Genomic DNA, 239,785 nt, shown 5'->3' on the forward strand with positions numbered 1-239,785 from the left:
ATTCATTTGGCACATTAAGGTGTGCAATGTGTAATGAAAATATTAAGTCTCTCCTCTGACTTAAGGAATATCTGTATTCCTAATATTTTCTCGATCAACTGGCCTTTGGCTTGGAATTCTGCTGTAATAATGTGATGTTTAAGAATCAGCCACATCCTGAATTATGACAAAGAATGCATTGTATCAAACATCTGTGGGGATGGGGGGAGGGTAGTAGAATGACATTAAGATACTAAAAGCTGGTGACAGTGTCTCAGTAATAGCTCATCAGTGGAGTCAGTTGAAGTGGCTGATCCCACTATTCCTTTAATTTGATCATTGTTGTATTCCTGATGCATGTTAGTGCTGCTGCCTTCTGTCCATTTATTGTCCGTGGATTATGGGGTGAACACAGCAACAGTGTGTGCTCATTATTAGGCTAGTCTTTTTGAAGCAAGAAGTATGAATATACTTGCAAACCTCCTGAAAAAAATAATTCTCATTTGCACTAACGCTTTGAGTGGCTGGGCTCCATTTAAAAACAAGGAATGGGTCTCTGCCAATCAGTTAAATGATTGTGTGCAAGATATTTTCAGGAGCAGATATAATTTTAATGTAAGAAACTCCTAATCTGGAAAGGCAGTACCAAGGCATGGTGAATAACGGCAAGAACCAGGAAATGGATGAATGTTAGAGAACACTACATGAAGGAAAGCCAGGACTGGGGATCCTGATCAAACCTGCATTCAGCAGGATGTGCAGACATATCATGTAAGGGAAAGTAGAATCCAACAAAATCAAACAAATAAGTTTTGTTATTGCTATCAATTACATTCAGTTTTCAATATGGATGAGCTGTTAGTAAAATATAGCATTGGGTTTAATTCAACACTTTCAATTGACATTACTTAAACTTCAAACTTTGACACTTACATACAAAGTACCTCTTTCAATAGTCACCCATTCTTTTGCGTTTTAGCATTATGTAGCTTGCAACTACATATAAAGACAGAAATGAAACATGTTTATTTATTTATTTTAAATTTAATTATCTATTTAGTGAGCAACATCTGTTGGTTCCTCATCTAATGTTAGGGTCTACCCAAGTGTCCACTAATGAAGTTCATGACAAAGTTGTCTTTCTAGTGGAGTATGTACTATAAGGTTCTGTTGGTGGCTTGATCAGTCATGATTGAGTTGAAAATATATTCATGGCACTCCTCTATCAGCATTGAAGGATGAATAGGGAAGAAATTCCATTCCAAATTACATACCTTGCCACCATCCCCAGAATAAATCTTGCCTTCTGCTCTCAAGAGGCACGAATGCTCAATGGCTCAATACAGATCATTACAAAATAACTTGATGAGTTCAACATCAGTGTGGTTCTATGTTGTGCTTTAGGTTCATCTCCCCAGTATTCTGGAGATCCATATGGTTTTGTTGCTTTGATATGTCCCATCCATTCGAATGACCAATGAATCCCTAAAAGAAGTGAGAGTCAATGTTTAATATTTTCAGCCATTTAAGGGCAGACAGATTGGCCCCTGACATTTCTGGGAAGGGCCTGGATGAAACTAAATGCAGCCAAAGAATGAGTACATTTAGTTTTATGTCTGGTAGCCAAGCACAAACACAGGCATCCCTGGCAACTGGGAATGGGGAGATTTGTCAATCAGAGTTGGGAGAGAGCTGCCAGGAAGGTCACTGTCTACCTTTAGGAATTGGGAACATCGTTCCTGCTCTTGTAATCCAGAAGGAGTTTGGGAAATGGCACACATTATGTGTATTTTCAAGACACTTTAGGTTTTGCGACTCCTACCATCAGAAAGGACACGAGGAAGATACCATTGGAATATGAGCATCTCCATTTTCAAACACCATGGGACATTTATCCTCATCTCTTCATCGTTGCTCATTCTTGAGGTCCTTATTCAAGAAGATTCAAGAAGGCAGCTCACTATCACCTTGTCCAGGGCAGTTTTGGGTGGGTAATAAGTGCTGGTCAAGACAGCAATATTCACAACCAATGAATAAACATGAAAAGCTGTAAGTGTTCTTATGGGAATATGTGCCTCATGATAATCACATCTGTTCAAGGAGCTTCCACTGTTATCTTCTCAGTATAAATGGGATGGGTAATAATTTGAACATTGAGAACAAATTAAGCAAAAACTGAAAACACGAATGTTTTGATCATTTAAGCCAACATCAATGCTAGCCAAAAGAACACTACATTGTTCCTCATACCCAGTACTGCATCAGTGAAGTACTTTGGGTAATTTACATGTTAAAATGCATTTTGATGAATGGGAGGCCGGGTGGTTCAGCAGTTAACACTGCTGCCTCACAGTACCAGGGAGCCGGGTTTGATTCCTGCCTTGGGCGACTGTCTGTGTGGAGTTTGCATATTCTCCCTGTGTCTGCATGAGTTTCCTCCAGGTGCTCTGGTTTCCTTCACAATCCAAAAGATGTGCAGGTTATGTGAACTGGCCATGCTAAATTGTCTATAGTGTTAGGGGTAAATATAGGGTAGGGGAATGGATCTGGGTGGGTTACTCTTTGAAGGGTTGTGTAGATTTATTGGGCTTAAGGGACTGTTTCCTTACTGTCGGTAATCTAATCTCTTCATTAGCATTTTGAAGGCTGCGTTTCAACAATCTGTGAGCTCTGCCACAGGCTGATCTTCAACTTCATTGCTGACAGAACGCCTAATTGTTTCCATTCCAATTCCTGCAACTCTTTCCTCCCTCCCAGAAGATGATGGGCCCAATTTGTCTTCACGATCCCTTCAACAGGATCCATGTTTAATGCATCATTCTCTGTTACTTCTCCTCATCTTCATCTTAAATAACCATATTTTCCTTTCCTTTTTCAATTTTCCACTGAGGTATTGTCAATGTGACATGCTAGTCCACTTTCCCATTACCCTGACTTGGAGGTGCCGGTGTTGAACTGGAGTGTACAAAGTTAAAAATCACACAACACCAGGTTATAGTCCAACAGATTTATTTGGAAGTACTAGCTTTCAGAGCTATTCATTCAAATAGTTACAATTACCTTAAAAGTTTTTAGATTTGTACAATAAGTAGGAAATAGACAGCACAAGATTAGTGAAAAAAATTCTCCTATTTCATTAAACAAAGATTTCATTCATCTGATGCCTGAGCTTATTCTGAGAGGGATTGTGGAGGACTCAACATTTGATGCCAGCTTGTTAAATAATGTGACAAATTAATCTTCACATTGGAAAACTTGTTATTTATTATTTTATCAGAGTGGTTGGATGCAGTTGATTGAATGAAACTGGGAGAGAAAAGGCAAAAGCAAAAGGATGAACTACAAGATGAGAAATTCTGTGAAGACTGTCATAATTCAAATAAAGAAGAGAATTCTAGATATTGAGTTCTGCATTGTCGTGTATTACCAATCATCAGTAAGTGTATGTTTGGTTACAGAGATGTTTGGTCAAGACGTTGCGAATGTTTATTTAAACATTTTGAGTTTTTATTAAAAACTAGATCTTAATTAGAGATAACCATTTTGCTGCAGCTAACGAAATTTAAGCATTTTATTTATCATAAATTACCTTTTCAAGTAGAGTCAGTAGAGTCTTATATGTAGGAGGAAGGGAAATAGCAAGTTACAGAGAGAAAAGGCATACCAGCATGTCTTGACTGGATTAGATAGAGTGTGGTAGTACAAGTTGGGTGTGAGTGATCAGCAGCTAATTTTACATCTTTTCCAATTCTTGCTTACATTGACTTTAATTCCAGGCACCCATTCTATTTATTCATCAGGGGGTCCTGAGGCAGAAGGTGAGGCATTCTTCCTCCAGGCGTTAGATGGTATGGGGGTGGTGATGGAGGAGGCCCAGGACCTGCATGCCCTCGACAGAATGGGAAGGGGAGTTGAAATAGAGGACGTGCAGGTCCTGGGCCTCCTCCAGCGTGACTCCCTTACCACCCAATGCCTGGAGGAAGAACGCCTCATCTTCTGCCTCAGAACCCTCTAACCCCATGGCATCAATGTGGATTTCACCAGTTTCCTCATTTACCCTCCTCCCACTTTACCCCAGCTCTGCACCGTCCTCATGACCTGTCCCACCTGTCCATCTTCCTTCCCACTGATCTGCACCAGCCTCCCCTCTGACCTATCACCTTTACCCCAACTACTGCACTCTCAGGTACCTTCCCCCCAGCTCCACCCCCTCCCTTTTATCTTTTTCCCCCCGAGGCTCCCAGCCTCATTCGTGATGAAGGACTTTTACCCGAAACGTCAATTTTCCTGCTCCTCGGATGCTGCCTGACCTGCTATGCTTTTGCAGCACCACAGTCTTGACTGTAATCTCCGGCATCTGCAGTCCTCACTTTCACTGCTGCACAGTTTGGTCAAGCATAGACAATGCCCATTTTTAATGATTTCCCAATATCTGTAACCAGCTGAAAAGGCCACATGTACTTCATCCTTCATAAATCACATTTCCTGCCAGGAATGTGCTTAAGTTGACAGTTTGTTTCAATGAAATAACTTTGTGAGGAGCTGGGGTCACAAGGTTTGATTGTATTAGACCGAGATCTAGTTTAGATAACAGGAAATAGTTCTTTCAACAGAGATAGAACAGGCTTTATTCTTATGTAGTGAATGCTCATTATTGAGAGCTGGACCTTTTTCTGACTGGAGTAGAAACCACCTTTTATGAATTTTTTCAGAGAATTCAGAGCCAGAGTAACTCTCTGGATTAATTTCAACTCTATAGGAATTTCTAAGTTTCTTTTTCCCTCAGTTAATTTCCCTAAGTTTTATGTTTTTTTGTTGCTAGTTCCAGTGGATGGTTTTGAGTTTGGCGGAGAGTGTATTTGCTATGGTAGGATGGACCAGAGAAATTTATTTATTGTGGGCGGCACGGTGGCACAGTGGTTAGCACTGCTGCCTCACAGCGCCAGAGACCAGGGTTCAATTCCCGCCTCAGGCGACTGACTGTGTGGAGTTTGCACGTTCTCCGCGTGTCTGCGTGGGTTTCCTCCGGGTGCTCCGGTTTCCTCCCACAGTCCAAAGATGTGCAGCTCAGGTGAATTGGTCATGCTAAATTGCCCGTAGTGTTAGGTAAGGGGTAAATGTAGGGGTATGGGTGGGTTGCGCTTTGGCGGGTCGGTGTGGACTTGTTGGGCCGAAGGGCCTGTTTCCACACTATAATCTAATCTAATTTCATTGCCAATCCTTGTTCATATGTTCATAAATCATCTGAAGGAAAGATAATGAATCTCAGCATATCTAATCCAGTACTAATGAGCAATGGGGCAAATCCAACTCAGGGTCTTAGTGTACTCAGCATTTAAGAGACATAGGACATAGAACAGTACAACACAGGGATAGGCATGTCTGCCAGTAGGATGGTGGTACAGTAGGGTTTCAGAGCCCAGGTCTCCTGCGCTTATCTTTCAGTTTATTTTATTTTTTCTCTCTATTCTATTCCATTCTATTTCATTTATTTTCTCTCTTCTATTTTAGTTTACTTACATCTTCATGCAGAGCTCAGTTGTAGCAACGGGATCAGTGGCAGCATGTAGGCCCTGCAGCACAGACTCAAGTAGGCCCAGCAACACAGACCTAAGTAGGCCCAGAAGCGCAGACTCAAATAGGCCCAGCAGTGCAGACTCAAGTAGGCCGTGAACTACAGACTCAAGTAGGACCAGTAGCGCAGACACAAGTAGGCCCAACAGCGCAGACTCAAGTAGGCCCAGCAGCACAGACTCAAGTAGGCCCAGCAGTGCAGACACAGGAAGGCCCAGCAGCACGACACAAGTAGGCCCAGCAACACAGACTCAAGTAGGCCGTGCACTATAGACTCAAGTAGGTCCAGCAGCGCACACACAAGTAGGCCCAGCAGCACAGACTCAAGTAGGCCCAGCAGCACAGACTCAAGTAGACCGTGCACTACAGACTCAAGTAGGCCCAGCAGCACAGACTCAAACTGGCCCTGCAGCACGGACTCAAACAAGCCCTGCAGCACAGACTCAAAATGGCCCTGCAGCATGGACTCAAACAAGCCCTGCAGCACGGACTCAAACAAGCCCTGCAGCATAGACTCAAACAAGCCCTGCAGCACAGACTCAAACTGGCCCTGCAGCACAGACTCAAACTGGCCCTGCAACACGGACTCAAACAAGCCCTGCAGCATAGACTCAAACAAGCCCTGCAGCACAGATTCAAACTGGCCCTGCAGCACAGACTCAAACTGGCCCTGCAGCATGGACTCAAACTGGCCCTGCAGCATAGACTCAAACAAGCCCTGCAGCACAGACTCAAACTGGCCCTGCAGCATAGACTCAAACAAGCCCTGCAGCACAGACTCAAACTGGCCCTGCAGCATAGACTCAAACAAGCCCTGCAGCACAGACTCAAACTGGCCCTGCAGCATAGACTCAAAAAAGCCCTGCAGCACAGATTCAAACAAACCCTGCAGCACAGACTCAAACTGGCCCTGCAGCATAGACTCAAACTGGCCCTGCAGCACAGACTCAAACAAGCCCTGCAGCACAGACTCAAACTGGCCCTGCAGCATAGACTCAAACAGGCCCTGCAGCACAGACTCAAACTGGCCCTGCAGCATAGACTCAAACAAGCCCTGCAGCATAGACTCAAACAAGCCCTGCAGCACAGACTCAAACTGGTCCTGCAGCATAGACTCAAACAGGCCCAGCAGCACAGACTCAAACAGGCCCAGCAGCACAGACTCAAACTGGTCCTGCAGCATGGACTCAAACAAGCCCTGCAGCACGGACTCAAACAAGCCCTGCAGCACGGACTCAAACAGGCCCTGCAGCATAGACTCAAACAGGCCTGGCAGCACGGACTCAAGTAGGCTCAGCAGTGCAGACTCAAATTGATCCAGCAGCGTAGACTCAAGTATGCACAGCAGCATGGACTCAGGTAGGCCCTGCAGCACGGACTCAAACTGGCCCTGCAGCATAGACTCAAGTATGCCCGGTAGCGCAGACTCAGGTAGGCCCTGCAGCATGGACTCAAATAGGCCCAGCAGTGCAGACTCAAACAGGCCCAGCAGCATGAACTCAAACAGGCCCAGCAGCATGGACTCAAATAGGCCCAGCAGTGCAGACTCAAACAGGCCCAGCAGCATGAACTCAAACAGGCCCAGCAGCATGGACTCAAATAGGCCCAGCAGTGCAGACTCAAACAGGCCCTGCAGCATGGACTCAAACAGGCCCAGCAGCATGGACTCAAATAGGCCCTGCAGCACGGACTCAAACAGGCCCAGCAGCATGGACTCAAATAGGCCCTGCAGCACGGACTCAAATAGGCCCAGCAGTGCAGACTCAAACAGGCCCAGCAGCACGGACTCAAACAGGCCCAGCAGCATGGACTCAAATAGGCCCTGCAGCATGGACTCAAACAGGCCCAGCAGCATGGACTCAAATAGGCCCTGCAGCATGGACTCAAACAGGCCCAGCAGCGTGGACTCAAATAGGCCCAGCAGCACGGACTCAAACAGGCCCTGCAGCACGGACTCAAATAGGCCCAGCAGCATGGACTCAAACAGGCCCAGCAGCGTGGACTCAAGTTGGCCCAATAGCGCAGACTCAACTAGGCCCAGCAGCACAGACTCATGGCAACAACATCGGAGGTGAGTTTAAGTTCCAAGTAGATTCTGCATCGTCCTAGCACTGACTCCTGGCTGCCTAGGCAGAGCAGAGTTTGGGTGTCTGGCTGTTTCTGCATCCAGTGCAGATTCATGGGGGTGGTGACAGAGGCAAGTTTGTGCCCAGTACGTGACCCGACAGTATCAGCAGTGGCTGCATTGGTGAGGTCTCGTGGTGGTGATGGAGTTGACTTTGGTCTGTTATGGTACTCGGCAGCATCATTAGGTTCTGCACTGTTGCGGTCCAGTGAGGACTCATAGTTGTGAGTGCATCGGTGGGGGGCAAGCTGGCGCTGACGAGTGGTGACTTTCATTCCATTCCTGCAATCACGGAGTGGTGAAGGGGACTCGTTCTTAACCACCAGCCATGGCCTTTGACCCATGATGGAGCAATTAATGAGAAGGACTGAAAAGTCAGACACTTTCGCTATCTCTTCATTTTCCTGCCTTTTTGTTCTATGTTTAAGATGGGGCTGGAGAATGGCGATACTGTACAACCCTTATCACTGTATTTTGTAACAAGACACACATGACAATGAATAAATCTAACAAATCATCAAATGTCTATGCCAGTTGTGATGCCTTCCTAAACTAACCCCACCTACCTGCTCAGAGTCCATATCCTTCTATTCTCTCCCTGTTCATGTTGTCTGTCTAAATGCCTGAAAAATGTTGCTATCATACCTGCTTCTACCATCTGGCAAGATGCTCCAGGCACCACAGGCTATAAATATAGCTAAGTTTACGTTGTGGCAGGACCTAGACTCAGTCTGTCAATGTGATATAAAAGGTTCTCACTTATGCTGAGCTGACCATCTTGTTGAGTTTCTTCAAAGCTGGATGTATGAGTGATCGCTGTTACAACACAACGTGAAACAGAGTAAAACCATTGTATTTCCACCACTGGGTCGATTCATATTGCTGAGGGTCATTAGAACAGCATAGTACAGAAACAAACACAAAGTAAAGGAAAATGAGGGATAGAAATGGCAAGATTAGGGAACCATGGATGACAGGTGAATTTGTGAGACTAGCTAAGAGTAAAAAGGAGGCATACATGAAACAGGTGAAGCTTTGGAAGAATATCGGGAAAGTAGGATCAATCTGAAACGAGGAATTAAGAGAGCTAAAAGGGGTCATGAAATATCTTTAACAAACAGGGTTAAGGAAAATCCTAAAGCCTTTTATTCGTCTATAAGAAGCAAAAGGGTAACTAGAGAAAGGGTTGGCCTACCCAAGGACCAAGGAGGAAAGTTATGCATGGAATCAGAGAAAATGAGTCAGATTCTTAATGAACACTTTGCGTCAGTATTCACCAAGGAGAGGGACATGACAGATGTAGACCTTACGATAGATGTTTGATTACTCTAGGTCAAGTTGGCATAAGGGGGGAGAAAGTGTTGGGTATTTTAAAAGGCATTAAGGTGGACAAATCCCCAGGTCTGGATGGGATCTATCTTAGCTTACTGAGGAAAGCAAGAGAGGAAATAGCTGGGGCCTTAACAGATATCTTTGCAGCATTCTTGAACATGGGGACTGGAGAATTGCTAATGTTGTTCCCTTGTTTAAGAAGGGTGGCAGGGATGATCCAGGTAATAATAGACCGGTGAGCCTGATGTCAGTGGTAAGGAAGTTGCTAGAGAAGATACTGAGAAATAGGATCAATTTACATTTGGAAGAAAATGGGCTTATCATTGATAGGCAACATGGTTTTGTGCAAGGAAGGTCATGTCTTTCCAACTTAATGGAGCTCTTTGAGGAAGTGACAAAGTTGATTGATGAGGGAAGGTCTATCGATGTTATATACATGGACTTCAGTAAGGCATTTGATAAGGTTCCCCATGGTAGGCTGATGGAGAAGGTGAAGTCGCATGGAGTCCAGGGTATACTAGCTAGATGGATAGAGAACTGGCTGGGCAGCAGGAAACAGAGAACTGTGATTAGTGGTGTTCTACAGGGATCAGTGTTGGGGCCACTGTTGTTTGTAATACACATAAATGATCTGGAGGAAGGTATAGCTGGTCTAATTTGCAGATGACACTAAGATTGGTGGAGTAACAGATAGTGAAGGGGACTGTCAGAGAATGTAGCAGAATATAGACAGATTGGAGAATTGGGCAGAGAAATGGCAGATGGAGTTCATGCTGGGCAAATGTGAGATGATGCATTTTGGAAGAATCAATTCAAGAGTGAACTAAATGGTAAATGGAAAAGCCGTGCGAAAAATTAATGTATAGAGAGATCTGGATGTTCAGGTCCATTGTACCCTGAAGATGGCAATGCAGGTCCAACAGAGTGGTCAAGAAGGCATATGGCATGTTTTCCTTCATTGGACAGTGTATTGAGTACAAGAGTTGGCAGGTCATGTTACACTTGTATAGGATTTTGGCTCAGCCACATTTGGAATACCGCGTACAGTTCTGGTCGCCACAATGCCAAAAGGATGTGGATGCTTTGCAGAGGGTGCAGAGGATGTTCACCAGGGTGTTTCCTGGTATGGATGGTGCAGCGAAGAAGAGAGGTTGAGTAGATTAGGATTATTTTCATTAGAAGGACAGAGGTTGAGGGGGTCCTGATTGAGGTTACGCAGAGGGTGGTGGGTGCCTGGAACATATAGCCAGCAGGGGTGGTAGAGGTGGGCACGACGGCATCATTAAGATGTATCTGGACAGATACATGAATGGGCAGGGAGCAGAGGGATACAGACCCTTAGAAAATAGGTCACAGGTTTAGACAGAGGATCTGGATGGGTGCAGGCTTGGAAGGCTGAAGGGCCTGTTCCTGTGCTATAATTTTCTCTCTTCTTTGAAAACAATCATCTAAGATTAAAAGGCAGTCAGAAACTCAACTAATTCCAAAATAAATTTGCAGATATTCATATTTTGTGCTGTCAGTTATAAGTCGCTGGTATTGATTGGGAGATGGCTATATAATGGTAATGTAACTGGACTGTTAATCCAGAGCTCCAGTTTAATATAAAAATTTGAAAGAATTGGCGATGCTGAAAATCAGAAACAAAAATGGAAATTGCTGGAAAAACTCAGCAAGTTTGGCAGCATCTGTGGAGAGAAATCAAAGTTAACATTTCAACAAGTGATCCTTGTTGTTCAGAGCTGAAGAAGAGTCACTAGACCCAAAACGTTAAGTCTGGTTTCTCTCCACAGATACTGCCAGGCCTACTGAGTTTTTCCAGCAATTTCTGGTTTTGCTCCAATTTAATACTCTGGAGACATGGGATTGAATTCTACTGTGTCAGATGGTAAAATTGAATTCAATTAAAACCTGGAATAAAAAAAAGCCTCATGGCAAGTTGTGCCCACTGTCAATTGACAGAATAAACCATCTCGTTCATTAATGTCCATTGGGGTGGGGGGGAATCTTGTCATCCCTACATGTGACTCCAGACCCACAGCAATGGGGTTAATTCCTAACTGCCCTTTAGGCAGTAAATGCTAGGCTAGGCAGTGATGCCCACATTCCTTAATGAATAAAGAGAAAACAAGTTTTCATTTTACGTTCTTCATGAGACCTCCTTATATTGTAAAACTCACCAGACAATCTCACTGCAATTATTTGGTTGTCAATCTGGTCCAGTCACCATGACTAGACTGATCAATGATACCATTATTTATGTTTAGGAAACTAAAAAATAAAAACTTGGCATCTGTAGGGAGAGCACTTACAAGGTGCTGCAAAGGAAGCCTGGTGAATTGCTGCAGAGTAGCTTGTTATATGGTGCACACTGGAGCCACTGTGCGCTTGTGATGGATGGAATGTTTGCTTAAGTGAGTGGATTGGATTCCAATCAAATGCTGTTGGAACTGTATCTATCTGGGTAAGTAGTGAGTGTTCTAGCCTGTGACTTGATAATGGTGGACAGGTACTGGAGAGACAGGAGATGAGTTACTCATCACAGAACGTCCAATTTCAGACCTATTCATGTTAGCATGATATTTATATGGCCAGTCCAGTTCAGTTTCTGGTTAATAATAAACACCATTCCCGCCCCACCAATTCAGATATCGATAATGAGAGATTCAGCAATGGTAATGCTATTGAACATCAGTGAAGATGATTAGATACTCTCTTGTTAGAGGTGGTCATTTCCCTGCATTTGCGTGATGTTAACATTACTTGCTGCTTATCAACCTAGTCTCAGTTTAGTTCAGGTCTTGCTGCACGTAGATGTTATTGGATGGAGACGATCCCACAGCAGTGTTTTGAAGTGAACAAGGGAATTTTCCACCACGTTCTGACAAATGTTAACTTCTCAACTAACATCCCCACACATCATTTGGTGACTTATCTCATTACTAGTTGTGGGATCTTGCTGTGTATAAGCTAATTTTCCAGTACTAGCACATGGAACAGGAACGTTGTTTCAAACATAACTTTGTTAACTGTTACATTTCATGATTGGCATCAAATCAAATGTAAGATTCTTTTTTCTTCCCCAGTTGTGTACTTTTGATCAAACCAGCAGATATTTTGCACAGAACATTAGTTACATGCTCTTTCAATATACTAAATGTAGGGTCCACACAAAACTGGAGTCTTAACTCCTTCAGTACCCTGTTATTATTGTCATGATGTTCTTGCAACCCACAGCTGTAATAATGGCACATCTATCTCTCCAAGGCCAGAGGCGGCAGTGGGAACATCAAGTGTTCAATGAGCTAAGAAGTTCCAGATGTTTTGCTGACCTTTTTGGATCAGACTTTGGGGCCTAAAGGGTTACTGTCAAACTGAGACCCTCAGAAATTTGGCTCACAGAATGAAACTGCACGTTATTCCTTATTTTTATCTTTAGTCCACAGCAACCACGAAGAAAGAACGAATTGTCGTTTAGAACGTCTTGTATTTTGTTAGGGTTCTTTTGTTTTCTCAATTTATTCGGAGTACATTTGCACCAGGGTGTCATGTATAGACGTTTTCAGCTCTGGCATGTGTTTCCAATAAGCTGTAGAAAATAAGAGCTTGCGCACTGATGTAAATTTCAGGGCTCTTTTAATCTCTGTCCTTTCCCTGTGCTAAAACATGTATAATTGCTCCAAATTTTGAAGTCTCTGCTTCTTTTGAATTTTTTTTTAGTCGGCCAAATAAAAGCTCGAAAGGGATGCATGTTCCCTGGCATTAGCATTGTATATGATTGTACATGACAGACTATTTACTTTCAGAGGCCCTGCAAAGGATAACCAAAAAAGGGCATGTAGCAAGACATTTTTGGCAGCCAGCAACCGTTTTCAGGGTTTTTAAGTCTTGTTTCTTGATGAGTGGCTTCCTGAGCATGCCTGGGGAATGACAGGCATTCGTGGATGGAGGCTGGACTCAAAACGTGGGTTTACACACTGATTGGCTCCTAATCAGAACAAGCTACAGACAATGCATACTAGTGGCTGTCAACTGTAAACATAGGGGAGATGTGTTCACTTCGCATTGACTTTGGGAGGGGCGTAAGCATGACTGGAGTTTTATTGAATAGAACTGTGTATGTGTGTGTGTTTTGACTGCCTGTGCTTCCTCGCAGTTCGGCTGCAAGTCTAGCTTGTATTGAAAGCCGGCCAGCGCTGAACCTAGAGGTAAGACATGGACTTCTGGTATTCCGTGTAGTAGGCATGACTTCAAAGAAACTAAAGATTTGCATTGAGCAGATCCACTAGAACTTATCTTCTGTTAAACGCTTTAAAGGAAGTCAGAAATACCGTCTGATTTGACTGTTTCTGGAATGCAGCAAGGATAGTATTGACAAAGGGGAATTGTAGGAGTCTGTGTGCCGATGCTGAAATGTTACATTGCTCGAAGTATTTGCGAAGGCGGCTGAGTTGGTTCTGTCGGTAGTAAGAAGCAGCGAGAAGGGGAGAGATCAAAGCGTTTGAGTAAAACTCAAAAGTGCAACCTTTTCACACAAGATCAACTTGGAGCTGACTGCGTGCGAGCCTCTTGTTGCTTCTCTTTTAAAGTTTAAATCGATACTGGGAGGAGAAATGCAGTGCGGATGGTCAGTGTGTAGCTCGGGTTTTTTTTTGTTCTCGATAAGTGAAAGACAGACTCTGATTCCAGTCAGGTTGACATGTTGAGGCGATTTTAATTGATAGTGAAGTCGCTATCTGATTTTAGACCTCGGAGTTGCTCCAATCTGTTCACTATCCGAACCGGAATAATGCAGTGTTCTCTGTACTGGGAGCTGGAGTCAGGCTGGTACTCAATGCCCATATAATTCAACTATTCCCACACCTCCCTTTTTCCATACCCTCACCCGGTTGGAAGAAAAAGGTTTCCAAGAGCATTTCTTAATTGTATGACCCCACAGTACATCTCAACATTTTTTTTTGATGTTCCCAATGTTGGGTGAGCTCCTCCAGCCTGGGGGAAGGGAGGAGGGGGTGGTTAAAGGCATTAGCTCAAAGCAAAATGATGAGGTTTAAGGTGCAGACTTGAGAGTGGTCTGCTCCAGCGAGCTCCTTGCTTAATTTTCTTGGAAGGCCGGCAGGATGCCAGTATTTTGAAAAGTAGAGAGGTTAGCTAAATATTTGCTGGCCTTCTGTGAAACCACATCTGATAAGGCATCCATGTTAGGAAAAAATGAAGGGAATGCGCTCAATGCATAGGCCTTATAAGGAGCAAATTTAACTTGGTGACAGACGATGGGTTTAACCTATGGAATGTAAGTATGCATTTGAAATCGTTCTGAGGGACTTTAACATGGACAAGTTGAAAAAGTCCAACTTGTTGGTCCATGTACTACATTGCATCTCTCGGTTGGTTGCAGTTGTTTATGGTTATTTATAACTTGCCTTTGCTTGGTTAAACATTGAGTTATTATTAAGTTTGTTCTATTTCTAAGGCCAATGCAAAATTTGGTTTGTGCTTTGATTCTGATCTAATTGTTTATCTATGATCATGTCTTGTTACTGATTATTCTTTGATTTTGTGTTCCAGTAGTGCAGAATACATAATTGTGGTGCCGACTCAAAAATCTAATCATTTAATAATACGACTGCAAACTGTCTGAAGATTTTTTTTTTAAATTACAAATTATATAAATTAAGCATCAGTCTGGCCTTACTCTGAACGCTGCATAACTAGTAGAGGATTTTGTTTATATCTCTTTGTTAATTACAGTAGACCTTTCCTTGATTAGACAGCTTGAAAGCATTCTTTGATTTAAGATTTATATTCTTTATGAGTAACTTTGTGACATTCTGACTGAGATAGCTGAAAATCCTACAATGCAAACCAGAGACCACAAAATGGCCCAGCCTAATTAGATCTGTCCGATAGTGATGTTAGTCAGGATTGCATAGATGTCTGGGCTTTCGCTCAAGGGAGTCACCGCTGAAGCATTACAACCAGTTGAAAATCTGAACTGGAGAACCCTAATTATGTGAAAGATTTGTGCTGCTGAAGAGTAAAGGAATCATTTGTGCTGTTTAATAGCTCCTCATTAAGGGTTAGATTTAATCACAACCATAGCATTGGTGTGAAGTAGCATCACATTGCGTCAACAATATGATTATTCCAAAAGTAGCCAGGCCCAGTGTGATACTGGAGAGAAAGAGACTGTAGCTCTCTTGAATGTTACTGTATGTACTGTTGAGCAGTTACCTGATTACATACAAAAGTTCTGCATTTCTGTGAAGCCAGAATCAATGCTGAGCTTGTGTGAATGTACTGTGATCACAGAACTTTAGCATTTGTGTACATGTTAGTTTCCTAGCTGGCTTTGTTATAACCCATGTAGAATTAAACTTAATTACAGATGCCTACAAGCCTTGACTCCCAATGTGCATTCATGCACGTACTGTACACACCTCAGTCAAAATCTTCAGCCCTCACCCATGGCAAATTTATTACACAGGTCAAGCAGGTTCTTTTATCTTCATTCATGGGATGAGGGCATTGCTGGCTAGGCTAGCATTGCCCATCCCTAATTGCTCAGAGGGCAGCTGAGAGTCAACCACATTGCTCTGGGTCTGGAGTTATGTGTAGGCCAAGCCAGCAGTTTCTTTCCATAAAGGACATCAGTGAACCAGATGGGTTTTTCCTGACAATGGATTCATGCTCATCATTAGACTCTTAATTCCAGATTTTCATTGAATTCGAATTTCACCATCTGCTGTGGTAGGATTCTAAATCAGGTCTCTGGATTAACAGATCATCGATAATACCACTAGGCCACTGCCTCCTCTTAATTTAGTAGTTGGTGGGTGAAAATACGACTGTCTCTGTTCCTCTACACCAATCCATGGTGAGAAGGCATGTTGACAATGTTCCCACTTCACTGCCAATGAGTCCTCAGGGGAGCAGTTAATGCCGACGTAAGGGCCTTATCCCACTGCTGCTGTTATTAAACCAGTTGTGAGCAGAAATTTCACCCTCAGGGTCCTTGACTTGGTGGAAGGGCCTACTGCTGGCCTGTCAAATGCTTGAGTGCTACATAATGTGGTGGGTCTTCCCAGTAAGTGCTCTGGTTCAGCCCCATTTAGAATACTGTGTCCAAGTTTGGGCCCCACACCTCAGGAAGGACATACTGGCACTGGAGCGTGTCCAGTGAAGATTCACACAGATGATCCCTGGAATGGTTGGCCTAACATTTGATGAATGGCTGAGGATCCTAGGATTGTATTCATTGGAGTTTAGAGGTTGAGGGGAGATCTAATAGAAATTTACAAGATAATGCATGGCTTAGAAAGAGTGGATGCTGGGAATTTGTTTCCTTCAAGCGGGGATACTAGGACCCATGGACACACTCTTAGAGTTAGCGGGGGTCAATTTAAAACGGAAATGAGGAGACATTTCTTCAGCCAGAGAGTGATAGTCCTGTGGAATTCATTACCACGGAGTGCAGTGGAGGCGTGGACGTTAAATGTCATTCAAGGCAGAGATTAATAAATTCTTAACTTCACAAGGAATTAAGGGATACGGGGAGAGTGCGGGTAAGTGATGTTGAAATGCCCATTAGCCATGATTGAATGACGGAGTAGACTCGATGGGCCGAATGGCCTTACTTCCACTCCTATGTCTTATAGTTTTAAGAGGTGTCTGAGGCTCATGCCAGCTCTCCAGCGAGCTGCTGAGGCCTCTTCAAGATTCCAGCCGTAGCTTGTCTTAGCCGGATTGGTGACCGTCAGGTGGAAAGGAAGAAGCCAAGTAGGGTACTTGACTATTTTTGAGGTCTGGAGCGGCTACGGTGACACTGCTGAGCTGGTTTCTCAGCTCCTCGTAAATTGTTCAAATAGCTAATGTCATTGAATATTTCTATTAAGAGGATTGGAGTGCTGAATTTTTTTAACTTAGTTCTTTATTTCACTATTTCTGTTCTAAGATTTTGTACCTAGGTACTTTGTACCAAGGATGCTGCTGTGTGTGGCAACATTGTACACTTTTCACTGTACTTTGTACCCTGCACTTGAGTGACAATAAAACCTAAATCTTAAAAAGAAATCTGATGTGGTTGCATTATTTAGGTCCCATTGACTTATGTAGAGAGTAAGAACTTGTTTGTTTGCAATATCTAATTAGTCAGATGCCTACAAATTACTCGAGGCTAATTCTGGATGTAGTCTCTTGGCACAACTTTGGATTTGGTGCAAAGCCAAAATTTATTGGAAATGAGGTGCAATTTAAAGCTGAAGACAAGTAGAGTGAGGTTCTCTCCTCACAAATAATTTTTGTCTCATTTCTTCAGAAATAGCCTGATTCTGCAGTCAACCGGCATTTACATAGCAACTGTACCATCTCACTCTAAATCCTAATATAAATGCATGAGGTCTTTGATCAAGTGGTGCCTTGTCCACATCAGACCCCACTGAACTGATTGCTATTTCACTAAAGAAGGACTGGAGGGAGAAGTCAGAAGAGAATTGACATATAGCATTGCCATATTCCTTCGTGGGAGCATCACATAGCTGGACCATGGGTGTTGGTCACCGCTCATTGTTTGACACTGCCAACTCTGACAAAGTACGTAAGGAAAGCAAACAAAGATGGACCTTGAATGTTGCTGATTTGTAGTGACTTTTGATTATATTATTAAAACTATAAACAAAGTCTGAGAGAAGTGTTTCATTGTCATTCATTGCAAGGTCATAATGGCACTCAAGATTAAGCTTAGGAATACTTATTCAGGCCAAAGAGTTTGGTTTACATTCTATTAGTATTGAAATGTGTGTGTTTTTGGACAGAGACCTTAATCACTGAATTGTATGGCATATTTTGGGTTAAAGCTGGAAGTTGTAAAACAAAATTGAATCCATTAATAGGCACCAGGCGGAACTCATCAAGCATTGTAACTGTGTCGCTTAATTCTTTAAGAATTCCATTGCTTCATAGCAGTGAATAGCCTTGTCTTCATTAAAAAAAAGACATTCCTTTTACGGATACTTTGGTAGGAGAGTTACATTTTCAAGTGGATCATAAACTGGACAGAGGCTAGGAGGGTCATAATGCTGTGCTTGCTCGGAGAGGCCAGCAGAGAATCTGGATGACTTCATTTAAGGGTCTTTATTGTCAGTCATTGATTTTCTGGCCCAAATTACATGGCCCAATCTCTCCAACCTGCAATGAGGAATCGGAAATCTGAAGATGCACTAGCATCTTTGAAGTGGGATGGATGGGAACATTGGCTAGTGAGAAGAAGCCATCATCTTTGTGGGATATACAGCAAGAGTATTAACTGTGGAGGAAGCCTTTAAGCTTCAAAAGCCACAATGGATTACCACACAATAATGCCAAGTGAGAGGCTGTATTGTAGTTGCACAGTGAAGCTGCTGGTGCTCCCCTGCTGGCACCAGTTCTGCTGGGATTTGAGGAATGTGTGGCCAATTGGAGGGCAATTGATGGCCAGCAGACATTGTAGCTCTCTGCTTCACACTGCCATGTACTTGGATGCCTGAAGGCAGTGGAGTTACACAAGTTTTACTTTAATTCTTCTCTTGGCTTCCTCGATTAGGGGCTTGATAATGACATTTTAGAGAAAAGTGACCATTTTCAGTACTTCTGAGCACAAGGTACTTTATCTTTTGGTGTCAGTTTTAATCCTTCCATTGATTTTTCTCATCTCACTGCTGCCAGTCTTACTCCAGAACTCTTAAGGCCAAGGAAATATGCTCATCAAGTGGAAGGATTCCCTGCCAATTGCCCTGTCACAAAACCAGTTTTTAAAGGTTAGGGCCCAGCACCACAAGGATTACAGTGGAGGTCTGATAGAAAGACAAGGAAAATCAGTATCATTAAGTCCTTGAGGAGCTAATGTAAATCAACTTATAGTTTCAGTTAATAGTCCAGCGAAGTCTTCAGGTTAGATTTGGGATTCATAATCAAGCCAGTTTCTTATTGCAGGACAACTGGTTTGCTGTGTCTTAGATTCTCTTTTGTAATGTGTTTCAGCAAATTAAGTCAAATATATTGGTGCAGCAGTATAGGAATTGAACAGATAGGCCTAAATTGGTGCAGAACTGAGATATTTCCTTAGAATATCAAAGATTGCACCCTGGTAATGTTTCTGGCTGACACTTCTGTATGTAGTCCAGTGTGTAAAGACACACAGCACTTTACAAGGCAATACAAGAGTCTAGTCATACCTGCAGGGGATACGTTCCAAGACTTGCTCTCAGCAGCCCCCGGTCCCTGGTTCTGGAATGTTCCCTATAATATATTTGGGCCACAGTAAACGGCGGGTAACTGAAACTGCAGTAAATGGACCTGCGGATACAGGGTTCGCCCTGTAATGATCCAATAGCACCTCCTCATCTAACAATGATGACCAGACAAGTGAATACTTACAACTGATTCCTTCATTTTCCTTGCACTTCCTTCCAGTGACCAGTTCTGATGCTATATCTCCATTTGGGAAAGGAAAATAGGGGCTTACAGGCAAGGAATACGATGTTGCCTAAGTTTCGATCTATATTTTTAGGCTAACATGGAAACACATTAGTACTGATTGTATGTTAGTACAGATGCAAGGGCAGAATGATGGTTGGTTTAAATGTAATATTCTGAGACAGAAACGTTGAAGTCAAGCCCCACTCCAGATGACCTCGGTGGAGACTGAATTAATGAACATCAAAGTTAAACATATCAACTTGGCCTTTCATAACCACTGGGGAAACCTACATTTTATTTGTGCACTAAAGAAAGTATCCCAATTCAACAATAAAACTGGTGAATTCAAGGATCAGCTTTACATCTTTATCAGCCTATGGAAGATATTGAAAATTGTAACAAAGATGCTAGGTCCCTTCTTTTCCCAGTTAGTAGCCTCAAGAATCCTGTGCATGAGACTGGAGTCAAGACGTGCTCTGTGGCAGAAGGCATTAAATGGACAACTTAATGAAAGACTGCTCTGAGCATGCATCTGCTCTCTCAGCTGTACCGAACAAAGGCATAAAATATAGGAGCAGAATTAGGCCGTTCAGCCCATCGAGTCTGCTCTGCTATTTGCTGATATGTTACTCAGGTCCATTCTCTTGCCATCTCTCTGTAATCCTTGAACTCCTTACTAGTGAATACTCACAACTGAAGCTATCTATTTCTGTCCTAAAGATGCTCAATAATTTGTCCTCCAAAGCCCTTTACAGCAATGAATTTCACAGAGTCACCACCCTCTGGCTGAAGAAATTCCTCCTTCTCTCAGTACTAAAGGGTTATCCCTTCACTCTGAGGCTGTGTCCTCGGGTCCTAGTGGAAACATCTTCTACACATCCACTTTATCCAGGTCTGTCAGTATTCTACATGTTTCAATGAAATCCCCCTGCTCAACTTTCTAAAGAGGCTAGTTAGCCCATGTGCTTAGAGCAGTTGGCTTCTGGTCTATACAACATGTACCTTGACCATAGGACAACTTTGAATATAAACAAAGTTGGTGCCCTGGACTACTGGTTATTTCCTGCTTATCTTTCAGCTTAGCATGCTTTTTGTTCAGTGCTGAGAAAACATGTGCATGTTTTAATTTAAAGAAAGTTTCTCCAAAGCTCATTACGAGGAATTCTATCAGCATTTCAAGTCCTCTACAAGTTGAGAAAGAAACAGCGACCACAGCTGATTCCTATAATTCACCAGCTTTATTTAGTTGATTTTATACAATAAAATGTCTCACACGTGGAATATCCTACACTCACACGCATTCTATACCCTAAAGGAATTGCTCGATTCTTTTTTTTTCTCTACTTTCACCGCTCCTTTGGTGCAATCTGAATCTTTGTTCTCCTAATCTACTCATCTTGACATCATTTAATTTTAGTCGGGTAATTTTTCCCTTGAAACATTTAGTACTCCTTAAACTTTATTGCTTCCTATTGTCTCCCACCAGCATTCATCTGGAATGTTACTGCATTCTTCTAAACTCCTTGACCGTCTGCTGTGTCTATACAAGCAGAGCATTGAAATTCTGAATACCACCAGCAGTGATATGAAGATCAGGTCCAGTGCTGCCAGTCGAATGTTTGGAAAAGCTCAAACATTTTTTGAAAGCAGTAATGAATGGTAGTTGGATCGCCAAGTCAAGTATTAAACAGATGGCACTCCTTTAGTTTTGAGAGGGAAGGTAATGACCTACAGTTATTATCGCTGGATTGTTAATAATTATCTAGAGACTCAGATAATGACTGAGAGAATGGGGTTGAGAAACTTACCAGCCCTGATTGAATGGAGGAACAGACGTTTTGGACTGAATGGCCCAATTATTTTTGCTCCTGTGTCTTATATTCAGCAGATCTGAGTTTGAATCCTGCCACAACAGATGGTAGAATTTGAATTCACTGGGACAAAAAAATCTGGAAATAAAAATCTAATGAAGCCATTGTCGGTTGTCAGAAAAACCCATCTGATTCATTAATGTCCTTTCGGGAAGGAAACTGTCATCCTCACCTGGTCTGTCAGATATATGACTCCAGACCCACCGCAGTGTGGTTGACTCTTAACTGCTCTCAGGGTAATTAGGGATGGGCAAAAAATGCTGGTCTAGCCAGCAATGCCCTCATGCTGTAAATGAATAAAAAAAAAGGTAGCATTGATTCTTTGGCTGACTGTGCTAAGAGTTGCATAATGAGCATTTCAAGGCAAACAAAATCATGATCGAGAGTAACAGTTAAATAAGGAAGATTAACCCATTTTATACATAGGAGGTCCATTTGTAAGTATCTGTTTTTTGTGTTATGTACTAATTTTCATAATAGATGTTGATTAAACAAAGACTTGGATACTGAAAACCTAACTGTAGCTTCATATTTTTGAACTTTTCAAAACATTTTCACTCCTTTTAAGTTTAGACAGTTCATTGGCAATTCTTAATCATTGTTAGTGAACAAAGTCAGTCATTGTAAGGAGCTCAGAAAATTGTTTCTTTTTAATAGCTCCATCTTTTTAAAAAAAATGTGCATTCTTCCATTAACGCTCCTTGCTTTTGACTTCTTCTGTTGTATCTTCATCCAACTGGGAGCAAACGTCCTTGATTTCACTGGGATTTTATATACTATGATGGTGATGAGTTGCTACTGTAGCCTTGAAATTCTGTAGTTGATGTGATGATTGCTCTCATAATTCCTTACACAAGACCATTCAATGTTTTGTTCAAATGAAAATGGCATGTGATTTGGTGAAGATTTTCCCATGGAGAGAAAGAACTTGCATTTGTATAGTAACTTTAACTATCTCAGCAGTACCTACAGCTAATTAAGCGCTTTTGTAGCAATGTCACTGTTGTAATATAGGAATAGTGGCAGCCAGTTTATGCCAATTAAATTGAACAGATAACAATGAGATCTGACTCAATTGTGTGGATTTAGGAATCAACATATATGCTAGAAGATCAGGACGAACTTATTCAGACTTATAACTAATCTAAATTGTACGTTAGGATATTTTATCTAAAGATAGATCTTCCAATAGCACAGCAAACTCTGAGCTACCAACTTAGATTTTTGCATTTAATTCTCTGGAATGAGAGTTGAACTCGCCATTGATTTGATGCGTGAGTGCCATCAGTGAACTACAATCCACTTCGGTCAGATATGTATTTGGAATCTGTTCACACAGCCATCCTTTGAAGCAAAGTGTCTAAAGGTTAGAAGACATTTCACCTGTCCTTCGAATGGGGAAACAAAATTATTCCTCTGTTGCTGAATGTTGACTGTGTTCAAGGCAAATAATTAGACTGATGTGTGTCTTAACCATTAAAAAGCTGCACTTTAAAGTGTATCTGCAACTCCAAAGATTTTACATCCTGTATTTTAAATTAACTAATTTTATTGTTGCTGTGGATTGATGTTGGTAATGCAAAGTGACAATTTGACAACAGCTATTCCATTCATTCTTATTAAAATGACCCAATAGTTAACACATTGACAGTAAGCAATTTTAAGAGGTTAGGATAGCAATGCGTAGTTTAAATATATAGGGAGCAACAATGACTTGATTTCCTTAACTGGTAATGAATTTTGCCCCTCACCAACAAGGGCATAATATGTTCTGTTCTCTTTCACCGTATAAGACCTCTCATCGGACATTCTTCTGGTGATGTTCAAGGTAACTTAGTTTGTACATTCCAAAAATATTGAGTCACAGTATAGTAAAGGCAGAAATTACCCTGATGTGGTATTTTAAAATATGCAATTAATGGTTTGCTGATATTTATGAAGCAATACAATATTCCATTAACGTTCTTCATTAGCGATTTTGCTCTTTTTTTTTGACAGATTAAAGTCAAAAACTTTGAATGCCTATCAAATGTGAACAGGCATTTTTGTGTGAAGCAACCATGGAAAGATCTAGTGGGAGGGAGGAGGTTTGCCAAGTTACTCTGAACTCCTTAGATGGATGTGAAGTGAGCTCAAAACCAAGTACAGACATATTTGAACTATAATCAGCTGCTAATGTATGTTGCCTTTCTGGGTTTTTTTTTAAGGGAGTTCGCCTCATGCATTCAGCTGTAGGAAAGGATGGGAACATGATTAAAATCACAAGCTCATACTTGTTCTAAGTGATCATGTTTGGTGAGAAATGTATTGCAGAGTGTGAAAAATGATGATGTGAGGGTAGATTTTTCGAATCATAATGCAGAGCTTGTTTAGGATAATCTTATTGGAGCTAATTTTTTTTTTCAGACTTTAGGATCATGTTGTTTTCAAAGATAGAAATCAGTGGCTGACATTCAAATTTGATCACCTTGCCGTTAAATATTAGTCCCCCTCAAGATGTGAGTCTAGAAATTATTTTTTGTGATAATCTTTTCTTAACAGTTCCCTATCTGCTATTTTAAAATGCAGGCATTAAGTGCTTTATGTGAAAAGGTTAAAATCTCTACTAAAGTAGTAAGTAGAGTTTCACACAAACTTAATAAGCTTGCAGTATAAATAGGTGTTTCTAAACTATAGTGACAAATAGTTTATCAAATATCAGTCCATAAAACATATGGATTTGTGGGCACTGATGCACCTTCATATCTAGAAGCTTCTTGACCATTGAGAAGTGTACACCGATTCTGCTTGAAGAAGAAGTTAACAGTGAAACTAACTACATTCACTGCCATCAAACATTTTCTATCCTCCAAGAAATTCTGTTCTCCAGAAGCATATTTCTCTTTCCTGTTATTAAGCAGCACACTGAATACAGAGTGTGATTTGCTTGATTTTACACTGGGTTTGATGAATGTGTAAAGGTCTGGATTGTGCTAGGACAGGCCCATTGGGTTTCTTAGAGGCAGGTGGAGAGTAGGACTCTGGTGATTGACATCTTGCTGAGCAATGGCCGTGAGGACCACTTGCTGCACTATGAAGATGGCCTGGCACCATGAGCATACAGACTTGACACTGAACTGCTGGGGAAACTGGAGTCTTCTGAGGCATCATCACACACTCCTGCCAAGAAAGCTGCTCTGTTGCTATTAGACTAACTGTTGGCACCTGGTCTCCAATTCCTTCCTGCCCTATGGAGGAACATGTAATTGGTGTTGCTCTTGTTACAACTAGTAGGCATTTAAACCCTCTGAACTAAACCTTTAAGCTGAGGAAGTAGTGTACCCGTGTAAGCTGTTTAAGCATCACTGTAGCGACTAGCAACTGAGCACTGTAACTAAGTGCCTTCCATCATTTGGTACTCAGTTTAAGTAGTGACACCATTCTCTGACAACAGCCAATTTAGAAAGATCTAAATTGATCCAGCCTATTGTCCTGGCCATGCATTAAGCTGACAAGTGCATCTTTGCAACTTATTGGTTTTCACTGATTTACTGTTGTCTGTCACATGTACTGGGTTACCGTGAAAAATGTTGTTTTGCATCCTATGAAGGCAGATTGTATCATACAAGGTGCATCAGGGTGACAGAACAGAGTTCAGGCTACTGTGTACAGCCGCAGAGAAGGCGCAGAGAAATAGAGAGAGAGAGAGAGATCAATCAGGGTTACCTTGAGACGTCCATTCAAAAGTCTGATAACAGTGGGGAAGAAGCTGTTCTTGAATCCATTTGTACAATAAGGATCTGTCCTGCTGTACTTTTGGCTTTTCGCTGCTGGGATGGAGATGCAGGGTCAGACTCCTGCACTGTTGGGCCAAAGGGATTTCACTGGGGATGATCCGATAAGTTGGCTTCTTCCTTGGGGGAGTGGGGGGGCGTGGGGCTGTTCAGTTGGTTGTTCGATGTTTATAATTGAGTGGCTGCTATCACATTTGACCTGCCCCAGGAGTAAAGCAGCAAGTGACAGGAACATGATGCAATATCTATCCACCAGCATTCTTCTTACTTTCAAGCCTGGGCGGCCTCTAAAGCTGTCCCAATAGCCTGAAAGATTTGCCTGTAATAATAGAAGATATTACAGGGATGGGCTTTCGCAGCAGAACTGCCCTGGAACAGAACACTGCACTAGGATGGAATGGAGTATCAGAGAGCAAAAGAGGAATGGAATAGAGCAGCAAAAGAGGAATGGAATAGAGCAGCAAAAGAGGAATGGAATAGAGCAGCAAATGGTATTTGTGTCCTTCACTCCTTGTATGCCTTTCTTTGCCTACCTCGTTGAACGTTTTTAAGGCAAAGATTGATAGCGTTTTGACGAGTAAAGGGATTAGGTGTCATGGTAAGTGGGCAGGTAAGTGGAGCTGAGTCCGTGAAAAGATCAACCATGATCTTACTGAATGGTGGAGCAGGCCTGTGGGGCCAGAGAGCCTACTCCTGCTCCGAGTGCTTCTGTTCTTATTTAAACCCGTTGTAAATTTGTATGCCACTGTGGAATTGTCTCCACTTTAATCCAAGCAGAATTACCCCCACATTTTCAATCGAACTTTGCAGTTTAAAATCCTCCATTTCTGGAACTGTTCTGGTAGATATCCTCTACAATCTCTCAAAAGCCCTCCCCATCTACCCTGAAGTGAGATAACCAGAGCTGGACGCAATACTTTAGTTATGACCCAATCACCCTTCTCATTATGTTCTTCAATAGATAATGCATACAGACTCCAAGCTCCCTCTGCCCCTCGACTCACTTTACAACAGTACCTGCACATCCACCAATATTACTTATTGTAAAGGAGGACCAGTTCCACCATAGGACACACCAGATGGCCTCCTCCTTTAGAGACCACAATTTCCCATCCCACGTGGTTAAAGATGCCCTCCAACACATCTCGTCCACATCCTGCACCTCCGCCCTCAGACCCCACCCCTCCAACCGTAACAAGGACAGAACGTCCCTGGTGCTCACCTTCCACCCTACCAACCTTCGCATAAACCAAATCATCCGCCGACATTTCCACCACCTCCAAACGGACCCCACCACCAAGGATATATTTCCCTCCCCACCCCTTTCCGCCTTCCGCAAAGACCATTCCCTCCATGACTACCTGGTCAGGTCCATGCCCCCCAACAACCCACCCTCCTAAACTGGCATCTTCCCCTGCCACCACAGGAATTGCAAAACCTGCGCCCACACCTCCTCCCTCACCTCCATCCAAGGCCCTAAAGGAGCCTTCCACATCCATCAAAGTTTTACCTGCACATCCACCAATATCATTTATTGTGTCCTTTGCTCCCGATGCGGTCTCCTCTACATTGGGGAGACTGGACGCCTCCTAGCTGAGCGCTTTAGGGAACATCTCTGGGACATCCACACCAAATCAACCACACTGCCCTGTGGCCCAACATTTCAACTCCCCCTCCCACTCTGCCGAGGACATGGAGGTCCTAGCCTCCTTCACCGCCGCTCCCTCACCACCAGACGCCTGGAGGAAGAACGCCTCATCGTCCGCCTCGGAACACTTCAACCCCAGGACATCAATGTGGACTTCAACAGTTTCCTCATTTCCCCTTCCCCTACCTCACCCCAGTTCCAAACTTCCAGCTCAGCACTGTCCCCATGTCTTGTCCTACCTGCCTATCTTCTTTTCCACCTATCCACTCCACCCCCCCAACCTATCACCTTCATCCCCTCCCCCACTCACCTATTGTACTCTATGCTACTTTCTCCCCACCCCCACCCTCCTCTAGCTTATCTCTCCACCCTTCAGGCTCTCTGCCTGTATTCCTGATGAAGGGCTTTTGCCCGAAACGTCGTTTTTACTGCTCCTCAGATGCTGCCTGAATTGCTGTGCTTTTCCAGCACCACTCTAATCTAGGCTCTGGTTTCCAGCATCTGCAGTCATTGTTTTTACCAGCGGTGTCATAAAGTCAGGCTATTAGGGTTGTTAAGAAGGCATACGATGTGTTGCCTTTCATTAGCAGGAGGATTGAGTTTTAGAGTTGCGAGGTTATGCTGCAGCTCTATAGAGCCCTGGTTAGACCACACTTGAAATATTGTATTCAGTTCTGGTCGCCTCATTTTAGGAAGGGTGTGGAATCTTTAGGGAGGGTGCAGAGGAGGTTTACCAGGATGCTGCCTGAACTGGAGGGCATGACCTCTGAAGAAAGGTTGAGGGAGCTAAGGCTGTTCTCATTGGAGCAAAGTAGGATGAGAGGTGAATTCATAGAAGTGTATAAGATGTTGAGAGGCATAGGTAGAGTGAATAGGCAGCGACTTCTTCCCAGGGCAGAAATGGCTTTCCCTTAATTTTAAGGTGATTGGAGGAACGTTTAGAATCATAGAATCCCTACAGCGCAGAAACAGGCCCTTTGGCCCAACAAGTCCACAGCAACCCTCCAAAGAGTATCCCACCCAAACCCATTCCTCTACATTTACCCTTGACTGATGCATCTAACCTACACATCCCTGAACACTATGGGCAAATTCTTTGCATTGGGGAGGAAACCAGAGCACCCGGAGGAAACCCACGCAGACACTGGGAGAATATGCAAACTCCACATAGACGGTTGCCCAAGGCTGGAATCAAACCCGGGTCCCTTGTGCTGTGAGGCAGCAGTGCTAACCATTGAGCCACTGTGCTGCCCTGGGAGATGTCAGAGGTAGGTTCTTTACACAGAGAGTGGTAGGTGAGTGGAATGTACTGCTAGCAGTGATAGTAGACTCAGACACATTAGGGACATTTAAGCGACTCTTTGATCGGTACATGGAAGGTAGTACAATGAGGGGTATGTAGGTTCATCTGATCTTCGAGTGGGATAAACTAAATCATGGATCCTTGTACTGACATCTTGTGGGTTTGGGTGGGATACTCTTTGGAGGGTTGGTGTGGACTTGTTGGGCCAAAGGGCCTGTTTCTGCGCTGTAGGGATTCTATGATTCTAAACGTTCCTCCAATCACCTTAAAATTAAGGGAAAGCCATTTCTGCCCTGGGAAGAAGTCGCTGCCTATTCACTCTACCTATGCCTCTCAACATCTTATACACTTCTATGAATTCACCTCTCATCCTACTTTGCTCCAATGAGAACAGCCTTAGCTCCCTCAACATCAATGGCCTGAAGGGCCAGTACTGTTCGATGTCCTGTGTTCTAAAGTCTGTGTCGCCTCTTCTTCTGCCAAAATGCACCACTTGACTATTCTGCCAACCTAGCTGTGTGTTGCGGTTGTTTGATTTAATCCTCCCAAGGAGCCTGTGTGGTTCCTGGGCAAAACAGAGACGCCACAGGCATGTACTCAGACCCGATACAAGAAAAAAAAGAGTCATGAGCAAAATCAGGGCCTGTGCATTACTTTTATCAAGCTCACCATTCGACATTGTGAGCAGAGTTAGACTCTAATAGCTACCCAGGTTGCTGGTCATAATGAAGCAGCTTCATGGACATCAGTACAAACAAGTCCCGCAGAAGAGAGAGTTCCTTCTGACTTGCCAATGTGCTGGCCCTGATCTTATTCAGTCAAGTGTGTATTACACAACAACTCATTTTCTGAACTCTTTAAAAAAAAAATTGGATTAAAGAACTAATCAACATTAACTACATCCCAGGAAAAATATAGACCACCAGCATTTTCTGTGATGGAACTGAAAATGCTGTCTTGCAGTTCACCAATTTGGGAAACATCACCTTTTTTTGATGCCACTGTGAAAAGGCAGTGGACAACAGACTTCCTAAAGGAAGCAGCATATTTAATAGACTGTTATCAATGAATGTGAAGCAACCACAGCCTTAGAGCACAGACCAAACTCAGGGTCTACAAAGCCATGGCCTTCATCATCCTCCTGTGTGGATCATGGATCCTTGTACTGACATCTTGTGCATCTTCCGGACCACTTCCAACAACCCGACCTCTGCAGCGTCCTCCAGAGCTTCTGGCAGAAGCACAGCACAAACAGTGAAATCTTAGAAACAGCCAAAGTCACTGATGCCAAACGTTGCAAATGACACAAAGGTTGGAGGTGTCGGCTGCAGCGTGACATAGACAGGGTGCAGAGCTAGGCTGAGAAATGGCAGATGGAGTTCAACCTGGATAGATGCGAAATGATGCATTTTGGACGGTCGAACTCAAATGCTGAATATAGGACTAAAGACAGGATTCTTGGCAGTGTGGAGGAACAGAGGGATCTGGGTGCGTAAGTACGTAGATCCCTCAAAGTTGCCACCCAAGTGGATAGGGTTGTAAAGAAAGCAAATGGTGTTTTGACTTTGTTTAACAGGGGGATTGAGCTTAAGAGCCTTGAGGTTTTGCTACAGCTCTACCAGTCCCTAGTGAGACCACACTTGGAATATTGTGTCCAGTTCTGGTCACCCTACTGTAGGAAAGATACAGAGGCTTTGGAGAGGGTGCAAAGAAGGTTTGCCAGGATGCTACCTGGACTGGAGGACTTGCCTTATGAAGAAAGGTTGAATATGCTCAGACTTTTCTCTCTGGAGAGAAGGAGGAAGAGAGGAGACCTGATCGAGATATACAAGATGAATAGATAAGAGTCAATATCCAGAGATTTTTCCCCAGGGCAGGCTTGACTGTTATGAGGAGTCATAGTTGGAAGAAATTAGGAGGAAGGTATAAAGGAAACATCAGAGGTAGATTTTTTACGTAGAGAGTTGTGAATGCATGGAATGCGTTGCCAGCTATGGTGGTGGTGGTGGAAGCAGAATCATTGGGGATATTTAAGCGATTGCTGGACATGTACATGGATAGCAGTAAGTTGAGGGGTGCATAGGTTAAGTTATTATATTTTACATTAGGATTAAACCTCGGCACAACATCGTGGGCCAAAGGGCCTGTTCTGTGCTGTACTTTTCTATGTTCTATGACACCAGCATAGAGGCCACCCTCATGCAAGCCAACTATGTTAGTGGGTCAGGTGACCCAGATGAGTTACAGTGAAAAATTACTCAAAATCATTTTATATGGAGAGTTCACCACTGGTGAATGGAACAAAGGGGGTTCAAGCAAACCTTTTCAAGAAGTTCCTGAAGAAATCCTCCTCTGTGTGACCCATTGACTGTCAAAAGTGCAAAGTGCAGGCCATACGTCTTAGTGCCTGGAGATGCTAGATTGGGAGTGCAACAGCCACATTTCAGACAGAGCAAAGAAGCACCATGAAACAGGAAAGGATCAATCTAATTGTACCCAGCAGTGACTGTACCTTTTTGTGTTGCTTCTGCTGTGGGAGAATCTGCTAGCCACAGATTGGCCTGACTGGTCAGCATTTGGTGTGCACCCAATCAGTACAAACTTTATAAAAAATTCTATGCAAAGACATGCCAGGAATTTGCCACATTGCCAATTTTGGAATCACTGACAAGTTTTAAAATTTATCCCCATTTCCTAGTGTCAGTCATTTTTGTATATGTGAGGAAAAATTACTAGTCCACTACTGACTTTTGGTTAATGTCTCCATCTACCGTAGTCCAGTCTGAAAAGCAACCCATTTAGCGTACATCAGTATTTGCTGTCCTTAAACCAATCTTCATAACCATGCTGACACCAATTAGCCAGTTCTATGAGTCTCCATTTTGTTAACCAGTCTCAGTTACTGTATCAAACAGTTCGATTAAATTCACCAAGTGCAGTTTGCCTTTCACAAATCCAGGTGCCATGAATAGCTCATTTTTTCCAAGTTTCTGTTGATTTTTGTTCTCTGAGTTCAGTTTCTCAATCCTTACCTAGTGTTAACCTGACCAGTCCATAGTTACTTGCGATGTCTCATGGACTCCTCCTGTGCTCTAAACATCTAGGAAGCCATTTCCCATCAACAAAGGTCTGACCACGCTAATGCCAGTTTGGCCCTTACCCCTGGAGGCTATAACAATACAAATACAAGAGTTTTTGACACACCAATGCTTTCAGGTAGTGAGTTTCAGACGCCCACCATGTTCTGGGGAAGAAAGGTTCTCCTCAACACCACTTTTAGCCATTTACCTCCTTACCTTAAATCTCTGCCCTCTGGTTATTGACTCCTGTACTAAAGGAAAAGGTGTCATTCTATCCACCCTGTCTATCCGCATCTCCCCCCCGCCCCGGCAAATTCACTTTCATAAACCCTCCTCCCAATCTTTGTTGCTCCAGCCTATCCAGTTTCTCCACAAAGTACTTATTGAGCACTGTGCCCATGTGGTGTGGGTCCATACATATTTGCCCGGTAGTTTCGCTATTCCCTCCTTGAATACCTCCCATTGCACTGCAAGTCACTGCTCCCAGTCCACCAGCAAAATTCTATCTTAACTTGGTAAAAGTAACCTTTTTCCAGTTTAGAAATTTTACTCTCAGTCTGTCCTTATCCTTTTCCATAACTATCCTAAAACTATCCAAACCATATCCTAAAACTAATAGAATTAAGGTCACTTTCTCCAATATAGTCCCCTGATGATATGCCTTTCACCTGCCTGGTCTCATTTCCAAATATTCGGTGACTTGTTGAGCTGTCTACCATAGTGGCTATAAATAAGTTCTCCGAAATGCAATTGAAGAATTTTGCCCTCTTCCTGCTTTGCACACTAAAACTATCTTGGTTAATATTTAAATAGTACTGTCCCCTATTATTACTGCCATATTCTTCTTGTCGTTTTCTGAAATATTGAATATATATTTGATTCTGTCTCTCCCTGACTCTTTGGACGTCTGTAGTACACACACAACAATGTTTTTGCACTTGCAGTGGTTTTCACTTCTGCAAGACCAAGGGTGGTAATGGAGGGTTGTTTTTCAGACTGGAGGCCTGTGACCAGTAGAGTGCCACAAGGATCGGTGCTGGTTCCACTACCTTTCATCATTTATGTAAATGATTTGGATGTAAGCATAAGAGGTATAGTTAGTAAGTTTGCCAATGACACTAACATTGGAGGTGTAGTGGATAGCGAAGAAGGTTATCTCCAATTACAACGGGATCTTAATCAGATGGGCCAATGGGCTAAGGAATGGCAGATGGAGTTTAATTTAGATAAATGCTGCATTTTGGGAAAGCAAATCTTAGCAGGTTTTGCGCACTTAATGGGAAGGTCCTTAGGTGCGTTGCCGAACAAAGAGACCTTGGAATGCTGGTTGATAGCTCCTTGAAAGTAGAGTCACAGGTAGACAGGATAGTGAAGAAGTATGCTTTTCTTTATTGGTCAGAGTATTGAGTACAGGAGTTGGGAGGTCATGTTGCGGCTGTACAGGACATTGGTTAGCCCACTGTTGGAATATTGTGTGCAGTTCTGGTCTCCTTCCTATCAGAAAGATGTTGTGAAACTTGAAAGGGTTCAGAAAAGATTTACAAGAATGTTGCCAGGGTTAGAGGATTTGAGCTGTAGGGAGAGGTTGGATAGGCTGGGGCTGTTTTCTCTGGAGTGTCGGAGGCTGAGGGGTGACCTTATAGAGGTTTATAAGATCATGGGGGGCACAGATAGGATCATTGGACAAAGTCTTTTCCCTGGGTTCAGAGAGTCCAGAACTAGAGGGCATAGGTTTAGGGTGAGAGGGGAAAGATATAATAGAGACCTAAGGACCAACTTTTTCAGGCAGAGGGTGGTACATGTATGGAGTGAGCTGTCCGAGGAAGTGGTGGAGGCTGGTACAATTACAACATTTAAAAGGCACCTGGATGGGTAAGTGTATAGGAAGTGATATGGGTCAGCTGCTGGCAAGTGGGACTAGATTAGGTTGGGATATCTGATTGGCATGAACAAGTTGGACTGAACGGTCTGTGTCTGTACTGTACATCTCTATAAATCGATGACTCTGATATGGCCTTATTTGATGATCATTCCAAGCGTTCGTCCCTCCTCACTATTATAATTGATTTCTTGCTCAATATTGCAACATCACCTTTTCATCTCTCCTTACATTTTCTTTCTTCCATTGGGGTTTGGAAGTTCGATTTGTCATTCTCCCATTCTTGTGACATCATCTCTATTTCTAGGAATGGTTAGAAGATTATGATCAGATCTTGTACCTCCATTCCCATGCCTTTAACACCCTTAGGTGCAAAACATCTAGGCCAGGTCATGCCCATTGTAAGCATAGCCAGCCTTTCTAGTGCCCTCTTTCTATCAGTTATCATTGCACCCTTAGCACCTTGCTTCCACAGATGCTTCACCACCATATTCTTCTTTAATACAAACCATTATAGATTATTCCAGTCCTGCCCAGCCCCTTCAGAGTAATACTGAAATAGACCGAAATATTAGAAACTAGTACTTCAGTGGCTTGGACGATGGGGATTATATTGCACTGCAATATTAGGGAGTACTGGAGAGGAGAACTGGAATGGAGTAGAATATCTACAAGTGATAGACAAACTAATATCCCCAATCTTGGTGATGCTGAAGCCCTGGATGTTGGTGTAAAAGAGGAGGCTGATGACTTTGCAGCAATGTTATGGCCAGATCTGCGGGGTGATGGATACTTCTTGGCTTCCACCTGAGACCCCAGGCTCATGGTGCTAGTCTTCTTTCAATTTGATGCCATGCAATGTGAAGAAGAATTGGCTGAATTGGCACTGGATCCTGCAACGGCTATGAAGTTTGATAAGATTCCAGCTGGGGTGCTGGGGACTTGCGCTCCAGAATTAAGTTTTGCCCCGAGCAAAGTTGTTCCAGTAGAGTTACAACAATGGCAACTACCTGACAGTGAGAACTTTATCTATAAAAAGCTGAACAGACTCAATTCAGCTGATTACTACCTGTTCACTTGCTCTTTATGATAATCAAAGTGATGGAAAGTGGTGTTGTCAGTGCTATAAAGGCAACACTTGCTCAGCAATAACTTTCGTGTTGATGTTGTGTTTGAGTTTCAAAGCTGAAAATGTGTTGCTGGAAAAGTGCAGCAGGTCAGGCAGCATCCAAGGAGCAGGAGAATCGACGTTTCGGGTATGAGCCCTTCTTCAGGAATGAGGAAAGTGTGCCAAGCAGGCTAAGATAAAAGGTAGGGAGGAGGGACTTAGGGGAGGGGCATTGGAAATGCGATAGGTGGAAGGACGTTAAGGTGAGGATGATAGGCCGGAGTGGGGGTGGGGGCGGAGAGGTCAGCGAGAAGATTGCAGGTTAGGAAGGTGGTGCTGAGTTCGAGGGTTGGGACTGACACAAAGTGGGGGTAGAGGAAATGAGGAAACTGGAGAAATCTGAGTTCATCCCTTGTGGTTGGAGGGTTCCTAGGCGGAAGATGAGGCGCTCTTCCTCCAGCCGTTGTGTTGCTATGATCTGGCGATGGAGGAGTCCAAGGACCTGCATGACCTTGGTGAAGTGGGAGGGGAGGTTGAAGTGTTGAGCCACAGGGTGGTTGCGTTGGGTTGGTTGGTCCGGGTGTCCCAGAGGCGTTCTCTGAAACGTTCCGCAAGTAGGCAGCCTGAGTTTCCCACCGTACCAACCAGTACCCTTCCACTGATACCCTCCTTCGACTGACTGAACTGGTCCTCACTCTGAACCACTTCTCTTTCCAATCCTCCGACTTCCTCCAAACCAAAGGAGTAGCCATGGGCACCCACATGGGCCCCAGCTGGGCCTGCCTCTTCGTAGGATATGTGGAAGAGTCCATCTTCCACAGCTACACTGGCACCACACCCCACCTTTTCCTCCGCTACATGATGACTGTATCGGCGCTACCTCGTGCTCCCACGAGGAGGTTGAACATGTTCATCCACTTTACCAACACCTTCCACCCCGACCTCAAATTTACCTGGACCGTCTCAGACTCCTCCCTCCCCTTCCTAGACCTCTCCATTTCTATCTCAGGCGACTGAATCAACACGGATATTTACTATAAACCAACTGACTCCCACAGCTACCGAGACTACACCTCCTCCCACCCTGCCCCCTGTAAAAACACCATCCCATATTCCCAATTCCTTCGTCTCCACCGCATCTGCTCCCAGGAGGACCAGTTCCAATACCAAAAAACCCAGATGGCCTCCTTCTTCAAAGACCGCAATTTCCCCTCAGACGTGGTCGACGATGCTCTCCACCGCATCTCTCTACTTCCCGCTCCTCCGCCCTTGAGCCCCGCCCCTCCAAACGACACCAGGACAGAACCCCACTGGTCCTCACCTACCACCCCACCAGCCTCCATATACATCGTATCATCCGTCGTCATTTGCGCCACCTCCAAACGGACTCCACCACCAAGGATATATTTCCCTCCCCTTCCCATCAGCGTTCCGAAAAGACCACTCCCTCTGTGACTCCTTCATCAGATCCACACCCCCCACCAACCCAACTTCCACTTCCAGCACTTTCCCCTGCAACCGCAAGAAATGCAAACCTTGCGCCCACACCTCCCCCCTTACTTCCCTCCAAGGCCCCAATAGATCCTTCCATATCCGCCACAAATTCACCTGCGCCTCCACACACATCATTTACTGCACCCGATGTGGCCTCCTCTATATTGGGGAGACAGGCTGCCTACTTGCGGAACGTTTCAGAGAACACTTCTGGGACACCCGCACCAACCAACCCAACCACCCTGTGGCTCAACACTTCAACTCCCCCTCCCACCCCACCAAGGACATGCAGGTCCTTGGACTCCTCCATCACCAGTCCATAGCAACACGACAGCTGGAGTAAGAGCGCCTCATCTTCTGCCTAGGAACCCTCCAACCACAAGGGATGAACTCAGATTTCTCCAGTTTCCTCATTTTCCCTACCCCCACCTTGTCTCAGTCCCAACCCTCGAACTCAGCACCACCTTCCTAACTTGCAATCTTTTCGCTGACCTCTCCGCCCCCACCCCCACTCCGGCCTATCACCCTCACCTTAACCTCCTTCCACCTATTGCATTTCCAACGCCCCTCCCCCAAGTCCCTCCTCCCTACCTTTTATCTTAGCCTGCTTGGCACACCCTTCTCATTCCTGAAGAAGGGCTCATGGCCGAAACGTCGATTCTCCTGCTCCTTGGATGCTGCCTGACTGCTGCGCTTTTCCAGCAACACATTTTCAGCATCTGCAGTCCTCACTTTGTCCTAGAATGTTTTACTAAGCAAAAGAAATTGAACCTGCAAGTAAGCTGAAGGACATTAGGTGGGACAAACAGTTCATAGCTGAGGCACATTACATGCAGGTAAAATACATGCTGAGTACATTTACACAATTTCATTGTGTTGAGATGGAGTTCATTTAGCTTCAAACCAAAGCAGAATTGATTCAGAGGATATGACGCACACTTACAAACAGAAAGAGGACAAGCTTTACTTCTGTACTTTGCATCACTGAAACCCATTTTTGTATCATCACCTTTTAGTTGGCTAACTTTCCTTGCTAGCTTTCAGGGAGAACAGCAGATTTTTGCAATTCATTCCAGAATGATTCAGAACTAACAGTCATCATTAAGTATCTGGCAAGAACTATTTGGAACAGCTCACTGATAACTATCTACTGTTCATCAGCTCTCTGGTTGTAAGCATCGTTCCAGCACTACTCTCTGACATCTTATTCCATTCCAGCACTACTCTAATTTGTTTCTGGGTAAATTCTGCATTTGTTGACCATCCCTAACTAACCTTGAGGGGATGATGGTAAATTGAACCACTGAAGTCCATAGCAGTGGGTGTGCTAACATGAATGAGAGAGCTTCAGGATTTGAATCTGGTGATAGTAAAGGAATATTTATATAGTCAGGATGACACATGGCTTGGAAGTTAACTAGCAGTGCATGGTATCCCCAAGCATCTGCTAATCTTGTCGTTCTAGATGGTACATATTGCAAGTTTGGAAGGAGCTATTGAAGGAGCCTTGATGAGTTGCTGTAGTGGAATTCTGTATATGGTGCACACCTTTGTGATTATTATTGCAACCAGTGAGAAATTAGAGCACTGGGTGGCAGGCATGAGACCAGGAGCTTGCGAGAGTGGGAGAAGGAACGTTAGACCTCATTTTGAACTCATTGTTGCTTCTGATCTCAGGCCCCCAAAACGTTAGCTTGTGACACCTGATCCTGACCATCATTTTGGGAAGCTCTAATATACAGAGTTGCATTTTGTTCTGAACATTGTGCAATCAGCGGAAGACATTTGCATTTTTGATCTCTGGAGGAAAGAAATCCAGATGAAGTGGCTGAAAATGTGTGGGTCAAGGACACTTTCATGAAGAACCCATGCAGTCATCTAGTGGGGATGAGAAGGTTGACTTCCCAAAACCATCTCACTTTGTGCCAGCTATTACACCAATCAGCAGTGAAATCCCAGCTCCCCAAATTCCCTCCAATCCAAGTTTTGGTGTGTGTTGAGATGGAGTTCATTTGGCTTCAAACCAAAGCAGAATTGACTCAGTGGATATAAAACACAGAAATACAAAGAGAACAAGCTTTACTTTTGTTCTTTGCATCATTGAAACCCATTTTTGTATTGTCACCTTTTAATTGGCTAGCTTTCCTTGCTAGCTTTCAGGAAGAACAGAAATATTTTCACAATTCATTCCAGATTGATTCAGAAATCTCTCACCTCACCCATGCAGTTCAGCTCTTCTGTCTTGGCTTTGGCCAAGGCTGAAATGTGGCCTGCAGCCAAGTGGCCCTGGCGAAACTCAAACAGTCCTCGGCAGAGGCCCCACCTTCAGTCCCCTACGCTCTCGGATTAATGAGTTCAACACGCGGCGAGACATCGAGCAATTCTTCCGCCGCCTTCGACTCCGCGCCTACTTCTTCAACCGGGATTCTCGCCCACCCTCTGACGACCCCTTCTCCTGTCTGCAACACACCCCATCCACCTGGACACCCCGTGCTGGCCTCTTACCTGCCCTCAGTCTCTTCATAGCCAACTGCCACCGCGACATTAACCGCCTCAACCTCTCCACCCCTCTCACCCACTCCAACCTCTCACCCTCGGAATGTGCAGCCCTCCACTCCCTCCGTTCCAACCCCAACCTCTCCATCAAACCGGCAGACAAGGGAGGCGCGGTGGTAGTTTGGCGCACCGACATTTACACCGCTGAAGCTAAACGCCAGCTCGCGGACCCCTCCTCCTACTGCCCCCTTGACCATGACCCCACCTCCCACCACAAAGCCATCATCTCCCAGACCATCCATAACCTCATCACCTCAGGGGATCTCCCATCCACCGCCTCCAACCTCATAGTCCCACAACCCCGCACCGCCCGTTTCTACCTCCTGCCCAAAATCCACAAACCTGACTGCCCTGGCCGACCCATTGTCTCAGCCTGCTCCTGCCCCACCGAACTCATCTCTGCATACTTCGACACGGTCCTGTCCCCCTTAGTCCAAGACCTCCCCGCCTACGTTCGGGACACCCCCCACGCCCTCCACCTCCTCCATGATTTTCGCTTCCCCAGTCCCCAACGCCTTATCTTCACCATGGACATCCAGTCCCTGTACACCTCCATCCCCCATCACGAAGGACTCAAAGCCCTCCGCATCTTCCTTTCCCACCGTACCAACCAGTACCCTTCCACTGACACCCTCCTTCGATTGACTGAACTGGTCCTCACCCTGAACAACTTCCCTTTCCAATCCTCCCACTTCCTCCAAACCAAAGGAGTAGCCATGGGCACCCACATGCGCCCCAGCTATGCCTACCTCTTCGTAGGATATGTGGAACAGTCCATCTTCTGCAGCTACACTGGCACCATCCCCCCACCTTTCCTCCACTACATCAATGATTGTATTGGCGCTGCCTCGTGCTCCCACAAGGAGGTTGAACAGTTCATCCACTTTACCAACACCTTCCACCCCGACCTCAAATTTACCTGGACCGTCTCAAACTCCTCCCTCCCCTTCCTAGACCTCTCCATTTCTATCTCAGGCGACCGAATCAACACGGACATTTACTATAAACCGACCAACTGCCACAGCTACCTAGACTACACCTCCTCCCACCCTGCCCCCTGTAAAAGCACCATCCCATATTCCCAATTCCTTCGTCTCCGCCGCATCTGCTCCCAGGTGGACCAGTTCCAATACCGAACAACCCAGATGGCCTCCTTCTTCAAAGACCACAATTTCCCCCCAGACGTGATCAATGATGCTCTCCACCGCATCTCTTCCACTTCCCACTCCTCCGCCATTGAGCCCCGCCCCTCCAATCGACACCAGGTCAGAACCCCACTGGTCCTCACCTACCACCCCACCAACCTCCATATACATCGTATCATCCGTCATCATTTACGCCACCTCCAAACGGACCCCACCACCAAGGATATATTTCCCTCCCCTCCCCTATCAGCGTTCCGAAAAGACCACTCCCTCCGTAACTCCTTCGTCAGGTCCACACCCACTACCAACCCAACCTCCACTCCCGGCACCTTCCCCTGCAACCTCAAGAAATGCAAAACTTGCGCCCACACCTCCCCCCTCACTTCCCTCCAAGGCCCCAAGGGATCCTTCCATATCTGCCACAAATTCACCTGCACCTCCACACACATCATTTACTGCATCCGCTGCACCCGATGTGGCCTCCTCTATATTGGGCAGACAGGCCGCCTACTTGCAGAACGTTTCAGAGAACACCTCTGGGACACCCGCACCAACCAACCCAACCACCCTGTGGCTCAACACTTCAACTCCCCCTCCCACTCCACCAAGGACATGCAGGTCCTTGGACTCCTCCATCGCCAGACCATAGCAACACGACGACTGGAGGAAGAGCGCCTCATCTTCCGCCTCGGAACCCTTCAACCACAAGGGATGAACTCAGATTTCTCCAGTTTCCTCATTTCCCCTACCCCCACTTTGTGTCAGTCCCAACCTTCGAACTCAGCACCACCTTCCTAACCTGCAATCTTCTCGCTGACCTCTCCGCCCCCACCCCCACTCCGGCCTATCATCCTCACCTTAACGTCCTTCCACCTATCGCATTTCCAATGCCCCTCCCCCAAGTCCCTCCTCCCTACCTTTTATCTTAGCCTGCTTGGCACACTTTCCTCATTCCTGAAGAAGGGCTCATGCCCGAAACGTCGATTCTCCTGCTCCTTGGATGCTGCCTGACCTGCTGCGCTTTTCCAGCAACACATTTTCAGCTTAGTAAAACATTGTTTTATTATTGTGGCATGTGTTCCAAAAGAACTTTTGACTAATGGAAGGAGAAAGGATGTGAAATAAAGTAAAATTAAGGGTATACTTCAAGCAGTTCATGACATGTTAGACAAAACCAGCTGCAAAGTAGTTCCAAACCGCCACATCCACTGCTAGAGACATTAAAGCAAGAATCGACCAACCCTATCTTTAACACGTTTATTGGCTGCAGACATTTTATCCTAACCAAACATATCTTTGAATATGAGATCATGGCAGATTTATCACCATCTGGCAGACAGTTTGTTGCCCCAAGTGCAACAGGGGAAAAATGTCAGGGTAATTTTTGTGGTCATAGAGAGACTCAAAGGACCTGTACAGGGTTTCATTCAAAATGTATCCACGTAATATGAAGAATGATATCTGTAACGAGACATTATATGTTTTAATTACATGCAATGTTTTTAATTACAATAATAACACAGCCTGACATTTAATAGAAGTTTATAGTAAAATCTTTCCATTACTGTCCTTGGTCTCTGAAGGGAATATGATTCCCGACTGTTCATGATGTATCACTGAGCAAATATCTCTAAAGAATCTGGAATATTGCCATAAACAGAACAAGAATCTCCGATTGTGTAAAGTTCAGTTGAAATGAACAATAAAAGGAAGACAAAACTGTTCCAAAAGGACTGACCCCTAAGGCCAAGGCTAAAACTCTTATTACAATCAATCAGTCCAGGCATGAGATACTTGCATTTGGGTACCAGGCACTTATTTTACTGTCTGCCTTTGTCAAGTTGTGCGTGTTTCTCTAAGCCACGTGTGGTAACAATGTGAAGTAGTTTTGCCAAGGGATATAAGAAAAAGATGTTCTCATTTTGAAGAGATTGCAGAAACATTTTGGTTTAGTAGTCAGTGCTATTTAAGGACATCAGCAGTAAAGTAGAAAGCTTGAAAGTCCATGGAACAGAATTGGGGAATGGACATTAATAATCAACCTGCAAAAGCTTTTCTTTAGGAAAGTAAGACCAGTGGGGAAAGGGGAAATTCGTTTAGTGCAAGTATTCATGTTATGGCTTGAAATGGTCTTCTCGTGTCTGTCCAATTGCATTGACAAATCTAGAAAACATTTTCTAGATTTCCTTTTTTTTAAAAAACTTGATTACTGTTGATTAGTTATGTTTATATCTGTCAGAGATTGCCATTATTCCTGCTAGAGGAGTGAGAGTGGGAGGTGAATAAATTATACCATCTAATGGATCACCTCAGTTCCTGGCCTTTTCTCAACATTTTCCTTACACATGCTTAATGTTGCAATTGTTCCTTATGTTCTTTTCCTTTGTTACTTTAAAAATGAAGTTACCAATACGATGTGACAATAAAATTGTTTGGAATATGCACGATATATGGCGCATTTTTCCAAATTCAAAATACTGACTTTTGCACAGCTCATCACAGCAGAGATATTAAAGTTAATGGACAACACCACAATGTTTATCAATGAAGGACCATGACTTCCTAATGCATCTATCTCCTCTCGCTCAGCACAGGATCATTTCCCTCACAGTTTATCATCTTCAATTGCTACTTCTGTGGGGGGGAAGCATCAATGACCCAGGCTGTCAAGTATATTTTGCTATTTGAAGTTGCAGAACGCCTTCAGATGTGGAGCAAAACATTTCAAACTGGGTTCTTGATGTGAAATGGAGTTCTGTATGAGACATAGGCATCAATAATATGTACAGCATTTGTTGCTCCTCCTGCATTTCCCTTGAACTGAATTGTTTACTAGGCCATTTCAGAGTGCAATAAAGAGTCAACCATATTGTTATGGATCTACACTCACATGTGGTATAGACAGGCAAGGATGGCAGATTTCCTTCCTTAAATGACATTAATGACAATCAGTGCTAGTTCATGGTCATGATTTCTGGGACTAACTTTATGTAATTATCCATTTCCTCAACAGCAATATTTTCAACACAATTCTATAGTGATCTGAGCAGCGTTTGAAGGAAGTTAATGATCAGTGATGTGTTGCATATTTAAATATATAGCTTTATATATGTGTGTGTAGGAAATTGCATGTAGTGGTGTTGTCGGGTAAACTGGGGCTGATAACCGAGAGAGCCAGGCCAACTCTGTGGATTTTATGGGTTCCTCTCTCAATACCAGAGTTAGTGTACTTTTAAAAAGTTCAGTTGATGCATTTGAAATATAAAGCCTGTCTCAGTAATTGTCTCCATGACATCTATCTTTGATTGTCATGAACACCCATCAATGTGGTTGACTTTTGAGAAATAGTTTTTAGCTACCCTCTCAAACAGCATAGGAAGCCGATCAGTTCCAGGGCAGTAAGGTTCAGCAACAACTGCTGGTCTTGCCAACAATACCTACAAGCGTTGAAAGAATAAAGAACAAAGATCCCTCTAATTTTTCCACTTTTTGAGAGAAATGAGTATAACATATGTGGGATGTGTAGGTCGGGTGCATTAGTCAGGGGAAATGTAGAGTAATAAGGTAGTGGAATGGGTTTGGGTGGGTTATTCTTCAGAGGGTCGGTGTGGACATGTTGGACCAAATGGCCTGTTTCCACATTGTAGGGATTCTATAATTCTTTGAATGTGCTATTATTTAGACTGAGTGTTTCAACCTTCATGAGAAATGTATGCAGTCAGCTCAAAGAAGATGCCACATTAGCACCACAAAGTACAAGAAGACTTTTTTATGATTGCCATGAACTAAGTATTGCCAAAGATGCTCAGATATATACCAAAACATCCTGTTCACCTTGTTGAGCTTGCGATTGTGATTTGTGATTATCATGAAGGTGGTGAACATACCATGAGATTGGAGGTCACCTCTTTGGATTTGGGAGTCCTTATTTCAGTAATGGTATTGCAGTTGACATGTGTACAGTTCTTCAGTGTCAAAAAAATTCCTATATTGAACTATGTCTTGGCAAGAACTTGATCTAAAACATTCGCCCTTATTCATGAATGCACTTGTTACGACTGTAAGAGATCCAAATCCAACATGTGTGACTCATGACGTTTTCTGAAGAATCCCGTGAATTACCAGAAACTGAATTCTGTTCATGAACATAGAGTACTGATGGCTAAATGTAATAGCCATTGAATCAATCCCTAGCTAATTCTAGCCTGAGTGATGTCTATAGGTTGCCGTAAATTCTGGTGGTGACAATGCTACCAGTTGACTTCAAAGAATTGAATTATTTAAAATGCATTGCTTCAGAAATTGAATTAAGTTCATGATTGATTGCATGACATTTTCAATGTTTTCTAATTTGTTCACTAACAGTTATGATGAATAGTACAAAAAGGATGTCATCACAGATCTACCCTAATTAATAATGCAGAAACTTCACAATGTATTAACTTTTATAAGCAGTATGTGGCTTGCCAGCATTGTGGACATTTTTATATGGGCATTGTACATGAGTATTAACAGAAATTCTCCTTTCTTGGCTTCTTTGTATTGGGGATAGTAGAAGAATCAAAAAACTTTTGGTTTATGTGGAGATAGCAGTTCAAAGTTCAGTAATTCACTGATTCAGAAACAATGAATAACCTTGGAATTGTATACAATTATTGGTGATCATCAACTGTTTTAATTAGCCATCCCAGGAAAAAAATTTTTATGGATTTCTGGGAGATTGCTATTGCTTTCAATTTCTACCTTGATTCACTATCTGTTTAGTTGTGAGGGAGCTTACTGTTTAACTGCCAGTGCCACTGTGTGAGCAAATGTTAGCCGAGAAATCTGTGGTGACAGTTTTGATATCTGCAATTAATCAGGAGTTTGGTCTGACTGCTCCATCTTCTTGATGATTCTGGCAGCAGGCCTGGGCTGTTTTTATTGTCGGGTCTAATTGTAATGTACACGGCAAGCTGCCAGTATTCAGTAAACACTAACGGGTATGTCACTGAGTGCTAGGTAGGAAAATCAAATGGTGAAAGGAGGCAGTCCCAGGGAGTGTTCTCTCACCAGTCTAACTTGTTGATTATCTCCTGCCTTCTCCCCTTTAACCTTGCACATTCAAGCAATCCTCCAATGCCCTCTTGAATGTCTCTTTTGAACCTGCCTCCAACACACCTCCACGAAGTGGACTCTGGACCCTGACCCCTGGCTGTGTGAGGAACATTTTCAAATGTTGCATTTGCTTTATTGCAGAGCTTTAAAATTGTGCCCCCTCGATGTCAGTCCATTGATGAGCAAGAACAATTCCTCCTTGTCTGCTCTGTCCAGACACCTTATAATTTTGGAAACTTCTTTCAAAGCTCCTCTCCGGTTTCTCCTCTTCTAGGAAACAGTACCAACTTCTCCAATCTTTCCTTATAACCGAGGGGTCTCATCCCTGGGACTATTCCAGTAAACCGGTTCTGAAATCTCTCCAATACATTCACATCCTTCCAAAAATATGGCAGCCAGAACTGTACATAATACTTCAGTTGAAGTTTAACCAAAGTTTTATATAAATTCATCATCATCTCCCTGCTGTTGTAGTTTGGACACCTTTGTTGTGAAGCCTGGGATACTGTGTGCCTTCTTAACTGCTCTGTCTACCAGTTCTGCCATTTTTAATGGCTTATGCACTTATACCCACAGGTTTCTTTTCGCACACCCTTTATAACAGGCCCTTTGCTTTTATACTCTCACCCCATGTTCTTTGTACCCATGTGGATCACCTCACACTTCTCCACATTGAACTTCATCCCCCACTTATCTGCTCAATATACCAACATGTCAATGTCCTTTTAAAATTTCCTACTGTGCTCCTCACATTGTCCAATTCTGCCAAGTTTTATATATTTCTCAAAATTTGAATCAAAATCTAGATCATTTGTAGAGTCATAGATCCATACAGCATGGAAATAGACTCATCGGTCCAACTACTCCACAATGACCATGTTCCCAAATTAAACTAGTCCCACCAGCCTGCATTTGGGCCATATCCCACAGACCTCTCCTATTCATGTACTTATCTAAATGTCTTTTAAATGTTGTAACTGTACCTGCATCCTTTACTTCCTCTGGCAGTTCATTCCACATACAAACCGCTCTCTGTGTAAAATGTTGCTCCCCCCTCCATGTCCATTTTAAAGCTTTCTCCTCTCACCTTAAAAACTTGTCCTCTAGTTTTGAATTCTTCTACCCTAGGGCAAAGACCCTTGCTATTCACCTTATCTATCCCCTTCATGATTTTATAAACCTCTATAAGATCATCCCTCAACCTCCTCTGCTCCAGTGTGATCCCAATATTGACCCCTGGTGAACTCAACTACATAGCTTCCAGTTTGAGAAGTATCCATTATCATTACTTCCTGTTTTCTATCCCTCAGCCACGTTTATATCTGTGTTGCTACTGTCGCTTTTCCATGACCTACTTTTCTTGCAAGTTTGTTGTGTAGCACTGTATTGAATGCCTTTTGTAAGTCCATGCCACCATATTGATGGGCTTGCCTCCGTCAACCCTCTCTGAAACTCTTTGCCCTGAAAGAACATCTAAGCTGACTCTTGAGAAGCAATCTACATTTTTCTAGCATAACTATCAATTCTATACTGATTGATTGATTATTTCTAGATAATTTGGGATTATGTTCGGTGTTTAACCAAAGGGTCTGTATCCGTGCTGTATGACTCAATGACTGAAGGATCACTGGAAGATCAAAATTGTACTGAGTCTGTAAGCTTCTTTAGAAGAACAATTAAGTATTTTCATCTGGTTGCTGCGGAACAATAAACCAAGCCCATTTCAAAGTCACATTCTGCAGGCATTGAAGGGCAGTGAGGTAAAACCCTGTGAGCTGTCATGTAAAAGCATTTTAATAAAGAGGCAAGTTCTTTGACATTCTACAGAAAGCTGCTTAAGCTTTCTATTATTTTGTGACACATAATCTGAGTTACACCAAGTATGATCTTCAGCTATCTGCCTGGAGCAGGTCCTTGGGGATTACTTATTGCACAATAAACAAGGTGCTTTGTCTTATTTGCGAAGGGTGAGGAGACATGTTGAGTCTGCCACTGTCCAAACAGAGATTGAACTCTTGAGTTGCTGGTGCTAATTTGATCCATACCCAAGTGGTGTAGCTAATTGGCTCTTACTGAGTATTATAATTTAATTAATTATCTTGTTTGTTTTAGTATTTGTGCTGTTAATCTGAAATTTAATAAACTTATCTTTTTTTTAACCAGAAATAGACATGTCTGTCAGTATTATGTTTCCATCAGTTGGGGAAATCCAAGTGTATAAGGAGATCTCACACTCTGTACAGTGCATTTTAATGGCTAAAAATAAGATTAATTGTTCACCTGGCACTCTGCTATCCAAGAATCACTTCCTTTAGAGTATCAAATCTCAGTCCAAAAGGAATGTGAGGGCCACCTACGGATATATTTTTATATTGGGCATGAGAAACATTTTGGAGAGTACTTGAATCCTAACAACTACCACTTGCCAACTTATAGCAAACTTTAAAACCACATCCTGGTTGTAGAAATGGTGTTATTCACATGTGGCCCTATATTGTAAATATATTTAACATACTTATATTGCAGCCTAAAGAAGCATTAAGCTTCGTTAAGAGGATGAATATATGTGTCTATTTTGCTTCTCATTCCCAGAAGTTGTTGTTTTCCATCGATTAGGACCACAGTTATTTATTTGTTGAAACGTCTGGCTCTTATTTTAGTCGAATGACGACATAATGATGATCAAATGTGGGAACTTGCAATCTTTCATCAGATTTGTGGAGGGAAAGCCAAGGTTGTGCTGTTGTTTATAGTAAAATGCATCTGTATTTGCACATGAAATAATAATGGAAATGCAAGTAGTTGCGCAGCACAGCAGACAGAACTTGGAAAATGTTCAAAATTTTCTAAGATTACTAAAAATCGCAATTATATGTACTGCAACAGATGATAGACAATATCCATAAAGTGGGCAGGACTTTTCCCACTAGAACTGTGCTGCTTTTATTGTATAATTCCACCAACGCTTCAAAGTCCTGGACTAACCATCCCAGAGAATGAGAGTTACAATCCCACCATGGCATTTTCAGATGTTGAATTCAATTACTTTTTTCTAATTATCCACGAAGCTGTTGGGTTGTTTTAAAAAAGAAAGAAGCAAGTTTACGAACATCATTTTAAGGTCAGCAAGTTTTCTTCCTTAATCAGACCAACCCTTCCTAATGAAACGAGTCCCATATCAACTTGGTTTAATTTTAACAAACCTCTGAAACAGATGCTGAATGCTGGCCTTGTCATCAAAATCCCACGAACAATAAACATCTATTAGAAAGTCATTTTCCACCTTGATTTGCCACTTTCCATCCCTCATGAGTTGGAACTTTCTGAAAAGCTCGAAGGACTCCTCGTGTTATGACCGACAGCAGATCCTGATCAAGTCAAATGTCAGAAAAGGGCGCAGAGTGGTTAACTCAATTTGTTATTGTATGCCAGTTTTATTTCACTGCCTACATGCTTTTAATTTCCAACCTTTAAGCAATTCCATGATCCCACCACTGAATGAGTTCCTTGCAAATTCCCAAATTGACATCACAAGTTAAGAAACATTTGTGTTGGCGGAAAAGAAAATTAGTGCCCTTTAACCTATCAGCATGTCAGTTTTACGTTTACCTTCTTGATAGCCATTGTGTTGCAGCTTAAGCACAAAATGAAATACAGCAATTGATATTATTGACTGTTCTTTATGAATTGGACAATTATTTTTGAGCTGCCTTCACGGTAAACCAAGGCTTCCAGAGTCGGAGCCATGACCTCAAGTGGGTTCACGAACACTGAGGCAGTAATAGCCATCATAGAGCTCTAATCAAATTGTAACAGGCATACTTCACCTCTGAAGTATAACCAACTGTTGCACTTCTCTCTGACAATGTTCCAGCTTCAGAATGAGGTCATAGAGGGAAAAGTGGTGAGAGCCACTGTGCTAAACTATAATTTAGTTGGCAACTAAACAAAAGAGAAACTGTACCGTTGTGTTTCCTACATTTGCAGTGATCTTCTCAAGTGCATTCCAGCATCGTGTACTGCTCCCAGTTCGGTTGGCCATGTCCCCAGAATATATAGATGTAACCATCTGCCTGAAAAGTCTTGTGTCCTTTTGATTTTTGAATGTGAGGGTAGTGGAGCTGAGGAAGCTTCTGGAGAAGCCAATGTTATATCATTCTCATGTGACACCAGCCAAAAGTGTGTCGGTACACTTATAGGAAGATGCCACTTCTACAAGCAGCACAGAGATTGTCCATTTTGAGAACCTAGAGTTGATCACCCTGGTCTTGACAACTCCTTGGCAAATGCTTCCAGCATGCCAGTGCCACACATGCCGTATATTCGAGCCAAGTTTTCTGGAAATTATTGGGTTGGTGTCAAGGCTAACTGCGCGATGCAACAATGCCAGTTTAAAGTTGTTCATTTGGTGTAGCAAAACTGCATAATTAAAGTGTAAAATGAGCTTGATATGCATTTTAATTTTGGAATGGTTGCATTATTCTGTCAGACCTCACCTACTTTCTGAAGTTTCACCCACTGTTAAACACGAAGGAGCAGATGTGGAATATATCTGATGCAAATTTGTTAAGTACCCATCATCTACCAAATCTCTCTTTCTGTAGCCTGCTTTGACAGTCATAAACCTCTCAGTTGGTCTCTTGTGTACTCCTGATGAAAATTGCTCCCCTGTTTTGGTACTGTGCCATCAGCTGCTTTGGACCCAAGAGCTGGGTTCCCTTTTCCAAACCTCTCCACCTCTATTGTTTCCTTTAAGATACTCCTGAAAACCAATCTCTTCTCATTTAATATCATTAAAACAGAAAATGCTGGAAATACTCAGCAGGCCAGGCAGCATCTCCACTGAGGAGAGTTGTTAATATTTCATGTTAATGACTTTTCATGTCACTGGCATGAAATATTAATTCTGTTTCTCTTCACCGATGCTGTCTGGTCTGCTGAGTATTTCCGGTGTTTGCTTTTGTTTTTATTTCCAATTTTTAGCAACCATTATAATTTGCTTTTGTCCTAGTATCCCCTTACATATTTTCTTGTCAAATCCTATTCCATGATATTCATGTGAACTGCTTGGGGACACTTTTACCATGTTCAAACTGCTATATAAATTTAAGTATTTGTTGTTTATTTCTAGCTTGAATGGATACTGAAATGGCCTTGTGTGTAGTCCTCTAAATGCCTTATCTCCTCTGCTACGGAGCTATGGAAATGAAGAGTCAGCGTTCTGGCTTCTAAAATTTGTGAATTTTGTATTTGAGTAGAATACTGAAAACTGCCAAGAGGCACAAACAGACATCTCCAATAAACTGTTCAACGATTTGGATACATATCAGTCTATAAACTGCCAAGCATTCAGCTTCATGCATACTGCTAGACCATCAGAAAATTGAACACAAACCACCATTGTATGGATAAAAGTTAAGGGTCCTAACAATCACACGGAATGACAAATAGTTTTAAATAAAATTATAGAAAGTTTTAATAAGCGATAAAATCCATATTGTAATGCACCATAACATCTGAAAATAGCAAGGCCTTCACTGTCAAAAGTTTGTGTTGCTGATTTGTTCCATGTAAGCAGACCTCCAGTCCTTACAATTAGATGTTTATTACTCCATAACGTTCATAGATTCTACCTATCATAGAATAACCTGGAGTTTTAATCCTCTTGCTGAATGACCTGGGAAATTGTTTTGTCATTTTGTGAAATGTGCTGTTCCAGATTTTAGACAAGTGAGCTGATTTACACTTTTTAATAAGAACATTGAATCGGTAAATGAATGAAGAAATATTTCAAGCAAACAATCTCAACAGAGTATGACTTGATTTTGCAGACTTTGTAATAGTAAATAAAATAACAAATGTGCTATTCTAAATGTGCTGAAATGTTGACATATCTTGGACAGTCCTTCTGGTCTGAGAGAAGGTTTGTTTCCCTCTGCTATGTCCAGCCATTTTTGGAAATTACTCACAACTAGTGCCCTTCTGTTTCACTTCAGGAGGGAGATTGAGGCACTTGATATCCAGTCCTTAACATTTTGGAGGAATTGTAGTGTAAGTTTTCAAATTAAACCAGCTTGCCTCACAACACCCCATCAGTCCTGTGTAGAAACTTTAACTTATGATTTTTTTTCTTTCGGAATGCATAAGGGAAGTCTGGATGCTCAAAACAGACTTAATGATCTTTATTGTTTGATCAGAAGGCAGTCCACATTCCAGAGTCTGGCTTGGCCTGAGTATGCATCTACTTCTGAAGATTCCGAGGCTTGATTAGAGGTTAATTATTCTCTCCTCATTCACACCATTACGGTTAAAATATAAGCACATTACTTTATATTTTTAAAGAAGTTACTAACAGTTACTTATTAAAAGCAGCATTGCTCCTTTAAGAGAGTAATAATTTGGATTTATAAAGGACTGTTCAAAAGCTTAGGCCATCTTGATTAAGTGTTACAACTAATTAAGTACTTTTGAAAATGTAGTCACTGCTATAATGTTGGAAGGTGGTTGGAAAGCTACCTAGTAGCCCAATTTGTGATCTGAAAGGCTATAAAACAGCAACGTGGTCAGATAATCCGTTTCAGTGATGGCTGAGGAGTATGTGCTGGCCAGGACACTTTTATTTCCTTCTATTCATTTACTTCTGGCAATAAGTCAGCATTTATTGCCCCTCAGTAATTGCCCTTGAGAAGCTGGTGTTGAAGCGCATTCACGATACTTGAGTGCTGTTGCTACACCATTTCAGTTGGCAAAGAACAGAGTATCATTATGGGTCTGGAGTCACCTATGGGGGAGACTAGGTGAGGGAGGCAGAAACTCCCCCCTAATAGATGTCTGTGAACCAGATTTGCTTTTAATGAGTACTTTCTTCTGGAGTACTGTGTGCAGTTTTGGTCACCCTGCTATTGGGAGGATATTATTAAGCTGGAGATGGTCCAGAAAAGAATTACCAGGATGTTTCCGGGAATGGAGGGTTTGAGTTATCAAAGTAGGCTGGGACGCTTTTTCTCTGGAGCTTATGAGGTTGAGGGGTGACCTTGTAGGGGTTTATAAAACCGTGAGGGGCATAGATTTGGTGAATAGCAAAGGTCTTTTTCCAAGAATGGGGAATTTCCAAACTGGGGGCATATTTTCAAGGTGAGAGGAGAAAGATCTGAAAAGGATGTGAGGGGCAACCTTTACACACAGAGGGTGGTTCTTATGTGAAATGAACTACCAGAGCAAGTGATAGATGCAGGGACAGTTACAACTGTTAAAAGACATATGGATGAGTACATGAACAGGAATGTTTTGGAAGGATATGCAGGCAAGTGACTTGTTTAGTTTGGGAATATAGTTGGTGTGGACTAGATGGACTGAAGGTTCTACTTCCATGCTATATGACTATATGATGCAGTACTTTTGTGCTTAACATTAATGCCATTGGATTGTATTAATTGAAGATTGATTTAAATAAATAAATTTAAGTCCCTTAGAAAAAGGCAGGAAACCATCTTTGCCCTTTTTCAATGTGGTCCCCTGTGATCTTTTATTTCTACCTGAAAGAGCACATGGAACTTCGGTTTAGTACTTCATGTGAAAGAAGACACCTATAACAGGGCAATCCTCCTGAAGTACAACATTCAACGACCTAGATTTAATACTGAAGTACATTATCAACTCAGAGGTTTCACACTCAAAGGCAAGAGCACCACCACTGAGCCACGACTGATACCAGTTGGAAGCTAAGATAATCCAATTGTTTAGATCAGCTGTAGAATACTTGAAGTACCGTTTACTGGCTTGCTCATACAAAGAAAGCAGCAGATGAAGAAAACATCGTAGTGGGTCTTTTCAAATAAATGTAGAAGAATTAAATTATAAATGGATCAGAATGGTGTTTCTGTATAAAATGACAACCTACCCATTTGAATCCATTATAACATTTCCATTCAAATGGTTGAGTTGTAAACCTACAATACGAGCGGAAACTTTTAGAATTGTGTGTTTTGGTGATAAATTCGCAATTTACATTATAGTACCCCACGCCCCTGCCTGCACCCATGGGGAACATGTTCCAAGACTCACTGTGGAAGCCCGAAACTGCAGATAAGAGTGAACCCATTCGTTTAAGTGGGAAATTTACCTTCCTGGCAGCCTCCTGGTCCCTGGTTCTGGAAGGTTCCTTTTTATATGTTCGGTCCGCGGTAAACTGTGGAAAACGGTTCCGCGGATACAGGGGTTATCCTGTATACTGATGTAAATCATGTCTATCTTAATGCTTATGCATCAGTTTCATCTCCTATTCAATCTCTCTCTGGTCTGTTCATGACCCATGAATGATTGTAATTATAGGAAGAGGCATTCCAGAGATTCATATCAAGCTGTTAGCCAGTTATGCTATGCTGTGCATGGATTTATAAAGGAAAGAGAGGGCATCTAATTGCATTTATATGTCACATTTTGAGTCCTAATTTTCTACTTTTCAGCATGTAACGTCTACAAGATGGCGGTGATTCGATTATAATTTGCGTCGAAAAAATGGACTGTGAAGAATTTTATACATTACTCAATCACCTTGTTCATGGACATTGCATTTTCTGTGAAATGTTACATTTGAGTAGTGTGAGTTTGCCTCCAGCATGGTGTTTCACTTAATCTGGAAATGCTTATGTTATCTCCCATTACACCAGAAACTGGGCATGGTTATCATGGTCTTTAAGACTCCAAACAATCCGTTACAAGTAAAAACAGGTGGCATTGGAGAAACCCAGTTTGGCATCACCCAGAGACAGAGAAAATGAGCTAAAATTTTAAATTCAGTCTGATTTCTTGAGAATGAAGCGGAACAGTCATATTGGACTTGAGATAGTAACTCAGTTTTTAACACCACATATACTGCCAGACAACGTCAAAGGTGGTGGTGTGTTGAGGGCATAGGAAGAGAATGAGTGAGATAAAGGTACAGTTAGTAAGATGACACCAAAATTGGAGGTGTAGTGGACATCAAAGAGGGTTACCTCAGATTACAACAGGATCTTAACCAGATGGGCCAATGGACTGAGAAGTGGCAGAGGGAGTTTAATTCAGATAAATGCGAGGTGCTGCATTTTGGGCAAGCAAATCTTAGCAGGACTCATACACTTAATGAGGTCCTAGGGAGTGTTGCTGAACAAAGAGACCTTGGAGTGCAGGTTCATAGCTCCTTGAAAGTGGAGTCGCAGGTAGATAGGATAATGAAGAAGGCGTTTGGTATGCTTTCCTTTATTGGTCAGAGTATTGCGTACAGGAGTTGGGAGGTCATGTTGCAGTTGTACAGGACATTGGTTAGACCACTTTTGGAATATTGCGTGCAATTCTGGTCTCCTTCCTATCGGAAAGATGGTGTGAAACTTGAAAGGGTTCAGAAAAGATTTACAAGGATGTTGCCAGGTTTGGAGGATTTGAGCTACAGGGAAAGGCTGAACAGGCTGGGGCTGTTTTCCCTGGAGTGTTGGAGGCTGAGGGATGACCTTATAGAGGTTTACAAAATTATGAGGGGCATGGATAGGGTAAATAGGCAAAGTCTTTTCCCTGAGGTCGGGGAGTCCAGAACTAGAGGGCATAGGTTTAGGGAGAGAGGGGAAAGATATAAAAGAAACCTAAGGGGCAACTTTTTCACACAGAGGGTGGTATGTGTATGGAATGAGCTGCCAGAAGAAATGGTGGAGGCTGGTACAATTGCAACATTTAAGAGGCATTTGGATGGGTATATGAATAGGAAGGGTTTGGAGGGATATGGGCCGGGTGCTGGCAGGTGGGACTAGATTGGGTTGGGATATCTGGTCAGCATGGACGGGTTGGACCGAAGGGTCTGTTTCCATTCTGTACATCTCTATGACTCTATGACTGTATAATGCCTGCAACCTGAAAAGCAGTTTGCAGGCTACTACAGGGACCGTTGGGTGTGGATGTGCAAAATGTTGCCTTTGGCCTTCTGGCACTTTTCAGCTATTAACGAAAGAATGAAACAAAAGAAAATTGTCCCTCGACCCGACAAGCTGCTCATCCATCATGACCCATGACATCTCCAACACTCATCCAATCCCATCAACTCGTATGACCCTCTGTGTAAACTTCTGCACACTCCTTCACCCATCCACAAATTCTGGATGTGCACATACACATATATATATGCACCATCCTTTTGCCCTTGCACGGCAACTCATTCTACATCCACCACAAACCATACCTGAGGACCTAGCCTGAGATTAAATGAAGTTCTTAGTGTAATTATTCCCTGAAAGTGGTGAGAAAGGTAATAATTGGGTGAAGTCTCTTTGCCATTTTCAATAATTAAGCACTGTGTAAGAAGCCTCATAAACGACTGTCTTTTCTGCTGCCAATTAAGGCATTTAAGCTGTCAATTACTAGCCAGTTAAGCACATCTATTTGCCACCTGCCTGATGACCATCATTCCCAGCAGACAAAAATGTCTGGTTTCCTGACTGTATTAGGAAGATTTCTCTCCATTTTCTACTATTATGGGGCCAATTTGGGAGCAAAGATGGAGGGGTCAAGAGGAGGCCACTGATTGGCAGAGCAGGCTTGAGGGACTGAATGGCTCACTCCAGTTCCTATTTCTTATGGTGTAAACACTTTGTAAACTTAATCTGTTAAACAAATTGTGAACATACAGGTACTTTACTATGATAATTGGTAGTGAAATCAGTTACATAACAGAGGTCCTTTAATGTTAGCCTTTGTCAACCAGCAGTGTAAAATAGCAAGCACTTTTATTTAGCACCTCACAGAGTTTTCAGATGTTTAAAGGGGCAGAAGATTTAAATACCTTAACAGTTCCCATGAACTTGCCTGTTCCGCTTATGTCAACCACTTTATTCACAAATCCATGTCTACTTCAACAAGTTTATAAGACTCTGAATGGCATGGACAGAATAGAAAGTGAGAGGCTTTTTCCCAGAGTGGAGGGGTCAGTTATTGTGGGTTGGAGGTTCAGGTTGCCGGTTAGGGTTGGGGTAAGTGGAGTTTAAAAAAGCATGTGCAAAGCAACGTTTTCAGACAAAGGGCAGTGAGAACCTGGAACATACTGCCAGAGGAGGTGGTGGAACCAGACACAATAGCTACATTCAAGAAGCACCTGGATAACTATATAAATAGGAATGGAATTGATCCGATAGTTGAATATGGTTTTAGTATGGAAGGGCAGAATGTGGCAGCATAGGCTTGGAGGACCAAAGGGCCGTTCCTGTGCTGTATTGTTCTTTGTTAATCCAGTAGGGTACTTGACTTCTCTGAAAGGTGTCTGAAGACCATATCCAAAAGGGTGCCTTATCTCTCAAACGGGTCACCCAACCTCTCCAAAGAACATTCACAGATGGGTCTAAAGTGTAGTATTGCTATTTCCCAGGTCCTCTTTGGGAAAATTGGATTAGCCTACTTTAACATTTGCAGTTGCTTCCATGAACCACTGAACAAAATATTTTGAATGTGTACCATCGTTGCTCTAACGACGAAAGTGGCAATCCATTTTCTGACAGCAAAGCCCCCACAAACTTCAAATGCTGTTAATATTTTCTTAATGGCATAAGGGCTTGAGAGACAAATAATGGTATAAACAGCAGGGGAACACTTGCTTCTCCTCAGATTATGCCATGATTTTTAATGCTGTCTTCTTCTACAGATACATGACCTCGCTTTAACGTCTCATTCAAAGTGGACTAGATATATGTCCTTCAACCAGTGTGTCAGGGCACACCAATGTGCTGTTCTGTGAAATTTTGTGTGAAGCTAATGAATATCAATGTGTGGCAAACATTGTTTCATGTTAAACCATATTCTATTCAACCACAATTGCAACTAGTAAGATATATGAAAATAAATCACCAAAATAAAAACGAGATATTGGTCTTTTGATTCTGTGACATGTATATTATAAATGCGCACAAAAATATTTGTGTTTAACATGTGCGTGTGATATCTTGATAGGTAATCTGCCCAGAAATGTTATGCCGAAATCAATAGTTCTCTTATCTCATTCTGTATACACAAATTATGATCTAATTCTGGTATAATGTAGCATGAAGAAATGTTTGATCCATACCATTAATACCAGCACTTCTGACTTCAGATTATTGGATAGGTTGCAAGCCAATCAATATTATAGGCTGTTGGAGATGAAATTGTTACATGTATTTCAGAGAAAAAGCACCTGTCAGATTCATCAATTGTTTACTCTCATGGTATTGGAGGGGTAGGGATACTGATGGGTTGGGATGAGAATGATGAGGTTGTTTTATGACTTGTCTGTAGTGCTATCGCAGCTTCTGATTTGCATTATCTAATTTGCCAGTGTGCCATCTGCAGTTTGAGCTTTTGGACTTAACCGATGTATTGGCGGCATGGTGGCTCAGCGGTTAACACTGCAGCCTCACAGCACCAGGATCCCATGTTCGATTCCAGCCTTGGGTGACTGTCTGTGTGGAGTTTGCATGCTCTCCCTGTGTCTGTGTGGGTTTCCTCCAGGTGCTCTGGTTTCCTCCCATAGTCCAAAATGTGCAGGTCAGGTGAATTGGCCATGCTAAATTGCCCATAGTGTTAGATGTATTAGTCAGAAGGAAATGGGTCTGGGTGGATTACTCTTCGGAGGGTCAGTGTGGACTGGTTGGGCCGAAGGGCCTGTTTCCACACTGTAGGGAATCTAATCTAAATGTTGGCTATGTTGTTGTCTGGAGTTGGACATCATGTTCTGCAGTAGGGGTCTTCAACCACACAAGTATGAGAAACCCTTACTCCCAGTTGCCTTTTCAATCAACCTTTTTGAAGGTGATCTGACACAATTGAATAGTCATCAAATCTTGAGGTGAAACTTGAACCCAGACTTTCTCGCTCAGAGACAGTCTCACTAACGTGGCACCATAAAATCCCTTACCTTCATCTGGGTCTTATCGACAGTCCTTTGTCTCCAGCTGCCAGCTTTAGAGACGTTTCTCACAGTTAATTCGAGTTAAACTATTGTTGTTGTGCCATCTAATACAAAAATTGAACTCTTGAAAATACATTTGATGATCTATCCGTACAGAGAACAGCTTAGACCCTGGAACACTCCATAGTCAGGATTAAAATGAATGTTATCCATGAACTCCATATTTGGATAACAATTATGTTGTACCAGCTAATTATCCTGGCTCCACTGTGTTTTGAATTATGGAAATTAGATTACATGGTTTGAAAGTTCAGAAATTTTACCTTTAACTGGAGAAGTAAACAGTTAGAATTCTGTGCTAAATATATAATTGCCTGGGCAAGATAAACATAATCTCTCCCTTATTGTAACAACACACAAATGTACATGTATGGAAAAAAACCCACATTGGAGACGTGTGGTATTCCAAGTGATGTATGGCAGCTTGTTTACAGAATCTCATACCTCTGTAGTCTGCAGTTTACTTTCTTTACAATTTAAATCAAGAGCTCGAAATATTAGAACTGTCACAACACATTTGTCTGGCTTTTTCCTTTGCTTGTTGGACCAGCCTGGACATTTGGTTGAACATTCTTAATTTCACATGGAAATGAGCAGAAGTTGCCATTGGTCCTTGGCTCCAATGAGGATAGTGAAATATCATAGGCATTAAAGAAATAGCGCTGCAAATAAGTAAAGGAGTTGAGTTGTATTTGTGTGTGTTGGGGTGAGGTTCTAGGTCATGCAGCGGGGAAGAAATTTGAAAAAAAATTTGGCATTTTCTACGGGCTCTGAAATGAGTGTGTCTTGCTCCCAGGTCCACGATTCCGATGCTGACTGGATATAAGTAGGTGTTTTCTGAGATTGTGTGAGCATTCTTCAGTGAAAAGATACTCATCCTTGAAATTCAATTGGCTAATAAGAGAGCAGGATTGCCTAGTCCAGTCTTACTTGTTACCTGTCTCTGCTTAGAGCTCTTTCCTCTTTGACAAAGCTTTCATTTTCCCATCCAATTCGCCACTCATCTCCCTATTCCCAGTGCTTGATATGGTTGGTAATTTTCTGGACCAGAAAGTGTTCAAACATCTTTCAGCACAGGGAATACTACAGCTACGTAATGTGGATTTAAGACACAATGAAACTCAGATTAAGATTCATTTCACATTCTTACATTAAGCAATAAACTGCATCAGTTCTGTATTCTTCACCCCACATACACTTTAAAGCAGTATGATTTGAAAAATGTCCATCCAGGCTTTTTCTTTGGGTTATTAGTTTACATGTGGAATACTTTCTGTTAAATGGTTTAAGACATGCAAGGTGTGCTGTACAAATTCAGCCCAGCGTCAAAAGCTAGTACTAAATTATATTATTCAGAGAGCATTGCAGTTATTAAAGATGCCCCAAATCAACTGAAACATTTAAGTTGAAGCCAAAAGCAGAAGATGGAAGATTCCAATGCACTGTCCAAAAAGGACATTCCTCTGGTGTTCTGACCAACATTGTTTCTTCAGCCAAAGCTGTTACAGCAGCTCACATAACAACTAATCACATTTGTTTTGTGTGGCCTAGCTGTGTACAGATTAGAGACTCCTTTCACCTACATCACAACAGGAACCAAACATTAAAATTAATTCATCGGTTGCCTTGCAGGTGTGAATACTGACAGGTCTTTAACTCTCTTTTCTTACATGATGTTCCTCAAAGGTGCTTATTTTGTAAGAATCTGCCCTTCAGTACAGGGAACAATAAATCTGTTAAACACCCAACAGTCCTCAATAGAGCATAAAATTCGCAAACAAAATCAGAAATTGCGGGCTCTGGAGCTCAGTTCTGAGGAAGGGTCGCTGGACCCAAAACATTAACTCTGCATTATCTCCACAGGTGTTGCCAGAGTTGTTAGGTTTTTCCAGCAACTTCTGATTTTGTTTCAGATTTCTAGCATCACACAGTTCTATTTTTTTTAACTATTGATGGATTGCAAGGGTCAGTGGCTGGGCCAACATTTATTGCCTCTGTGTAATTACCATGGAGAAAGTGGTAGAGATCTGCCTTCTTGAACTGCTGGAATGTAGGGAGTTCCAGGGTTTTGATCCAGCCAAAGTGAAGCAGTGGTGATGTAGTTCAAGTCAGGATTGCGTATAACTTGGAGGGAACTTACAAGTGTTGGTGTTCCCCTGTATCTGCTGTCCTTGCCCTTCTAACATTACAGGTTACACATTTGGAGAGTGCCTTTAAAGGAGACTTGGCCTAACCCTAACCCTAACCCTAACCCTAACCCTAATAGTTGGTACACACTGTCACTGTGTATTGATTGTGAAGGGTATGAATGTTAAAGGTGATAGGTTTTGTGCCAATCAAGTGGGCTGCTTTGTCTTGAATGGTGTTTTGAGCTGCACTCATCCAGATAACTGGGAAGTATTCCATGACACTGCTGAGTTGTTCCTTGTAGATGGTGGACACGTATTGGGAGACAGGAAGTAAATTACACATCACAGATTTCCAAGCCTCTGACTTCTCTTAATTTCAGCAATTATATAGCTGGTCCAGTTCAGTATATGGTGAATGGTAAGCCCCAGAATGTTGATCGTTGGGGATTCAACAATGGTAAGTGAATGTCATGGATTGGTCCCTAGATTCTTGCTTATTAGAGACAGTCATTGCTAGGGACTTGAATATTACTAGATGTTTCCAGATTTTGCTATATGTGGATACAGACTGCTTCAGTACCTGAGGAGTTGAGAATGCTGTTGGACATTGTGTAATCATCAATGAATGTCCCCACTTCTGATCTGATGACGTAGGACAGGTCATTGAGGAAGTAGCTGAAGTTTGTTGAGCTGAAGACCCTCCCTGAGGAATTTAAATAGAGATGTTGTGGAGCTGGAATATTTGACATCCGACAACATGACCATTTTCCCTTGCACTAGCTATGACTCCAACCTGGCAGAGAGATTTTCCCCTACTGCTTATTGACTAATGCTTGCTTAATGCAAATGGCTATTGCGCTCTCCTCATCTCTACAGAATAATATTGCCCTTTCACAGACCAGCATCTCCCAGTTGGAAACTGGTTTTAATGATTAAACTGTGGGGCATGCTGTGACACCCACCTTGGATTCACCCCATCCTGGGGTACACCTTGAACCCAGACCATCTAGTCCAGAGAAGGGATTCACCTCCACACAGCAACCCTCACCCGACCCAATGGATTGGAGATCTGTCTTGACTACACTTGCATGCTATTCTGGGAGCAACAATGAAGAGGCTTTAAGGAGGCGGTGTATCTGCGGATTGATACATGTGAGCTTTAAGGCACCACAAATTAAATGGAGATTGAAGAAAATAAAATTAAAAAGACACAAAAATGGATCTTGCAAAAAAAAATTGTAATTAAAATTTTTGGAGGTTTTACCACTGCAAGTGCTCCATAAAGCAACAAATCTTTTTAATGTCAGAATTTGAATTTTTAAAGAAACTTAATTCTGATAATTATTTTTAGATATTAAATTTAATGCGTATTAAAAGCAACTCAAGAATGAATAGCTTGATTTCAGCTGGTTATGGGTATCAGATAGGCACTGACTTCAACTCTAATTGTTAAGAAATCCAGCTGCTGTAATTTAACAAAAAACGCAATGTCCATCAGTTTATAAAATAACCATATATGGCCTGCAAGATATGTAACATTGCACAATGCAGATAGCAACACCCACGCATCAAGTTTCCCAAACAGTTTCATACATCATTTAAGAGAAACCCAGAAAGAAGAAACTTAAAAAGTGACTTTCATGCTAAAAGCTACTCTCTCAAGATGTAGTTTCTAAACCTTTATTCAGAAAGGATGGAGAATGATATTGACAAAAGCATTATTCCTATTTGACAAAGTTTAACTCTGCATTTTTTTTCTGCCATTGTCACCACATGTTGTCTTACTTGCTTCATTAAGCTAACTTCTTTTCCCCCCATCCTTCAATACTATGTTTAAGTTGGACCCTGATGGTTATGACAAACTCCATGCACTTATAAGGAGCGAAATGCATAGAGTGGTGCTTTGCAAGATGGGACCGCATTAGGAATCAGATTTCAGCCGATAGAGCCATTCTGATGCGCAACTTACAGTTTATGTGGAGCATTAATGTGTCATTATCTGGCTTTGGGTCATCACCCGGTGAGAGTGCATTTCAGAAGTTCAGCTGGTCATGGACTTCATGGATTTTAAAATGATGGATATTGTGTTAAAATTTGAAAACTTGGGGTTTATTCTGAGGCATGGTTCATGAATTATCCATCCAACATCTGAGCTCCCTATTTAATAAGTTTTATCTGATGGAACTTTGCAAGAGCAATACATATTACCAGGATGGAGAACACAGTATGGTGGAGAGATTCACATGTTGTTTGCAGACCCTGTCAGATTTTATTTTCTATTTGGTGCCTGGGCACTAAGCTCTCCCAGTATTTGAATAGCTATAACTACATATGTTTGCAAGTGATACAAGCAAACTGATAAGATTCCCCTTGGAGAATCTTCAAGTTTCTAAACTACCATGTCAAAAGAAAAGATTGTAGTAAAATTCAAAAATCACCAAACTTCTGCAGTGCTCAGGTTTTGTTAATTAAGTACTAGCAGCAAATTCTAATCAAGCTGCCATTGTGAAGTCCATTGCAGGAGCATCAGGTACTGAGCTATTGCAACAATATTTTGAGAGCTGCTTTAGAGAGCTCTCGACTGACTGCAACCAGATTAGGCTGTTGCCACTTGTCATGTACTTAAAGCAAAGGTCGAAATATTCAATGTCAGTGTCACTGCCACCAAAACTAAACACACTTTTTCCCCTTTTTACTTGCATTCGCAGTCCAGTCTTAGCCATTTTTGGTATCCCTAACAAGATCCCCAAGGGCTGTTACCAGGTTTAAACTTGATATCGTCAAGATATCATGACCAATGATTTATGTTTCTGAACAGTGTGAATTGTGAAGCTGTGTTTAACTTAATAAAAAGCTATGGTGTTTAGCCACTGAGTCTGTGCAATGTTTTCATTCCAGTGTAAGCATCACATCCATATTTGGTGATGTGGATGTAGGCCAAACCAGCCAGAGAGGCCTGACGTACCACACGCACAGACATTTTGCAATACCTGGCATTCAGTTATTTAGAACAGTCCTTCCAAAAAAAGATCAGCTAAATGAAAGCAATCTCACTGACTTCTTTGCAAAAGTTTTCAAAGAGTTTGTCACAGAGCACTTTTCAAGGTTGGTATAAAAAAAGTGCTGTTTCGTCCGCATACTGTATATGGGAAGCCTGTGTTTGATGATAGATCATTTTGAAATCAAATTGTATGCTATATTGCCACTGTGGTCCAAAATAATTTATAAAATTAATTTATGTAGAGAATAAGACTGAGGACAAAATAAACACATCTTTGGCAAAAGAATTTCATTGACCTGCATTATAGCAGTGTCTGAACTGTAACCCATGGGTCATATGCAGCTCCTGAGCTCTGGTACTCTGGACCTCAGTGCTCAAGTATTTAGTTAAATCATAGGATCCACATTGATACTAAATCAGTGTGAAGTAAATTCTGTGGGGTGAAGGAAAAAGTTTTCAAACCAATTGTCTGATGGAAACTAAACAAAAAATGTAGTTAAGAGTTTCCTGAATTGCTTGGAGTTTCCAGATACCACTATTTTCAAATTTAAAAGACACTTCCAAATGTGCGTATAATCCATCTGCCCAAATCCAAAAGGGTTCTAAATTATGTAATGTGAATCATAGTCTTAATGTGGTCAGTGCCCGGTATTGATTTTAGCTCAGAGCTGAGGAGGAAACACTGAGGTCCGGTCAGGAGAAGGGAGCCTGAATAGGGCCGAGAAAATGGTAGGTCACTCTTTGCTGTTTGCCAAGGTCAAGTGCACCACTTGGGCCCTTCAATAAACATGAAGCACTCCCTCCACCCTGAGCTCCACCACTACCTCATCCATTTTCTCCCTTTAAGTTGCTCAAGTATGATCATGTGCTTTTGCCATCAGCAGGGTATTCTTCCTGATCAAATAGTATTTACATTAGTCCCTGTAAGTTAGAACTAGACATTGGTAATGTAGTATTGAAATATTTAATAGATTTGTTTTAGCTCCTTGTATATATTGTACTCACAGGCACTTCTTTGCCTGGGCCAACACAATACACTTTTGTAATAAACAGTGGTGCACTTTCCTCAGTGTGGCATGCTTCAAGTAGCCCCAATAAGATGGCACCCGAGATATTTATACCATCAGGTCACTTGCTATGATATGATGATGTAAAACATGGGCATGCTTTGTAAAGGTATGTTGCATCCTATCTGTGAGATGTAAGAGTGTTGGATTTTCCTGCACATCCACTCACCTCATCTACTGAGAACATTGCTCTTGATGTAGCCTCCTCTACATCGGTGAGACAGGACACAAAATCGTGGAGTATTTCAGGGAACACCTCTGGGACACACGAACCCAACAACCCTGTGGCCGACCACTTCAACTCCTCCTCCCACTCCCCCAAGGACATGCAGGTCCTGTGCCTCCTCCACCGCCAAATCAAATTCACCTGACAACTGGCGGCAGAACATCTCCTCTTCCGCCTTGGGACCCTTCAACCACATGGCATCAACATCGACTTCACCAGTTTCTAAATCTCTCCTCTCCCCACCTCATCCCAGATCCAACCCTCCAACTCGGGCACCGTCCTCTTGAACTGTCCCCTATCTCTCCATCTTCCTTCCCACCTATCCTCTCCATTCTCCCCATCGACCTATCACAATCAGCCCTCACCTGTATCCATAAGTGCCTACCCAGATATCTTCCCCCCAGACCCACCCCATTCTGCTATTTATCTCTCAGCCTCCCTTTGCCCCTCTACAATCCTGATGAAAGGCTTATACCCGAAACATTGATTCTCCTGCTTCTCAGATGCTGCCTGACCTGCTGTGCTTCTTCAGCGCCATACGTTCAACTCTTGATTCTCCAGCATCTGTAGTCCTCACTTTATCCTCGACTGCTTTTGACCTCCAAACCTCCCAGCTGTCAGGAGCCTCTTCCCACTCATGGACCAGATGATACTGTAGTGTTGTCTGGTACAAACGCTAAACTCACCATGGCTTCCACAGAGATGGTAAATTCAATAAAACCTGTAACTTTTCATAGAAAGCCCACCCATGGTTAAAATCTCATCCTTGTATTTGCTCGGCTTAAGGGTGCAGACCTTTAAAGCTACTGACGTGTATTATACTGCTGTCACCCATTAAAGCCAGTGTGATATCAAGTCTTAGTCACTAAGTGTACACAGAAATCTGTTAAATCTTTTGTATTATGCAAACCCACAGACTCCAATTTAAATTACTCCCTCTCTCTACCCCAAATATTTGCATTTCTATTTGTCAATTACTTGCCCTTTCTGAACTCTGCATCAGCACACAGCATATTGCTGGCATTAGCAACTTACAACATATGCAAATAAATTAGAGCAGGGACTCGAACAAAACTTTAGGAAGGAATAAGGGACCTATCAATACTAAGGATTGGTTTTACAGATTTGCCCACTTGGGAGAGCACGTCAGGAATCTCAGTGCGGTAATGAGTGAGGTCGATAAGACTTTTCTCTCCCCTCCATTTTTGAATCTTTAATCTCCAATGCTGCTTCATGTGAAGCTCTGAAACAGGACCAACAGTTCTACCCTTCAGCCTTGGTGTAATAAGATCATAAGGCAGAGGAGCAAAGTAGTCCATTTAGCCTGATCATGGCTGACTTAGTAATCCTTAACTTCTATTTCCTGCCTTTTTCCCCATAATTCCTGATTCCCTTACTCATAGAGTCATAGAGATGCACAGCATGGAAACAGACCCTTCCATGCTGACCAGATATCCCAACCCAATCTAGTCCCACCTGCCAGCACCTGGTCCATATCCCTCCAAACCCTTCCTATTCATATACCCATCCAAATACCTCTTAAATGTTGCAATTGTACCAGCCTCCACCACACCCTCTGGCAGCACATTCCATACCCGTACCATCCTCTGCGTGAAAAAGTTGCCCTTAAGTTTCTTTTATATCTTTCCCCTCTCACTCGAAACCTATGCCCTCTAGTTCTGGACTCCCTCAGACCCCAGGGAAAAGACTTTGTCTATTTATCCTATCCATGCCCCTCATAATTTTGTAAACCTCTATAAGGTCACCCCTCAGCCTCTGATGCTCCAGGGAAAACAGCCCCAGCCTGTTCAGCCTTTCCCTATAGCTCAAATCCTCCAACCCTGGCAACATCCTTGTAAATCTTTTCTGAACCCTTTCAAGTTTCACAACATCTTTCCGATAGGAAGGAGACCAGAATTGCACGCAATATTCCAACAATGGCCTAACCAATGTCCTGTACAGCCGCAACATGACCTCCCAACTCCTGTACTCAATACTCTGACCTATAAAGGAAAGCATACCAAATGCCTTCCTCACTATCCTATCTACCTGTGACTCCACTTTCAAGAAGCTATGAACCTGCACTCCAAGGTCTCTTTGTTCAGCAACACTCCATTCAGTGTATAAGTCCTGCTAAGATTTGCTTTTCCAAAATGCAGCACCTCGCAGTTATCTGAATTAATCTCCATTTGCCACTTCTCAGCCCATTATCCCATCTGGTCAAGATCCTGTTGTAATCTGAGGTAACCCTCTTTGCTGTCCATTGCACCTCCAATTTTGGTGTCATCTGCAAACTTACTAATGTACACCTTATGCTCGCATCCAAATTGTTTATGTAAATGAGAAAAAGTAGAGGACCCAGCACTGATCCTTGTGGCACTCCACTGGTCACAGGCCTCCAGTCTGAAAAACAACCCTCTACCTTATTGATTAAAAATCTGTCTGTCTCAACCTTGAGTATACTCAATGGCGCAAACTCAACAGCACTCTGCAGTAACACAGTTCAAATATTCACAAACCTTAAACAGAAGGAATTCCTCCTCCTTTCTGTCTTAAACATGTGTCTCCCTAATTTAATGGAAAAGAGTGCTAAATAATTCATATTGATAGGGAAAATGCAGAGAGACAATGTAAACTAAAGGGTACAATTGTAAAAGAGGTACAAGAGTGGAGGGACCTGGTGTACATGTCACTGAAGGTAGTAGGACAGGCTGAGACTGCAGTTAATAAAGCATATGGCAGCCTGGGCTTTATCGGGAGGGGCATTCAATACAAAAGCGGGGTAATTAACTTGTATAAATCACTGTTCCAGCCTCAACTGGATCATTGCCTCCAATCCTAGGAAACACAGCTTAGAAGGATGTGAAGTCATGAGAGTGGTAACAGGAAGGAGGAACTTCAGTTATGTAGATTGATTGGAGAAGTTGGGATTGTTCTTCTTGCAGAAGAGAAGTTTGAGGAGATTGATAGAGGTCTTCAAAATCTGAGCACTGTGGATGGAGAAAAGTGGGAGAAACTGCTCCTATTGGTGGAAGGATCAAAGAGTATAGATTTAAGGTGATTAGCAGAAGAAGCAATAGCGTCATAAGGAACAGTTTTATGTAGTCAGTGGTTAACATCTGGAATGCACTGCCTGAGTAGAGGCATGTTCAGTCAAGACGTGAGAGAGAATTGGATTTTTATCTGAACAAGAAGAATGTGCAGGGTTATGAAGAGAATGCAGTGGAATGACACTGTGAATTGTCCCTTCAGAAAGCATGAAGGACTAAATGGTCCCTTTTGCTGCTGTAATCATGTTTACGTCTGTAATGCAAAATTCTGAGAAGTGCCACTATTGTAGTTTATTACCATTTTATTACCTCCCATGAAATAAATTCTTCAAAACTGGTCATCCTCAGTGAGTCATGGGTATAAATTTTAGGACTGTCATTGATTCTTCACATTGTCAGTGTCCAATGGGCTAAACATATCTGCTAAACATCTCCTTGTTGGCAGGAGTTTTTCTTAGCAATACAAAGTGGACAGTCAGCAGATTAGGGGATCTGCAGCAGTCTTTGTATTGACAATGGTTTTAAAAGGGATAATTTTTGTATATTAAAAGGTTCACCTTGCTAACAAAACAGATATCATAAAGGATGTCCATAACTCTATTGCAATATAATAAATTACTTTTCGGAGAATCCTAATGGCAGGAATAAGAACAATTGAAATTTGAAGATAAGCTGATGGTTAATAGAAACAGTTTACCAGAAAACTTAAGTAGGACAGTGACCCATTGACTTACAAAATGAATCAACACCAGTTGTCTATCTCGAGTGAGAGAGCAGATCTATGGTGGAAGAGGACTAAGGCAACTTTATATCAGTAACTGATGAAACAGTCTTGTTTAAAAAGAATAATGTTCATTTAAATAGTTTTCTCTCCAGGATAATCTTCTGGCATGATGCTCTCACCACATCCTGCTTTAGATTATAAAGATATATGGTATAATGCTGCAACATTGTACCGCAAATTCAAGGATAAGACATTCCTCTGCCTTTACAGGAAATGCTGACTCAGTGGTAGATATGTTTAACTTTAAAAATCCCAGATAGGACACATTTTCTATCGGCTGTCATTTCAAATAATCATGGAGTGCTTGAATTGGAACTAGTTAACTCAGTAACATTCTGCACTGGAATGTGTTTGTACAGGGAAAAAAAAAGCAATTAATAGATAGAATGTTTTATTGTATAGAGTAGTTGAATAACAGCGTACTTTTCCATGAAAGATTAATACAGTTGAAGCAAAGAAAAATACGGGTCTGTGAGAAGACAAAAGATTGGAGGTATAGTGGACAGCAAAGAAAGTTACCTCAGAGTGCAATGGGATATTTGAGTATTGAGTATAGGAGCTGTGACATCATGTTGCAGCTGTACAGGACATTGGTTAGGCCACTATTGGAATACTGTGTGCAATTCTGGTTACCCTCCTGTAGGAAGGATGTAGTGAAGCTTGAAAGCATTCAGAAAAGACTTACAAGGATGTTGCCAGAGTTGGAGGGTTTTAGCCATAGGGAGAGGCTGTTTCCCTGGAGTGTCAGTGGATGAGGGGTGACCTTATAGAAGTTTATAAAATCATGAGGGATATGGATTGGGTAAATAGACAAGGTCTTTTCACTGGGGTGTGGGAGTCCAGGCTTAGGGTGAGAGGTGAAAGATTTAAAAGAGACCTAAGGGGCAACGTTTTCATGCAAAGGGTGGTGCATGAATGGAATGAGTTGCCAGAGGAAGTGGTGGAAGCTGACTGGATGACTTTATGAATAGGGAGGATTTAGAGGGATATGGGCCAAGAGCTGGCAAATAGGACTAGATTAATTTAAGATATCTGGTTGACATGGATGAGTTGGACTGAAGGGTCTGTTCGCATGCTGTACATCTCTATAACAGGGTAATAATAAAATGTTTTGTTTGTTCACACTAGGAACCTATACAGAGGGAGCAGGCAGCTGGCCTCTTTACTGTGCCATTAACATCTTTCACTGTGAAGTAGAGGTATATCAACATTGCTAAAAAAAAAGCACGACATCAAAGGTTATTGAGTTACACTCATCAGGACTGGAAATCAAGAAAACCAAATTTAGAAAGGAACAAGTAATTTATACAGCATAAAAGATGGCAATGATTGGTTGGATATAGTTGGCATGGAGATGCAGTCTGAGCTGTTAGCTCACTTATTTATTTATACATATGTCCATACATTGCACCCTTTCCTTTCATGGAGGAAGGGAAATATAGAAGACGGTCAATCACTGCTGTATCCCAATGGCAATGCCCTGAACAATCTGTCGCTTTACCTGGTTTGAATTAAATCTGCCCTTTTATCAGTTCTTGCTTTATCTCCTCGTCTACCATAGTCAAATGAATCATCGCCCTCTTCTCATGCTGTATAAATGTTTCCTTCCTTTCTAAAGATGGTTTTTTGCAATTCAGTCTTGATGAGTGCAGGACAGACAGCCTGGACTTCATGATTAGAGTGGTGCTGGAAAAGCACAGCAGCTCAGGCAGGAAAATCGACCTTTCGGGCAAAAGTTTTCATGTCTCTTTTTGACAATGTTATAGTTCTGTACAACAAAATACACTATTCCTTAACATGGAAAATACCAGGACTAACAAGTTATATTTATTGACTGACATCAATTTCCATGAGGAGAACTTAAATAAGTAAACATGGGGACATGTAGTCAGAGATAAATCCGAGGAGGGTTTGTAATATTCTTTCTGGCTTGAAGGAGTGCAGCTTGAAAAATCAGGCTCCTATTCCTCCTGAGTAATGCTGTGTGCGGTCTCCCACTATAATCAACTCATTTCTCACACAGACCAGAAGTGTGTCAGAAAGCTGTATATCAAAGACCATATAGTCTTGCAATGTTTTGCGGCAGGAAGATCCTGATGGATGATGGCACACTTCCAGCATGTTGCCAGGAAATTAATAAATTATCACACCAGATAGTGCTGAGTTTTGATTCCTTTGTTAGTGTTCATACGCATTGGTGCTTTGCAGTTCCCTCTCATCGTTTTTTATGCCATGCTTGGATTTAAAGTGCAGTGTGGACACCTTGACTGTGCAGTGGCACTAACCATTTTCACCATATCTACTTAACATCGTTTGATTTGTTCTCTGCATTTGTTTCCCCACAGATACAACAAAGAAGTCCATAAACTGCATTCAAACAAGATTTCAAGTGCATCAGAAGGCTCAGCTTTCAATCAAGAGAAGTGGTGTTGATAATCCAGTTACCTCTCTGTGAGTATAGTTTGAAATAATTATAGTTATTCCATGGTGTCTTTGCTCACACCCTCTATTTGAAGTGCTGCTTTATCAACATAGTATTGACATCTCAGCACTAAATTATATGGTATTGGTTCATCAACAATCTTGATGTAAACCAATGGTTCTCAACCTTTTTAGTAACACAGACAGTAAATCTGGTGATTAATTTTCACACGTTTTCTGTATTGTAATTTTGGTCGGGAAAAATATTGTTTAAGATGAAACAATGTTTGTTTTATCTTAATTTTCATTACCTTCGTCCAAAATTACACAGTATTCTGGTTGAAAACACTATTGTGAGCATCTAGGGTTACTGTTAACACTCTACGTGATTTTATGTTTACTATTTAGATACGTGTTAAAATGACTTGCATGAATGTAGACCATTTCCCAATCCAAAGCAGTACATAACTGGTTAACATCTGAAATGTCGCTATTGTTGCATCAGCAAATGCAGCAGCTAATTTCTACAAAGCAAGTTGCCTGAATCAACAAAAAAGATGAGTGACTAGACAATCTGCTTCTTGGTGGTGTTGGCTGTTGGAAACAATGTTTGTCAGCACATTGTGAACGCACACTCTCAGCTTTTCTTGCAATACGTTTATAGAAGGTACAGGATGAATGGCTGCCAAAGAATTTAGTCTGAGGGTGATGATTCAATGGGGTTAGCAGCAGCAAATCAGCTAAAGTGCAGTAAAAAGGTCTTATTACTGAGACAAAATCAGGCTGCCTTTGTGATAGATTAATGGGCATCAGGAAGGTGTGGAACTAATACGGCTCGGTTGCACAGTGGTTAGCACTGCTGCCTCACAGTGCCAGGGATCCGTGTTCAATTCCAGCCTTGGGTGACTGTCTGTATGGAGTTTTCACATTCTCCCCATGTCTGTGTGGGTTTCCTCTGGGTGCTCAAGTTTCTTCCCACAGACCAAAGATGTGCAGGTTAGGTGAATTGACCATGCTAAATTGCACGTAGAGTTAGGTGCATTAGTTAGGGGGAATGGGTCAAGGTGGGAGGGTCGGAGTGGACTGGTTGGGCCAAAAAGGCCTGTTTTCACACTGTAGGGAATCGAATCGAATCGAATCTAATCTAATTTCATCCAGTATATTCGCTGCCCATGAGTGCAAGAAAATTTCATTGAGGGAAGCTTAAAAAGGGCGAATGGTTGTTAAACCATCAGCAGAGCCCAGTTGTATAGGATAGTGAAAAGGATTGGTTCGAGATTTGGACCCTTGTAAGTAAACTGGGCAAGATGGCAAGAATATAGAATGATATGTCCCCTTTGATATTGTTTTCAAGTTCTGAGAAAAGAATTGTGGTTACCTCTTGCTAGTTCAGAGGTGAGAGTGTCACCTCTGAGTAAACACTGATATAGGAGAAAGTGAGGACTGCAGATTCTGGAAACCAGAGTCAAATGGTGTAGTGCTGAAAAAGCACAGCCAGCCAGGCAGCATCCGAGGAGCAGGAGAGTCGACGTTTTGAGTATAAGCTTTTCATCAAGGAATGTGTAAACACTGATATGTTTGCTGAGTCCCTGATGAAGAAATACATTAACTAGGAGCAGGAGTAGGCAATTCAGTCCCTCCAGCCTGCTCTGCCATTTGATACAATCATGACTGATTTCATCCTGCCCTCAACACCACTTTTCTACTCACTCTCTATACCCTTTCAGCCCATTACTAATTAAAAATCTACCTCATTAAATTTACTCAAAGTCCAGCACCTACTGTACTCTAGAGTAGTGAATTCTACGGATTTACCACCCTTTCAGAGACGTAATGTGTCCTCGTCTCCATTTTAAATCTGCCACATCTTATTGCTAAAACTCTAGATTGCCCCCATGAGGAAAAATCCTTTCTACGTTTAGTTTGTCAGTCTCCTTCAGCACCTTATACCTCAATTCGATCTCCTCTCATTCTTCTAAACTCCAGAGAATGCAGGTCTAAATTGCTTAATCTCTCTTCGTAAGACAAACACCTCATCTCTGAAATCAATCTAGTGAACCTCCTCCAAAATAACTTCAAAGTAATCATATCCCTCCTCAAGTAAAGGAAATAAAGTTGTTTATAATACTCCATGTGTAGTCTCACCAATGCCTTGCACAATGGCAGCAACACATCTGAACATTTATGCTCTATTCCTTTAGCAGTAAATGCTAAAATTCTACTTGCCTTCCTTCTTACCTGGATATTGGTTTTCTGCAATTCATGCACAAGGAAATATCACTCTTCTCACTATGCAAAGATGAAAGTTAAAAAATCCAACATTAGAATGATCTTTTGATGAAGGGCTTTTGCCCGAAACGTCGATTTCGAAGCTGCCTGAACTGCTGTGCCCTTCCAGCACCACTAATCCAGAATTTTATAAAATTTGGCCATAGCTGGTTTTCTCTGATGTGGTTCAATTTAGGCCTTTTTGGTAATTTTGCGGATAAAATCTCATGTCCTGCAGTAAAGTGCACAGTGGAAACATCCATCATTTTCTGTTGTTGGCATCTTATGTAGAAAGATTTTTGTGTCTCAATGTTCTGAGTTGGCATCGGTGATCTAATGGAGTTGATGGAGTCACGCTGTCAGATGTGAATGATGGATTACAGCGTGGGTGGTTTCATTTGCCCCAGAGTATTCTTTACTATAGTGAGTCAACATTGTCTGGAGCCTGAAACATTGCTCAGGTAAAGTAAAATATGGATCTGGGAGCCAAGCAAAGCCTGGAGCACATCAGGGAAGCTTTGGAGGATCTGTCAAGATAGGCCTAGGTGGCCTTTTGAGTAGACAAGAAGCGAGAAGGCTGGGAGTCTTGAACATTAATTCAGGAGTTGGAAGTATGTGGTAAGGAGCGTGCAGTGCAGCACAGTGTGTCTTTTTGAAGAAGCCTGAAACTATGTTTTAGGAATTTAAAGAAAGTAAGGGTAACCAGCTAGAGTTTAAATAAATTATCATAAAGGATATTGTATTTCATATGAAATTCTTGGGTAAGGGACGATTTGGAATCGTATGAAACTAGGTTTGTATTTCCAATCTTGTGTTTGAAGCCTTTATTTATTATATTAGGCATATCAAGAGTGATATAAATATCCTAAGATTTTTCTGATGGTGCTCTAACTAGTGGTGAAAGCAAAATTTAAAGAAACCTTGTTCTGCCTTATGAAACGAAACTTAAATTAATAACCTCGTATGGTTTACTAATGCTTAGCTCTAGATCAGCAACATTGAAGAAAGTACTTTTATCAACCACCAACTAATTCTATGTTTAGTCTTAATACATGACCTGGAGTATAGTACACAGTTAAACGGTTCAGGGTGCTGTCACTGCAGTGTTGAATATTTCTGTGTTTAATTGAGTGTGTTACTGTTGGTGCACAATGTGGTTAATTGATTTGGTCTGTGTGTGATCCCAGGGAAAACTGTAGAAAGAGCTGGAGCATAGAGAAGAATACTTAAAGCACTGTAAATAAAACTTGTTGCATATATAAAAGCTTGCATTATCTCTATATAGATCTGAAATGTAAAATAAGCAGCAGTAACCAATTGTCAATGTAAAGTTGACAAAATGTCTTCAATTCAATGATACTCTCTGTTACTTCCAACCCTTATCCAATTCTTGCCATTGCTGCTAGAGATCTGTCATGTTTCCAACTGTCAGAGAGAATTGTGCTGCTTTTGTTTTTATCTTTAGTCTTTATCTTAATCTTTAAATTGAATCTTGAATAGGATTGAAATCAGACAATTGGCTATCACATTGAAAGTGTGTTTAAGGTCACATGACATTTGTACAAGGAAGCATAAACGGAAGGACAAAACAACCAGCATTTATGCCAGTACCATGCCAGTACCTCCGATACTATTACCTTTTCTTCCCTCAGCTGAGGATTCCTATCCCTCCCATTATTGTTGCCACTCTCACTCCTTCCTCACTGGGCTACAATTGGCTTTCCCTCATTATCATTCTTTGTCTCACCAGTCTCTGAGGTCATGAGGTCATCCTGTATAGGTCATCCTCCCCCATTTTTGCCTGCTTGGTGGGATGTCACTGCAAGACGCATCTTCCCCTCTCCTTACCTATCACCATTCCACAATGATAGTTTCCTCGACAACATCTACTCCTTGATCACTCCCTCCCCGCTCTGTGGTGCGTTTCAGTGCAAGTGAGGGAAATGCAGCATCTTCCCTTCTCACTTCCCAAGGTTACAAACATTCTGAGATAATCCAGCAATTTTCTTCGTTCAACTTGGTATACTGTGCATACATACTGTATACATATACCAGGGAGACTAAATGCAAACAGCTGACAACTTATCAGAACATCTCCTTTCACTCTGCAAGCATGATTTTGAGTTGTTGGAAGCTTATGGGTGACCTTATAGAGGTTTATAAAATCATGAGAGGCATGGATAGGATAAATAGACAAAGTCTCTTCTCTGGGCTAGGGGAGTCCAAAACTAGAGGGCATAGGTTTAGGGTGAGAGAGGAAAGATTGAGAAGAGATCTAAGGGGCAACATTTTCATGCAGAGGGTGGTGCATGTATAGAATGAGTTGCCAGAGGAAGTGGTGGAGGCTGGTACAATTGCAACATTTAAAAGGCATCTGGATGGGTATATGAATAGGAAGGGTTTGGAGGGATATTGGCTGGGTGCTAGCAGGTGGGACTAGATTGGGTTGGGATATCTGGTCGGCATGAACGAGTTGGACCGAAGGGTCTGCTTCCATGCTGTACGTCTCTATGACTCTATGACTGCAGCAGTACAAGAAGGCATGGTGGCTTAGTGATTAGCACTGCTGCCTCACAGCAATAGGGACTCTGGTTCAATTCCACCCTTGGGCAACTGTCAGTATGGAGTTTGCACATTCTCCCCGTGTCTGCATGGATTTCCTCCGGGTGCTCCCTTTTCCTCCCACACCTCAAAGATATGGAAGTAAGGTGGTTTGTCCGTGCTAAATTACCCATAGCGTCCAGGGATGTGCAGGCTCGGTGGATTAGCCTGGGAAATGCAGGGTTACAGGGATAGGGTAGGGGGTTTAGGTCAGGATGGGATGGTCTTCGTAGGGTCAGTGTGGATGTGATGGGCTGAATAGCCTGTTTCCACACTGTAAGGATTCTAAGGCAACTCATCAACAACTTCTCCAATTACAGATGGGAAGTAAATGCTGACCCAGTCAGTGACATCTGTTTACTGTGTATGAATAAGAAGGTGCTAATCCAGCAGAATCAAAAAATCAGTGGTGGGATGAGTATAACTTCTTTAAGTAAGCTCAATAGTCATACTTGAATGGCAGATAATCTTTAGCATACTAGTCAATTGACTAACAGCATCTGTTTTGACGGAAGATATAGCGTAATTTGAAGACTCGTCAGACTTCTTAGATTATTCATGGTAGAATATATGCAATCTACTGTAAGAGGGTTCTTGGTGATGCAGTGCTATCTGTAAATGTTCAGAGAGTATTCTCCATTGAGGCAGGTTCTTGTGTCATTTTCTCGTGAAACTTCCTTGGAGCTCCTGGTTTAACCAGGGCCTGAAGCTGGAAGTGTGCCAAAATTGCAGGGCTAGGAAGGATGCAAAGATTTTCGAATGATGTCTAATCTTTCCACGAGCTAAGTTGGTCACATTTATGGTAAAGCATTTTAGGTGACAAGTAAAAGGTGAAAGTGCAAAATAGAGTCAATGAGTTGCGTTCACTTTTCCTGTTCTATGGCTGGGAATGGGTGGTCCCACTGGGTAAAGTTTGGCACCACGGGTAATTTTGGATACAGTGACATAAAATACATGGGAGGAGGTGATAATCAGTGCTAATGTATGGTCCAGTACTCAGAGGATATAAACAGTGATTAGAAATCGATGCTAAGGAAGCAGTCAAGGATCTAATGGAACAATTTATATGCTTTTTTAAAAAAAAAGGATGGTGAATCTTGCACTGTTTGCATCTAATTTATAAATATTCCTCTATTTGGGCAGAGTCAAAAAAAATCTGCCCTTATAATTACGAAGGTGCTCATATGCCGTTAGCAGATAGGTATTTGGTAAAATTGGGAACGAGAACATGATTGATCAGTGAACAGTCTCTTGGATGACTATCTCTAATAGATTGTTTGTTTGAAGGAGCTGTGAGCAATCTAAGTGTCAGCACTAATGTGGAGTTGCCAGTTCTGAGATGCATCGAAAGGGATTTTTCTCTCATCGCTTGAGATAACCCTGTCTCTGATGCCAACATAAGCGCTGTGATTGGCAATAACAATTACTGCTTTTCATAGCTCAGTATCCACTTGGTTAGGTACAAGTGGGTGTGTGCAAACTTGCACTGGTATGCTGTTTAATGATTTGTTTCAGTGATTACGTGCTGGCATGTCAATCAGGTGGTTAACACAGCTCCTGGAACCCCTGTCCCAACCAGCCATTTCTGAAGAGATTCTGCAATGTTAAAGGTCATTTAGTCTTCAGTCAAACATTGAAAGACCCTGAAGTTCTTCTTTCAGTGACTAGTAGATTTATAATTAATGATGAATAATAAAGTTAGAGTTAACTGGCGCAGTTTTGGAGAATGCAGTTCCGTGAGCTGGCTGTTAATCCTGTAAAAGAACATAACCATCCCTTTATTAAAATGCTAACTGTCACCCTGAAGTCACTAATGGTTTCTTGAAAGAAGTATATTATAATGTATTATACAATGGGTATTGTCAGGGCCACTTGGCTCCTGACTGCTAACCTCAATCCAAACACAGGCAAAAAATCTGATATCCAGATATGATTGACTGCCCTTGGCATCACGGCAGCATTTGACAGGTATGGCATTAAGGAGCCTGAACAACACGAGTCAATGGGGAATCGTGCTGGGAACTCTCCGCTGATCGGTGTCAAAGGTGTGCGAAGGAAGATGGCTATAGTCGGTGGATGTCAATTATCTCAGTTCCAGGACATCTCTGTAGGAGTTCCCCAGGTTAGTGTACTTGGCCCAACAATCTTCAATTCCTTCATCAATGGACTTCCTTCTATCAGAAGAAGGTTGTTTGTTTCTGATTGTAAGTGGTACTGAACACTGCACAATGCCTTGGATACAGGATCAACACTATCCAGGACAAAGCAGCCAGTTTAAACAAAACATCATCGAACATCTCCAACAATCATTCATTCCTCTATCAATCACAGTGGCAGCAATATAAACTGTAGCAACTCATAAGCCTCTATAAGTTGCTGATCAGTGACAATAAAGCCTTGGTTAGAGCCATGGGCCAGTATGGCCACGAGGAACAGACATCCGGATCCATCATGCTCCCTTCCGAGGCTGCAGAAAAGGAGAACTTGGACACAAAAGACAAATGAAGAGACAAGACAAAAAGAGAAAGAATAAGGGAGAATGCAACCGGCCTGGTGAGCAGGAACAGGAGCATATGGGCCGGATTGCCTGTTCCCAACCTTAATGTTACATTCCATCTTGAAATGACTTCAGAATAATAAGCTACATTTGACATGGCTATCCTGTTCATATTTCCTGTATGCCCGATCTGAGTGCAATTAACTGATTGGTTTGCAATTGTGTTTGTATTCTTTCTCCAATTCTCCTGCTGGCTTTGTCAATTTTATCAGCAGGGGAAGCCAGGAGACTGTTTTAAACATCTCCTGAAATTGCTACGAGATTTTCCAATGGTACTGCTATTTCCTTCAGATGGGTGAACCTTGCATTCTTGCACAACACAGAAACAAGGAGAATTCTTTGTGAGCTTCTCAGGCTCCCCCCATTCAAACAATTAGTTGACCTTCAGCTTATAATTGATCTTGCAATAGATATTAACAAAATAATTAATAACTGAGCAACACATTTGCTGTCTGGATGTTGTGTTTTCCATGACGAGAATATTTTATTCTTAATTTAATTAAATTGTTGTATTGTTGGAAATCATAATGTTTCTATTGGAATCGTATTATGATATCTTTACATAAAAGATAAAGTTTTTGAAGTAATTGCTTTGGTTTGAAAAGCTCAACTTCCCAAATTCATTTCTCACCTCTCCTTCAGCCCAGGGGGGAAACAAAAATCCAGAAAACTCCCTGCCTTGACCCCTTTTTCTTTAAGGTGAACACTCAAGTGTTCCTGTCGCTAGTAGAATATCCAATTATGATTAGCCTGAGCTGGGTTGCATTCCTGTTTCAAATTAACATCCAAGTTTGGCTCACTCGCAATCCTTCAGCAAAATGTGAACTAGACCAAACTGAATGTTACTATTTACCATTAGTCAGAATTCTGTGGAAAGTCATATTCAATGGCCTTGGAACACCAGCTTGTCATTGCAGTGACATCTTACTGGAAGCTTGTGGAAGTAATTGATGCAATGGGATCACCACAATGATGAAATGAAGTACTCCGTGAGGTCACTCCCTTTACAAAAAAGTTGCACTCCCTGTATTGTTGGCTTTGTGTGTAATCAAAAGATTTTTGAATAGACCAGTTTGAAAATCAATGCCAGTTGATGATGGCATACTATTCCACAAATCAAAAGATCACAATAATTGCAATATTATATCCCTTAAGTTGTAAGAATGTAAACCACATAAGCCAGAGATGACCTACTCAATGAGATATGTATCACAGCTAGGACAGAGTGGTCACCACCTGTTGTGTATAACCAATCTCATTTTATATCTGATTCAGTTCATGATGGGAATTCTGATGACAACAAAATAGCATTTCATTAATTGCCAAATTTTATTGAATGAGCTTCCAAATCTTATATATCCACTGCTTGTTACACTTACACAGTAAGTTGGATTAACATTATCAGTTGTGCATACCTTGGAATTCAAGCAGTGAGGTATAGAATTTATCACATGTTTGTATTAATTTTCATTTACTTTGAATTGCACTCTCTGACAGGCTGGGCTGTATTTTATCCGTCAAAATGTGACAGTTCTGATGCTAGCCTTTTCCAAATCTCCGAGCCCAAAAATTCAAAAGGAAAAATAATTAACAAGTAACGCAAGAGCTGCATTATTTTGCCAGGGTTCAGCGATAACAGATTGGACTTCCTTTAATTGAAGTGAAAGATTATTACTTCTGAAATGCTAAGACACTCTTTTAAAAACAATGTGTACCTTCCTAGTGTAAACCCATTTGACTTGGAGCCCTTCACAACTTCTAATGTGATATGGAGAGTATTTGGATCGAGTTTTAATGGTTCTAGGGATAATCATTGACTTGGATAATCTCATATTTTGCATGATTTGATGGATCTTGTGCAGTTGGGGCCAGAGAGAATGTTGTCTGTCGTTGCAGATTAGGTTTCAATTATATGGGTAGATAAATAAATGTAATTTTTCTCTGTGATTTTTGAGATTGGGGATTATTTGAGATTTTTAATTCAATTTTGCACTTTCGGAGGAGCCGTGCCTACTGGAAATTTACATTGGAAAATTAGCCGCATAACTCTTTGATTTTCTGATTAAAAAATTGTTTCCAGGATATACCTGAATGTCCAACACATGCTGTGGATATGCAAGACTCCCCAGGGGAGAGTGGAGTCGGTAAATTGATAGATTGACTCTAGATTTCCCTCAGGATATTAATTGAGAGAGATGGACTCTGTGATAGTATTGATGCTGTATAATATGGAGAAGGAATAGGCTGGAATTTCTTTTGTTATGTTGTGTTCAAATGATTAACTGTTGAATTTGAAGAATGTTTTCTTTGTTTTTGCTGTAAGTATTTAAGGCTTTTCGTTCAAACAGAACCTTTCATATTGCGTTTGTGTTGGAACAAAGTCTGTGACAGTTTAACCCATAGGGATCGCAGGTACGGAGAACAGTCAAAGGGCACAGAGTGCAAGGATATAATTGAGGTTGAAGGATATCTTAGCAAGATTATAATTTTTGAGCCAGTGCCAGGGCTATCGTGGGATGATGAAGTGTTGAACAGCATAGTTAGTTTAAACAATTGTTTCAGAAGGCAATGTAAGAGAGAGGAATTGAAAGTTGGGACTGACTCATGTCCTCCCTTCCTTTTGTCATTATTTTAACACGAAAGCGGGTGAACGCCAACAAGAGAAAGTTAATATTTCACTTCACGTAGATGACATTTTAAATCGGCAAAGATAGAAATTTGAAAGGTAGCAATTCATAATTTCTACAATATTTTTTCTGTTTGACTTTTCTGAAATGTAACTGATGTGACAGGTTGCTTTTGCAAATTCCAAACTTTGCACTGCCATCTGTGAAGCTTAATGCTGGCTTTTAGTGAAAATATACAGCGATTGCATGGGTTACAAAACAACTCCTTTTTCAATCACTATGTTTCAGATGATGCCCCAAGTGATAATAATAGGCCAAATCTTCCGCTTTCCAATTATCAGAGGATCCACATAAGGCTGTTTATTTGTCAGGATCATGTGAAAGTCCCGATGTGTGAACTTCCAAAGGATAATTCACCTATTCTCCGGGAATATGTCTCCAACCCTGAATTAGCAATGGAGGCATATTGAGTAGTTATCTAAGAAACACAGTGGTTCTGTTGTTAGCAATGCTGCCTCACAATGCCAGGAACCTGGGTTAGATTCCAGCCTTGGGTGACTGTCCCTGCACATTCTCCCCGTGTCTGCGTGGGTTTCTTTTTGATACTCTGGTTTCCTCCCACAGTCCAAAGATAGTGTTGTGCAATGAGGCAGACTTGATAAGGGAGCTTAAGGTGAGGGAATCCTTAGGAAACAGTGATCATAATAATTTTGAATTTACTCTGCAATTTGGGAGGGGGAAGATAGAATCAGAGGTAACAGTATTACAGTGGAAAAAAGGCAACATCAGAGGGAAGAACTGGGAAGAATTGGCTGGGCGAGAAGCCTTGCAGGAAAGGCAGTGGAAGAGCAATGGCAGGAGGTTCTGGGAGTAATTCAAAAGATACAGCAGAGATTCATCCTGAAGAAAAATAAGCAGAGGAAGGATGAGGAAACAATACCTGACATAAAAGCAAAAGAGAAAGCATATAATATGGCAAAGGGCAGTGGGAAATCATAGGATTGGGAAGCTTATAAAGACCAACGGAAGGCAACAAAAATAAGGAGGGAGAAGATTAAATATGAGGGTAAACTAGTCACTAATATATTGGAAGATGGTAAGAGTTTCTTAAGATATATAAAAGGCAAAAGAGAGGCAAAAGTGGACATTGGGCCATTGGGAAATGATGCTGGAGAGATAGTAGTGGGGAACATGGAAATGGCTGAATAATTAGTCTTCATGGTGAAAGACATGAGTAGTTTCCCAGAAATTCAAGAGAGTGAGGGGGCAGAGCTGAGTAGCGTGGCCATCACCAAGGAGAGAAGGTGCTAGAAATACTGAATGGCCTGAAGGTGGATAAGTCACCTGGACCAGGTGGATTACACCCCAGAGTTCTAAGGGAGATATCTGAAGAGACAGCATAGGCGTTAGTGGTGATCTTTCAGGAATTGCTAGAATCAGGGAGGGTTCCAGAGGACTGGAAAATCACTAACATGACACCCCTGTTTAAATAAGGAGTAAGGCAAAAGAGAGAAAATTACAGAGATAAATGCAAGATGCTACATTTTTTGGAAAGTAAATCTTAGCAGGACCTATTCACTTAATGGTAGGTTTTGAGAGAGTGTTGCTGGTCAGGGAGACCTTAGGGTCTGGGCTCAAGGCTCCTTGAGAGTGGAGTCACAAGTAGATAGGATAGTGAAGGAGGCGTTTGGTATGCTTTCCTTTATTGGTCAGAGTATTGAGTACAGGAGTTGGGAGGTCATGTTGCGGCCATACAGGACATTGGTTAGGCCACTTTTGGAGTATTGTGTGCAATTTTGGTCTCCTTCCTATCAGAAAGATGTTGTCAAACTTGAAAGGGTTCAGAAAAGATTTGTGGGGATGTTGCCAGGGTTGGAGGATTTGAGCTATGGGGGGGGGAGGTTGAAAAGGCTGGGGCTGTTTTCCCTGGAGCTTCGGAGGATGAGGGTTGACCTTATAGAGGTTTATGAAAAAATGAGGGGTATGGATAGGATGAGTGAACAGGGTCTTTTCCCTGGGGTGAGGGAGTCCAGAACTAGAGGGCATAGGCTTAGAGTGAGAGGGGAAAAATATAAAAGAGACCTAAGGGGCAACTTTTTCACACAGAGGGTGGTACGTATATGGAATGAACTGCCAGAGGAAGTGGTGGAGGCTGATACAATTACAACTTTTAAAAAGCATCTGGATGGGTATATGAATAGGAAGGGTTTGGAGGGATATGGGCCGAGTGCTGACAGGTAGGACGAGATTGGGTTGGGATATCTGGTCGGCATGGCCAAATTGGACCGAAGGGTCTGTTTCCATGCTGTACATCTCTATGACTGTATTACTCTATGACTCTATGTGCAGGTTAGGGTGAATTGACCATGATAATTGCCCATAGTGTTAGGTGCACTAGGCAGAGGGAAGTAGGTCTGGGTGGGCTACTATTGGAGGTCGGTGTGGACTTGTTGGGCCAAATGGTCGGTTTCCACACTGTAGATAATCTAATCTAATCCAAAATGCTAGATTAAAACTTCTGGGTAGTTACACAGAATCCTTTTTTTAAATGTATATTTCAGACGCATCCTAAGATCTGCCCATAGTTGGTACAGGGTGATTGGCTATGGCAGGTAGCCTGGGTTGAAAACAGAAGCATTGGATGGCATGAGAAGACAATGAGGCTTAGAAACCGGCACTGCCTCGAGGATATATTGGTGAGGTTTAGTGATTATTACAAAAATGTTGGTGTAATTACATGAGCAATTGAACCCCTTAGCCCACCAATCATTGGTTAGCTCCCCCCCCATCAACTCACTGCCCTCCCTAACTGAACCCTGACCACCCGCATTGACAACCCCCCTCCCTGAGTACTGACCTACCCCGCCTTCCCCATACACTCTATGCAGTTACCTACCATACACATTTACTCACCTCACTCAATTACCCATTTATCCACTCATTCACCAACATTCACACTGGACCTTTGAACCTCCCACATGGCAGATAGTGTTATATACAGTAAAGAGAGATGTGTTTTGTTCTGATCCTCTTTGCTGCCCACTGCATGGATTTCTGTGCTGAGTGAATTCTTGAGGACATTGCATCAGAAGTGCATGCTTTCCTATTAGATCAGCAATGGGCATGTTGGTTCTGGCTGTGGTTGGAAGATTTGGGCCAATGTACGAAGGTGACGGCTCTCATTTACTATTAAAGTCATTAAACATAAAGAAAAAATGTATTCAAGATTTGGAGTTGCCGGTGTTGGACTGGGGTATACAAAGTTAAAATTCACACACAACACCAGGTTATAGTCCAACAGGTTTATTTGGAAGCACTAGCTTTCGGAGCGCTGCTCCTTCATCAGGTGGTTGTGGAGGATAAGATCGTAGAACACAGAATTTATAGCAAAATTTAACAGTGTGATGTAACTGAAATTATATATTGAAAAAGACCTGTATTGTTTGTTAAGTCTCTTATCTTTTAGAACAGGCATGTTGGTTTCAATTCTTTCATATGTATATCCCAGAACTTTCTTAAAGTTACATTCTCAAGTGAAGTTTAAACAATAGGTGCCATGTTGGCCCAGATGATGCATTGAAGGTGTGAGGTGCCTGGTGTGAGGCTGTCTCTGCCCCAATGGTCAGACTGATTCTAATCTAAAAAACAGATTTACAGAGCCCTACATGGATTCATGCAGTTTTGAGTAAAATAAAATGTGTGTGTGTGCGGGGCTATGAGTGTCTGTGACAGGGTATGTGTATGTGTGTGAGTGTAAAGGGGTGTAGGTCTGTATGAGGGTGCGTGTGTGTGAGTTTAGTGCAGTGGGGTCACCTGTAGTGTGACATGAACCCAAGGACTTGGTTGAGGCCATCCCCATGGGTACCGAACTTGGCGATCAGAGAAAATGCAGCATGTCTTCACCAGTCCTACTGTAGAGTTAACTAGTCCAACGGTAGAGTTACACTGAAACTATTGGAGGAAATCTTAACCTGAATGAAGAAGGGTGACTTTGGATCATGTGGGATGTTAGTGTCAAAAAAATCTAAATCCTGAGCTCTAACCTGACCACTTGTGGTTTAACAGAGGCAGGATGGGGAGATGGGCCACAGTAATTCTGGTCTCCCTCCTATCAGAAGGGTGTTGTGAAACTTGAAAGGATTTAGACACGATTTACAAGGATGTTGCCAGGTTTTGAGAGTTTGAGCTACAGGGAGAGGCTGAATGGGCTGGGGCTGTTTTCCCTGGAGTGTCAGAGGCTGAGGGGTGACCTTACAGAGGTTTATAAAATCATGAGGGACATGGATGGGGGATATAGACAATGTCTTTTCCCTGGGGTAGGGAAGTCCAGAAGCAGAGGACATAGGTTTAGGGTGAGATGGGAAAACTTTAAAAGGGACATAAAGGGCAACCTCTTCACACAGAGAGTGGTGCATGTATGGAATGATGTGCCAGGGGAAGTGATGTAGGCTGGGACAATTACAACATTTTAAAGGCACCTGAATGGGTATATGAATAGGAACCGTTTAGATGGATATGGGCCAAGTGCTGGCAAATGGGACGAGAGTAGGTTAGGATATCTGGTCAGCATGGACAAGTTGGATTGAAGGGTCTGTTTCCATGCTGTACATCTCTATGACTGTGTGACTTCTATCCACTCCCTGCAGATGAGTTGGCATTTTAAATATTATGAAGAGGCTGTGTGTCTCATTTTCATTCATCATTATGCCTAGATGGTAGGGTTTTCTGAGCTTTGGGAAGTCTGGCAGTTACAAGGAGGTATGCATATGTCAGATGTAGAAGGTAAACGCAAAGTCCCTGTGTTCAAACACCTTCCCTCAACTCTTCCTGTCTCCTCCTAACTACTCTACCATGAACAGCCTCTGACCTGGCCTCCTTCCTCTGTGCCTTTTGGAAAACTGTTGGAATATGTTGCATCAAAAATAAAGGATTAATTGCCAATGATATGAAACAAGTGGGAAACATCACACATGACCTTACATGAAATTGATTTCATTTGATTTCACTGGCTGGACAATTGCAGGCTTCCCATCAATCGAGGCTAATTGGAAAGTTGTCCCTTGTAATTTTATCTTACTGTCTGGAACATTAAAGATTAAATCTCATGAAGCGTGTCAAGGATCTATAGCTAAGGTGATCTCATTCATCTAAAGTACCCAACCTCCCAGTGGAGTCATTTATAAAAGAGGATTTAGCAATGAGAAGGTGCAATATATACATTTCGTGACCAGCATCAAGGCTGGCTTCTTCCAAGTTTACAGAAACTTGTGCAGCTGTGGACTTGAAACATCCATCAACACAGACAGATAGAAATCCAAGAGTTTATTTTAAATAATGTTGTAGCTTTGGCGTAATAAATATCAGTCCGATTTAGTATGTGTATGGAGATTGCTGATGATGTGTTACTGGTTCTCTTTCTTGCACAGATCTCCATATTTACTCAATCTCTAGAAATGATCCAAAAGTCCTAACATAAAAATTGCTCAACAATCCTTCTAATGTCCTTTATGAATGCTGTAAAACAGCAGTTAAAAACCAAGCACCCCAGCAGTGAATAGGCAAACACAATAGACATCTTAGTGGAGTGGTTTGAACTTGAGCTCATGCCCAGAATGTTTAAATTTCACCTTTTGTAAAAACTTGAAGCAAAAGATTGTGTGATATTTGTTCAATAACACTATGATTTAGATTCTGGGTCATGCAAAACAGGACAGACTCTTTGACAGTTTTCAAAGGCTGAGTCCACCTCCGAACCCGATTCCTGCCAAATGTTGATCTCTGAGAAAATCAGACAAGGAGGATTCAGGTATTGCAATCTATAGTGCATGTGTGAAGAGAATATGGAAACAGGCTCTTCAGCCCAACAAGTCCACACCACCCCTCCAAAGAGTATCCCACCCAAACCTATTATCCTACATTTTCTCCTGACTAATGCACCTAACCTACACATCCCTGAACAACATGGGCAATTTAACACGTCTAATTCACCTAACCTACACATCTTTGGATTGTAGGAAGAAACTGGAGCACCCAGAGGAAACCCACGCAGCGAATATGTAAACTCCACACAGACAGTTGCCCGAAGCTGTTATCGAACCTGGGTACCTGGCGCTGAGAGGTAGCAGTGCTAACCACTAAGTCACCATGCTGCCCAATATTAAGGTTGTCTGCTTAGAAGGCCAACCCTAGTCTTCTTGGAGAGAACCATAACTATCAACATTTTGCTATGGCCACTAAACCTCACCCCTCATATCCTCCACCCAGTGCCAGTGTCCATGCCTCACCCTCTTCTCAGGCCGCCCAATGCTTCTGCTATAGCAACCATGCCTCCGATGTACCTGCAATAGCCAATCACCTTGTATCAACTATGGGCAGACCTCAGGATATCTTTGAAATGTACATTAAGGAAAATAAGCTTTCCACAATTTAGTACCCTTGTCCGTTAAAGATTGTTCAGTTTGGAAAATATCACTATCATTCAAAAATGTCCTCAAATGATCCATCAGACTTGCAAAGCCAACATACTTTTCTCACCACATCAAAGACTTTTAATCAAGTTGTCCATCAAAATGGGAATACAGACCCTTGCTGGGGGCTCTTCTGGCACAGTGGTTAATGTCCTTATCTCTAAGGTCCAGGTTCAAGTCCCACCTGCCTTGTATGTGTGTACTGACATCTCTGAGCAGGTTGATCAAAAATAGCTGTGGCCCCTTGCAGAGAAAAAGTTTAACGGCTTTTGAAACTCAGCCAAACATTCACAACAAATCTAGAGAAATCAAAATAATATAATATAGTGAAACTGAAGAAACTTTTAAAACCTACAGATAGCATTTCACTTATATTGTAAAATAAAAGCCACCTTTTAGTTGTTAGAATGCTGTTGGTACTTTGGTATTTTTTCCTTTTAACATAAAGGCATTATTTTTGGGAAAAAAAGCTAAGGATCTCCAGGTTATGTGAATAACATTCCAAACCATCACAGAGGTTTTCATAGTGTGTCGATAGTTTTGAATGCATTATGGCAATTTTGACAATTAACAAATTACTTTCTTGTATCTCCACACTTAACTGAGTATGTAACTGTTCCTAGCTTCACAAAACTATAACAGTCAGATTACCTGCCCTGTACTGAATCAATCAAATTAAAATACATGTCACTGAATAATGACATTTGAAGTTGTTAAAACATTGTAACTCTGGATAATCCTGACTCCTCAACAGGTTTCCTGAATAGTTGTGGACTATCCATTGAGGTAGGCTTACAATTTTTAGGGCTGATGATAACCACACAATCAAATGAAAATAGCAGGGAGAAGAGGATGAAAAGTAGATTTTTCAATGAAAATCCTCAAGATTGCAGCTTTCCTGAACCCTTTCCCATCTCTATTGGGAGATGAAGCTTTGATGCAATTATCTTCAATTCAAAGAAAACAAATGGACATAATCTTTCTATTGCACAAAAGCTGATTTTTGTTTTCTCTTGCCAGCATCAATCGGGAGATTTTCTTTTCAGATGTAATGCAACTGACTCCAGTGCACAATAAATCAATGACTTGTTCTGTATGACGGGGCTCAAGCACTTATTTATGGGAATAACTTTGTCATGAGATTTGTATCAGCAGTGATTCAGGTGGTAGCACTTACTCTGGTAGATTGTGGATTGAAATTTCACCTCAGACACTTGAACATTAAAGTCTAGCCTGGCAGCCTGTCACAATACTGAGGGTGTGCTGCCTATTTTTCAATGAGTCACTATATCAAGGTCCTTTCCAGGCCACTATTTATCCCTCAGTCACATATCTAAAACAGTTTGCTGTGTTTATCTGTCCTGATTCCCATATTACATAAATGACTGCGCCCTAACATTGACTAAAAAACATCCTGAGGTTAGGACATTTGCTGTATAAATTTGATTCTATTTTCTGTTTCTGTTTTCAGCTGCTTTTGTAGTAGTAATTCCTGAAGATTTGTTCTTGTTGTCCATTGTGTAATACAAGCTTTTATGGCTTCTCTAGATTAAATCTCTTTTATAAGTGTTTCAACGAAGCCGTTCTTTCTATATGCTTTATTCAGTAAAAGTAATATACCATTTCTTTTGAATTCTTCTGAAAGTGGCCTTTTAGTGGAACAATGCTTTTTTAAAAAAAAGTGCACATTCTATTTCATGTTTCCTAAACAGTATAAAAAAATCAATGAAAACGTTTTTTTGTAATAATCAGTCATTAAATCTATATTGTTTGGGAACATGTGACTATTAATCTGATATGTCATGGCTGAATATACATACTCTATTATTGCCGGTGAGCAGAAGGTTTTATGTGCAGGAGATATCTACTTTCTTACCCTTGGAATATGTATTCCAATTTTGTAATAATTCAGGGGCAGGTTCTTGAGAGACTCTGACCCAATTTAAAGACATCTCACACACTTATGCTTAGTTCCAAACACACAAGTTTTAAAGTTGAATATTACAACGAATTGTTATGCTTCTAGTTATCTCCATCATTGATATACAATCTCTTACCTGCCCTGTAGCAGGCCTGTTGTTTCTTGGATGTTTTCAGTTGAATTGAGTGTCCTGTAAAATGAAGGATTCTCAGTAGGCCATGGGTTTGCTTATAGTCTATATTCCAGGAGGTTTGTTAATCGGGTGAACTTTAACTGGAACAGGTAATGCAGTCTGGCTACCTGATATCTCCTAGCCTTTTTAAGTCTGGTTGTCAAATCAATTGAACTGGTAGTTCCACTAAAGCCATCAAACAAATTGCAAACATGTTTCAATGATTTTTAAAAAGGTTTAAAAAGACATAAAAAGGTTGCCTGACCATGTTGATTTCTGACAAGTTCAAAATCCTCCTTAAGTAAAGGGATGATGTTCATGTTGATTCCAATATCCTGTGGGTTAACATCATGGGTTAACATCACAACTGTGTTCTATGTGTCTCTTTTTCACATACTGACCCATTCAGTCTACTTATACCCTTTTATACTGATGATCAGCAACAATCCGTCCAGGTGCACCCATGTTGATGGTCAAGAAAGCACAACGATGCCTCTACTTTATCAGGAGATGAAGTAAATTTGGCATTTCTGTAAAGACTCTTACCAAGTTTTATTGATACACCACAGAAAGCATTGCATCTGGACGCATCATGGCTTGGTACGACAACTGTTCTTTCCAGGACTGTAAGAAACTACAGAGAATTGTGAACACAGCCCAGTCCATCCGCAAGCTAACCTTTCATCCATTGACTCCTCACAGCTAACATAATCAAAGACCCCTCCCACCCCATTTGTAATCTTTTCCAACATTTTTCATTGGGCAGAAGATACAAAAGCTTAATTACACATACCATCTGAGTCGAGAACGGCATTCTCTCCACTGTTATTATACTTCTGAGTGGGCCTTTAAAATTTTAAATTTAAGATTGATCTTGTTCTCTGTGCACCTTCTCTCCAGCTGTAACAATGTACTCCTCACTCTGTTCTATTACCCACATGCACTTTGTATGGTATGATCTGCCTGTACTGCATGCAAAACAAAGCTTTTCATTATACATGTGATAATAAATCAAATCAAATCAAGTCTTGGTTTCAAGAAAGGACATTGAATCACAACAAACTGTAAGTTTTATTTGTGTTGCCCATCCTAAAACAAAAAAGATATATGAATTCTCCAGCAGGCTGAAAAGTCTAAACTTAATTTCATATTCACTGGAGACTTAGTATTGTCTGTAGCTGAAATGCAAAAATGATTTGCGCCAGCCATTTTAATAAGCTGCTTGTGTGCTGTTATGAACAGAATTGATGAAAAGCTTATAAACTGACATCTTTATACTTGGTAGTACAAATGTAATACAACTTAACAAGCAAAATGCATCCCATCTTTTATTTTACTATTTGTTTATTTGCACACTCGGCTATTTATCTAAACACTCCTGTTATTTACTTTATCTGCTCCAACTGTCTCAACAGGTCTCTTTTGAAAGTAAATTCCTTTCAGTCACCACTAATAACTGTGCTTTCACATCTTTCTAACTTTAAAACAACAATCTCACTTTTTTTGACATCAATGACAATGCTAAAGTTACTTTTTTTTAATCCATGTCTATATAATTTAGAACTATGAGTGTCATGAGATCCTCTGAAAATTCTCTGTGTCCATCTATCTAATCTATGATTTGCTTTTCTAATCTTCCTATTTAGCTTGACCTTTGAGTCTGTGTATCTTTATTATTTACAAGGCCTTGTGTGTCTACAGGGCATCATATTCAAAAAGAAACTACAGCATTGAGTCAAATTTAAGTCTGCAGAAGTAAAAAATCCAATTGGCTTAAATGTTAACTTAATCTCCATTTTGCCTAATACTTCATTTTATCGCTTTACCAACTGTCTAGTGGCAATCAATAATCTGTCCTTAATGACTTAATGTCTTTGAGTAAATCAAACCAACTCAACCACTCACATAATGTCTAAGCTGACTGTCCACTGTGAATTCTGCGTGGTGATATTGATATCAATAATTGCATGCAAGGCAAAATTAAAGTTTAATATCCAAACAAAAAAAAAACTTCTATAATGCCCATTTGAGTGGAAAACATTGTCAGTTTGAAGTCTCCCTATTGCAGGAGCAGAATTATATCTTGCAGACTGCAGCATCGAAGTTCTAATTGCCGATTCTGTAATGCAGACCACAAACCAGAAAAACGCAAGGCTGCTGTCACTCATTTGTAATTTAGAGAAGATTTCCCTAGGATAGGAACTGATCGAATTTCCAAAATAACAATTGCGTGTATAACCTTTATCTTCAGAGCTATGTAAAACAACTCACTTGCTTTACATAGAATTAAAATAATCATTGTTCTTTTTTATAGCTTATGAGCTCCAGAACATCTGCAGAGTGAGATGCTGGAGCTTAGCAATACATGTTATAACTGTCAAGGTTCAACATGCTTTCCAGTGAATATAAGTCTTGCAAAACTAGGACAATCATTGTGAATGACATACGTGTCAGTTAACTACTCTAGAGTATTGTGTCCAGTTCAAGTTACCCTGTTATAGGAATGATATTATTAAGATGGGGAGGGTTCAGAATAGATTTACCAAGACGTTGCTGAGAATGGAGGATTGAGTTATAAAGATAGGCTGGAACTCTTTTCACTGGAGTGTAGGAGGTTGAGGGGTGACCTTGTACAGGTTTATAAAATCATGAGGGCTATAGATAAAGTAAATAGCAGCTGTCTTTTCCCTAAGGTGGGGGATTTCAAGACAAGGGGCATATTTTCAAGGTGAGAGGAGAAAAGTTTTTAAAAAGACATGAGGTGTGATATTTTTATACAGAGAGTGGTTAGTGTGTGGAATGAACTTCCAGAGGAAGTGGTAAATGTGGGTACAGTTACAACATTTAAACGATATTTAGATAAGTGCATGAATAAAAAATGTTTGGGCCAAGTGCACACAGATGGGACTAGATTACTTTGGGATTATGGTAGGCAAGGACTGGTTGTATGACTGTATGACTCTATAACTCAGTTGACTGGCTAATGAGACTGAGTAATGCCAACAGAGCGAGTTCAGTTCCTATAGCAGAGAGAGTCAATATGGAGTCTCAGCCTTCTCAAGCTCATCCTTTGTCTGAGTCACAATGAGCCTTGGGTTAAGCTTACCACTTGTTGTCGCTCACAAATGAGAAAGCAGCCTGTGGTTCTCTGGAACCCTATGGTGAATTTTGTCCATTTCCCTCTGACGTTTAATCTTTGATGTCCACTATGGAAACACTGGAACAATTGACCATCATTGCTTCAAAAGATTTTAATGGGTATTCTGCCCAACCATCTGCTTCCATGCATCAAAGATTGAACAGGTAGCTGAGGTATTTAAAAAAAAATCAAAGGTTTTAATGTATTTAGCGCTGGAGGTGTGTTGGCACTGTTGTGAAAGAGGTTTTTTATAAATGCCTGGTTGAGTTCCAAACTCACTAATTGAGCTCAGCAGAAGTTGTTTGCACATCTGAAAATGGACTGTGATTTTAATTTAGATTGACAGTTTCTAAGCAGTTCATAAGAACACTAACATTAACTGGTTTTGAATTTGTTTATTTTGACAGTTTGATGAGCATCACAAAGAATTTTCCTTTGGATGTTCCTTTGGATGCCCAGCTGTGCTGTAGATGTTGCCAGCTTTCTAACAGCCTTGGGCCTCTCCCTGCTGTTAGTGATATAGGTGTAGGGGAAGGCTGAAGTACTTGTGTGTATGTTAATTGGCAGGCGAGGTGGCTAGGCAGTGTGCAAGCCAAATCCACCTTTTACAGAGCCCCCGACCTTGAAATATGCGTGTGGAGTACGATAACGTTTTGCCCAATGAGTTCTGTAAATGGATGAAACTGTGAATGGGCATGGTGGTATTGAGAGAGCATGGGGAGATATAAGGGGGATGGGGACATGTGTGTGGAAGGTGAGGAGTGAAGGCTCAGGTGTCACACACTTACTGACCTGGTTTGATGTCCCTGACCTTCACCTTCTTCAAATAGCAGGGGTAGGCAGTGACGGGCAGGGGTTGGGATTGCAGTGTCTGGAAATGACCTCACTTGTAATTCTGGTTTTGGATTTGAAAATCCGAGCTCAGCGGGAGTTTGAGAAGTAGTAGGGAGTGAGGACTGCAGATGTTGGAAATCAAAAGTGTATTGCTGAGTGGCTGGAAGATCACTGGAGGTTACCTGTTTCTGAGAGACTATCATCGATAGTTGAAATTCTCCATACAAAACACCCGGGCAATGACTATTTTAGAGACAGTTACCATGTCAAAACCTGGACCAAGGTATTTGTCATGTGTTCCTTTATGAGTCTTTACACATGCAACAGTTTGAACCTCTCCCATGCCTAAACATGTTCAACATGTTCAAACTTGCATTTTTAAGCAGCACAGCTCACAGCCCTTAAAGTGTACATTTGAAAGGGATACCTTTGGTAAATGTTTGTAGCCGCAAAGATGTCATGTGCAAGCACTGTGGGGAATGCAGCAGTTTCCACTCTTTGGTCCCAGCTTCAACATAAACTGGGTCAGGTATTTCGCAGACAGAAAGGGTGCTCTGACCCTTTAATGATCCCTGTTAATCTCAACCTAAGATTATGCTTTTGGCCATAAGGAAAAAGATTTAACACTAATCATAGAATCCCTGCAGTGTGGAAGAAGGCCAATTTGTCACATCGAGGCCATACCAATCCTCTGAAAACCCACCACCCTATCCTATTCCTGTAACCCTGCATTTCCCATGTGTAATTCCTGACCAATTCACCTAACCTGTACATCTTTGGATTGTGGGAGGAACCCGGAGTACCCGGAGGAAACCCACACAGACACGGGGAGAATATGCAAACTCCACACAGACAGTCACCTGAGGATGGAATCGAACCCAAGTCCCAAGCACTGTGAGACAGCAGTGCTAACCACTGAGCCACCATGCCACTCCTGATGTTTTTTAGGAATGAAGAAATCTGGAATTGCAGAACAAAAGGAAAAGTGTTATCTATGATGCATTTTTCCAGTGTTTTAGAATAATGGCTTTACAGTGGTGTTTGATACTGTATCCATGTTTATATCAATGTATTTGAACATAAAAGCTGGCATCGTGTGAGTAATCTGACCATTCACCTGCTGACTCCCTCTCCTCCACGTCAGGCTGCACACTGTTCCCTTTCCGTGGATAAATCTAAATAACATTCAAAGATCCAGCTAAAGGAACAATAAACTCCTCTTCCCCACTTCATCCTTTTCAAAGCACAGACTGCACTTTTTTGAGGTTAGCAGTCTATATGACTGCAATCATAGTTCATTGCTTTTCCTCATCCTTTTCAACTTTCTCTGCTGCCTTTGACATTGTTGACTGCACATTCTTTGCTGTGCTACATATAGCTATTTGTTTTCTCTATAAAATGATATTGACTGCCCTGATGGTGATGGATTTGTGGACTAAGTCTTAAGTCAGGATGGTGCATGATGATGGATGGTAAGAGAATGTCCCATAGCAGTTTATTTAGATTAAATTCCCTCCAGTGTGGAAACAGGCCCTTCGGTCCAACAAGTCCACACCGACCCTCTGAAGAGTAACCCACTCATTCCCCTATCCGATATTTACCCCTCACTAATGCACCTAACACAATGGGCAATTTAGCACGGCCAATTCACCTGACCAGCACATTTTTGGATTATGGGAGGTAACCGGAGCACCCGGAGGAAGCCCATGCAGACACGGAGAGAATGTGTAAGCCCCACACAGACAGTTACTGGAGGCTGGAATCAAACCCAGTCCCCGGTGCTGAGAGGTAGCAGTGCTAACCACTGAGCCACCATACCGCCCCCATGCTGTAGGTTTGATTGGCTCACAGTGTTGACACTTCTGTTGTAGCTCCAGTAAAGGCAAATGATGGAGCAAATGAGGCAATCTTTGATATTACAATCCTAGCAACTCAGTACTATTTACTAATTTGCTGTTTTTATGTTTTAGACTTGAATGTTTTCAAAATGGCTGTTTGTAGGGATATTGTGACATAGTTGGACAAATTCTGAACCACACATTGGTTTGTAATGTGAACTTGAGATCCACAAAAATAAATAGGGTCAGGATTTAAACTTTATACACGGTACCTCCAATATCATAGATTAAAGCTGTCATCGTCCCAAAGGACCAAAGCGCTGCTCCCTCTCATTAGAGAGAGATGACTGATGGTTGTTTAACCTGAGAGTCACTACGACTTAGGTGAGGGTGAGGTCAAGAAGGTGAGACCTTCAAGGTAACCTCAGTAGGTACAGCAATCGAGCCTGAGCTGCTGACATCACAAAACAGCCTTCTAGTCAACTGAGCTAACTGATACACATGTCATATAGATTATACCAGTGAAGGCAACAACTCAGGGCAGCACAGTGGCTCAGTGGTTAGCATTGCTCTCACAGCACCAGGGAACTGGATGCGGTTCCAGCCTCAGGCAATTGCCTGTGTGGAGTTTGCACATTCTTCCCCTGTCTGTGTGGGTTTCCTGCAGGTGCTCTGGTTTCCTCCCCTAATCCTAAAATGTGCAGGTCAGGTGAATTGCCCATGCTAAGTTGCCTATAGTGTTCAGGGGTGTGTAGGCTGGGTGCATTAGTCAAGGGTAAATACAGGGTAAGGGAATGGGTCTGTGTGGGTTACTCTCTGGAGGGTCAGTGTGGACTTGTTGGGCCTGTCACAAAGCTAGTCCCTTTTTTTCTAAAAGCTGTTCCTTGGCTCAAGGAGACTGTCCTTGATTTTTTTTCAGAGGGGCAATAAACCTGGCTGGACTCCAATCAGTCTGGTTTGGTACAGAGATGAAAAGGGTTTTGAGAGGTCTTTTGTGACCCCTATAAAGAGAGGGGCGTGGTCAGCTCTCTCGCTAGCTGAGCTGAGCCGTTTAGTTCAGTCTTGAACTGGTTGGCAGTTCAACAGGGAGTTGAGTGGAAACTCTCTTTTCTGCCCTTCAACTTCAACCTGTAAGCATGTGTTCCAGTTATACTGGCTTTTAAAGGGAGTTTGCTTATTAGGACTGTTGTGTGTATTCAGAACAGCATAATTAAGTAAAGTTGGATAGGCTGAGTTCTGTAGGGGTTCTTTACTCTGTTCTTTGTGTTTCATTGTGTAATTTTGTGGCTAAACTTTTTGCCTGTTTTGAAATCTAGTAGTCAACCTAGCTATCTTCGGGTAATTTTCACTGTACACTTGCTGAAACAAATTGCAAAGTTAGGTCTAGGGCTGCCTGCTTAAGAATGTTATGAGTGGTCTGGCCTTATCCATAACAGGCTGAAGGGCCTGTTTCTACACTGTAGGGATTCTAATCCGAGAAATTCTTGAACACCCTACCTTAGTACTAGGTGTAACTTGTCAACACACCTAATGACAATATTCACCTATGAGCAGATAACTATACTCAAGGCTGCAATCTGAAGAATCAAAGTCTAAACCTGGGACAAAAGGACACTCCCCTATTTTAGCAGATGTCTTCCTGCTTGTAAAGATCGAAATAATACTCCATGTTTGTTCAGTTCAAAGTGATCGAATGAGAAAGTTTCAATTTCGTGATGAGAGTGAATCTGACAAAACGTGTTTGAAGCCAAGGTCAACTGACCCTCGGGCAACATGCACCGCTGCATCCAAGCTGCCCCTGTCTGCACACAACTCACAAAATATTTTCAGTGCCTGCTGATCGACTAGGCTGGGATTCCAAAGGAAGTGGAGGCCTCCAGCACTGTACAGGAAACAATCTAAGAGTTGGCCTTAAACACCGGAGTCCCTTCAGAGTTTTGCTAACCACTGACAGCTCTGTAAACAAAGCAGCAGCAGAAAGTGAAGACTGCTTTCCCTTTTGCAGTAAGTAGCCCATTTTAGACGTGGGCTTCAAAGGAATTCACTGTAAAATGAGGGGCTGCCTCCCAGCGCTGGAGAATTTTCTACAGTGATTATCAACCAACATCATCATTTGATGGACTATTAGATATCAGGAAAAGATGTGGTCTGATTAAACCACAGGGATTGGGCTGTCTTTGCTTTCCTGTTCCGAGAGAGTTCGATTCACGGAAGGAGTTAAGCGCTGAGAGACTTCTGGGTGGTCCCAGAGATGCAACACACGCTCTCTCCTATTTCTCATTAGTCTATTCAATTGGAAACATTTGTTACTGGTAAGATAGAATTCTAAATATTTGCAGCAGACTGTACCCAAGTTTTTGTTGCAATGTTTCATCTCACACAGTGCAGCTTGAACAAAAAGGTGTTAATGTTTAGCATGGTGAGCTTTTAAGTGGCAAAAGGACCACTGTATCGACTAAAGACCCACTGTTAGGGTCAGTACTACTGAGTGAATGGTAACAATGCACAGAGTTTTCCATTTTAAATAAGCTCCTTGTTTTCTCTGAAAATCTTTCCTACGTTTGTTTAATATCTGCATATGGCGCTGATAGGTATGAATGGCTCTGCTTGTTCAGTTATTCCAGATTGTTTGACAAAGTCAAAAGGATAGACTTTTTTGTTTGAAACTCGATGTGGTAAAAGTTGGAGATTTTTTGTGAGTATAGATGTGCATATATATTTGAATAAGCATGTGCTTGTGGATGAATTCTGTTGCAGAATTTTAACCAATAAGTTCCTGTTTTCAGGTTTTTAACCAAGACAAAGCAGAACACTTGCCCATAAACCATGGATATGGATGAGTTTGAACGTCGCAGGGAGGAACGCAGGAAAAAGCGTGAGGAAATGCGCCGTGAGGTGGAAAGGTAATGATTCCTGCTCTGTATACAGGATACGTTTACCAGTACAATAGTTGTGGGGGCACCCAGCAGAAATGTTGGGTATAAAGATAAGCCTGTGTGGTCCCCATTTCAGTGTCCACACCTTGGTGAAGGTGTACCGCCTCTGGTGCACATTCTGACTTCAGCCAGCGCTGTCATCAGACTGTAACACCTCCTTCACCTCACAAGTTTGTAAAAACCATCATTTAACTTTGTGCAGTTTTAAATCTGTATTACTTTAATATGTTGCATAAATAATGGATTTATCTTGAAGTACTTTTAATAAAGTGACTGAGAAATGTGTTAATCCGCAGTTTTTAATTCATTGGATATCGAGAATCTTGTGTGATTCAAAATAGACCCCGGTTCTGACTTTATAACATTGCTATCATGCTTTCTATCAAATGTCTCATCAGCGTTCCATATTCAATACATTAAGCTTTTAAAATACAATATCTGTTGTCAAGTGTCAAGAATCCCACAACAACTGAAATGAATGACCAATACCTCTGGCTACTTTCATTTGGGTTGTTTGAGAGAAAAGTGTTTGCTAGCACACGTGAAACACTCTGCTTTTCAAGTTTTGGTTGGGAATCTTTAATTGCTATCTGAACCAAAAGAGTTGCAGGACCTGTGTACCTCTTGCAATGCAAAAACCCCACTGCCCTGTGGCCGACCACTTCAATTCCCTCTCCCACTCTGCCAAGGAGACGCAAGTCCTGGGCCACCTCCTTCACTACCAAATCCAAGCCACCCAACGCCTGGAGGAGGAATGCCTCATCTTCTGCCTTGGGAACCTCATGGTATCAATGTGGAGTTCATCAGTTTCCTTATCTACCCTCGTCCCTCCACCTTATCCCAGATTCAGCCCTCCAGTTCGACACTGCCCTCTTGAACTGTCCTACCTCTCCATCTTCCTTCCCACCTATCTACTCCATCCTCCCCTCTGACCTATCACCTATCACCATCCCGCTCCCCCCCCCCACACACACACACACACACACGTACCTTCCCAGGTACCTTCCCCTCCACCCCTACCCCTTCTATGTATCTCTCAGCGCCCCTCTCCGCTCCCCGCCTTCCTTCCAATCCTGATGAAGGGCTTAAGCCCAAAATGTTGATTCTCCTCTTTCTTGGATGCTGCCTGACCCGCTGTGCTTTTCCAGCACCATACTCTCAACTCTGGTCTCCAGCATCTGCGGTCTTCACTTTCAGTTGCTGTAGTATTCCTACCGCATTGCATGGACTGTTGAATCCAGCATAATGAGGGTTGGATTTTGATGCAATGAAGCAAGATAGCTTCTTAAGCTCATTAATTTTATATAATTAGTGTGTTTGTTAATGTATGGCAAGAGTGAAGCATAATTTAAGAATGTGAAAGTTGTATGACTGTTGTTGGCAAAAAACAATCAATTTTACATGGGATTCCAAGGATCTATTGATAACAAAACCTAAAGACATTTGTACCTGAAACCATGGGACAAAGGAGCAGAATTAGGTCATTCACTTCCAGTCAGCTCCATCATTCAATGTGACCATGGCTGGTCTGATAATTCTTAACTGGTTAAAGTTGCATGATTTTGGCTAGAGTCACCTTAGTCCCTTCAACACATTAGAAACAACTTGTAGATGAAAACAAATGAACCTTATGGCCAGATGTTCAACAAGAACTAAATAATTTTTAAGTTCCCCTCTCATCTCAGCTCTTTGTCAGTGATTTATTCATGTGACATGTTGTTGAGGGATTCAAAAACCAGTAAAGGTCAATCGGACCCCAAAACCAGGCACTTCAGCATGAATGCCAAGCACTTATCTCAGATACATTTAAGTGGAGGGCTTCTATGGTAGAGTGGTAGTGTCTCTACCGCTGAGGCAGGAGACCCAAGGTTCAAGTCTCACTTGCTCCAGAGGAGTGTCATAACATCACTGAACATCACTGGGAAAATAAACGGGGGCAAGAATAGGGCTTTGTGGCATGGTGGCAGTGTCCTTATCTCTAAATAAGAAGGCCTAGGTTCGATTCCTGCCTGTCCAGAGATGTGTAATGATATCTCTGCACAGATTGATGAGAAGTACACCTGGAACAGGAGTGGAAGGGCTGTAGTGACTCAGTGTTCCTACCTCTGGGTCAGAAGGTCTATGTTCAGGTCCCAACTGCCCCAGATGTGTATCATAACGTGTCTGGTCAGGTTGATAAAAAATATTCTAGAACAGGAGTGGTCCATTCAGTTCCTTAAGCTTCTTACACCAATGAGTGACCTTAAGCTGAACTTTATTTATTCACCGTTGAACCCAACATAGAAGGGACCTTAAGGGGTAATCCTTCAACTGGGTGGCCTTTGGTTGCTCCCCCACTTGGATGAGCAGATGACTAGGCCTGGAGGGAAACTGGCAGCCTGGCTTGCCACTGGGTGCCTGTCTGCAGGAATGCACACCTGTCCATATCACAGTGTGAACCTGGGCGCCGATTGGAAAATCCCAGCCGTTTCCATTTCTTATCCTAAATGAGGTTCTCTGAGTCTAATTGACTGCCTTCTCTCTGGGGACAGGCTATCCTATCTACCCCAGCACCCACATCTGTTAACGTGCCCAACATTGGTCATGAGGTAGGGAAATTGTCACCCTGCCTATCTTATAATCTTCATGCTCTGTCCACCACTGCTGTACCTCTGTGGAATCTGAAAATCCAGCCTTTGAACTACAAAAGGGAAATTAATACAAATAAAGATCATGGTATGTTTTGATGCATGAAACATTCCTGTTTAAGTGATGATAAAAGAAGTGGGGAACCCACTTTCGAGCAGTGAAGAGTCGAAATGAGAAGGTGATGGCTGTGAAGAATCTGTTTGAGAAAATGGAGATATTTTCAGGTTAATCTGTGCCAAATGGAGTGCTTTATGATTTTTGACATTGCAATGTTGAATGGTTTATGATCTTGTTGGGAGGGCTGCACAATGAAAAGAAAACCACGCCGAGCCAGCAGGTGGGGAAGAAGCTGTCTGCTTGAGAGCGAACGGGAACCAGACGTTTATCATACATTCAATAGCTGTTGAAGAAACTGTAACAATTTGGTTTGTCTTGGATTAATTGTCCCTTTCTCATTTATTTTTATATGGTGATATGTATGTATCTCTTTTTCAACACTCAGTCATGAAGGCTTACATCTGTTTCCTATGATTCATCGAACCCTATTTATAACTTAGTTTGGTGAAGTTTCCCTTATTCAGCAGTAATTGGCACAGAATAGAAGGTTAATTCTGAGATCAGCCTCTCCTAGCAGAGTACACCCAGAGAAAAGGCTGGAGATAAGGCTACAAGATTGCCAGGCCTCGCCCTGACATGTCCATTCCCATGGGATTAGAGAATTGTCCTATTACATCATTATCCTTTTGACATTTCCCTTGGCACTAATTTTAGACATTAACTAAAAACAGAAACAAGTGGAAATAACATTGTACATTTTCAAACCTAACGCAAAAGGTGCAGAGTACAGTATTTCAGTTTTTTTTAAATTGTGGAAAATGTGCAATAAATTTTACAGAAGACAGTCCTTACTAAAGATGACTTTCATTGGCCTTTTCACAGTAGTGTAGGATTACAAAGGTTATACAACGTACTGATGCTGAAAGCTATATTTGAAACATCTCAACACCTCTTGAAGATATGAGGAAGTTCTATTGGCCAATATGTGATCAAGTGGATGTATAGGAAGATTCTACTCACAGCAACTGGTGGATTAGTCCATCTGCTTTTAGTGATGTTGATGGAGTGAGGAAACTGTCTGATTGTTCGTTCAATAATATCTTGCATTGAGATATTTTATGTACTGTATGCCTGAGAAGGCAGACTGGCTTACTCTTTGGCACCTCATCCCAAATGAAATTTATATGCCATTACGATAACTAGAAACTGTTTTGCAAAAAAAAAGGAGATATTTAGGGAGTCAGTTCTCTTGAAATTTGTGCCTGAATGTCTAACACCCCAGGCCTCCATGTCTTGGTGATCCCACCATGGTTAGCCCATAAATTTTCCCAAATAGGGACAATCATGCCAATGTGACAGAGGGACTTTGCCTTGTTTTCCACCTAATGTTTCTCATGGATCGCCACAAGGATGCTCATTTTCAGTAATGTGTGGAGAATGAAGGGAAGGGCTGCCTTCGCCAAGTCTAGTTTGATAATAACAGGCAAACTGTAGTCCAAGAGGAGCATTGGGCTGAATGACTGACTGGTTTCTGTGCTGTAAATGCTACCTGAGATGTAATTTTAATTTAATTGAATTGGAAACAACGTACTGTTATCTGAACACTGAGAAGCAATGCTTTACGCATCTCTGACCAATAGAGCTATTGTTGTTAAGCTCAGGTTAAAGGGAATCCTGAGTTAAATTACCTTAAAAAGCCTTTGCTAGCTACTTTTCCCTGTGCTCTCTTCTCAGTATCCCGTTGCCAGCTCTCTGCTGCTAACCCCTCTCCTATACTACCCCCTCTTCCTCCACTGCTGATTGATCCACACAAATCTTCCATGAGTAATGTGAAGACCAGCTTTTAAATTAATAATGAAGCCTGTGGTGGATTTTGCAGCGAAGGGGTTAACAGCTACACGTTTGAGTCAAAACTCTGATTTCTCAATGGTAGCTGCCTCATTAAATAAGTAACGTCTAGTAGTCAGTAATACGATCCAATCTCATTTTCCGTTTTTGTCCTGGAATCTTTTTTCAAAAAAAAGCCTGATTCACACAGGTCCTTTGTTAGAAAATTCATTGGGATCGTTGCAAAGCTTGATATAAATAGTAAGTTCATATTTGTGTTTGTCATAATCTCCAGAGAGAGTATTTTTAACTGCACATAATGTTTATGATAGGAAATTCTTTAGATACTAATTCTCCCACTCCTAACATGGCTCTTTTTCAACTCCTGCAATGTTCAAGGTTATAGAAAGTCTGTTTGAATGCAGTGCATGGTTAGAAAATGCTAACCTTGGCACTTTCCAATCTAATGGGAATGCTGCAGGTTTCTTGGGGATATCAGACTGTAAACTAGATATCCTACCAAGCTGTCAGCACAAATTTTTGTATTGAATGAATGCTTTATTTCTGCCACACATGGAACTAATGCTCTTGGAGCAGCAACAGTAAGCCAACAAATTTTATACTCCCAAGGAAGTGCCCCTGATCTGCATTAGCCCATTACAGCACTGCCAGGACCTTCAATTGGCAGAATGACTGCTTTAAGAGCAAAGTGGTACTGAATAGACATGAAAGGTTTCAAGCAAACTGAGTGTGGAACAAAGATTCACTTAAATCATGCCGGACTATATGGTTATGAATTGTGTTTGGAGTTTCTACATGTATGTGTGGATAATCAGCATGAGAACACATTATTTATTCATCAATTTGACCTCAATTCCTGTGGGCACCTTCTTCTTGAGTTCTTTGCCCTATGGCAGATTCGAGCCACAGTCCTCCACCATGGTCAGGGAAAGAAGCTGGTCCCAAATTGAGGACAGTTGGACAGGTATCAAACCTTGTGCTGATCCACATTGGCCGTCTAACCAACTGAGCCATCCTCTGGTTAAAAAAAACCATGTTGCTGTTGCAATGTGTGCTTTGACAAGAGTAATTTAGCCTGGGCCTGTGGGCTGTAGTTGCAGATTTTGTTTCATGACATGGCCTGCCAGGAATCTCTCCTGTTCTTACCACCTTCCATGAAACTACATTGAAGTTTGTTTCAGGTTGGCACTTGACCTGTTTGACCACCTTATGAGCGACATTTCCTGGGTCAGACAGCGCTGGAGTAGAGTTTGCGGGTACTACCTTAAAGGCAGAAAACCCACCCACTGTGCCATAAGATCTCCTGTAATTCCAACATTGGTTGTTTCAAAAAGAGAATGGTGGTTGAACCTTATTCACTGGGGTGAAAATAGGAAGTTAACTCATTGGCTGTAGCTAATAGGTTAATGTTTATAACTGAAAGTATCCCACTGGCCATTTAAGCTTCAACAAATTGCTGTAGGCCAGACCGGGCAAGAATGGTGGGATTAGAACCAGGGTCCTCAGAACACTACCTGCATTTCTGAATTAACAGCCCAGTGATAATACCACTAGGCCATCACCTCCCCTAAGTCGTTTGGAAATTACTGCCAGTTAAGATTACATTTTAACACAATACATTTTCACAAAACTGGCATCAAAATGGTGATTTCAAAAATGCTTTGTCAAAGAAACTAGCTGATCACCACATTGACAATCATGAAGAGTTCCTCTCGGAATTGACAAGCATTTTATGTTTTGTAGTTTTGGAAAATTTAAGGAACTATTTTGAATGGAGAATTCTTGCTCATGAACGCCCCCGTCATTGTTATTTAGTGACAGCAGTAAAGTCCAGGCAACCCTTAAAACTTGTAATTTGTCAAGGTAGCCCAGGAAATTTCTCTAAAACTGTTAGTGCAGTTTCCTCCATGAGACCGCTGTCGATCTACAAAGTCCAATCACCTGTACTTTGGCCATGGGTAGCAGTCAGTCTTTGACAACTCCATGATGCAGCAAGTTTCATTAGCAAGGGCTGTAGCTAATGAACTACCTGTCTCAAATAATCATGTTGCTCAGCTCATTAAAGAATGGGTTAATGGGCTGAAGAGGGAATCTTTCAGCCTGGGATTCATTAGTTCATAGCTGGCAAGATTACAATGGTGGGCCATTATATGTTGCTCCTGCTGATGAAAAGTCTTTACATAAAAAGGAAAGTCAAACCAAAGCTGAGATGATGGCACAAGAATTAAGTACCTGGAGAGTAAACATCTAAGAACTTGTTTGGACAGCGGGTCTGTTAGTTCGGTTGGCTAGACAGCTGGTTTGCGATTGAGAGTGATGCCAACAGTGTGGATTCAATTTCTGCACCAGCTGAGGTTACCATGAAGGACGCTCTTTCTAAACCTCGCCTGAGGAGTGGTGACCCCCAGATTAAACCACCATCAATTTGTCTCTCTTTAATGCGAGAGCTGCCCTATGGGCTAGAAGGACAATGGTTTGGACTGTGAGGTAGCTGGCCCTCTGTTTTCCACCTATTCCAATCTGCAAGGCGATGGCAAACCCAGTCATACGCCACCTCCCATCCGTCTTTTCCGGTTGTCTTCCAGGACTAGTTCCTGCCTCTTGGCAGCATGTGCCACTGCTCTCATCTTTGACCCACTCAGGGTCTTCACGGTCGAAAGTCACGAGATCAACAAGACACTTGGTCGGAAATGATCTTGGTGTTGAATTCCTGACCCTGTATTGGAATATCTGGCTTGATTGTTAGCAGTCTGTCTATAAACATTACCTCAGAAAAGCAATATTTACTTCAATGGAGTCACGCTTTAACTCAGTTTTTTGAACAGCAAATGTGTCATCTTTCCAACTGAGATTGACAATCAGTGCTATTTGTTGGACACTGCTTTTCAAAACTTAGCCATTGTCATTCCCTACAGTGCAGCAATGGCTTTCCTTCAGCAGTTGAGAGGTACTTTGGGATTTCCAGCGGTCATGAACAATGCTACTTTATTGCAAGTTCTTTCACAATAGCCAGATGAACACAAAGTGTATCTGAATTACTTCCATTTATTCATCATCAATTGTGCAAGATCTCTGCAGAATTTTCCAACTATTCAGCATGTGTTGTGTTCAACAGTGACCTGGAAAGCATATTCAACTAAAATAAGCAATGGGGTTGTTTTAAATTACATTAAGAAAAATAGTTGTAATGATTAAATTGTTCTGTATGGCCACTTCAGTAGGTTCTGAGTGAAAAAAAAGGTTGAAAGTCTGATGGTAAGATGTAAATATATGTCATGGATGTACATTGGCACATAATCAATTTCCTGAGATTTGAACCATGGTTTAGCTGTGCACTGAGTTCACTGACAGGAAATGAGTAATGGGAAGCAGGCACATTCTGGACTTGACAGGAAGTCAGCTTTTCAAAGAGGATGCACCATGTTTTGAAAATGTTCAACATGGAATTTTTCTTTAGTTTTACATGCGATGCATTAGTGCTCATTTTGGATTCAGCATTGTGGCTGTCGAATTTCTGTCTTTGGTTGTTGGCACTGTCACAGTTTTGATACTGGGATTCCAGCCTGGATGTCCCCCCAACACGTCCCACTGCTCCCACAACCACCCCCCTCCTCCCCACTTCCTGAAACTTGGAGAATGAAAACATGGGTGAAAGGAAGCATCGCAGGCAAGCTCAATGCATTGGAGTTGGATTTCTCTTATCCCCGTTTTCTTAAGAAATGTAGTCTACAAGCAGAGCTACTTATTTTGGACTATAGTGTATATGAGGGAAGACTACATTTGAGGGTTTCCGTTAATTAAGAAGGTGATGACAGGATTGTGCTCTCCTTGAATCTGGCCTCCAGTGAACCTTTGCCATTGAAGCAGTACTTAAATAGCTGGGACCTTGCGTGTCTGGCTTGTTTTAAATTACCACTGGGCTTTCTAACAATAGTAGTCAATCAAGAACCAAATGCAAGGAGCTCATGAGCTTTGTCACGAAGTTCCACATCATCTGTGCAGCTGCCTCTGCTTCTTTCCTCTCTTTCCATGGTTCAAGCCAAATTTGCTTGGAGCTACACCTGCCTGATTTATTTTCCTTCTTCTCCTTTCTCTTCCTGAAGAAGGGTCATTGGACCTGAAATGTTCACTCTGATTTTTCTTCACAGGTGCTGCCCAACCTGCTGAGCTTTTCCAGCAACTTCTGTTTTTGTTTCATTCATGACCTCCATGTCCACTGACCTAGTTAAGCGTTTTCTGTTCGTGGGTACTGTTTCTAAATCCTTCGAATTTGCAATCATTAGCTCCCTCATCCCTGCACTGCCCTCAAACAACACCCTCTCTCTTTACGAACTACCACCTGACCTCTAAACTCCCTTCCCTCTCCAAACATCACATCCAAAATCCATTTTCTCATTTCCTGCATCTCTGTGTTGTAGATACTCTAACTATATTCACAGCCCTGATACAGAACTGTAAAAGCACATGTCAAATTGTAAATAGGCTGGGTGACTGTGGCAGCTTTTCAAAGAGCCACTACATCTCCATGACCATCCAGCTGGGTTGGACTGTTTGCACCTGGTTCCATTATCACAAACCATTCAATCATGGCTAGAATATCACTGTCCTGTCCTCCTGTATCTGAACCATTAACTCTGGTGACCCCAAGTTTCAAACTTTGACCCCCTCTTACTTCACATCCACATGCTATACCATGAACGACATCATTCAAAAAATGAGTTTTTTTTTTCATTTTGGTCTTGGAGAAGATCAATAACTTCAAAAAATAAATTTGAACTCCCAGTTATTAACTGAAGAAATGATGCACAATATTTCATGTTTTAAACTTTTTTGTAACTGTCCAAGACTTAGCATCTTGGTATTATATTTCATAACACTTATACTTTTAAGCCAAAAACTTCTGATGAAAGGTCACTGGACCCAAAATGTTAACTAGATTTCTCTGCATGGATGCTGCCAGACCTGCTGCATTACCCTGGCAATTTCTGTTTTTGTTTCAGGTTTCCAGCATTCACCATTCTTTGCTTTATTTTAGTCTCAACAATACCCTTGTCATTCTACTTTCATTTCCACCAGAGAGTTTTCCAACACTTAACGTGATTTTACAAGATCCTTAGCTTCTCCAGGGCTCAACCCAAGGTGTGTCACAGCTCTCAGTAATTCACTTTAATTATCCTATGTGTTCACGTCATTATCTGGATGATGAGATTTCTAGCATACAGCTAGGTGAACTCTTCACATTCCCTTCAAAAACTTATGATTATGGGCTCCCCTGCTTTATCATGGGCTCACTGCTTGCTTTATTTCTTAATAGTCCCAAATCAGAAAACACTCTTGACTCCTGATTGTCTTGTTCCCTGCTACATGATCCAGTGATGCCAAAAATCCTTCTGTGAAAAATCAGAAATAAACCCAAAGCAGAAGGGATTTTCCCTGTGTCACTTAGTTTCATAGCAACATAGAACACCTCAGGGAGAATAGTAAAATTGATTATCTCCAACTCGCAAAGCTTTTCTTTTCTGGCATTCCATGTGAATAATATAAGATTCAGTTATGACAATGAGTAACACTCTGACTCAGAAAATCCAAAGCAGAACGGGTGCTTATTATTTAACCAGGGACAAATTTTGATTTTAGGATGTTTTGAAAAACTGGCTTCTCACCAATTGCCAAAATGAGATTTACATTCTTAAAAACATATGGATATTTAATTTCATGATTCACAACAGCGTGTACGCTGAGGACACTTATCTCTGCTTCACCACCACCATGCTTAATTTCTCTTCTTGTTCTACGTCATCATTCTGCGTGTCTGGATGAATGGAAACCTCTAGTTAAATTTTGGAAAGGCTGTAAAACCTGCTCCCACACCTCCTCCCTCACCTCTATCCAAGGCCATAAAGGAGCCTTCCACATCCAACAAAGTTTTACTTGCACATCCACTAATATCATTTATTGTATCCTTTGCTCCCGATGCGGTCTCCTCTACATTGGGGAGACTGGGCGCCTCCTAGCAGAGCGCTTTAGGGAACATCTCCGGGACACCCGCACCAATCAACCACACCGCCCTGTGGCCCAACATTTCAACTCCCCCTCCCACTCTGCCGAGGACATGGAGGTCCTGGGCCTCCTTCACCGCCGTTCCCTCACCACCAGACACCTGGAGGAAGAACGCCTCATCTTCCGCCTCGGAACACTTCAACCCCAGGGCATCAATATGGACTTCAACAGTTTCCTCATTTCCCCTTCCCCCACCTCACCCTAGTTCTAAACTTCCAGCTCAGCACTGTCCCTATGACTTGTCCGGACTTGTCCTACCTGCCTATCTCCTTTTCCACCTATCCACTCCACCCTCTCCTCCCTGACCTATCACCTTCATCCCCTCCCCCACTCACCCATTGTACTCTATGCTACTTTCTCCTCACCCCCACCCTCCTCTAGCTTATCTCTCCACGCTTCAGGCTCACTGCCTTTATTCCTGATGAAGGGCTTTTGCCCGAAACGTCGATTTCGAAGCTCCTTGGATGCTGCCTGAACTGCTGTGCTCTTCCAGCACCACTAATCCAGAATCTGGTTTCCAGCATCTGCAGTCATTGTTTTTACCTCGTTGAATTTATTTGGTCCTTGCTCTAAACTCCCTTTCCTAACCACTGACTCCATCCCTGTCCTAAGGTTGAACCAGATTATTTGCAAGCTGAATGCCATTTCTGGCCACATGCTGAGCTTCCAATGGCAACAATAAGACGTGCTGACTTCCCCCTCTATAACACTGATACCACTCTGCCTCTGTCTATTCACTGCTGAAACATAATCAATATCTTTGTTACCACTGAATTTTGAAGATTCCAGTGTTGTCCTGGCTGGTCAGCTTATTCTATCCTTTGTAAAGTTGCAGTGATCCAAAACTCTGTCCCTGACTTAGCTTACACTAAGTCTCTTTGATGCCTGTGTGTGCTGATGTAAATTGACTTCAGTTCAAGCAGCATCTGGATTCAAAGTTCTCATCCTTGTTCTCATGACACTGACATTACCACAAATGGCTCCATGGCACAGATATAATGAAGTCCGAGTGATCACCAAAAGCATCCTGAGTAATGCATTAAATACATGGGCATATCAGTGGTATCTTGCAATCTAGCCCTGCCTGATGCCAGCAGCCTAATTTTCCTCAGTATGGATCTTTCCACCTTCTCCTCTGATACCCACCTCTGATCAACCATATTGGACATTTACTGTATATACTCGAGTAATAGTTGATCTCATGTAAAAGTTGAGCCTCTACTTTGTTGACAAATAACCTGGAACTTTCCATATATCTCATGCAAAGATCAACCCTAGTTCTTCACAGATAACAGATCAACGTCAATGAGTCAGTGTGCCAGCCGCCACATCCTGCTCCAATTTCCAGTCTGCCGGTTCTTCCAGTCCGCTCCTGGTCTCCCAATCCGCTGGCTGTTGTGCGCCGCTCCAGGTTTTCAGAATTATCATGATTCATTCTTTTATCCTTTATTCATTTAGAGATCAATTGGGCTTCTGCTAGTGATATGGTATGAATTTTGACAAGCATGAATTCCAACCCCTCAAATTTAGCATCCATTCAATAGTCGACCCTGTAAATTAACCTTGTAAAGTAGCCAAAAGATTTGACTATTATTCGATAGATACAGGAACTATTTTTGATGAATGTTGTATGGTGACAAAAAGAAACAATCCCTGCAGTATTTTGTTTGCAACAATTACCAAGAAGTTGTACAAGGGCTGAAGATTCAATGTGTAGCAACAGCCCCTTTAAATTAAATTATCGATTTTAAGAATTCCAGCTATGTATTATTCCTTAATCCCACTGGCAGCACACACTGCTTAAGTAGCCTCAACTGGCACTGGAAATTTGTTAGGAATTGTTAATGAAACAGAAATCAGGAAATCCTGTGAAATCAGATGAGTACAATGTCACTAAGAACCACACTCAATGCTCCCAGGTCCCACTGCTCTGGCACTGGTACCGGAAAATGTACTCTACTAATATTTTATGGAAACCAGATCAAGATTTATTTTCTTCATGTGATACTCATAATCCTTATTGGCACGTTGCCATTTTGCACATCTGTGGAGTATTTGGAGATTCCACAAATTATTCTACATTTCCAAATAAAATCGTTCAGTTGTATGCTCGTGGGATTAAATTCAAGTTTCTAATTTTTCACCTATTTTATATGGTAAAACGTTTTCTGCAAAATCAGTTTATCATGTTGCAGTGCAATATGTGCAGTTCTTCATCTCCTCCTGATGTCGGACTGTGTAATGGCCTTTTTTCTCTTGTTGTGACTTGCTACAGTTTATGCTGAAGTGTTCTCAGCATAGAGCTTCAAGCGACAGGAGGACAAAATAAGAATTTTGGTTCAGAGCCGATCACACCGCTAGCACATTATCTTCCAGTTCCTGTAGATATTGATGGACTTCACAGGCCTCAAAAATACTTCCAAAAATGGGAGTTGTCTAATACGCCAAGTAGAAGAATAAAATGGCAGTGTGGGTGGTCACCATTTTGAAATGTCATTGATGTCTGACACAAACAATGGGCATGTGGTGCAGGTCAGGCAGCATCCGAGGAGCAGGAGCATCGACGTTTCGGGCAAAAGCTGAAATCATTGATGAAGCCGAAAAGCTTCATCATTCCTGATGAAGGGCTTTTGCCTGCAAACGTCGATTGTCCTACTCCTCGGATGCTGTCTGACCTGCCGTGCTTTTCCAGCACCACACTCTGGTCTCCAGCATCTGCAGTCCTCACTTTCTACAAACAATGGGCATGCCTTGAATCCAGTACACTTTGGCAACACACCTACTTGATCCCCATAAGAGAAGATATAAATGTTTGAGATTTGAGATGAGGTTGTTTTCTAAGGAGGAAATGTCAAACAGGTCAAGCCTGCATCCATTGGAGTTTAGAGTCAAAAAGTGTGTTGCTGGAAAAGCACAGCAGGTCAGGCAATCCTGTGTTTCTTCCATTGAAATGACAATCTTATTGAGACGTACAAGATCCTGGGATGACTTGTGGATATTAAAAGGGTGTTCTAGGAGGGATGAAAACCAGGGAATGCAGTTTACAAGTAAGGAGTATTCCCTTTAAGGTGGAGATGAGAAGGATTATTTTTCTCTGAAGATTGAATGTTTTTGGAAGTCTTTTGTTCAGACAGTGGTGGAGGCAGGGTCATTGAATATTTTTAAGGCAGAGCTTGATAGATTCTTAACCAACAAAGGAATCAGAGATTATTGGAGGTAAGCAGAGGTGCAATGGAAGACATAATCAAGTCAACTGTTGAAGGGTGGATCAGGCTGAAGGGGCCAAATGGTCTATTCCTGCCCCTAAATTGTCTATTCATACTCATAAATAAAACATCAATTATTAGGAAGAAGTATTGAGACTGGAAACTAATGCAACTATGGCACTTTGTAGCCGGAAAGGAATATATGCAATAACATGGTTTTTGGGGCTGAGAAGGTGAAGTGTCTTACATGCAGGCTGCACTTAATGCACCATGATTTATGATGCTAATTTTATGGCCCAAAATGCTGACGTTGGACCTCAAGCCTAAATTCCAGATATGCTGTGGTGTCTGAAATGCTAACTAATGAACTTATAATTTCTGAGAGCCATAATTTTGTCTATTCTTATTGTCCTATTGTCTGACCCTATACAGACAGCAAGCGTAGCTAAAGTGATTTACAAAATACCATGCAAGGACTGTAACAAACACTTTGTTGGACAAACAGGCAGAAAACTAGCCACCTCTAGCCACCAGGATGCATGAACACTGACTAGCCATAAAAAGACATGACCCTCTCTCACTAGGATCCTTACGTACAGATGAGGAAGCACACCACTTCAACTGGGACAACACATCCATCCTAGGACAAGCCAATCAAAAAGACACATGAGAATTCCTAGAAGCATGGCATCCCAACCAGAACTCTATCAACAAACACATTGACTTGGATCCGATTTACCACCCCCTGAGAAAAAGACCAGGAAATGATGTCACCAACCCAAAGAAACCTAAACATATAAATAGAAAGCAGAGATTATCAGCAGTGCTTTGCCTGAGGCCCACTGAAGATGTTACCTAGCAGGGTGACGAGACATCTGGAAATAAACCTTCCAGCTCAGCGAGTAAACCTACATTGAAAACCTCAACCTGAGCTACAGACCTTCTCAAAACTCATTTGTCTAGTCAACAATGTTTGTGACAGAGTGGACTTGATCAAAACAAAAAAAGGGGTCAGGGCATTTGAAAATGTGAAGTACTTTTGGGCTGCCCTCCTCGGTCAGGAATGTGCTTGGATGCAACAAATCGTTATAACTGATAGCTTCACCTTCCAGTGAGTGTTACCACTACTAGCTAATATTTCCCGGAACATCTTTCCAAACAACTGTAGCATCCCAGGCAGCTACAGTTTGAGCATATACTACACAGTAACATCAGCTGTAGCCCTGCAAGGATGTATATTCAGGCCCCTACTGTACTCACTGTACACTCTCAACTGTGTGGACAAATGTCATACAATTGCCATCTGCAAGTTCGCTGATGACACCGCCCTTGTAGGCCAGATATCAAACAACGACAGGTCAGAATACAGAAAGGATACATACTGCTTGGTGTTGTAGTGCAAAGATAGCAATCTCTCTCTCTCAATGTCAGTAAAATTAAAGAACTGATCATTGACTTCAGGAAGAAATGAAGAGGACGCGTCCCCATCTAAATCAATGGAGCTGAGGTAGAGGGAGTCGAGAGCGTTAAGTTCCTGGGAGTGACGATCACCAACGACCTATCTTGGTCCTCCCATGTAGGTGTGATGGTCAAGAAGGCACAGCAATGCCTCTTCTTCCTCAGGAGGCTAAGAAGTTTGACATGTCCATAAGGACCCTCACCACCTTTCATACATGCACCATAGAATACATTCTGTCTGCCTGTACAATGGCTCGGTGTGGCAACTGCTCTGTCCAAGATCTTAAGAAACTGTAGAAGGATGTGTGCACAGCCCAAACCATCAGGAATGCCAACCTCTGATCCATGGACTGCTCTTACACTCCTTCTGTGAGGCAGCCAACATTATCAAAGACCCCTCTCAACCCAGTAATACTCTCTTCTAATCATCTCCAGGCAGAAGATACAGAAACTTAAACACACATACCAACAGGTTCAAGAACAGCTTCTTCCTGGCTGTTATTAGACTGCTGAATGGGCCCCTGTAATTTCAAATCTAATGTTGGTCTGGCTTTTGCTCACCTCCTGTGCAGCTGCAACCTTGTATTCCTCGCTCTGTCTGAACACCCTATGGTCTGGATATCCTTGTATAATCTGCCTGTGCTGCATGCAAAACAGAACTTTTCACTGTACTGAGGTAGATGTGACAACAATAAATCAAATCAACTCAAATCTATAGAACAAAACCCAAGAGCCCCATCAGATCCATGCCATTTATTATGTTTCACTAGAGCCTTCTCCATCTCCTTATCCTCAATACCTATTAACTTTATCTTATATTCAGTTTTTTTCTAATTTCTATCTAACTACCCTTAACACATCAATGCAATTTGTCTCAACTACTCGGTTTGTTGGGGAGCTCATGATTTACTAGTTTATCTTCTATTTATGAACTCTAGTCTTGTGTCCCCTACAATAGGAAACGTCATCTCTATGCCTTCCTATCAATGCTGCTTGGATCAGTAATGAAGTCATGGAATGTCAGCCTGAATCCATCAAAAATCCCAATACACGCAGTTGAATGGTGACCTGCAGCAGGTGTAACAGGTTTCAATTCGGGTGCTTTCCCAAGATCACAGGAAATGGTTTACTGTATGTGTTCAGCTATTTTCGGGCCTCCTGACAATAGTGGATAGTTCCACTGACCCCAGCAGGAGAAAAAAAACCATCAAAGCAATGTTTATGAGGTGTATTTAGGGCACTTTCATTATAAGGTATTGAAATGTGTCAGCTCTTAGAAGGGAAGTTGTGGAAAAGCAGTGCAACCCTAGTTCAGTGTGATTTTCATGCCTTGCCCAACAGTAAATTCAGTCAAAATTAAGGCATTTGGATCCCTACTGAACAGGCAGGTAAAGCATTAGTTCGGGTGATTAAATTGTTTGCGATGAAGTTAGTAGATCTAACAATGCCATAGAATTTTCTAATGCCTTCGAAATAGTATACTGTCTTAGTCTGTTCATTCCCGTGTTCCACAATGCTACTTGAGTGGAGTGATCCCCTTGATTGGAATCACTAAGACATAGAACATCCATTCAAAGATGTTTCTCATCTGTTAGCTCTGGCAGACAGGCAATGCATCCAATGTATCTCAGTGAGATTCTATAAGTGTATTTGAACGGTTATGACTATAGCACACATCCTGGTGCTTTGCTGGCAGTGATGTCACATGTACTTGACTGTGTGACCTGAGAGTGCACTCCCTACAGTTGTGTTGGCAGCAAACATAGCTGCTCTTTAAAACACTGGGTCTCTTTTTAGGTTACGGAAATCCTTTCTCCTGATTTGTTACGTTATGTCTCACAGTCAGTATGTCAGTATACCTTTTAAGAGACAAATGCATGAAACCATGACTATGTCAGCGCATGTGACTCGAAGCTGTAATGGTCTTGTACTCCATCTTACCTCAGATCACATGGATCATGACATTATATTGGAAGCATATTCCTCTGTTTAAACTAATATCTTAATATTGGCCCAGAAACTTTTATGAGCTCAGGATTGTAAGGTTGTATGAACCCAAGGATACTAAGATTTGTGCATAATAATCAGTTATAAGTGTATTTTAGGTTCTGCAATCTCTCAACATCTGTGCCCAGTTCTTTATGGTACAGGACATAACATAAGCCTCACTGCATCAGGTAAAATACCCTGCTGGAAGCAAAGTCATACCATTGGCTTGATAATATATTTTGCTGCGCTCACTGGAACCCTTAAAGCAGAAAATAATGCCTGGGTCCAGGCTTGATAATGATCCTTTAGTTAGTTCAAGCTCAGAGGCAAGTAATTGATGTTCCATCCTAACTGTGCAACTTTCTATCACTATACAAATGGAGGAAAGTGATTTCAACATATGCCACTGGAGAAGAGGCCAGTTATGGTCTGTATAACTATTCAACTCAAGAGCATTAAAAAGCTTGATTTCTGCATTAAACCTGTGTTTTTGTTTCCTGAATCCTAACCATAATTAATCAATCATTGTCTGAACACAACCTGTGCTTCTTCCTCAGCATTACAGTAATAAGCCACTCTGTAAATGTATTTGTCTTGGAAACTTGTAATGCTGGTGTTCAGGTGATGGTCTCGGACAGTTTCTATGAATGCCTTGGGTCCTCTGGCTGTTTGAAAAGTAAAGATGGGACAAAGTTCCCTCTAATCTTTAATGACTTGGCTTATTCCACTGCATGGTCCCTTTAAGATGACCTCATTGCCATATATGGAGGCATCCTAAAGAACCTTTGCTCATGTGCTGCTTGTCTACCCTCTCTGTAGCACATTCTTGTTGCTGCACACCCTTGTAGTTTGACAGGGAATGTGGGATTCGATATTATAGACTGTATTCTCCAGTGTTATATGCCATATGCTCAGAGGCTATCAGAATCATTGCATGAGGAGGTTAAAGGACCCACTTTGCAAGCCTATCTGACTTTCCCCTCATTAAAATTCTGGGTCAAAACAAAATACTATTTTACACAATGGTCTAATTCATGTTGCATAAAGCTTGGTATTGGATGTTCCACATCATAAACTCTACCCTAGGTGTAGATTAACATGCGTATTCATTGAGTACAGTGTTTTTCTTAGATGCACTGAATGTAATGGTATAACTTTATGCAACTTATAGAGTACATGATTAATGGATGGTAAGTGGTTTAATACAGCACACAGCAATTAGTCTCTGCATCAGTTGAATCTCCACAATCACATTATCTTTTCATGTCTCTTGCATAAATATTTCCTCATATTCTTTCTACTTATTTTTTACTGTGCCCTGTGGTTATGTACCAGTTTTGTTTTTTAAACAAAGGGGCAGTGTGCTTTGAGACAGAGTGATTTGACCCATGGAAATTCCTTCCTGTAGTAAATTCTTTTTTTCCATTGCGGCATGTGTAATGTTATTTGCATTATCTTGCTACAGTATGTCATTTTTCCACCCTCACTTGTTTCGGATTTGCTAACATTTTGTGTGACCTGATGGAGGTCTCTTAACTTTAAGAACCAATTTGATTGACAAGACATAGAACTGCTCACTTGTGAGATTTTTTTTTCACTGTGCCAACCTTGAGTACAAAATCAGACTTTTTTTTCTTGATGCTGAGAATCTCAATTTTCCAACCTTACCATATTTTCCCAACTGACTCACCACTGGCTACAACAAATAGGTTCTGGGACGATTCAGCTCATTGTGAGATATAACACTGTCACTGAAGTATGTGGTCACTGGGCATTTTTTAAATTCAACTACATTAATAATCATTTCTACTTGGAAACTGTTAGATTTTGAATGGATATCATACCAATCTACTTATGATCTGCCTATTGGTTTTGCGACATCACTAATAAAATGGGATTGTCAGGCACTAAATTTCTAATCTGCATCTCACCTTAACTAACAACTAAAATAACATTAACAAATTTTCCTTAGTTCAATTACTTGAGAAAAATGGTGATTTGGTGCAGTTTGTAAACAGGTAGATTCACAAAAACATGATTTGAAACTCTCATTGCTATAAACCTTCTCTTCTTATGCTGGAAACTATTGAATAATCATATTAGTAGCACATGGCAAACAGAGGAAATCTTCCTGCTGTGTTTAGGATGTCATAACTGCATGACAACAAGAGAAAATCCTTGTCCATAATTTGTAAAACATACTACTGGGATTCAATATCAAGATTATGTGGTCAGAGCAACATAGTTGAAGATGTTGCAACTCAGAATCATTGAGAATACAATAGCATAGATTACATTGCAGCGTGGCATTCAAGTGGTCGAGAGTTTGAAACTGCTTTAAGAATTTAAATCGGCAGGCAATCTGTGGTAAAAATCAGGAAGTTCAGTAAATACACAGGCCCATCAGAACAACTCAGATCATCCAGGTTTGCAGTCTTTTTTAGCATGTGAACTTGGAAGCTGAAGTGAGTCACTCTCTGGGACTAAACAAAGTAGGAGGTTGGGAACATGAGTTACTAGTCAGTAATGCTGAATTCTATTACTGCCAATGTGCTCAGTGGCCAGCTGATAGGTTTGCTTAAAACGTTAGCAATAGCTTACAAACTAACTATGCAAGAATAAGGCATAAAAATAATTAAGTGGGTGAAGAGTTTCTTTCATTTTTCACCATTTCTGAATTTTGTTGTCTGTCTCTGTCACTGCCTTTCCTTAGTAAATCCCTTATCCTTTTGTTCTTGAGCTGCCTCATTATTGGATTCTTGAAATGATCCCTGTCGTAATCTGCTTCTGTCTCATTCTGGCTTTTGAAGAATATATCTAAGCAGTCAACTCATTCACTGCCTTTTCATTATAGTCTTCAGGGCATTCTTGATTCCAACTTCTACCTGTTACTCCCTTCAAATGAATTATTGGATTCACAGAAGTTACAGCATAGGAGACTGTTGGGCCCATTTGTGCCAGTACGGGCATTTCTACTCTTACTCACTTTCCTCGGGGCTCCTCCTTTATCAATACTTATCTTAATCATTGCCTTGATTAATAGCTTTCTGGGTTTGTAAAACATGAGATATTGAATCAAACTGTACAGTGCCCAATATTTAATTCCATTGCCTGTATTGAACCGAACGTTAATTTCTCTGCAAAACCAGTGGCCAAACCAATATTGTCCATTCCACACCACAGTGTGAGACAAATTCCTACCCAGTTATGATTTAATACCATGTGTGTGGGGAAAAAAATTCTTCTGTCTCCTCTTTCTATCCTTCTCATGGTAACTTTGTGTACTTCTTTGTTACCAAGTTACCCAGACTCTGGGAACAGTGTTGCTCTTGAGCCTCTCAAATATTTCAATCAGTTTGAAAAGATTTGATTTTTCCCTCTGTTTGACTTCTCACAAACTACCATCAGTATTCAAGTGAAAAAAATCTAAATCTTGAGCATTTCTTCATAGCTGTAACCTCATCAGGTCAGGCGCATCCATGGAGAGAGTGCAAGCTAATGTCTTGAGTCTGGATGACTCTTCATCAGCTCTGAAACGTTAGCTTGCTCTCTTTCCATGAATGCTGTCTAACCCACTGTGATTTTCAACATCCAGCATCTGCAGTAATTTGCTCCTGTAATCTCAACATCCTGGTACACTTCTAGCAAATCTTCTCTGTACGTTTTCCATGGATCCAACATCCAATCTTTATTCTGAAGTGCACATCTGTTCATTGGGGTAATTATGACTTGCTGTTAATGTAAAGTACGCAACATTGATTGAGTTTTGCATGGATCCTACTAACTGAGTGATAGTGTGAAAGGGAAGATGGGTACAATTTTCCCTAATCCTGGACTACAGCCAGAGACTCACTTAGAGTTGATATCATTAATGTATTGTCTGAGATCCTTTGCTCATTTATATCAATACTATTCTGGAATCAGTCATTCAGAATCTGCCATTTTGTTCTCCATATGCTGAGGGCAAGGTAAGTAATATACTGGAAGTTGACAAGGTCTCCATGTGAACAGGAAAACTGGAAAAATAAAATGCCAGATACCTTGGGAACAACAACAATGAATTCCAGTGACCATTATAAAATCACATAGAACCGCTGTAAATCATTGAACTGAAAGCATGTAAACCGAAGCAAATTATTTGCATGTATGGTTAAAGAACCATTTTACCCTTCTATTGTTCATTTATTCAAGGATTTGTTTTCCCCAAGCCTCAGGCATTTCCCTGTAGGTAATTGTTCAGTGATTGCAGTAGTTTAATTGCTAGAAATGATATATTGAGAAAAATTTATATCAAATTGGCATGACTGGAAAGCCGCTATTCAAATGTTGCAAACACCAGATTTTGCCAATAAATTCAGATTGAAGAATTGGCTTGTAAAATATTAGCGGGTGAATCCTTGATGTATTGTACAACATGTTTCCTCATAATTGAAGCTACTCACCACATTTTTATTACAATGGTAGGTGGAGGATTGTAAGAATTCAGTGAACATACAGAATGGTGTTTCAAAGGAAGGGCACGACAATACTAGTATAGCTACTGGAAGGCTAAGAGGCAATTTAATAGAACTCTACATGAAAGAATATTTTCTCTAGTCGGCGAGGAAAGGGCAGTACTGGGAGGTCACAGATATAAAATTGTCAGAATTAGGGAGGTTAAAGATTAGGAGACAGTGTCTTTAATCAAAAGTGTGTTGGAATGCAGAATACTTTGAAAGTTATTCGAAAGATTATTGCATCTCTGAAGGGAAGGGGAGGTAAATGTTTGTGGGTAGAAATTTAGATATTTTAGCCCTTTACTGATCCCTTCAAATTACAATACGTCAATTGCAGTCAGACTGTACTGGTAGGTCATTAATACAGGAAGAAATGTCTTGGACAGCATGCTTTGTTCAAAGTACAATCCCTTTTATCATTTTACCTCTATTCCTTTGACCTCTATTCTTCGAGGTAGCCCCATAATTACAGGGAACGTTCTGGTGTGGTTCCATTGTGAACAGTGCAGGATGTAACTTCAGACTGGCTTGAAACACCTGTGGAGCTGACTGCCTCTAATATGCAATTATTCTGGTACTGCCTGTCTCTGAGAAATTATTGTCATTGTTCCAAAATAAGGCAGTTCTTTTTGTTTCCCTAAACGCTGTAGCCTCAGAAGGAGAAAAGCTCTATAGTGTCTCATCAATAAAAAGGACAATGTTTTAAGATAACACCAAAATTAGAAAAAAATAGATCTACAACCTAAAAAATATTAGAAGATGTAGTTAGTAAGGATTTCAAAAAGAAAGGCCATCCTTGATCAGGGTTACTGAATTCTTTAAGTATCTGGCAGAAAGGATAGCTAATAAGTAATGAAGTAAATGTGATACATTTGGATTTTCAAAAGGCCTTTGATAAGGTGCCACATAGTAGTCTCATGACTAGGGCTAGATTTGTGGAATCTGGGACAGTAAGCTGGCTGTACATTGGAAAAATGGAGAGAATGGTTAGAGATGGTTATGCAGACTTGCAAAAGGTGCAAAGTGATGTTAACACATGGATTAATATTGGGAATACTATTCTTCATCACTCATTATAAATGATCTGGGTTAGGGAATAAGTTTGCAGATGTGGGATGCAGATAACACAACAGAGGAGGATGGTGACCAGATACAGGAAGATATGAGCAACCTAGCAAAATGGGTATGCAATTGGCAAATTAACTTTATTATAGGTAGGTGTAAGGTAATACATTTAAATAGGACTCATATTCCTTGGAAAGTAAGTGTCTAAATGAGCTAGAAGGACAAGGGGATCTGGGTTACAAAGACATGAGGCACTAAAAATAGGTGAGGAGGTAAGTAAGGCTATAGGAGAAAGATCCGTCTCGACTCAGAATTACATACGACATGTCGCTTGGGAGAGGGATGGAGTGTAGAGCAATGATATAATGACTTCAGTTTTGCAATCTTTAAATTAGAGGAAACTTGTTTTAAAATAATGAATATAGGGATATGTTAAGTGCTTGTCTAAAATAGTCATGTAATTTTTAGGCTTGTGTCCTTTATAAGCTCAGTTTCTTTCCTCTAGCACTTTGGGGAAGTAGATACCCAGACATTGTTCCCTGACGGAAGTAGAGGGCACCTTGTGCAGGCTAAGATTCTCTCAGTGGGTCTTCCCTCTGTGTTGTTATCAGATGATGCTTCATACCCAAGCTCCAAATAGGAGAATCTACCATCAATTACACTGTAACTGCTTACAGCCTTATGATTTTCAAATTAACCTCTGATTTGCAGTGGCTATGTGTTGTTCTGACCTCCGTTCTTTGTGGGAAAGTGGTGGAGCAGGAGACAGCCTTAATTGAGCAAAACGTGTCCATGAATTTCACTTGCTTATACAGCAGCATTTCCTGAAATATGTAGTGTGTGTTAGTGAACCGTCTCTTATTAACCTTGTTCTTAAACATAGAATCCTTACACTAGCTTTCAGAGCAATGCTCCTTCATCAGATGGTAGTGGATTGTGTCCTCCACTACCACCTGATGAAGGAGTGACACTCCAAAAGCTAGTGTGCTTCAATTAAACCTGTCGGACTATAACCTGGTGTTGTGTGATTTTTAACTTTATTACCTAGCCATTAACTCTACTGCTCTCTGTGACAATGGAACCAGACTGTTCACCACCTTGATGTTGCATCCACCAAATTTTGTTAAAGAGGCTGCTATGAAAGCACTATATAATCGCATGTTGTTGTTGTTATTGTTACTGAGATCAGGTTCCAACCATGTTTCTGTACCATCATTATGAGTGGTTACCTCCACCTCTATAACTTTGCCTATGCCTGCCCCTGTCTCAGCTCTTCTGCTTGTTAAACCTGCCTTTGCCACCTTTCAGATCTGACTGCTCCAGTGTGGCTGGTGTCTTATCTTCCACCCTCCACAAATTTAAGCTATTCCTTAACGCTCCTTCCCAGATTCCAACACACATGAGGTTCTGTCCACCTGTTACTTCTGTACTTACTGACATACATGGGCTCCTGGCTGGCCAAAACTCCAATTTCAAAATTCTTCTCATTTCTAAACTTTTCCAGGGCCTTGCTACCTTCAGACTTCTGTAACCTTTTACAGCGATGTATTCTTCTGAGATATCAATATCCTTCAAACCTGGCTACTTGTATGTCCACATTAAATTCTCCATTGCTGGTCATGCCTGCAGTTGCCTTGTTTCCAAGTTCTGGAATATTATGTCTGAACCACTCTGCCTTTCTATAAGTCCCTGTCTTGTTCTCTCCTCTATGATGCCACTAAAAAAGCCTATTCTTTAACTAAGCTTTTAATTATCTACCTTAATATCTCCTTATGCATCAAATCCTATTATTTTTGTTACCTTAGATAGTTGGTCTTGTGTTGACAAGAGTATCTATCAGGTCGGATGAGATAGGGTTAACAACATTTAACCTTGAACTAACTTTTATTTGCAAACAAACTAACAGTAACCTCAAACAGTGTCCTCAACTTGCCATGAGGCTGTAAGAGAGGAAACTCCTAAGATGAGAAATTGCTTCACCTCCTGTGAATGATATACAATTGTATTTGCATAAACACAATAACCTTTTATGTGATAGCCCTTAGCTCCACTATTACCATAGCTAATAAATGAAAATTAGATAGAAGATAGAATTCTTTAATGTCCCCAGAAACTTTTTTCCATTACATAAAGGAATGTCCAGGAGTTAACCTTCAATAGCTTGTCAATTTTGGAGGGAAGCCCTTTTGTAGAAAGTAACAGTTGAAATGTATGGCATAGTGTTTGCAAATATGGGAAGAAAATCTGATAGGGAGTTGACCAAGGATTGGATGTTAGTTGTAAATTGATATTGCAAAAGACGACATAAACAGCTTGAGTCTTAACATTTCTAGAAGCTCTAGGAATTGAGAGTTAGTTGCTAGGACACAGCTGCAGACTATCTGACTTTAAAAGATCCTTCAGCGTGAAACTGGTCTTCACAAACAGCAGAGAATGGGCTGTAGTAAAGCAGCAGATGATATCTCCCCAGGCTCTATCTATCTTCCATTGATGTTCACAGCACAATCGTTTGAATTCTTTTTAGAAACTCAATTCTTAGTCTCACTGCCATTTAAGCTTGGTTTGAAATTAAAATTCTTGGTGATATTTTTCAAATAAATAGAAAATAAAAACTGGGCATGCAATGAAAAATCCACTTCCATTTTGCTGCGGTCTTGAGACAAGTTCCAGCATGTGTCTGTGTGTGTTTACATTTTGACCAAAATTTGTATATTCATTTTAAAGATATTGGAATTTGGGGCAAAGAGTTGGTTGACAGTAAAGAACCATCCAAATTAGTCAGGTAGAGTCTGTTTGTTTTCCAGCTGCCATTAAGATGGATTTGGTCACATTGATGAAAGCAGTGGGGGTCTTGCCAGCAGCTGACAATTCCACATGAACACTAACTTACCTCCTTTCTGGAAGCCCTGCTGCATTAAGATCCTAGCACTTAACTGGACAGCAGCAAGCCCTCCCTCCAATGTGGAAGCCCCAGCTGCCAAGAGCTGTTGCCAATCCGGAGGCTGGCAGACCCTCTTTGCTCAGCAGCATCACTGGGGAGTTGGTGGCTGCTGACAGCACTACACTGACTCAAAACCTAAGATGGATTGAGGTTGAGGTGAGGGTAGCAGGAGGGGAAATCGTGTGATGGGACTCATGGGATGGACGTGGTGGGACCAAGGATGGGAGAGCAGGGATGTGGGGAGAGGATGTCTCACTGTGCCCCCTCCCTCATTTCCTGATGCTGAGTACCTTGATCAGTCACTGAGTCTATTTAAATGTATGGGAACACCTGACTAGTCTTAAGCTACCTTAACCAGTTTTATCAGGCTTCCTACATGGCAGTGGAGACCCTTAAGTGGGGTTGGTGGTCAACTTAACAGCTTCAATTGCTGGAAAGCCCACACATGGGCTACTGCGTGCTGCCTTTGGAAGCAGGAGTTATAGACCAGGTAGTCAAATGGTGAATTTGAACAGGAACTCTTCATTAACGTTGCTCACACCTCCACAACCAGATCTAGACTGGACTCAAGCTCCACCCCTCCGAGCCACTGGACCAGTTCTCTTAAAGGGGCAGCACCCCAACTACATACATAAGTCACCACACCATAGACTCAACTGGAGCAGGGATGGGTGAACACAGCATGTTCCCCAACCAACACACTGTGCCCAATTAAATGGTCCACGGGGAAGGTGTATTAAATTCAGCCTATTGATAACCAATAGTGGGAGTATGTGCAATGAAACCGAGGAATTAAACGAGCTGGAGCAGCATAGACTTAGCAGATGCACTTCTGGACTCCAACAGTTATGCTATGAGGAGAGGTTGTATAACCAGGATTGTGTTCTCTGGAATTGAGAAGGTTAAATGGTGATTTAATCAGCTTTTTCAAGATGTTAAGGAGGGAAAAGAAAGGCTAAATGTAAGATTATGGCTATAGGTTCAGGTTGATAGGCTGAGAATTTGAGCTGTATCTTTCAGATATCAAATTAGTAAACACATGTACATACAAAGGTTGGCAAAGATTTTAAACAGTCTTCTGCAAATGTCATAAATAAAAACAGAAGTTGCTGGAAAAGTTCAGCAAGTCTGGCAGCATCTGTGCAGAGAAATCAAGAGTTAACATTTCAGATCCGGTGACCCTTCCTCAGAAATGAAATGTTAACTCTGATTTCTCTTCACAGATGCCACTAGACCTGCGGTTATTTTAGTTTTAATTTTTTTTACCTGACACTCCTGTTTATTTTTTTTCTTTTTTCTTTTTAAAATTTTTTAAAACCCCCACACTACTGCCTAATTGCGGTAGTATCGGTTTTGATTCTGCAAATGTCGGTTGTTTGCAGAGTGATTGTTAGCATTAAGTGTGATATTGATAGATTATTATCAGCTGAAGAATACTGGGGCAAAGGCTAATATCTGGAAGTTACTCACAGATGGCCTAAATCTCATTAAATAGCAAAGGAGACTGAAGGCTGTACTGGATCTTCCTCTTCCTGTTTTCTAGAGTTGGCAAGCTCCACATCAGATATGTGTTCTTGATTGGCAGCACTTCACATTGAGAGTAGGAATTCATGAAACTTTAATCAGCAAACTGCATTAGGTGCACATGCTGTTAAGTAAAAATTCTCATAATATAACTTAAAAATATGGGCCCTGTTTCGACTGTAGAAAAACTTATTGGCACTTAGTGAGGTTTTAAAAATATGTAAGTCCCAATGATGGGAGTATTCCTAGACAGTCTGAGGCTGACTGGGTACTTTTTTTCTGTTTGGGGCCTCATTTTGCTGTTAGTAAAGTATTCACATTTCATTGATTTTTAAAGCAGGGACTTTTTAAAATATAGAACAAGGCAGTCACTAGCCAAAGTTTTGACACAGTTGGAAATATTTTCAGTTTCATTTTTGAACTGTATGCAGTGATTCTGTTGCAGTTCTAATGGTTCAAAACACAGCTGTAAAACAAATTGTGCATGTAATGTGGTGTCAGCCATGATTATTTAGTCCTAAACATCAGAGATCACACCAGTTCTAATGTGTAGCTAAACCCACACATCTGTACCCACTGTCAATAAAAAAAACAGCAATAACTTGCATTGATGTAGTGCCTTTAACATAGTAAAGCGACCCATGGTCCGGGGACAAAATTCGACATACTTTTTTGACAGAGTCAGTGGATGGTTGAAAGAAGGAGGTTTTAGGCAGCTTCGAAGAGGTCTAGAGAGGGAAGTACAGAGCTTATGACCAAGCCAGCTGAAGGCATGGCTGCTATTACATTAAAAGCAAAATACTGTGGCGACTGAAAATTTTGAATAAAAACAGAAGGGGCTGGGCAACTCAGCAGATCTGGCAGCTTCTGCGGGAGAGAAACAGCATTAATATTTTCAGTCCAGTATTCCTCTTCTTTGAAACTGACTGCTCATTTACCTGTGATGGTGTGGAGAAAAATAAGGCTATGTGAGCACCCTTCCTCTGTCATCAATATCCCAGTCTCTGCTGGAGTGTGTGTTTCATTCATAAAGGCGATAATTAATGGAACCTATTTGGTAAGGAGCAAGTTCCATTCGACCGTTGTAAGATACAAAACACTGGACGCACTGCATCATCTGCTCTCCTGCCCCATTAGGAATGTTGATATTGTTGAGAATTGCATGGGATTTATTTTTATACTCCAATATTCATATATTTTTAATGCAGTTCAGGCGGTTTTTGTGAACACTTGATGATCAGAAGATATGAGCAGAATTAGTCCATTCAGCCCATTGAGTCTGCTCCGCCACTCGATCATGGCTGATATGTTTTGCAATCCCATTCTCCTGCCTTCTCAGTGTAAATCTTGATCTCTTTTACTGATCAAGGATGTATATATCTCTGCCTTAACTGCTGTCAATGACTTGGCCTCCACAACTTCCACAGATTCCCTTTGGCTGAAGAAAGTCCTCCATATCTCAGTTCTAAGGCTGTGCCTTTGGCTTTAAGTCTCTCCTGCCAGTGGAAATGACACTATCCATGCACACACTATCCAGGCCTCTCAGTATTCTTTACTTTTCAATGAGATCTACCCTTATCTTCCTAAACGCTATCAAATACAGACACAGAGGCCTCAACCCCTCCTCATATGACAAGTCCTTCATCCCCGGGATCATTCTTGTAATCCTCTGCTGGACTCCCTCCAATGCCAGCACATTCTTTTTGAGAAACAAGGCCCAAAGTTGCTCACAACATTCTAAATGTGGTTTGACCAGAGCCTTATACAGTCTCAGCAGTCCATTCCTGCTCCTGTATTCTAGCCCTCTTGAAATTAATGCTAACATTGCATTTGCCTTCCTAACTGTCAACTGAACCTGCCTGTTAGCCTTAAGAGAATGATGAACTTGGATCCAAGTCCCTTTGTGCTATGACTTCTGAAGTCACTTCCTGTTAAAAGTGTCTATGCCTCTATTCTTCCTACCAAAGTGCATAACGTCACACATTCCCATAATATATCCTACCTCTTTCACACAATCTCTTAGCTTATCCAAGTCCACCTGCAGCGTCCCTGCTTCATCAACCTGTCTGTCCACCAATCCTTGTGTCATGTGCAAACTTAGCAACAATGCCCTCAGTTTCTTCAACCAGATCATTAATGTATAATGTGAATAACTGTGGTCCCATCACTGGTTGCCATCCTGAAAAAGACCCCTTTATCCCTACACACTGCCTTCTGGCAGTCAGCCAACCCTGTATCCATAAAACATTTATGTATCTCCTTTTCATATTGCTCATTATCATTCCAAAGCATTTGATGCTCAGCTCATCCAAGATTCAAGGATTTTGATTTGTTCAAGTCTAATAGTTACCAGCAGTTAAACCTTGGATCTACCTGGGATATTCCTTTTGATTTCTTCCTCTTATGTTTCCTGGAGAGAGAAAAGATTGAAAGAAATTATGAGAGTGTGGATGAATAGGATTAGAGCTGGTGGGTATGATAATCCATTTATTGCTCCCAAAATGTCATCTGTAATTGGGATTAGTTAATCAAGAATCATGGGCCATGTGTTGCAGTGAATGGAACACAAATCAGGATATCAGAGCTATAGTCCCAGAATTTTCTGTTGATTTTGTATTGGGTTTCCACCTTCAGTGCGCAAACTCTAAAAATAGCAGCATATTTATCTAGTTTTCCATAATGCACATATGGTAGGTAAGGCTCTATGTCAGGAACAGGCACTGAGGAAACCAGCACTTGAAAATTTTTCATCTACTTCTCAAAGCTACATCTAAACTTGTATATTAAGACATATTTCTAATCATTTATCTTTTCATTGATACATTTTACCAACTGTTACTGGAGATGGCACCATGAACTTTCATCATCCTGTATCTGAGCCAGCAGTTCAAGTCGTAATGTTCACACTGTTCACAAATTGCAGAATTATTATTGGGCAGAAGGAGGCCATTCAGCCTATCATGTCTGCCCAAGCTCTCTGTGTACTTTGACTGAGTGTTGAGCTACAGCCTTTTCCCATTCCCTTGCATGTTGTTTCCATTTAAGTGATCGTCCAATTGAAAGCCTCAATTGAACCTGCCCCCATCACACTTATAGTGTCATAGAATCCCCACAATGTGGAAACAGGTCATTTGGCCCAACAAGTCCACACTGACCCTCCAAAGAGCAACCACCCAGGCCAACTCTCCCAACCTAGTACTCTACATTTACCCCTGACTAATGCATCTAATCCACACATCCCTGAACACTATGGACAATTTAGCATGGCCAATTCACTTAACCTGCACGTCTTTTGATTGTGGGAGGAAACCGGAGCACTCTGAGGAAACCCACACAGACATGCAGTGTATTCCAAACCCAGGCTGTTTGCTGTGTGAAAATTGTTTCCTTTTCTTATCCTCATGATTGCTTCTTTTGGGAAACACTTTAAAACTGCTTTCAATCTATTTACAAGTGGCAAGAGTCTATCCCTAAATACTCTGTCCAGCTCCTGTCAAATTTCCTCTCGTCCTTCTCCACTTCAAGGAAAACAGACCAAACTGCCCGTTTATCCCCAGAGTTTCTCATCACATTCTGGAAGCCTCTTTTACAATTTCTTCAATGCCTTCATGAACTAGTGGCACCCACTCATGTCTTTCAGGAAAGGGAACTGCCATCCTTACCTGGTCTGGCCTACGTGTGCCTCCAGACCCACAGCAATGTGGTTGACTTTTACCTGATCTCTGGGCAATTAGGGATGGGCAAGGACTGCTGGCCTAGCCAGTGACATCCTCATCCTGGCAAAAAATAAAAAAAACAGCTGAGCTCTAACCAATGACCAAGAAAGGACGATCATAACCTCCCAACTCTTATAGTCTGTGCCTCTACTTTTGAAGCCTGGAATACTATCTACATTACTAGCTTCTCTCTCTACCTGTTCTGCCACCTATGTCCATATATTCCTGAATGTCTCTCCTCCTGCCAACCTTGATAATCATACCCTTTTGTATTACACTCTCATGCTATGTTCTTTGTATTGAGGTCTTATCACCTCACTTCTCCATGTTAATCTTTATCTGCCACCTATCCACTCACTCCACCAACATGTCAATGTCTTTATGAACTTCCCCATTGTCCTTCTCACAGTTTACAGTTCTCGTGAGGTTCATGTTGTCCACACAATGTTGAAACTGTGCCCCCTGTCCAGATTTAGCCAAAATGTTAAGCTGATATTTGAGGCTTGGAGGCCGCTTCCTCCAAGCTCGCTTCTCTTAACCGATTGGCAAGTATACACTGAACACGCTGGCAACAATCTGACAGCCAGCGGTTTCAGAACCTTAACGGACCCTGCTGGCCGAAATGGGCAGGACTGAGGTAGGTTGAGAACCACCAGGGAGGCTCGATTTGCCAGAATGGAGGGCAAAATGAGCTCATTTGGCCCACCCAGTCTGCATTAACCTTCCAAAGAGCATCCCACCCTATCCCTGTAACCCCGCATTTTCCGTAGCTAGCCAGCCAAGTCTGTACATCGGTGGATGCCCTGGGGCCAATTTAGCACAGGCAGTCCATCAAACCTACACAGTATCCTCAGAGGCACAACTTAAATGAGATCTTCAGAGAAGTCGAGCTGGTGTGGATCAGATGGGGAAGCCCTTCTGGCACCTGCCTTTAATCTATAATGGCAGCCTTCCTGCTAGCAGTTGGCTCCTCAGGGCAATGGATCCTCGAATGCTCTTGGGTCCTCAGCTTCTGGCAGGATGGGTGCCTCCAAAAATGCCAGACTGACCAAGCTGTTAACCATCTGTCCTAATATCTCTCTGTGCTTGCTGTCTCAACTTTGTGTTTGATGCCTCTACAAAGCCCCTTAGGACACTTTACTATGTTAGTGACATTATATAAATGCAAGTTGTTTTTGTAAAGACCAACAGGATTGGAACACAAAATATTTGAGAATGTCGAACATTTCTTCTCACAGAAAATAGTTTGACTTTAAAGGCTGAAAGAGAAGAGGCAGCTCTACAGCAGTAATTCAACCAAATTGCTCAGGGTGAGGGGTGGGGGGGGGGGCTTCTATTACAGGCAATACCATAATCATGTGACCCAGATCCAACCACAGAACCTAATTGCAGCCTCTCCTCAAAATGATGAGGGAGCCTCAGGAGAGCTGTAGATGAACACTGTATGTCTGCATATGATTCGATAGGCCAGGAGAAAGGCCAGGCATTTAAATCAGTTGAATGATTCACTTGTGTGGCTCGGGCGACAGTTTTAAAAAGAACGAAATCCAGCCAAAGCCTACAGGAATCTGTTCTTTCAATAATGGCCAGCAGAACACATAGCAAGCAGAACTGGTCAGCTTTCTCAAAGTAAGTACCCGTTTAAAGAGTTTCTGGTTTTGTAATATTGAGCTTTATGCAAACACCAGGGAATCAGCAGGAACTTGGTCTTCAGTGAATAAAGCAGCCAATGTTCTGTCGTGCATTTACCTACCCACCCCCCACCCAGTTACTTTTTCCTTAAAATGGACAGATTAGTATGCTAGGCTTCAGCTCGTCCTGTTGTATTGTTCCACCTTCCAACAAAGGCAGCACATGACAAAGTCTTTCTTGTACACTGTTGCCATTAATCCACTGAGGGCTTTCAATACGTGTGCTGCTCACTTTGATCGGCACCACTGGGCTGTAAGAAAGCAGGATTACAAACAACAGAGCAGTGGTTGAGGTCAGCGAATCTAGTCATGTTGAAGATTCACTTGGTGCCTTCTTCACTAGAGAGCTCTGCTCATTTACATGCCTGCTGATTTGTTTCCAGACAGCAGCCCTCTTGTTGGCATAGGTGGACTGGAGTTGAAAATCATTCAGGAAGTTAAAGACACGTACACAGACACAAGTCATTGTTTACCTTGGCATTTCCCAATTTATCAGGTAAAATTAAACAGAGTGAAATAACTAGGGCACATATGAGACTACGTTAGAGGAAGATTCTTAAGAGCAAGTGACACAGCTCCTTGTTGACTTCACATGTTAGGTCAAATTTTAAATCTTGGCACAAATGCCATCTTTGTTATGAGCTAATCATACACTTATTACAGGAAAAAAGATGGTTTGTGCTCCCATCACAGATTGAGCGTGCCTCATTTGGAATGTGTACTTCACGTCTGTCATTTTCCACCCACCAAGGGGATGAAAGATTATTGAGATATTCAAGGTTAAGATCAGATGAGCTTTGGTTTTACTGAATGACTGATCAGGATTAAAGGGCCGAATGGCCTCCTCTTGTTAATTGCTTATATGTTCACTCATTCTTTGCAACTCCAAAAACTAAGAAATGGTGACATTGTACTAACAGCCTACTGCTTAACTACAAGCTGCACCCAGAGGCTTGGAGGCCTGATACACTCCTCTCCTTACTGATCTGACCGAACACAATTTTCAGTTGTAGGCAGTGCAGACACACATTTCCCAAGGTGGTAATGTCCTCTTTAGGTATCAGACCAGGCTTTTTTAATATCACTGGAGCTTGTTCTGTGATTTTAACCTTGGGCGAAGAACAAACAGTCATATTTCCTTCAAGTCAAACCTGTCAAAAGTCGAATCCAGGGCCAGAAACGTTCGTTTTCAGGCTGGGAGGCATTACAGTCATCCTCTGGACCCCACAAGAAAGCCTCAAGGTTCTGATCACCTTTGAGCTACCCACCAAATCCCACCATTTACTTAGCCCATTGTGGACCATTTCTGTAGGCCTCCAGTGTTGGCTTCTTGCTGCCCACTGACTAATCCTTGATTTCGCTAGAATTGTTTTCAATGGAGTGGTTAAGCTTGTAAGGCAATGGCTTCTGGGGCCTCAATATGTGAGTTTGTCATTTGCATAAATTAAAATTGGGTTTTTGTTTGCAGCCAGTCAAACTGCAATTTGAAGGTTAGCTTATCAGGCAATGAGCTTTAGAAACTTGCAACTAGTGCTCTCACGTGTATATAACAAATTACCTGCAATGTCAAACCAAATTCACAACCTCACTCCGAAAAGCAACCAGAAATGCTACTGTGTGAATGTTTTTCTAAGGTCAGGATGAAGCCAAGCTGTCAACACTGAACAGAATGTGGTTTCCTCTGCATCAACCTTGCACTATCTGACCTAGGCCTGTTGGATCTGGAAAGCAACAAAAGAGCACTATCTATCATTTGAGAATAACAGCAATGTAGTACAGGAGCAACTTACATTTATCTTATGCTTTTGTGTAGTAAAGCATGCTCAGAGAAGGAACTGATACTGATTACATGATAAGAAGGCAATACACAGCTGGTAAGTTTTAAGAAGCATTGTAAAAGAGAAGTTGAGATATTTGGGGTAGATTCCAGAGCTTGCCATCCAAGCAGCTGCAAACTGGGTTGCCAGTGGATACAAAGGCAATTGGGATGTGCAAGAGAGACTTGGAGGGAAAGAGCCTGATTCTGAAATGTATTTATCATGCTACTTTTAATCCAGTTGTTCACGATTGTTCAGGATACAAGATCAGAAACATTTCATAGCTCCTGTTAATAGAAATAACTTTGGAAATCCAGCACACTGAAAATTATGGGTGGTACTTAATGCAAGTGACTGGTGTCCTTCTCAATGAGAGGCAATGAGAGTCCTATGTTTCCACCTTTCAGACAAGTCCTCAAATTAAATGCTAATTAAACACTTAAGTGGGCAGTTGCTTGGGTTCAAGGACCTTGGGGATGGCCATCCCACTAATCAGAGTCTGGCAGTTGTGAATTGCAGGCTGATCCAGCAATGGCGGTGGTAGGTGCAGGTAATGCATTTGCCAGAGGACGTAAGATGACAGAGGGGAGAATGGAAACCATGAGGGAAGGGGGGTGGGGTGGTGTCAGTAGCAAAGACAGGGGTGGGAATGAATGCTCTTCACGCCTCACCGCTAATCCTCCTCACACTGAAGGATCCATCAGCCAGTCACTGAGTGTCAGTGAATCGGGAGTCTTCAGCACATTGACTCCTCTGCATTAAATGTCCTCCCCTCCTCCCCCATAAAACATTACAAGTTAACAAACAGATGGGAATCAGTCAACAAAGAGATGATATACTAAGGGTGATATACTAAGGGTTCTCTTTTGATTTGATTCTTTCCAGTTTCTTAAAAAGAAATTATGGTTCTGAGGAAAGATTCAAAAATCTGGGGCTTTGTTCACTGGAACAGAGAAAGGGAAAGACACTAGCATAAAAACATGTAAGATATTAAAATGGAAAGTGATGAAAATTAGCTAGAAAATTGGTAACAATGAGGCACGGGTTTGAGTTGAACCTTGGGTGAGGAAAGCCAAATGTTGAAGAATTTTCCTGCACAGAGGTACAGAGGAACCTCTATCATCCAAGGACACGGGCAGGGAAGTATTCATTTGGTCGATCGAATTCTGGATATTCGAGTGCCGGATAACATAGTTTAGCCAAGCATTGGCACGTCGCAATCTTGCCTGGATAATCTGAAATTTGGATAATTCAAATGCTGGATAATAGAGGTTCCTCTGTATATGAATAATTTACCACAAGTAAATATGGAGTTATTATACTGATGTTGTAGCATCACACAAAACGATCACAGGCCTGACATGAAGCTAAAACTCTGAATTCCTGACTTGCTTCCCATTCACTCAGGAATTTAGATCAGTTAAACCTTCTCGTGTTATTAATGGGAATGCCTGAATTGAATAATAAGAGCAAAATAAGGGGAATTACTTCATGAATAGATTCAATAACTTTCCTAATGTGGGACCAAGATGGATGTCGAATGAGAGAATTCTATCAGATTTGTATTTGCCATGATTTGGAAAGTAATCCACAAGGGCTCTTGTGGTGCAGTAGTATGGTTCCCTACCTCTGGTCCACAAAGCCTGGGTTCAAGTCCCACCTGCCCTAGATATATTTCTGAACAGGTTGATACATATAAATTAAGTAAACCACATTTGCAGAAGGTCCAGATGTTGAATCATTCTTAATGAACGAATTGAAGAATTAGCTTATACGGAAGATAGCAGAATGTAGTTTCTGTTCCAAGTCATTAACATCTGGCTCATTGCCCTAGAGTTGCTGACAGTCAAAGATGTAGTTAATGGTGCTTGCTTAGTTCCTGGGTTACAGCGTAATATTATTGCTAATTCTAACATTAGACATTTTGTCCACAATTAGAAAATGTCAGAAGAACAAATTCAGCTGAATTTTGTATCTAGTTGACCAATTCTTTTTCAGATTACAGTAAAATAAACAGGATGTTGAAAGATTTGATGCATTCTATACATCATAAGTAAATGGTTCACATGAGCCACAATCGTTAAAAGATCATCAAAAGCTGTCACATCATCAAACAGCTGAATGGACAGCCCCCATTGTCCAGACTATCATAACAAAACTGGGTTTGCCATAGGATGGGAACAAAAGCATTCATTTGTCTATGGATTTCCTTTCACCAGTCACATGCCCTGGAGCAGTAATCATATACTAGCTAACTGAGTACAGGCATCGCCTACTGTGTCTCTCATTGCAGGAGTACATTTTTCTTAAATTCTTGATAACTGGGATGAAGCTGAAGGCTTCTGTACAAAGAAGCTCGAAGATTCAAAGGTTCATTGAAGTCCAAGTAAATTCATTTCCTTTGAACTCAAAGTTTCTCCCTGTCAAACAAATTTGACAACTGAGCAGCTGGAATTTAAAGTGTTCCTCTATTTACATACAGACAGTGCAACCATTGTTGCAGTTTATCTATGAAAACAAACATTGTCAATATGAATAAATTGTACACTTATAAAAGAAGCAATTCCTTGGGTTGTGTCAAAGTGCTTCACAAAATGCAGGATGGGACAAGAAAGCCAGTTTCTGTTTGATTAGCTGAGTGTACAATTGCGTAGTAAACCTTTTACTGAAGAGCTCGTCAGATATCCTGAACAAGATTCCTCCCTTCTGTGAATGACCATTTAATCCACATTTCAGGGGTTTGTTGAGGAAGGAATCTTGTTCAGGATATCTGGAGAATTTCTGTACAATATTGGCAAATTAAGGCTTGCAGCAGTGTTTGAACTTGTTCTTAGTCAGAGGTGAATGCACTCCTCATCTGAGTCAATAGACAATAGACAATAGACAATAGATGCAGGAGTAGGCCATTCTGCCCTTCGAGCCTGCACCGCCATTCAATATGATCATGGCTGATCATTCCTAATCAGTATCCTGTTCCAGCCTTATCTCCATACCCCTTGACTCCACTATCTTTAAGAGCTCTATCCAATTCTTTCTTAAATGAATCCAGAGACTGGGCCTCCACTGCCCTCTGGGGCAGAGCATTCCACACAGCCACCACTCTCTGGGTGAAGTAGTTTCTCCTCATCTCTGTCCTAAATGGTCTACCCCGTATTTTTAAGTTGTGTCCTCTGGTTCGGCACTCCCCCATCAACGGAAATATGTTCCCTCCTGCCAGAGTGTCCAGTCCTTTCATAATCCTATACGTTTCAATCAGATCCCCTCTCAGTCTTCTAAACTCAAGGGTATACAAGCCCAGTCGCTTCAGTCTTTCCGTGTAAGGCAATCCTGCCATTCCAGGAATTGACCTCGTGAACCTACGCTGCACTCCCTCAATAGCCAGAATGTCTTTCCTCAAATTTGGAGACCAGAACTGTACACAGTACTCCAGGTGTGGTCTCACCAGGGCCCTGTACAGCTGCAGAAGCACCTCTTTGCTTCTATACTCAATCCCTCTTGTTATGAAGGCCAGCATGCTATTAGCCTTCTTCACGACCTGCTGTACCTGCATGCTTGCCTTCATTGACTGGTGGACAAGAATACCCAGATCTCTCTGAACAGCCCCTTTACCTAATTTGATACCATTGAGGTAGTAATCTGCCTTCCTGTTCTTGCCACCAAAGTGGATAACCAGACATTTATCCACATTAAACTGCATCTGCCATGCATCTGCCCACTCACCTAACTTGTCCAGGTCACCCTGTAATCCCCTAACATCCTCATCACATTTCACCCTACCACCCAGCTTTGTGTCATCAGCAAATTTGCTAATGTTATTGCTGATACCATCTTCTATATCATTTACATATATTGTAAAAAGCTGCGGTCCCAGCACGGATCCCTGCGGTACCCCACTGGTCACTGCCTGCCATTTCGAAATGGAGCCGTTAATCACTACCCTTTGTTTCCTATTAGCCAACCAATTCTCTATCCAATCTAGTACTTTGCCCCCAATCCCGTGCGCCCTAATTTTACTCACTAACCTCTTGTGTGGGACTTTATCAAAAGCTTTCTGAAAGTCCAGGTACACTACATCCACTGGATCTCCCTCGTCCATCTTCCGAGATACATCCTCAAAAAATTCAAGAAGATTAGTCAAGCATGATTTCCCCTTCATAAATCCATGCTGACTCTGTCCTATCCTGTTACTATTATCCAGATGTGCCGTAATTTCATCCTTTATAATAGACTCCAGCATCTTTCCCACCACTGAGGTCAGACTACACTGGATGATGCACTGACTTTCCAGTCATACCAAGAACCTGGAATGGTGGGGAAGGACCCATCGTCCAGGTAGGAATCAATGATGTAGATAAAACCAGGAATAAGCTTCTGCAAAGGCAGTTTGGGGAGCAGGATTCCAATTATAATGCAGAATCTCACTTGGCCCAATCTCACTGGGGATTGTTATTTAGGTACATTTTAAAACAGCTAGCAACAGTGCCCTGGTGGATCAGAAAGAAAATTCAGCTAATGAAGGAGGTGTGGGAAAATATAAAAATGATGAACATAAAACCAATAACTTAGACCAAGGAGAAGTTTTTTTTAATTCCTTACAGTATGGAAACAGGCTATTTGGTCCAACATGGCCACACCAACCCTCCGAAGAGTAATCCACACAGACCCATTCCTCTACCCTATGTTTACCCCTGACTAATGCACCTAACACTACGGGCAATTTATCATGGCCAATTCACCCAACCTGCACGTCTTTTGGATTGTGGGAGGAAACCCACACAAACACGGGGAGAATGTGCAAACTCCACACAGACAGTCACCCGAGGCAGCAATCGAACCCAGGTCCCTGGTGCTGCGAGGCAGCAGTGCTAACCACTGAGCCACCAGGCTGCCCCAGTAGATTTGGTTAAAGCAAACAGGATGGGCCAGAAGGAACAAAGAAAGATAACAAGCCTTCAGGAAAAAAAAACAGGCATTGGTTAAAGCAAAAGGCACTATATCTGAATGCATGAAATATTCACAACAGAACAAAATAATACATTGACAGAGAGAATAAATGGGTTTGGTCCAAGTTCTACTATTAAGCATCTTTTGTTAACACTAATTGGTTGTAATGCAATTGATGAAGAGAGATTGCTGTTTCTAAAATGCGAACTTGTAAAATGTGCTGGCAGTAATGCGGTTACATCACCAACACGTTAAGTGTTATTTTTATTGTACGATTTTTATATAGTGCAGAGTCACACAAGAACGTGACTGTCGAGTTAGAAGAAATGACTGTTGTAATTTTATTAAAATGATTGCAAAGTGATCAAGTTTGAAAGTAAATATTCCAGGCTACTTGACTTTGATAAGAGATATGTAAAATGGAGAATGAGAGGCCAGTCCTTGTGACAAATACCGAGATAAAAACAATAAAGAGGAATGATGTAACCTTGGAAAATCAGGATGTAGAGTGGGTTTGGGTGAAGGTGAGCCAATTAGTCTGCCAGTAGTAGTGAAAAAAATGATAGACGTTATATCAGGAATGAGGGAATAAGGCATTTGGAAAATCATTATGATTGAGCAGAGTCAACACAGACATCTGAAAAGGACAAATCTGTTGGAAGTTTTAAGATTATAACTACAGAGCTGGATAAACAAAAGGTGACCATTGAATATGGCCTATTTGGATTTTCAATAAACATTTGCTGAATTACTATATAAGTAGCAATTTTCAAAATTGGATTCCAAAGAGATTTGGGTAAGATGTTAGTGTGGATTAAGGATTGATTAATTGATAGAAAACAGTGCAGGAATAAAGAAACATACTTGAGTACCGCAAGGATCAGTTCTTGGGTTTCAGATATTTACAATATTTACATAAATGAGTCTAACGTATCCAGGTTTGCTAATGACGCAAAGTTATTCAGAAAGCTAAACTGTGAGAAACAGACAAAGACAGAATGGAATACAGACTGATTTAGTCAATGTGCAGGAGCACAGCAGATGTTGCATCATTTGGTGAAATTTGAAGTTATCTATTTTAAAGGAAAAAATACTAAAACCGATTTGTTTTAAATAGTAAGACTATGAAATATTGGTTTTCAGAGGCACTTGAGTGGCTTTATACACCAAACATAAGAAGAGGTACAGCAAGCAATTGGGAAAGCAAATGATTTGTTGACCCATACTATCAAAAGATTGCACTTCTATAAAGAAACCTTACTGCAGTTGCAAAGCAATTTTTTGAGGTCACACCTCAGAAATTGTGTACAGTTTTAGCTCCCTAGCTAGGGACGGAGGTATCTGGTTTAGAGGGAGTGCAAAAAAGATTTATTAAAAAGTCCTTGTTTGAGGTAATTGTCCTATGAGGAGAGATTAAATAGACTAGGCCTATCTTCTCTAAAGTTTGTTATCATTGAAAAGTAAAATGAATCTAAGGGCTTGACAGAACATGTGCTGGAAAATGACTTCTCAACCGAGGAGTCTAGAATCAAGAGTCCTATGAGTCATAGTGTCAGAATAGGGGCTTAGACCATATTCAGTTGATTAGACCTAAAATGAGAAGAATGATGATTCAATGCGCTCGAAATCTTGTAATTTTCTACCAAGGAGGGACATGAAAGCTCTTAAAATGCATTGAAGACAGAGGTTGTTAGAATTAAGGGAGCCGAAAGATTTCAGGATCATGTGGCAAGTTGGAATAGAGGTGGATTGGTCAAAAAGCAAATGCCCTACTCTGTTTCTGTTTCTTATGTTTTTACCTTGCATTTACATTGGGACATAACAAAATATCCCAAAGTATTTCACGGGAATCTAGTGTGAACAAAGCAATTTGTTGAGAGCATCAACACTACTGTTACCTTCAGAATTGAGTGCAAGCAAGATAAAATCACAAATACATTGTATCTAAGCAAAAATGAGAATTTGTTCAAAACAACGGCCTGGTCGGTAAGTTGCCTTAGCAAAAAGATCAAAGGAAATGCAAAATTATGATCAGAATGAGTACATATTTACTTGAGAAAACAAACTCTCCCCAACCTATGCTTGGGGACCATGTGTAACTATGGCATGTTACTACACATAGAAAAATGAAAATGTGGCAAGATGCTGAGGTAGCAACTGATTTGCTATTGCCTGTTTTTTTGCCCATCGGTATCAGTTAATACCTACCCTGTAAAGTAACATATGGTAGAACTGGAACATTGAATTCGTGGAGAGTTAGGGGGAGTTCCTCTTGTCTCAGCACCAGACAATAGCTGAGTAAATCAGGTGAACAGTGAAATAGACCATCAACTATTTTACCACGTTGTCCAAGATGTATTTCAACCCCATTAACTGCAAAAACTTTTAGCTTGTGCACAGCTAAAGGTACCAGTTGATCTTCATTTGAACATCTTGCCTCTGGAGGGCTCCAGGCAACTACTTATCTCAAGAGGGTTGGAATATAAAAGCAGAGATGTACTACTAAGACTTTATAAAGCTCTGGTTAGGCCCCATTTGGAGTACTGTGTCCAGTTTTGGTCCCCACACCTCAGGAAGGACATACTGGCACTGGAACGTGTCCAGCGGAGATTCACACGGATGATCCCTGGAATGACAGGTCTAGCATATGAGGAACGGCTGAGGATACTGGGATTGTATTCGTTGGAGTTTAGAAGATTAAGGGGAGATCTAATAGAGACGTACAAAATAATACATGGCTTTGAAAAGGTGGATGCTAGAAAATTGTTTCTGTTAGGCGAGGAGACTAGGACCCGTGGACACAGCCTTAGAATTAGAGGGGGTCATTTCAGAACGGAAATGCGGAGACATTTCTTCAGCCAGAGAGTGGTGGGCCTGTGGAATTCATTGCCACGGAGTGCAGTGGAAGCCGGGACGCTAAATGTCTTCAAGGCCGAGATTGATAGGTTCTTGTTGTCTAGAGGAATTAAGGGCTACGGGGAGAACGCTGGCAAGTGGAGCTGAAATGCGCATCAGCCATGATTGAATGGCGGAGTGGACTCGATGGGCCGAATGGCCTTACTTCCACTCCTATGTCTTATGGTCTTATGGTCTACTTAGAGCTCCAAAGACTACGTTCTATTTATGCAAATTAGATATCTGACCACTTGGTCACCATATGGACCAGAGAATTTTGTGACCACTGTAATTCTGAATAAAATGGAGAGAATGCAGTCACAATAGATGTGTCCACTCTTTGAAGAGCTTTAACTGATTGCACTAACAGAGCATTTAAAATTTGCTTGAAAGTTAGGAAATTATCACGAGAGAGTAAAATACTAATTGAACAGCACTGCACTGTGAAGATTTGGAGTGTAATAGAGCTACTTTATAAAACTTGATGTATAAAATTATAAAGGCATTCTATAACTGCAAACCTTTTAGAAGATAGGACTTAGAACATTACAGCACAGTACAGGCCCTTTGGCCTTTGTTTTGGCAGGTTGGCACAACGTCAATCTGAAGCCCATCTACCCTACACTTTTCTATTTTCATCCACATGTTTATCCAATGACCATTCACATCCCCTTAAAGTTGATGAGTCTACTACTGTTGCAGGCAGTGCGTTCCACACCTCTGCTACTCTGAGTAAAGAAACTATCTCTGACATGTGTTCTATGTCTATCACCCCTCAATTTAAAGCTATGTCCCCAGTGCTAACCATCACCATTTGAGGAAAAAGGCTCTCACTGCCCACCCTATCTAACCCTCTGGTTATCTTATATGTCTCAATTAAGTCACCTCTCAAACTTCTTCTCTCTACCGAAAACAGTCTCAAGTCCTTCAAAGACCTTCCCTCCATGCCAGGCAACATCCTAGTAAATCTCCTCTGAACCCTTTCCAAAACTTCCACATCCTTCCTATAACGCGGTGACCAGAACTGTACACAATGCTCCAAGTGCGGCCGCACCACAGTTTTGTACAGCTGCAGCATGTCCTTGTGCCTCCAAAACTTAATCCCTCTGCCAATAACAGCTAACACACCGTAAGCCTTCTTAACAACCCTTTCAACCTTGGTGGCAACTTTCAGGGATCTATGTACACGGACACCAAGATCACTCTGCTCGTCTACACTACCAGGAATCTTACCATTAGTCCAGTACGCTTTATTCCTGTTGCTCCTTCCAAAGTGAATCACCTCACACTTTTCTGCATTAAACTCCATTTGTCACCTCTGAGCCCAGCTCTGCAGCTTACCTATGTCCCTTTGTAACCTGCAACATCCTTCAGCGCTGTCCACAACTCCACTGACCTTAGTGTCATCCAAAAATTTAGCAACCCATTCTTCTAAACCCTCATCAAGGTCATTTAGAAAAATTACAAACAGCAGTGGCCCCAAAACAGATCCTTGTGGTACCCCACTAGGAACTGAACTCCAGGATGGGCGTTTCCCATCAAGCACCACCCTCTGTTCTTTCAGCTAGCCAATTTCTCTGCTAATAACTGCTCAGACATCAGGACTAGAATCATAGATTCCCTACCATGTGGAAACAGGCCATTTGGCCCAACAAGTCCACACCAACCCTCCGCAGAGTAACCAACTCAGACCCATTCCCCTACCCTATTGCTCTACATTTACCCTGACTAATGCACTCAACTTATGTATCCCTGAACACGATGGACAATTGAGCATGGCCAGTTCACCTAAACTGCACATCTTTGGACTGTAGGAGAAAACCAGAGCACCCCTGGAGGACACCCCTGGGGAGAGTATAAACTCTACACAGACAGTCGCTGAGGCTGGAAGCAAACCCAGGTCCCTGGCACTGTGAGGCAGCAGTGCTAACCAATAACTTTATGATTTTCAGGGATTAACCAAAAGAACAACTTGACTGGAAGTTACAGCCAATAGCCAAAACTATCTGCGTCCATTCTGAATAGATGCCTAGTTGTGGACCAGTCATTTTTAAAAGTTACTGTTACAGAATAAGAACATGCCTGTGGTTCACTTCATATACCAGTCTGATCAATGGCATCACTCTGCTCTTTATCCCATTTAGTTGCCTGGCAGCATGCTGTGCATTTCTGGAACTGAATCTAATCCAAAGTGGGGCCACCAGCTAAGGTTAAATGCTTAAAGAGAAATGTTTTGGGTTTATCAGTGTGATAGGATGCTGCACACTTAGGTTAGTGAAATTCCACAAGACACCATTCAAACAAACCACTGTTCTAGATATGTAGATCTTTGCATTTAGCTATCAGCAATGGAGTTATTCTAGATAGTTTCACAGCTGAGATTTCACGTAAACCTGCTGAAAAGACAGTATGGCAACTCATGTCTGACCCACCCAATTTAAATCCATTACCAGCCCAGACTGAAGTTAATTTAACTTGTCACTCTCGACTGCTAGGTCAGACATTTCATCACTGTACAGTAGAACTACTGTATGCAATTTTAAAAAACATCATTAGCAGTTTAGCAGCATTCCAACTGTGTTTTTATTCCATAGGTGGTCTAATTTTCATGTGGTCTGCTAGGTTTTATAGTTATGTCAAGAATATACTCTCTATAGCAACTGCCCTTGGTTTGAGAAAGAGAACAATGAGCCTCTTTTTTTCCATTGCTGGCTTCTAAATGAAGAACAAATTATGTTTTCCACAATCAGGTCATGGCAACATTTGCTAAGCTGGAAAAGTTGTCAGATAATCGTAATTACATTAATCGTCCAGCTCTGAAACAGACCAGTTGGCCCAACTGATCTTGCAGGTGTTTAATCCCTATGTGAACTTGCCTTCATTTTCCATCACACAATGCTATCGGTATAGCCCTATATTCCTTCTTCTGTTGTGTGTGTGACTTCTTGAGTGTTATCCACTCCTCGTGGTGAAGGGTAACATTATAACCTCAGCGTGGGTAGAGGAGTTTCTTCTTTGTTGGATTTATTAGAGACTCTTATTGATGTCCCCTTAGTTCTTGTCTCTTGCCTTAAATGTTAAGTATTTTCCATTTGCCCACCTCATCAAACCCTTTTGTAATCTTAAATATCTCTATAAAGTCACCCCTCTCCTATTGTACAACACTTCTGCCTAAACTTTGCGTGTATAGCTGCAGTGAGAATGCTGCTTACCACACCACACATCAGAAAATGATGGATAGTACACCAGTAATTGCCCAGGACATGTCAACAATAGGTGATAATTCTCCCTGCAGGCTGCAGTTGATGATCTAGTCATTTATCTTTCTTGGAGGAACAAGAACATTGAATCGTTTACGAAGTTATCAAAGATGAATATGGTCTTAGCAGGTAAGTAGAAATTCTTTCCCTGGTAAGGAACATTCCTTGAATTTTCATCACATGATTTACCTGCCACAGATAGCGCCCCCACCCAGAAACCAAAAGCTTCCTTGGGCAGAGTTTTCCATTCCATTGGAGACAGGTTGGATGATCAGAGGGGTTGGAGAAACCTGATAACTTCTCACTGCCAAGCCTGAAGTTAACTCCTATTTAGGGTTAATTTAGATTCAGAGTATTTCCCTGATAACTGCTGTTAGCTGAGTTCAGGCTAGTCAATTCCTCAAAAGCTTAGTCTTGGGTTCATTGGGTTGGCAGAACTATCCCACAGGAGAGGAAGCTGCCAAGAATATTACATTTCTCCAAATGACTTGCTTAATTTTAATAAGCTTTAGCTATGCTATCAACATCTCAGATATGTTAATGGTCCGGGATTTCTCTCTCAGGAATATCATCCGCTGACATTTCCGCCACCTCCAAACAGACCCCACCACCAGGGATATATTTCCCTCTCTATCCCTTTCCCCCTTCCGCAAAGACCGTTCCCTCTGTGACTACCTGGTCAGGTCCACGCCCCCCCTACAACCCACCCTCCCATCCTGGCACTTTCCCCTGCCACCGCAGGAACTGTAAAACCTGCGCCCACACCTCCTCCCTCACCTCTATCCGAAGCCCTAAAGGAGCCTTCCACATCCAACAAAGTTTTACTTGCACATCCACTAATGTCATTTATTGTATCCGTTGCTCCTGATGCGGTCTCCTCTACATTGGGGAGACTGGGCGTCTCCTAGAAGAGCGCGTTAGGGAACATCTCCGGGACACCCGCACCAATCAACCACACCGGCCCGTGGCCCAACATTTCAATTCCCCCTCCCACTCTGCCGAGGACATGGACGTCCTGGGCCTCCTTCACCGCTGCTCCCTCACCACCAGACGCCTGGAGGAAGAACGCCTCATCTTCTGCCTCGGAACACTTCAACCCCAGGGCATCAATGTGGACTTCAACAGTTTCCTCATTTCCCCTTCCCCCAGCTCACCCTAGTTCTAAACTTCCAGCTCAGCACTGTCCCCATGACTTGTCCGGACTTGTCCTACCTGCCTATCTCCTTTTCCACCTATCCACTCCACCCTCTCCTCCCTGACCTATCACCTTCATCCCCTCTCCCACTCACCCATTGTACTCTATGCTAATTTCTCCCCACCCCCACCCTCCTCCAGCTTATCTCTCCACGCTTCAGGCTCACTGCCTTTATTCCTGATGAAGGGCTTTGGCCTGAAACATCGATTTCGAAGCTCCTTGGATGCTGCCTGAACTGCTGTGCTCTTCCAGCACCACTAATCCAGAATCTGGTTTTCAGCATCTGCAGTCATTGTTTTTACCCCAATATGTACTTTCCCATTTGCGGAGTATGTAGAATATCTAACAGTACCTAAGAATGCATCAACATTTAAAGTAAAATGTTATCTTAAAGTCCTGAATAAGTAAGATGGGAGAAAATATGTTTTCTCCCCAGTAGGAGAAAATATGTTTTGAGAAGTATTAACTGAGGGTTCCTAATAGTTCTTAAATTTCAGTCAAAGGGCTTTAGTTTTTCTATTATTTAGATTTCTCATGCTTTGATGTATATTTTCTAAAAGTCCCTCTCACTTCCATGTGTTGTGTAATCTAGCATAATTCCTTAAGTATGCAGTAAAGATTCATTTACATAGTCAATTTGTACAGGATGTTTTTTTCTCTCTTTCTCTCTCTCTCTATATCTCTTTTTTTTCTCTCCCTCTCTCCATATCTATATCTGTGACCACCCAAATCCACGATGTTGCCAATGCATCCCAAATTCACTTATGTGCCCTTGGCAAGTGCCTCAGTGAAAGGTCTCCCTCTCCCTCACACTATAACCTCAGCACTGGCATAAAGTAATTGAGTCCAACAGCAGGGAGAAAGGTCATTTGACCCAAACTGGTCCGTGGCAACCAAAATGACTTGGAGCTCATTCAACACAATGCATAATAGTGCATTCTAACAGGTTTTCCAGCACAGCTTCAGAAATGCCTTGAAAGTGCCGCTGAGCTGTGGGCAAAAATAGCTGGGACTTCCACTAGAACAGAGTGAGTGTTCATACTTTTCTTGGGAAACCCAGTGCATCTCGATTCCAAATCAAATTCCAACCAAACCACACTGATGCCATGATTCCCTGCTTGGTGGGACAATTGTGAAGTTTAGAGCGTGCCAGCAATGATTTGATTAGGAACAATTTATACAAAAACATTTAATTTTATCTTAAGATCACTGCTTATCAATCTTTTCAGTTCTAGCTCTGTTATTTCTCTTTGCTAATTCTCTTTATCGCCTTTGTCTGTTCTTGTACCTCTGAGTTACAGGGTAGTATTGCTGCCCATTTAATTAATTTTCCATAACTTGACCCCCATCACATTTCTCTGGAATAATTTCACAATCATTCAACACCCTAGCCAGCTACCCCATCAAGTATTAATCAAGTTTTTCATGAGAAAGTGTTTTTTGACATTTGTTCAGGAGATTTCCTTTACTATGTTGGACTCATACCAGATGGCAGGTTTGTGGTTTGACTTCAATAGTGTTCAGGGTGACCCTTTCCTATTTCACTCTAGATTTAGTCTACCTCTCCGAAGGCCCCTAACATCAACCTTCTCTCAATGTTGAATCTTTCCAACCTTTTCTCACAACAACATTGACAAATCTAATCTAATGTCTGTTGATTGGGTAGGAATACTTAATTACTCCAAAGAAAGTAGTCAAAAGGTAAGTAGTAGATAAGTAGAGAATCAAATGGAACAATAAGATAGAGTGTGACTTTCCATTGCAACAAAGAGTCCAGTTCTTCAATTGAAACCTCTACGTCTCTATGAAATAAGTTAAAAATCACACAACACCAGGTTATAGTCCGACAGGTTTATTTGGAAGGACTAGCTTTCAGGTCGCTGCTCCTTCATCAGGTGGTTGTGGAGCTTGTGCTTTCAAATAAACCCATTGGTGTTGTGTGATTTTTAACTTTGTCCCTCCCAGTCCAACAGCGGCACCTTCAAGTCATATACGAGAAAAGCACTATCCCCATTATCTTTTATAATGCTCTTGACAGCTCTTAATTTTACAGGACTTTTCCTGCATTCCACATGGACTGTGAGGGTATCCTTCCTCTGGCCTCTGATTAAAAACCCATTGAAAGCATCAGGTGATCTAGATGGAACTGGGGAAAGAAGTAGAGTAATTATGTTTGAGTTCTGGTGAGAATGAAGTGAGCCAGCAGACAGGAGAGTGCTAATGAAATGTCTAATGAAAAGCATGACCAAATAATTACCGATTGCTAGCTCAAGTCTGCGGAAGGAAAAGCATTAAGATTTGTATTTGAATATTCAATTACTAAATATTTAAGCAAAGACAAAGTAGTTAGAAGAGATTAGCATGAATTATGGTATGGAAGATTTTGCATGACAAACCTGCTGAGTTCTTTGAAGTGATGAAAGATGTGATGGATTGATACGAGCAGTGAATTTGGTCTTTTTTTTCATCCATTCATGGCATGTGAGTGTAGTGAGTAAGCCAGCATTTATTACTCATCCCTAATTGCCCTTGGGCAGTTGTTGGTGAACTATGCTATTGAACTGCTGCAATCCTTGGGGTGCACCCACAATACCATAAGAATGGGAGTTCCAGGATTTTGACACAGCAACAGTGAAGGAGCAGTGATTTAGTTCCAAGTTAGGATGGTATGTGTCTTGAAGGGTAACGTGGAGGTAGTGGCGTTCCCATGCACTGCCTCCTAGCTGATAAAGCTCATGGATTTAGAAGGTGCTGATGGGGGAGCTTGGAGACATTCTGCTGTGGTTCGTGTAGGTGGTGCATACTTCTGCCATTGTGCATCGGTGGTGGAGAGAGTGAATGTTGATCTTTCCATTTCTGGGCACCACTGTGTCTAGCATGCCTTTGAGATGGTAAAGACCAATAATATGAGGAATAATAACATTGCGTTTCATTAGTTAAGTTATTTCTGGATTGATTTGCTTCATAAAAACATTATAGTTTGATAAGACTATATCATAATTCAATTATACCAGTGGTGCCCTTAAAGCGACAATTGCGCTGGCTGTTATTAAATTACACTGCAGCCTTGGTAGTGCCCTTTTAATAAAATAAGTGGGTGATTATTTTGAGATGTGTTGCCTATTAATACTGTTTGTTTATTGAAAGACTGATGATAGGATTAACACTTCTGCTTACAGGTCCTTCATAATAGCAAACCCAAGGGCATTACCACACCCTGTGACTTCCTCTTTGTACATTCTTTATATAGAAGTCCCAGTGGCTTCCAAAAACGATTATGGTTAGAAATTGTATGATTCAGAATTGACGAGGGGTTAGGGAGAAGGGCTGATGGGGGAGTGTGTAGAGAATTTGAACCTTCAAACTGATGAACCAATGGATACTATGAAAGAGTAAATGTTGACCATATTCACAATGAATTCTTTTTTATTGGCAGAATGACCAGTCAGAGAACAGATGATGACGAAGAAGAACTTGCTAAAGAACGGCGTCGTAAAGCTCGTCAGGAGCGCCTGCGGGAATCAGCACTCAGCCAGGACACTCTGGAATTCAATTCCCAGAACAGGTAGGGAGACACTGTGGAATCCAACATGGCAGAGGCACGTTACCTCTGTCCTATACTTCCATTGAGTAGAGCTCTGATCTGGGAGGGCAAGATGTCTGATTACACCCTCAGAAATAACCCAGCCTTGAGCACAGAAGGAGAAATGCAACTTCAGCCACAAAACATCTTGACAGAAATTCGTGCACAACAGAACGAGCTGTGGGGTAAGACTGGGCAGTTGGACAAATTAGTAACCCTTACAAAGAGCCAGCACAAGCACAGTGGGCCAAATGGCCTATTTTCAATGCTTTATCATTTTACGATTTACATTTTGTACTTCCTTGCATTCACATTTGCAAATATATGGCGAGACAATTACTACCTATCTCCATTGAAGCAGTCTCATTCAGCCTTGTGGCAATCAGTGTCATAGCCTCCAATGCATTAACTGCCTCTTAGAAGAAGCAAGATATAACAGACAATAAACCTCACTCTCTTTTTGATATTTTGCTGAATTGGTTTAGTTTATTTCTTTACTTATAAAAAGATATTAAAACATGGGTCTGCTCCCGATCATTGACCAGTGACCCTAAGCTTCAAAGATGTGCGGCTGTGAATGTCAACTAAGAACCATAGATTCCTGGTAATTTTGAAGCAGGTTATTCAGCCCATCGATTCTACGCCATCCTTCTGAAAAGCATCCCACTCACCCAGTCCCTGTGTTTCCCATGGCTAACCCACCTAGCCTGCATATCCCTGGACAATCCACCTAACCTGCACATTGTTGGACTCTGGGAGATAACTAGATCACATTCATGCAAACACTGATAGAATTTGCAAACTCCACACAGTAGCCCAGAGTTGAATCAAACCTGGTCCCTGGTGCTGTGAGGCAGCAGTACTAACCATTGAGCCACCATGCCACTCTGTTCAAAGGAGGTTTGACTGTGATGCTTCCTTTGATGCCATAGCCAGAATATGATCACTGTCAGGAGTCTAATTGAAGAATGGTGACTTGGGTTAGTTATGGAAGGACAGTCCCAATCTGTAGGGTCAGTGCTCAGTGCACTCTGGCTTGTTCTCTAGATTCTTACTCTCTGTGTGACTTGTCTTGTTCTTGGTAGTTTTTTCTCTCTCTTGCTCTCTGTCTCAGTCTGTCTCTCTCACTCTCTGTCCAGCTGTTTCCTAGAGTCTCTCCCTTTGTCCATTTGTTCTCTTTCTAGCTTTGTGGTGAGGGTTGTTTCGAATGCAGCACTGACTTCTCTGCACAGCTGCAGCATCTGCACTTAAAGTGTGTCTGCTCCATTTAATTCTCCACCCTGGCCTCCCTTACCAGCCATCTGTGATGTACTCCCATTGGCCACTCACTCTCTGCTTGAACCTCAGCTGATTTTGAAGCAAGCCTCAGGTAAGCGTTCATCGCAAACTTTAACCCAGATTCTTGCTGCCTTTCTCAAGCTGCTTGTACCTCTCATTACATTTTCCATATCAGCTCAGACCTCAGCTCCTGCATTCACCTGATGCCTCTCTTCATTTTGCACTCATTCCTGTTTTGTCACATTTATTTTCTGCAACCTCTTTTTCTTCTCTTCTTTTCCCACGTCTGTACTTGCCTTCCAGAAGCGCAGACATCATCTGATATTACCCCAACATGACTTATTCCCAAGAGCTATTTCCCTTGCTGGAGTTTCTCACATTGGTAAGGCATCGCATTTTATTCCACAGCCTGTTAAAATGTGCCACTGAGACACAGCCCTGTGAAAGGTGTGTTTCAAATTCGACAGCATAAGTCGCAGTTCTATACTGCCTTTAACCTAGTAAAACATCCTGAGGTGCTTTACAAGAGCAAAGTTACTCAGATATTGCCACAAAACAAAAGATTAATTAGCCACTTGATCAAAGTAGTCGCATGGTGGCTCAGTAGTTAGCACTGCTGCCTCACAGCACCAGGATCCCAGGTTCGATTCCAGTTTCAGGTGACTGTGTGGAGTTTGCACATTCTCCCCGTGTCTGCGTGGGTTTCCTCCCACAATCCAAAGATATGCAGGTCAGATGAATTGGCCATGCTAATTCACCGTGGGTGGCACAGTGGTTAGCACTGCTGCCTCACAGCGCCAGAGACCCGGGTTCAGTTCCCGCCTCAGGCGACTCTCTGTGTGGAGTTTGCACGTTCTCCCCATGTCTGCGTGGGTTTCCTCTGGGTGCTCCGGTTTCCTCCCACAGTCCAAAGATGTGCAGGTCAGGTGAATTGGCCATGCTAAATTGCCCGTAGTGTTAGATAAGGGGTAAATGTAGGGGTATGGGTGGGTTGCGCTTCGGCGGGTTGTGTGGACTTGTTGGGCAGAAGGGCCTGTTTCCACACTGTAATTTAATCTAATCTAAATTGCCCTTCGTGTTAGGTACATTAGTCAGAGGGAATGGGTCTGGGTCGGTGTGGACTTGTTGGGCTGAAGGGCCTGTTTCTACACTGTAGGGAACCTAATCTAATCTATCTAATTTAATCAGGTTTCTCCAGCCTCCTTAAAGGAGTATAAGATGGGGGTAAGAGACAGGGGCAAGAGAATTCCTTGGGGAAGGAATTCAGAGTTCAGGGCCTTGATGGCTGAATGCACAGCTGAAAGTGTGGCTGCCTGTGTCCAGAGTGCACCAGAGATTGCCAAGAATAAGGAGCGGAAAAAGAAGGATTTTCTGAGTCTGATGCATCAAAAGAAGTTTAGTGTATTTCATTTCAGACAAACGTGTACCTAACCCAAGCCCAGAATTCAAATGTCCCAAATCATTTCCCATCACAGCCGCTACACTGAGTTCTCCATCCATTCATAACTTTTAAATATAAAGCTCAGATCCAAGTAGAAGTTTCTCCAATTATTCATTAATGTATTCCTTGCTGTACTGACTTGTGTCTAGAACTGGCACCTGCAAACTATTGTACACTGCCTAATCCTCTTCAGAAAAGATTGTTTTGTGTAAAATAAAAATAGCTTTTACTGTAAGGTTAGGTCTGTAACACTCCCTGCCCTTGGCACAGCTTGTACAGCATGGGAAAGTGTATAGGAACCTCGCGTCCCGATGTGGATGCAAATGATTTGTAGCCCTAGCAAATTTCTATCCATTGAATTTAATAGATAGGAAATGGACACATTACAGACATTCCCAACATGCACACCTGGCGTATGGAACCTGTACAAGAGCAATGAATTATCAGGCGTGGCATCCAAATTCAGAGGTAGCAGCAGGAAAAACTCTCTGGGCAAGTTGGGAAATACCATGAGCCCGATCTACTCCCCTTTATTCTCGGTGGGTGCTAAATTGGATAGACCCCAAGGCAGGCACAACAATGGGGATATGCACTTAACCATTCATTCTGTTCAGTGAAATATAGGCAAGACACCAACTTCATGTGGCCCAGTCATATGAATGACTGATTCCTTTAGCCAGTGTGAACTGTGCATTTTGTTGGCTGCGTATATCAGCAGAGGGCCCAAAATCATAACTTTCCAGCACTGCATAGCCCCATCTCTGAAAGGGTTTTGTTCAGTTTGACTGGACCAGGAGTGGCAGCAAGGGAGTTTGGAAAACAGTGAAGAATGGCACAACATTGAAAATGCTTAAGAGCACGTGTTCTCTGAAGCTGAACTCGACGTCTTGCTGGAAGTGCTGGAGAGTAGGGAAGATGCCCTGTCTTTTCAGGAAGACAGGGTGGGTGTAAAAGTCTGTTTATTCTAGTGCCAGGAGAGAGGTGCCAAGTTGCAGTATGCATTACTTTAAAATTTCAGTCTCCTCACACAAGGGCAATGGAGGCACTTTCTAATGTCATATCCTTAGGACTGAGCCAGTAGTGTTAGCCATTGCTTAGTTCGTGCCACCTCATTACCCCACTCACCAACAATCGCTATCATTTGGGACTCGCCTCCAACAGTCCTATGTTTCTTCAGACCCTTGCACACTCAGCACTGTTGCAGTCCTTTCTTCCACATCTGTGCACATAATGGGACTAATTTGACCATAACCACTACGTCACCACGAATAGATTACACTACACTTACTGACACACTTTGCATTGTCTTGCAGGAGAAGGTAGTGCACAAGTGGAAGTAACAGGACCTAACCAGAGGAATGTAATTACAGCTGCGTAATCTTATCCCCACCCCTCTCCCCTGGGAGACACTATGCTGCTCATTATTAGGACACCACAACCAGTGCCTGGGTTGGACTGTCGAAGATGATGATGTACTGAGACCTCATTCTGCTCTTCCCAACTCACTTCACTTCATCCCATACTCTTTCCTGGTTTACATGTAGTAAAGAGTGTGAGTGTTCACCTCTTACTTTCCCTCCCCATGCCACTGCCATATCCCTGTGTCGTTTTCCATTCAAGTAACCCAAGCAGACCAACTTAGGCAGGCAGTGTAGGAATGCTGTCTCATTTTTACTGTATCAGTTCTACATGGTAGAAATGACAAAAGCCACTCTTCACTCTTGCCAATGAATGAATACCAGGAAGACCGAGATGGTGAAAACCAATTGACATCCAAATATCTTTGTGAATAGACTCCAGATGGGATCTGCATCTGGGTGAGACGTTGGGCATGAATGGCATAAGGGATAAGCAAAGTATTCCAATTGAATGGAGGGTGAGGTGGCATATTGGTGCCAGTGCAGAGGTTTTAGATGATGACTTTTATGGGCAGCCTACAGAAGTAAACTGCTGGCTATGCTCACCACATGGTTGGGGCTTTAGGTAGCCTGTTATACAGCCTAAGTATCAAGGAGCATGGAGGAGTCCAGCACCAACTTAATACAGGACATTGCACCAGGCTGGAAGGCCACCTTTTCTGACATGGTATTTGTGGTCAGCCTAGTGTGCAGAGATTTCTCCATGATGCAGGGTGACCTTATCGAGGTTTACAAAATCATGAGGGGCATTGATAAGATGAGCAGCAAGTGTTCTTTCCTAAGGGTGTGGGAGTTCAAAACTAGGGGGACTTTTGTTTTTAGTTGAGAGGTGGAAGTTTAAAAAGGACAGGAGAAGGAACTTTTTATTTACACAAACAGTGGTTCGTATGTGGAGTGAACCGCCAGAGGAAGTGGTGGATGCAGGCACACTTACAATGTTTAGAAGACATTTGGTTAAGGACGTGAATAGGAAATGTTTGGAGGGATGTGGGCCAAATGCAAGTGGGATTAGCTTGGTTTGGGAAATGTTTGGCATGGACGAATTGGACCGAAGGATCTGTTTCCAAGTTGTATGACTCTAAATGGGACTAGGTCAGAATGCAGTGGCTGCTCGGCACGGAGTGGTTGGAATGAAGGGTCTGTTTCCACATTGTATGAATCTATGACTCCATAACAAAGGATGAGCAATGGATGGTGGCCAGACAGTGATGCCCACATCCTACAATAATTTTTCCAATGATCAATGTTGCAGCTTTGATTGCAGCAATGAATGACAAACTGAGAGATGTTGCGAGGAGCCAGCCCATCAATGTAAAAGCTAACTTTCATACACACCCTCCCAGCCATTGGCCATGCTGTCCTTGCTCTGCTCTGTGACTGCAGCAGGGGGCAGAGTTCAGTGAGGACATCTTTACAGAGCACAGTTGTGTCACACATCTCTCCTTGCTGAGGTTCAGCTCAGATAATCTGTGTTCTCAGTCATGCAGCATTCCCAGGGGTGTGACCACTACTGCAACAGGCTTATGATTTAGCCTTGAAGTCAGCCTCGAGTCATTTAGTAGTTGGCACATGGCAAGCTAAACTTTTATAGTTCAAAATGACAATACAAAATGTGAAATACTGGATTAGTGGTGCTGGAAGAGCACAGCAGTTCAGGCAGCATCCAACGAGCAGCGAAATCGACGTTTCGGGCAAAAGCCCTTCATCAGGAATCCCGAAATGTCGATTTCGCTGCTCATTGGATGCTGCCTGAACTGCTGTGCTCTTCCAGCACCACTAATTCAGTATTTGGTTTTCAGCATCTGCAGTCATTGTTTTTACCCAATACAAAATGTCAAAACTAGTCAACTTAAAGCAACTGTTGAGACAAAATCGTGTAAGTCTGTAATGATCCTTTTACATAATGCTGGTGAGGGAAGTGAGTGGGGGACTAGGTTTCCTTTGCTAGAATGCTGAGCTTATAAATGACACCACCACTGTCAATCCAGCACGGCCACACAACCGCCTGTTTTTCATACTTGCAGTGGGAGTTCAGTTTATGTGCATGTGCAATACATTTCATTTGATTTGGCTTCAATTGAGCCCATGTGACACAGAGGACATTGAGGAGCTCTTGAAGGTGCACGTATCATTAAATAGAATCTAATTGGCCCAAATTCTCACTAATTCTGTTTTCCAGTGCTGTACCCTTCTTGAGTTGTATGTCTTTCGTGTTCCACTTAAGCATCTTATTTATGCTGCTGTGCCAAAGCAACATGTGAAAGAAAAGAAGGATCAGTCAAATAGTTTTGGTTGTCTAGTTGTGGGGGGATGTTGTGAAACTTGAAAGGGTTCAAAAAAGATTTACAAGGATATTGCCAGAGTCGGAGGGTTTGAATTATAGGGAGAGGCTGAATAGGCTGGGGCTGTTTTCCCTGGCGTGTCGGAGGCTGAGTGATGATCGTATGGAGGTTTATAAAGTCATGAGGGGCATGGATAGGGTAAATAGACAAAGTATCATCCCTGGGGTGGGGGAGTCCAGAACTAGAGGGCATAGGTTTAAGGTGAGAGGGGAAAGATATAAAAGAGACCTAAGGGGAAACGTTTTCACAGAGGATGATGCGTGAGTGGAATGAGCTGCCAGAGGAAGTGGTGGATGCTGGCACAATTACAACATTTAAAAAGCATCTGGATGGGTATGTTAAAGTACCTATTCAAGATGGCTCAGAGAATCCTTAATGGACGCGACCTGTAAGCTTCTCTTGGTTCGTCCTAGAGATCGTACTCTATGGTAGTCTGGAATGTAAAACTCTCACAGACAGTTTAGTTTAAGTTATTGCCTTTATTTACCAATGGCATCAATGTTACACTATAACATTGATACCTACAAGCCAGTCTTGAGTTAAGGTTCTTGAGTAGCAGCGGCAGCTCCTTCCCCTCTGAGCGCTCTCAGGCTACTCCCCTTATTGCTGCAAACAAGCTGTCTTTATTTAGAAAGTGGTACTGACATTATAAAAATCCCACATGTTCTTAATCAGGTTAGCAGCAATAAAATGGCAAGAGATTGTAGAAGAAGAGAAACTAATTGAACAGTCTGAATATGCTTGACTAATTAAGCTACATGCACATCAAAGTGGGAAGCCTGATCAAGCTAGGCCAAATGGCCAATTGCCTTTAGCTAGATAAGTTTCCCTTCTACCTGTACATCATAACGAGAGACTAGTCTAAACTATGTGGGAAAGATCATGAGGTAACCTTGCTCAGTAAACATGTCCAGTATCATTGTCCTACAAGTTGACTTTTTAAAAAAATCATCTTAGATTCCCAAAATGCAAATTAAATTCATAACATTCCCGGATCTTGAGCTCCAGGGAACAACACACAAACATTCAATCCATGACAAGCAAGTGTACACTCAAATCAGACCACAAAGAGTTAACCTTTCCAACAGCTTCCATCCTGTCTCCCTCTCTCATGTATGAACATCTTCCAACTTTCTTACTATCTCAGTTTCAGCCTTTGTGTCTTCCTAGCTTGTAATGGTAATGAGACATTCATATTCCAGAAGTCAAGATTAGGGAACTGAGCTTCATAACTTCAAATCTGCTCTGTGTGGTTTATATGAAAATGTATCAGGATTGTTCAATTACTTGCATATTCCATTAAATTACAAGTTCTTTTCCTATTGAGTATGAGTTTTGTTAAGTGACTTCAGTATAAATCAGAAATTCAGTTATCCAACATCCAACTGTAAAATATGTGTAACGTCCACCCCTCAGAGTCAAAAGGAAATACTGCCACACATTCCACAGATGAACAAATGTTATGACCTTATTTACACTGATCCAATGACATAAGAACAGATATCCTTAAATCTTCATATCCTGTAGCAAATGTGTCACATGTAAGGCTACAAGCTTTCTCAGGTATAAGAATAGGAAGGGTTAAAACCGATATAGACCCAGTGCTGGCAAATGGGACTACATTAATTTAGGATATCTGGTCTGCATGGACGAGTTGGACCGAAGGGTCTGTTTCTGTGCTGTACATCTATGACTTGGAACCTGATATTTGCAAGTGTGATACGTAAACTCCCAGCTCACCACATCTGCCACAATAGAAAGTGCTCCAAATGGTCCAATCTGCATTCTGGAGGGGAGGGAGGATTAGGAAGAGGGAGAGAAGGTGAGGGCAGGTGCACAGTTAATTTAGGTCTAAAGTAAAGGAGCTACAGGGGTGACCAAGTCCTGAGACATTCTAGTTGAAAGGCTTGACTCAGTCCTCTACTATTTAACATGTCCTCTTGAGCCCCATCCACCTCCAATGCCCCCTTAATCTCCATGCCTCATGCTCTTCCATTTATCCTACATACATAATTTACAGAACCAATGAGCCCTGTCCTAACACAGACGTGCGTGAAGCTGCTCAGCAAGTGCTGAGCATTCACTAAAAAAAGAAAATTTCATTATTTGAAAGAAATTCTTGTTGCTATAGCCCTTTAAAAGGGTCAATTAAAAACAAGTCATCTATGTGCATTTACGAGAAGCTTTCACCATTTCACATTTCTTAATCTTGTGCAAATAAACAAGAAGACATTGACAAAAGAGATCACAGAAAAAACAATTATTATAATCTGAGAATTACATCATTTACGCAAGATCAACAGTTTCTGTTCAGCTGTGTAAACAGGACTCCTACAAAGTTAATACTTTTGTGAGTTGGGCTCTCAGCCAAGTTTCATTATGAGGGGGGTTGGTTACCAAGCTTCCACTGTTTTCTACAGAAGAGATATTGCAAAGGACTAATAATCTTATGAGGGAAGAGACAATTCTCCTCATCTGTGATCTTAAAAGGGAGACTTCTTATTCATAAATTGTATCGCCTCGATCTAGTCTCCTTCACAGGAAGAAGCATCCTCTTCTTAACCAACTGTATCATGTCCCCTCAAGACCTATGTGTTTCAATAAGATTGTATCTCGTTCCTCCAAATTCCAGTGGACATAAGCCCAGCCTGTTCAATGTTTCTTCATAAGACAAGCCCTTCATTCCAAACAAATCCCAAACTCTGCATCTTTCTCCAGGAAGTTTGGGCTTCAGGGCAGTTTCCATTGGGGAACAGAAGGTTGTAATGTGATTTGAATGAATATTTTACAGTTATAAAGGGTGAATGAGGAAAAACTATTTTATCTGTCTTGGAATTTGTGAACAAAGGCTTATCAACTTAAAATTACCTTAAAATTGAAACAGCGCTGTGAGCAGATAGATTTTTGTTTCCACCATCTACAGGGTTCTTGGAGCTTAGGAGGGTTTGTTACATGGAATAGTTGAGGCATTGACCATGAGATCCTTTTCAAGGAACAGTAGAATGAAGGAAGTGACAGTGTTATAGGAAAGCCAAAAGACAGTTAGAATAGTTTTAGATTGTATCTAAGAAAGAGTTAGTTGAGAAGCATTTGGCTCTTTGGCATCCTTCTGTGCTTTAAACCTTTATAGTCTACATCTTGGAGAAATGTGAATTGCAAATTGAACAGAAATAAAGATCACTGCTCACTAAATAATGCCTAAAGTAGATTTGGACCTCATCCCTCTGCTAGTTTAATACCACTTAAATCAACCTATGTATATATAAGTTCTATACAAAGAATAGATTTAGTTGAAGATAACGTTTCTGAGGCTTTATAAAGAAAGAGAGGACAGACTCTGGTGAACTCTGTGCCTATCCATCACCATAATTCTGGGGCCCACTCATCTCCTCACAATGGGGGGTGGCGGGGGCGGGGTGGGGGGAACATCTCGGCAGCAGGAACTGTAGCCAAGAGCTGCTGAGGCCATGGGACAAAACACCTCTCTTTCCTCTGTACAACACTTCATCTTCATTGTCTTTTTGTTGGTCCGCTTTATAAAAGTAAGGATTCATGTTTTGAATTTGTGAGGTACCCTGGGCACTGACAGCACGCAATGGAAACCGCAGGCACACAACCTGTTTCTGCTCAGCCAGATGCAGTCTGAGTGCTGCTGAGAGAAGGTTCACACTGAACATATTCAACAAAATGACACTTTAGCTATAAGCTCTCAGCTCCACTCCCTTGACAGGACTGAGAGGAACAGATTTGATTTTACAATCCACTATGGGTCAGGGCTTTCTCTCCAACCACCTTTTTTTTAGGATAGTTAATAGATTTTCCATATCCTGGTGGCAGTAGCCTTATGATTATGGTCACAGACTGACTACTGTCAGCAAGAACTATAAGATGCCTTGAGATCATAAAGACAGTGCTGTAAATATCTGACAGTGCCAGGGTGATTTGTGGTAAAAATTAAGGATATCCTTTTCTACAAAGCAGCATTTTATTAGTCACTGAAGTATAACCAAATAGAAGACCTTTGAACTGTCAGGAATTTACAGGGAGGATTAAGAATGAGTGTTCTCATCCAAAAGGGAATTGGAAATACATTTGGAAAAACAGCAGATTATAGAGTAAAAATATTAGGAAGGACCAGGGAAATGGAGGTTAAGTATAAACTTTCTTTGCAGTATCAACACTAGTAGAGAGCTGAGTGGTCCCCTTTGGTACAGGAATTTTCATTATAAGTCAGCCATCTCTCTTAGTGAGATTATAAATTCAACATAATTAACTAAAACCCAGGAAGACTGTATTGCAGTCTGAATGTCATAATTATTTTGGTATTTTAATGGTATTTCTGGAAAGCGAGAGAGGAATCTTCTGTTATGGAGTCTAAGCTCGATATCAGGCATGGAAGAGTGCATCATGTATTCTTGAGATTGCGTGGGTGTGTTGGGGTTGGGTTGTTGGTCAACCTCTCTCACAATTATGTGGTTTTCAGCTCTTGACATATGTGTACACAAATGTCACATGGTGGCTCAGTGGTTGGCACTGCTGCCTCACAGTGCCAGGGAACTGGGTTCAATTCCAGCCTCAGGTGACTGACTTTGTGGAGGTTATGCATTCTCCCGGCCTCTGCGTGAGTTTCCTCTGGGTGCATCAGTCTCCTCGCACGGTCCAACGATATGCAGGTTAGGTAGATTAAGTATGGAAAATGCGGGGTTATGTGGATCGATAAGGGATGGGTCTGAGTGGGGTGCTCTATGGACACAGTGGGCCAAACAGCCTGTTTCCACAGAGTTTGGATTCTATGAAATAGCATGGTGATGTTTGGTGGGTCACGTGATCTGGCAGGGTATCGGTGCTCCTATCTTTACCTTGAGGGGCCATACTTGAAGGGTACTTACACAGGTTTACATTCCCTGCAAACACAAAAGCATCAGCTATGTTCTCAGCCTGGATACCTGCAGCCAAACATTGTAGCCTCTCCACCCCTTACCCCCAATCAACCTGTCTCCCCTGACAGGAAAGACTTCCATGTCTCTGACAATGCGATCCTCAGGGGGTTCATATCCATCACACACCAGCTTCTCTCTCTCAGTCACCCTCACGTGACCCAGTGCAATCCAGACTGCTGCTACAGGAGGTCAGCCATGACCTGGAGGAGAGCCATTCTCCCGAAAAGAGAGCGGAGCAGCAGCTGTTCACCCCTACATCCAGAAAGCACAGCACTTCAGCGTGCTAGAGGGGAAACCTGTTTGTTCACAGAGAACGTAATTGCGAAGGGTCCTTAATTCTATAAGGCGCGCCTTTAAATAAGGAGGCGTGAAATACAAATACATGTAAAAGAGCTTCCCTTGCCATCAGGAAGTTCAGCCACATTTAACACTCCAGTAACTTAATCGGTAAACTTCAAGTGACAATCAGGGCTCTGAATTACAGCCTCCTGCCCAACTGAACTCCCCCTGCCTGCCTTTAGCCTTGCCTCCAATTGCAGGACATAACTTTGCCCTATGAGTGGGGAATTGTCACTGCCAAGTTGCTACGAGAAAGCCTCAACTGTTTTCAAGCAGCCAGGATCAACAGTTAGCTTTGGAGGGTTTCCTTTATCGTCTTACTTTCTCTGTATTACTTCTTCCTAGCTGTCAGGCAGTGTGTCTGGAGAAATTGTAAGCATGCAGCCTGTTATTTCCTGTATCTTGATTTCAATGAGAGGAATATTGCCAGCTGTGTGCCCACCATTTCCCTGCCGGTGCTTCCTGTGAGAGACGTGAATCTCCAGTCTTGTATGATGAAGGTTGATATTTTTCTTTTATATAACTCTGGAGGTTTATTCCACTTGAAATGATTGCATGAAGGCAAAATGATTGCATTGAAATGAATCTGAAACGTGGTATCTTAATTGCACAGCAGACAGTACAATTCCCATTCTAATTATGGTCAAGGTCATTCAGTCCATTTAAATCATCCATCCCAAAAAGGTCCTGAAGTCTCCAGCACCCAACGGTTTCCTGAAATACTCCAGGATTGTCAACCAGCAGATTGGTCAAAGTGTCAGTCGCTCATTATAGAAACATAACATTTTTTGGTATTAATGCTCATTTCAATTATCGACCCTATCCTCTTAACTAGCTCGAGCCCCTATTCCCTGATCTAATATTTGCAATTTACCTTTACTGCTCTCTTAACTACTTTATATACCTTTAATATTTCACGTCTCTGACGACTTATTCCCATGCTAAAACTCCCAAGTATGTCCTTACCCAGGGCACTAGTAATCAGTCCCTTCTCTGTACTACATCCAGAGTTTTGCTTGCAACTTTTTTGCGCACCTTAAATCGGACACAGTGTTCAAAGAGTGTCAAAAATGTAAAAGGATTAAGTTAAATTGAAAGGTATCAGATTTTGTTTCCCTTCTGAAAGGTGCACTTTCTCAAGCTCTTATAAATAAAATAATACCTTAAGGACTTGAATAGCACAGATTGTAGGCAGGAATCAAACTAATAGTTCATTTGTTTGAGTTAAGGACTGTTCTGACAAGGTGAGGAGGAGTGATTTGGTTCCCCTCTTCTCAGGTGGATACATCAAAGATTTAATGTTCTTTTTAGCATGCGGCTATACTCATTCTAATTAAAACGTGGCTCATCAGAAAGAATTAAAGGGCCAGTTACAAGGTTTTCTTGAGTGAAACTTCATTACTAGCTAGCCCCAAGAAGAAAAATAAAAATACAATGTGAAACGTTCACGTAGATACAAATATGAAGGCATGGTATAAATTACAGAAAAGAAGATATCTTGCTCAAAGTCCTTGACACGTTAGGTTTTAACCTGAGACGACGGTTGATTAGGTATTGTCCTAGATCATCTGCAGCCAAGGTTACTGCAGACAACAGTTCTCAATTATTGTATATTTAATTCCAGTTTGCATTACCACTGAAATAACTGCGCAGAGGCCGGTATCCCGTTCCCACACCACCTTTAATTTACTTGTGCGCAGTAACATTGGCTGTGGCCAGCCAGCTCAGAGTCAGTCCCCAGAACTGAGGAGATTCTGATCTCCCAATTATCCTTTTATTATTATTCATAGTTACACAAAATACAGTACAACAGTACCAATACACCAGAGAAATAAGGACACAACTGTGAGCTGCGTGAAGTTTCACAAAACAAACAGCACTGCATAAAACATTATATAGAGTTTTCAGACAGCTCACTGACCTTTTAAAAGGCACCACAATGACAGAAATCCAGAGAAGAGTCCATTTCAACCTCTAAGGACAGAATGTACAGCAGGCTAAATCCCTCAGTATAGAATTGCAAACACTTTACACATCGCCTGCATCTCCTGTTTTTTTAAAATATCTTTATTTATATTCCTCCACCAGGAAGAAAGGAAACATCCGAGTGGTCAGTGAGAAACAGTGGCCTTCTCAGCAAAGGGCAATGCTGGGTTAAAATAAAAGTGGAAAGGGAGGACAGGGATTCAATCAAAATAGAGTTAGAGGGAGAAATGAAACACTCCACTCCCTGCAGTGCCTACTTTTCCTGAAAATCTTGAGGGTATTAGTAGACACAACGTGTACCGTCTCTTGGGACACCCGGGCGTGCTTGTAACTGCAGAAAGGAGCTAGGCAATCTCTCCTGGTTATATTGGTCAACCAGGGCTTTCCTGATTGGCCCAGGTTAATCCAGTCAGTGACCTAAGAGCCCATGAGGTTACAATCACTAAAATCACGAACTGCTTTTTTCCTCTGGCTGCGAGAAAGCAGGAAGAGGTTTGAAGAGATTTCTCCAGTTCCAATTACAAATCACTGCTATGCTTAATAAAGAAGAAACTCTGAAATACAGTTTGTTATGTATTCAGGTGTCTGAATTCATTGCTTTTAAGCTGACTAATCGCAGGTGATCTTTTTTTCTTTACCACCAACATATTAACTTATTCTAAAAGTATAAATCAAATAGGAGGTACACATCTGGTTGACGAGTTTCATAAACAGTCATGTTCATTTTAATTAAGTTCAGATGTTAATTTCAATTTCAGACTGCTCTTTGTTTATTGAGATTTCAGGAAGCTTGGCTCAGGGTGTGGTAAGGTGAGCATTGTGGCCATCTTAAGCCAGTATTCTGTCCTTTTTTGATACCATTTCAGTCGATGAAAGTCACGAGTATTAAAATTAAATGGTCACTATCAAGACAGAACTAGAAGTTCATTTTTATTTTAAAATAGCAGAATGTTTTGTACGAATCAAAATTGAGGCATCTAATTTAAGTCTGAAGGTAATTTTGCATATGTGATGTGATTTTAGGTAGCAACAGTTTAGTAATACAGACAGACTTGTGAACTAAGTGGGCCGAGGCTGTTATATTCAGTTCACTTTCTGATAAGTAGTTTTCTCATTTTGTTTAACTAGAAATCCCATATAATTTATGGTCCTTACTGCTATAACTTTACCAGCTAATAACAATAGGTAGTTTATTAACTTCCATCAAAAATGCAGCTTCTGACTGTCATTGTCCCTTTTTGCAAAATATTAAAATGGTGGTGCAACGGCAGAGTTGAGGCTGCTTTTTTTCTTTACTTCAGTAGCACTGACGTCAAACATTACAGACTTGTTGAAAAGTCTCTTTCTTCAAAAACATTTTTTAGAAGGTGCTGAAAATTTAAATTAAAATAACATCTGCAGAATCTAAGTTAATAAAATCAGATGTCTCTGGATAACAGCAGGATGTCAGCTAACCCAGCCACGCTTGGATAAGATTCCCGGAATAGTTTGGGAACTTGCTCTGGGACTTCAGCCATTTCACTTAACAAGGGAAACTGAGAAACAACACAAGTTTCAGATTGCAGCATTCTGTTGTTTTAAAATGGTTAGAAGACCAATTAAAAGCAATATTTGCCAGAAAACAAATTTTGCCAGCTTGTATTCAAGTCTTCTTAATTTCTTGTTCCAAGACTGTAGATGATAGTGAAAAACAAGCTTCCAGCAAAAGGGGGAGTGTTTAATTAAAATCCATCTTGAAAGTGACTAAGTGTGGTGCTGGCAAAGCGTAGCAGGCCAGGCAGCATCCGAGGAGCAGGAGAATCGACGTTTCGGGCATAAGCCCTTCTTCAGGAATCTGAAGAAAGGCTTATGCCCGAAACGTCGATTCTCCTGCTCCTTGGATGCTGCCTGGCCTGCTGCATTTTCCAGCACCACACTTTTCAACTCTGGTCTTCAGCATCTATAGTCCTCACTTTCTTCTGAAAGTGACTAAGCACAACCAGTTGGTAACCGAATATCCGCAATTTAAAAATTATGGACCAAATTTGACCATCAATATCAAATCACTGCATCTGATTCTGATCAGTCAGAAACACAATGTTTACCTGATTATGTTCAAAAGGGGCAAGGTTCCAATGAAGAATCATAAAGAATTTGGTGCAGGCATTTGCACAGAGATTTACAAAGAGTACCAATGCAGAAGACATATAAGTAACATGTAGTTGGGTGGTAAGGGGTAGTTATCTTTAGTTGTTGGGGTGGGGGGAGCATGTAGGAAGGTGGGATATTCAGGATTGAGGTCAGGCACTCAGGTAGTGGAGTGTTGTTGAGTAGTTGGAGGTTAATGTCATCTAGTAGAAAAGTCCGTTTGGGTCAGGAGTTGAATGAAGGGTATCATTGGCCATTGTTGAGAATCTAGGAAGGAAGTCTGTGCAGACGGGATCTGAGTGATTGGGATGTGGAGGTGCATGGTGGTGAGCTGTGTAGTTCATCCAGAGCTAGACCAGAACCAGAAAGATCTGGACTATCAACATGGAAGTGCCCTAGGATGATGTCTACATCAACAACCTGCAATTCAAATGGTCAGGAGTGTGGTTAGAAAATACAATCATTCTTGGATGGGTGCAGCTCCAACAACACTCAAGATGCTTGACACCATCACAAAGCTTAATTGGCACCACATCCACCAAACATTCACTCCCTCCACCACCGATGCTCAGTCATGTGTATAATCAACAAGATGCACTGCAGAGATTTGCCCGAGATCCTCAGACAGCACCTTCCAAGCCCATAACCAATTCCAACTAGAAAGACAAGTGCAGCAGATAAATGGCAACACCAACACCTGCAAGTTCCCCTCCAAGCTACTCACCATCCTGACTTGTAAATATGTTGTCGTTCCTTCACTGTTGCTGGGTGAAAGTCCTGGAATTCCCTCCTTTAAGGCATTGTGGGTTTACCTACAACACATGGACTGCAGTGGTTCAAGAATGCAGCTCACCACCAACTTCCCAAGGACAACTAGGGATGGGCAATAAATACTGGCCCAGGTAGTGACGAACACATCCCATGGGAGAAGTTACAAAAAAGGCAGCATCTTTGGATGGAGGATGGTGGGGTTAGCATCAGGTGAACAATCATGACCCGAAATGGCAAGCCTTTCTTCCTCTCTCCACAGATTCTGTCTGACCTGTTGAGTTCTTCCAGTGTTTTAGGGTTCTGTTTCAGATTTCCAACATTGAGACACTATGTCTTTTGATGATCATTCACTTCACTTAAGAATTTAGATTCAGCTGATTATCTTAGTCTTAGTTAAGTATCCCACACAGAGTTGGTTATATTCTGAAACCGCCAGGATTCTCCACCTATCCTCCTGAGCACACAGACTGTCAATGCTGCATCTTCATTAGACGATCAGTCAGAAATGATGTAACTGGAGATTTAAAGGTATTTGCTGTGGATGCTCAAGTCACAGGGATCACTATGCCAGAAAATTAAGTTTTCATAAATCCGTGACCCTGCTTATACAAAAGGACATTTTGTTCTTGATGCACATGCAGTGCAGCAGGAGATGATGTATTTTGGCATACATGAGAGAGAGAGAGACTCTACCTGTGGAGAATAACAGAAAGCCTTGAACTTGAAGTCAGGTAGATTGGATTACATTGGGTTCTCAATGCATGTATTGTGTCCTCCAAGCTAATTTATTAGGGGATGTTAGCTTGATTTTCAGTATGTATTGCACAAACTGATGTCAGCTGGGTAGCATTGAAATTCTTATTTTAGAGTGGGGTAAAGCAGAGATTTCTCATTGTTATTCAGTTACATGTCTAAAGAAGTGTGGGTGTAGTTTTTATTTCATTCAATAGGTCCACACACAGGGCTTCCTCCTGTCTTCTGAAGGTGCTGACACTTTGCTGGATATAGTTCCAAAGACACCCTTCCCAAAACTGCCATTCTTCAGCTTGACACTAGGGGTCTGGAAGCTGCTCTGACACTGGGGTTGGTGAGGGCCAGGGCAATCAGAGCTGAGCCTTGCAAAAGCAAAATATTGCAGATGTTGGAAATCTGAAATTAAATTAGAAAATGCTGGAGGTATTCAGTTGGACAGGCTGCATCTGTTGAGAGAGGAACAGAGTAAATGATCCCGATTAATAATATTTCACAGGAACCAAGAAAACTTAGGAAGGCGGGTGGGTAAAAGAACAGAGGGGTGGGTCTGTGATGGAATGCAAGACTGGAGAGATTCAGTAGCAAAAGAATTAGTGGTTGAGGGCCAAAGGAAGCTATAACGGACCGGGCAAAGAAACAAAAGATGTGTCTGGAAGAGGTATGAATGGTAGAATCAATATCAACTACTATCCAAAAGGAAAACAAGAGAGAGAAAAAATGAGAGTTAATCCAAAACCTGCAAAGAGAAAATAAACAGAATGGAGGCAAAGATTGCCATTTGAAATTGTTGACTGCAATGTTGAATCCAGACGTCTGTAATGTTCCTAATCGAGAGATGAGGTACTATGTTGAGCTTCACTGAAGAACACATGGAGACAGAAAGATAAGTGACAGAGCAGGTTGGAGCATTACGATGACAGGTGACTGGGAACTCAGGGGTATACCTGCAGACTGAATAGAGGTGATCCACACAGTGTAACTCTATGTGCATTTGGTCCTGTCACCATTGAGCAGATTGCATTGCAAGCGACAAATACAGTCTATTGACGTGAAAGATTATACTTCCAGCAGAGCTTGATCCTATTCACCAAAGACCAATCCATTTTCAACAGAGGTGGTGGGAATCCAGGCCGATTTTCCAATCTCAGGTACACTAATTAATGGCCAAATCACTGACCTGGTTAAGATGAGCTACCTCCGCACAGGCTGACAATCAAAACTGGGACTTTGCTGTTCTACATAGCTTAGCTATTTACTTACTGAGCACACTACATACACTGAGTGAGATGACAGAGAAGCTTTTCAATGATTGCCTTCAGGAGCGAGTAACACAGGAATGTTTGCAGTTCAGTCTGTGCATGATTTGGTACGTTTTGTCTCAAGTGAGGTTACTTCATGCAGACGTTAAAATGTAGCGCTAATTTCACTAGCCCAGTAATCCAGAAACCCAGGGTAACATGGCAGATATTTAAACATTTAATTCAGTAAAAATTTGGAATAGAAAGCTGGTCTAACCGTGGTCGTATAACCACTGTCGATTGTCATAGACACCCAGCTGGCTCTCTCATTTCCTTTAGGGAAGGAAATCTGCCATCTTTACCTGATGACTCCCACTCTCTTGATTACCCTCCAGGCAATTAGGGATATGCAATCAGTGCTGGCCTAGCCAGTGACACCCACAATGCATGAACAATCTTTAAAAATTTTATATTGACAGCCTTTTGCACTGCGACCAAAAAATGTAAAATATAAAATTCCCACTTAGTCGTTTTGATGTGCTGTGTGTTCAGAAATGGAACGCATTTGGCCTTTACCAGTCCTTAAGCACTGAGCACATAAACACAACATTTGGCAAAGTTATGTTCCCACGTTGAAGTCTTGTTACATGGGAGCATGAGTCAGAGCTGGAGCTGCAACATCACAGTCCCAACTATATGTGTCACACATCCTCTGAAGCAAGGCAATGTGTCAGATGTAGGGCGCTGCCGAATTGCCTAGTGAAGTATTCTCTGATTGTCTTTAGGTTGAAGTCAATGAGGAATTAAATTTGATTCCTAATCATTGTTCCTTCTTCGTAGTGTGGGGTTGATCTGGGGGCAAGAATGCCAATACATTTTACACACACTTTGGTCCTATTTGTTTGTATCACTGTTTATGCTCCACAAGAGCTTCCTTCCACTTTGCTTCATCTTACCTAATCAGCATATTCTTTGATTTCTTGCTTGTTCATGTACGTACCAGCATAGTTCTTAAATGGATCTACAATGTAGGAGTTCATAACAGAACCAAGACATCTGAAATTGAGTCTGATATTTAAAAAAAAGTTAAACTCTCATGCTAAAATGGAAAAGATTTAGGGAAGGGATGGGATTTGGGTAACATCTTAAGTGATGAGTTTAAACTTTTTCCCAGTGTTTTTTTTCAGTCAGTCTTTAATAAACCCTCCACTTTTTCTGTGGCACTCTTTGAATTGTAGCACCCAGGAGTTTAAAATTAACTTTAGGCCACTGGAATGTTGTGTGTGGAAGATTAATAGATATTGGCAGTACATCAGATCTACCCTAGGTTTGGTTCGGATTCCAAGAGTTATAGAGTTCCTCATTTGGGTGCAATCACTAACAAAATGATGTGTTGATATAAGTTTAAAAATGGAATTTTCATTTAATAGCAACATACAGAGCCAAGCCATGTCCTCGCAACACAAAAGGTCCCACTGTTAATGAAAATAAAGGGGAATGAGATCATTTCTACTAGCTTTTCTATATATGGAAGATACATGAAGTCCAAAAACCCAAGTATGAACTTGTTCTTTGGTATTTCTATATGGTTTGTGTCTGCTTACAGAATTGAACTCCATATCCTTATAGGAATGTGAGCACTGCTTCAGAATTGACATTGGTTTCATATTAACTCCCTGAATAGACCCCGACCTGGTAATGACCTGTTCTGACATTCTTAGAAAAAGTAGTCATTTTGATTCATGATGAACCATAAATGGGAATGACTCCACATAACCTCATTAATCCCTGGTTGTTGAGCAGAAACAGTCTGAAAGTTAACTGGACGATATAGATTTTAGTTTGGACAAATTAGCAATGTTTCACTACTGTGCATTGGGGAGAGTTGTCTGGAGTTAAAATAGTTCCTTGTGGAAAATCCATTTTTGGATGGTTTGCATTGAGGTTTAATTCTGCAGTTAAATGAGCTAATCTAACAGTGGTTGGTATTTCTTCCTGAAAAAAAATATGCGCCATCCCATTAAAGATGTTGATGGCATCTCATCTTCAACATGCCATTCATTTTTACTATAGGAAAGTTAAAGTGTTGAATATGAGTGACGGTTTGTCTTCTCTTTATGCCATCCCTTCAAAAGAGTTTTGGAAGTGTTTGTGGACATGAGGTAGCATGGAGGGCCTTTTGGAAAACTGCCTTAAATTCTAGTCTCCCTGCCAAAGGAAAGATGTTAAACTTGAAAAGGTTCAAGAAAGATTTACAAGGATGTTGCTGGGGTTGGAGGCATACAAGGAGAGGCTGAATCAGCTGGGGCTATTTTCCTTGGAACTTCGGAGACTGAGGGATGACTTCCTTGAGATTTATAAAATCATGAGGGGCATGGAAAGAGTGAATAGACAAGGGCTATTTATTCCAAGGCAGGGGAGTCCAAAGTTAGAGGGCATGGGTTTATGCTGAGAGGGGAAAAATTTAAAAAGGACCTTGGGGGCAGTTTTTCATGCAGAGGGTGGTGCATGTATGGAATGAGCTGCCAGAGGAAGTGGTGGAGGCTGGTACAATTGCAACATTTAGAAGGCATCTGGATGATTATAGGAAGGGTTTTGAGGGATATGGGCTAAATGCTGGAAAATGGAACTAAATTAATTTTGGATATCTGGTCAGCATGGACATGTTGGATCGAAGGGTGTGTTTCCATGCGATACAACTCTGTGTGACATAAATAAATGCCATAATTTCTTCCATTACCTCAGAAGTTCTCCCACTACTTTAACTTTGGTAGTGGAGTCAAGGAAATTGTACAAATGGTGGAACACAGTTCTATGTCAGAAGAGAGTGAGAAATCCCCCACCAAAAAAACTGGTGCCCTATGATTTAAAACTCCATAATGCCCAATTTATTGGAATGTTACAGTCCATTGGCACATACTACATAGCCACAGTAAAATTTAAAATGTCTATATTACTCCCAGCAGAATCATGACATGTTTTTAACTTATTCCTAGGTACAAATATAGATAAATGTATATACAGATTTCAGTTTCATAATGAAGAATTATTCAACCCTCCATCAATTATATGACTGGCATTTGTTATGATTATATTGTTCTCCAATCTCTGCACTGGTAACTTTGAAAAGGACACTAAAGTTGACCAAGTAAGCATGGCTCATCAAATCATTACACAGAATGTGTAACGTGGAAACCAGATTTTGATGTCAGAGATGAGGTTTTTCCCTTAAAAATGTGAAACAGGACCTGGGTCAGTTTTTGTGTCAAAACCCCAGCTCCAGTGGAAAATTGACAAAGTTTTGGATTTTCTTCAGGATGACCCTCAATTTATGTGGGATCGATTGCTATCCGATTACAGCTGATTTGAGGAGGATTGGCAGTGGGTGTCAGGCATCACTGAGGCTGCTGGACATCCCAAGGGAGAGGGGTTGTGCTAAAACCTAGCTGCCACTGCGGCCTACTATGAAGTGAGCTGTTACAGGAGAGCTATAGGATGGGCGGGAATGAATGGAGGGTGAAGGGAGGTATTCTTCCTGAAAGGAGACAGGAGCAAGGGCATCTCCCTGTTCTGTGTCATTCTCCTCTCTGTCCAATTCCATCTCAAGTCTTACCTCCTGCTCCTCCCTGATGAGCTGTCCCATTCTAGAGCCTTGAAGGTCCACATCTCTCTGGAGGCCCGTGTTATGGAGCGTGCAACAGATCACAAATGACATTGACCAGCCACCTAAAGCATCATAGTCTCCTTTGACACTGGTCAGTGTTCTCCATGTTTCTGCACCACCACCTGTACCCTGACTATAGGAGCTAGTGTTGCCTTCTCCATGGCGCCATCCCCCTCCCCCCCCCCCCCAACACCTCCCCGACCACTGTTTTCCTGATGCCCACTGCTCTTCCCTTCCTGTTCAGGTTTCTCTTGCTCATCTCTAGTAGCTTTGGTTTCTTGACCTGGTGCCTGCTGTTCCGATGACCCTACAATGCCGGGGCGGGGGGGGTGCAATGACCATCTGAAATGCTAATGATCACAATGGTGCCTTCTCCACAACTCATGGTGGGCTTGCCACAACTTTACCTCAAAAGTCCTCAAACTATAAAAAAAAATTTCAGTGACCTTTTTAAACTTTCCTAGCCTTCATTTGCCCCAGACCTGGTCCTTGGCTTTATGCAGCTGGTCTGTCAGAGATGGCTGCCAAATGCTGGCCCTCACCAGGTTTGTTGGGTAAGTCACAGGAGGCGTACTTTTAATGATCCCAGTATTAATTGGCTTTATAATAGACAAGGGCCTAACATGAGGACTGTGCTCTCCTCCCCCACAGGAAAAGCAATGAGGCAGAACTGAAATTTAAGACCTCTGGTAGCGTGACCTTGTGGACATGTTTTTATTTTAGTTGCCTGCCTCCATTCCTGTTCAGTCAGATTCAGGAAAGTCTGGGCCCAAATCTGTACCACCATGCCTACTCTACATGTGTCTCCTCACATCTTTAGTTCATGTCACCCTCTCAGTATGTCCTTCTGTTCCTTTCCTATTCATGTCCTATCCTGCTTCCAAATAAATAGCACCTATGTTACTACACTCAATAACTCCAAGCGAAATCGAGCTATCTATTCTCACCACACTCCAAGTAAAGAAGCTTCACCTGAATCTGTTAGTGACTCTTAAATTTATGGTCCAAGGCTCGGTCCCTTCAAGTGATCATCACTGATGGTCCCTTAAAAAGTTGTTGCATTTAAGAACGATAGTCACTGGTAGACAGAAAGTGGCAGGTTATTGATGTAGAATGCTGTTCTTAGCAGGATCGCTGCAGAGTGGGACTTCTACTCATGGGATTTCATAGCCCATTTCCTGGATTCGGATTCGTTTGTGTGAACAGACTTCTGACATGACGAAAGAGAGAGTTCACCAGTCTAACACCCTAGAATCCTATCAGAAGCAGGAACAGTATCATTTTCTTTGAAGGCCTGAGCTGAAGGTGAGGCCTATTGTATGCAAAGCCCCTGTAGAGGTCACTACTTAGCTCTTCTCCCTCAAAGCCTGTCCAGTTTTGGATCACTGAAGTTTTTGGTAGTATATTTCACCAAATTCACTTAGTTTTATGAAGGAATAAACAACTTTGCAATGACTCCTGTATACTGACATGGAATCAATTATGGAGGACACTTGTTTGAAAAAGCTTTCTAAATGTATTTAATTTGATTCCGACCGTACAATTTTTACATATTGGTGCATGAGCATCAGGTGAATGTGAAATACAGTCAGTGAAAGAGCAATATTCCAACATTAAGTCTGGCCCCATTGAAAATATCAGGAAATATGTTTTAATCAATGAATTGTGGGAGTCACCAGCCCAGTCAACATTCATTACCCATCATAAATGCCCAGAGAGCAGTTAACTGCATTGCTGTGGATCTGGAGACACATGTAGGTCAGACCAGGTAAGGATAGCAGTTCCTTCCCAAAAGGATATTAATGATCCAGATAATTAGTGACATTTCCTTGATTATTATTAGATTCTGAATTATAGATTCATTGTGGGATTTGAACCAGTCCCCCAGAACGTTATGTCAATCTCTAGATTAATAGTCTGGTGATAATACCACTAGGCCATTCCCTGTCCTGATAGTTGGTAACAACTACATTGTATACATCAGAAATGTGGTGTTTGGCCACATCTGGCAGGAATATACAGTTCTAGAATGAATTGTTTGGTCAATTACAATGAGTCAGTTGGACTAAGAAATCAGTTAGCCAAAGGGTATAATTTTTGTGAGGGGGGTACTTTAAAAATAATATTTTAAGTATATGATGTAAATGTGAAATATAAAGATGGTAACAATAAATCCTTTTCTAACATAGTGCTTTGGATGAAGAAACCAAAGTTTCGAGAACTCCAACTCTGATGGATGAAGATAATGATATTGCAGACCGGCTGCAGAAACGAGAAGAACGACGCCAGAAACGTCTCCAAGAGGCCATGGAGCGTCAGCGGGAATTTGACCCCACAGTGAGTGAGGAAAGCCGAGACATTTCAAAGGAAATCCAAAGAAATGAGAGGGAAGTGGAGGAGAACAACCAATGGAACAAATGGCAGCAAGAGCCTGAACCGGAGCCTGAACCCGAACCTGAACCTGAACCCGAACCCGAAGTGGAACCAGAGCCTGAACCTGAACCGGAGCCTGAACCTGAACCGGAGCCTGAACCAGAACCAGAGCCAGAAATGGAACCGGAGCATGAAGAGATGGTGATAGTGAAACAGGAGATTGTAAAAGAAAAGGTTGAAAAGCCATTCCAAATTGAAAAGGTAAAATGAACAATGCTATGAACAACATTCTAACCATCACTTTTCGAATATGTTACCCAAAGCTCAGATGTTCTTATTTCATGATTTTATTGATATTTAAGTTTGAGTGCAGGTCTAGAGATAGGACAGATGTTCCATTCCTGTGCTGATGTGAGTGTTGGGTCACCTGGATGGACCTTATAAAGCACAATCTGATGGTGAAGTCACTGCACCTGTATTATAGCACACCCAGTTTTGCACCCTTTAAACTGATGGGTGGAAAATCCAAATGGCTTGATATCTTGGACCATGAGTAGCTGCAGTTGTGGCGTTATCGCCAAAGGGACCAGGGATCCAGAAAGCTAAGTTTCCAGACAAGGTCCTTGCTGTTAATTGTTATTCTGCAGGTGGGCTCCCAAGATGTATTTTTATCTCTCCCCGCACTACACTCAACCATCCCATGCCCTCCTGGCATTGGGACAGGGAGGCTAACCTCAATCAGTTTTCAATTAGCTAACGACATGCTCTTTAATTTCAAAGTAGTTGTGATTTCAGCATTTTTCCTCTGATTCTAAAATAATATGCAGTCAATTTATTCCCCTGCCTTTGACTGCACACTACAACTTCCTGTTTGTTATTGCCTGCACATACTTCCACTCTCTGCACATTTCCATATTCAGTGCCACACTTTGGGTAGCTTGTGCTACAGATCCGTATACTCTGCAGATTTAGGTTAATGTTAAAGGACTCAGTTTACTTATAACCATTAATGGGCAGCGGTGAGAGGAGATGTTTATCCTGCCCGTCCGGATGGGATTCAAATTGAGCTCCAGGCTGGAAAAGCAGTGTTGGTGCTGTAGGAGCATTCATTACTTTCTGCAATTGTAATTCGTTCTATTTAAAGTTTGCTTTGGGATTTTGCCAGATTTCTCTCAAATCTGCTTCTAACAACTGTAGGGTAAAAATTTACCTTGGACAGTATTGTGAGATGGGGAATAACAAATCGACAACTTGTATTTCCATTTGCTTCTGCCCTGTTAGATGGCAAATGGTCTCCCAATTCACTGTCACCCAAGACACATCTCTACCCCTATACAGGTATTTTGGGGAAATACAGCATAGATTTCACACTAAGTAAGATCAGCCAAGGACATACGGCAGGAAGTGGGACCTTTTATTTACAACCAGATAGCTTGGTATCTTTATCTCCTTGGCCATGAGGAGCTACACTCTGAGTATGCAGTTGGGGCATTATAGTCACAGAGATCTGGGACCAGAAAGCCAAGACTTTAGCCAAGATTCTAGCTGCTAATTGTTGGTCTGTTTTAACCGTGTGTACAAACACTCATTGAGAAGAGGTCAAGAGACAGTCAATACCAGGAAACAGTCAGTCCTTATTCTTCTTGCACCAGACCAGGTCATTGGATTTGAATCCATGTTAGCAAGCTAGGGAGAAAATGCATCTTCATTGATAAGACCGCAGTTATATGTTACCAAATGATCGAGTAGGTATTATAACAATCATGGACTTCATAGGCCCAGTGGCTACCATTTCCAATTGTTCACCAATTTATTTGGCAAGTGTTATGTCAAATCTGCCATCCTGCTCCAAATCCCATAATGATCTTGTTGATCCCTAACTCTGTTTCCATGGCAGTGGCGTGTGTCTGGAGTTAGTGCAGACAGGCAGTATTTTGGGGCTGTGCCAGTTTGGAGCTTCTATCTTCTGTAAGTGATTGGAACTCTGAGTCCCATGTACAAGTATTCTCACGTTCTGGACAGAGGGAGAATGATTCTGAAGATATCAGGAGTTGTTCTTGACAGGAGTGAAAGGAGAGATGTTTAAAGCAATATGGCAAATAGTGGATAGTAGATGGCCTACCTATAGTTTTAATGAAAAGAAAAGTTAATGACATGTTTAAAATAATGGAATGTTAACATGAGGTGGAATATTTTAATTTACACAAACTTACTTTAACTCTGAGACCTATCCTCATTGTTTAGACTGAGCTTAGAACCAAATATTCATCGTTATACCAAAAAACCCCTAAACTGTGGAAACAGGTCCTTTTGCCTAACTCGGCAAAAGTGAGGACTGGAGATTAGAGTCAAGATTAGAGTGGTGCTGGAAATGCACAGCAGGTCAGACAGCATCCGAGGAGCAGGAAGATCGATGTTTTGGGCCAAAAGCCCTTCATCAGGAGTGAGGCTGGAAGCCTTTGGGGGTGGAAAGATAAATGGGAGGGGGTGGGGCTGGGGGAAGGTAGCTGGGAATGCAATAGGTGGATGGAGGAAGGGGTAAAGGTGATAGGTCAGAGAGGAGTGTGGAGCGGATAGGTGGGAAGGAAGATTGACAGGTGGGACAGGTCATGAGGATGGTGCTGAGCTGGAAGTTTGGAACTGGGGTAAGGTGGGGGGAGGGGAAATGAGGGAACTGGTGAAGTCCACATTGATGCCCTGGGGTTGAAGGGTTCTGAGGCGGAAGATGAGGTGTTGATGAACGCCTGCTCCTCGGATGCTGCCTGACCCTTTAGCCCAACTAGTCCACACTGACTCTCCAAAGAGTAGCCCACCCAGACCCATTCCCCTACCCTACCACTCTACATTTACCCCTGACTAATGCACCTAAACTGCACATGCCTGAACACTGTGGGCAATTTAGCATAGCCAATTCACCTAACCTGCACATCTTTGGACTGTGGGAAGAAACGGTGGCTCAGTGGTTAGCACTGCTGCCTCACAGTACCAGGTTCCCAGGTTCAATTTTAGCTTTGGGCAACTGTCTGTGTGGAGTTTGCACATTCTCCCACAGTCCAAAGATGTGTAGGCCAGGTGAATTGGCCATGCTAAATTCCCCATAATGTGAGGTGCATTAGTCAAAGGGAAATGGGTCGGTGTGGACTTGTTGAGCTGAAGGGCTTGTTTTGACACTGTAGGAAATCTAATCTAAACTGGGGGACCCACACAGACACAAGGAAAATGTGCAAACTCCACGCTGATAGTAGCCCAAGGCTGGAATCCAGCCCAGGTCCCTGGCGCTGTGAGGCAGTAGTGCTAACCACTGAGCCACCATGCCTCCCACAAGATGGCAGTTTCCTTCCCTAAAGGACATTAATGAAACAGATGGTTCTGATAATTATATTTACCACACAATCCCAGTTTTCAAAGTTACATAGAATGACATGAACATTACACTGAGAAAACAGAAACTTTGATTAAGCAGGCCTAGCCAGCGTGTATGTTCTATAGAAGTCTTCTCCTACTCTGTCTAGCGTTGTCATTATACCTTTCTATTTCTTTCTCCCTCACATAACAAAGGAATTATTTTATTTCAAAAACGTTAACTAAATTTTCTGGGTCTTTTTATGAATAAACATTACTGTGATGCTTCAGTTGGTCCACTAGGGTCTATTGGTAGCACTGTCACCAAGTCAGAAGGTCATAGGTTCAGTCCCATTCCAGGATTTGAGAGCCTAATCTCTGCTGATACTGCTGCTTGAGGCTGCACTATGAAACCAATGCACACTCACTCTGCCCATAGAGATAGATTCAGGAATCCTGCGACACTGTGTGACAAAGACCAGGGGAGTTCTTCCAATAACCTGGCCAACAGTTCTCCCACATCCAAGAACTATTTGGGGTGGCATGGTGACTCAGTGTTTAGCACTCCTGCCTCACAGCACCAGGGACCCAGGTTCGATTCCAGCCTTGGGCAACTGTCTCTGTGGAGTTTACACATTCTCCCCGTGTCTGCGTGGGTTTCCTCCAGGTGCTCCGGTTTCCTCCCGCAGTCCAAAGATGTGCAGGTCAGGTGAATTGGCCATGCTAAATTGCCCATAGTGTTAGGTGCATTAGTCAGAGGGAAATGGGTCTGGGTGGGTTACTCTTCGGAGGGTCGATGTGGACTGGTTGGGCCAAAGGGCCTGTTTCCACACTGTAGAGAATCTAATCTAATATTTCGAAGCTTATAGAGCTGTGTGCTGCCTGAGGCAGCTAAACAACCATGACTACAAGAACATGGCCATGAATCATTTAATATTGTAAAGATGGGATCTGGGTTAATATATATGCACATCATTTCTTTTTAAGTCTTTTTCCCTTTCCCTACAGGCCTTTCTACAGGTATTACTTTTGCGAAAGGGAATTGTTGAGATTCCTGGCAGTGGAGAGGGTCAGAGAGAATAGTAGAGCATAACATTAGCGCCTCTGCAGCAGAAATATTAGGTTCCAGTGAAAATATGCTCATAATTGCAAGAAAATAATTTAAAAATACTTAATTATGGACTTTGGCAACCTTGCAAGAAACTAATCAACTGATGACAACTAAGAACGTACTCGCGAAGTTATATATTTAGGTCTTCCATTTTTTCTCTTCTACTTTCCATGTAGTTGAATATTTTTAAGTAGCACATTTAAAATGTGAATTCATAACGCAATTTCACCTTTGATTTTGCTAAATTCTCGCAATATTATTTGTCTCTGAACTGAAACAAAATGAACAGACTGTTCCATCAATGTATGAGAATGCTTCAGTTCCACTCAAACCAAAGACTAAATATCATTCATTTATTTCACTCTGGAATGCTGTCTACTCTAGTCCAGGAATATCAATAGGAGCTATTAGGAAAGACTACTTTAGTTCAATTATTGACCTGGGTCAAAATACTTTCAATCCAGAAGTAAATTACTACTCTGGAGATCATGCTGTGTATTCAATTAATATTTTAAAGAAAGACTTGATTATAATGGAACAAGAGTGCTAACCATCACCTAGACTATTAGATTTTTTTTTTCTGAATTTATTCCTGATGAAAGCTGTGCTTTGACATATGCTATAGAATGAGCACAGATTAGTCAGGACTCTGGAAAGGGTTGAAGGTAAAACCAATGATTTGCCTACAGCACTAATAAGAATTGTAAAAATATGCGCAGAGTGTATCAGTGTACCAGAAAGCACCAACACCCATTGTTCTACAGTCTTTTAATAAGCTGAATATTTAGAGGGCCTTATCGAGGGATATAATCATATCACTACAATATGAGATTAATATTAGGAGAGTGAAGAGTGCAGCCAACATACTTGAATTAAATGGCTACCTCAGAGTCACAGGTGAGCTCACAACAGACATGTGCAGTGTTGCAATCCCTGTGCAGTTAATTTTTAATTTTATGAAAGGACCTACATAGTATCAAATATCATAGTAACAAAGACAAAGAGCTCTTGTGAATTGGATAGCTGACCTGTTGTCGGTACCTCAGTCACTTTGCACAGGTACGGAAGCAGGAGTATAAAAGAATTGTGACAGGTTTCTAGGAGCACAGTAGATATCATCTGTATAAAGTTATCTGTTTGCTAATACGGGTGTTTGTTTATCCTGAAGGAGTACTTCCCTCCAAGACTGTAACGAATATCCTTCTCATATATTCTTGAAAACGTAGCTGCTTGATAATTGACACTGTGCTGCCATTGCCACTTGGAAGTCACCAAAATAAACTGTCCCCTTGCGATGCTTTTGGTATCATCATCTGGACATTGCTCGGTAGCACTGAATTCAGCTAGTCATAATGCAGCATATTAGTGAAGACTTGACCTTTTGTCTTTGTTTTTAAAAACAACCATTGCAGAAAAGTGAGATTTGGAAGGAAGAAATAGTTGAGCGCACAGAGAAGAAAATATCCAAATCAGGCCCAGAGAACGGGGAGGCTCTTCATGAGGAGATCACACAGAAGCATAAGAAAATGGATAGAACAACGAGGTAAGTGCAGCCAGATTATGTCCCTTTAACCTTAACTTGTCACTGAGATGTTGGTTGATACAGTCGGAAATAATGTGATGATTGATTCCAGTGACTATCCCTTTAATTTTCTTTTATAGATTCAACAAATAACTGCATCTGTGTAAACATGAAATAAATAGCTTAGTGTAATATTGCCAGACTGGTGTGAAGTCATAGCACAATTAGGGTAGGAGAAGTCAGCTTTGGAAAATGTAATTTCCTGCTGATTACACACGTCAATTTAATTCTTATTGAATACTTCGATATGTCAAAGTCCCCAAATTGGCTCCGTGGTAACAAATAATGCCAATGTTATTTATACTGCTGTGGTTTTGGCAGAATTTGCAGAATTCATTGCAGAGATGGATAACTTAGAAAAATTGCTATTTTAGTGAGCAGTCATAGACACTGCAGCTTGTCGTCATAGTGTTTTTGACTGGAGCGGTGCTCTGGTTATCAAGACCTGCTGCTCCCAGAGTTGTTGCAAAAATTAAAGATTTTTTAAATAGTGCAAAAAGTTCCCCAGTTGACCCTGATTTTCAGACATAGGTTGACAGAAAGAACAGACTATAGGAAGGGCATGAGGTGTCAGAGTAACCAATGACGTTACCACTTCTGCTCCCAAAGGATGGATTTTGAACCCAATCATTGCACCTCGTTAATGCTCAAGGAGTGAAACCATTGAACATAACAGACTATTTAGATGCTAAACAGACTGGGAGACAACCGCATGAATTGTGAAAAATTAAAGGTTTATGAAATAAAGAAAGTATTTACACAACATTGTTAGTTATCACTGTGTCCTTAGTACAATTTTCTCTTCCCCTAATTGAATTCTTTGAGGATGTGACAAAACACGTTGCTGAAGGTAGAGCAGTGGATGTGGTGTATGTGGATTTTAGCAAGGCATTTGATAAGGTTCCCCATGGTAGATTCATTCGAAGAGTAAGGAGGCATGAGATAGAGGGAAACCTGTCTGTCTGGATACATAGAAGACAGAGGGTGGTGGTAGATGGAAAAGATTTAGCCTGGAGCTCGGTGACCAGTGGTGTTCCGCAGGGATCTGTTCTGGGACCTCTGCTCTTTGTGATTTTTATAAATGACTTTGATGAGGAAGTGGAAGGGTGGGTTAGTAAGTTTGCCGATGACACCAAGGTTGGTGGTTGCGGATACTGTGGAGGGTCATTGTATATTGCAATGAGACATTGCCAGAACGCAGAACTGGGCGGGTAAGTGGCAGATGGAGTTCAACCTGGAAAAGTGTGAAGTGACTTATTTTGGAAGGTCAAAGTTGAATGCAGAATACAGAGTTAAAGGCAGGATTCTTGGCAGTGTGAAGGAACAGAGGGATCTTGGAGTCCATGTCCATAGATCCCTCAAAGTTGCCACCCAAGTTGATAAGGGTGTAAGGCGTTTGGTGTGTTGGCTTTCATTAGCAGGGGATTGAGTTTTAGAGCTGGTGGTTATGCTGCAGCTCTATAAAGCCCTGGTTAGGCCACACGTGGAATATTGTATTCAGTTCTGGTCATCTTATTATAGGAAAGATGTGGAAGCTTTAGAGAGAGTGCAGAGGAGATTTCCCAGGATGCTGCCTGGACTGGAGGGCATGTCTCATGAAGAAATGGTGAGGGAGCTGGGGCTTTTCTCATTGGAGTGAAGAGGGTGAGAAGTGACTTGATTGAGATGTACAAGATGTTGAGAGGCATAGATAATGGATAGCCAGAAACCTCTTCCCATGGTGGAAATATCTATCACAAGGGGGCACAATTTGAAGGTGATTGGAGTGATTGGAGGAAGGCTATGGGGAGATGTCAGAGTTAGATTCTTTGCACAGAGAGTGGTGGGTGCTTGGAATGTCACTGATGGTAGTAGAGTCAAATACATTAGGGACGTTTAAGTGACTATTGGATAGGCACATGGAAGTTAGTACAATGAAGGGTATGTAGGTTAGTCTGATCTTAGAATAGCATAAAAGGGCAGCACAACATCAAGGTCCGAAGGACCTGTACTGTGCTGCACAGTTCTATGTTCTAAAACAATTACTTGGATCATCTGCTGTGGTTCCATGGTAAGACTCAGTCTCTGATTCAGATTGCGGGCCCAGGTCCTCCCCCGGAGACATGGAGTACAGTGCTCTGAGGGTCTACTGCATGACCAGGATGTTGCTTCTCAGATAAGATGCTAGCTCCCTGTCTGATGAAAAGAAAAAAGTCACATGGCACTTTTTGATGAAGAGGAGTGATGATTCCTGCCCCCTCCCCTGCACAATGTCCTGGCCTTTGTTTGAATAAATATTAGTGAAACAGAAAGTCTGAACTTTTATCTAACACAGAACCTTGCTGTGAGCAAGCTTCCAAGCTATTGTTAAAAACATTCTTCACTGGCTGTAAAGGCGCCATGCAAATGCAGGTTTCTTCTTTCCATCAAAGATGGGCTGGACTAGATTGACACTGTTATATTTTCACTTGAATATTTACACCAAAGCAGTTTTGTTGAACTGCATGGTAAATACTGATATTACACTCTGTAAGTAGCACCTTGGGTGGCACGGTGGCTCAGTGGTTGGCACTGCTGCCTCACAACGCCAGGGACCTGGGTTCAATTCCAGCCTTGGGTGACTGTATGGAGTTTGTACATTCTCCCCTGTTTGTGTGAGTTTCCTCCCACAATCCAAAGATGTGCAGATTAGGTGAATTGGCCGTGCTAAATTGCCCATAGTGTTAGTCAGGGGTAAATGTAGAGTAATAGGGTAGGGGAAAGGTTTTGGGTGGGTTACTCTCCAGAGGGTCAGTGTGATCTGAAGGGCCTGTTTCCACATGTAAGGATTCTACGATTCTAAACCTGAATGGATCCTGGTTCAGTGTTTGGAAGGCAACATTGTAATTCCTGTATTTCCTTTAGAAAAGGTTCCCCAGCCAGAATGTACATTTATTGACAAAATTTTCTTTTTGACAGAAATATAAATCAGGAAAATGAACAAAGTAAATGTTTTTTTTCATTAATTAACCATTTTGTTTTCCTTTGGAGTGAAAATCCAAACTGTGGATCCAAAACATGAAAATTATGATGTAGACTTTTTCAAACTAAAATTGTTGATAAGGTTGTTATGAAGGTGGAAGACCCTCTCTCTACCCTTCACTCTACCCTTTCACAGCCCATCCTACCATCAGGCTCATCGTTGTATGCCTTCCAGTATTTGAGTTATTCTGGCAATTTTAATAGGCCAAACCTTGACTGAGCACAAGTGCCAAGAGATTAAATCACTGCACTACTTAATATTGAGTCCGTCTGTCTTAGATTTGAATGTTTTTGCTATATCAAATTGAATTGGCAAAATGGAAGCACAGTTTATGAACTGAATCTGCCATACAAGATAGGTTTTGTATTCAAAGCATTTTGAAAACTTCCAGGTTGTGTGGAAGACGATATGTATTTGTTAAAATTCTGTTGTTTATTGGGTGGCATGGTGGCTCAGTGGTTAGCACTACTGCCTCACAGCACCAGGGACTTGGGTTCGATTCCAGTCTCAGGCAACTGTCCCCCCTTGTCTGCATGTGGGTTTCCTCCGGGTGATCTGGTTTCCTCCAACAGTCCCAACGACGTGCAGGTTAGGTGGATTGGCCATGGTAAATTACCCATAGTGTTCAGGGATGTGTAGGTTAGGTGCAGTAGTCAGGGATAAATGTGGATCAATAGAGTAGGGGGATGGGTCTGGGTGGGATACTATTCGGTGGGTCGGTGTGGACTTGTAGGGCTGAAGGGCCTGTTTCCGCACTGTAGGGGTTCTCTGAAAATGGCTGCAGGAAGAAGGTTTCATTAAAAGAGCGGTGATGTTGCCAACAGACTCTGCAAAGGGTTGCCTCATAACATTGTGCCTTTTTCCTTTTGGTGGGGGGGAGTGTAGCCACTCCGAGTCCAAACCGAGCCAGGAAGCAGAGGATGCAGCCGCCAAGCAGGAGGCGGAGAGGAAGCTGGAAGAGCTGAAACGGCGTCAGGACGAGAAGGAGAGTGAAGAGTTTGAAAAGATGAAGCAGAAACAGCAGGATGCTGTGGTGGAGCTGGAGGAGTTGAAGAAGAAACGAGAAGGGCGCAGGAAGGTACGAGAAGAGGAAGAGCAAAAGCGGCAGCAGGATGAGGCCGAGAGAAAAGCAAAGGAAGAGGTAATGTTCAAAGGCAAAGATATGCTAATGAGCTGGGAACAGGGTTGCCTCTAAGTTGCATGTAAACGTGACAGTGCAGCTGTCTAGAACATACTGTACGTTGAAGCAAATAGGCTGCTCATGGCGGGGGGTTGGGAGTGCAGAACTAACCATCTAAACCTCCAACTATCAAAAGTGTTAGCGGCTAGGCGAAATGAGAAAGAAATGTAATTGTCATTGAAGAAGTTGGGAAAGCACATTTTCTCAAATAATCTTAATTGTTTGAATACCTCAACCATCCGGCATGGTGGCTCAGTGGTTAGCACTACTACTTCACAGCACCAGGGACCTGGGTTCGATTCCAGCCTCGGGCGACTGTCTGTGTGGAGTTTGCATGTTCTGCTCGTGTCTGCTTGGGTTTCTTCCAGATGCTCCGGTTTTCTCCCACAATTCAAAAGATGTGCAGTGTGAATTTGTTGGACCGAAGGGCCTGTTTCCCCACTGTAGGGATTCTATGATTCTGTGATTGAATCAATTCATCCATTAAGGCCTACCCAAGGCTATGGGCCAAATGGGATTAGAATAGTTAGTTGCTTTCAACCAGCAATGATGCAATGGGCCGAAGGTACTTGATAATAACACCATTAGAAATAGGAACTGGAGTAGGCCATTCTGACCCCCATCGAGCCTGCTCTACCGTTCAGTAGGATCATGGCTGATTCGACATTCTTCATATCCACTTCCGTGTGTCTTTCCCATGACCCTTGATTCCCTGACTGATCAGGATCTATCCATCTCAGCATTAAATATACACAAGGACTCTGCTCCTAGAGCTGTCTGTGGCAAGGAGTTCCAAAGACTCATAATCCTCTGAGTGAAGAAATTCCTCCTCATTTCAGGCTCAAATTGCTCTCCCTTTATCTTGAGACTGCACCTTATGGTTCTTCTACCCTGCAAATCTCCTTAAGAATCCTGTATGTTTCAATGAGATCACCTCTCATTGTTCTAAACTCCAGTGAGTAGAGTTCCAGTCTACATAATCTTTGCTCATAAGACAATCTCTTCATTACTGGGGTGATGCTAGTGAACCCGCTGACCTGTCTCCAGTGAAATGATACCTTTCCTTAAATAAGGGGACCAAAACTGCATACCAGAAAGAGTCATAGAGTCATAGAGATGGACAGCATGGAAACAGCCCCTTCAGTCCAACACGTCCATGCCGACCAGATATCCCAACCCAATCTAGTCTCACCTGCTAGCACCTGGCCCATATCCCTCTAAACCCTTCCTATTCATATACCCATCCAAATGCCTCTTAAATGTTGCAATTGTACCAGCCTCCACCACACCCTCTGGCAGCTCATTCCATACACGTACCATCCTCTGCATGAAAAAGTTGCCCCTTAGGTCTCTTTTATATCTTTCCCCTCTCACCCTAAACCTATGCCCTCTAGTTCTGGACTCCCCAACCCCAGGGAAAAGACTTTGCCTATTTATCCTTTCCATGCTCCTCATAATTTTGTAAACTTCTATAAGGTCACTCCTCAGCCTCCGACACTCCAGGGAAAACAGCCCCAGCCTGTTCAGCCTCTCCCTGTAGCTCAGATCCTCCAACCCTGGCAACATCCTTGTAAATCTTTTCTGAACCCTTTCAAATTTCACAACATCTTTCCGATAGGAAGGAGACCCGAATTGCAGGCAATATTCCAACAGTGGCCTAACCAATGTCCTGTACAGCCGCAACATGACATCCAAACTCCTGTACTCAATACTCTGACCAATAAAGGAAAGCATACCAAACTCCTTCTTCACTATCCTATCTACCTGCGACTCCACTTTCAAGGAGCTATGAACCTGCATTCAAATGTCTCTTTGTTCAGCAACACTCCCTAGGACCTTACCATTAAGTGTATAAGTCCTGCTAAGGTTTGCTTTCCCAAAATGCAGCACTTCGCATTTATCCGAATTAAACTCCATCTGCCACTTCTCAGCCCATTAGCCCATCTGGTCAAGATCCTGTTGTTATCTGAGGTAACCCTCTTCACTGTCCACTACACCTCCAATTTTGGCGTAATCTGCAAACTTACTAACTGTACCTCTTATGCTCACATCCAAATCATTTATGTAAATGATAAAAAGTAGAGGGCCCAGCACCAATTCTTGTGGGACTCCACTGGTCACAGGCCTCCAGTCTGAAAAACAACCCTCCACCACCACCCTCTGTCTTCTACCTTTGAGCCAGTTCTGTATCCAAATGGCTAGTTCTCCCTGTATTCCATGAGATCTAACCTTGCTAATCAGTCACCCATGGGGAACCTTGTCGAACGCCTTACTGAAGTCCATATAGATCACATCTACTGCTCTGCCCACATCAATCCTCTTTGTTACTTCATCAAAAAACTCAATCAAGTTTGTGAGACATGATTTCCCATGCACAAAGCCGTGTTGACTATCCTGAATCAGTCCTTGCCTTTCGAAATACATGTACTTCTTGTCCCTCAGGATTCCCTTGCCCTCCACCGAGGTCAGGCTCACTGGTCTATAGTTCCCTGGCTGGTCCTTACCAGCCTTCTTAAACAGTGGCACCATGTTTGCCAACCTCCAGTCTTCCGGCACCTCACCTGTGACTATCGATGATACAAATATCTCAGCAAGAGGCCCAGCAATCACTTCTGTAGCTTCCCACAGAGTTCTCTGGTACACCTGATTAGGTCCCGGGGATTTATCCACCTTCAACCGTTTCAAGACATCCAGCACTTCCTCCTCTGTAATCTGGACATTTTGCAAGATGTCACAATCCTTTTCCCTACAGTCTATATCTTCCATATTCTTTTCCACAGTAAATACTGATGCAAAATATTCATTTAGTATCTCCCCCGTTTTCTGTGGCTCCACACAAAGGCCATCTTGCTGATCTTTGAGGGCCCTATTCTCTCCCTAGTTACCCTTTTGTCCTTAATATATTTGTAAAACCCCTTTGGATTCTCCTTAATTCTATTTGCCAAAGCTATCTCATATCCCTGTTTTGCCCTCCTGATTTCCCTCTTAAGTATACTTCTTTCTTTATACTCTTCTAAGGATTCACTCGATCTATCCTGTCTATACCTGACATATGCTTCCTTCTTTTTCTTAACCAAACCCTCAATTTCTTTAGTCATCCAGCAATCCCAATAGTTACCAGCCTTCCCTTTCACCCTGACAGGAATATACTTTCTCTGGATTCTTGTTATCTCATTTCTGAAGGCTTCCCATTTTCCAGCCGTCCCTTTACCTGCGAACACCTGCCTCCAATCAGCTTTTGAAAGTTCTTGCCTCATACTGTCAAAATTGGCCTTTCTCCAATTTAGAACTTCAACTTTTAGATCTGGTCTATCCTTTTCCATCACTATTTTAAAACGAATAGAATTATGGTCACTGGCCCCAAAGTGGTCTCACCAGCACCTTTGGTACAGTTGCAGTAAAACCTCGCTACTCTGACACTCCAACCCCCTCGAAATAAAGGCCAACATTCCATTAGCCTTCCTGTTGCCCCCCACTGTGTGCTAGCTTTCTGTGTTTTGTACACCCTTAACTTTCAGGTCAATGTGTGTTAAAGCTTTCTGCAGCTTTTCTCCTTCTCAGTAATGCTCTGTTCTTTTGTTCTCCCTTCCAAAATGAACAGCTTCACATTTCCCACATTACATTCCATTTAAAACATTTTGCCCACTTACTTAACCGATCAGTATCTCTCTGCAAATTGTTTCTGTGCTGTAAATCTTCATGACTGAATAAAGCACATTATCCTTCTTCTCCAACATGTCTCAGTTCACTCCTTCCCATTGTTCTCATTCACAATCTCCAAATATCTTCTATTCTCACACTCCCCACACATTTCAAATGACCCCTTTCCACATACTCCTTGCTGCCTTTTCTCATGTGACCCACTCTTTCTTTACACTTAACCATTCCAGCTCTGTTCCTGCTCGATACACTTTGCTGCTGTGCTCAATGGTTGCTCATTCCCTCCTCTCACTGTCATCCCTTTTCACTGCTCCTTGCACATTAACTTAATTTTACAGGGAGTCTCAACGTAATTGAAGGAGACAGAAAAGCATGAAGTAACTGAAGGTCTCAAACCCAGTGGGCATAAGCCATTGAGGCCTTCAGTCCGGAATGAAGTTAACAATTTGATTTAGTCCAAATGAGCACCTGATGATTTCTGAGTGGCAGGTTTACAAAGCGCATTGGACTATTGATCATAAAGCTAAAGCCTGGCAAAGAAATAGTATGGCAGTGTGAGACAATCCAGCCTACAAACAATGGCTTCATTTAGGCTCTCTAGGTTAGTAGAACATGGACAGGCAACAAGATTGAGTGATTTGTTGCACTGTTTTGTGAGAAGAATAAGTTGTGAAGGTTGTTTGTGATTGAACACCGGAATTATAAGCTGCGTGCATTTTGACAAAGCCTTTTGCGATTCATCTAACTTCCTGAGAGTGGGAGCTCCTTCCTCAGGAAAGTAGAGTTATTAGCCCAGTTGGAGAGGTGTACTGGGATGTGGGGTGTTGAAATATGTCAGAAGACTGAGAATAGGACATAGGAGGAGACCAGACACTTGTCAAGAGGGAAGCGAACTGGGGCATGATGGATAAGGTATAATGTGATCTGTTAGAAGGGAACATGTGCAGGAGCCAGTGAGAAGAAGAGGTGATTGGGACCAATGGGATCAGTGAAAGGAATGGAAAGTGGGACCAGTTGGAAGAGAGTAGTTTCCCATTAAGATGTGCATAATGCTGTAATATGGAAGTTGTTGTATGATGAAGCAAAAAGATCACTCAAAGCTTTGACATTTCAGTGACTTTATACGTTTGCGATGTCATGAGTTTGTAGTTCATCCAGTAGAAAGCAAAATTAGAGAAAGGCAATTGGAAGGAGGCCAATGCGTAAAATACAGAGAGTTTTTTATGATCCCAGTTGATGTTGTTATCAGACAAATCAGCTCTCAGGGTGAAATCTACTTTGATAATCTTTTTTTATTTAATGTAGTGGTCTTTCACTGAATCGCAAATATGCAATAAAACAGAAGTTTACTACACTGAAAATAAAATAGAATAAACCAGGCTATTTATGTATGACACGATCTGAAGGATTTTGAAACACACTGTGAAAGTGCAGTCCCGTTTATCTCAATACCATCACTTCACTGTACTTAAACAAAGTGTTTGCTTTTCTATCATATCTATCGTTTTAACTGTTTCTTTCATTTTCAGTCTTGAGAATTTGGCAGCCTCTTCCTTGATTAGTCAAACAACTATACTTAAATTTTCTCAATTTCAAATGGCCCCATCTAACCAAACACTTCTGGTCTGGAATGTTCAAGCTATAATTATTACACTGAAGTTATCTATTTCCTAACAATACTAAGCTCTCTTTTTCATCAGGCAAATCTGTTTCACACATCTAACTTCCACTGTGCCTTCTACAAACTGAACCCAAATGTTTCCAAGCAAGAAAGATATTCCAAGGCATTCAACCTGAAAGCAGTTTAATACTCTTCAGTGTTTATTCTGTCAATTCGTGAAATTCTTCCAATGCAAACAATTTTCCATTATCAACCAATGGACTGCCTTTCTCATATTAGTTTTCTATGAAATACTGACAAGCTAATCATGAAAACCTCCTACAAGTAGATCAAAGTCCACATGCCACTGGTTCGAAATCCAAACCCTAACAATAATGATACTAATGTGTACATATAATCTCAGACATTACATCACATAGTTGCTCCCTTCACACTCTTACTCTCTCATGTTCCATTCTAAGTCCCTGTCACTATTTGCTTTCTCCTATCCTCACATAATTCATGTTACTTCTTATAGAGTCATACAGCACCGAAATAGACCCTTTGGTCCAACCAGTCCAGGCCGACCATGTTCCCAAACTAAACTAGTCCAACCTGCTTGTGCTTGGCCTGTATCCCTCCAAACATTTCCTCTTCATGTACTTATCTAAAAGTTGTTTAAATGTTGTAACTGTAGCCTCATCCATAACTTCCTTTGGAAGTTCATTTCACATACAAACCACTCTCCTCCTAAAAGAAATTGCCTCTTATGTCTTTTTTCTCCTCTGACCTTAAAGATATGCCCCTTAGTCTTGAAATCCCCAACCCTAGAGAAATGACTCCTGTTGTTCACCTTATCTATAGCCCTTACCATTATAAGGACACCTCTCACCCTCCTACTGTCCAGTGGAAAAAGTCCCAGTTTATCCAGCCTCTCCTTATAGCACAAACACTCCATTCCTGGCAACATCCTAGTAAATCTCTTTGGAACCCTCTCCAGCTTAAAAATATCCTTCCTATTACAGGGCAAACAGAACTGGACACAAGATTCCAGAAGAGGCCTCAACAACTTCTCTCTACATGCAAACTGCACAGTTATTGATACAAGAACTTGTGGTTTCAGGAATCTAAATGAAATGTGAAAGGAATAGTGAGAATGCACACAGCTTGAAAATCATACCTTCATCTCACCAAAGAATGAACGTGCAGTTAGCATATAATGGCTTATTTCTCAGCTGTAAATTTGATAATAGTGTAAGAATGGGGCATTAAAAGGAAGCACTGCCCTTTTGGCTCAGTGTCCAAAGCTATCAGGCTGATTATGCACAAGAAATAAGATTGCATTCATCTGTTTTTGAATCATGCAGTCTGCAGGGCCATATCTAAATGTTATCCAGAAAAGACCCTGGGGTTGTATCTGCATGGGAATTCACTCGCAAATCTTCTGACGTCATTTGGACAATGCATTGGCCGAATGTCCAGACAAATGGCATAAACTCATTTCTTCTGGGATCATTGTTGACTCAAGTTTGGATGAAATTATTGCCAATCCCTGTAAATATGGAAAAATGTTGCATGTAAGAATTGGAACTTTCTGGAATCAGACATTGAATCAGTGCTGGGTTCTGATGCTGCTCCATCTCCTCTCCTGAACATTTAGTCCCAACATTCATGACTGGCACTTCCATATCATTGTCACCTTTTTACCAAAATCTTCTTGTCTCATTCTACCTACCCAGAGTTACACTGCAGTTGTCTCTGTCTACCTGCTGTATACCTCTGTTACTTTCCTGTACTTTGTTAGAGTCTTACTATTGCTGCTTCTCTTCAACTTACAATGCATGCTTTCTGAACTTGTGCGAAATGTTAGATGTGCATAATTTGCAGCTTAAAGTTCTGCTATGCTTTGCACCAGTTGCACAGATTTTGGTTATATTGCTCTACACAAGTTCACTTGAGCAAAATTTCTGCTTTGTTGTGTTTTACATGGTATAAACACCGTGCAAAACAATATTATATTGAATTAATCATGACCAATACCACACTTATTAGCTTTATATGATACACCATAACACAAATACATGATGAACCAGTGCAACCAATTAAAAATGTTTTATGTTCCTGATCTACAGAGTGAACTGTCCAATATGCAAAATGCCTAACCAAAAAAACAATGAACTGTGCACGAATTAGACTGTGCTGGTTTCCTGTTCTGACAAAGGCCAAAGATCAACTTTTGTGCTCTCCACAGATGGTGACTGACCTGCTGGTATTTCAGCCCTTTCTGTCTCTAACCTACACACTAACTTACCACACCTTAAGATAAACATCCAAGATGTTTTCCCACGGGTATGTAAATGGATGCATTAAACTACTTGGACTGAGATCTACAAATGTGATCTGATACACGCCATGAAACAGCTAACAAACCTTAAGATGGTTCGGTGGGAATTGGAATAGTAAAAGCCATTAATATTCTCCATGAACTTCAACTTAAATATTTGCCCTTGTCTTTAAGGAGGAGAAGAGGAAGCTGAAGGAAGATATTGAGAGACGAAGAGCAGAGGCCGCAGAGAAACGGCAGAAGCCAGAGGACATTGAAACAGCCAATGATAAAGAGCCATTTAAATGCGTGAGCCCCCGTGGCTCCTCCCTAAAGGTACATCCTCAGCGAGCTACAGGATTTCATTCCTACCTATTTTGGCCATGTATTGTCAGTGGAGGTTTTCACAAGGGGAATGCAAGCTAGCAAATCAGGCCTATAATGTCATAGCCATGTCACTGATGCATAATGCCAATGAGAATTCATGCCATTACCAAAATCTTATGAAACTTCTCCTGATAATTTAAGAAATAAATTACCATTTACTGGCCAGGTGAGTCTGGGCTAAAGTCTTTACACAGATTTCCACAAAAGATTTTGTGTCTTACTCTTTTACATAAGTTACTGTCAACCTCTTCAAGATTTATAGCCATGTCCCCTCAGTATCTTGGGGCAGCACGGTGGCTCAGCAGTTAGCACTGCTGCCTCACAGCGCCATGGACCCAGGTTCAATTCCAGCCTCGGAATTCGCTGTCTGTGTGGAGTTTGCACATTCTCCTCGTGTCTGTGTGGGTTCCCTATGGGTGCCCTGGTTTCCTCCCACAGTCCAAAGATGTGTAGGTAGGGGGAATTGGCCATGCTAAATTGCCTATAGTGTTAAGTGCATTAGTCAGAGGGAAATGAGTCTGGGTGGGTTACTCTTCGGAGGGTTGGTGTGGACTTGTTGAGCCAAAGGGCCTGTTTCCACATTGGAGGGAAATCTAATCTAATCTCACTTGATATTCACTTCACAAGTCAGACAGTGGATTTTCAGTATCCACAGGGAACATGGTAATTAGTGCTGCCGATAGTAGTGACACTGAAGCTAATTTTCATAGCCCTTCAGTACAACAGTGATTACATTCAAAAACACTCCTTTTTATATATGTTCAAAAATGCTTTGTGATTCGCTAAAGTTTTGAAAAGTGCCATGCAAATATAGATCCATCTTTTCACTTTAACCTTCTATAAACCTATTACTAGCTAGAAATTAACCATTCCCATCCAAATGGATCAACCATTCAATGAGGAGACATAAGGGAAACTGTATTATTTTCTAATGTGCAGCACTTTGAAGAAGAAGCAAATATTGAAGTAATTCAATCACTTTTTTAAAGAGATACTCAGTTCTTAAAGGTTAATTGCTGCCATGCAATGATATTGGAGGGGACTTCCTTTCAAAACCAAATGGCATTTATAAAACTCCTTCCTCGTCTTGAAGATACCACACAGTGCATTACACACAATGAAGGACTGTTAAAATATAGTCTTTGATATAATATTGAGAAAAGCAGCAAACAATTTGTACCCAAGAACATCAATGTTGGGTGAGGGATAGATATTGGCCAGGATGTGGGAAAGAGCTTTTCTCATTCTATTTGAATAAAAATGCCTTGGAATCTTTGAAGTGACCTGCAAAGGCCAACAGGACCTCATTTCAGTTCAGTAAAACAGGACGCCTGCAAAATGCAGCACTCCCTCAATCCCGAGGAAGTGTAGGAAGTCATTTTGCACTCACATTTCTCAAGAGGGACCTGAACCAACAATCTTCTAACTCAGAGGCAAGAGTGCTATTGCAGAGTCGATGTTGAGTGTGATCTAGAAACCACTCACAAACAGGCAGCATTGTTTGAATGGAGCATTTTAATCGGCAAGGTGTCTCTGTTAGGTTGATGAAAATCAAAAGCTATTGTGAGTGACCATAACTTGGCTCAGTTGATAGCAGCCTTGCTTTTGAGTCCGAAGGTTATCAGCCCAAGAATCAGGGTTGCTGTTTTGGTGCATTGCTTGAGATGGGAGGTAAAACCAAAGCCTTTTGAGTTGTAAAGATGATTCCTAAGCGCAATCTGGAAATGATTCTTCCAATGTCACGGCCAAATTCTTTCCTCAAGTAGAACTGCCAAAGGAAAGGATTATGTAGTTATTCATGTCAATTTAGTATTTGTGGACAATAAGTACATTTCAGAATAATTTATTGGATATGATGCAGTTTGGACATCTTAAGGATGTGGTAAAGCATCGTGGAAATGCTCATTCTTTTTATTTTGCAAATCAAGCATAGATTTTAAGATAACCATGGACATTCCAGATGGTCATCACAATCTCCTTCAAATGCAGTTCAAACAAAAGTTACAGAAAATAAATTTGATGTTACAATAAGAAGGTTTAAATCTTTTGGCAGCAATATTCAACATTTTGAAATATTGTTCACTTCATTTTACTGTAGCAGTAGCAGTTGGACAGATTTGTTTCAATTGTTCTTAACAAAATATATTGTTTTTATTCTGTAGTTTCCACTTTAATTATTTGTTTTCTACCATCATACCTGTAACCTGAAGACCTACATTATTCTCTCCTTGTTAGTGTCTATCAGAATATCAGTAAACTCATCATATAATCATTATCACCTCAGTTAATGGAATACGATATGAGAGTCACAGAAATGTTTCACAGGAATTCATGAGAAATGGGGTTAATGGTTATTTGGAAAGACACAGAACATTGTTTTTTTTCTCTAGTCTTCCATGGGTTGCAGGCATCACAGTCAGGCTGACATTTGTTGCTCATCCTTTATTGACCTTTAGCTTAGTGGCTTGCTAGGCCAATTCATAGGGCACTTAAGAGTCAACGCATTAATTTGGGTCTTATGTAGACCAGACCCAGGTCAGGATAGTAGATTTCCAACCCTACCAGTATTGGAACAGAGGAGTCTTTTTCAAGACAATCAATGATGGTTGTCCTTGTCACTATTACTGAGACTGGATTTAAATTCCAGATTAATGATTGGAATTCAAATTCCACTAATGGGCTGTGCATATTAGCCAGGGTATCACAATCACCTGTCCAGTGACACTCCCACTTTACCATCGTCTTTGGAATGGAACAGAATAAATTGAGGAAAAATCTAATTTCATATTCTGTTCGTGTCTATAATCAGGAGCTATAAATTGAGGATTGTTACCATGAGATTAAACGGCAAATTAAAGGAAATAACTTTTCCACACACACAGGTTCATGGGAACTTGGAGTTCTTTACAATAATTGCTATCATGATTAGAAAACTGATTTAGCAAATTTATTATAAGTGACAGTGTGAATATAGCTTACAGGCAGCTAACTGAACATGAGTAAAGGAAAAATATAAAAGGTTAATGAATTGGAATTCATGTAGCTATCCCCAGTTGTAGGGTCAGTAACAGTGCAAATGCCACAGACTGAATCACCTTCTGCTGATTTATATTTTACAGGCATCTCAAAATTTAATGTAAATCATTTATATATCTGTACCTTTCTGGAATCTGTTTTCAGATCTGCCGGTATATGTGCATCCTGTTTACCGTATGTGTCTGTCTATTTCCTACAGAGTAATCCTTTAAAAACACCGTTTTTTTTTGCTGAGCTGCTGTGTCCTGTCCTTCAATACTGTGCACTTCTGATTTGCTGTAACCATTCAAAAGAAATATTGCTTCATGAATGGAATATTTTGCTGAAAATATTCTTTGTGTTGAATGCATGCTGACAAGCAGCGAACATTAACCCTTTGACAACCAAACCAGCATTAGTACCTCATTGACAAGAGCACTGTGATTTTTTTAAAAATTTAAATATTGTGGGGAATGATTTAACAGCTTCCTTGTTCAAGCAAAGGCAGATTCAGAATTTAAAAGTGGCTGTAGGATATAGGGTACATAGGCACATGCAAAAGCACCACCACAAACCAAGCCAATTGGTTCAAGTTAGTCTGATTCCTGTCCTATGCTTTCATTATTTTGAACACTTCTACCATGTTGCTACATCATCTGTGTTCTAATGTCAAAGTAAAGAATTTCTCTTAATTTGCATTGATTGTCTTCTGCTAAGTTGTCAGATCATTCCCCATCAAATCCCAATCACAATAATAATAATATTGTTGTAATGTAAAATAGCTCAACATATTCAATGCTACATCAGTCTTAATGAACTATTTTCAATAGGACCCATGATTACATAGCCATCATTTCAATTCGTAAGCATTGGAATATGAAAAGGGTTAATGAAGTGGCTGAGACTTGTTTTTCTAATCTGTTACAATTTTTTTTATATAAAGTAGCCATAAATTCTTTCTCATGATCCAGCTTTTCACCCACCTTCACCCAAGTTTAGAATCATTATATTTAGATAGTGTAAGCTCCAAACATGCGCGCACTCCAACTCAGGGATAAGTTCAATATGTCAGTTAGTAAAAGGAATATTCTGTATTAAACAAGTACTTTAATTCTGCCATGAATTTCAACAGCTGTTGTGAACAACTGGATTATCAATATGTTTTAACACAAATGCATTCTTCAGTAGGGAAGGATACCACCTTGAATGGTTGAGTGATGTGAACAAAGAAATTATTTCTATGCAGCATGCTGCACGGGTTCCATTTTCAGGCCTTTTGTTGAACGTAACAAACGTGTTAGATTTAGTCCGGAATATACAATATAAATTGGTGTACTACACAATTGTGGAAAAGTGGCAATGCTCAGAGTAGAATTGATTTCAAGCACTCTGGCACCCTCTACAGGCACTCCATAAAACAACAGTTTCTCTAAAAATTCTGAATCTGAAGCGCATTGTGGAGGTAACAGGGGTAAATTCAGTAAGTAAGATCATATGCTGCAGAGTTAGTAACCCTCCCTCTGTTCAAATCACACTTGCCATGGAGGTGTGTCCCAACAAATTGAGTAAAAATATGTAAACTCGCTAATCCTCCATCCCCAACAGACAGCTGGATTGAGAGTAAATTGGAGACCAGGTTAAAACTTTCCAGCAAAATTTGTGTTTGTAACCTTCATCTGCCTCGGTTGGCATTGAAATAATAAATGCATCCTGAAAAGAAGGGAACACCAAAAAAACAGAAAAGTTACAAAGAACCAGCTTGATAAACATGAGGCTTTCTGGACTTTGGGATCTAGGTTGGAAAAGATGTTTGCTCAAATCATCCTATTGTATTAAAATTGGAAATGGCACATGAAATTGAACAGTTCTCTTCCTTTAAATGGTTGCTTCAAGCAAAGTTTTTTTTAAAATTGTAACATTTAAATGTTTCTGAATATTCACAAGTTTTCACATTGGTGAGAGAACCATAGTTTGGATACAGTACACAGCATGTTTGTAAGTGGTACTTTTCTGAAGTTTGAGTTGTGGCCTGGATTCCTCAACAGTAGAAAATGGGAAACCTTTTTGATGGGATAGGTTTGTGGTTTAGAACTGATGGTTCAGATTTTCATCTAAATTGCTAAATTGTTAATGGTCCCACCCCTCTATATGTATGTATTCAGATATATTCACTCTTTGGCACCTTTAGATGCTAACTGACTTCACAAAAATCTATTTCTTACTTTGAGGTAAGAGGCATTTAAAATATATGTAATTAGCCATGGATATTGACAACAGATTATAACACCATTCTTCTAGACAGATATTTTAATCCTGAGAAAATTGGCTTCTAAAACATATTTAGCTTGTTTTTTCTGATGGTCCAAGAAGCCATTGCACTGGACTGAATGAGATTTTCTTAACTGTTTTTTGCCAATTTAAGCTTGAGGGCAGTACATTTATTCACTGTGTTGTAGAGAGATCACAATTATTTTGACATAATGCTAGGTATATAAAGGCTAGACAACAAATTCCTTTAATCTTTCTTTGTTTTCTCACTGAATCTAATGAGGTGTGAGTTTATTGCTGACCATGCAGTGGCTTTTGTTGGTTAGTTCTTTCAATTTTCTCCATTTAATGTGATCACTGCCTGAATTACAAGCCTTTCTGTTCCAATTTTATTTTCAGATTGGAGAAAGGGCAGACTTTTTGAATCGATCAGCAAAAAAGAGGTAAAACCTTTAATAGTGTCGCTTCCTCACTTTTGTCTTTAATTGTATTCACTTATTACTCAAGACCATTAATACTGTAAAATCAATTATATTCACAGCTCTACCACCAAGACATCACGTCCTGTACTGGGTGTCTCCAAGATTGACAGTAAATTGGAGCAGTATACAAGTGCAATTGAGGTGAGGATGCAAAACAATTACACATGTGATATGCTCACTTTTTATTAACCAGTTGCAGCAAGTCAATTCTGAAATTCTAAATTCTGCAGTTTAGAAGTTAAAGCATCCAGGAGTAATTATCAATTTTTCTTTAAACAAATAAAATGTCAGTTTATTTCAGCTCTTCAACATAGAAATTCATGTTTCAATTAAATTAAAATAAATGAATTGAATGATTAAAGTAAACTATATAAATGCAAATTGCTATACCAAATCTGTTTTTAAAACAATAGATAATAAATCTGAAATGTCTATTCCATTACAATCTTAGACTAACACAAAATCCCTTAACCTGTAACATTTGTTAATACTTGCTCCTCACTATTGCACTCAGCTCATGTGCGACTGAAACCCTCATCCATCCTGTTATTATCTGAAGATTGGTTTATTCTGATGCTTTCCTGGTCAGTTCCCACCTGGCATTCTCCTTAAACATAAGCATACACAAAAATTTCAGCTCTGATGTTTATCATTCCACCGTTCGCGGCCATACCTCCAGCTGTCATGGCTCTATGTTTTGATTCTCCCTCACACCTTCTCTCCAGCTCTCTACTGTACTTTAAGGTGCTCCTTCAAACCTCTCTTCGATGAAGATTTGGTGTTCTGTGCTAATGTTTCACAGTAGAATTTGCTATTAGATTTAATTTCAAGCTCCTTGCAAAACCTTGGAATGTTTCACTTTAGAAGTGCTTCAAAAATATATGTAATTGAAGCAGCCTTTACCTAATACCACTACTGTGTTTGAATTAAAATGCATTTGACTTTGCACTTTGCTAATTGCTGCATCAAGTTGTTATGAGACAGTCTCGGTCACTTGGCTAACCTCTGCCTGTCTTGATCCTCTGTCATTATCTCTATTTTGGCTTGATGTCCCACTCTTGCTGTTCTGATCCCCTCTTATCCTGCTCACAATCTATATCAGTCGTTTCACTACTCCGCTTCACTCATCAATTCAGTTCAGTCCCTGTCTGGCTCACTCATCCGGACTTGTTATCTCTCTGCTGGCTTGTGCAGCCAACTCTACAAATAAATCGAGCCTCATTGCGCATTATCCTGTGACCTGCTGACCCTCATTGTGTAATCATTAGTTCACTATAGAGATACAATGGGCTGAGGCCACTGTTAAGTCAGCTGCTGTTATGATGTGCATGAGGGGTCTAAGGCTGTGGAGAGTAGAAAAGTAAAATGTTACAGGTGGGTTGGAGCAGCTGGGGAGAATTGAAGGATGGAAGTTCAGAGCCTGGCTTACATCAAAGGAAGTCATGTTTCTCCCCCCCCCCCCCTTTATTCTTAGAATCTTTAAGACAGTCTGCAGTTACAAGACTATCCCATGTCTCTAACTTCCTAATGCATATGGATGGACATGAAATGATGATCCCAAAAGCCTTTAGTTATTTTATCATTAAATGACGGTAGCAATTGGATTAGGATTTCAAAATAATGTACGTTTGAAACTGTTGCATGGCTGTTAACTTAACAAAATCCCAGCGTCTAAATTATAATTTAAATGATGTAAGCTGAAGCTTTAGAGGTTCACCTACATCCTAAAACCTGAGATTAAGTTTGTAACTACAACTTAATCTCTCTCACATAACCATGAGTGGAGCACTGTGTGCAATAATGTATTAACCTCATTTGAACATTATCCCTCAATCACTGCTGTGGATTTAATTCAAATTACTTGCAGGCAAATCCTCCATAATATTGAGTATTTCATCATTTCCAAATCTGTTGTTGATAGCATTAAGGTCATTGCAATCTATTTTGACATTACTACTTGCGTATTTACTCACTTGACACTTTTATGAGAGGATTCTGACCCTTATCTTCTACGCTTAGGGTGCCAAAGCTGCGAAAGGAGGCAGGCCATTAGCTTCAGATCTCCCACTGACAGCTGAAGGAGTACGGAACATAAAGAGTATGTGGGAAACTGGTGATGTCTATAGTTCTGCTTCCCCACCTAATAAGGGTACACCGAACAAGGTAAGGTATCTTTGAGATCTTCCTGCCAAAACCAGATGGTACTGAAATAGGATGTGGGTAGGATAATAAAGTAAGACAAAATTTCTCTCATCACTATGCTGACACTGGCATGAAACCACTCTCAGATTTACTGCACAGCTGTTTTTGTTCTGGATACGCTCTGAGCTTTGTGTTTATAACTCTTTATCCTACGGATAGATTTTGACACTGGCAGTTTTGTATCTGTGAAGATCGTGCCTCTATTGCTGGGACTTCTGTCCAGTTTTCTCTTGAAGAATACCAGTATATTTGAACTCTGCTGAGCTGTTGAATGAAGTTTCAGTTACAGTGCTTTAAAGATAAGATTCCAAAGCCTTCATTATATTTTAATTATTAACAAAATTGATCAGAAACTGGTACAGACTGAGCAGTGTCAAAGAGATACAATACAACTGAAATTTTATTACAAACATCTTTGGGTTAAAGAGTTAAACGTCAATAATTTGCTTAATATCACAACACCATTCTTCATAAAATCAGTTTTTCAACTATACTTGGGATATTAAATGTTGTTTCACTCTTGGTTTAATGTGAAATGGCTTTGTCTGATTGAGAGAGATCCCAAAGACTGACTCCACTACACTGAAGGATTACATTTATTCACAGTTGTCCAAGGTGTATTCCTAATTTATTGATCGTAATATTAAGCATCCTTCTGATAACAATGGCCGTGCTTGCACACTTCATAAGCATCTTGTTGATTGTGCCATGTTATGTTTTTTAAACTCCTGTTGAATTTCCCATCTGGAACCTTTGACAGGATGGAGAAATTGGGCCAGGTGACCTAGAGTAATCTTGCCCAACAGTTTAGTAAGAAAGTAAACAGACCTTGGGATGGAACACTGAATTGTTTCCACAATCAAAACTGATTTCTGGTCTTGGATGATTTGGGATTCATTCTTGGTATTAACAAAGAATATACCAGACAACAAGAGGAATATAGCATTTCAAAAACAAACATTAATGACAATAAAAAGAGAGTAGTAAGAAGATCATAGAATAATCCTGCACACCCCGTTTGGTCTATCGTGTTTTCTGGCTTATTGAAATCATCCAATTAGTTACACTGTTCTGTTCCTATTCCTTTCAAAAGCAATTATTAAGTGTACTTGCACCATTCCTTCAGGCATTGTGCTCCAGATCTTAACAACACATTTATTAAACATTTTTGCAGTTACATTGGACACTGTGCAATCTCAGTATCCCAGTACAAAACCAGTCAGTAGAATCTGGAGCTGCTATGAAAATGCTACGGCACTGTAGAGGTTCAAACAGGAACCCTTTCACCTGAGTACACCCATGCTTTAGTCATGCTATGGGATCCACAACGAGCAAAATTCCTAGAATTAAAGTGATCACTGTGACAATTATGAAATTAAATTTCTAGGATTACTTCCCGAGTAGGTACAACTGCCAGAATTGCTATCAACATACCCATAAGATCTTGGTGTTAAGCACCACAGCCTTTCAGGATGCACAGGTCAGGAGTGGCTGACTCATGGCCAAGAAGCACTTTGTTATCATCATAGATACTCCTGATTTTACACAATGTAAAGAACTAAATTCTTGAGCTAATGGTATTTTGATACAATTTCAAAGAAAGAGACCTGTAGCACTCTTCAAACTACCATACAACAACTTCACTACAGAATGGCGAAGCAGATTACTCGTTTGTTATAATCTTGGATTTCTAATAAAACTTATTACGTGAAACAAACTATACTTGACAACAGTAGGTAATGTGCAGTTGTGCTAGATTTCTGCATTATTCTAAGTATTTAAGAAAGATCATTAGCAGGTCAAAGTTATAGCCTTAACATGATTTCATTCATAATGGGCAGAGAATGTTTTGGGAAAAGGAATAAGTGTTTTTCCACTGTGCTGGGTGTTGTGGTGTTGAGTGTTTAAATCCTATAGAAACTTGCATGCACACAAAAGCTTCACAAGGTTCTGTTTATGGCTGTCCTTTGTAGGAGGTAGCAGGCCTGAAAGTTGGCGTTGCCGGTCGCATCAACCAGTGGCTCACCAAAACTCCTGAAACAAATAAATCACCTGCGTCTAAACCCTCAGTAAGTCGGTCACCTCTTCACTGCTTTTCAAATATGTTTCTCACTTCTTCAGAGAAAAGACCTAGCAGCTAGGAATAGTTGTGTGTTCCTCATTGAATCTGTTTTGAAAGCATGGTCTCGAATTAACTTGATGTCTGAGTTTGCTTAGGAGGGGGGAGTTTTTGCATTTGCAGCCAGGTTGAGTAGGTAAGGAAGAGGATGGATCTGCCAAACTATGTCACCTCTGTCCAAATCCTGGTGAGTATGTCTGTCAGAGGTGAGCATTGCCTTACCTTCAATCAGCCATAATTCCCTGAGGAAGATAATGTAGCGCGGTTAAATCATGGCAATGAAAACAATTAGGGAAATGTTTGTACTTTGCAACAATGATAACAAATAAATGGCCTTTGTCTGATAGAAATTGCAATGAAAAAGGTCAAATACCCTAGTCTTTGTGCTTGTATTTCTTTTCAGTTTACCAACTTCAACTCCAGATTAAGAGAGAATTTTGGCAATAAGACTTTCTGTCATATGGATTTGCCAGTGATGCATATTCTTCTAAGTTATTTAGGTCAATGTGAATGGAACTGCCAAATTGACCGGTGTAATGTTTATATAATGACAAGTGTTTGTGATATCTGTGTTTAATTGAAACAGTAGGCAGAATGTTTTTTCATTGATTGAATGCTTAAGAAATGAAAATTAACTTGGATTTTGTTGCAAGTTTCATTTTCATATTTTCAGTCTTGTTTGATCAGAACATCTCAGGACATCTTACTATATTGTAACATATTGCAGGACTTCCTGACAGCAGCCAGGACTGAAGTCTGCCATGCAAGTTTTAGGTGTTTTTTAATCCCCAGTATTCTATGATTTATGTCAGAACCTGACAATGGTGCATGCTGCTTATAATTGTCATCACTAAAAAAAATCTTGATGTAAAACCCACTCCAACAAAAATGTTAACTCTGACTTCTCTCCACACATGCTGCCAGACCTGCTGAAATTTTCCAGCAATTTCTGATTTTATTACACTCTTTAATATCCTCCATACTTGTTGCATAATTCTCAAAGACGGTGCTAGAAACATGATCCATGTTGCAAATGCCAGAAAATAGTACAGGCAATCCAGAGCAACACTAAATTTAAGTTAAATGAGAATGGAGTTGGAATGTGTTACTTGAGTCCAAAACTGAAAGGTAGTAGCCGTAGTCTTTGTTTTACAACTTTGACATATTCGTTAAATTTATTGTACATCTTTGTTGCTACGAGTAGTGAAGATAGTGGTTGACGTCTGATTGAAGAAAAAAAAGGAACCAGTACAAACTGACAGGCATTAAGCAGTCCCCAAGCATGGACTTTTTTTAACATTAAAAAGTTGCTCATTTGCTGAAGAATGTCTTGTTAAAAGGGCTGACAAGTTGTGAAGAACTAGTATGATGGAGCACAATGTTTGTGAGGAACATCAAAAGATATAAGTATTTAACTCTTAAGCCTTGTTAGCACAAATTAGTAAAGGCTGATAAAATAGTTTGTTTTATTGAACACTTAAATTGTTACCAACTGAGTTCAGATCCCAATGAATTCTGTGCACTTCAAAATCAATTGCAGAAGCAACCCAGCTATATTCAAATGGATAATTCAGCACTGAAATGAGTCACTCAGATCCTCAGTAGTTATACCCTGCACACAATTCTCCCCCAACTACCATTCCACCTTCCTACCCTGACCAGCATCTTTCTATTCCTTTTATCTTGACATAAGCGTAAAAGTGCACCTTAAGTGAGCTAATTGCTTCCTGCTTAAACCATTTCATTTGGCAGTGAGCTGTACATTCCCTGCTATTAGTTTATTGATTTTTAGTTGCTATCTAGATTTATCAGACTGCTGAAAACATGTGAATTTCACTGAATGGGTTGGAAACTGATGGATGTTTTGAAGTACACGATTAAATTCTGTAAAATAAAGTGCTTATGCAGCATTTCATGAGATATTGGGATTTGGTGCCAATGTCTTTGAGACAGAATTGCAGTCCACACAATTTTGAGCACACAAATCAAATACGAGATGAATGAAAAATATTGTGGACTATGGATTGGACACACTGAACAAATGGAATTCAGATACAGATCTAATTGCTTGGCAGACCTCAATCGAGAGGCTAAGAAGCTTTCTCCTGTTTATAAAGGAAGTGAGACGTGGTGAACTTTAGGCACGTCCCCAAGTTCCCACCAATTTTTCCATCCTTCAAATACCTGCCTTCTGACAAGGCAAATAAAATGGAATAAGTACTTGCGAGTGAGACAGACTAGTCTGCCTTATATACTTCAAAATGCAGTTCTAGTATGACTCACTGTATTTATTTCCAATTATTACTGAATTTTCCACTGGTTGTTCCCTCTGGGCTGTAAATTCAAAATAGTGCAGAGTATAATTCGATCTCACTGACCTCAGCAACCATTTTCTAGCATCACTTCTGCCGTGCGAAGGTCTGGGATGGAAAAGCCATTGAAGTTTACATCATATTGCATTGAGCCTTCTCATCAACTCCTAAGATTGTCTCTGTGTAACAGGCAAGAGTATAGGTCAGTAAGAAGTTCTAGGCAAAATGATTTGTGAGAGACTTTTAAAAGTAGTAACCGTGCTGTGGCAAAACTATTGGTGGCTCAGTGGTTAGCACTGCTGCCTCACAGCGCCAGGGACCCAAGTTTGATTCCTGCCTTGGGCGACTGTCTCCCCATGTCTGCATGGGTTTCCTCCGAGTGCTCTGGTTTCCCTCCCACAATCCCAAGGTATGCAGATCAGGTGAATTGGCCATGCTAAATTGCCCATAGTGTTAGGAGCATTAGACAGGGATGAAAAAGGGTAGGGGAATGGGGTCTGGGTGGGTTACTCATTGGAGGTTTGGTGTGGACGTTTTGGGCCGAAGGGCCTGTTTCCATACTGTGGGGAATCTAATCTAATATTATCAAGTAGTTCTGTAACCTTATCCAAACCAATGCTTGTTGAAATTGTAACCGTGCATCAATATTATGTTCCTTTCTACATAGTGTAACTGAATGGGATTATAACAGAAGTGTTCAGAAGTTTGCAAAGCAAAATGTTTTTATTTTTCTATGAATTGAACACCAATCATTATCTTCTTTGTGCATGTTAGATATTCCCCTTTGCTATATTTTGGTATGATCACGTGAAATATTCAGATTTGAGCTTGCATTTCTTGTTTTCTATCAAAGGAATACCAGTTTTAGGTTCAAAATCGCAACAATCAAGGGCTGTTCTCAGCTCAGCGTAATAGTCAACATTATGCCACTTAAACTTTCAATTAAAGTTGAAAAATTAACATCGATCTCTGATGTTACACTGAGAATTTATCAACAAATATCAGTACATACACAAGAGCAAGGAGACCAGAATTGATGGAATTGAGGTCTAGACCAGAGAAGGAGCAAGAGAATTGCTGATGAAGGGCTTTTGCCCGAAACGTCTATTTTCCTGCTCCTCGGATACTGCCTGACCTGTTTTTCTAGCACCACTCTCATCTAAACTCTGGTTTCCAGCATCTGCAGTCCTCACTACTGCCCAGAGGAGGAGCAGTTCTCAGATCTGTAAGGCTAGAGGAGGCTACAAGACATAGGCATGTGGCATTTAGGAATTTGAAGAGATATAAATTTTAAAATTGAATGATTTTGAGGACAGTTGCAAAGGTGTGATGGGTGAGTGGACTTGTGAATCAGGATGTAAGATACAGTTTAGGATGAGCTTGTATGTGGAAGATCAAAAGTAGGAGATCATCTAGTTGTTCATTGGATTAGTGAAATCTTGAGGTAACAAAGCATGAATGAGGGTTTCAACAGTAGATAAGTTGAGACTGGTGTGGAAAGAGATGAGGTAATGAAGGTGGAAGTCTTGATGCTAAAATGGATATGTAGTTCAGGTTGAAGTTAAATACAACATCAAGATTACAGGTGGTCTGGTTCAGACATAAGCCATTGCCAGAAAGAAGGTTAGAGTCGGTGGCTGGGGAAGTATGACGTGGCAGTGACCAGAGAGTGTGGCTGTGATCTCCCCGATACCAAGTTGGAGGAAAAGTCTACTCAGCCATTACTGGATTTTGAGATGAGCTGTATGATGAAAGAGGATCTGGAAAGGGGGTGAATATGTCATCATGAGCAATGTAATATGTTTCTGGGTGTTCTTGCACGTAGTTGGAAAGTAGAAAGGAAACCAAGAATAGATCATTGGGGATCTTTACAGATCCTGCTGGGGTAGCAGGATTAGAAGCTCTTTCTGGTTATTTTCTGGTTGTAACTGCATTGATAAGAATAGAACAAAGCCATGATAGTCCCACTCCAATGGATGATGTTGAAGGAGGATTGTACAATCAACCATGTTAAAGTTTGCTGGATTGGATGTACTGCATTGAGTAAGAATCATGAGCGAGGACAATGACCCGTGTCGTAGTAACCCAAGGTACAATTTACAACTGTCATAAAGTATTGCACTGGCACAGAAAACCTAATTGGCGAAATTAAAATGAGGAACTGCAAGAAGGACAGGCATGGCTTTGAGAGGCAACATGGTAGTCAAGCATTTTAGAGAGGAAAGAAAGGTTGGAGGTGGGGTGATAGCTTAAAATGACAAACAGGTCATTTTTTTGTGTGTGGAGCCGGTGATAATGGTAGATTTGAAGGGGAGTGATTCAGTACCTTCAGGGAACCTTCAACAACATCAGCTAAGACAAGGGTTGGAATGAGAAGGTGGATAGTAACCTTGGGTAATACAATCTAGTGAGCAGGGATGAAGTCTCATGGTTGAGATGAGGATCGTTAAAAAGTGAGGCAAATCACCGAAGCTTTTGGTCTTGCATTTATCAGGACAAACTCAAGAATGCCAAATTTCAGACATTCGTAATAACTTATCTTGACAGGAGAGAATTGGCAATGCATTCATACGCAGGAACCCATTCTTTGTAAGCAAATAGAATATCTTTGAGCCTTTCGCTTTTAAAAAAAATTATGGAATCCATAAGATATTGGAGCAGAAATAGGCTTTTCAGCCAATCAAATCTGCTCTGTCATTCAATGACATCACGGCTGATCTGATAACCTTCAAATCCACTTTTCCCCATAATCCATGACACCTTTACTGAATAAAAATCTATCTCCATCTTAAATATACTGAAAGACCCTGGCCTTGACAGCCTTCTACAGTAAAGAATTCGATAGATTTACTATGTCTGAGAGAAGAAATTCATTCACATCTGGGCGGCACATGGCTAAGTGGTTAGCACGGCTGCCTCACAGCGCCAAAGACCCGGGTTCAATTCCTGCCTCGGGCAAATGTCTGTGTGGAGTTTGCACATTCTCCCCATGTCTGCGTGGGTTTCCTCTGAGTGCTCCGGTTTTCTCACATAGTCCAAAGATGTGCAGGTTAGGTGAATTGACCATGTTAAATTGCCCGCAGTGTTAGGTGAAGGGGTAAATGTAGGGGAATGGGTCTGGGTGGGTTGCTCTTCGGAGGGTCGGTGTGGACTTGTTGGGCCGAAGGGCCTGTTTCCACACTGTAAATAATCTAATCTCTGTCCTAACTAGGTGAGCTGTTACTCTGAGATTATGCCTAGACTCTCCGATAAGGGCAAACAATCTCTCCTTGCATCTACCCTGTAAAACCCCCTAAGAATCCTCTATCGTTCAATAAGGTGGCCTTTTCATTCTTCTAAATTCCATATTTCTATGGTTCTGTGTTGTTTGCTCCATTGCAACATCTCAGCCATTCAGAATGGGGTAGTCAACAAGCCAGCATCTGTCCCTCCTGTGGTATAAAGGGTGATCATTTGAAATCTGATAATCTTCCATTTATCCTGATCAATGCAAGAGGAATAGGTCTGGCAGTATTCAAGGTCTGAGCTTTTTTGAGGACATGATGAGAAATGGGAAAAAATTTCACGCCAGGTCAAGGGCACAGGGGAACCATAGGGGAAATTTTGTCTCGTGTGCTGGAGAAAGAGTGAGAAATGGCAGAGACATCTCTTAAGTGAAAAAATACCTCACAAAGTAATGAAAATACTGGTGATGGTTAAGGGATGCAGTAATGCCTTATCGATCTCAGCTGGCTGAAGTGTCCGAGACTGACCCTAATACCTGATTGAAGCTGAAGGCATTAACGCATTCTCATGGCTCTATAGTTTACCATTATACCTCTGAAAATTATCGTCAATAGATTCATTAGACTTTTGACCTCAATTCTAATGTTGAAAAGAACAACGCTGCAATGCCTTAGTGTAGGCAATAACTTGTGCTGTGTGATTGGCAGTGAGTAGTCTTTGTTCTGTTGCTGGCTCACATTGTTCATTACAAACTGCAGCATACTGATGTTAGTTACTTCTATGCTGCATTTCAGTGTGAAGGAATAATAACCCATGTGCCTATTTTGTATATTTATGCCTCAGTCAAACATTCCTGTGAACGATAAGTATATGATTGGCTGAAGGAGTGAAGTTGCAGTCTTGGGTACAAATCACCTACATGAGGATTTAACTATTATTTAATGCAACATTTTGTTGTAATTGATGGATACATTTAGCTGTGAGTAGTATATCATCTGAGACTGAGAACAGGGGATCATGAGTTATATTCCTGACTTTAATTGCAGCTCCAACTTGACTATTCCAGTTGGCTGTATTTTTCTAGTTGTAAATTGACAGCAGTGAAGTTTCATCAGAGAGACGGGAGGAGTGCAATTTCTATCAGGACCAGTTCCTCCTTATGGAAGTCAATCTGTGATTGAGGGAGAGGCTGAATAGGCTGGGGCTATTTTTCCTAGTTTTCCTAGTTTTGGCGGCTGAGGGGTGAGCTTGCAGAAGTTTGTAAAATGATGAGGGGCATGGATACGGTAAATAGCCTTTTCCCAAGGTAGGGGAGTCCAAAACTAGAGGGCGTAGGTTTAAGATGAGAAGGGAAAGATTTAAAAGGGACCTAAGGGGCAGTTGTTTCATGCAGAGGGTGGTGTGTGAATGGAATGAGCTGCCAGAGGAAGTGGTGGAGGCTGGGACAATTACAACATTTAAAAGGCACCTGGATGTGTGTATGAATAGGAAGGGTTTAGAGGGATATAGGCCAGGTGCTGGCAAATGGGACTAGATTAGTTTAGGATATCAGGTTGGCATGGATGAGTTGGACCAATGAGTTTGTTTCCATGCCGTACAACTGTATGACTCTTTGAAAGTTTTAGAGTGATATGGGCCAAAAACAGGCAAATGAGACTAGATTAGTTTGGGGAAATCTGGTTGGCATGGATAGTTTGGACCAATGGGTCTGTTTTTGTGCTGTATAGCTTACGATCCCATCAAAGGTACGAATAGTTAGCAAAATGTATCTGTCCATGTGAATGGTTAGTTTTGATGGAGTAGGAGTGATGTGTGAACTCTAAAGGGGGTACTGTTTCTAAACATAAAACAGTATGTTTAATTGTATGCATTGTTTTTCGCAACTGTAAGAATAATGAAACAACAAATACGGGGAGGAAACGACTGCATTGTCTGTGGAAATGGGCATTCCAAAGGTGATTATGGTATCGTCCAGAAGAGGGAAGCAGCTTACCTCCAGAGACTCTGAATTGGTCTCTGCAAGACACTTAACAGATTACACATGGCTGACTTCATATAACGAAACTGTTTCTTTGCTTCGAATACATAAATCTTACACATCTCTGCATTTATCGACAAAGGTGTTACACATGTATAAGGTGCAAACAGCTTGTGTGAAGTTAATAACTTTTGATCTCTCCTGTTCTCTTAACCAGTTGGTTCCTCCACTTCCTTTCTTCATGTCTTCGTTCATTTCTATCGGGTTGGGATAGCTTCTCCTTCTTTCTTTCTTCTACTTCCGGGTGGTCAGGGACTGTTGTGAATAATCAGGTAAACCTGCCTTGATTTTTTTAATATATACTTTATCTAAGGCTACAGTTCTATTGATATGTGATTTTATTTCTTCACAAAAAAAATGCATTCACCACAATACTAATCCTTCACAATAACAAGATGCCGTTAACGTCTTCATCTGTAACATTGGGTGCCAGAATGGAGATTAAACTTCCTCTGTTATAATTGTATCAGTTGGCCTGAGATAGAACACACTAATAATTGTACCACTGTTGAAAATGCCCCACTTGGATCACTTAAGTAGTGTTAGAAAATTTCAATTTATTGAGAATCTTTATATCTGTAGATTGGGAAAAGTATTGTAAATTAAAATCCAAAATTGCAAAGAATGTGTAATCCAATATTGTTCAATGTCTTCCTTTTACACTGGTAGAGAAATAGGAAATTAGTTAGTGATTTGATCCATCTTTCCAAACATTCCTTGCTAAACAATGCACCAGGGTGAGTGATGTTTCATTGTTGCATGAAACTATCAGTGGGAGAGTAATATCTCAATGTAAAACATTCAAAATCTGTTCAGCTTTGTCAGTAATAATAGCTAGCCAAGCCATTACCAAAAGGGTGCAAGTCCCCTCAGCCAGGATTTCACGTGTATCGCTCAAAAAAGATAAAGTTAAAAATCACGCAACATCAGGTTATGGTCCAACAGGTTTATCTGAAAGTACAACCTGGTGTTGTGTGATTTTTAACTTTGTCTACCCCAGTCCAACACTGGCACCTCCACATCAAAAACGATGAATAGTGCATTCCTGAAAACTGACGCTGAGGGTTGAGCTGGAGAACGTTCCGTGGATGATCTTACAGGATGCAGCGGGTGTGGGAACATCTTACGATGCCATCAAGAAATTGCAAAGCAACCAATCTCTATTATCTTCTATAAATTGTTCCCACCAAGTCAGTAAACGTTAAATTCAAACTAAGATAAATTAACAATGTTGCTGGTTTATTATCTCACCCATTTATTTTTTAATATAAAAAAGGTTTCTTTTTAATCAAAAACACAAGAATCATAGAGTACAGATAATTCTCTTTTGGAATTAAGTACAAAGTGATTGTTGAATCGTTTCCAGATGTTAGTGTTGCCATTTTGTGGGGTTTGGCAGCAAGTGCCTACTTTGGGGCATGGAAAATCGTACAGTAAATCACTTAAACAAAAACATGAATTTATCCCATATATTTCACAACAATCAGATGCTGAAAATCACTTGACAGTGTAGTCACAGTTTGTAGACAGCAAGTTTCCACAGACAGCAATATGAAGATGATTAGTTAATCTGTTTTACTGATGTGATGTTAATTGAGGAATAACTGTTGGTCAGGACACCAGAATAATTGCTCTACTCTTCTCTGAAATATTATCATGGGATTTTTCCATCCATTTGAGGAGGTAGTTAGAGCCTCAACATAGTGCGTTGGGAGTACCAGCTTTGATTTTGTGGCTAAGTCTTGGCATGGGTCTTAAACCCATAACCTTCAGATTTGGTGACAAGAAAGCTACCAACTGAGCCATGGTTGCCTTGCATTGAAATTCTAAACTGATGGCAAGTATGGGGTAAGGAGCATTGTAAATGTGGAATTTAGAAAGAGCTGTTGTTGTATTTCTGTGCTAAATTTAAAATCAAGTAGAAAAATAATTCTCTGATCAATCAATATAGTCATTAAAACTATCCACACTCCTCATGTAAGTTTGTATATATCTTTCTAAAAGCTCTGTACCCTTCTCCAATTACTTCTCTTCCTTGATGCTGCTTCAGGTAAAGACAACTTCTCTTGATTTCACACGTACTCCATTGCAAATCATAATCTGCTGACTGCTGTTTTAATTACTGGTATATTTTAGTAAAAGAAGCATTGGGTTTGATTTTTGACTTGCTGCCTAGGTATGGAGCAGTTTTTATTTTCCTGTGATTTAAACTTAAAAGGTCAAAGATCTACAACTGTAGATTTCAAACTCTCTGAACTGATTTGCTGTTGATGTAATAATAAATCTAAAACAGCATTAAGGAGAATAAACTGTTCTGATACTGCAACACACATCATTTGCTGTCCTCTTAATATATCTGCCTGATGTGTTCAAGAAGAATTGCAGAAAATCAATTTGGAAAGACATTGATATCTATCTAAGTTTCCCATTAGGTATAATTATTACCATGAGATGTTTAATAGCAGTTTGTTTTCATACACTTTTCAATTCATTTTTATTTACCTAAGTTAATGGTTTGAACTTAAAAACACAAGCGATGCCTGGTTCTTAAAAGCACACTTTGTTTTGTTTTCTGTCCTCTTGCCTGAAATGTGCACCAAATGCAAAATTATAGACTACGCTGAATGCTTGTCACTGTCACCAAATACTGAAAGTATGCTGTATTCTGGCTGTTGTATTAATTTGATTAGTCTACAATTTTCTTGTGAAAATGCCTTACAATTTATTTGTACTTTTAATTCTAGGATGTGAGGCCAGGAGATGTATCGAGCAAGCGGAACTTGTGGGAGAATAAGACAGATTCTTCCAATGGAAAAGCAGCCACCCCATCTAAGGTCATCATTGGATAGGAGACATCTATCTAGATTCATACACATTTCTCCATTATATTTTGATGTAAACTGTTACATCCCCGGATTGACTGTACAAAACAATGTTCACCCGGGAGCTATTTAAATGTTATTAGTTGATATCCAAATATTATGCTGAAATTTGTTGATGCTGTTCTTGTAACTTAAAAAAAAGTCTGTAAAATTCTGATTGGTAGTTTGTGCCTAAGACAGGTGAGAGGGAACCTGTTTACCAAAGAGTGAAATTGGTATCAAAGTGGAGTCTTCAAAAGTTAAAATTTCTATTTACTAAAACTGAAGTTGCATTTAGCTCTGGAGCACCACAGTCTCATTCAATGGAACTAAATTGAAATTTCATCTTTGATTGTTCCTTGAACTTAGCCTCTTTGTATTGGTAAGTGTTGCCAGTTTATAAGCAGCCAACTCATGCAAGACATTGTGTGTATCCACTGAACTGCTGTTTCACTAAGTGCAATGTATTATAGGACAAGGTGATCACAATTCTTTCAAAGGGTTAAACTGCTCTACTTTCTACTCTATTTTCGAAGACTGAGTTTCAGTGTCTAAGACTGACCAAGAATGTAGTCCTCTCCTGGCATTGAGTGCTCAGATCCAGCTGATGAGTATGTTTTTGAGCAACCACAAGATGCCTTATTCTATAGGCTTCCCTCCGCTGTTAATCCTGCAATGAAAACAGCCATCCTTGCTCATAGCAATGTGGTCAACTCTTAACTGCCCTCTGAAACTGTCTGGCAAGCCAATTCATCCAAGTGCAACTAAGGATAGGCAATAACTAAATAAATGTCCAAAGATGCACAGTTAAAGTAATTTGGCCATGCTGTATTACTTACAGTGTTCAGGGATGTGTAGGTTAGGGTGAATTAGCCATGGCAAATGCAGGGTTACAGGGATAGGGTAGGGGGAGGGTGTGGGTGGGATGCTGCTCAGAGGGTCAGTGTGGACTCGTTGGGCTGAGTAGCCTGTTTCCACACTTGGGATTCTATGGATTTGCCAGCAATGCCTACCTTCCACATAACACTTCAAGTTAAACCTCTGCCCAGAATATTAGTGAGATCAGAATGCAAGCAGAGTGGATGGCTACCATTGTGCATGTCTGCAATGTTTTGATGCTCTATTAGACTGTGTAACTATGGCATCAACTGTATGTCTAACTACCAACCTTACAAAGGAAGGATCAGGTAACAGGGGAGGGGATTGGTATTTGTTGGGATGAAGTAATGTAATGAGGACCCCTTCTCCACACACACACTCAGTTGCCTACTTCACTCGTGAGTATATTCCCAACACAAACATCCCAGCTTTATCACACTTTGTACCATTATGTAATCAGGATAGCTCTCGCCTACAGGAGTCTCAGCCATTAAGTGGTATGTGTTCATAGCTGAGTTCTCCTGTTAGTTGTGCGTCTTTGTGGGGAGGGGACGAAAAGTAAGGAGTATGGGGAGCATTACAAGGAACAAGAAGGAGGATGCAATTGACCAGACCGGGGGAAGAATTCATGGCAAAGGAGAGAAGTGGCGGAAAGGGTTGAATAGGAAAAGTGAGATGAAATTATTTGAGAAATGAAGGACCTGAGTTAACAAGGATTGGCAGGGCATAGGGAGAAAAGTGGGAAATGGTTGGTTTTGGGATGAACAGAATGTAAGACAAAGAGGCAATTAGATGGGAAGATAGAATATATGACCTCACTGGCTGTAGTTGGCAGAAAAGGAAAAATTATTAGAAATTAAGGAGGGTGGGAACAGGGAAAATTAAGCGCAATAAGGAGGCATAAAATACAATAAATGGTGTCAGTCCACAACAACATTGGAAAAAAGGCGATGAATTCTGTGTCAAATATTTGGCAGAAAAGGAGATAGTAAAATTAATGAATGGCCAGAAACTGGAAGCAAAGTTTCTGTTGGAGGGAGGTGATGGGTGAGAAGATGAGAAATATTTTTGGGTGGGGTTGAGGTTAGTTATGCAGTGGATATCATGTGAAGCAGCAACTCACTGTGTTAACACCTGGAAATAAATAACCACTGAAGCTGCAAAATTGGCACTAAAAACCTGACCGATTGATAAAGGACTCGAAAATCTTCTATAATTATATAGAAAGGCATTATTGTAAAGAAAGCTACAAAACAGTAATAGTTACAACAAATTAGGAGCAGGGAGTAGGCCAACTAGCTCCTAGGGCCTGTGCTGGCAGTTAGTAAGGGGGCAATTGATCTGATTGTAACCTCATATCTGGCATACTTGTCTATCCCAATACTACTTCACCACCTTGTTTCACCTCAGTCTTACACATATTCAAGCAGTCAGTTTCAACCACCATATCAGCTGGATTAAATGCCTTTGTCACGAGATCTAAACAGGGCCAGTCACCGATTTCCCAGTATCTAACTCCATTCATAATACCTTTGATAGTTAAATAGCCAGTTCCGACTTACACTGGGACCAGTGCTGATAGGTGAAGGGTACGATAAATATAATCAAGTGCAGACATCAAGTGTAGAAAATGTTGAAGAACCACTCCACCCTCTTCCCCCTTTCCAATGATCTTTAACAGCATCACCAGCTTTGCGATTCTCCACCACCAATATCTTAGGAATCATCATTGACGATTGACTTACCTAGACCCATTGGATTCAATATCTTGGCAAAGGCAAGTTACTTCATGATAAATGTCCTACCTCTTCCCCTTTAAAACTTACATGACTTTCCCGTAATGAATAAAAATAAAATTTAGGCAATTGAATATCTTAGGCCTGATTTTGCAAGAAAAGCTTCTACCCTACCAAACTCTTGTTACTGATGCTGATGGGGAAAAGCTACCTCGGTGTTCTGGAAAGGGTGGGACATTGTAGTTCAGTTAAGAGTACCTTTGGGAAGTGAACAGAGAGGTTTAGATATGGTCATCAGCTGTCCCTCAATTCGGGGCTGACCACAACACAGTTGCAAGTTTCTACCGTAGATCTTCAAGCAACTGAACAGATGAATTCTCAGCCCACACATCTTTAGGCACACGGAACAGAATACTGTATGAGATTGTGCAGTCTGGAGAGAAGGATTTGCTTCTTTGTCCTCCAGCCTTTGCCTGCCACTCTGTTTCATTAAAACACTGGGACTCAAAGCATGGTGCAGCTTGATGGACACAGTGCTATTTTAAACATTTGGGAGTAAACCCTTCCCAATGTCTAATGGCAATGCTATGATGTTTTATGGGAAACTTCGGAGTGTCTTTAAGGCACTTTCCTTGATGTCCTATTGAATATTGGCCACCCGAGAGTTGAGCAAATCAGATCCAATGGGGAGATGGTTATTGGCTTGGAACAATATCTGGTCCATCAAAGCTAATTCTGCCAGAATGCACATACAGCAGGCTTTAAGATGGACATTAGCATTTGATCAATTGTTCTCCCACTGAATCTGGATGATGCAGAGAGATGTTTTTGATGGAATTTCTCAAGTGCTCTAACATGTTGCTAATTCACAGTTTGGGTCTCTCTGTAGGTCAGAATGTGCTAACAACAGTGGATTTGTTTGTTAAGACTGTGTTCAACTTTAGAGATTTTTGACATCAAATGCTTGTCACTGTGATGTGTAGAAGGCTGAGCTGTTACAGCTGGTCCAGTGTTGGGATCTCGTTGACAATGGTGACCTTTTGAGAGCTGCTGTCTATCAAGAAATGTCAAGTGTTCAGTATATCTGAGAGTCTCTCCTTCAACAAATGTGAGATGTGGGGTATGTGCCTGATTGGGTGTAAGTTGATATGAGGTTTGTTTGGGCAACTTTCCAAGCCTTGAGGAGTTATCAGAAGTTAGGGATTACCTGATCAGCCATGAGCTAATAGAGTGGTGGGGCAGAATTGATGGGCTGAATGAGCTATCTCTGTTCCCACACCTCATGATCTTCCCTTTAGGAATTTATTACAGCTGACTTTATTTGATATCTCCGTTCAAGAATTGAGTTAGATGTGTGAAAATTTTCCCAATTTGATCGTGAGCTGCATTTGAAATTCCTCTCCTCAGTCAGGCTGCTTGAAGGCTGAGATATTGATGTTTTCTCTCTTTGATTTTTGGACCTTATGATGCCTTGGGGCTGCTTCATCACTAATTGAACAAGTCTTCGATCTATCCGGTAGATGTCAATGCCCTGCATGGATCAAGTGATACAGCTAACACTCGGATTATTAATTCAAAAAATGACATGACCCAGGAGGTGCCAGTCATTTTGATGTAGGATGCCTCCAAACAACTTTTTCTTTCCTTCCAGTGGAAGAGAGTGTAGCCTTAAAGCTAACGATAGCATCCTATTGGTTATACCTGAGGTGTAGGTTAATGTCATGAGTCTTTCATTTATACAGTTCAGGAGATCTGGCACTGCATCCAAGATTACATTCCTGCTGGAAAAACAGACTCTGTGAGCATGAAAGTTTCTGTCAGCCATTCCTTTTCATAAGGAGGTTTATCCCTTTGCTTGTCTCGTCAACTGCCTCTCCCCAACAAGGCCCCAGCTGAGGTCCCCAACAATTTCTTTCCCTCTAGTTGAGATTGACCATGAGTGCTCTAACTTGCCAAGTTGCAGAAATTAATGTTTTCTTTCTTTCACCGTTAAGACGGTCATCCCACAGGGTGTAGTCTCCCAGTGAGGAGAAAGCAAGACAGCCTATTTCTAGCCCCCTGCTCTTTAGGGTTGAGCTTAGGTTTTCCTGAGGAGGAGCACTCAGTCTCAAATGCTGCTTCCCAGAGACCCAAGACTATTGCTGAGTGGCCTTCAGCGGAATGTGTCTCTCTTTTACCATTTGGCATGGATATGACTAATGGCTTACTATCTGTACTTGGGCACAAATCATTCATAGGTGTCTACAGAGATTTGGTGGGCAAACTGAAGAGAATAATATTTAACCATATAACCAACTGGGACTACTGCCTGGGTGAAGGAAACAAGCTCAAAACAGTACAATTTCAGCACTAGAAAAATGATGACCATATTTTCTTTGTTATACCTAGATTACAGTTGGAAGTAAGTACAAATCAGGCTCAGCTGGGGATCACGGCAGTTACACTAATGGTGAGTGACTTTTAGAAACACTTCAAATGAACACGAACAATATGGCCAGGTAATTCTGGACTTGTTTACAATAGTATTTCAAGCTCCATGGACAGTTATCACTATGAATGCAAACAGCTGAACGTTAGTTTTTTTTATTGTATCTTCAACATGCGTCAGCAGAAAGACAGTAAACTCATAAAACTAAGTAGGTGACAGTGTTAAGAACAAACTGTACGACTCTTCACAGGGTAGCTGGAGAGATGTCACTGTGATAAATGGCTAGCCATGTGTCAGTTCATCTCTTGGGTCCTTGTTCAATTACAAATTGCTATATTTACAAAATCAGTGATAAATCGTGCGTTTATTGTATTCAGGGAATGTTGCAAAATGTTAGGTGGCTGGTTTGCATTGTATCATCTAAATTTAAATGAGCACGAGAATCTGAATCATGTTTGTTGTATTACACATCGGTCTGCGTGCTGTTAAAATGAGGAGCATGTTAGAATTGACCATGAATCACTCATTAGCAACAGTGGGTTTTAAAAATATCTCACAAAGGAAACCAAGGAGAAACAGGAGACAGATCATTATACCTCACAACAGCTGGGTATTATTCCTGGCTGTTGGACATACTAAGTCAGATTAACAACTTACCAAGCACATGATTGTTTGAGAAGGTTGATTTGTAGCAGGGACATAGAGTATGGCACATGTTGAGGATCTACACAGTAGAAATCTATGAAGGTAACAACCTTGATATCAATGTGAGTTTCATTCTATTAAAACCAAATGCCTACAGGCCAAGGTCAGCTGCAGGCCTTTTAATAAAACCACATGAACTGTAAGCATTCAGTAGGTCAGGCAGTGTCTAAATACAGAAAAAACAATGTTTCAGAGCCAGTAGCATTTAATCAGAAATGGAAGGTGTTAGAGATTAACAGTTTTTAAGCAATTACAGAGCCAAGGCTTTCTATCATTGATTTAATTTTTAATTAAGTTTCAAGCACACGTGCAAGAGTGACAGGTTATCCCATTAGGCTAGAAAATGCTGGAAGTACTTAGATTGCGGAGATGGATACAAACAGTTTATAAAGAGGTATTGACAGGTTAAGCAAATGGACAAAAAATTGGTAAATTAACTAGAATGTGGAATAATGTGAAGTTGTTCATTTTGGAAGGGATTTCAAATTAACAGACTATTATTAAGATGGAGAAAAACTGCAGAAAGCTGCAACACAGAGGGACTTGGGGGTAACTGTGTACGAAATACAGAAAGCTAGCACACAGGTGCAGCAGGTAATCAGGAAGGCTAATGGAATATTGGCCTTTATTTCAAGCAAGTTGGAGTGCAAGAGTGGGGAAGTCTTACTGCAGTTGTACAATGTGCTGGTGAGACCACACCTGGAGTACTGTGAGCAGTTTTGGTTCCTCTTATTTAAGGAAAAATATCATTTTATTGGAGACAGATCAGAGAAGGTTCATGAGAATGATCCTTGGTTATGAAGGGATTGTCTCATTTGGGTTGGGACTGTGTTCACTGAAGTTTAAATGAATGGTAAATGAAATCATTGAGATATATAACATTCTTAAGAGGCTGACAGGGTAAATGCTGAGAGGATGTTTCCCCTCATGGAAGAATCTAGGACCAGAGGGCACTGTCTCAGAATAAAGGGGTGCAAAATTAAGACTGAGATGAAGAGTAAGTTCTTCTCTCAGCAGGTGGTGAGCCTTTGGAACTCCTTACCATAGAGAGTTGTGGGGGCAGAGTCCTTGTGTATATTTAAGGCTGAGATAGATTCTTAATCAGTCAGAGGTATAAGTGTATGGGGAAAGGGCAGGAAAGTGGAAGCGAGGAATGTCAGATCAGCCATAACCCAATTGAATGATGGAGCAGGCTCGAGGGGCAGAACAGCCTGCTCCTATTTCATACGGTAATATGACATAGGTCTTGAAGCATCATGGGAAAGCAAAGTTAATGTGGGTCTGTTTGGGGATGTGTATCGGTTTTCTATCATACCAAAAACATTAAACATATTTGTGTGTACATGTACCTATTAATAATTGAGCCACACTAATTTACTTCTCATTTTTTAGATACTTAAATTTACTCTATTCAGCCTTAAATTTATAAACCTAGTTTGGCACTGTTCCTCCTAAACTGGATAAGAAAGTTAATCACATTATAGTCAATACTTTCAAGATGGGGACTGGTCGGTTTATGGTAGCTCATGGATGGTCCTGAATAACAGCAGCAGAGTGGGTCCAATTCCCATTCTGGCTGAGGTAAACTTTGGACCTGCCTCCTTTTGGAAGGCAATTGCAAAGCATCACTGACAAAAAACATCAAGGAAGTAGCTGAGGATGGAGCATCAGCAGATAATGAACCAAGGAGCTACCTTCAAACAGATATATTGCCAAGATATTTTCTTACTGACGAGATTTCACCTTGGCTGAATGCATATCACTAAATCTACTAGGTCTGTTCGTTTATTAGTTCCTCTACATATTTTACTGGAAGCTATCCTAGATCCATTCAAACAATTCATTAACTTTACCATCTGTATTTATTCCTCTTTTTCCAGACCCCACAAACATTAAATGTTCCTATTGCAACCACATTGTCTTTACTACATGCTTATCCAATCTCCATATTTATGCATGTCCCCACCCCACACTAACCTGAAGAGGTTTCTAGATTAGTTCTCCTCAGAGCTTTTATATTCAAGGATTACTTTTATTTTTTAAAAAAAGTAGGTCATTTAGCCAATCAAGAGTGCTCCAGCATTCATCAGATGGAGCCATAGCCATTTGATTGTGACTATAATTCCATTTTCCTACACCCCGACTTTCAAAATGTTTTCCCGCTTATTGGAATCTTTTAATTGTACTGCTGCAATTTCTTTTCAATATTGCTGCTCCTTTTCCAATGTTTGCACCATCTAAACGTTGAATAGACAGCAACATTTAAGCCAAATTCAACCAAATGTTTGAACATACAGCCAGGAGCTGAAGTGAACTATTTAGTCCCTTGAAACTGCTTCATCATTTAAAGAGCCATGGCTGAACTGTTTGTGTTTTGAATTCCATACTCCCTTCTGTAGTGTAGGGAGTGTAGGGAGGTTAGGAATATGGCATCAATCTCAAAGGAGGTTGCCTGTAAACAGAAGAGTGGCTTGAAGTGTGTATACTTTAATGCCAGAAGTATACGAAATAAGGTAGGTGAACTTGCAGCGTGGGTTGGTACCTGGGACTTCGATGTTGTGGCTATTACGGAGACATGGCTAGATCAGGGACAGGATTGGCTGTTGCAGGTTCCAGGGTTTAAATGTTTTAGTAGGGTCAGAGGTGGGGGTAAAAGAGGAGGGGGGGTGTGGCTTTGCTTGTCAAAGATAGTATTACAGCGGTGGAAAGGAAGATGGACGAAGATTTGCCATCTGAGGTAGTTTGGGTTGAGGTTAGGAATAGGAGAGGTGAGGTCACCCTGTTAGGAGTCTTTTACAGGCCTCCTAATAGTCCTAGAATCGTTGAAGAAAGGATTGCGAAGATGATTCAGGAGAAGAGTGACAGTAATAGGGTGGTTGTTATGGGGGACTTTAACTTTCCTGATATTGATTGGGAGAGCTATAGCTCAAGTTCGTTAGATGGGTCAGTGTTTGTCCAATATGTGCAGGAGAGTTTCCTGACACAATATGTAGATAAGCCAACAAGAGGTGAGGCCATACTGGATTTGGTTCTGGGTAACGAACCAGGCCAGGTATTAGAACTAGAAGTAGGTGAGCACTTTGGGGACAGTGACCACAATTCGGTGATTTTTACTCTAGTGATGGAGAGGGATAAGTGTGTACTACAGGGCAAGAGTTATAGCTGGGGGCAGGGAAATTATGATGCGGTGAGGCATGACTTAGGATGTGTGGATTGGAAAAGTAGATTCCAAGGCAAGAGCGTAATTGATATGTGGAACTTGTTCAAGGAGCAACTATTGAGTGTCCTTGATAAGTACGTACCTATCAGGCAGGGAGGAAAGGGTTGTGTGAGGGAGCCGTGGTTTAATAAGGAATTGGAATCCCTTGTTAAATGGAAGAGGGCAGCCTTTGTAAAGATGAGGCGTGAAGGTTCAATAGGGGCAATTGAGAGTTATAAGGTAGCCCGGAAGGACCTGAAGAGAGAGCTAAGAGCAGCAAGGAGGGGACATGAAAGGTCCTCAGTTGGTAGGATTAGGGAAAACGCTAAGGCTTTCTATAGGTATGTTAGGAATAAAAGAATGACTAGGGTAGGAATAGGTCCAATCAAGGATAGTAATGGGAAGTTGCGTGTGGAGGCTGAAGAGATTGGGGAGGCACTGAATGAATACTTTTCGTCAGTATTCACTCAGGAACAGGACATTGTTGTCGATATGAATACTGAGGCACGAATAAGTAGAATGGATGGCTTTGAGATATGTAGAGAAGAGGTGTTGGAAATTCTGGCAAGGGTGAAAATAGATAAGTCCCCTGGGCCTGATGGCATTTATCCTAGGATTCTCTGGGAAGCAAGGGAGGAGATTGCAGAGCCATTGGCCTTGATTTTTGTGTCCTCTTTGTCTACAGGAGTAGTGCCAGAGGACTGGAGGCTAGCAAACGTGGTTCCCTTGTTCAAGAAGGGGAGTAGGGATAATCCTAGTAACTATAGGCTAGTGAGTCTCACTTCTGTTGTGGGCAAAGTCTTAGAGAGAATTGTAAGGGATAGGATTTATGCACATCTGGATAAGAATAATGTGATCAAGGATAGTCAGCATGGTTTTGTGAAGGGCAGGTCATGCCTCACAAACCTTATTGAATTCTTTGAGAAGGTGACTAAGGAGGTAGATGAGGGGAAAGCGGTAGATGTGGTATATATGGATTTTAGTAAGGCGTTTGATAAGGTCCCCCATGGTAGGCTACTGCAGAAAATACAGAGATATGGCATTGAGGGTGAGTTGGAGGTTTGGATTAGGAATTGGCTGGCTGGAAGAAGACAGAGGGTAGTAGTTGATGGCAAAGGTTCATCTTGGAGTGCCGTCACTAGCGGTGTTCCGCAAGGATCTGTTTTGGGACCATTGCTGTTTGTCATTTTTATAAATGACCTGGAGGAAGGGTTAGAAGGTTGGGTGAGCAAGTTTGCGGATGATACGAAAGTCGGAGGAGTTGTAGACAGTGAGGAAGGATGTGGCAGGTTACAACGGGATATAGAGAAGCTGCAGAGCTGGGCAGAAAGGTGGCAAATGGAGTTCAATGTAGCTAAGTGTGAGGTGATTCACTTTGGTAAGAGTAACAAAAAGATGGGGTACTGGGCTAATGGTCGGATACTTGGTAGTGTGGAAGAGCAGAGGGATCTTGGTGTCCATGTACACAGATCTCTGAAAGTTGCCACCCCAGGTAAATAGTGCAGTGAAGAAGGCATATGGCGTACTGGCTTTTATTGGTAGAGGAATTGAGTTCCGGAGTCCTGAGGTCATGCTGCAGTTGTATAAGACTCTGGTGCGGCCGCATCTGGAATATTGTGTGCAGTTTTGGTCGCCATACTATAGGAAGGGTGTGGAGGCACTGGAACGGGTGCAGAGGAAGTTTACCAGGATGTTGCCTGGTACGGTAGGAAGATCCTATGAGGAAAGGCTGAGGCACTTGGGGTTGTTTTCATTGGAGAAAAGAAGGTTTAGGGGTGACTTGATAGAGGTGTACAAGATGATTAGGGGGTTAGATAGGGTTGACAGTGAGAACCTTTTTCCACGTATGGAGTCAGCTATTACAAGGGGGCATAGCTTTAAATTAAGGGGGGGGTAGATATAGGACAGATGTTAGGGGTAGGTTCTTCACTCAGCGAGTCGTAAGTTCATGGAATGCCCTGCCAGTAGCAGTGGTGGACTCTCCCTCTTTATGGGTATTTAAGCGGGCATTGGATAGGCATATGGAGGATAGTGGGTTAGTGTAGGTTAGGTGGGCTTTGATCGGCGCAACATCAAGGGCCGAAGGGCCTGTACTGCGCTGTATTCTTCTATGTTCTATGTTCTATGTTCTGCCCCCAATAGCCTTTAATTTCCATTGCCAAATTAAAATCTCTTCATAATAAAACAAAGAACTACAAATGCTGACTATCTGAAACAAAAACCTAAATTGCTGGGGAAGCTCAGCAGATCTGGCAGCATTTGTGGCAACATTTTGAGTCCAGCGACCCTTATTTGGAACTTCAGAAGTTGGAGCCAACAAGGGTCACTGGACTTGAAACATTAACTCTGTTTTCTTTCCACAGATATTTCCAGACCTGCTGAGTTTCTCCACAATTTCTGTTTTCTGTTTAAGAAATTTGGATTAACAGTTTGGATAGGATTAAAGAACAACAAAGAATGCAGGATTCTGTGTATTCTTAAACTCAGACACATTCCCCTGGAGGTCAGGAGACACTTTCTGGGAATTCGCAAAAACCGTGAAAGTGCAGTGGCCAAGAGTAAGTAAATGTGTAGCAGTCAGAGACAAACACATGACCCCCCTCCACCCCCAGCATTGGAAATGTTTAATGACCCTACCCCCATTCTAAAGTTCTAAAGTCTCTCAACCCTCTGAGAGAAAAACATTCTGTTCGTCTGCATCCTAAAAGAGTGATCGCTAATTTTAGGACAGTACCCACAATTTCTGGACTGACTCCCAAGAGGAAGCATGCTCTTTACATGAAGTCAAGACTGTACAGGATCAAGAACCTTTGGTGATGTGGATAGATTGAAAAAGTTGGACCTCTTCTCCTTAGAGAGAAGAAGGCAGAGGGAAGATTTGATAGAGGTTTTCAAAATCGTGAGCAGATCGAATAGAGTAAATAGGGAGGAGCTTGTTAAAGAAACAAGAACACAAGATCATAGATTTAAAGAGATGTGCAAAGGAAGCAAAGGTGATATGAGAGAATTCCTTTTTCACACAGGAAGTAGTTACGGTATGGAATGCACTGCCTTGAAATGTGGAGGTAGTTTCAACTGAGACATTCAAGAGAGGCACTGGATAGTTATTTGGTTAGAAGTAATGTGCAAGGGTATGGGGACAAAGCAGGACATTTCTGTGTATTCTCAAATTCAGAAACAGTCTCCTGCAGGTCAGCAGAGACTTTCCAGGGATTCACAAAAACTGTGAAAATGCTGTGGCCAGGGGTAAGTAAACATGTAGAAGTCAGAGCCAAGCTCATGATTTCTCTCCTGCTCCAATGTAGGCATGATGGGCCAACGGCCTCTGTGGTGGTTTCACCAGTGTCCTGTGTTACTGAAGCATAATGTCCTTTCTTTAATGCTCAGTTCCTCTCACAATAGAGGATAGCATTCTATTGGTCTTCTTAAAAACTTGTTGTACCTTCATGCTACATTTTTGTGATTCATACTATAGAACACCGAAAACAATCTGTAGCTCAAAATTCTGCAATTGTTCTCCATTCAATTAATACTCTGCTTTTAATTCATCCTGCAAAGTGAACAACTTCACATTTTCCCTACATTCTCCTTAAATGTTCTTCTCAACATACTTTTCTACTTGTCTTTGTGTCATCTGCAAATGTAGCCACAAAGCCTTCACTCCCTTTCCCCAGTTTAGAACCATATCTAGACCATTCTTCCCTTAAAGCAGAACTTGTGCTTCTAGCATCCTTGCTTTATTTCTTATACAGTGTGCATTATCTCCAGATGCTGATCAGTCAATATTGCCTTGACTTAAGATTCATATTGAACAACCCCCAATTTTAGGCCTTCAATTCCAGTATCCATATGTCCCTTTATATCTATGTGTCCATCATACTACCATTACGGAGCTGGCCTGTGTGTGTGTTGGAACTTGGTTTCCAGGTTGAATTGATCTTCTTTTTAAATTGGCCGAATTTCTGTGTCTCCCATGATAATTATATGAATGGGGTGGAGGTTGTGACAGGGTGCTTCAATTATGCTCCGTTTTTCAACAGAATGGATTTGCCCAGCCTTATGCAACAATGATTTTGACTCATACTTAATGATGTTCATGTTTTTACCATTATGATATTTCTCATATTCTTCACACATTCCATGAATAATATGCCAATTTAAAATGACACTACTTAAATGGGGGGCAAATTTTGTTCTAAATCATGTGCACTGTAATTTTCTGTACAAATCAGAGTTGTAATGTTATTTTGTTTGTTCAATGTCTCTGCACAAATACATTTGATTTTTCTTGTTTTCTTCACCAGGGATGGCACATGATGAAAATGAACCCTAAAGAAATCTTCACAGAATTCTGTCCAAGTGTTCCTGAGATGCCGAGATGAGCTTTTTTTAAATATTTATATAATATTTTATTAAGGATTTGGTTCACATTATCCCAGTAAAAGCCATGTGTATTAGCACTGTATTACAAATCCACACATTAGCAATTGATCTTCACAGATCTACCACCTTTGTCCAAGTCATTGAGACCCTTATTCTAAAAGAGAAATGTGCTGTGAAATTTGAAGATTTAGAATATTGATACAACGTCCACTTTAGAATAAAATTAAATCTATGATATGGAACATTTTGATCATGAATTCATGGATAAATTAAATAATTAAAACCAGTGAGATTTTGAATTAGACTTTCTGCTCACTTTAAAGTGTTCTGCCTGATGTCATGTTTTTTACATTTTTGTTAAGTATGTTAAAATGGGTTTAAGATTTGATTTGTCATATTGGTACTGATTATTGATTGTTTCATTTTGTTCTCAACGGAGAAAAATGAAGCAATAGTGGTTTATCACAGATAACATTCACATCTTCTAGCTTTGTAGTTTAATTAAAGATAGAATGCTCTTAACTAGCTTGAAATGCTAGATCATTTATTCAGTAATAAACCAGAAAGCAACCTACAACACAGTTTTTAAAGAAAAAAAGTGACACTTTTCACAAAAGTTATTTCCAACATAACTGGCCTTAGATGTTCAAAGTGAGTACTCAACAGACAATAAAATATACTGAATCTGCCTCAAAATTATATTAAAAAAACTCGATATATTTTAAGGAGTGAGCGAATGAGTGTATGTGTTGATGTGTGTGTCTGTGATGAAATAGGACAATGAATAGATGTGGTATTAGGAGATTAAAAAGGGGTTATGAGTTCTCTGAAACACTGAACTTCCATTATGCATGTCACAGGAGTTGTACCACATACCTTTTGATGTATCACACTTTTATTCATATCTTAACCTGCATACATGGCGAATACACAAGAATTCAAAGTCCTGATTTTTGAAGGAAATTGGAAGTCTTAATCGATGTTTCTTCAACACTGTTTAATTTTGAGTCTGAATAGGAAAAGAGGCTTTTTATCACTTCTTGTGTATGTTAGTCATCTCTGCATAAAGTTAAATAAAGGTGGAGAAATCAACCCAAAGATGTGCTACAACAGCTTTGCTACAAAACATTAACCATTTTGTACTTTTTTTTTGGTTTACATATAACATGAAATGCAAATGCACTCAGTTATTGTCTGGAAGTAAAACTATGCAACTTTTATTTTAAATTGCCTGCTTTCTGCCATTTTGTGAACACCACAAATAGTTAAAGAGTTTTAGGCAACTGCATTTTCCATTACAATGTTTAAAACAATGTATTATGAACATGGCAATTCACAATAAACAGATTATTTCTATAAACTGGCTGTGTTTGTTTTATTGAAAACTGGTAAATGTTAACCGAATTATAAACAGTTTCAAGATCTTTCGGATTGGATATTTGATGGGGTTCAGAATAAACTATTGAGTGCCACTCTAGAATGAGGAACCAGTTGCTGATCAAAAAACTGGTGTTCATTCAGGGTCCACCTGCTGTTGTGATGTCTGGGAAAAAAATGAGAGTTTATCTCACCTGGCGTCCAGCTTGTACTGGTCAGCTTTCCCTTTATAGGGATATTGAGGTATCACCAGGGATAACTATGAACTTGGAAAGGATCCCAGAATGCCTAGTTTCAAAAAGCATCTGTGTGCTCAGATTAGCAGATCTCTTTGCAGGTGCTTTGTGATGGTCATGCATCACAGAGTGGGAAAATTCACCCTCTCATTAGCTTGGGAAAAGTCTACAGCCGGATTAATTTAGTATTATTCAGGGGAGGGCAGGTGAGACCATTGTATTATCTCTGGTGAGTGAGCTTTACAATAACTGACTGGGCTCTGGGAGGATTGAGGTGATTGTGAATTAGGCAATTAAATTTGTATCTTAAACAAGTGAATGTTGGGGCTATAATAGAATATGTACAAGCATGATGTTGCCAGGCTGAGAGGGTTTGAGCTATAGGGAGATGCTGAAAATGCTGGGGATATTTTCTCTGGGGTTGGAAGCTGAGGGATGACCTTATGGAGGTTTAGAAAATTATGAGGGCTATGGATAGGGTGAATTACCAAAGTCTTTTTTTCCCAGGGTAAGGGATCCAAAACTAGAGAGCATAGGGTAAGAGGGGAAAGATAGGACCCAAGGGACAACTTTTTCACACAGGGTGGTTCGTGTATGGAATGAGCTGCCAGAGGAAAAGTAGAGGCTGGTACAACAACAACATTTAAAAGGCATCTGGAAGAGTCCATGAATAGGAAGGGTTTAGAGGGATTTGGGCCAAATGCAGGCAAATGGGACAAGATTGATTAAGGATATCTGTTTGGCATGGATGAATTGGACCAGAGGACCTGTTTTCATGCTGTACATCTCTATGACTCTTGGTGCTCTTTTAGTTGTAATCCTCCAATTTTTAGAGATGGGTGACTGTGAGTATGTCCAACTAGATTTTTGTAGATTGCTTTGGATGGCATTTTCCTTCATATTTCTCCCTCACTCCCTATACATACTTTTGGTGCGCCCAACCACTGCTTTGGCCTTTTTAAGTGATACTTGAGTTCCCTTTTGCTGGTCAGCGAGATAGCACTAATATTTTTAGTAGTGGAGCAGCTGACACTCCATCATGATTCATCCATTTTAATAAAACATAAGGTTCTTGTGTTGTTCAAGTTAGCCTTGGGCATGGCAAATTTCCACACGCTTTGGTGCAATGGAAACTTGCAGAAACAATAAAAAAGAGTGTATTCAGGTCTAGCAGACACTGTGTAGGATGCGTGTAACACACAAATCAATTCTAATCTCTTGTTTTAGCATCTGCTGTCTCATTTCTTACTACAAAAATGAAAATCATGCAAATGTCTGTCCATTTAATCAGCTAATACAAAAGGCTTGTCTGCTAATTGTCATCAGTGGCAATGATTGCAGTTCTTCTATATGTTTGTCCTGGGAAATAGCTGAGTGTCATCTGTGGGTAAAAGTATAAAGCTGACATGCTGTATATCTGACTGATAGAAAACTTCCATAGCACCATCTGACAGCAAAATGGTTTATTAGAAAGCCTTTTCATTCAGAGGGTGTTGGGAATCTGGAACTCTGTTTGTAACGAAGGTAGAGGCAGAAGCCCTCATAACATTGAATAAGTATTTCAATACACACTTGCAATGCCAAGGTAGACAAGGCTATAGGGCAAGTGCTGGATCGTGGGATTAGAATAGTTCAGAGAAACCCTACAGCATGAAAGCAGGTGTTTCTGCTCACCAAGTCCACACCAACCCTCTGAAGCGCATCGGATCCATACCCATGCTATCCTGTAACCCTGCTTTTCCCATGGCTAACCCACCTAGGCTGTGCATCCCTGAACACTATGGGCAATTTAGCATGGCCAATCCACCTAAGCTGCACATCTTTGGACTGTGGGAGAAAACAGAAGCACCCGGAGGAAATCCAATGGGAGAATGTGCAAATTCCACACAGACAGTCACCTGAGGGTGGAATCAAACCTGGGTCGCTGGCGCTGTGAGCTGGCAGAGTTAGCCACTGTGCCACCCTGGTTAAGTGTCTGTTTTTGACTGGTGCTGAATTATTGGGCGGATTGGCCTTTTTTCTGTGCTGTTGACTTCTATGATTCTATGATGGAACTAAAGTAACATCCGCATGAGAGTTGAGGCTCTCATATCCACACTTTCTATCACTACAACATCTTACATAAGATTCACAGAACTGCAACCAGTCATTCAACTCAACAAATTCAAGCTCTATCCAAACCTTCTCCCTTCTTTCCACATCTATATTTTCTTTATTCTTGCTGCTACCTGATCCAAACTCGCATTAAGAGCTTTGAAATCATGATTATCAAGTATATATTTAATGTGCCTTCTTACTTGAAGTCCGGTCAAAACGACAAAATTTTCCATAATAGTAAAACTGAATTGAAAGGCTACAAATTGATGTTTTAATTTAATGATTAATAAAAGTGACTGTTAAAAAATGTGCCACACAGCAGAGCAAAAGGGAGGTGTTATTGGTCATGACACTAGAGTTGAAAGCTTCAAACCAGGCTAGCCATCTGGGAAGGTGGGTTTAAACCCCCACCCTGCTGGGTTGGTAGGATTTAAAAACAATGCCTACCCTAAATGGCTCACTAAAGAAATCTTCTTTTGCCTTTTTGGTTAAGAAGCAGAGTTAGAGAGAGGAGTATATTTGAATTGTAAGGGGATCAAAGGTTCCAGGGAGAATGGGGTTGAGAAAATGTCAGCAATGATCAAACGGCAGAGAAGACTTGATGGGCTGAATGGCCTAAATATGCTCCTATATCTTATGTCAATTATGGAGGGAAGAAGAGTAGCTGTGTGTCTCCCTCAGTCTTGCTCACTCGCTCCCTCAGGTAGGTAGCCTCCCTCAGGCACTTGCTCACTCACCCCTTACTCCGAACCATCCACTCACTGCCTCAACCAGTCAATGAGTCAACCATGCAGACAGCCACTCACTCACTCTCCCACCCAGTCACTCATTCATGACTCCAGCTGTTCACTAACTCAATCCCCTAGTCACTCACTCACTCATTGTCCCAGGCCAAAAATCACACAACACCAGGTTATAGTCCAACAGGTTTATTTGGAAGCACTAGCTTTTGGAGTGCTGCTCCTTCATCAGGACAACCACCTGAAGGAGCATCACTCTGAAAGCTAGTGCTTCCAAATAAACTAGTTGGGCTATAACCTGGTGTTGTGTGATTTTTAACTTGGGATACCCCAGTCCAACACCAGCATCTCCAAATCATGACTCATTGTCCCAGCCACCGAGACACTCAATCACTCATTCACTACCCCAGCTGCTCACTAAATGAATTTTCTCAGAAGCCCTTATTCACTGAACAACAACCGCTTTTCTTCTATCCCTCCCCTGTCATTCTTAGACTCAGGAGGTACTAACAATTTTGTGTCTCCAGATGATATTACAGAGTTACCGATTAGATTAGATTACAGTGTGGAAACAGGCCCTTCGGCCCAACAAGTCCACACCGCCCCGCCGAAGCGCAACCCACCCATACCCCTACATTTACCCCTTACCTAACACTATGGGCAATTTAGTGTGGCCAATTCACCTAACCTGCACATCTTTGGACTGTGGGAGGAAACCGGAGCACCCGGAGGAAACCCATGCAGACACGGGGAGAACGTGCAAACTCCACACAGTCAGTCGACTGAGGCGGGAATTGAACCCGTGTCTCTGGCACTGTGCTAACCACTGTGCCACCGTGCCGCCCACCTTAGAATGCTTTCAATACATCACCCTCTCACTTGAAGCTCCAGTAAGCTTCCTCTGAGCCAATTCTCAGTGCAGGTTAATGCTGCTGCTGAATCTTAATAATATAATAAATTAAGACCAATATGCCCTTCCACCTCGCCTTTGACCAGAGGCACTCCTAGCCTCTGCATTTCACGCGCTTGGATAAGTCGACAAAGTCTTTTCCCTGTTGTTGCCTTATATTCACACTCTTCATATTCACACACATTATCCTTTGAAAGTGACTTGTATTGTGTTGCTCTCAGTTGTTGGTTTGGGTCTGGGAGTCCAGGGCAATGTGAATAATCCCATTTAATAGCTGTTTGGGACGGCATGGACAAAATACACTTAACAGGACTTTTGAATATTTTAGAGGTAAAAACAATGACTGCAGATGCTGAAAACCAAATACTGGATTAGTGGTGCTGGAAGAGCACAGCAGTTCAGGCAGCATCCAACGAGCAGCGAAATCGACGTTTCGGGCAAAAGCCCTTCATCAGGAATAAAGGCAGTGAGCCTGAAGCATGGAGAGATAAGCTAGAGGAGGGTGGGGGTGGGGAGAGAGTAGCATAGAGTACAATGGGTGAGTGGGGGAGGGGATGAAGGTGATAGGTCAGGGAGGGGAGGGTGGAGTGGATAGATGGAAAAGAAGATAGGCAGGTAGGACAAGTCAAGGAGACAGTAACTGAGCTGGAAGTTTGAAACTAGGATGAGGTGGGGGAAGGGGAAATGAGGAAGCTGTTGAAGTCCACATTGATGCCCTGGGGTTGAAGTGTTCCGAGGCGGAAGATGAGGTGTTCTTCCTCCAGGCGTCTGGTGGTGAGGGAGCGGCGGTGAAGGAGGCCCAGGACCTCCATGTCCTCGGCAGAGTGGGAGGGGGAGTTGAAATGTTGGGCCACGAGGTGGTTTGGTTGATTGGTGCGGGTGTATCGGAGATGTTCCCTAAAGCACTCTGCTAGGAGGCGCCCAGTCTCCCCAATGTAGAGGAGACCACATCAGGAGCAACGGATACAATAAATGATATTGGTGGATGTGCAGGTGAAACTTTGATGGATGTGGAAGGCTCCTTTAGGGCCTTGGATAGAGGTGAGAGAGGAGGTGTGGGCACAGGTTTTACAGTTCCTGCAGTGGCAGGGGGAAGTGCCAGAATGGGAGGGTGGGTCCTAGGGGGGTGTGGACCTGACCAGGTAGTCATGGAGGGAATGGTCTTTGCGGAAGGCGGAAAGGGGTGGGGAGGGAAATATATCCCTGGTGGTGGTGTCTTTTTGGAGGTGGCGGAAATGTCGGTGGATGATTTGGTTGATGCGAAGGCTTGTAGGGTGGAAGGTGAGCACTAGGGGCGTTCTGTCCTTGTTACGGTTGGAGGGGTGGGGTCTGAGGGCGGAGGTGCGGGATGTGGACGAGATGTGTTGGAGGGCATCTTTAACCACGTGGGAAGGGAAATACTGGTGTGTCCTATGGTGGAACTGGTCCTCCTGGGAGCAGATACGGCGGAGGCGGAGAAATTGGGAATACGGGATGGCATTTTTGCAAGAGATAGGGTGGGAAGAGGTGTAATCTGGTGCTCACCTTCCACCCTACAAACCTTCGCATCAACCAAATCATCCACCGACATTTCCGCCACCTCCAAAAAGACCCCACCACCATGGATATATTTCCCTCCCCACCCCTTTCCACCTTCCGCAAAGACCATTCCCTCCGTGACTACCTGGTCAGGTCCACACCCCCCTACGACCCACCCTCCCATTCTGGCACTTGCCCCTGCCACCGCAGTAACTGTAAAACCTGTGCCCACACCTCCTCCCTCACCTCTATCCAAGGCCCTAAAGGAGCCTTCCACATCCATCAAAGTTTCACCTGCACATCCACCAATATCATTTATTGTATCCGTTGCTCCCGATGTGGTCTCCTCTACATTGGGGAGACTGGGCGCCTCCTAGCAGAGCGCTTTAGGGAACATCTCCAAGACACCCGCACCAATCAACCAAACCGCCCCGTGGCCCAACATTTCAACTCCCCCTCCCACTCTGCCGAGGACATGGAGGTCCTGGGCCTCCTTCACCGCCACTCCCTCACCACCAGACGCCTGGAGGAAGAACGCCTCATCTTCCGCCTCGGAACACTTCAACCCCAGGGCATCAATGTGGACTTCAACAGCTTCCTCATTTCCCCTTCCCCCACCTCATCCTAGTTTCAAACTTCCAGCTCAGTTACTGTCTCCTTGACTTGTCCGACCTACCTATCTTCTTTTCCACCTATCCACTCCACCCTCTCCTCCTTGACCTATCACCTTCATCTCCTCCCCCACTCACCCATTGTACTCTATGCTACTCTCTCCCCACCCCCACCCTCCTCTAGCTTATCCCTCCATGCTTCAGGCTCACTGCCTTTATTCCTGATGAAGGGCTTTTGCCCGAAACGTCGATTTCGCTGCTCGTTGGATGCTGCCTGAACTGCTGTGCTCTTCCAGCACCACTAATCCAGTGTTTTGAATATTTTAGTTGACTTGCTTGTGGTGAAATTCATGTTCAAAGTTGGGCCCAACATCAATTCAATCTGTCGGAACAAATTACTGCAGATGCTGGAATCTGCACTGGAAACCAAAAGTGCTGGTGATCATAATGGGTCAGGCAGCATCTATGGAGAGAAAGCAAGCTAATGTTAGATAAAGAGTCATTTAGATTTGAAATGTTAGCTTGCTCTCTCTCCACGGATGCTGTCTGACCAACTGTGACCTCCAGCATTTGTTGCTTTCATTAGTTCAATCTGTGCAGGCTGCCAATAGTCTCCCAATCGCTCGCTGCATGGGAAGATGGTCAGACTCATCGAGCTCCAGTGTTTGCTAATGTTGCTTTATGAAGGCACACACTCCATTACCCCTGCCACCGTAGCCTATTATCATTCCCAAAACACCATACTCCCCATGGCAGCCTGACTCTCACTCTAACCTCCATTGCCTCGACCTGTTACCACCATCACAACTCGAAACACGGGAGAGAAATGACCTTTTATTCAAGGAATGGCTACTTTCAAAATCTTGCAGTTACATTCAACCTGGATTTTGAAGAAAGATTTCACAAGACATGGAGGACCCCTTGAGTGCCTGTTGGACAAGCCTGATCTATAATGTTCACTTCAACCATACCCACTGCTAGCAAGTTCACCATTTTTACTGTTATCTGCTAAGCTTATACTGAATTCTCTATTAGATTTCTTGGTGATTATCTTATGAAAACCAACTCTAGGTTTTGCTGTCCACATTCTTCCCCCACCCCCTGTTAAATCGAAGTTTTCTCTCTGTATCCACTCTGTCAAAAACTTATATAACTTTAAAAACCTTTATAATGTCATTAGCCAACCTTGTCTTTTGAACAAGTAAAAGACTCAGCCCGTTGTATTATGTCTTTCTAGTTTCATTCATAGTTTCAGCACTGTAACCTAAGGGTGTAAAAGTATCAGACTCCATCTCAACACAGTTCATTTGAAGCATGACATGTTGATGTTAATGTGCTATTATTTGTAACTGAGTAGCTTAATAACAGGCCAGACTCAGATATGCCTGTGAATGTAATATTAATATGTATATCAATGAACTGTTATAAATGCTTTTGGTGTTCTTTTGGATTTCTATGAAAACATTATGAGCAAGGTGCACAATGGGGACTCAGTGGATGTCGTGTACCTTGATTTCCAAACGGCCTTTGTCAAGGTGCCACATAAGAGGCTGCTGCACAAGGTAAGGATGCATGGCGTTAGGGGTAAAGTATTAACGTGGATAGAGTTGACTAACAGGAAGCAAAGAGTGGAGATAAATGAGTGCTATTCTGGTTGGCAATCAGTGACTAGTGGTGTGTCTCGGGGGATCAGTGTTGGGACTGCAGTTATTTACAATTTATACAGATGATTTGGAGTTGGGGACCACGTACAGTGTGTCAAAGTTTGCAGATGACACGAAGATGAGTGGCAGAGCAAAGTGTGCAGAGAACTGTACAACTTTGCAGAGGAACATAGATACTTTGAGTGAGTGGGCAAAGGTCTGGCAGATGGAATACAATGTTAATAAATGTGAAGTCATCCATTTTGGTAGGAGTAACAGTAAAAAAGATTATTACTTGAATGGTAAAAAAATATTGCAGCATGCTGCTATGCAGATGGACCTCTGTGTCCTTGTGCATGAATCACAGAAGGTTGGTCTGCAGGTACAACAAGTAATTAAGAAGGCAAATGGAATTTTGTAACCAAAAGAGAAAATGCTGGAAAATCTCAGCAGGTCTGGCAGCATCTGTAAGGAGAGAAAAGAGCTGACGTTTCGAGTCTAACTGACCCTTGGTCAAATGGAATTTTGTCCTTCATGCTAAAGGGATTAAGTTTAAAAGCAGGGAGTTTATGTTGCAGCTGAACAGGGTGCTGGTGAGGCCACACCTGGAAAACTGCGTGCAGTTTTGGTCTCCTTACTTGAGAAAGGATGTACTGGCACTGGAGGGGGTGCAGAGGAGGTTCACTAAGTTGGTTCCTGAGTTGAGGGGGTTGGCTTATGAGGAGATACTGAGTAAACTGCAATTATATTCATTGGAATTTAGAAGAATGAGGGGGAATCTTATTGAAACATATAAAATTATAAAGGGAATAGACAAGAAAGGAGTAGAAAGGATGATTCCACCGGCAGGTGAAGCTAGGACAAGAGGCCATAGCCTTAAAATTAAGGGGAGCTGATTTAGGACTGAGTTGAGAAGGAACTTCTTCATCCAGAGGGTTGTAAATCTTTGGAGTTCTTTGCCCAGTGAAGTAGTTGATGCTACTTCAGTAAACATTTTTAAACCTAAGGTAGGTTTTCTTTGAACAATAAAGAAATTAAGATATATGTTGAGAGTGGGGGTGAGTGGATCTGAGTCCAAGAAAAGATCAGCCATGATCTTACTGAGCAGTGAAGCAGGCTCGAAGGACCGTGTGGCCTACTCCTGCTCCTAGTGCTTATGTTCTTATGTCTGTTAGATCCTTCAATACCAAATTACCTGTAACAAGTTCTTATGTTACTCGGGATAAAACAAATATTCCTGCATCAGGTACAACACCCTATAGGAAGCAAAACACACATCACAGCCTATTAAACCTACTCTCATACTCAATTTCTGGAAATCATGTTCAAATCTATTTACTGGTATTTGTAAGGTAGTCATTGGTGGCATATCTGCTTAGTCATTTCATTCCACGACTTGAGTACTTGCACGTTTATGCTTATAAACGTATAATCCCAATCTTTGCCCTAACCACAAAATTATTACCTTTTCAGATAGATGTCATCAAACTGCAAATAGTACCAGCAGTTTATGATGTACATCTAACACAATCACCATGGGCTGAATGGCTTCTTTCTGTGTTGTATGATTCAATGTGGCAATGCATTCTATTCCAGTACATAAACATCAAAAGGAACGGGTAAACATCTGGTGATGAGATTTGTAAATGTTGTCATTATGTTAAAATAGGATCCACGTCACCTGTCTCAACAAACCAATCCAATAGTTAAGCAGAATTGTCATTAATAGCTATTCACCTTCCTAGCTGGATTGTTGTCCACTCCTTTGCCTGTCCAACTGTTCTTCTCTCTCTTTGGGATCTATTTACACTTTACCCCCTTCCCCCACCCTATCTTCTGCATATAAACTGACATTTTCCTAGCTACCATCAGTTCTGAGGAAGGGCACTCAATCCAAAGTATTAACTGTGAATTCTGTCCACAGATGTTGCCAAAACCTGCTGAGCTTTTCCAGCAATTTTTGTTTTTGTTCCTGATTTACAGAAGATGCAGTTCTTTCAATTTTTATCCAATAATACAGCATATTAGAACATTGGTTGGCGGAAATCAAGAATGAAGGAACACAATCATTGTAAGCCATAGGATAGAGTATTTAGGAACCAGAGGGGTAGTAGAAATGTGGAACTCTCTTCCTCAAAGGGTATGGATACTGGAACAATTGGAGTGTTCACGCCTGAGATAGAAAGGTTTTAATTAGTTTTAGGAATGCTTATATCTTTATGGACCATGAGAAACTGGAAAAAGGAATTGTTTGAACATTTCTGGGTTGAAGAGGATTTGTCATGTGATTTCTTATAAATGAAAAGTCAAAAAGTCAAATATTTGGAGTTTACTGGAATAGCCAGTAGTTTTAGGAGATAGAGTCCAATAAAGGTGCTTAAGAGAGATAAAAGATGGCTTTTCTGATCTTTGATTGTTGGACAAACAGACTTGAAAAACACTTAGGAACTGTGCTGTTTATTCCCTAGCATTAGCTTTTGGGATCAATTTGCTCGATGTGTTTTCACAGTCCTGGATATTGCAGTTGCTGAGGAAGCTTGGAGCAGAATGTGTACTTTCTCCCAGTCAATCAGAGACAAACCTGAAAGCAAAACCAGCTAAAGCCTCTTTCTCTCTCTCTGTGTCTCATTGGAGTAGTTGTGAAACATGATAAAGTTTAAATATGAGGGCCCCTAACTATCTGAATGTAAGATCTGATATGAAGATGTTTCGTCAGTCTAGGATTGTCAGAAATCAAACCTCAGCCCAACAACAAATTGAAGGAACTGTAAGAAGTCAACCCATTCTATTTTCTGAATTTTCACCCTTGACTCATAAGAATGCTCCTATTATGTCTATTTTTTTCAAGTACAAATATCTTTATAGAGCACAGTGGTCTTGTCCTGTCAGTATATGACTGAGTGCATTTGGGATTAAGGGGACATAATTTAATTCTGAAGATTGGGTTGGTTGTTGACCAGTTTTGCCACTTATTTTATGTTTGTTATGAATATGTTTGTTTCTAGTAAACAGGTCATTTTTTAGGAGAAAGTGAGGACTGCAGATGCTGGAGATCAGAGCTGAAAAATGTGTTGCTGGAAAAGCGCAGCAGGTCAGGCAGCATCCAAGGAGCAGGAGAATCAACGTTTCAGGCATAAGCCCTTCAGGTCATTTTTTAGTCCATTGAAGAAACCTGGTGAAAGACGTTTTGTTCTAGATAACTAAAAAGAAACAAATTGATAAGTTGGCAATTAAATAAAGCATTTATATTTTTGGTTTAACTTGTGGAGTCATGGGGCTTGATTACTTTTCGGAGTTGTAACATTAGGTAAGGGCAGCATGGAATGTGAAACATGGTAGGAAAATGAACTTGAGCCATAGATGAGCCTCATAGAATTCTTGAACAGGGCTGAGTAGCCTACTCCCATTCCTCATGGTTATGTGCCCTGCCTCAGAACAATGAAGGAGTCAAGAGCCACACTCTGCTGGACTCCATCAATAAATTTAACATAATTTTCATTACGATTCAGAATAAGTTACAAAGTGAATACATGAACAATATATTCGCTATTCTTAGTTATTGTGAAATTCTTGTGTACTTTCAACAAAATAGTCAATTTAAGTTGAGAATATCTTCTCAATTCACTTGTAAGAAAATCAATATCATTTTTAGTTGAATTATACGGTTAACCTGTTCAATTAAAGAAGCACAGAATGCCTACAGCAGAGAAGGAGGGCATTGAACTGTCCTGGCAAAGGTAAATCAGGGAGCCCCTCTGCCCAGCACTTCCTGGTATCTATTCCAATTTGTTATCTTCACTTTCTTACTTAATTCCCATTTGAAAGCTATGATTAAATTAACTTGCCCCACATCCCAGGTGCTGCATTCCAGATCTGAACCACTCACTGTCAAAAGATTCAAATTTTGCAATGCAAATTTCTCCATCAACATATGTTTTAGCTTCTACCTCAATGCCAGGTATATATCTATGAACTCCAGTCTATTTCTCTCTCTTAAAAAATTGAAAAAGCATAGAACCCATACAGTGCAGATAGAAGCAATTTAGGTCCATCAAATCTGTACCATTCCTCTAAAGAGCATTCCACCCCATATGGGGTTTTAACCCATGGCCAAATCACCTCCCCTGCATATCTTTGGAGTGTGGGAGAAAATCCACACAGACACAAGGAGAATGTACAAACTCCATACAGAACGCCACCCAAGGCCAGAATTGAACCTGGGTCCTTGACACTGTGAGGTAGCAGTGCTAACCACTGAGCCACCACGTTGCCCATAGAACAGGGTATTTTAATTTTTAATTTAGTTTCTATAATACCTCTCCATCATTGTGATTAGCTATTTACTCTACTTAGTGACATCATTGTTGCTGGATGTCAAGTGATAACCTGACTTGGTGCCAGATTCAAACTGGCATTGGGAAATCAATGCCAAAGGGGCATTTTTGTGGGCAGGTTTCATCCAGGTCACCAGTGAATGTTGTAAAATCAGGGCCAACATGTCAAGAGTATTTAAATTATTGACAGTTTCCCATTTTACACTTGTGCATTTATTGTGATCTATTTGTAGAGTGGATCTGTGTGTGACAACGTAAATTTGATGATCTCTACTTGTTTTCATATCCAGAAGTGCTCTTACACACAACTTGATTTATTTCTTTTTTCCCCATTCCCAAAGTATTCATGGTATTTTTTCAGCTAATAACCAGCACCAGTAAATGACCTGTGTTTTCCAGCTGCCTGTTAAGGCTGGTGCAGACCATAAAAAGTGTGGGAGAAGTAGGGACAAAGGAAGGGGCATAAATCACATTGGTGTTGGGAGGGTTGGCGATTCTTATCCTTGTGTACTACCATTCTGACCAACTGCATGATGCAAGGAGAAAGAGCTACCTTTTCATAATATAGAAGGGAACTTGAAAACAATACAGACATTCCCCAATAAAATATTTTATGACAGTATTTCAATATATGTTTACATTTTCTACCTTCCTTGTTTTGTAGAAATCTTTGTTACCTCCAATACAGTGTCTCTCTTATAAGTTCTGTTGAACACAGTTCTTTGTCAAATGCCTCCAATATCGACCAACTTCCCTCCAGTAATTGGAATAAACAAATAGTAAAAAGAATTACAATAGCTGTGACCTTCACAGAAGGAGCACCTGGATGTGCATTATCTGCACTGCTCCATTAATTTCCAATGCATTCATTATTCTTATTGTGTAATTTTGCAACGCCCTTTCTGATTTTGGCAGAGGCTTCACTCCAATGCAATTCTGAACTCAACTGATTGCCAATATGTCAATAAACCTGTGAAGGAATTGGCAAAAGCTACTTAGCTCCATAATTGGATTTGCTTTTCTGTTCATAGATTTCATTGTTATCTTCTCAACTGATTCAGAAATATATTTACACCATTGTACTTCTTAAAAATGCTAAGTTATGTTCATCATAAACTGTCTTATGATAAATAGTATAACTTTCTGAGGGAGTAGGGCAAGAGAGGCAACACAATTACTTGCTCTTCTCCATTCATCCCGAATATCATTTTTCATAAACTATCACAGCTTGTGAGAGATGTTATTCAATTATTCAGTAGCATATTTGGTGCCTGGTAACCAAATAACCTTTAAATTTAACTTTGAATTAAATACAATAATTTCTCCTTCTTTTCAGTGCTGTTGTAAATCCACTCCAGTGACACCTGGATAGAAGATTGCATGTGACCCTGGGTGTACGGTCCTCTTATCCTAACCAAAGTCTGCAGCAAGAAAAGAGATAGCATTGGTTTGTACTTAACATATGGAAAATTTACTGATGCAACAGGACATGACGGAGTCAAGATAAAATATGAGAGTATGAAATATGAAATATGACACTGATAAAATATTTCCAACATAATGTATACAGAATATATTTGGGACACTATTTACCTACAATATCACACTACTTGCTTATGATGCAAGAAACTTTATTTGTCGTTCCACTAAAACATTTATCCCACCTCTCTTTCACTTCACTCCTCATGGTAAATTTGCTAGTGATTTAAAGTGTCTAATGTATTTCTTATACTTCTCCTCATTAGAATCTTAACTCATAAGTGATTAACTCCATCTTATTTCCTGTGGTAGGTTTGTAGTTCTTAATGATGCTGTCCAGA

General features: G+C 41.5%; 1 protein-coding gene and 1 long non-coding RNA gene across 6 annotated transcripts; one reads left to right on the forward strand and one right to left on the reverse strand.

The window, feature by feature from the left end:
• The first annotated feature begins 13,043 nt into the window (after positions 1 to 13,043).
• LOC140466695 (non-muscle caldesmon-like) lies at positions 13,044 to 225,859 on the forward strand. Of its 5 annotated transcripts, none has more exons than XR_011955261.1 (15): positions 13,044 to 13,218; positions 69,983 to 70,088; positions 97,269 to 97,385; positions 147,645 to 147,773; positions 172,278 to 172,722; positions 178,327 to 178,457; positions 182,383 to 182,638; positions 190,456 to 190,596; positions 196,330 to 196,373; positions 196,472 to 196,553; positions 198,432 to 198,575; positions 200,588 to 200,683; positions 208,466 to 208,580; positions 211,053 to 216,233; positions 224,421 to 225,859. XR_011955261.1 is itself a non-coding variant. In XM_072562164.1 (15 exons), exons 3-15 carry the CDS (start codon positions 97,309 to 97,311, stop codon positions 224,447 to 224,449), a joined length of 1,725 nt encoding a protein of 574 aa, XP_072418265.1. In that variant the 5' UTR covers positions 13,044 to 13,218; positions 69,983 to 70,088; positions 97,269 to 97,308; the 3' UTR covers positions 224,450 to 225,859. The 5 variants fall into 5 exon arrangements, 4 of the variants coding, with proteins under 4 accessions (XP_072418265.1, XP_072418267.1, XP_072418268.1 ...); XM_072562164.1 differs by lacking the exon at positions 208,466 to 208,580 and having other exon boundaries at positions 211,053 to 211,142; positions 216,173 to 216,233; XM_072562166.1 differs by lacking the exons at positions 13,044 to 13,218; positions 208,466 to 208,580 and adding an exon at positions 13,619 to 13,637 and having other exon boundaries at positions 211,053 to 211,142; positions 216,173 to 216,233.
• On the reverse strand, positions 192,147 to 198,493 carry LOC140466696 (uncharacterized). The gene is made up of 3 exons (XR_011955262.1): positions 198,386 to 198,493; positions 193,807 to 193,959; positions 192,147 to 192,415 (listed from the first exon to the last, which is right to left on the reverse strand). It is a non-coding gene; the product is annotated as an uncharacterized lncRNA (long non-coding RNA).
• Positions 225,860 to 239,785: the final 13,926 nt, after the last annotated feature.

This window comes from Chiloscyllium punctatum, chromosome 44 (assembly GCF_047496795.1).
Source record: "Chiloscyllium punctatum isolate Juve2018m chromosome 44, sChiPun1.3, whole genome shotgun sequence".
Classification (NCBI taxonomy): Eukaryota; Metazoa; Chordata; class Chondrichthyes; order Orectolobiformes; family Hemiscylliidae; genus Chiloscyllium; species Chiloscyllium punctatum.

Bases quoted from the DNA above. Each gene is read 5' to 3' on its own strand.
- LOC140466695 (XM_072562164.1), top strand. From the start codon at position 97,309: ATGGATATGGATGAGTTTGAACGTCGCAGGGAGGAACGCAGGAAAAAG. The intron at 97,386-147,644 runs GTAATGATTCCT...TTTTATTGGCAG, and splicing joins ATGCGCCGTGAGGTGGAAAG to AATGACCAGTCAGAGAACAG. The intron at 147,774-172,277 runs GTAGGGAGACAC...TTTCTAACATAG, and splicing joins GAATTCAATTCCCAGAACAG to TGCTTTGGATGAAGAAACCA.